Source organism: Cygnus olor, chromosome 16 (assembly GCF_009769625.2).
Source record: "Cygnus olor isolate bCygOlo1 chromosome 16, bCygOlo1.pri.v2, whole genome shotgun sequence".
NCBI lineage: Eukaryota > Metazoa > Chordata > Aves > Anseriformes > Anatidae > Cygnus > Cygnus olor.
The window spans coordinates 333,554-577,346 of record NC_049184.1 but is presented as its reverse complement, the minus strand read 5'-3'; the positions used below and the strand labels follow the sequence as shown (position 1 = coordinate 577,346).

The 243,793-nt window shown below is 52.8% G+C and overlaps 4 protein-coding genes and 1 long non-coding RNA gene across 16 annotated transcripts; 2 read left to right on the top strand and 3 right to left on the bottom strand.

Moving 5' to 3' along the window:
- Positions 1–708: 708 nt before the first annotated feature.
- MYL9 (myosin light chain 9) lies at positions 709–10,055 on the top strand. 2 transcript variants are annotated; one of them, XM_040575732.1, is made up of 5 exons: positions 709–801; positions 1,783–1,856; positions 7,127–7,330; positions 8,994–9,155; positions 9,347–10,055. In XM_040575732.1, the coding sequence occupies exons 3-5, from the start codon at positions 7,147–7,149 to the stop codon at positions 9,517–9,519; spliced, it is 519 nt and encodes a 172-aa protein (XP_040431666.1). In that variant the 5' UTR covers positions 709–801; positions 1,783–1,856; positions 7,127–7,146; the 3' UTR covers positions 9,520–10,055. The 2 variants fall into 2 exon arrangements, with proteins under 2 accessions (XP_040431666.1, XP_040431667.1); XM_040575733.1 differs by having other exon boundaries at positions 718–801; positions 1,800–1,856.
- A 6,249-nt stretch (positions 10,056–16,304) lies between these two features.
- TGIF2 (TGFB induced factor homeobox 2) lies at positions 16,305–22,995 on the top strand. The gene is given in 4 exon segments (XM_040575731.1): positions 16,305–16,341; positions 17,419–17,520; positions 17,523–17,656; positions 20,279–22,995. Coding segments are annotated over 4 exon segments (858 nt in total). The 3' UTR covers positions 20,864–22,995.
- LOC121078976 lies at positions 21,865–24,679 on the bottom strand. The gene is made up of 3 exons (XR_005824814.1): positions 24,518–24,679; positions 23,191–23,326; positions 21,865–22,209 (listed from the first exon to the last, which is right to left on the bottom strand). It is a non-coding gene; the product is annotated as an uncharacterized LOC121078976 (long non-coding RNA).
- A 588-nt stretch (positions 24,680–25,267) lies between these two features.
- On the bottom strand, positions 25,268–180,784 carry DLGAP4 (DLG associated protein 4). Of its 10 annotated transcripts, none has more exons than XM_040575450.1 (14): positions 180,648–180,782; positions 107,454–107,547; positions 96,410–97,451; positions 94,893–95,063; positions 89,412–89,629; positions 86,162–86,276; positions 83,126–83,176; positions 81,832–82,075; positions 33,734–34,095; positions 32,281–32,372; positions 31,422–31,831; positions 29,668–29,759; positions 27,949–28,101; positions 25,268–27,097 (listed from the first exon to the last, which is right to left on the bottom strand). In XM_040575450.1, exons 3-14 carry the CDS (start codon positions 97,358–97,360, stop codon positions 26,882–26,884), a joined length of 3,075 nt encoding a protein of 1,024 aa, XP_040431384.1. In that variant the 5' UTR covers positions 97,361–97,451; positions 107,454–107,547; positions 180,648–180,782; the 3' UTR covers positions 25,268–26,881. The 10 variants fall into 10 exon arrangements, with proteins under 10 accessions (XP_040431384.1, XP_040431386.1, XP_040431385.1 ...); XM_040575452.1 differs by lacking the exon at positions 94,893–95,063 and adding an exon at positions 95,734–95,787 and having other exon boundaries at positions 180,648–180,781; XM_040575454.1 differs by having other exon boundaries at positions 26,974–27,108; positions 180,648–180,784.
- A 9,734-nt stretch (positions 180,785–190,518) lies between these two features.
- Positions 190,519–199,888, bottom strand: LOC121078870. 2 transcript variants are annotated; one of them, XM_040575461.1, is made up of 2 exons: positions 197,906–199,888; positions 190,519–197,708 (listed from the first exon to the last, which is right to left on the bottom strand). In XM_040575461.1, exons 1-2 carry the CDS (start codon positions 198,890–198,892, stop codon positions 197,526–197,528), a joined length of 1,170 nt encoding a protein of 389 aa, XP_040431395.1. In that variant the 5' UTR covers positions 198,893–199,888; the 3' UTR covers positions 190,519–197,525. The 2 variants fall into 2 exon arrangements, with proteins under 2 accessions (XP_040431395.1, XP_040431396.1); XM_040575462.1 differs by having other exon boundaries at positions 197,437–197,796; positions 197,906–199,353.
- Positions 199,889–243,793: the final 43,905 nt, after the last annotated feature.

The following is a 243,793-nucleotide window of genomic DNA, read 5'->3' as shown; positions in this document are numbered from 1 at the left end:
CTTCCCTTTCACTTCCCTTCCTTTAAAAGGCAAACTTCGTGGGAAAGCCCCAGATGGAGCTCAGGCTCAGCAAAGACTCCACGCAGCCCCGCACCCTGCTGGGCTCCCTGCTCCCTGCAGATGGGTGCCCCACAGGAGGGTTCATTGTTAAACCACGGCTCGTGTCAGCTCTTCCCGCGCGTTGCCCCACGCCGGCCCCTGCCCGGCTCCGCCACGCTGGGAAGCGCCCGAGGTGCGCGGTGGGGCACGGACCCCCCCCTGCGGGCGGTGTCGGGGCAAACCCGCTCCGGGCCGGGCGAGTCCCTCTCGGAAACGCTCCCCGATTCCCCCTCTGCCCCCGCTCCCCCGCGGGCACAGTTCTGCCTCCCTCCCCGGACACGCTGTCGGGGAACCCGCGACACCGGCGGCCGCTGCGTGACCGCGGAGCTGAGCAGGAGCGGGGCGCTGGGAGGGGACCGAGACCTGCGGCCCCCGCGGCCCCCGGGCGGGCGATGCCCCGGCCCCGGCAGCACGGCACCGCGCGGATCCGGGCACCCACGGCCTCCTGCTCCCACGGCCTCCTGCTCCCCCCCCCCCCGGAGCCCCCCGCGGCCAGCGGCACGCGTGGGCCTCCCGCCCGTCCGTCCAAGGCCGCCCCGGCCCCGCCGCATTCTTCTGCCTTGTATGGGCCGAGCCGGGCCGCCCGGGGCGGGACGAGGGGCCGGCACCGCCCCCGCCGCCCGCCCGCGCCTAGGGCCCCGCCGCCGGCCGGCCCCGGCAGAGCAGCGCCGCCGGCCCCGCAGCTGCCCCGCTCCGGCCCAGGTGAGGCGCGGCCTCCGCCCGTCGGGGGAGGCCGTCGGGGGGCGGGGGGGGGGGGGGTCGGGGCAGCGCCCCCCTTCCCCCGGCTCCGAGCTCCGGAGAGCGGCGGCGGCGGCCCCTGGAGAGCCGCGGGCAGCCCCGACGGGGCGGGCGGGTCCGGGCGGGAGGGAGCCGGGGGTGACCTCGATGGGGCAGCCCCGACGGGGCCGGAGGCGGCTCGGGAGGGACGCGGAGGGCCGGGGAGGGGGCAGCCGGGGCCCCGCCGCGGGGGAGGGGGGCGAGGCAGCGGCAGGAGAAGCCCCGGTGCGCCCCTGCGGGCCGGCAGGCGGGGAGCGCCTCGCCCCCGGGGCCCCTGCCCGGGATGTCCCAGCCGGGGAAGGCGAGGGACGGTCCTGAGCAAAGCTCCTGGTAACTGCAGTGACCTGGAGCTGGGACCCCCCCCACCACACACACACCCCGGGATGGCAGAGCTGCAAGAGCTGACCCGTGCTGCCTGACCGTGGCTCCCCCCGCCTCCGTTAAGTGAGAGCTGTTCCCGGGCGGATCAGCTGCTTGCCCCTCCGCAAGCCTTTACCGATGGCCAGAGCCAGAATCCAGATGCATGCATGACACTCCAGAGCTGTCCCAAGTGACCTGTGAGCAACTTGAGGCAATAAACTGTTGGAAGGCAGAAAAGCTTTATTTAGCTCTTTTCCCTCAGATGCAGAGGAACTTTGTGTCTTATGTAGTTTTGCCCGTGAAAACTTGAGGTCCTTTTGGCTTCTTCCACTCAGCTGCTTCCCTCCGTGCATGCCTTTTTGGTACAAAGTGTTATGAATGTGATAAAAGCTAGGGAGGTTCTTAAGCATCGACATGTAAGAGAAAGCAGTGGCTGGAGCAGCATTCTTTGGAACGGAACATCCCGAAGTGTCAACAACCACCGCTGCTTACCAAAGATGGTTGGTTTCTTCAGTCACTTGAATTTTTTCCTCTCGTCACTGGCAGGCTCTGTGTTGCTGTAGGAGGAGTTTGCGGTCGCCTCCCCCTCTGACGTCCTGAGGCCAAATTCTCCCACCAAGGTGAGCCCCTTAATTCTCCTGGGAAAATGTCAAAGCCAGCCCAGGGCATGTTCTGGTGGCCAAAGGCCACAAAGGCTTCCTGCCCCACGCTCCCGAGATGCCCTCTGCTTCCCAGCCCCTGTGAGCATCAGGAGGGTGATGGGTGGTGGGGCTTTCATGTGCTGTCAGCGTCCCTGCATGGTCTTCTCCCAGTGGCCACAGCAGGTGTGCTTCGGAAGGGCTTGTCTGTGCCACACAGGCATGGTGATGCCCTTGTCCCCTAAATGTGGTGGGAAGGAGCTGGCCCAGAAACCGTGCTATTCTCTCTTACCCCAAAATCGTCAGAGCTACAGAAGCCTCCAGCCCTTCATGCTCTGCCAGAGGAGCCGAGCTGTGCCTGGCGCTGCCAGGCTGGGGGAGAGGGACAGGGGTGGGACCTGTGTGCTGCAGGGCTCTTCCCCTGCTGCTGCCCAGCCCTGGGGCCTCTGTGTCGTGTTGGGTCACTGTGAGGACCTTGTCCCTGTGCACTTGGCTCTGTCTCTTCAACACTGCCCTGCTCCATCCGCACTTAAATCCTGCTCACTGGCATTAGTGCTGGTGGCTGCAATTGGTCTGGGGGACACAGCCTGGGGCTGAGGTTCTGCTTTCCCCATGCTCCAAGCTCCCTTTTCCCCACCCATCTGTGTTACGGTCTCCCCTATTGCTATCTACAACTACCAGAAGGGAAGGTGTGGGGAGCTGGGGGTCGGCCTCTTCTCGCAGGTAACTAGCGGTAGGACTAGAGGGAACGGCCTCAAGTTGTGCCGGGGGAGGTTTAGGTTGGAAATGAGGAGACATTTCTGCTCAGAAAGAGCAGTCAGGCGTTGGGACGGGTTGCCCAGGGAAGTGGTGGCGTCACCGTCCCTGGGGGTGTTCAAGGAAAGGTTGGACCTGGTGCTGAGGGACATGGTTTAGGGGGTGACATTGGTGGTAGGGGGGTGGTTGGACCAGATGATCTTGGAGGGCTTTTCCAACCTTAATGATTCGATGATTCTAAGGTCATAAAGGAGAAGAGCCCGTCTCTGTTCCAGCCATGCCAAGCGGTGCAGGAGGATCCTGCTGCAGCTCCTGGGCTCACCCTGGCACTGCCCCGCCCCGGCAGCTCTGCAGTGAGGACAGAGCTGAGCAATGCTAAATCCCAGGGCTAGCAGGAGAAAAAGGCTGTTCTAACAGCAGGGAAGATGAGCTGCTCGCTGCTCATTCCCCCAGCATACTTACCTCTTGGTAAATGCAGCTGTGTTCTGGCTTGCTGCTACTTGCAACTAACCTTGGGAAGAGTCTTGGGGCAGAGATTTAACCACAGTCTTTCAAAGGGGCCATCATTTATCCCCACAGGGATCTCCTGTGGAACAGTTCAGGCTGTTTGAATTGCCCTTCCCCCTATCCTATGAAGCCTGACCAAAAGCATCCAGCAGATGTACATTGTGCATCTGGGTGCCAGGATGTCATGGAGATGATGTCCTTCCCTCTCTAGCTATGCTGGAGATCTTGCAGCAGCCCCGTGCAGAGCTGAAGCCTTGTCAGCACTTCCAGACAGAGCTCCTGCAGTTGCCTGGCAAGCCTTGGAGGAGCCACCCTTGGGAAACGTGGCACCCAGCACACAAGTAGACAACATCGTGTTTGTACCACATGGCCTCAAGGCATCACAAGCAGCTGGGCTGTGCTGCAGCTGCAAGGTGGAGGTCCCTCCTGGCAGCACTGAAATGTGCCTTTGGCTTGTCGTGCCCTCCCCAGCGTGGTCAGGAAACGGCATCAGGGTGAAGTTGCTTGCTTTTACCCAGAGAGGAAACATATGGTGGCTTGTTTTACCGACAATAGCGAGTTGTGGCGCTTTCTCTTTAAAACTGCAACTATTTAATAACTTTCCAAGGCAGCCCTGTGGCTGCACGGGGCTGACTCTCAAGGCCCAAGCCCAGCAGCGCAGGAGACAGGGGCAGCGCTTGGCTGCAGAGGGGGCAGAAGGACAAGGGGGCGAGGGCAGCCGGTGGCAGGGTGAACGTGGTGGGTGTGTGGCTTCCACGGCAGGCGAGCTGCAGTCCCACCCCAGCGCTGACCTCCCTGCCTCCGCTGCCAGCAGCGAGCAGGGCCTGGGCTCGAGCAGCCGCCGGGGTGGACCTTTCACCGGGGCTGGAGGAGCAGGACCCATCGTGTGTTTTTTCTCCTTGCCGACGAAAAGCTGGGTGCTCAGACTTGCTCAGCCTGCCTGAGGCCACCGAGGCATGCAGAGCATTGTGGCCAGGCCACAAAACAGTCTGGCCATTGGGTTTTTTGGCCAGCCAGAGCCCTGCAGCCGGGCCCTGGAGCTGTGTGGGTGTGCGGAGCAGGGCAGCGGAGCCATCGAGCCTCCGGCAGGGCATGGGTTGCCCGCGGCACATCAGGCCTGGCTGCAAATCACTTCTGCCTCCTGGCACGGGCACTTTTCCCTGCACCCAGCCAAAAAAGGTCCTTTCCAAGTCACAGCTGGCGCCTAGGAGTTTTGCTAAAAACAGAAATAAAATGATTAGGAGCTGAGCTTGTCCTTGGGACTGAGCATCTTTCCAGGGAATATTTTGGATAAAACAGCAGAATCAAACAGCAAAACCATGTGCTGCCCAAATCGTGCTTAATCCCCCTAATGAGAACCATCTCTCAGGGGAGTGTGCCAAGCTGTGCTCACGCTCACTGGTCACAGCTGGGGCAGGGTAAATATCTTGATAATACTAATTCCTGCGGTGAGAGCAAAGCTCCTGTTTATTTCTCTAGTCTTCTGCTAATAATTCTGCTAATAACTCCCTGTGTTTTGGAAGCTCAGTGCTGGCTGAGCTGCAGCGTGGTGCCGTGGACTGGCACCAGAGCTTTTATTGCTGGCCCTGACTGGTGCAGCAGATTAAGGTGAATCACGCTGCTCAGCTGAACTTCCCTGCACAGGCTGATGCCCACGCTGCTGTCCAGGTGACTGTTGGGGGCAGGCAGCACATGCTGCTGTTTGGCAGGGTACACAGGCAAGGGCTGTGCCACTGCAAAGAGCTTTGCGGTGCAGCGGGGTGGGGGAAGCAGCGGGCAGAAGGGCTATGGGGCTGTCATCTGCCCACACAGCTGTGGGCATGCCCTGGCTCTTTGGTGATGCTGCTTTCCTCAGCAGGCTGGTGGCAAATGTCTGGGAAAGGATCGAATGTTTTGGGGCAATCTGAAGTGATTTCATGAGTGGCGTTAGGTGCTGGGTGCCGGCCAGGGCAGGCAAAGGTGGTGGAGGGGAGGGAGATGAGAGCAGTGGCGTTTCCATCCCAGTGCCTGCAGCCACTGGGGCTCCTTCCCACGCAGCCCAGCCAGGGGAACCTGGGGACTGCAGCTGGGGGGGGCGTGCTCCAACCCCCACCTCCGCAGCCTCAAAGGAGGGGTAGCAGGGAGGGTAGTGAAGAGATGACACAGTGAGGCAGAGAAACGGCTGGAAGACAGGTACAGCCTGGGAAGGGCTGGCAGGAGCTGTGCAGCTGCGAGAAAAGGCTGCTCGCTCTGGTCCCGCTGGGCGGGATGCTCCCTGCAACTTCTGAGGTATCAGCATTAAGAACCCAGTTAGAAAGCAGAGCCCACAGCAGCGTTCCTGGGGTGGCCAGCGCATCTGTGCAGGGCTTCTGGCAGAGGCACGCTGGTGTTGTTGCTTTGTGCTGCTTAATGCAACATGACGTGGTCCTCAACTGCTTCGTGTCCCCTGCCAGAGAAGGCAGGAGCCCAGAGGCACTGTTTCCCACAAAGGCGTGGGGTGCACAACAGTTACAAAAATACTCTGCTCTTTGCCTGAGGAGCTTCATTCATAGCCTGTTAACTCTGATTCCCCACCCTGCAGCAGGCATGGACTCCCTGCCCCAGATGGGGAAACTGAGGCATGGGTCTTTCTGTGAGTTAGAATTGACCACGATAGAAATTTGAGAATCTGAGCAGCATCTCTGTTGTGGCCACGATCTCTGTTGTCACCCCAGGCTTTCTCCCAGGGCCATGCTGAGCTGGCAGCTAACGCTGGAAGTGTCCTTGTGCCAGGCTTGTCCCTGACAGCTGCTTGCTGCGTTTCACTTAACGGGATTTGGCTGGGAGGGGTCTGAGCATCCTCGTCCTGGGTAACACCAGAGGTAGCCAGAGCTGCAGAGCAACCTGTAGGAATCAGGGTTGGGCCCCCAGCACTGTGATGCAAGGTCTTAAATACTGAGCCTGGCAGCATGGACGGTGACACCAAACCACCGCTCAGGGGCTCAGGTACTGTCTCTGATCATTCTCGCTGCTGGGAAATGGCTCTTTGCTTCACCCCGTCACTATTCCTGCTGGGAAGGTGGCGGCTGTCCCCTTTGCCATCCCCTCTGGGCCACGTATTTCCCTGTCTGAGTTCCCCCCAGGTCTGTCTATTCGTACTGGGGATCCAGCTGCCAGAGGGTGATCCAGCTGATCGTCCTGTCGATCCAGCTGCTCACTGCTGTTCCCTTCCTGCCCCCCCAGCCTGTTCCCTTCTCGTGCTGCTCATTGCCTGTAACAACCGCACCGGTCCTCTGACCCCACCTGCCCTCAGCTGCTTCCTTGTGCCCCCCCGGGCATTCCCCTCCCTGCATTTCGGGGTTCCTCCTGGGGTGCTGGGCAGAGCAAGGGTGGGGGGGCTGCGCAGGGGGGCTGGAGCTGGGGCGGGGGGAGGCAGGGAAGTGGCAGCACGCGAGGAATGCGCCTGCAGCCGATAACCCCAGGCTCTGGCTTAGCCCCCAGCCCTGCAAGGCACAGGCTGCTCTGGCACGGGGCGAGGGCAGCTGTGCCTGCTCACCCCAGGGCGGCCTCCAGGAGGGGGGGGCCCTGCCCCAAAACCCAAGGCAGCACCTAGAAAGCACCCTTGGGTGCCCTCACAGACCGAACCCAATGCGGCGTTGGGTTCACCATCTTTCCCTGCAACCAGGATGAAGGGGACAGGCAGCATGTGGGTGTGGGGGCTGAGGGCGTGGGCAGGGAGCTCTGCCCACAGCCCATGGGGACAGCCCTGGGACACGCCGGGAAGGGGGACAGCGAGAGCTGCCTGCTCTTGGGACTTCCCAGGGGACTAAGCAGAGCCTGAGTCTCATCTGTCCCTGTGCCCCACTCTGCAACTATGTTATCTCACTATAGATAGCCAAACTTTGTTACAGCCAGGAAAACTGAGGCACGGACCTGGTGAGCAGCTATTTGCACAGCCAGAAGGGGAAGCTGTGTCCATACCCTGGGCTCTGCTTCCCCACAGACCCCTGATGCCCCTGTCCTGCCTGCAGGTACCACCCCAGCCGTCAAGATGTCCAGCAAACGTGCCAAAGCCAAGACCACCAAGAAGCGCCCGCAGCGCGCCACCTCCAATGTCTTTGCCATGTTTGATCAGTCGCAGATCCAGGAGTTCAAGGAAGCCTTCAACATGATCGACCAGAATCGCGACGGGTTCATTGACAAGGAGGATCTGCACGACATGCTGGCTTCCATGGGTGAGGAGACCCTTCCCTGGTCCCCTGCGTATCCCTCAGCCCCTTTGCTCTTAACGGCCAGCAGGGACTGCTGCTGGGGGTACACGGTGCCTTGCAAGGAGTCCTGGTCACTGCCTGCATTGAGGAGCCACTGTTGGGGTGGTGTTGGGGCACAGCTCTCCTGCTTTGGGTCAGTTTGATGCCGTAAAAATGGGGAACTTCCTCTGCTGGCGCTAGTTGACCTTAGAAAGTGCATTTGTGGAAGCATCTAAGGACAGCAGCCTAGGCTGTTGCTCTTAGAGCCACGTTCACTGGTCAGGAAAAGGTCCCTGCCTCCCTTGGGGATGGAGAAGCTCTACATGAGGAACAGCCACCAGCCACAGCCAGGGGCTGGAATTTGAGTAGCGTCACCCCAAAATGTCACCTGGGGTTTTCCGCTGCAGAACAAAGCCCTTTTGTTGCTCACAGCCCGGGTGACAGGACAGGCCGCTCCCTGTGCTGGCCCGCCTGGGTGGGTTGGTGCAGTGGGGGGCAGTCTGCGCAGGGGAGGGGGCTCCCAGCCTGTCACCCTATGGGTCCCTCTGTGGGTGATGGGGTCCCACGCAGGAGATGGCCATGCCCCAGGTCACTGGCTGCAGCCGGCTGAGGTCTGTGTCTGCGCTGGCAGGCACGTCCCGGTGGCTCTGGGGCAGGCAGAGCCCGCGGACCAAGCTGGCAGCTTTGGGAAGATGCACGCTTCCCAGCAGCACTGCCCGCTCTGGCTTGGCGGCCACCGGGCACGGGGGCTCTCGGGGATGGTGCCAAGCCCAGAGCTGCGGCTGGTCGAGGCTTGCAGGCCTGGCCACGCTGCCCACCCAGAGCCCGTCCCCTCTTGCCGTCCCACTCCTGGCCCTGTGCTGCCTCAGCACCACACTGCGAGGTCTGTCGCTCGTTGGCGTGGTGGCCAGACCCCTTCTGAAGGTACTGCCTGGGAGAGAAAGATCCCAGAGCAGAGGGGCCGTGCACTGAGGGGCATGTGGGCGTTAAGGCTGCACTCAGCAGAGACCAAACCGTGCCTGGGACATCCCAGTACTGCCTCTGGCACAGAGTCATGCAGAGAGGGGCCAGGGACGGCATGGGGAGAGGTGCTGAGACAGCAGTAGCGGGTGCTGCAGAAACCACGCTCGTGGCGTGGGTGAATGGGCCCCACCAAACTCATCTTTGATGGCTGCTGGCAGGCAGCTCTCCCCACTCCCACCCAGCAGAGGACAGGGGCACTAAGAACTGAGGAGGACTGGGGGGTTGTCACGCCTCGGAGTGATGCCCCTGCCCCTTGGCCCCATTGCTCTCCTGAGAAAGGGAAGCTGCTGCCGTGAGTGGTGTTGAAAAGGTGTTTGGGGGAGGGGGGGATCTGCAGCCCCTCTTCCAGCCCAAGTGGGTGGGTTAGCAGCAGGGGTTGCCAGGCTCATCTCAAGGGCACCTTGAGGTGGATGTGGTCAGTTCAGGCAGGTTATGCCTGTAGAAGGAAAAGTTCTCACTGGTCTCCCACAGCTGAATTTCTCAGTGGCAGCACAGGCGCGGGGCAGACCACTGCACTGGTGGGCTGACCTTGGGATGGGATGGGATGGGATGGGATGGGATGGGATGGGATGGGTGCTGCAGGGAGGGTGGGCCCCACACCCACACCACCACCTGTGCCCGGCAGGAAAGAACCCCACCGACGAGTACCTGGAGGGCATGATGAGCGAGGCACCAGGGCCCATCAACTTCACCATGTTCCTCACCATGTTTGGGGAGAAGCTGAACGGCACCGACCCAGAGGATGTCATCCGCAATGCCTTCGCCTGCTTCGACGAGGAGGCATCAGGTACAGGCCAAATCTTTGGGGACAGCCCACAGGCAGCTCTGGAGCAGCGTGGGCCATGGGCTCTGCTACTCCTGTCTCAGGTGCAGGGCTGGGAGTGGGACAGCAGGGAGCCTCCAGGGGAGGCAGTGAAGGTCCCTGGCCACCCCTCTGCCCTCCTGTGTTGATGCAGTCCCCGCCATCCATCCCCGCAGGGTTCATTCATGAGGACCATCTGCGTGAGCTGCTGACCACCATGGGGGACAGGTTCACCGATGAGGAGGTGGATGAGATGTACCGGGAGGCGCCCATCGACAAGAAGGGCAACTTCAACTACGTGGAGTTCACCCGCATTCTGAAGCACGGGGCCAAGGACAAAGATGATTAGTGCCAAGAGCTGCTCCCTGCCTTCTGTGCACGCTGCCTGCGCCCCTGTCCCCTTGCTGCCCAGCCCCACAGCAGGCTTCCCCCCGGCCAGGACGTCACCCTGCTCCATGTCGTGCCGATGTGGCACGTGGCACTGCACCCTTGCTGGAGGAAGCGCTCCCCTCACCGTGCCGTTGCGTGCACATCCGTCCTCTCCCATCGCCTCTCCCGCCTGCAGGCTCAGCCCCCAGGACCCAGCCAGGCTCTATCCCCACCAAGCAGCTGCTCTCCCCGTGGAGCAGAGGGGGTCCTAGGGCAGGGGCGAGCAGCCCAGGTGAGCACTGGCCGGTGGGGATTTTGGCTGGCTCAGACCAGTGCAGTCCAGGGGACCTGATGCAGAAAGAAGCTCTCCCCTTACCTCCCACACTCCCTTCCTTTAGGAAAGAAAAAAAAAAAGAACACTTTGTTTCCTCTTCTATGGCTGTTTTATGGCTTTAGAGCCCATGATTTGAGGGATTCAGAAAGCTGAAGCAGCCTATAAAGTCTGATGGTGTAACACAACAGTGTGCTGCGTGGCTCCCTCCCTGACCAGCGCAGCCCTGGTGCCGTGCCGCTCAGATGTGGGGTTGAGTGCCACTCGTGCCTCCGGCTCCCACACCACATCCCCCTGCCTCTGCCCTTGCCCACTGGGGTCTCCTCCTGATGACACCCTGTTTTAAAGCCAAATCATTCCCGACCCGTCTGTGCAAAATTGGCTTAAGCATCATTTTCTGCCTTTGCTGATAGGAGGAAGGGAGTTGTGCTTTGGGACAGGCAGAGGAAAGGGACTGAGATACAAGGGAGGAATCCTCTCCTCTCTGCCCCGCTCCTCTCCTCCCCTCTCCTCAAGCACCCAGCATCATCGCGTGCCCACTGCCAACACCCCTGTTTAAGTCAGGACTGCTGAGGCAGCACGATCCCTGCGCTGCCAGCCCTTCCTCAGCAGTCAGCTTTGTTGTGCTGTTTGTCCCATTGGTTTGATTAACTAACGCCAGCCTGACATAGTGGGAAGGGATAAGGGGGTTCCCACATTGCAAATCTACTGTGCTGCTGGAGGTCACTCCATCTCCATCCCTTCAAACGATGAGGAGGGAAATGTGATGACAAACCCTGGCGAGGTGGTGCCCAGGGCACAGCTGCCAGAAGAGCTCGGATGGGGCTGGCGGCGCCCCAGGAGCACATGGGACTGGGGTTGGCGGCCACCCCCCCCCCAGACCTGCCAGGCCTGGGGCCGTGTCCTCACCTGGGACATGGCCCATAGTTTGAGAGCTTGTCCTCGGTTCCTGGTGCTTCTGCTTTCCAGGCACTGCCAATGCAAGGAAGCACAAGCCGTATTATCGAGGCACAGAGAGGGGAGAGGGGAGGCCAAGCTCTCCCAGGGGGGCTTGTGCTCTGCAGCAGCAGCCAGGCACAAGTCTACCTCCAGGCTCACAAAGCAAAGCCGGGCACTATTTATTCCTTAATGCTTTGCATACTGGGGAAAAACATGCAGTCCTTCCACTTCCAAAGCGAAGTCCCAGGCCTGAAGGCTGCTGAAGGGCAGGATGCTTTCTAAAAAGCTTCTTCACAGAGCTGTATGTCAAAGCAAACATCCCACAGACGTCACGGGGCCAATGGCTCCGTCCACTCACAGGTCTGATCTCAGAGCTGATTCTCAGACGATATCGCTCAACCCTGCTGCCGGCAGAGTAGAGAAACCTTGTTAGTGGACACAGGGGTGTGTATGGGAAGAATAAATCTGTGCTTTGCAAGGGGGCATCCCGCCTCCCCCGCCTGCTGGAGCTCCTTGCAGGTGGAGCACACAGTGATGGGGCTGCCGTGCAGGACTGCGGAGGGCCTTATGAGACTGCACGGAGGCACCAAAAGGCAGGTGCTGTTGGGGGTGGATTGATGTAAAGTGAAGCACGTAGGGAAGATCAGCCCCAGCTTCACAGCTGGAATGCCCCAGCTCCAGGTGTGTCACACTGAGCAGCAGGAGGTGAGGGGCAGCCCCAAGGAAAGGGAAGAGCTCAACAGCTGTTGAGGAAAAAAACAAAACAAAACAAAACAAAAAAACAATCACATACTAGGAATTACTAGGAGAAGAAGGGCTTCCAAGAGGGAGTGCTGTTTGGCCATTGTCTCAGTCCCTGTGTTCCCCACACCTCGAGTATAAAAAAGATCCAGCCAAGCTGGGAGCACTCAGAGGAGAGCACCAGGGAGGTTTGACATCAAGGAACTTGATTTACTAAAGCAGATTGATTTAAACTAGGTGAAAAAGGAACTAAGGGCACACATGTAATGGGGCTGTGCTGGTTACACAGAGCGGTGCAGAAGTAGCTTCTGGGTACTGGATCCTTCAACCCTTTCCCCTTTGACTGCATCTCCTGTGCTGCCTCCTGAGCTTGTGGATGGGTTTCTATCAGCAATGCTCGGAGTCCTTTCTGTGCTTTGTCACCAACACAAGCAGCTGGGGCTGTTCGCCTTCTGTGCTGTCAGCTGTGCATGCCCCAAATGTTTTTCATCCACTTTGGTCAAAGCCACTTCATCCACAGGGGGAGAACAAAACATCAGCAAACCTCCAAACTATTTTCTTGTGAAAGGTTCCCAGGCTTCACTGCTAGGGGATGTTCTCTTTAAAAGTAAAAATAAAAAAATAAAAACATTTTTTTCAAACGTATTAAACATCCCCAAAAACAAAACTAGACATTTAATTTCAGAAGTGTTTGCTTGGGGCAGGGACACTTAAGAATACATTTCTGGGGGTCAACCTGTAGCAGCTTCTTTCCCCTCTCCTTGCTGGGTTACCCAGTCTCCTGCCTCCTCCCTTAACACTGAAGGACTTCGATCATTTTCCGAGGTGCACAGTCATCATGTCCACTGATTCCTGATGCCAGCAGCTTTACCTGGATTTTGGCTCATGAGGCTCACCAGCGGCTGCAGCCTGTTTCTGCTTAGCGGAGTTGATTCTCTGCCTACACCCAGAGCAATCTGGTAGCTCCCCCCCGACACCTGTTTGCTGCCTTTCCTGCATTCGGAGCTCCAAGAAGCTTCAAGTCAGCACAGCACCCTGAAATACTTCCTTTCCTGGCTTCTCCTCAGTGGCCAGTGCACGCTGCCACCAAGCCACCCTCTTAATCACAGAATCACAGGATGGTTGTGGTGAGAAGAGTCCTCTGGGGTTCATCTGGTCCAAACCCCTGCTCAAGCAGGGCCACCTAGAGCAGGTAGCTCCATGTCTCTTGCACCAGCCCAGAACTGGACCCAGCACTCTACACGTGGCCTCACCAGTGCTGCGCAGAGGGACAAGAGCACCTTGACCTGCTGGCTATTCCTGGCCTAATGCAGCCCAGGACACTGTTGACCTTCTTTGCAGCAAGGGCACACTGCTGGCTCCTGCTTAGCTCAGATCACAGAGTCACAGAATGGTTTGGGTTGGAAGGGACCTTAAAGCCCACCCAGTTCCAACCCCCTGCCATGGGCAGGGACACCTCCACCAGACCGGGTTGTTCAAAGCCAGGTCTTTTTCTGCCTTGCTTCTTTCCAGCTTTGTGCCCCCAGCACGTGCTGGTGCCTGGGGTCATTCTTCCTCATTGAGCTTCACAAGGTTCTTGTCAGCCTGTTTCTCCAGCCTCGGCTGCAGGCCCAGCAGCACTGCTGGGTGCTCTGGGTGGCAGCTCTGCTCTCCCAGCTGTCCCCATGGGAATTATTCCCACTTCTAGCCTGAATGAGAGCTCCTGGTGCAGCCCCAGGGAGGCTTCTTCCAGACCCTGAGCTGACTGTTGTTCCCCAGCACTGAGCTCTGTCCTGACACCTCCAGAGCACCCCAGCCCAGCGCTGCCACTGGCCCTACACCAGCGTCTGTCCACCCTCAGCTTCTCCGGTGGGGGCACGGCTCCACCAAGGGCATGCCTGGAGCCCATCAGCCGCAGCCCCGGTGTGCAGTGGCAGCAGAGAGCCATGCCATGGGCCAGAAATTGCAAAAAAAAAATAAAAATAAAAATAAAAAGCTGTGGGGAAGCCCAGCTCAGGGTTATTTGAGAGTGGGCAGAATGAGGGGAGGTGGGAGACCAAAGGAGGCCAGAGCAGGGCACCTGAAGGTGGGAGGCCAGGGTGTTGGGCTGGGTACTGCTCTCACAGCGCTGGTCCCCAGGCATTTACACGAGCCCTGAGGCAGCCACCAGTCTCTGCTCCACGTAGGCACTGAATATTTTAAAATTTACCCTTAAAGCTCTGCTGGAGCCAGGCGAAAGGAGCACACCAGCCCTTGAGCAGGGAAGTGATGAAGCCAGCCAGGCCAGCCCTGGGAACACTTTCATTTCCCTCCTAATTAATACTAGCATGACCCCGGCAGCCTTGGCAAGTGCCTGTGCAGAGAAGGCAGGCTGCTAACAGCAAAACGCCAGCACATGAGATGTCCCAGTGGGGCAAACCCAGCCAGTGGCCCCCTGAACGTGGGACAACTGGCACCCCAGCAGAACCCCACAGCTGGAATGGAAGCCCTTTCCTAGCAAAAATAAATAAATAAATAAATAAATACAGATCAAACAGCAGAGGGTGGGCAAAGGAGTTCTGCTTGGGCAGAGCTTGCAGCCTTGCAGCCCTGTCGAAGGCTGCCCGAGGTTTCCAGCAGCCCCCTTCAGGCCTTGGCTGCCTGACTGTTTTCCGAACCGCGGAAGTTTAACAGCATTATCATGTCAATGGCGCTGGCCGGGCTTTCTGCGGAAGGTGTCCCAGCTGGGCCAGGAAACTCAGTCCGGAGCAGCCCTCAGCCGGGGGCTGCTGCCACCTTCCCTGGCCCCTGCAGCCCGCTGGGCCTTCCTGCGGCCCGGGGAGCACGGGGGGCTCGGGGGGCTCGGGGCCCAGCTGGGCAGGAGCCGGGGCAGGGCCAGGGGCTCGCTGGGGCCACACCGGCGGCTGCGGGGTGCTGCGGGCAGGGGCAGCAGGGCGGCTCTGCACCCAGCACAGGCTCCGTGCCTCACCTTTGGTTCACCGTCCCACACGGCGCTTCCGTTAGTTGAGCAATAGCAGTTCAGGGTACGGTTTCACTCGGGACGTTGCAGATTTAGCTGTAACTAAACAAAGGCTTTAAGCAGTTCTCCTTTGTTGTTATTTAATCCTCTCCTGCGGCATGAAACCCGCTCTGTGCAGATCTGCAGCTTTGCTGCCAGCAGCCACCACATGGAAACGCAGCCGCTCGGGCCCATCTCTCGTTGCAAACCAGAGCGATGCAGGTGCTGCCCGTGACAAACAGCCTCTGTATATGGCAGCTCTCTCCAGCTCCTTTCCCTGTCAGACTCAAGCCTCTCTCCCACGCCCAGGCCCCCTAATCACCATAATCAGCTCAGTTCACACATTTGGGATGGACAATTCAGGGCTAAGAGCCTGGCTCCTGCTCCTATTGAAAGCCAAGTGAAGGGGTTTGAATCAGGGCTGCCTGAAAATGCCGGCAAATGCGCCGCTCCTCCAAAGCAGACCTGTCCCCTCCTGGGCACGGGGCTGGGGAAGGAGAGGTCTCCAGCCTGGCCTCCTGGGCTCTCACGGTGCTGCCAAGCTGAACTTTTTCTCCTGCTTCAGTCTTGTATCAGTATTAAAAAAAGCCTATTGTGACAGAAGTTTATTGGCAGCCCTTCTCAATACCCATCAGTGCCTGACACACAGGATGTGGCACTGCTGCTCGGAGCGGCTCTCCCTGTAGTTCCCTCCCGTGGCTCACCCTGACAAAACGTGCCACCACGACGGGCACGTCCCCTGCCGGGCTTGGCGCTGCTCGCGTGCGTGACCTGGCCAGCTGTGGTGTGGGCTCTGGCCAGCCGAGAGCGAGGAGTGACCTTTGTGCACGGCAGAAGGGCACAGAGCACGCAACGGGGACATCCTATGGGAAGCCTCATCCAGGACTGGCAGCGTGCCTGAGGGTAAGCACAGCAACTTGGTCTCCAAAACTCCAAAGGCTGTGCCGGGTCACTGTGGTTGCAGGGAGAGTGGTGGCAGCACGGTAGGGCCTCCAAAGACCTCGCCGCGTTGGCTGGCCCCACTCCCACGGGTGATGCTGCCCCGCAGCTATGGGTGATGCCATCACACCGGTGCTGGTACAGGGACGGGGCCTGTGGCAGCGGGCAGGTCAGGGAAGGAGAAGGTGTGCCGTCCTCTGAGCAAACGTCCCCAGGTGCTTTCCCAATCGCCACCCTTGCTTTGAAACGGTTTCCACTAGCACGGGAGCAGTGATTTGCCGAGTTTCTGATTTCCCCTGCCGTAAGTTAAAAAGCCCCCAAACGCAGCCCAGGCGGTGCCCCGGGGTGGCCGGGGTCCCTGGGGCTGCCACGCTCGGCAGCCCCCGTCCCCGGGCACGCGTCCGGCCGGGCCCTGCAGCCCGTGCCCGCCGTGCCCCTTCCCCGCCCGCGGCCGCCCCGTGCTCGGCGTGCCCCAGCCGGCAGCGGGGGCCCGGGGGGGGGTCCCGGGGCGCCGCCAGGCACCGGCCGCACAAAGGCGCGGCCGCCGCGGGCCGGGGCCCGGCGCGGCGGGGGCGGGGGCCCGGCGGCTGCCCCGTGGGCCGCGGCGGTGACAGCCGGGGGCGGGCGGGCGGGCCGGGGGCGGGGGGCCCGGCCCAAGTTCCTGCCTCCTTGGGAACAAAGGGAACTCTGTCTCGGCATCTGTCACCGCCGCGGCCCGCAAACTTTTCGGTGCGCCTCGGCCGCTCGCCGCCGGCCCCGCCGCTGCGGGAGGGCCCCGCCCGCACCCCGGCCCCGGCGCGGCGGCGGCGGCGGCGGCGGCGCGACCCCGGCGCGGCCCATGCAAGGCCCCAGGCGGCGGCGGCGGCGGCCCGGGGGTAAGAGCGCAGCCGGAGCGGGCGCACAACATGGAGTCCCGGCGGGCTGCCGGCGCGGCGGCTCGGGCCGGGCCGGGTCGGGCCGGGCCGGGCCGGGTCGGGCCGGGCCGCCGGGGTGCGGCGGAGGGCGGCGGGGCTCGGCCGCCCGGCGCGGTGCGGCCCCCGCTGTCTTTGTGCGGCCGGGCCGGGAGCCGCCCCCCCCGAGGCGGCGTGAAAAGTTTTTGCAAGTCCCGGGTCGGTGTGCTTGGGTGGGTTTTGTTCGCGCTGGGCGCCGTTTTCCCCTTTGTTGTCGCTGGGCGCTTAGTTTGGGAGAGTTGCTTCGGGGCCGGGGGCGGTTTTTGTTGCTTTTTGATCGCTTCGCGGGCGGGGGGCAGCGTTTGCTTCCCGGCCTCTTTTCGCTCTCGCCGCGGTTTCGGGTTTCTTTCCCTTTTCCCGAACTCCCCGGTGCGGGGCGGGCTCCCGCTGCCCGGCCGCTGGCTTTGTGTGCGCGGCGGGGCCGAGCGCCCCGCTACCTGTTGCGGCGGGGGGCGGCGGGGGGTGCCCCGGGGCTGCCCGGCCCCTCCCGGCGCGGCCCCTCCCGGCGCGGCCCCGCGGCTGACAGCGGCCGCCCGGAGCCGCCCCGCGCCCCGCCGCCGTCCCCGCGCAGGGCAGCGGGCGCCCGCCCCGCGGAACAATGAGCGGAGCGCGGCCGGCGGCGCCCCCCCCGCCTCTGCCCCCTCCCGCCCGGCTCCCGAGCGCTCGCCCCTCCGCCTGCCGCGGGGGCGGCTCCTGCGGGACCCTTCTCGCGCCCCCTGCGCTCACGCCTGTGAAGTCCCCGCAGACCTCCGGGGGCTCTGTGCGGGAAGGCTGAGGTGCCGTGGGGCGGGCTGTTGTCTCTGCCGGTGCCTGTAGCTTCCCCCCCGCCCCCCCCCCCCCCCGGGGGGCCTCACGCGCCCGGATTATTCCTCTCGCCGCCGGGCTAGGAGGGGGCGAGGTGCCCCCAGGCTCGGGCGGCGAGGGGGCTGCGTGCCCCCGTCGTCCCTGCGCCCCTGGCTGGGACGCCACGTGATGTGTGCTGTTTGGTTTCCACCTTGCCAGGCTTTAACCAGGAGAGATCTGCAGGCAGCTCCACCATGTCAGATAGCGACCCCGGGGAGGACGACGGTACCACATCTCTGGAACCATCTCAGTTGAACAAGAGGAAAGAAGGGGCAACCTGCCCAAGGAGTCTGTAAAGATCCTCCGGGACTGGCTGTATGAGCACCGCTTCAATGCCTACCCCTCCGAGCAGGAGAAGCTCAGCCTCTCGGGGCAGACCAGCCTCTCCGTGCTGCAGGTATGACCCGGCCCCTGTGCGCTGGGGCTGCTGCTGGGCCCTCTGCCACAGTGCTGGGGAAGGGACGGACTGGGGCAACCCCTCTGAAGACCCCAGAGGACTTGGCACGCTTGAAGCATTGGGCAGGAAGGAGGCAGAGAGGGAATGGCAGGGAGGCAGAAGTACTGCGTGTAGGCAGCCTCTAACTGGGAGAGGTCTGTGCCCCAGGGAGCAATGGAGCAGGCGTTTTTCCCTGGGCACCCCCCAGCAAAGGGGCCAGGCCACCTTCCAGGTCAGAGCTGGGCAGGGGACAAATGTCCCAGGAGAGAGTGCGCCATGCAGGGCTGGGCTCTGGCCTCAGGTGGACCACGGGTGGCACCGGGCGCTGGCTCGCCTCCTTGCCCCAGTCACAGTGGCAATGTAAAGGGGAGCCCAGCCCAGCCGAGCTCGCCTCCGTGGGGCTTCCTCTGCACCTCTGTCTCCTTGCCCTGCTCTCGGTGCAGACATGGCCAGCTGGCCCAGACACTGGTGTGTGGGCTGTGACAGTCTGTCTGGTTTCCCTCTCCCTGACTGGCACAGCAAACTTTCTTTTTAATGTTTTACTTATCTATTGAAATGCTGGCTGAGCAACAGATTTGTGTCCGGCCAGCAGCTGGGCTGCTGCTGCAGGGCAGGTTGATGGTGCTGGGGTGCTGTCAGTCGGATCGGCTGTGGAGCGGTGATGGGCCCAGGGTGGTACTGGTGGTACTGGGCCTGATGGCTGTACCCAGCCCGGGTGCTGCCCGAGCGTTGGCTCCGTGGGGGCCACAGCTGCAACCGGGGACAGTGGGGCCGGCCGGTGCCATGCAGCCACCCCCGGGATGGAGTGGGGCATCCTCATTCTGTGGTGGGGAGCTGTGAGAAGGTGCTGGCCCTTGGCAGGAGGTGTGAGTGAGGTTTCTTCTGCTGTGGGAGCTCCATACCTGGCAGAGGTGCACGCAGAAATGGTCGCCCCTTACCTGAGGGGCGGGCCCCAGCCCGGGGGTGTTGCGCAGGCCAGCTGGGGGCTGTCACTGGGATTTCTCCCTTGCTCTGAGGTGACACACGGGGCACTGCTCAGCCGTCCTCTGCCTGATGAGGACAAGCAGCCTGTCGGGGTGGTGGTGTGGGACACCCCACGGCAAGGCAAGGCCAGAGAGGCCTTGGGGGACAGCCTCAGGAGGGGTGCTTGAACCAGCAGGGCCGATCCGACTCCCCCGGGCGCCTCTTGAGCGCAGTGGCTGAGCAGGGCCCTGCGCCCTGCAGCTGTTTGTTTATGCGTGCCCCTGCCTGGCTGCCGGTGGCGAGGCAGCGGCAGTGCGGTGGCCCCAGGTCTCCAGGGCGACCGGGCAGCCTCGTGCCCCGTGCAGAAAGCTGGGGTCAGGAAGCTGTGCCGGCTCCCCGTGAGGCTCCCGGGCCAGCTCCGCGGCTACAGGCCTCCCTGCCCTCGTCCTCAGAGGGAGAGGGGCGCGCAGCGGGGCCAGGCTTTTCTTCCCCAAGAGTGCAGAGGATGCTGCTCTCATGGCAATGGTGTCTAAAAACATAAAACATTAAAAATAAGCCTACTGGCTTGGAAGGGGAACTGCCGAGGCTTGTCTAGCTCCGCCAGCAAGCGAATGCCATGCGGCAGCCTGCATCCTGGCCAGGTGGTTGAGCATGCCCGTCTGCCGCGCTCTCTGCGTGGAGCTGAACGCTGGAAGGAGCAAGAGTGTGGCTGGGGGAGCCGCTGGGATTTTGCGGGGGTTCCTCGGCACTGCAGAGCTGGTTGGGCTTTTTGTTGGTGCCAGAGTGCAGCCCTCTGGTTGGTGATTTACAGCTGCTGATGGCCGTGGGATTGCTGGAGCACGTCAAGGGCTCTTGGCAAAGGGTTGCAAGGGAGTGTGTTCGCAAGGAAAAAGGGGGTGAGTCTCACATATTTGAGGGTGTTAAATGCCAAATATTGTCTGAAAGACAAAAAAAGGACAACTGAGATCTTGCTGTGATTGAAGTTGTGGTAAGTTCTTTCTACCCAGGGGAAATATTTTACAGACACATTGATTTAGGAAAGATTTTTTTTCCTGTTTTATTCTCTTCTAGTTGTTTTCTAGGAAGAAGGCAGTTTTTTTTAACCTAGCTTTTTGTATAAAAACACTAAACAATATATGGTTGTTGCGTTTCTGAAGGGTTCCAGAGGTGTAGCTGCAGAGGTCTGCCTCTTTCACATACAGACGTTTGGAAATGCCTTTAAAGCTAGCTTTGCTAGTTAACAGGAGGCATGGAAACATGTCAGCGAATCGCCGTAATCCCTGCTGCCCGTCAGGGGATGGGGAGCTCCACAAGTGGGCAGTTCGGTATCGGAGATGTCGAGGGAGGGTGTGAGAGCTGCGCCCTGCTTTGCCTGCATGCTGCGGGGCAGCTCTGCCGTGGGCAACCGCAACGAAGGTGCTGGGAGGAAGGGGCTGCCCAGGCGGGCGGTGCCGGGCAGGAAGCAGCCGGCGCTGAGGTTTCCATGTGCAGCCCGGGCAGCCCCTGCTGGGGCAGCTCTGCCTCTCTGAGCCACGGGAGAAGGAGGTGCAAGGTGGGGGGGGAGCTGTGGGGGGCGCGGTAGCTGCTTGCTGACAGCACTGCACCCCTCTCTCCTCCCAGATCTGCAATTGGTTCATCAATGCCCGGCGGCGGCTGCTCCCCGACATGCTGCGCAAGGACGGGAAGGACCCCAACCAGTTCACCATCTCTCGCCGAGGCGGCAAGGCTGGTGACGTGGCCCTGCCGCGGGGGGCTGCTGCTGGCTCTGGGGTGCTGGTGGTTCCTCCCATGACAGCGGCGGGGGCCACCAAGGTGCTGCCAATGTCTGTGTGCCCACAGGTACTGTGCCACCCCGCCCAGGCGCTGGGCAGCAACCTGACGGTGGCGGGTGCCCGCAGCCCCGAGCGGGAGAAGCAGCCAGGCCTGCAGCAAGTGGAGCCAGACCCTCACCCCAAGGCGCCGCTGGGTGCCGCCGGCAGCACCATGGCCCTGCTGGCACGGGCTGAGGCCGCCAGCCCCACCAGCGGACTGTTCAACACGCCGCCCCCCACGCCCCCTGAGCTCTTCGGCGACGACTTCAGCAGCTTTCAGCTGCTGGTGGAGGTGGCGCTGCAGAAGGCGGCTGAGCTGGAGTCGCAGCGCCAGGGCGGGCAGCTGCCCCTCTCGCCCCAGCCTGAGCCCCCAGGGGCCTCTGTCGCCAAATAGCCCCCAGGCCAGGTCCCACGGGGTGCCCTTCCTCGGGGGTGCCCAGCCTCCAGCCTCGTGCCACCCACAGGGTCCCTTCTCTCTAGCCCGCAGGATCCCATGTCTGCCTGCGCCCCCAAACAGCTCATCTCAGAAGTGGACTCGTGCGTCCCAAGGGGCTCCGGTACCTCCGCTGGCCACGGGGGAGAGGAGAGGAAGGGCTGTCCCATCCTGTCCTGGGGAAATGCTCACCATCCTTCAGAGCCCTCGCTGTCTGCACCCCTGGTAGGGACAGGACCCTGGGCAGGCAGGAGGACGTGGCTGCCGCAGCCTGGCCAGTGCGGAAAGACCTCTGCAGCTGAGCGACCTCTCCTTGCCACGACCGGCAGTCACTGCGAGGCCACGGAGCTCCCTCGGAAAACCTGCTGACTTCTTTTTCTCTTTCCTGTAAACAAGGGTCCAGCCAACACCACTTCTTCAGGGGGAGAGAGAATTCTTTCTCTTTCCTTTTTTTTTTTTTTTTTTAAATTGTGTCTGTTTTAAGGACCACGGATGAAAAGCTTTTTCTCCCAAATCTCTCTGATTTCCTTTTTTTCTACCTTTCTCCTGTTGTTATGGAGGGCCTTTCTGGTACCTTGTGCTGGCCAGGAGCCGTGCCTTGCCTGGGGAGGCGCAAAGGACAGATGAACTGGAAACCTGAAGTCTGTGGCATTTTCTTGCACAGAAAACATGGGAGTCTCCTCTTCTGCCTTAGGGTGTTACAGATGCTGCCAGTAGAAATCTCCATGGTGCTGTTTAGCAGTTTTTTGTTGAAACATTTTCCCTCTAATTGTGATTTATTCTATGTTTTGTTTTGTTTTTTTATTTCTTCTACAAACATTTCCGCGACTTCCCTGTATTTCTCTCACGTTCCTGCTGAAGATGTGCACGTTGTCTCCTGGAACAGAGAGTGCATTGCAGAGCCTGAGAAACGCCGACCGCAGGCTGCTGCTGGGGGTGGACGCAAAGCCGAGACTGTGAAATTTTTGTATCCAACGTTTTTATTTTTAAAAAAATATTTGGAAAGCAGCATGTTGTGGGCATGGGCTGCCTGTGTGTCCCTCTGCAAGCGCAGCACCCGCAGCCTGCGGACCGCAGCCCCGGGAATGCGGAGTTGTCTCATCAGCCACCCGCGATGAGCCGCATGGAAGCCCGGGGGGGGTAGGGGGGGGGTGGAGTCCCGTTGCTCCCTGCTCCCCGCTCCCCTCCCTTGTGCTCGGGAGAGCGTGGTGGGGCCGGTGCTGTGGTGCTGGTGACCTCTAGTGACAGCCAGCATCTGCGGGGAGCAGGAGCCTGGGCACTGCAGAGGTCCTGGGACTATTGTTTCACTGTAAATTTAAGTTAAATAGTGATACGTACACACATATGTAATCTATCCTGAGAAACACTAATCCTAGGTTATTAGCCTGATTGTTAAGTTGCATGAATAGAGATAATAACGTCCACAGGATCTGGTGCTCTGCAGCAGCTGGAGCCAGCAGTGCCAGAAGAAGGCAGTGATTTTGGGGTCTGTTTTTTCCCCTTTTCTTGTTCAGAGGAGAGGAGGGGGTGTTAGCAAGTGCTCCAGGGGCTGGGGAAGGTTTACCAGTGGTGCCTCACTTTGCCGAGTGCTCCCGTGCAGCGCAGGGATGGCTCCAATGCTGGTGGTTCCCAGCTGGGCAGGGGCACCAGCACAGTGCTGCTGGAGCTGATGCTCACCGTGCGGTTACGAGCATTGCCTTTCTCAGCTCCCCCTGCTCCAATTTATGTCCAGCCTTTGCCCTCTGCCTCCTTTCTGGAGAACGTCCTTTATTTTAGGACTGCCTCCCTTATTTCTAGGTAGCCCTTCCCTACAGTGCCCTCTCCCTCGCAGGGGAGGGAGAGGCTTTTCATTCACCTCCCCTTATTTTTGCCTCAGTCAAACCAAAGCGGGGATGGGTAGTGCTGCTGCACTGGGGGCAGGAGCACTACCGCTATCCCCGTGGGATGAATTGGTGTCGCTGCCCTGGGGATGGACTGGGGGGTGATTTTTTGAATGAAACTTTGGAGCAAAAAACTACTGTAAATATATTTTTCTTTGTTCTTCTGTTGTCAAATAAAAGGTTTTTTGGTTTTGTTCTTTTTTTAAAATACGAGATCTGAGCCAGGCTGGATTATGTCATTCTTGAGTGGCTCACTTGCTCTTCCCTCACCTCATTACCCAACACGCTGACGTGCTGCAGGGCCAGCCCCCAGCTCCTGACACTCAGCCAAAGCAGCTTAAGAGGTCTAAAGAGCATTGCTGGGCTAGGAAAAAAAGGGGCCAGTGCCTGGCACTGGCCTGCACCTACCCCGCTGTCGTTGGGTCTGGCAGCCACTGCATGCTTGGTCCCACAGCACTTGATCCTGATGCACGGGAGAAGGGAAGCACCCTCCGCGTCCTTGCCAGCATTGGAAAAGTGAGACAGCATTGCTGTTAACTATTCACTGAAGGGGAAAAAAACAAAACCAAAACCAAACAAAAACCACTGAACAGTGTGTCTTGACTACGCATGAAGTTTTGAAGCCCCCATGGGCGGCTGGGCATGGCCCCTCTGGTACCCCCCCGCACAGGCACCATGGCAGGACACCGCAGTAGGGCTGGGGCTGGGCTCTGAGCTACTGCGCCTGCTCCTGCGCTGCCCCAGGGGCTCGGACAGCTTGGGGCAGACACGGGGAGCATGCACACTGATGCTTCATTTGCTGGTGCCTTCTAACGTGCACCCCCTGCACCGTGGTCCTGGTGGTTCCTGCTGCCTTACCTCATGCCCCCAGGCCCTGGGCAGGGGCTGTGGAAGGATGGAGACACCTGGCCCCCAGCTTAGCCTCACTCCTGCAGCTCCAGGGAAGCCCCCGGGCTACTCTGGGGAAGAGAACAGCAACAAAGGGCCCCTGTACCTGTGCTGGCTGCTCCCGAGTTCTGCTTTTGGTGATGGCCGCAGGCCGGGATGCAGCCAGAGCTGCGAGCCCAACCTGGGGCAGACCGCGCAGCAACGAGGATCCAGGCTGATTAAACCAGATGGTGCTCTCCCCGCCTGGCTTTGCCTGTCCCTCCTGCGTCCCCAGCGAGCACCCCCGGCACCCTGAGCCCGATGCTGGGCCGCGGGCATCCCCCCGCAGCTCAGCCTGGCTCTGGCCAGAGCCCTGGGGACCCGCTCTTGCCCCTGCAGGGACGGAGCTGCCGTTTCCCCGCAGGGTTTGGGCTCCCGCCACCTTTCCCGTGAAGGGGTGACGGGCAGGCGCGAGGAGCGGGCAGGGGGCGCAGACATCGCTGCCCCCCACCCCCCCGAGCTGGGCAGCACAGCCCCGACCCCCCCCGAGCGCGGCCCGGCCGCGGGGGCGCAGCCCCGCCCCACCGCTGCCTCCCCCCGCGGCCCGCTCCCGGCCGAGCGGTCACCGCAGCGCCCCCCTGCCTCCCCCGGCACCGGCGCCGCTCGGACCCGACGGGGGCGGTGGGGCGGCGCGGGCGAGGCGGCCAGGGGGGCGCGGCCCCACCAGCGAAGGGCACCGCGCGGGGCCCTCCGGACGCTGGGCAGCCACGGGCCGAAACGGGCCGCGGGGGTCCCGTGGGCGCCGCGAGCGGCCGGCGCCTTGCCCTGCCCTGCCCTGCCCTGCCCTGCCCTGCCGCGCCCCCCTTACCTCCCGGCCAGGAGCGACGCCGGGACCTGCCCCCGCGCCGCCCTCCGCTGCTCGCGCTGGGGGGAAGCAGCGCCGGCCCGGCACGGGCCCGGCGCCGGGGGGCTGCGGCTGTCCCGGGCGGGCCGGCGGGGGGCGGGGGGCGGCTGCCGCTCAGCGCGGGGCCACAGCGCCCGCCCCGCCCCCCGCCCAGGGGCGGAGCGCCACGTGCCCCTCCCCCTCCAGAAGCACCGCCCCCTCCAGAAACCCCGCCCGCGGCACAAGCCCCGCCCTTCCCTCTCTGGCTCTTTGCTCCGGAAGTCCCTCCCCCACCTCAGGACACGCTCCGTAGCGATTGGCTAGCCGGACGGGCGCGCCCCGCCCCCTCCGCTTTCCCCAGAAGTACCCCGGACCCGTAGGGCCCGGCCCCGCCGCGCACTGGGGGCAGCCATTTTGTTTTGGCCGCCATTTTATGGCGGGAGCGGCCATTTTGTTGGACGTCACGGGGCTCCGGGCCGGGGGCCGGCTCCTCAGAGCCCCGCAGCCACCCGCGGAGGAAGGGCCGCGGGCACGGGCCCGTTTCACGCACGCGCACCCCTCGACCCGTGCCGCCCCCCCCCCAAAAAACCCACACCCAGTCAGTGCGACCATCCCCAGAGCCCAACGTTAAACGTGGGTTGCGTCGCGGCCTGGGTGCGGTGGGATCCCACTCGATGCCTGATGGCAGCGGGAGCACCGCACAGGACAGCACAACAGACCACGTTCACTCGGGCGTCGTTCAAGATTTCACTTTTATTTATTTTTTGCCTTCTGGATCACCAACACCCTTGCTGAAACTTCTTTGGGATTCCACCCCCACCCCCGTGAAAGTAGCACGCTATCTCCCAACTCATCCCAACGAGTGAACAACAACAACAAAAAATCCCCAGCAAGATCGCTCAGGATGGGACCAGATGCTTATTTTGAGGGGGTGGCAAAGAACTGGGTGGTGGCAGTCCTGGCTTCAAGAAGTCAGACTGAAAAGGAGGCCTACAAAGGGGAAAAATGGGCTAAAAAATATTTAGCAACCCTTCTCTACCCAAAGAGCAGGAAGATAAGGAAAAAATAGTCATCTGATTACACACAGGGTATATATTTTTACACACACTTTTACACACATCTAGATATAGTACATGTAAAAATATATGCTATACATATGCCCATTCTCACCAAGGTGCTTTTACTACACCGTCTGCACTGTGTGTGTGGGCATGTATACGTGTGTATGAATTAAATGTACAGGTACTACTAACTGTATATGTGCATATGTACACATACGTACAGGCAGGCAGCCTACTCTCAGCTACCCCTGCCTTCCTCTTTGTACAAAACCCAGTCCTCCCACCCTGAAATACCAGCACACTCAACCCAGCCCTCCCCTGCCCCAGCCACTTTGAAACAGGTCCCATAGTGTAGCAGCTTCTTTCTCAACAAGCAATTCAGGGAAAATAATTTTGTGAAGGGCAGGGAAGAGGAAAAAAAAAATATCAAAGTGAAGCATGTGGGGATCATGTCCGTAGTTGCTCTGTGGTCCTTCCGTTCCCCTCCTGCGCCTGGGGTAGGGTACTGCTCTCGGGATCAGCCAGCCAACCACCATCCCTGCCCCTCTTTGCCAGCTTATTGCACATTTGCTTCTGTACTGCATTTCAGCAACTCTGCATTACATTCCACAGGTCCTGTCATCCTCTCACTTCATTAAAACAGGAATACAAACCCATGGCCCTGTCCCTTCCCACCCCTTCTCCCCCCACCCCAATATCCCCATCAAAAGGAAAACAAAACCCAAGAAAGGCTGCTTGCTAGCAGAGTGCAACAGTAGTACACACTGAATAGGTGTTCTCTTCAGGAGCTCTGTGGAAGAGAGGTTATTTCTAACACAGTAAACAAAGCCATGCAGAGGGTAGGAGAAAGGGAGCAGAAGGGGGAAAAATAAAGGATGAAAGAACAGAACTAAGGAGGAGGAAGAACATAGCATGGCAAGTGCTCAAGGCTTCATGTTTTTTGTTGTCCTCTTCTTGTAAACAAGCTAATAATTCTCATTAGATAGAACAAGTAAAATATTGAAGTTCCAAGTTGAGGGGCTGGAATTTCCAGGAGTCTGTTCAGTCCGTTCAGCAACACCACAGCCAGTGAGAAAACGAGGGGTATGTTTCTTTTTTTTTTCCTTTTTTTCTTTTTTTAAAATCTTCATTACTTAAAGCTGAGAGAAAAAAGCCAACTCAGGAGCCCTTTTCAAGGATGGCTCATTGTCTCTAGACTGAATAAATCACACTAGTTTAGAGAGAACCTTTTTTTTTTCCTTTTTAATGACTTATAAAAACCACGCGGTTCCTTCCTCTGCCCCTTTGCTCAAAGGCGGGTCTGTGCCTCAGGGACGTAGATCTCGATGCTGTCTGCGCTCTCCGTGGCCGAGTTCTGCCGGACAGAGGCAGCCCGCTTGGCTGCCATGAGACGCTTGCGAGCTTCCTGGCGCTGCTTGTCTGAATCAGAGGCTCTGTCCCGGTTCAGTTGGGATTTGGACTTGGCTGGCTTCTTTGGCACTGGAGGGGGTGGTTTCTTCTCTTCCTTTAGGGAGACAGTAAGGAAAAACCCAAACATAAAATAAAAATGCACATACAGAAGCTTGCTCTCTGCTATGGTGGGGACTCATGTCCTGAGGGACCAAGTAATGAGATTGTGGAGTGTCAGGTGAAAGAAGCAGGAGCACTTCCCAAGCAAGACACTCATCATAAATTCAGCTTTCCCAACTTCTAGAACTGGAACATTTTGTACTTCATAGTACAGAGGGGTGTTCTGTGGCCCAGACTGGAGTTTTCTGGCTATGTCTGTAGCCCAGCTGTGGGTCAGGGTACAGCAGACAACATGAAGACTGAACTTCACCTGGAACTGCAAAATTTTAACACACTGTCCTGCTTGCAGCCATAGCACTCTTTCCTCCCCTCATATCTGGTAAAGCAGCCTGGCCCTGGGACACAGCCCATCCTGAATTTTCAAAAGGCTCCAGTAGATGCTTTTTATACCACCCAAATACCAGGAATAGTTGCAACCTACTTATGCAGTGCTTTTAACACTAGAGGCCTCCTCTGCATCACTGCTTTAAAAGCACCACTTCTCTCCCCCCATCGTAATATTCTTCCTCTTGTACAAAATTGTTTCCACTATTACTCAAGAGGAATGTTCTCAATGCATTACAAGGCTGTGACTGCATGCGCGGGGAAGATGGCTGATAGATGCAATCTTATAGTACAAGTGCTAAAAGCATTATCAGAGGCAGCTCTATTTTATGGAGAGATTACACTGCATAACTAGAAGGTGGTAAAGGTCCTACAGATTTTCTGATTACAGACAGGAGTTGATGTCAGGTACCTAAACTGTCTGCAAGGTGCTCTGGCCACTCCAAACTGCCCCACACTCACCTTTCTCTCCGGTGTCTCTGCCAATTGCCAGCTATTAGCTTTCAGGTGGTAGAGCTCATCAAATTTCATGCTGATGTCTTCAATGGACAACTGCAGGAGATCCCAAAACCCAGCTAGGTCCTGGGCTGTGGGTCTGGGATTGGCATTAGGATTCTACCAGGGAAAGCATAAAAGCATGTTAGAATACACCTTCTTGACACGTACAGCAGTCTGCACAGGGTACATATATACCCCTTTTAAACCTTACAGCTGCCCAATGACTGAAACTTCAGGAACACACAGGAAACACCAGCCCAAAGTGGGTAGAGGCATATGACCATCATTTACAGTCAAAAATATTTCTGTAGCAAACAGGAAGCAGAAATCCTGATGACATTTCTCCTATAGGAGCCTGAAATGTAATCCTGAAAAGGCACTGTAGTGAAAAGCAATAGGACTCTTCTCCCCAGAGCATCCGTCGTTAGTCTAGCCCCACAGCAGTAACATCCAGCTGAAGCTCCCCAGCATATGATTGAGCTAGAACACAGTTTTGTACTCAGATCATAACTTCAAGGGGCGTAACAATGGAAATTGATACAGCACAATGCAAAACACAGCTCTGACACCTGGAGAAATTGCATGCTGGTCTTCTCACAAGCAAAATTCAAAATTGTTTCAGATCACTTTGCTACATGCCCCTGAGACAGTACCAGTATTTCTCAGGCTAGGTTGAAAAACTAAGTAGCTAAAGTAAGTTTTTCCCCATTATAAACAGAATTTCCCCAATTCTCAGGCATATGAACTGCCATCATAAGCCTGCATTGTCTCAGGGAAGCACAGGATCAAATCTGAGCAACACAGCACAAAGTGTTAAAGAAAAGCTTCAGCACAGAACATTGCTGAAAGCCTGGCTGCTGGTGGTGTTGCTGCTAATCTCTCAGCCATGTTCAGCCAGAGATTAGCAAAGAGATGCCCAGCGCTTCATCCCCCCTCCTTCTCAAATAAGGGAGAATGGACCTCAAGAATTTTGCAAAATCTATGCCATGATAAAGCTTGAGGGGGGGAAAAAAAGAGAAAAACAAAAACCCAAAACCCAGATTCTCACTCATCCCTAAGTTATCTCCATTGAGATCTCAGCAAGGGCAAGCCTTTGCATTACATTCAAAGAGATCCAATTCAAACAGTGCTTTGTGACCAACCAGGGACAATCATATTGGGACAGTAACCATCCACATAAACTACATGCAAAGCAAGCATATTTGGAGAGGAACAGTGGCCTTTTCAAACACTGCCCCCATTTGGCAAAATCTGTGGTTCACCTCAAAAAGTCCTTTGGAAGTAACAAAGGAGAGTTGGTTTCCAGGACACGCAGCAGAATGGCTAGCTGACATACCAGAGCTACAGAGAGACTCAATGCATTTGGTGTACCCTGATGACAGCTCAAGAAAATTCCTGTGATAGCATGAGCACCAAAAGGAAACTGCAAACACTCATCCCTGAACAGAACACAGCCTAAGAACTGCCCAATCAGCCTCCCACTGCTCATCTGCTATTTAAAAACAGCTTTCATCCATTGTGGCATGGTGGTCAGGTTGTAGGCTATACAGCTGCTTTGGCCTTGCCCTGCAACCCTGTTCCACTGACAGCAGCCTGTTAATTAATACCTGATAGCGTTCCTGTTGTGCTGTTGAAACAGATGCATCACCCTCCCAAACAAACAGGAAAAAGAACCAGACTCACCAAGTTTTGTTCACAGAGGCCGTGGAATTGCTGGAACTTCTGTGACATTAGTAGCTGTGCACTGCCCACTGCACTCAGGACTTTTCCTAAGACTGCAGTAGTGGGGGGAAAAAAAGGACCTCAATTGAACAGACCATCAAACAGAGCAACAAATTCAAGTGTTTCTGGAGCAAGAAACACTCTTGAGTCATTAGGAGTTTCAGAGATCCCCAAGGAACTAACTGTTCTCAGATACAGAAGCTGCACTGAAACTGCAGTCTGTTATTGGCTTTGCAATCTATTATTGCTCCTTCTAGAGCAGGCCAAAAGCAGGCCAACAGACCGAGATCGTTGCATCAGAGCTTGCGGGAAGTTCCTTAAGCAGGCTTCAGCCCATCAAACAAGCCACAAGCACCACCTCAGTGAGTAGATCTGCCGGCACCTGCTTCACAAATCATTACCTGCTCTTCTGGTCGCGTACAAAGCAAAGATGGCAAGGGGCAGGAAAACTGTCTCTGATCTCCATTTACCAGAAGGAATTCAAATACTGACTGGCAAGGGTTTTTAATATCCAGGACTTTATGCTGCTCTTAGCGAGTCTCCAAGAAACCTTTGAGAATAGCAACATTCTTCTGCTCTGTAATGGAAGAACACTGAATACGGGCTTTTCCATTCCAAAGGCAGGGTTGAGAGGCCCACAGCGTGTGCAAATACATCATGAAAAGGGATGAAATGTTTTTTCTCCTCCCTGGCCTGCTGCAGCATCTACTGAATTGGTTCTGAATGTTTATAGATCTGTGCTTGGCCAGACAGCCGTAAGCTGGGCTTTCTTTATATACACTACGCTCTCTGTTACAGAATCTGCTAGGAGATTGCTCTTAAGGTCAGTCTCCCTGTCTTTTCTTGACAGGGCGACCTGATACACCCCACCCCCTTGAGGCAACCAGAACCCTGGCACTGCCTGTCCAGCTTGGCAGCCAGTGCAGCATCGCTGCACAATAGGATTAGAGATTAGTTGCCCCCCCCCCACCCCCGAGCAGTGACAGCGAGCTATAACCAAATCTCATGATCGTTTCAACTTTCTCAGATATTTACAGGCCCCAAAGATCATGCCCCCTGTAGCCTAGTTACCCGCTTTTGTCACTCTGTATGCATCTAGGCATGATTTTAATTGTAAACAGTACAATTTTTGCCAACTCATTTTAAAATAATGAAACAAGCCCAACTGGGCTGAACCCAACAAAGTCAAGTGGCCTTATGTTTCCTGTACATGTACTTTTGGTGTATTTAGTGTGAACTCATTAAAGTGTTCCTGTATGAAGAAACCTCCTCTTTGCTGTTAAGACAAGCCCAATGAGGCAGGCTCAGCAGTCACAGTTCCTTCTGCCCCACCACCAAGTAAACTTTCACCTGTCCACTCAACTACAACGGGTTAGGCAGGGACAAAGATCTCACAGCCTCCCTAAAAGCAATTTAGTCAAGCTTTCAGCTGTTTTGACTTGTCAGTGGATGATGACAGCTTCTGAAGTCTTCTCTGCTGCATCTTAGTATTATTTCTCACCCGATCTGCTAGAGAAAGTTGCCTTATCCTTTCCTATCCTTTTCAAGGACAGACTGCTTCTTGTCCCACCCTCACCTCCAGGTTTCGCCATTACCCTGTGGGTAATCAGTCATCTAACCACAGAAAGCTAAACCAATACTTGGCTTTAATTCTTTCTCAAAGGAAGAGCTGCTAGGCTGCTCCAGTTTAGCATCCAGAGGCTGGCAGCACCTACCTTCTTCAGAGAGATTGTTCTCTTTGGTCTCCTGGTCCATCTGGCGGCACCAGCCTTCTAAACGTTCTGTTTCTGCCTGAAGCAGCTTCAGAAACCAGTACCCATCCCGCCGGCAGGCTCCTGGCTGTATGGGTTCTGATGGCGAGGTGGAGGATGTCTCAAGCCAAGGGTCAGGAGGAGGGAGAGAGGAAGGTTCCAGGGCTGGGTCACTGTTATCTCCATAGGAGAGGTTTCTCTTCATCTGTGAGGGCTTGGCTGGTTGCCTGGTACTGGTATCAACACTAACAGAGTTGTTGTGTTGGGGGCACTCAGCAACACCTCTCTCAGATGATTTACAGCTAGAGTTATTAGGTTCCTGCGTGTCAGAGTCTGTGTCCTGTTTGGAGGACATACTGCGAGAGTGGCTGTTTCTAGAGAGATCAGAACCAAACGCATTAAATAGCAGAACACAACTGGGCTGGCTGCACACACCAACAATGAAATGCATTTGCTTATTAAGGCTGCAGCTGAGCTTTCCCCCGCCCCTCCTCACACACAAACACACACCACACATTCAGACAGACAGAATTATAAGGTTGCCTGCTTACTGCAATAGGCCATTCAGATGAGAGGACTGATGCACATCTATAATTACATCTTGGACTTTTTATTTCAAACTCCCATTGATTTGGCTGTTTACAGAACAAGTGCTGTTTTCAGCGGTGTGTGCTGCAGAGGAAGAGCTCTCCATGGGCCCCCATTCTACCCCACTCACATTAGAACAAAGAACGGGAGAAGGAGGAGGTCTAAGCAAAACTAGAGGGAAGCGCAATTTAAAAGAAAAGAGTAAGAATTGCAAAAGCCTGCGTCTTTCACTTACCGCCACTCGTCCTCTACCTGTACCCCGATGGACTGGAATTTGGTGGCTGGTGGAGGAGGCTCCTCTTTTGCCACTGGCTGAAGGCAGTCAACCTTATTGAACAAAAAAATACAGACAAAAACAGACACAAGAACTTGCTGCTGGAATTCACGTCAGTAGACCAGGAGGGCTGCTGCACGCACACACACACAGCTTGCAGACCGCACGTCAACTGGAGGGCTGTGCTAGGAGAGGCGCAAGGCTGCTGCTCATGTTTGCCTCCACTCGAGCACCAGGGCTGTACCAGCACCAGGGCTGCTGCGAGGCGTCTGCTCTGCGGGCACCTGGCTCTAACACCTGCTGCTGTTTGCACAGCAGTGGCTGGGGAAGGGCTGCGTGTGCCCAAGGGAGCATCTGCATGTGGCAGGTGAGAGACTGGCCAAAACCAGGGAGCTTCCTGAGAGGGCACCGATCTGATTAAGGCTGACAGCAAAACCCAGCTTCCTCTCTCCCAGGGACTGACACCTTCCATAGCCCTGGATAAGAGGCTTAGAAGGTTTTAGAAAGGAAATCCAGCTGCAGGGCAGGTGGCCTAGGAACCATCTCAGAAAACAAAGAGAAATCAGCATCTCCAATGCAACTTCTCTTGCTTACTGCTCTTTAACACATCTTGCCCTGCTAGCCACACAAAGAAGCCTCGCCCAGCTCCCACATTCGGACTTGCCCGAGTGCCCAAGTTCCCACCTGCAGGTTATAACCTGCAGCACGGAGCCAGCACTTTGGGACAGAACCACTGCTTGCAGGGACCAGCCATCTGTACCTGGGAAATCTGTTCTCAAGAAAAGGTTGGCAGTTGCAGATGATAACCTTTGCTGAATAAAAGCATGGATTTATGCTACTCAATGGGATCTCATTTGACTGTATAACCTACAGCTCATTACCATCAATTTCCACAGAGTTAAATGCTTCCAGCAGGAGCAGTAGCAACCCACTGGCACAGCCAGCCACCAAGGAAGTGCTCCCGGCCTGCCTACAGCCCTGGGACCAACTCACACTGCAGCAGCCCACACCACACAGACAGCAAGTAGAAGAGCCCACCACTCAGAAGAAAGTTGTCCCAAGAACCATGAGGGACAAGGAGCAGACTGACGCTATGTAATACAAGTACAGAGCACAGGATCAGTGCAGGTGTACCAGCAGCGAAAGGCCTCTTTAGAGAGAGACTGGGTTAACAGGGTCCCACTGCTTTATGAAATGTTTTAATTTTGTACTAAAATAATTTATTCCTTTCTGGTCTGCTTTGAACACCTTCTACTGTATTTCACCCCGGGAGCATGGGAAGTTAGTCTGACAAGCTATTCTCTTGCTATTCTAAGTGAGTTCAGATGCACACCTGGTCACACAAAATGCACATGCTAAATGGATGGACTAAGTACGTTCCTTAGGACACAAAGGAAAACAAACTATTCCGTACTTGTATTCCTATAGACGACAGCTTTCTCTTGGGGACGTTTTCCACTTTAGGCTCTTCGCTAGTCAGAGTCCCTTTGTCACTTTTCAAGGTTGCATTTTTCTGTGGTAATTCTGGAGCGTCTCTTGCTGGAGTCACGACACTGCCCCGTGTCACGCTGGGTGTCCTGGTGCTGTCCAAGCTGTCTGAAGAATTGCTCAGCCCTGACTGGCTGGTCACCTCGCTCTTGTGGTCCTGGCTGTCCAGGTAGGTGTCCTGCGCCGATTCAGTGCTGCTCTGCACAGTGACAGAGATGAACGGCTTTGATGTGGTCCGAGGTGGGACAGGAGGTGGAGTCTTTTTATATGCCACTAGGCATGATGAACCTGCAGGGACGGAGGTGGGAAGAACGGAGAATGCAAGAGACAGATTGGAGAGAGAGAGAGAGAGAGAGAGAGGGAGAAACACAGTAAAAGAGAAAGAAAAAGCAGGTCAGTCACGACATCCAAGAAGAGCCTCCAACTAGAAGCTGGAGGCAGAAATGCAGAAACAGCCTACAGCCAGCAACTCACACTGGGTAACCCAAACCAAAGCATACTGGGAAGCAAAAGGCAGAGCCAGAGCTAGCTTGCAAAAGAAGTCAAAAGAAATTCCATGATGGGTGAAAGGCTAGAAGCAGAGAAGAGGTACAGAGAAGCCTCCCAAGGATGCTACAAGGTTTAGCAAGTACAAGCCTCCACGGTGGGGGAATTCTGTTCGGCTAAGCCCTATGTTTTAGTGTCCTAGTACAGCCAAGTGTCTCAGCTCTTTGTCCCATCAGTTGACAAATTTCAGAGTCTGGATCAGGGTGGTGGTTTTTCCTATAAAAATGGAAAGAAGCCATAAAGTTTATTAGATGTTGATGGTAGGAATGAACGTTTGTGAAGTACCTTAAAAACTTATCTGCTATGCATTTACAGCAAAATACATCGTGCTGGATCTAACAGCCTGAGACAGGCCAGACAGTGCTGCTCCACATTCCCAGGTCCAACCAGCAATGAGGCTGAAGATGTGTTCCCAGGAGGAACACACACAGAAAACACATCGACTGCATATGTATATATACACATACATGGCCAGCCACACATCAGACGAGAGCAACTAAACAAACAAGTGACAGCAGCAATGGCTTCATCAAGGTGGCCCCTCCAGCAGCTGGGCTCACTTCATCTGCCCACTAGCTGGCCTCTGGATCCCAGTCCCCGATGTCCGGACATGAGCCTGAGGCTGAAGTAACAGCCCAGCCGCGGTACAGGCCATCACACGTACACAGGACCGGGTGCTCTCGCCCCAGGGCCGCCTCACCCCCTTGTTCCCAGGCTTCGTCACCTACTCCCTGGCTCACCTGGCTTGGCCTTTCCCAGCAAGCACACACACCTGCACTGCTCTGGTCACTGCCCTGGGGACACGAGGACCCTGTGAGCAGCACCCCCGCAGCCCCAGCTGCTGCAAGCACAGAGCAGGGCCCTCATCCGGGGCAGGGTAGGAAAGACTTTGATATGGAGACAGCACGGGTTGTGCTGGCCAGGGCAAGGCATAGCCAGGCAAGCACACTGAGCAGATGACTAGACACGTGCAGCTGCCCTCTTTTATCCCTTTACCCCTCTATTTCCCCACTCTTGATCAGATCTCCTAAATCCCTGCCCTTATCCCACCTTTGGTCTAGCAAGTCCTATGTCATTCCAAACCGCTTTTCCTCTGTGCCCCCAGAACGTGTCGCACCCTGTGGCAGCGATTCCCTTAGCCCACGAGACCCAGAGAGCTCATGGTGACGGGTGCCGTGCCTGGCCACCAGGCTGGTGGCTCTTCTGGGACAGCCCTGGGAGAGCTCCGTCCCCAGGAGTCCTTGCTTTGGGTTCCCTCCCGCTGTTGTGTGCCCCTACACTCGAGCTCACACGGATGGAGCTGTGATGGGCTGGTGGCCCCTGGCGTGAGCCTGGCAGTAGCCCAGCAGGGTCTTATGTGGGCTCCCCCTCCTGCCATTGCCTCCGAGCCCCTTCGTGGGCTGAGCAGCTTGTCAAATAAGCTAACAATCTTCCTCTTAATAATGACAAAGGCCCACACCATCCTTTCTCCTTGCACGGCAATCCCAGCCATCAATTCACCCCCCAGGAGCCCTCTAAGGGGCTGCTAGGTCTGTGTGGCTGTGGTGTGCCGAGTCCATGGAGGGAACAGCAGGACCAGAGCTGCTTAGGTCGCAGGGTAACCCCGCCACAGGGGCCCTGCCCTTCAAACTGACCTCCCATGCCTCCCACCACTCCACGCACCTCCCTCCTAGCCCTTGACCAACAGGAACCAGCACCGGTCCATACGTCCCGCAGCAATACAGATGGGCTGTACAAACCCCAATCCAATTACTACATGTTCTCCTGGTACGGACCTGAGGACTGCAGGAGCTATCATTTCTCTTGGGTTCCTTGCACCAATCCATATCAGTTAAGCTTTACACCCCAAATTAGAAGCCCCAGCATACATACATAACATACGTAACCTCCCCATAACCCTTAACCCTAAATCTGCTGATATAGTGAGGGATGCACAGATAGAGATACCTCACAGATCGCTGTCATTATACAATACTGACGACAATTTCATCATTTCTACCCTCAAAGTAGCCACTGGCACATTAATAAATCAAGTACCGGATCAGAAGCAGGTCAGGAGTCCTCCATCCACCTGGGGTCTGTGAGGGCAGGTCCTGCTGCTTCCCAACGTCACCTTCCAACAAACTGCACTGCCTGCATGCCCCAGGGAGCTCACAATAGCACATTTGACAGATATTTTTTAGGGCAATTGGACACAGCCATGAACAATTCTGGCTCAGCCCACCACAGGGTGCTCTCTGCTTCTTGAGTAGTTTCAGCACTAATAAATGAGAAGCAACGAATGACCCTGATTAGAATTGCATACAGGTGCGGGAAGTGATGTTTCAGGTGACCTGAGCCTCCCGACTCCTCCTTTTTCTCCCCAGAAAGGTCCCTGTGTAGTCAACTTCTGCTGTAAGCACTTGCAGGGTGTCCCAGGGCCTGCCTCAGTCTCTGATGGGGTCAGAGCCAGTCCCAAGCACCCCCAGTAGCACAGCCATATCCTCTGCAGGGAGACTGCACAGCTACACATTGTGCATTGCTGACTTGTTGCATATCCCCATACCTACCACATTAATAGCTACATGTTCCATTCCAAAGGGAGCTAAAAGGAAGGGGTTACAGAGAAGGAGGAGATGATTTATGTTTCCAGAAGTATTTATGTGCCTGAAGATGCTGAGAAGCCCTGTAATGGTCCTGCTGCTACAGGAGAACTACGGAGCCTGTGAGGCTGCCAAGCAGGCTGCCTTTCAGCGTGAATCCAAACAGGAACTCAGAAAGACAAAGCTAATACCTGTTCCCTCCTGCCCGTAATACACAGAAGTCCAGAACAAATTGAGCAGTGTCCTGATGGCCACAAGAGCAGAACCTCTCCTAACTGCTCATCCCAGCCCCTACACCACCTTCTGACACGAGTCCCTCTTGCAGCCTTGTGGGCCATGCAATAGGGAGCCATGCAGCTGAAATATAACCAGGACAATTCAGCTTGACCTCTTCCTGGTACTATTCCTTGTGTTGGCACAAGCCATATAAACTGCTCAGGGCAGCCTGAGCCCACAGCTGCTGTGCGTCCAGCCAGGACAGGAAGTTCTTATGCACTTTGAAAACCACCCACAGTCATTTCCTAGAAGGTCAGATACAAATGCTGCAACTTGTTAAATTTACGTGCCAAAACACAGCTACATGCATCTTCCAGCCAATCGTTCAGTCATGTAAACAGTGTGCCCCTGCACTGCACGGTCACCGCTAACTGATGACTACAGCGGTACCCACATTCCCTTCCCACTCACCAGTCCCACGCCACCCCCTTCCTCAGCAGGGTGCAAACTCATACATTAGGGCAGCAGCGGGACTTGCTGCAGATGCTCAAGCAACACTAGGTCAGAACTGTTCAGTATCTCCAAGCCAATCGGTCTCACCACTGGGACGCTCAGTTCAGCAGAAACCCTAGATCAGATGGCACCACTTGTACAGGCTGAACCGCAGCACAGAGCTGACCTCTGCCCACAGCACTGCTTTTCTGCATCTCGTTTGTCGTCCGTATGAATCGCCAGCTCAGCAAGAGGCAGGGAGACGCTAGAGCACCAACTACTGCATGCCTGCCCCCTCTTCCCCATGATCCCTGCTGGACATCCCAACACCTCCTTCAGATGCTGTAGATCTGGTCAAGTTAAAACTTGACTGTTACAGATGCTTGCCTGCTCTACCCTTTCAGGACAAGTCTTGGCTACACCTATGTAGCCACCAGGCTAGACTGGTGAAGCACTCATGTCAGCATGGCCAGGAGAGCATTCCTCCCCAGCTGTACACCTGAATGGCCTCTTGGGTGCGTGGTGAAATAGCTCATCTGCACATACACCTGCTCACGTGGGATGACTCTCTGATGACTGCTCTGGCAAGTGGAGGAAGAAAGTTCAACTCCAGACATGCGCTAGGGAGTGCGAGAGCAGCCTGTGCATGCATCTGCTCAGGCGCTGAGCTCACGGCTGGCTGCTGGAGCACAGCAATGATGGTGGCTGCTGCTGGAGTGGAGTCAGGTAGGTGGAGCCCGGCCAGCTCTCCAGAGCACAGAAACAGAAGCCATCAAGCATCCCATGGGTAAAGAGCACCCACACCATCACTTTGCCAGGGCTAGCCGCCAGAAGAGCACCGTCTTGAATAGTTAGATCAATTTCTGGGCCAGTCTCATGTCCAATCTGTACATCTCATCCCAGCAATACAGGATCAGCCAGAACAACGCAACAGGAAAAGCCCCTTTTTAAAGCAGGCTACTCCTCCCTGCAGAGAGGGATTTGGGGGTTCTGGCAGATGAGAAGCTTGACATGAGCCAGCAGTGTGTGCCTGCAGCCCAGAAGGCCAACTGCATCCTGGGCTGCATCACCAGAGGGGTGGTGACAGGGGAGGGAGGTGATTGTGCCCCTCTGCTCTGCCCTGGTGAGGCCCCACCTGGAGCCCTGCGTCCAGGTCTGAGGCCCCCAGCACAAGAAGGTCGTGGGGCTATTAGAGCCGGTCCAGAGGCGGGCCACTAAGATGATCATAGGGCTGGAGCACCTCTCCTACAGAGAAAGGCTGTGAGAGCTGGGGCTGTTCAGCCTGGAGAAGAAAAGGCTCCAGGGTGACCTCATTGTGACCTTTCAGTACTTAAAGGGTTCTTATAAAAAGGATGGAGCAGGACTCTACTCGTGTAGATAATGACAGGACAAGAGGGAATGGTTTTAAACTGAAAGAGGGGAGATTTAGATTGGATGTTAGGAAGAAGTTCTTCACTCAGAGGGTGGTGAGGCACTGTAACAGGCTGCCCAGAGAGGTTGTGGATGCCCCATCCCTGGAGGTGTTCAAGACCAGGCTGGATGAGGCCCTGAGCAACCTGATCTAGTGGGTGGCATCCCTATGGCAGTGGGGTTGGTACTGGATAGTCTTTGAGGTCATTTCCAACCCAAACCATTCTGTGACTCTATGCCACCAAAACGCAGGAAGCTCATGCTGCCACATGCGACTGTACCAGGAGGCTGTAGCAGCTACTATCTAAGACAAGCAAAAACCACCCCAAGGGGAAGAGGAGAAAGCCTGCCTGCATGACCCTCCAATTAAAAATACCCACCTGATGTGGCCTCGCCGTTCTGAACATGGCAGTCGGCCCCAGCGCGCCCCGTGTCACCCAACAGCGAGCCTCTGTGACACCATCAGGCCTGGGGCAGAACCCATGGGAGTGGTGTGGTGGTTTGCTGCCATGCTTACAAAGTAGCACAGCTTGAGTTTCCCAGCTGCTGTTTATGCCCACAGGACTGTATGTAACTGTAACAATTAGGAAAGTCAATCAATTATCTGGTATTGAATACTGCAGCTAGGAAAAACAAGGGGAGGGTAGCACATCAGACAGAAGGCAGCAGTAGAGTTTCCTGAGGAAGATTGGTGGTGTTCAGGGTCAGTAATATAAATTCAGCCTTCCATCTACCTACAGGCAGTAAGAACGCTTTGTGGTGCTACATATGTGGAGCAAAGAAGCTACTTCTTTTGTTCCAGGGGATGGTTTCACACTGTCCTGGCCAGCTGAAGGGCACAGATTTTGTTAGAAGGGAATCCCATCATACCAGCAAAATGCCCATTAATGTAAGCATAGTTGGAATTGATTATGTGACCTACAGGAGTTTATGGCTCTTAAGAGCTCATGCAAATAAAAGGAACACAGTTCTTCAAGTCTCCTGATCTTCCTAAGAATGCCTTGATGAGCACAGTTGGAAATAAATCCCACTGAAGCCCTCTGCAACCCTAAAGCACAGACTTTTGATTGCAAACCCAGAAACTACACCTTAGCTAAAATGGGTTTCAAAAGCCAAAGTTGGGTAAACATCTAAAACAGCTCCCTTCTCCTTCAATGCAACCCTGAACCACGTTTCAACATTTCTTCAATCCATGTGAAGAGGAGAGAAGCCAAAAGGATGCTGTGAGGAAACCAAGTGCAACCTGCTGTTTCTGTAAGGGAGATACTACTGCACCAAGAGCAGGCAGCATGCCCTCACGGACTACTAGAGGTCAATCCCACCAGCTATCAGTTCTTGAGCTGCTGGAAGTCATAACCCACGGTATTTAAAAACCCACCAGAGATTTGTTTGTGATGTAATGTGGAGCTGCAATCCACACAGGCAGTTGGTCAGGTATACATCTTACTCTGCTGTTTGCCCATTGCGTACAGCACCATCAACTAAATTTGCTTGTGAACATTAGCCCACACCGCAAAAAGGCACAGAAGAACAAGAAATGTTGAAGTTTTGCTTAAGCTTCCAGTTAAATATCCTGCCCATAGGATCTCCTAAGGCTTAAGTTGTTTGAATTCACAGCTGATGTGGATGATTGATCTGTTGGGGGAGCACTGTCTTTTCATAGTCTTCCTTGTGTAGTTATTTTTAGAAAGCATCATGTCTGAAAGTTAGCATTTTCCCCACAACATTACCTGCTGCTCTTGGGGGCTTGGGCAATACCCACTGACTTTGCCTCAGGCAGAAGAGATGCACTTTCAGAGCCTGGACGAGCATTCCTGACCCTCAAAAACAGTTGAGCATGCCATGATCCTCTCCTTCTCCTGCAGAATCAGGAAACTGCATCTTGAAAGACTAAGGCACAGGAGTCATAAAAGAATATTAAATCCAGCACTGCTTTAAGAGGCCCCTGTTTAAATACCACAAGGCAGTGCTTACCTGCTTAGTACCTGCAGCACTGCCAAGGTATTTGGTTTTAGATTTAAACATTGAAATTGCTGTCAAGTGTGTGTCTGGCATGAAGTGCAGTTCTTTTGTTGCTATTGCTGATTCAATACAACCAGGTGGTATTTCTAATTGTTTCCATGGCTTTGAAGACCCATTCAAGCCATCCTCATTTTTATTAAATCATCTCAAAAGCTGCAAGCCACAATCAGTTGTGAGGACAAGTTAGATCTACCTCAATTGTAGTAGCAGGGCTCAGATTGCTATCACTTTCCTGCCCTATGCATCATCCCCTTTCTCCATGGGAAGATCTGAAGAAATGACCTCATTTCCCCATGCCTGAAGCAGTGTGTTCCCAAATAATCTCTCCCACTACAAGTTCATTTACCTTTTAAATGAAACATCTTAATAATACTACAGCAAACAAGAAGCCTCAGTTGCATTAAGCCCATAGGTTTTAGTCACATGTCTCTGGACTTCTCTAAGGAGTACATACATTTAGAGGCAGTTTTCAATAGCAAATTGGACCAGAACGGTCACATTCCAAACAGTCTGACCTCTACTTTCATGAACTTGCACAATACTTCAAAGCTAAAACTATAATGAACTGCAGGATGTTTTATTTGTAGAAAGTCCAAGTAAAAATGATTCCCACTAACAATTGCTACTTAACACAATACAGATTTTTATTGATTTTATGGTTCACAGCAATCTCTTCAGACCTTATTCTTGTGCTTAAGCAAAGTCTTTCTAGCCCTTGAGACAGTGGCCACAGCACACAGGCCTACCTGAAACTGTATTTGGACTATAGAAGCTGACCAGAAGCTGGTCTGTTTCAGAACAGCTCATGTGGAAGGGGCCTTCAAAGATCATCTAGTCCACCTCTCTGACTTCTTCAGGGCTACCCAAAAGTTAAAGCACAGTAACAACTGCATTGCCCAAATGCCTCTTGAACACTGACAGGCATGGGGCATCAACCACCTTGCTAGAAAGCCTCTTCCAACCTTTGGCCACCCTCACAGTCCAGAATATTTTCCCGATGCCCGGTCTGACCCTCCCCTGGCACAGCTTTGTGCCCTTCCCGCACATCCTGCCATCAGTCCTCAGGGGGCAGAGACCGGCACCTCCTCGGGAAGCCGCAGAGAGCAGCGAGGTCGCCTCTTGGCCTCCTTTCCTCCACACTGGACCACCCAGGTGCCCTCAGCCTCTCCTCACAGGACAGGCCTTCCAGCCCCTTTTCCAGCTTTGTTGCCCTCCTCTTTCAAGGACCTTAACATCTTTTTCATACTGTGGGGCCCAGAGCTGCACGCAGTATTCCAGGCGAGGCCCCACCAGCAGAAAACAGAGGGACAATCGCCTCATTTGACCGGCTGGCTGGGCTGTGTTTAATGCACCCCAAAATGTGTTTTTTTTCTCCCCCTTGGCTGCCAGGGCTTGCTGCTGAGCTGCTGTCCCCAGCACCCCCAGGCCCCATCCAGCTGAGCTGCTCTCCAGCCACGCGTCTCCCAGGCTGTGCCCGTGTCCGGCACTGCTCCGTCCCAGGGGCAGCACCCGGCCTTTCCCTTTGTTGACTGCCCAATGCTCCCATCTCTCCAGATCCCCCTGCGAGGCCTCTGCAGGGAGTCAGCAGCACCTCCCAGTTCAGTGCCATCGGCAGACTTGCTGAGGACCGTCCCACTCCTGCCGGCAGATCGCTGATAAAGATGTTGAACAGGCCTGGCCCTAGAAATGAGCCCCGGGGAACGCCGCTGGTGATCGGCCACCAGCCAGATGCAGCCCCATTCACTAGGGCCCTGTGAGCTCTACCATCAAGACAGTTCATCACCCAGCGCAGTGTCACAGCTGGACAGAAGGATGCTGTGACACTATCAAAGGCCTTACTAAAATCCAGAAAAACCACATCCACCACCTTCCCTTCATCCACCAAGCAGGTGACCTTATCATAGGAGACCAAATTACTAAGACAGGACTTTCCTTTGATGACCCCCTCTTGACCATGCCTGATAACAGCTTTGTTCTTTAAGTGCTTTTCAATATCCCCCAGGACAATCTTCTCCACAACTTTCCCAGGGACTCCGGTTAGACTGAGGTCTGTTGCTTCCTGGGTCTTCCCTCCTGCCCTTCTTGTCACTGGGTATAACGTCAGCCACCTGCCAGTCAGCAGGGATGCCCCCAGACTCCCACGACCTTTGGTAAATTGTTGAAAGGCTCTAACATCTGCTAACTCCCTCAGTACTCTGGGGAGAATCCCATAGACTTATGAATGTTGATCTGATACAACTGTTCCCTTACACATTCTGTGACCATAGATGGAAAGTCACTGCTCCCCCAGTCACGGTCCTCCAGCTTTGGAGACCAGGCACCCTGGGATCTGTCACTAATATTAATATTAAAAACTGAGGAAAAAAGGCATTAAATGCCTCCCTTTCCTCATCCCTACTTGTTGGGTGACCATCTTCATCAAGTATCAGTCCAAGGTTTCCCCTAAGCCTCCTCTTGCTGTTGACATTCTTGAAAGAGCCCTTTTTTTAAAATTCTGACACCACAGTGGCCAGATTTAATTCAAGATGAGCTTTGTTTTTCTCTTGTTTTGTCCCAGCAGAAGCAAACTGCAGCTCCGTGCTCTCCCTGTGAAGCCAGACCTTCCTTCCAGAGGTCAGGTTTTCCTTTTCTGCTCAAGTTCCTGGAGCTGCCTGTTCAGCCAGGCAAGTCTTCTGCCCTGCTTGCTTGACTTGTGACACAGGGGGATTGCCTGCTCCTGGGCTTTTAGAAGGTGGCTCTTGAAAATTGACCAGTGACCAATGGACCCCAAACCCCCTAGAGCTGATTCTCAGGGGACACAGAACTAGCGCTCCGAGTAGCTCGAAGTTTGCTCTCTTAAAAATCCAGGGTGGCAACTCCACTGACCTTTCTCATTATACCAAGAATTTTGAATTCAAGTATTTCATGAACACTCTGGGCAAGACAGCCACCTACTGTCACATTCCCACAAGCCCTTCTCTATTCTCAAACAGGCCCAGGAGGACTCCTTTCCTACTTGCAGCAGGAAGTTTTCTTCAGCATGCTTTAGGAACATGCCAGGCTTGCTGGTCACAGCAATATTATATTCCCAGTTTGTCTAGGAAGATGAAATTTCCTATAAGGACAAGGGCAACTGATCTGGAGATTTCCTACAGAATAGCTCATCCATGTCGCTGCCCTGGGTGGGTGGTCAGTAGTAGACACCCACATCTGCTGTGCTATCTCTCCCCTTTACTCCCCACCCAGAGGGTCTCTACTGCATCATCCCTAACAGCAAGTGCTGTGTAGTCTCATCTCTCCCTTACACACAGCCCAACACCACCCTGCCTGCCCTGCCTGTCCCTCCTGAACAGCCAGCAGCACTCCAGCCACGGGGCTCACCCCATCAAGTCCCACTAATACCAGTGATATCATAACTCTGGGAGAGGACCAGAACTTCCAGTTCATCACATCTGTTCTCATACTGCGGGCATCGATACACAAGCATTTCAGATGTGCTCCCGAACCCTCACCACTCCCCAGAGCAACACAGATGCTCCATTAGCCTTCCTACCTCAGATGGTGCCACCCAATCCCTTGGCCTAACACCTCAGTGTTCCTAATGGTATACCCCTCCTCCCTCAATCCTAGGTTAAAGCCCTCTCCATCCACCCCACCAGGTTATGGGCCACAAAACATTTCCCCCATTGAGACAGGTGGGTTATACTCATTGATGGTGAAGATTTGCCAATTGACGAAGATACTTAGATTGGTTAAGGCATGAAGAGAAATCTAGGTACCTTTATTAGTCAACAGGAAAATATCTCCATCTAGACAGGATGGGCATCTTCACATGACGATTCCCATTTCCTGCAATGAACAAGTGACCATCTTCACAGAAGGCTTACACTGGTTAAACAAAGCCACACTCCTGGAAAGCAAACTTAAGTGACTATATTTGTTTAAATACATTGTTTGTGGAAAGGCTGTAAATACGTACTCCTTCAGTGTTTCCCATTTGCCCATTTTAGCAGTAGCAATCTTTGAAAAAAGAAAATCTTATCTCCACACTACATAGAATAAAATAAGGAAACAAGCAGCTGACAGTGACCAAGCCAGAGGAGTGGTGTGGGAAGCAGAGCTCTTGCTCAGGCTCCCCACCAGCCACTACATCCACAGCTGTGCTGCCAGAGCATTACCTGCCCATGCTACATCCCAAGGTGTGCGCTGCTTCCACAGAAGCCGAATGTGCCCACCAGGACCCGCAGCGTGACCAGCCCGGGTCCTTCGGAAGCTCTCAGATCACCAGGAGCAACTCCTTCAGCACCCAACCAGCTCCCCCCAGCTCTTCTTGATGTAGCTGCTGTCACTGTGTAATCATGCAGATAACAACCCTGGCTGTGGTCTCAAGTCAGATGACAGCATGTGCACCAGGTGGTGCTCAGTGACCATCAGGAGCTGTATGCAGACATTTGGGAGGACACACCACCAGGCACACGTTATAGCCCCTGCTTAAGTCCATGCACACAACAGCCCAACTCCTGCTGCACATACCCAGAATGCTGCAAGTACTTCTGGAGGAGGTTAGAGAAACCCAAGCTCACATTCCTCCCCCCCGTCACCTCCCTCATCCTCAGGCCTTGGCCATGACACAGCTCTGCAGATAGAGCACCAAACCCCACAGAGTGCTTGCATGCATCTGAACTGCAGCCAGGGCAAGGTGGCCACCACCACACCACTGCCTGCATACCATTGCTTCTTCCACCACCACGTACACCACCACACTTACTTCCAGGACAGATGCAGTGAGGTCTGGGGCTGGTGTGCACTGCCCCATCTCTTCCCAGGCAGTGGGCACCCCCTCAAGCCAGCCCCAGAACAGAGCACCAGCACTGCTGGGACACCCAGCCAGATGCAACATTACTGCAACATCAGGGAACACAACCGAAGAGGCCACAGCAAGGGAAGCTGGATCTGCAGCTGAGATCAAAGAGAGGTGAAGGGAAGCAGGCTCATCTCTCACACCTCATCCTGAGGAGCAATCAGCTTGAGGTCACACCCCAGCTCCCTGCTCCATCACACAGCAGCTGTTACCAGCAGCAGCTCTGGAAGACAACCAGACCTCAGTTCAGTTTGTGCCCAAGTCGCTTTTCCTGACCCAAATAGCTACAGAAACTGGCTATTTCCACTTACACACGCCTTACCTCACTGGTGAGATGAACATGCATCAGATGGATGTGCCCTAACAGGGCCGTTCTTCCCACACAGAGTGCTTTCCTCCAGCAGCACTCACCATCATACCATGGACACACCTCATGCATATCCCAGCTCACTGCTGCCAGGGGCCTGTAACAGGCTTCTAGACTAAATTTCTGCTACCTGGCTTTTTTTGCAGAAAGAAAAACAACTTTTTAGCTTTAAGGCATGAGAAATACCTACTTCCTTAGAACCCAACCACAGGTCAGCCAAAGAAGCTAACACAGTTGTCTCCTCACCACTAAGCAGCAAACACTGCCACATTTGCTAGAGCTACAGTATTAAAGTCAGACCCACACAAATAGGTCTCTGCTTCCTAGCTGGGACAACACTTGCTGGCCAAGCAAGCACAGACATTGCAGAGACTTGGCACCTGTTGCTCTGGTTCAGTACCCACCTTGGTCACAGCATTCTTGCAAATCTCTAGCACTAAGCTGACTGGATAGCATTTCTGACAGGTATTTGTTTGCTGCCTGTTAAGATAAAAGGGACTGCCTTGCATTTGTTTGTCCATTGCTAATAACATTCAGTTCCTGCATATTGCAGAAGCAAAAGAACGGGACATGTCTGCAGGAAGACGACCCTGAACTCAAGGGAGCATCTTTCAAGTGTTACAGTCATAGTAAGAGTGCCCCCTGCAACAAGTACACAACCAAAGGACTCTCCTTGAGTATCAGCCACCTATTTCTGGACTAATGGTACCGCTTCTATCCAGAAACACACCACAGAATGCTCTGTACAACCATTTGTGTTCTCTGCCCAGCCATGACAGAGATGCCTCCAGGGTGAAGAGGGGCATTAGTTAACAGCAAGGAGCAGCTGTGCTGGCACACCAGGCACAGCGTGAGGCAACTAAAGGAGGGCAGGCAAGATGGCACGAGTCACCACTCAGGACTGCAATAAATTTTCAACAGACTTCTGGTTAGGTGACTAGTCCCTGGTATTTTGCAGGGGAAGCAGAAATGTTTAGTCAGTGAAGGGAACACTAAGAGGGCTGTGATCTCTGCCTTAGGGGCTTTGGATTTTTCAGTGTACCAGAGGTCTGAGCACCTTGGAGATGCTCTTATTAGGAACTGACATCAATACTGAAGCAGGGAAGTTACAATAAGTACTCATACACCAAGAACTGCCACACTGGGAAGGCACAGTTTTTTTTTCCTTCCCTTTCAAAAAAAAGGGCAGCCACTTATAGAAGGTCACAAATTTAAGAAGAGGTATGAAGCATCAGATGACACCACCCAGGAACACCGGGGGTTTAAAAATACCCGATCTTGCACAGTTGGACTTCTGACTGATTTTGGCCACTGACTGCTACAGCAGTTTACACTACTGTCAGGACAACACATGCTGCAGAGAACGCCAGCCACGGACACTCCCAAACCCATCTGCAGTAACTATTACTGGGGCTTCTATTTGTGTTAGAAGTGTCATTGTAATTTCTCCCCACCCTCCCCAGAGTAATTTTCAGGACAGGTTTCTGAAGCAAGTAAGAGCAGCAATACACAACTCCACCCTGCTCTACAGATGCACATCCAGAAAGCTCTCTATCTGGACTGTGGAGTCAGGCAGTCTCCAATCCAACTAGCACAGGGCAGCATTGTAAGGGAGCATTTTTTTTTTTTTACTCCCCCCAAGCTGTTAATTCATTAATAAGCACAAAGAATCTGGAAAAAAACCACTGCCCTGCCTTGAGATATCAGTAGGAAGTAAAATGCCACAAGCATGGTGCCAGCAAAGGCAGAACTCCAGCTCAGGCAGGACCAGAAGCCCAGTCCCCACGTCCCCATTGCTTCTCCTGGGCTCTGCTCACCCATCATATTCCCACAAACTCTACCAAGAATCCTATCCTCTCGGGCCAGGGTCCTGCTGTGCTGGCTGAATTTGTGGAGAAGTCACCAGAGCCTCAGCAGGCTCCCAGGCAGCAGCAAAGGGGTGGACCAAGCATCTGTCCTGCATAGGTTGGGCAGCAATGGAGACACCAGCCGATTCCTTCCACTGCCTGTCTTGCCTGGACCCCACAAACCTACAAAGGCAAGCCTGCAGGCTTGCAAAGAGCTGCCTTCCCCCACAACCACAGCACAACCACTTCCCAACCAAGTCCCCAGCTGTGCAGGACCTGTGCAGCACAGCTCAACAAGCAGAGCAGACAGCAGCAGCTAGGGAGGTGCCAGCACAATCCTAACCCCACAGCAGGTTTTTTTTTTTTTTTTACAAGCATTGGAAGCTTGCAGCAACAGAAGCTCAGCTTGGCTTTGAATGTGTCACCCCCACCCCCCCAGCCCCTCACCACCTCTCATATACACATGAACAGGATCCTTCCCCTTGCAGCAGCAACACAGTGGCTCTGCCCCAGGTGAGAGCCACGGTGGGCAGAGGGAAGAAAGCAAGTCCTCCGCTGCTGCCAGACAGGACCCAGGGAGCAGGGTGGCCAGGAGGGCCCCAATATATGTCTGCACAGGGCAACATCCATGGGAATTCATGGTGCTGCTTTCCCTGCCCCTGGAGAAGGCAGCAGGCCCCACTGATGCCTCAGCCACACTGCAGCAAGTCCTCTCCCAAAAGTCCTCAGGAAAGGGCTTAGCTCTGAGCCGTTCATGCTGCAGAGGATTCCCAGAGGGCAGACATGCCCATCAGGCAGCTGCCGTCAGGACAGACTATCCACAGCCTATGCCAGATCTCACATCTGATGTAGGTGAAAGTCAGTGACAGACGGGGACACGCCACCTCGCAGAGCCCATGGAGGGCACTGCCAGCTGCAGGTCAGTTTCTCCCTCCAGCACCACCAGGGTGGCAGAGCTGGCCTGCAGCTCAGCACCCCACCACTCGCAGGGCTCCAGGAGGTGCTGGGATCACTTCAGTAGCCTGCAGACCACAGCTCAGTGACCACTTACCAGCCAAAAGCTCTTCAGATAAGTGAAATATGCTACCCTAAGATATGCTGACACAACAGGAGAGCAGTCCTTTATGCTAACACTGATGCACTGAAGCACTGCCCACTTCCTTCTCCTGCTCCATGCAGCTGTGCCCACAGCAGACTGTCACACAGATGGGTGACAAAGCTCACTTTGCATTCCCAGCATGAAGGATTGTTACCTGCTCCAAAGCAGAACCTGCACCTTGACCACGCAGTGGTCAGCGCAGAAGCACAGACACGCAGAACTCAGCGTAGTGCTCCCACCACCAGCAGAGAGACTGGAGAGACTAGACTGATCTGCTAAGCAGGAGACAGAAAGTGTTTTAAGATGCATGTGGAGTCTTGCTTTCCATAAATAATATTTTCAGGAACAGCACTTATTGCAGACCCCATTCCTCCTTCCTTTTAAAGGCTTACTGCGGTGATTAGAAATAATGACTCCTTCGCTGAGGGGCCGGAGGAGTCTGTTACAGCAGACCGCACACTGAAGCTTGTATCTGGGCCAGTTTTGGCTCAACAGCCACGGATGTATTAGAAAGGCCTCATGAAGAGCAAGAACTGTGCAGGACACCCAAGACCACAGCCAACATATGCAGAGAGGCACTGAAGGGAGCACTTGCCCAAGCTGGCAGCTGCAGCATTGCTGTCACACAGACCATTGACCCGTCTTTGCACCTCTCCCTGTTCCAACACCACTCGGCTGGCAGCTTTTGTTCAGAAGGACAAAGGCAGCATACAGGTGAATGTAGTGCATACATGAACCAGCCAGTGCCACTGTGTTGCAGGCTGCTTCCCTTCTCCACTGGGGACATTACTCCATTGCTGTCAGAAGCAACTGATGCCACATGAAGTAGCAAGCTGCACCAACCAGGGTTAGGCATTTAGAGGAGACACTACTTTAACAAGTGACTGAGAATCCTCTGTTCATACACTACTACAGCCACTCCTAAGTGCACTGAGAGTATTAGCATTAAGGTATTTAGGAAAACTAGTATAATTAAGCAGCTCTTATTAGTTTTTCTCTGAGCTAGTAGTTTCTAGAATATCCTGCAGAGGTAGGTTCCACATGCTAATTATGCATCACATGAAATACTCCTTCCTGCTTGCCATCACTTCACTTTATGCAATGCCACACTACTCTCGTTCAGAGGATGGCATTGCAGATGCTTTTAACTTGTTTGTGTCACTGTAGAAATCCAGGGAATCTTAACACTTCCTCAAAGTCACACCCAGTCAAAAGAACACATGGCTAGAAACTCATGCAGGACTGCTTGATAACCCAAGTCTGTTCTTGTCCATGTCAAAGAACAACAGCCCAGACTTATTTTAGCATTTGCTGACCTCTAAAGCACAAAGTCATTCTCAAGCACTTGTTCACATGAAAGGAGACACATTGTACTCAAATGCAGCTTATTGCCTGCACTTCGAAAGCCTGCAGACAGAGTGCAACAACCTAACTTCTTGCCTTCTAAGAAAGGATTTGTCCACTCACCACATTACCAATAGTGCAGTTATTCTGCAGTACTTCCCCAGGTATGTCCCTTTCAGCTCAGTGACCATCCTCCAATCCCACCAGTAATCAATCTCACTTTTGGTCCAGGTTTTGGGCAGCTGCGGGAACATGCACTGCAGTATGGTGGAACTGCACCAAGGCCAGCCTGGCCAGGGAGCTGGAGGTCCTGCAGGAAGTTCCTGCTTCTACAGATGTGCAGTTTTTGCAATACCGGCTTGGTCCCACCAACAGACAGTCTTGGAAGCATCGTGGATGGGTTGCCATTATTTTAAGTGTGCCTTTTAAAAACAGTTCATAGAAGAGCTGGCCAAGAGGGTGCTGAAAGTGCTGATGGCAGTCAGCAGCTTGTCAGATACTGTGATAACAGCAACAGGGCTGCACTAGTGTCAGCAACAACCAAGCTCTTGTTAGCACTCCCCTGGTATAAACAGGGCTCCTAGAAGATTGCTTCACTCCCAAGAACAGAAGGAGCAGCAATTCTCCAACCTACCTCAGACAGAATATCTTGAAGTTGCCACCATTGCTGCAAAAAAGCCTCAAGGCAAGAGAAGAATTAAATCCCCCATTACTTTATTCAGTCTCAAGGTTTTCACCACAGTATGTACTTACCATGTTCCAGTTTTTACCCAAACAGGGAATTGCTGGCATCTGCTCTCACAGGATGAGATTCCAGCTGTTTTAGGCTGCAGCAAATATTCAGTGAAGCAAATACTCAGTGATGCCACCAAGAGCAGCAGAGGTGGTTTTGCCAGAACATTATGAAAAACGCTCCCCACACCCAGATGACTAGAAATTCTTTGTAAGCTAAAAACAAACCACACCCTGTACCCACAGGGCCAGGGAAAGCACATGTGTCAGCAGACAACAAGACAACAATAGAACAGTCTCTGTGCGATGGAGATGGGGAAAGGCATCAGGCTTAGATATACTTCTCCCTGCACTTACCCACCCTATGAAAAAATCTAAATGTTAATCAGGATGGTCTTTTTCCACTTGGACATTTGTTTTCAGGCAGCAAGTACCCAAGACTTACATCTTCAAAGCTGCAATCATCAACGGGTTTTAATATTTAGATTCAATTGAAGCTATTTCCTCCCTTAAGTATGTACAAACCAAGATGTGGCAACATTATGCTAATACTGGAGAATCAAAGTCAAAGTTGCTGGGAAACTTCTGTTTGCTGACAGTATGAGCTTTCCAAGTTACAGGAAACTATTCCACATTCTAATTCCTAATCTAATATGGCATTAGTTATAAGATTAAAAACATGGATGCAAAAGGCTGTAGTAGGTTCCTATCATCGGGTTGCTCCCTCTCTTCTTTGTTAGCATTAAATTTGGCAGCGGTTAGCTGCTGCACCAATCAGAGCAGGCAATGGTGCAAACCTCTCGTCTGATCTAAAGAAAGAAAAGCAGTGCTTGAGAGTCAGGGCATGCAATTAAGCAAATATACCAGCTTTCTAATCCTTTTGGATGAGGTATTAGAAAGCTTTTGAAAGTATAGCTGTTATCATTGCTTGGGGTTTCTGCATATATGAACTAACCCACATTACAACAAAGCTGAGCTGACTTTGTAATACCCCTTCTTCCACACTGCTATGCACACAGGGGGTACACTGGGACCACAGGGTATGTCCGCAGTTACTTAGCCTACACTGCTCACCCAGAGGCCTCAACTTTGATTTCCTAGGAATTTTAAAGACCACAAACACTTCCCTAACAATGGTCCCTTCTCCCAGCCTTTCAAGTGAGGGGGGTTCCTAGAGTAATTCCAGAAAGTGCTGGATTATTCTATTTGAGGAATCAAGGAGACATGGATTCATGTGTGCAGGACCTGCTCACCCACAACCATGTTGACCTGGTCCTCTAACCTGCCATAAGGGTTCTTTGAAGATTTAAGACTATTATCTAGAAAAGGAACACAAGGAGAGGCGAAGACTCCTACTGCATCAATTTCACAGATTCAGTCACTAGGCAACAAGACTGGAAGACACTGTCTTAGCTGTGCTGCTTCTCTTGCCATTTTGCCTGCCATGGTAGACTCAGGACCTACTCCTTTGTCTTCAGCTGTCTTGAGTTCGGTATTGTACATGGAAGACTCCCTGACCTTCCAGGGAGGGTTACCATTAAACTCCACTCTCAAGGAAAAGCATTGTATGTCACTAGAGCATAGCCTGCTGCTGTCAGGAACCTGCTCAGCCATAACAGCTTATTTTCCTGCCTTGAAAGTTATGTGCTGTAAGACTTCTGGGCTTCACCTCCCCTGTTGGTTATTCCAGCCTGAGCTCTGTTTTCCACATGGGATTTATTGCTATTGACAGATCACTAATTTCCCTGCACAGCTTTCAGCTTTCTACTTGCATAACCTCATCAGTAACAAACATCATCTAGCTCAGACTCCCAGGAGTCTTTGGGTTGTTCTGTAGGATATTCCAAAACACTTGCTCCCAGGACTCCACTTGTAAAAGCTAAATACCAACAAGCAGATCAAGCAGAGCTTCCAGCATTGGCACTTCTGCTTTTCCTAATGTGTTCCACCACACAAGGCGGAAAAGGTTAGTCTGACCAGGTTGGAAGAAGGTAGCAAACTAATTTAGAGTGGCTTGAGGAAAGTGATGAGAATGACCATGAGCCAGCCTGTTTTAAAGTTATTCCAGTAGAAAACAGTTTACCAGGGATGTTTTTTGGAAGAAGCTCAACCTCGCTCAACCACAGCTGTCTAACCCTGAAGAACAGCATTCACTTGATTGCCCAAAGCTGGACCCAAAGCTGGAGGAGCCTCCAGGGAAGCCTGCTGAAAGACACTACTCTGGCTTTCTGTAGTCAAAGAGATGTAAACAGATGTCACGAGCAAGCTTTCCATGGTAGTTTTTTCAGAAGCACAGAACAGCCTCAGAAGCCTAAAATGTTGCTTTCTCCTATTCATTTTCAGCTTTCCATTTAGCACATACAACAGCTTCATAAGGCTGTGTCAGACATCTGCACCTGTACCAGGCAGCACAAACACCACGAGGTGTTTTCTTCAGCTGCAAATCCCTCACTCCAGACATACACAAGCCTTTTCTCCAGTATAGAGAAACCTCAACAGTAAGAAGTGGTACCACAGCAAAAATGCAGGATCTGTTGTACTGTTGGTACAACACAGTATGCAAGTCAAACACTGCAACTGACATAGCAGCTACAGGAGGAACAGCCCAGCTTCTCATATCAGGGACTTACCCTGCCTGAAGTTCTGGAAAGGAAGTTCAGAGTCTTCTTGCAAGGGTCTTTGGAGTCACAATCCTACCAAGCAGCTGTGCTACCAACCCTTCTGGAGAACATGATCAGAGATTTCAGCAAGCAGGTGCCAGACAGTTGTTAACCACAACCCTATCTCTCCCCAATTTCCCCTTGCCCAAAATCCGAGCATTCAGACAGCTGTTACAGCATGAAGATAGAGACTAAAAAGTCCACATGCCAAGAAGACTCCTCCTGCAAGGGTGGAATGGAATGAACAAACTAAAACTGCTCCTTGTGGAGACTTCCTCACTCCAACAAGGATGAAAAAGGTTTTGAAGAAAAAATGAATTTGGATTTTCCAGGACAAGGAGCCAAAGCATTGAGCATTGGCCTGACCTTGCTCCCACACCAAGGGGAACACACTTACCAGCTTAGTGAAAAAACCCCTCTGTATTTCTCTGAAAAGCCCAACTAACCCAGACACTCTAAAGACTGCCCGAGGCTGGAGTTATTTCTCCACTTGGCCATTTCCCCACACTTGGACCGGGAACAATTACTGAACTGGAATGAATCACTGCATTCAAGCATCCACCCTTCTTCATGCCAATTATCAAACACCAAGACTGGCTGTAGGACAAAATTCACAGTAAGAGCAGCTGACTCTTCCGAACAAAATGCCCATCTTCTGATGAAGTGCTTTCCACCAGCTCAGCCTTTGCCTTTCGCTGAGAGTGACCACTGAGCACCCTGATACATGAGTAGCTACTACAAGGTAAGCCCCAGTATAGACTCATACCATGTCAGCCACTCTGGGGTCAGCAAGTGCTTTCACTTCGTGTCCTTGCAAGCAGGAACTACCATGACCACAAAGGCAGAGGGAGCTGCTCTGCCTCACCACTTCAGGCAGAGCCAGGACTAAGCCCAAGCACATACACTGCAGTCGGTCTGTCCCCAGTAAGGGGACAATGCACTTGAGTGCCTCAGAGTCAGTCCTGATGCCTGCAGTATTGGACTGGGAAGCAAACTAATCAATGCTTCCTACATTTTCCTGCGAAGTACCTTCAAGAAAACATTCAGCTTTACATACTAAAGCCATACTTTCAGAGGGAGAGAGATCAGTCAGGTTTCTTGGATCTAGGCCCTGCCAGAAGAGTTGAGACAGTTACTACATGCTGACTAAAGATGCTTAGTAAGCAACTAAACACCAGATCTCCATCCCTTACAAGACAACTACTCTGAGTCTCAGCCAGGGTTTAGCTAAAGCTTGGTAAGAATGGAATAACACTACCAGAACCTCCTCTGCATGGCTCCTGCCAGGCAGCAGATGCAGTGTGAACATGCCATCAACATGAGAATGACACGGGGAGAGAGAAGTGCTGTCAAGTAGCTAAAAAACTGGAATGCTGAAGCTGTTCCCATTACAACCTAAGTTGAAAACCTAGAGTGCATGCTGCAGAAATTTTTTTCCGCCCCTGTATAAAGAAGCCACTATTCCTGTCAGCTCCAGCACTATACTGCAGTGAGAGAAAAGTTCCTTAATAGTCTTTCAAAGGCCAAAACAACCAAGTGCTTTAGAAATTAATAGTCCTGTGGCAAGCAAAGAGGTGGGGAAACACCAAATAAGTGCCTTTAGTTTTCAAGTGTCTGGTTTCCATTGTCTTCCACTCACACAAACCTGGCAAAGCACTGGATGCTCTCCCACTCACTCCAGCTGTGGCCACGGACCCACAGGGGGCTGGGATGTTCGTAGAAACAGGGCACAGCAGCAGCCCCATGTGCGGTGGGAGCAGAACGCAGGTCCCAGGGCAGCCCCTCATGTGGGTGGCCACCCACAGGGCTGCTGCTCTGCCTGCTCCAAGGGGCTCTGAGCACCCAGCTGCAGAAGAGTCGTCCTCACCGATTTACAGGGGTGCAATGAGCAGCCAGGAGAGCCCTTCCTGCACAAGTGACCATTCCCTACTTGCTAGGGCTGGTGTCTTCGACAGTCATACCAAGAGTGAATCCAAGCTTCAGGCAGCAATGTAAAACTTTATATTACTGGCCCAGGCTTCCAGAAGACAAGACACCTAGGAGATGATAGCAGACAAGCTACATACCAACAAGGCTGAATTCTGAGACTGAAAACAACAACAATGCATTGAAGCATTGATGGGAAAAAAGTCCAACCTCCCTTTCAGCAATAGACATTTAGTTCTTCTATTTCTCTATCTGTAACCAGCACACACTGTACAGCTGAGGAAACAATAGTAACAAGTTATTTTGGATACTGTTTTGTAAATAGATGCATGGCCAGTTATCTAATCATGGGAACATTAATACAAGGAGGCTCTGACAGAACAGCAGAGCACTTATAGCGCTATTTAACAGCAAGCTTTCAGCAGCTTGCATCACCTTCATCAGTAAATTCCCATGAATCTGCAACATCAGCAGCCTACGCTGCAAGACACCTGGAACAGTTTGTGAAGCGCTGTCTCCCTTGGTACTACAGGGCTACCCCCTCCTACTCCAACCACTACTGTAAACAACCACAAGGACAGTTAAAGGAGGCACCTCTACAGCAAACTTAACTGACATTTAATTGACAGGACACCTGACAGCACTGCTACCAAGCCCAGTGCAACCTAGGCCAGCACCCTCTGCTATCCCCCCCCAGCATGGATGCCTTATCCCTGGGGAAAGGGTGTAACAACCCAAGTGAGTCACACTGGGCACACAGGAGGCCACCATGGTGTGAGGATTTACACAAGGATACAGCCTGATTTCAACTTGATTTGTGTACCTCATCAGGCCTCACACCAGGAAGTCATTACTGAGTGCTTAAAAAAGATGCAAACAGCTCAGACACCAAGAAAGCAAGGCATGAAAACAAGGTATTTGTGTGAAAGACTACCCTTAATGTTGCTCAAGCTCACATTAGTATGTATGAGATCATGAGCAGACCACGATCTACACCTGAGAGGCCAGAAGGAGCCCCTTGTACAGAAGCACTGCATTAGATGGGCAGCACAGAGCTCAGCCAAGCCATGCACCTCGCGCTCTGCACCACACCAGGAGCATTACGGCTGCAGACCTAGGGGCAGCCAGAGCTTGAGGCCAGGCGAAAAAGCAGGGCTATGAAAGCAACCCAGGGAGTCAAAGCCCCTTTCTTTCTCCTTGCAGCTGTTACCTGTCCCCCACCACACCCACCACAGCCCCGGTTACCACTTGGCATGGACCAGACCTTGTGTGGCCACACAGCACATGAGGGAGGCAGCCAGGGAGATGAAGGCTGCAAGGCTCATCAGCATCCCGCTGACCACATAGAGAACAGAGGATCCATATGATTTGTGGTTTCTCTAGGCCAGGAAACCAAGCATATGGCAATCTGCAGTACAATTAACATTAACATTATTAACAGTATTCTGTTAAATTAAGTACCGCATTGCTCAGAGCCAGGGTCATATCTAATTGAAATAGGACACAGCCTCCCAAACTCCTGTCCTACTGGACACATGCCTCTGGGACAGCTCAGCCTCTACCCCAGGACTATTCTGCCAGTGACAGTTTTAGAAGCACTCCCTGTTTGAAATTAAAGGACAGTTCACACTCTACAGCAATGCAGAAGGAAATATCTAGGTTCAGCTCTGTCATGCATTTTGAATGAGCAGGGAAGTTTTGCACAAAACCACTGCACCTAAGTTCTGCAGATATTTAGCTATCTGGGCACATACACAATTTCAGGACAACATTTAGTCAAATTCACTGGAATGTCCAGTACCACCATCCAGCAAGCTAAAAAAAACCTTTAATAAATTCAAGACTAAGGACTCTGACCTGTTCTTCCTCTTGGCTTGCTTCAGCAGTGATCTTGAAGCAAGAGCATGATTTAAGGCAAATTTTAACACAGTATGAGTCTGCAGTCACTGAATGCCTGGCTTTACTAGACTGCTTTTTTCATTAGGAAGTTACATTCCAGGATGTTCTGCCCTTTGCCTGCCCACCCAGATTCCAGGAGAAGCCACCTCCTCTGCTACATGCAGCACTCCAAGCAGAGGAAAAACACGGAAGATGGCAACACTTAGAGCTAGAAGTGGGTTCAAGTAGGCAAATTATATTGCTGTTCTCAAATCCAGGATGTTATTAGAAAAAACTCTCAGGAGCCTGACTAACTAGAAAACTGCTTTGTGGTTTAATTCAACAGTCCCTGCCAGAAGGAACAAGTTTGCCTTGGGCTTTGGCTCCTGCACCTGAGATGCAAGAAGCTTCAAAACATTAAGGCTTAAGTTATCAAACACTTCCTTTAGATTTAGATTTTTAGATACACAGAATATATATTTGGCACCTTACTAGCAGAACATTCATTAGTTTCTATTAGACATGTATATGAGCAATACAGTGCAATAACATGGAATAATTGTTTCTGAAATTTTAAAGCTAGCTTGCAATCTGACTTACCACCTAGGACAACCAAACTACCCTGTGATGTCCCGCTCATTTTGAGCATTCAGCCCCTCAGTAAAAACAGAAGTTAATCTGTCGGCTCTGAAGGTGCCAAGGAGAAAGGTGACAAACTGAACCCAAGAGCAAAATAAAGCACAGCACGGAACTCTGGAGGGAGACTGCACTTCAAAAAACCACAAGCACAAAACCTAGTTTCCCCTACATGGTTGAGGCCCCCGCTGACCCCCTTCCCATCCCCGCTCCACTTACAGCTGGAAAATTCTGCAGGCAACTTTGTACAGCACAACAGAGTGAGCAACAAGTGCTTGCTGTCCCTCAAGGCAAGAAGTTATGTCCACTGTACAGGAATGTGAGCAGCTGAGCTACCGCACTCTGAGGAGCATGAGCACAGCTGGAATCACAGCATTTGAAACAGCCGGTTACTTTGAGAACAGTGCCCCAGGTTTTCACACCTTGGTGCCAGACACACTATGAAGTACCACTCCGGTGTGGTAATGAGCATTCTGCTTTCTGGAAGTAGTTAATACCAGAAAAAAGTAGACCTATTCAGACTCCTTGCTGCGGAAACTCACTCCTTTCTTCTGTCAAAGAGATTTTACCATAAAGCCAGCTAAGAAAGTTATTCATAAATCTCATCCACAAAAAGAAAAAGGAACTTTATCTTTAGTTTTTAATTAGATATTGGAACACATACAAACTGCAGGGACAAAAGCTCACATACACATAAGCTCCACTGCTGAATATGCAAAGTTCCCCCTTTTGTAGATACTGCTAGACTACCTCCTTCCTACATTCATGATCATAGCTGTGTAGAAGCCTTAGCTCCGACCTTCACCACTTCGCAGTACAGGATAACAGTAACCAGAGGACCAGCCCACGGAGCCGAGAACTGCAATCAGCGCTCCTGCAAGGGACACCGGTGGCAGCCTACTGCCCCTGCTTGCCGGACTGCTGTGCATTACACAGGGCAAACTCTGCGCCAATGCAGCCGTGAGCTGTCACAGTCAATCACAAGCAGTGCTGAGCATGGCATGAATCAGATACAGTACAGATGGACAGGCCTGGAGAACCTCAGAACAGGAGGCCAGCTGAACAGCATCCGCTCCCCCTTCAAATAAGACGTACTGCTAATAATTCAAAGCCAACCATATGCAGTGGGCAGACGAAACAGGTCTACAGCTCTGTCAGTGTCACAGCAGAGCGTGCACAGGTATCTCCCAAACCAGCTTCCTCCTACATACATTTGCTACATGAAAACCTCAAAGGATTTTGAAAGCCTGCAGTTTCTGGGGAAATGCACTGCAGGAGGAGGTTATGCTGCCTCTGAGGCCAGGCCTTCAAATCCTGCAAACAGGCTTCAGCACCAGACAACCTGAGCACCAGAGGTAAACCAGCAGCTCCACCTTCAGCTGCGAGGAGTTTGGATCAAGCAGCACAGCAGAGCATTATCCACCTATGTTTCCACTCTATCCTTACTCAGTGTTGCCCAAACCACAGTGCACTAAGTCTGGCTGAAAAAAGCAAGTACCACTGACACAGAACTGATTCACATCCTGGAAGCATGTCACTATTAGCTAGGGCAGGAGAGCTTGAATACAGAAACAGTGAAGTGCTACTGTTGTCTTCTTTATGCTTGCCCCATACCTGACACCATATTAGTAAGCAGTGCTCAACATGACTGGAAAGAGCCCAGACAAGCGCAGAATTTGGCTCAGTATGTTATCTTCCTTCTGGTGAGGGACTGGAAAGGAATGTACAAGACAAAGAACAACTGCATTTTTCTTTAAAGAGAGAAGGGTTCCATTATCTCTTGCCACTCCCTGATCAAAAGTTATCAAGTGGTAGAGAGACTTAAAATACAGAGTCCTCCTCTATCACTCTGAAGCACAGTAGCTTAGCTAGATGGGAGCCCAAGGCTTCCAGATACGCTTAAGTGACTTCATTTTTAGTCATCTTAAGAGCACCTAACAGCTTTACATCACCTACTTTTCTCTGCAACAGTTTGCTTTGAGCACAAATCTATATCTTGGATGATTTCTGCATGATGTTTGCGGGAGCTGTTTACCTTTGAACAAGTATACATGGCCACTGCTGCTACAGGATCAGGCAGCTCTAGTTTCCAAGTCTTTATCAGAGATCACACAAGACAACTTGATTTTTGTCTCCAGGTCCTGGCTTGCAGCACGCAATCTGATGACTTGCAATCTGAACAAGCACTTGGTGTCACAACCCTTAGCTAACTGGTGCTGAAAGAATGTCTCCAACTTCAGTGCTGGAAAGATGCCCAGACAAACTTGTAGTGATTTTCACTACCTTATCTTTCAGACAGGAATGCTATTTCCCTTAACCCAAATACATTTCAGAGGGCTATTCGGAAAAAAAAAAGATGTTAGTAGCCCACTCTTCCCTTTTAAACTTGGAAACTGCTTTTTATCCTGTAGGTGACCATCTACAGCCAAATCTTTAAGCTTGTTTAAGAGATAGATACATGCCCTTCTGTCTACATTTCAGAGAACACAGTGAAATACACTGATTTGCAGTATATTGATTTGGTTCTGCTCAAATCCTCCTCAAGTGCTCAATCTACTTTGGCTGGTCTCTTTTTCCTTCTGCAGTGCAACCATTGTCATAAATGCCAGCCAAGTCAGTCTGAGGGATTGCATTAACTCAAGAAATCTGCAAGTAGGAAAAGGGTTTAGCATGGGGGAAAGGATATCATACAATGCAAACACAAGTTAAAGCATCTACACTAAAGCGCAAGGTGGTCAGTATAGACCTGCTGCTGGAAGCAGTTAAGAGACTGCAGATGACAAACAAGGAAGCCTGGAACACTGGCATCCACATAGCTGCAGCAGAAGAGGTCTCCATCTCTATTGCCAACCTCTTGCTCCCCAAAGCAGCACAATGCTGACCTAGTTTTCCTTTATCTAATGGCAACCATGGAAGAACCTATCAAAAAGGCCAGAGATCTATCACTTGTGAGAGCCACTCCTGTTCTGCCCATTCTAGAGCTGGATGAGCCCATTTCTCACTGACAGAGGTTACCTGCTGAAACCATGGAGAAAGGAGAAGAGCTTCCAAGCTGCCCCATGAATTCACTCAGGTACTTTATATTTTTTGAAAGACAGGAATCCAGAGACAACCTACATAGCATCTTCCATCGAACTCATGACATATAATGTATTATTCAGAACTCGGTAGTAGAAATTATCTGGTCATCAGATTATCTGATGTATAGCTGGTATTCAAGTGTGCCAAAAGCCATCACTGGCATAAGAACAAAGCAACTGAGAATATTAGATCACAGACTCATCCACAGAATTACCCCCAGTTAACTCCCTAGAGGGCATAAGTTTGAGGGATAAGGAACTCCATGCAGTCTCATTCTGAAAGAATAAGCCATTTCACAGCCACTCGTTCCTGTAATAAGGAAATCTGTTGGGGATAGCTGGTTAGACAAGCCCATGTGTAATGAAGGGACTAGATTTCTTCTAGTAAGCAATGTATTCCTAGCCTTTAATGGAAATCTCCAAATACTTTGGAATTGGCTGTTTTGCTGTATATAAGGGAAACATTGTCTTATCCTTCCCAGAGATGAGGTAGTTTTCTATACATACTGAGAACTCAAAGCATGCTAAATACATATAAACTTACAAACCATGTACAATTATAGATGGGCTATTAACTTTTTTCCTGAATTACATCTGTCTGTAAACTATAGTCTTAAGCAATTTTAGTCAGACTTTTTAGCATCCCTTTTCTTCTCTTAAAGAACTATTACATTAGGAATCTGAAGAGTCAAGTAGCCTCAGTACAGGCAGCTCCACATCCCTTGTAGCAGTCAGGACAGATGTGACCTATGTCAGGTGAAAACTACACATTTTCTACACCCTTCAGTTTTTAACCAAGCTGGCCAAACAGCTAGCTATATTAAGATCAACACCGCTACCAATTAACATGGATTCAAATGCAATTGGCCTCGGTCACGTTTTTCCTTCCACAGGACACTTAAACAGTTCCAAATGACATGAGCGCTGCTGTCTTCATGCTATGAGCTGCTCTAGCCTTTCAGCTTGAAAACCCAGCAATTCACAAAGTAAATTAGAAAAAGAAGAGGCGTCTGTCAGCAGAACTGTTGGAAAACAGTTTTGATCCCTTCAGGAATACAGCCAGAAATTTCTTGCTAAAAAGAGAACTTGTTTCAGCTTCCATCTTACATGATATTTTATCCCTTTTGTCTGAACACAAGGCTGCTTAAAACAAGCACCAGTCTAGATGGATCACAGCCCAGAACAGCCCAAGCCAACCGATGCAAGTGCCGTGCAGAGGGTTCTTGCTGAACAGTGGGGCCAGCAGACAGAGCACCCCAGCCTCATCCCACAGCTCCAGCTACCCCCATGTGCAGGGGAAATCTACATTCCCCCTCCCTAATATCAGAACAATGCAAACAGAAGAGTTACAGTCAACATGCTTCTGTGATAGCCATGACAAAGCCCCTTTTCAAAAAGAAATAACTGAAAAACTTCAGCTACGTGTTTGCCAGGCGGAGCACTGAAGACCAGAGTCCTGCTTTGCACTGACCAAGAGGAGACTGCATTGGAGAGGTTGTTACAGCTCGCAGCATGCTGTGCCATGCACTCAGCCAGACACCTTACAAAAAATGGACAAAGCTGAGGATAAATGCATGGAAGAGACTGTACACACCCGAACACATTCTCACACATTGTCTTAGCAATGGTGAGTCATGGCATTCCAGGAAATAAGACAAGTTCCCAGCACTTTGGCACAGAACAGAATCAAGCCATGAAAGAAGCCCAGTTCTCTGCTCCATTCCCATCTTCACTGAGCTCACACATGAGGGGATACAAGTCAAATCCTGTTGGCCTTCATGATCTCATTGCACAGCTCTCAACAGCCTTGCTACTCCCGTATGTGGTTAAGTGTTCCCACAATGGAAACAACTGTTTCACAAGTTCGAGAGGTAGCAATAGGCCCCCAGAGTTCACTCAAATGGCCACAAAGGTGATGTACCAGCTTTTTAGGCTGGTACCAGAGCTGCTGCGAAAAGCTCAGTGTACCCAGGATCCAGCCACAAAAAGCACCCAGCCCACTACAAGGCAACTGGAATGCAGCCGAGTAGGTACTTGGGTTTTTGGCATCAGACATTTGTTAACAGGGCTCAAGTGAAGCAGCCCTGTGATAGCTGGAGATTTTGGGCTTCCTGCCATGTTTTTTTTTTTTTAAAGTGAGCTCAACACAGACACAGCAATGAACAGTTTCAAGAAAGTGGTTGTATTACACCTCTCCCACCATATTCAGCCTCAGTTAAGAGCTCTGCATCATCCCAGACATCTATTGAGCTGTTCTGTCTTCTCCTACCAGGTACTGACTACTGGGGTGGATGGAGTGCAGGGGAATATTTGCAACTGCCTCCCAGCTACTTCCAAGTGAGGCCACAGCATGTGACATCATGACTGCCTCCATGGGGACAGAGCAACACAACTACATCAGAACAGGCCAGTTAGAACATGAAAGCTCTTTTGTGGTTTGAACCATAGCAAATGTGAGAAATAAGAAGCTGTTAGAGAAAGTACATCATTCCAACAACAAAAATCTTGCTTTGAGTTTGCCAGGTGAACCTAAAGCCCCTGAACCATGGCTATGCATAAAAAGCACTTCTACACTGGAATATTCGTCATATCATTAGCCTCTTTCCTAGCTCCGAGAACACAGAGCACAGCTTGGATCAAAGATACCATTTTTCTTCTCTCATATCAAGTTTTCCCTTCCACTGTAGCCTGCCCACATGCTTCAGAGGCTTCTCAGCCCATCGCTCTTAAGCAAATCTTCCCAAGTGCCTTTCAACATGCTACAATTAGCGCACACATACGAGTGAACACAAAAGAAACCAACCCAAGGCTGCCAATCCACACAATGAATCATGCCAGCTAAAACTACCTTCAAAGATAGAACAAACTTGGGATTTGAAATGGATTACATGAACATGATCTACACATTCTAGGTATCTACACCATGTTGTTTTCAACACCCAAAGCAGTAAGAAAGAACCAGTCTATGCTACGGGAAGTTAACTTGCCCCTAATACCCAAACGATTTAAGCCAAATTCAATTCCCTGACTGCTCCCCACATTCCATCCTACTGCACATGTTAACCAGGAAAAACTTGCTCTGGTCCCAGAGATGAGGTAACTGCTAGCTGCACTGCTGCAGAGTGGCCTGGAGCAGCACAAAGCTACTAGGAAGTCCCTGGGGCAGATCAGCTGCTTGGAGCATACCACAGTCAGGCTTTAAGCCTCAGACATTTGTCTATTGACTCAGCCAGACAGCTACATTCAGGAATACATTTTTACAGCATTACTCTCAGGTAGCCTAAACACAACAGCAGGATATGAATATACTTGGGGTTACTTTCTGAGAAAGCAAATGTGAAGGTGTAAGCCACAGGATGAAGTCAGGCTAGCTGGAGTGAGAACAGCTGCACCCAGCAGAGCAGCTTAAGCACAGCAATACTGATCATGCTCATGAGCTGTGGCATTAAGCCTTCAAGGGTAACACTGCTTACCAGACCTGCAATGAGCAGACCTATTTTGTGCTTCTCATACAATTCGATGGGAAGAAGAGGCCTGTCACTCTTGGCAGGGGAAACGGAGCACAGGTCCTAGCCCTGGCTGCCTTGTGTCATGCAGAGGCCAGGTAGTCATCAGGAAAGAAGCTGTTTTATGGTAGGAGGCACAGCTGGCAAGAACTGTAATTGAGTCACTTAAAAAGTGATGCTGGAAATCATCACACCATAAGAATTAGCATAAAACACATTTAACAGGCACCCTTAACAACTACAGCAGAAGCAGTTCTCAGCCATAAATCCATCCAAGTGAGAGTCACTGTACACAATACTTCTACCACCTCTTACCTCAGTTTTATGAAGTTATTTCACACATAACAGCAAGACTTGATTTAAAACATTAACAGCAACTAGAGTTACTGCTGGGATTCATCCAGCCATTAAAAACACACCATCCTATGGCACTTCTGAGAAATGGCATAACAGGTCTTCCTGCAGCCTCCCCACCTGTGAACACCACCAATTAAAGCTGCAGAAGAACACACCTGCATGCTTCCATCTGCAGTACAGTACCTGAGGGGCACCGTGTTTCAAAAACTGTTTTACCCAATAGTTAATTCATTCTTCAGTGTTTCTGGCACGCAACCTAGTTCACCCAGAACTGCAATCACATCCACCAGCTATCTGAACACATACCATCACCCATACCCAAAGCATGTTTGTTAACATAGCAAGAACTAGAAGAAAGCAGAACACATGATTAAGCATGAACCAGACCTTGAAGCAGAGGGAAAAAAACATTATCAACAGAAGGGAAAGAAAACAAACAAAAACAACAACTTTGGAAGCAACCAGCCTCTAAAGTTATTTTTAGAGCTACCTCTCCCAGCACCCTGGATACTCAGACACTTTAAAAAAATCAGAAGAAAATCAAAGGTAAACACACAAATAGCATGCCAGAAGAAAGCAGACAGTGCTTCAAAGTCTACTGCTGTTGCAACACCAGCAGCCTAAATGGCTGGCCCAATTCTGTCCTTTGATTCAAGGAGGCCTCATTAGCCCAAGTCCTGCTTTGCTCTGTGGAGCAAGCACACAGCAACTCCACCAACTCTGCTGGAGAGCTGCCACATGTGTGCTGGGGTAGCTGGTGAGAGCTGCAGCAGGCCTGGAGACCGCAGCAGAATGTCAGTCTGACAGGACAAAGCACAGCACTTCAAAGAGGCAAGATGACAGACACTTTCATCTTTACTCTTTAAAGCTCTCTATTTAACACCCAAGATGACAGGTGAGGAAGTTTGCTCTGCATGTTCAACAGCCCTCCCTCTCTGGGTGAGCCACCTCCCCAGGACAGGCCCCAACAGGAGAGGAGGGGTACATACCGCACCCACACTTGGTGTCAGTAGCTCGCTGGTGAGCATTTGTTCCTCCAGCCCTGAACAGCATTGGAGCCACCACTTCGGGGCTGGAAGACAAGGCAAGGCTCATGCCTGCTGGGAGCCTTCCCTGTGCCCTGCACAGCTCTACAGAGGTTCACAGCAACACGTAGAATCATTGAAACACAAGGTTGGAAAGGACCAACAAGATCATCTAGTCCAACCGTCCTCCTATCACCAATACTACCCACTAAGCTACTAAATCATATCTCATAGCACCTTGTCCAGGCACTTCTTGAACACTGCGAGGGACAGTGACTCCACCACCTCCCTGGGCAGGCCGTTCCAGTGCCTGACCACTCTTCGAGAGAAAAATTTTCGTGGTATCTAGTCTAAATCTCCCCAGACAACTTGTGGCCATTTCCTCAAGTCCTATCATTCATTACCTGGGAGAAGAGGCCGACCTCCTCCTCAACACAACCTCCCTTCAGGTATTTGCAGAGAGCAATGAGGTCTCTCCTGAGCCTCCTCTTCTCCAGACCAAACACCCCCAGTTCCCTCAGCTGCTCCTCACAGGACTTGTGTTCCAGGCCCTTCACCAGCTTCGTAGCCCTTCTCTGGACACGTTCCAGGGCCTCGATGTCCTTCTTGTAGTGAGGGGCCCAAAACTGAACACAGTACTCGAGGTGCGGCCTCACCAGAGCAGAGCACAGGGGGACGATCACCTCCCTGGCCCTGCTGGCTGCATTATTCCTGATACAAGCCAGGATGCCGTTGGCCTTCTTGGCCACCTGGGCACACTGCTGGCTCATGTTCAGCAGAGCATCCATCAACACCCCCAGGTCCCTTTCCTCTTCAGTCTTCTAGCCACTCTGCCCAAAGCCTACAGCACTGCATGGGGTTATTGTGGCCAAAGTGTAGGACCCAGCACTTGGCAACACAGAGACCTAATGCTCCTCTCAAACAACTGGACAGCAGCAGGGGTCAGGGGCCAGTGTGCATGGATCCTGCCAGGTGTGGGCCTCCCAGGGAGGACAGCAGCACCAGGCCCAACCACTCACCTCACCCTACAGCAAAGAACAGCAGCCAGAACCGCAGAGCCTCACCATGCCCCAATGCAGCCCCAACTGCCCAGGGGAGCTGGGCCCTGGCCCAGCAGGGAGCAGGCAGAGGGCAGTGCGGCCAGGGCCAGCAGCAGCACCACACATCAGCCCAGCAGCTGGCGCAGACAGCCAAGGCAGCAAGAGCCTGCATCCCCGTGGTGATGTGACCACTGTGCAGCCCTTCATGCAAGGGCCACAGCCCCCGCTTCAGCTTGGGCCTGAGCAGCTCCTCTGCACCCAGCTGCCATCCTTCCTGCCCCTCACATCTCCTGCTTCTGAGCAGGCCAGATGTTCACAGCTAAAATGGCCTGACTCCTATTTACATTATTTCTAAAGTTTATGTATTTCTTCAGATCTGATGGCTCTTTGACATCAACTCCCTGAAGCACTCTGAAAAGGAATTAAAGCATTACAAAGACGAAGAGCCAAGAGAGCCAATGTACTGAAACTACAGAAACCAGTCCGCAGCCACACAGCAACCAAGCAGGTCAGTTTAAACACTGGCCTCTTCTTGAGGGACAAAGATGTCCACTGAAAGCACACACAAGGCATGCACAATTTGTACAGCAGACAGGGACAGCATTTGCTCAGGACTGAGGACAGATCCACACAGGCTTTTTGTTTCCCTTCCCCAAAGGCCTATGGTTCCTGCCAGTCATTTGGCTTGAGAAGCACGAGCAGCTTCCACAATAGCAGAAATATCAGAGCATGCGTTGGCAGCCTCCCCTCAGCAACCCAGAGCATTTTGCAGCACTCATCTCTAGTAAGCAAGTTAACAGAGCAGTGATAAAAGCTAATGTGTGGCATAATATAACTATTAGCAGCAGCAGCCTCCAGAACACCCTAGAAGATTGCAGGGTGACAATGAGATGCAGACACTGGAGACAGGTGCCAAGTGCAAAGCCAAGCCCAAGCAGCAGCAGCATGGTGGCCAAGGCAATAGGCTGGAGGTTACAGATCTCCATTTCCTGGTACCCAGGATTTCCCTGCTCAAGGCCTTGTTCTTGGCACACTGCAACCTGAAGGGTCACAGAATCCAGCGCTTCTGAATCCAAGTAGCTGCTTTGTCCAGCACCAGAGCTCAAGGTTGTGCAAGCACTGTCCAACGTCTTTCTCCTTCCAATGGGTCAGAATAAGCAGCTGCTCAGGCACTTGGGGGTGGAAGTTCTCCATCGCTGTTCCACTAGTGCCAACTTCCCAAACCCATCTTCTCCCCAGGGGAGTCCCCCTGCACACCATAGCCAGCTGAGCATTCCACCAGCTCCACACTGCCAAGGAGCTTGCTTTGCTCAGAGTAGCAGCGCTAAGAGGCCAAAATCCTCAGCCCAGGATTGCTACTCAACTGGCAGGTCAGACAAGAAAACACTGGTAGCCTTTCAATAGAGAGCATGAAAACCTGGAACAGTTCCTGGACAGAAGTGTTGTGACTCAGGACCTCATGTTTGGGCCACGCTGAGAGACTGGGAAAAGCCTCAGGGTTCAAAGAAGGAAGAGAAGGCTTCTTAACAAAACAGTTACTGAAGTGACCTTACAAGAGGCAAGGGGAGACCGGCTGTACAATAGCATGCTGGCACTCAAGCTGTTCTGACGCACGCTGCTCTCTGTAAGAGCAACACTAACCAGTCTGGCAGCCAAACAGGCAGTGCAGCAGCTCCTAACCAGCACCTTTAGAGGAAGGTTCAAGAATCCTCATGGGGACATTTCCACTGTGACCTGGGACACTTTCTAGCATCAGACATCCATAGTTGCCTTGTACGTAAGGCCCAAGAGACATGGGTTAACTTCCCAGTTTTGAGTTTCAGTTTAATGCAACTGTGGGCATCCCCACCCCGGCTATGAAGTTTGAGATCCCTCTTGAGCACAGCAAATGCCCTGCAGGGACTACGTTCAGTTTGAACATTCCCCAGATATAAAAAAACAATGCAAATAATTCTCTTAGAAGTTTGACTAATCTTATGACAAGAACTTCCATTAAAAATTCCCTTTTATCAACTCTTAAATACCTTTCAGCTTTCATCAAATGTTACCTTGCACTATGACAACATCAGTAGAAAGTCACATTCGGCTTCTAATCTTTGCTTTAATTTTACACTCTGACAGCTCACACTACACATAAGGATTTACTTTTTAGACATCACGTAAGAATTACTTCAGACATTCACTACTTGAGTTTTTCCATCAGTTTCAAACTGGAGAGACAACACAGTAGCTTGAGCTTTGATCTTAGAATTAGGCTTAAAAGAAGAGATCACTGCAGTCAAACCTGGACTTCTTAACAAAGAGTACTAAATAGGATGTACAAAACTGAGAGTCAACATGTCCTTAATGTAAATACTAGTGGTAAGTTAAATTTATGCATCCTTGTACTGCTTCTCTTATGAGTGCTGCCATACAATGCAGCAAGGTGCAGCCTGTTTCTGGCAAGTCCACTGTAAAGAGACTTTTTGTTCTCCCAGTGTTGCAAGAAGAGATGACAAGCTTAACCCCCAGACATCCCATATGGCAGTAAGGATAATCAAGTTCCTGCACATGCTGTCTGCTACGAGGGAGCAGCAGCAGGGTGTAGTACTTCAACTCACATAGGTATCAGACATCCTTCTTGCATCGCAGTACATGTACGTGCCCCTCTGCTCCTTCAGCAGTAATTTCACAAGACCAAGCCACCAGCCCTGGCAAGGTAAGAGAATCACAACTCTGCTGCTGTCTTCTCCAGAGCATTTAAATGCTGCACACAAAAATTCAGGAACAATTCCTCCAGGGGAATTCCAGTTTCCTCTCCTTGAGGGAGAAAGGCAGGCTCTGAAGCCCCTAATCAAGTGCACCTTCTCCTCACAGCCCTGTTCAACAAATCACTTGCTCAGGTTTCAGACCTTCAGCAAACCCCAGCATCTCAGCAACAAGTGCTGCCTTTGGGCCTCCTAATTCTTTCCTATATAACCATACTGTTACACACTGCCAGGTGAATCTATATGTTTACCTGCTTACAGTTTTCAGGTCACTATAGCAGCATGCCCCAAGAGACTTCCCTACAACCTTCCTGCTTCATTATCACCTGCAGGCGAGGACTGTCACTTCCCCGGACAGCTGACTGCCCATACTGCAGTACGTAACTGCTATTACTGCCCTACCTCACATTGTCTGTTATGCTCAGACTCCATGAAAACTAAAAAATGGATTCACACATTTATGTATTTGAACACTTAACTATCTTCAGCAGAAATTCCAAATACTTCTGAAACAGCACATTTCAGGCTTAGAGGCCATATCCTGGCAGGGCAGAAAAGTGAAGCAGAGGGCTAAGTTGAGGCCAAGACTTCAGTCATGGGGTAGTTACAGTAGTTACTTCCCTTGCCTACTGCTTCTGCAGAGGACAGAAGGCTCACAGTGCACTCATCTGCACCAAGTGGCCAATAATTCATTAATGCCACAAGAGGAACTGAAGCAGACAGAATTCCTGCTCTCCTCATTAACTAGCACACCTGTGAATAGTTTACCTTTCACTTGTTTAAGGACAGTTTACTTCAAACCCCCAGTATCATTCTGTCCCCCCACTTCTCCCTCTGTCCAGGTGGTAGGCTAGCAAGAGGTCACAGGCTGCAGACCAGGAGAGAAGGGAGGGATAAACACATTCTTTGTGAGCTCTCCCAGGGGGACCTAGTTCAGCATTCTCATCCCTCAAGCCTCAAATACAGCCTGCACAGAACTTGATCCAATAGCCTGAACTCTAATCTCCTTTCCAAGCAAACTGCAATTATACTTAGTATTTCTCCCCTCCCTTTTTAAATCTGCTCTGACAGGAAACACACTGACAACTTTTCACTGAAGAAATTACAGTAGATTTTTCTTGAACAAGGCCACCCGCCTGCACAGCCTTAATCCTTGCAGCTCAAATATGTTACTGTAACTTGCACTGCACTGAATCCAATTATGCCTCCTCAATCCATTAAAAAAATATTTGAGGCTGTCACACAGGTTGCACAGAGCAGAAGTATCAGCTGAGGAGACAAAAACAGGCCCTGCTGCAGCATGGCTTTGCAACCTTATTTCTGCAGAGACATCTACAGCATTATTAAGAGAATTAGCAGCAGAGACTTTTACAGGTTCCACTGAATAGTTCACTCCAAACTACTGGAGGCTGGACTCAGCTCTACAGAGGAGACCAGAACTGACATACAGTTATTTGTAAGTGCTTGGCAGTTACTAGTTATCCATTAAAAGCTTTTAAAATTACATTGCTGTGGCAGCATGCACAGCTCAGAGTGAGCTCACAGAGCAGCAGGCCTCCCATGCATTACACATTATGTTAGAACAGCAGACGGATAACCTTGAGCTAAGTAGCCAGAAGCATCCACAAATCTCAACTGCACATGCAGATTAGGTATCCAACTACTGACTCACCCACAGCTGCAAAGCGAAATGCAAGCTCTCCCCAGCAGCTGACAACATTTGCCCCTTCAGCCAGAGGAACAGAGCACAAGCTACAGCTGATCAAGTTCCACAAAGGTACCTGTTGGCCTCAGAGGTGCTGAGCACTGCATGATTTACCAACTCACACCATATTTTCAATCTTCTCCATACAGCCAACCCACAAATAAAGAAAATTAAGTTCTGCCATTATTGCCCTTGCTGACGAGGATCTGGTGGGGGTTGCACAGGGCCTTCTTGTCCTTTCAGAACTGCCATGCCACAAAGTGGCTGTTCCCCAGCACTTAAAGGCCACATTAGAGATCCAGGAGCCTCCTTACACCTATTTCAGCCACAGAGAAAAGTCTTGTACAGACACTACAGAAGTAACAAGCTACAGATGCAAAATTCTTTACAGCCATTTAGCACCTGCATCTTAATAAAGAAGGACAAGCTTCTAGATTTTCCTTAACTACAACATGTCTGCCACAAGTAACCTTTTCCTGAAGCCCATGTACTGCTGCAGAGTAAGCACACACGATATTTATCTGAAAGACAAGCGGGCTAGATCTGATCACTAGTTATGTGTGCTTCTCCCCACAAACACATTCAAAGCACTAACTTCACAGCAGCAAATTTCTCCTGGAAGAACAAGCACCAGCTAAGCAATTTGGACCCTTCAGAGTCAAGTCTGCCAACTTACACGAGTTGGCAATCTGGCTTGTTATCATCCCACATGATTGGAATTTATTTTTAGGATCCAATGCCACATGCTGTGTTTTTTTGCCCTCCCCCAACTCACAAGTTAAAGCCCAGGAGCCAGAGATCCCGGTTCCGTTCCCATCTCAAATACACATTTCCGGTATGCCCTGAGGTCAAGGTCCATACTTTCACGGAATAAGTAATATTACTCCTACCAACATCATCCTCGAAATAATCCTTCCCTTTAAACCTCTTAATAAAGACTCCAGTAGAAATTAAGAGTTTACAGTTACTCAGTGCTCAAAGCAACTGTAAGACACCCTTCCCTCTGACACCTCACACTACTACCAGAACTGTCCCTGCTATTAAATTCAGAGGCACTCAGCCTAAACCACAAGCCCCTCGAAGAGGGCAGGGCAGCTCACCGTTGGCACGTAACACCATGTAGCCTCAGCTAGGACCTGATCTCGTCCCAGGCCAGAGAGACTGGAGCACCGCGACCAGCCCACAGAGCGCAGGGTGCTGCTGAGCATCTGCCCGTAACAGCAACGGGCGCTGGAAACCTCGGCATCCGTTCAGCATCCAGACATCCTTCCTTGAGGGGAGGAAGAATCCTAACAGCACCCTGAAAAGGGGTCGGTGTCGCTTCAGGAAGCGTGCAATCTAGCGAAGCACTATTTCATTTTCTACAGCACCCAGGGACTCCTTCAAGGCCTTAAGCACCGGCCCGGGGCACCCGGGCACCGACCTGCCGTGACCCCGGTTCGCTCAGCGGAGGCTGGGGAGAGCAGCGGGGCGCCGGCCGGCAACAGAGCTCTCCTCCTCTCCTTCCATCCCGCTCCCGTCTCCCTCGCTGAGGCACGGAAGCGGGCGAGGGCCCGGTGCCGCCGGCCGCCTGCTCGCGGGAGGCGGGCACCCTCCCGGGGCCCTCCCGCCCCTCGGCGCGGCGCTGGCCGGCGGCAGCCGTCCCCGGCCGGGCGGAGCGAAGCGCGGGGCCCCGACCCCGCGGCGGCAGCCACGGCAAGCAGGGGAGGAAGCGGGGCCCGCCCGCCCGGCCCGGGGCGCGGGGAGCGGCAAGCGGCGCGGAGCGGAGCAGGCAGGCGGGGCGCGGCGCCCCCGCCGCGGAGCCATGCAGGGCCCGGCCCGGCCCCCCGCCCGCCGCGCCCCGGGCACGCACTCACATTGCTTGAGGAGCTCCAGACACAAAGCCATGGGAGACACAAAGGAGGGGCGGAGGGGACCGGAGACACGGGGAGGCGCGGCGCGGGGGCGCTCGGCCTCGCCCCGCCGAGGGGGGCTGCGGGCCGCTCGGCCGCGGCGGGGAGGTCGGGCCCGGCGGCGGAACGGAAGGGCGGACGCCGGGCTCGGGCCGCGCTCGGTGCTCCTGCGGCCGCGGCCGGCGAGAGAAGGGAGGAGACGCGCACAGCCCCCGCACTCACCGCGCCCGCCCGCCGCTCCGGCTGCGCGCTGCGGGCGGGGCCGCGCCTTTAAAGCCGCCGGCACGCCCCGCGCGTCACCGCCCGCGCCCCGCGCAGGCGCGGCGGGACGGGCCCCGCCCCGCCCCGCCCCGCCCCGCCCGCTGCCGGGCCCCCGCGGGGGGGGGGCTGGGGGGGGGGGGCGACGGAGCGGGGCCGCCCCGGCGGGAGGCGGGCGCGAGGCCGGCGGGGCTGCCCCGCACCGCGAGTCCTGCTCGGCCCCGGCGCGGCCACGCTGGCGGAGGCGGCCCCGAGGTCGGCGCGGGGGGGACGGAGGGGGAGTCCCGCACGGGGCGGGTCCGGCTTCCCTCTGGCGGCGCGGGGCGCCGGCCGCGGCGTTGTCCCGGGGTGAGAGCAGGGCCGGCGGGGAGGGACGTCTCCTTCCAGCCGGGGGCACAGATAAACGGGCCGGGAAGCAGCGGGGCTGCGGGGGTTTCCCGGTGCGGGGGTTTCCCGAAGTGGCCGGCCGGGCTCCGCTGTGGCAGGGACGGGGAGAGCACAGCCTCCCTTAGCCGGACGTGCTCCGTGCTCCAGGGCTGTGCTCCGGGCCCGGGCAACCCCCGGGCTGCAGCCTGAGGCGGGCTGCGGGGGGCAGAGGGGAGCAGCGAGCCCGGCACCCGCAGCCCGGCACCCGCAGCCCTGCGGACGGACGTGCTGCCTGCCGCGTCGCTGCTCCTCTGCTTGGGCAGCCCTGAGCTGGGCGTCCGGACTGCCACATCTGCACCGCGGTGTGGCACAAGGCAGTGTCCGTGAGCCGGGCGGGGCGCGGACGCTGCCCAGCAGTGTTCTCTGCAGGGGGCTCGTTCTCGGGCGCAGCGCGGGGCTCCGTGGGCGGCGGTGCTGCCGCAGGGCTCAGGCAGGCAGCGGGTGCGCCGCCTGAACTCGAGGTACGGTCGGTCCTCAGATGCTCTGGTCCATTTCTGACTCCGTGCGTTCCCTGCGCTCAGCGCAGAAGGGCCGGTGTGGCTTCTGCAGCAAGGAAGCAGGGGAAGTGCCTGGGCGAAGTGGCGTGCCCAGCTCAGCGCTGCTAGGCGAGGGTAGGTAGGGCTGAGGCACCGCCAGCCTTGGCTTTCAGTGATGGAGTCCCTGTGGCTGTTCTGCTGCAGCTCACTAACACAGAGCCCAAGCGGGGCTAAAGCCGTAGCGGTGAGAGACCCATGGCTTGGGGCCTCTCCCCTCTGCCGCCTACCAAGACAAGCAAGAAAGCTTTCAGCCTGGAAAACAAGGACAGGCCGGGGAGTGGGGATCAGCAGTGGACTGAGAGCCCCTTGTCACGCAGGTGGTCAACGACTCTGCAAAGTTCCGAGCTGATCTCTTCCTGAGAAGACCACACAGTGGCTCAGTAGATGGAAGAAGTGATGGAAAAGCATGAAGGGGGAAGAGGAAAAGCAATCCAGAATGAGAGAAACACGCAGAAAGAAATCCTCATCTGACTGCACGGCCTGGAATCCTGCAAATGCTCAGATCTGAGTGCATCTCCTTACTGCATGTCACCTGGTCCCTGGTCCATTGTAAGGCCATCATCGGCCACCGCGGGGTTGCTCCAGGGATGGCATGGCCCTGGCAGGCTGGTCCCAGAAGGAGGTGCAGAGGGGAGGGACACAAAGGGACATCTGTGGTGGCCTGGCTTGAAGGCAGTTCTGCTCACCTAGTTTGCATGGGTGGTGGAAGTGCCAGTGTGCTGATCGATACTGGGTCCCTTGGCCTAAGGAGAACTACGCCTGCTGTGCAGAGCACCGCACCGACACGAGGGCTCTCTGCTGTTGCTCTCTGGTGGCTTTGAGCAAGCTGGGGCACCCCTGGGTGCTCTGGTTTTTCCTTTGTTCACACTACTGGCTCTTTGCAGCCAGCACAGCTGATAAAAGCAAGCAACAAGAAAGACTTGGCTTTCTGACTGTGTTAACAAAGGAAAATGCTGGCAGGTGTCTTTTGAACAAGCAGTTCAAACAATGTCCCCCACTGGGAGGAGGCAGATGTGGTCAGGTCCTTGGGGCCACGCTCACTTCCCAGTATTAAGGCAAAGGTGTTCTGCCTCCCCCGTGTCTGCTCATGTGGGTGCAGCATTACGCGTGGGCTGCAGCTCCCCCCTTCCTGAGCATCTGGGCCAGTGGCATTGCTGCGAGGCCCAAACTGGTGGCAGCCCAGCTCCTGTGGTGCCACAAAGGATGCAAGCAACTAAAGGAAAGGTTGCTGCACTGGGTGCTGCCTGGAGTAGGGCTGAAACGTGACAGCAGAGAGCACCAAGTGCAGCCTCGCTGCTGCAGGACAGAGGTATTTTTTGGTGATGGAGTTTAATGGCAGGGTTACAGCCATGGAGCAGCATTAGGGAGTTCCTGGGGAAAAGGGAACAGACTGGGGCTCAGGGTTTGGTAGTGGAGTTTCCGTAATAACAAGGAAAAGATTAGAGATGAAAAATGAGCAGATAAGTATAGAGAGAAACAGATGTCATAAATTTCTTTGTGTCCTGCAGAACAGATCATGGAACATACATATCCACCCTTTTCCCTTACAAGTGTTCAAGGAGCACACACCATAAATCTCTCTCTGGTGTGCACACACACAGACAACTCTCTCTCTCTTATCACTTTCCTGCTGGTATGTCAGAGAAAGCTATTTCTGGAACGTGAAATCTAGGTCAAAAAGAAGGAGAAAATCTGAAGGAAACTATAACAGTCTCTCTCTTCAAAGGCCATATGGGGTCAGCCCTGGTTGATACGATTAGCAAGGGGCCACTCCGGTACCTTACTGCTCAGCTGCAGCCCCTCACACCCTAGCTGAGCAATGTGTTCTGGCCTGTGCCGTGCTTTCCTCTGCATTCAAACCGCTGGCTTTTCCCCACCAAGAGAACGCTCCGCTCCGGCTCCAGGTGTGCCCGTGGCCTCTGTGGCTGGCCAGCTGAGGGAGGAGAAGAGCACGGTTTGTCTACCTGTTTGTGACCTGCAGAGGAGGAGGAAGGGAGTCTTCCCTCAAAAGCCGTTGCTACATCACTGTTCTGGAAGCCATGGAAACTCGTTCCACAGCGAAGCAGCCTTTGGGGGTTTGGTCAGCTGCACAATGCTGCTGTCCCGTGACACAGCGTGGAGGTGTGCAGGCGCTTTGTCTCGCCATGCCCCTTCCTGCAAGAGCCCTGCGTGGGGCTGTCAGTGCCAGGGCTGGGATCTGCCTTCTCCCAGGGCAGGGCAGGGCAGGGCAGGGCAGCGTTCCTGGCACAGCACTGGTCCTGGGAACCATCTCACTAGCTCAGTTGTGGAAAAAAAAAGCAATGCAAAGGAGACACAAAACTGGTTGGAGGCAGAAGAGGAGCTATTCTGTCATGCCTTTGAGGAGTATGTATCTCAGGTAGAGAGCCCTCATACCCGTTTGGGCTTGGCAAAGCCATGGCCTGTGGATGGGCACAAGGTGTGTGCAACCCTGGCTGCTGCAGGCACAGGCCTCGTGCCTGCTTCTGGTTGGAGCGGAGGACTGGACTTTTTTGGGCTCCTTCTGCACCAGGTTCTGTGATTCCCTTGCCAGGCTGGGCTCAGGGTCTGCAGCCTCTGCTCCACCGGTGCTGCTGTCATGGGGCCAGCAGAGAGGGAGAACTGGAGGGTAGCTGCCTTCTGGAGCTCACGCTCTCAGGGATGTCTTTTGTCTCAGCGACCAGTAGCAAAAACAGGTCAACAGAGCCCAGGCCTTGAAGGAGGAGGCAGAGCTGGATCTCCTGGCCTCCCTGGAAGAGATCTGGGCACAGAGTAAGGAGACGGGCACCTGGGCTTCTGGGAACAGGCTGCTGAATCCCAGGGCAGGGTGCTGCCATGAGCAAGGCTGACATTACCAAAAAGCATCAGGAGAAGAGCTCCAGCAGGGACTGGTTTGGTGTAAGCTTTCCCGGCTGTCACTGGGGCATAGGTTGGAGGCTGGGCTGGGGTCTCACCTTATTTTTCTGTGCTTTGCTCACCTCTCTGCTTTCCGTCTTACCCTGGACATCAAATATTCAGGGCCCTTTGAGTGCAGCTCTGTATCCTCACGCAGTCTATTAAGCAAGCAATTCCCAGTGATGCCTCTAATAAGAAGGAACTGGGGCTGGGGAGCCCTTTGTAATACACAGGAGTCTCTGTGGCTGTCGGCAGAACGCCTGGCAATTAGATGAATAGGTTTCACTGGGGCTTTTCAGTCTCCCGCTTTGCAAAGCACAAAGCTTTGTTTAAGGCTGATCAAGGGCAGCTCATCATCTGTCTAGCTGGCTGTCAAATGGGAGTTAATTGCCCCGTAATATGCTAGCGACACGGGAGTTTGTCTGCGCACACCGCAGACCCCGAGGCTTGCAGTCCTCCATGAAATACAGCCTGCTGCATCTCCTCTTCTCCTCAGCTGGGGGCTGAACCCCCACAATACTGCTTAGCTTTACGATCGGCCCTTCGAAGACCAAGAAACCTGCGTGAGGCACAGCATTACTGCTGCTGGTACCTCTGTAGGATGTGTCTGTACAGACAAGAAACCCAGTCCTCCCCTCGGTGACCGGGAACACGATGGGCGCAGTTCCCCTGGGCCAGCGCATGGATGGTGAGGAGGAGGGTGCCCACAGGAGGGGAACGGGGTGAGGACTCTCGGTTGTTTCTTCCCAGAGTCCAGCGTGGAGCAGAGGCCGCGAACAATTAGGCCTGCGAGCGGTTGGGCGCCCACTTCTCTCCATTGCTCTAGCTTGATGCCATCAGGCTGCAAGGTACCGCTGTGCTGCTCAGGCTGTGCAGTACCGCACCCAGCAGTTACAGCCTCAGGGATGAACACGTGCATTTGCAGGAGGAACTGAGACCGTGTCGCTGATTAAAGGTGTGACTGCTGTCCAGATACGCCTCCTGCCTTCCCCATTGTGCACACACACAAACACAGATGCTCTTCTCTGCTCCTTCCTCCTCCCTCCCCCCCCATCAAATCTGTTTCCCTTCCGAAGCCCCTACAGCAAAAGTGAAGGGATGGAAGGTGTTCTGAAAATCAGCAAATCTCTGCTGGGTCATGTCACAGAGAGGTGACGCTTGAAAGGTGGCAACGAGTCGTTTTGAAAGCCCCTTCCTGTGCTGCACTTGCTGTTGTTTCCCAGCACTGGTGGGGGCTTGCAGCAGTGCTGAGCTCAGCATCATCTGTGCTGTCAGGAGGAGCAGGGTGGGAGTGGGCTGTGTTTGTGGGTTGCCTGTGCTCCCCTTCCTGCTCTCCCTGCCTACTGCTGGCACAGGGCGCCAACCCAGAGCTAGGTCGCATGCTCTCCAGTGCCTTCATGCCAGAATCACCCTGCCCGGCTGGATCTGTCTGGGTGTCCCTGTGGGTGACAGGGCTTGCTGCTTGCCCTGCGTCTCCAGCAGCGTGGTACAGCCCTGATGAGATGCTGTCTCTCACTCCTCCTGCCTGCTCTGCGGTCTGCCTGGTATTGCCATATCCAGAGCATCACCTTTTCATCTGTGTTCCTAAAAGCATTCCTGAGAGTTACACAGCCTGCTTTCAGCTCATCACAGGGCTGAAGCAGCAAGTTGGATCTGTGGACTGAAACCATGTGCTCTGTGCAGCCTGGCTGAGGACAGAGTGCTGCCGCTGCTGTCCCAGACCCACGGTGACACCGCTGACAGGATGCAGTGGGTGTGCTGGACAGGCAGGATGGGAGACGTCAGCTCCTCTGTGTTACAGGTGAGTGTCATCTGGGGCACCGGCACCTGGCGACACAGTGCACCAGCTCTGCCCTCTGAGGCTTCCCTGATGCCAGGTCCACAGGGTCTGAGCTGCCCTCACTGTACCTTGCTGTTTTGGGCTGGTGGCCCCAGCACCCTGGCAAAGTGATTCACCCCAGCAGCGGTGCTCGGTGGGGCTCCATGTGTGGCAGAGCTGGCTCCTGCAACCATTCTGCAAAATTACCGGCTCTGCTGCAGTGCTGGGAGAGACAGCCCAAGGGTCAGGAACATCTGAACAGCGCTGCCTCCAGCCTCTGCCCTGCCCAAGGGGAAGGAGTTGCCCTGGAGTCACCTCTGAGGAAGAGGCCGGGCTCTTGTCCAATACGGTAATTACTAATCAAAAGAGAAGGGCCTGCCCAGAATGAGTACTGCCAGAAGAGGCATCTAGAGGTGGGCATACTGTGTTAACCACTCAGGGACAAGAACACAGGCTACAGGCGCTGGGCACTGGAGCTCAGAAAGGCTCCTTAATGCCTTGAAATTCAGAGCAAGACCTGTTTGTACCTCACACCAGAGATGTCAGATGGGGATCTCTAGGTTAGTACACTTGAAGGGCATACACGACTAGGTGCCTTAGACATCTGTGTGGCTGCCGCCACCCAGCATGTCTCCAGGAAAGAAAGCAATTGGAGCCAGTCCAGCCAAAGGATAAACTCCCAGCACCTCCTTGTCAGAAGGTTTTGGAAGACTCTCCTCCAGGCTATAATGCCAGCAGCAGCCTGTGGGCTGGGTGTGGCCAGGTGACACTGTCTCTGTCGCCTCTTCTGCCCTGGTTGCTGCACGGAACTGGGCCAATGCTTGGGCTGCATAGGAGCACCTCTGGCTGTGCACGCTCCTCTCCTAGCTGGGCAGGGTCTGACCTGCCCGCGACTGCTGGGCAAAATCACAAAACCTGAGGGTCCAGAGGGGGCAAACTTACACCGTTCACCTTTTTGCCCAGACTTGGCACCCCAGACCTGTTTTTGGAGTCTTGCCCTGTATGGGAGTCTGCAAAGAACCAAGACTTACCAGGAGCAGCTGAAGAAACTGGGGTTGTTCAGTCTGCAGAAAAGGTACCTCGTCACTCCCTACAACTACCTGAAAGGAGGCTGCAGTGAGGAGGGTGTCAGCCTGTTTTCTCAGGTGACAAGTGATAGGACACAAGGAAATGGCCTCAAGTTGTGCCAGGGAAGATTTAGATTGGACGTCAGGAAGAATTTATTCACAGAAAGTGGTTAGGCATTGGAAGAGGCTGCCCAAGGAAGACATAGAGACACCATCCCTGGAGGTATTTAAGGAACGTGTGGTCATGGCAGTGAGGGACATGGTTTAGTGGTGGACTTGGTACCATTAGGTGATGGTTGAACTTGATGATCTTATGGGTCTTTTCCTAAATGATTCCATGATTCTATTGTAAAAGACTTTGGGTGAACCCCAAAGCCTTGTCACTTCTCTGCCACTGAGGGATGGAGGCAGATGTCTTCTGCCCTCCCTCCTTCTGTCAGCCCCAATTTCTACCTCTGGCAGAAGGGGCTGAAGAGATCAGGATTCACTCAGACTTGGGGGAAATGAACGCTGAGTCCCTGACGTGAATTTTTGCTCCCAAGAATTTCAGGGAGAGGTCAAAGCTGCCAAGCGCAGCCCAGACTGGAGGAATTATGGTCAGATGCATAACTGAGAGGAGGAGGAGGAGGAGGGAAGCTATCAGCAGTGCGGGGCAGCAGGACTGCACCCACAGCCCCATGGGACTTGGGGTAAGGAGGGCAGCCAGTGCTCCCAACACGCAGCAGGGCGAGGTGGGCATCCCACGGGGTGCTCCCAGCCGCAGTGCTCCCAGCCGGGTTTGCCTTCACTGAGCGAAGACACTGAGCCCGACCTCTGCAGCCTGCAACAACCGTGCAACCAGAGCCCGTCTGCCGTTTTGGCACCCACATCCAGGGACTTCGACACGGCCATCCTGGCAGCATCCCTGCCCTGCCCTGCCAGCACAGAGCAAACTCAGAGACGCAGGCCCCATGGAAATCTTGGACAACCGAGGCTGGAGACACCCTGCAAGGTGTCTGAGGGCAGCGCCCTGCACCCCCAGCACCTTGGGCACTCACACCCCATCCCCACGACTGCCGTGGCCTCGCTGGCACTCACTGTTGGTGGGCAGGGTCCTGCTGCTGCTGAGGCTGCCCGCTGGCGGGGGGGAGATGGAGCGGATGGAGCCGGTGTCCTCGTCCTGGGAGCAGCCCGCTTGGATGGCTCGGAGGTAGCTGTGGCTCCGGGAGCGGAAGTAGCTGGGCAGAGGCAAGTCCAGCACCTCGGCGGCAGCCGACTCGGCCTCGCTGTAGGTAGAGTCACAGACCGCCTCGTACTGCTCCCCCAGCTCCGGCTCTCTCGCCTGCACAGGAAAAGGGGCAGAGCAGTCACCCCCTGCCCAGGGCCGGGCCCCTTCCCTTCCCTCCTGCAGCCTTCTCCGCTCCCCTCTGTGCGGTGGCTCCCAAGCGGTCTCAGCCAGACACAGGCAGAGCGGGAGGAGCAGTGCTGGCCGGCATGGGGCTCCTGGCCAGGGGAGAGGGGCCCCTCCTTCCAGGCCAGAGGATCCCTGCGGGAGCAGGAGGCACTTACCACCACGGTGCCAGTAAAGCACTCCCCAGTCTCTGCTGGAAAGGCTGAGTACGGGAGGCCGAAATCCCTGCCCGGCCTCCAGCAGCTCCCTTGCTCTGCTGGCATGGCTGGGGGACCCCAAGCTCAGCTGCGAGACCCCATTGTGGCGGGCTCACGGTGAGTGAGGTAGGCTCGGGGGGCGTCTCTGTGCCCTGGGCCAGGCCACCTGGACCCGTGCTGGAGGCACAGTGGGGAAGTCATCCCAGCCCTGCCTGAGATGGGGAGCAGGAGAGAGCTCGGTGCAGGCTGAGGCACGACATGGCCTGAGCAGGGAAGCTCCATTCCCTGCTCCCCTGCTTCCTCCACCTCCCCTGGCCCGGTCCTGTCCTTGAGGGGCAGTAGCTGATCCAACTTCAGCTCGGGAGACTCACCCAGATCAAACCAGAGCCAGCCTGAAACAGTTAAGTGTTTTGAAATACCGATGATGAGAGATGCCGAGGTTTGCCCTGTCAGCCACTTCCACCTCTCCTGGCCCTTTCTTTGGCTTCAAGGACAGTATTTATGACCAGTGCTGGCATCTGTAGCCTTTCCCCGAGCTCCACAGGGTTTGGCTGAAAAAACTCATCACTATCCCCAAAAACACTCTTGAACCCTCCGCTGAGGCTGGGGGAACTAAACTGTCCAGTCGCCCTGCAGTGCCCTGGGCTGGGGAGTGCATCCTTCTCCTCCTCCTGTGGCCCTGGGCAAGGGTGCCCCGCAGCTGCCTCGCACCCTGCGGCGGGGGTCCAGGGAGACCTAAGAAAGCTCCATGAGGAAGGAAGAGGGAATGGCAGCGGGACGGTACCTGCTCTCCATGGGTAAATATCTGAGGGATAAGTGAGGGGGGTCCAAAGATCTGGAAGAAAGAGTTGGAGAAGGTTAAAGGCCAGGAAAGGGGCAGCCCTCACACAGACAGCCATTGCACAGGGACCAAGGACGAGGGGAGCACACAGCCCTTTCCTTTGGGCCACCACTGCTGACACTTCAGTACAAACTTCAGAGCCCATAAGATGCCAAGCAAAATGCCTCACAGGCCCCACAAACAAGGCACAGCAAAGCTCCACGGGACACCTCTGAGATGGAGAGAAGCTGCTGATGCATTCAGCCTGTTGTATGCACCATGTATTAATATATACGCACACAGGGCATACTGGCACTCTGACAGCAGAAACACAATGCCCTGACTGGGGCACCCCTGGGCACACACAGGGTGCCTGTGGCTGTGGGATGAGGTTAACATGGCTCCTGGTTAGCACCCTGCAAAGCCCCAGCACTGGCCAGCGCTCGTGGCATGGCCAGGAGCAGCGATGGCCCTGCAGCTGCAGAGCTGGGTGCACGGGCAGGCTGAGCACTGCGCATCAGGGAAACCATCCTTTGCCCTGTTCGGGCTTGGGCTGGCCACCTTGCTGCTATCTCCTCTGCCCCTGCACCAGGAAGAAGCCCCATGGAAGCAATGCTCACTTCTCTCCATAGCAAAGCCATGGCACACACTTGGCATATGGACAGATGCCTGACCGACACTGCACTGCCTGCAGGGAGGAATCCCTTCTCCCCATCTCCTGGCTGTTCCCTCCATCCCTGGTCTGCAGAGCACAACCACCCCAGGAGCTCTTCCCTTCACGAGCTGCTCAAGATGACCCATCTTGGGAAGAAGCCAGGTTCAAAATGTACCTCAGGGAAGAGGCTTGGCTCTGGGGGCCGGGTCTGGCCATCCAATGTAAGGCACAGCTCAAATTGTGTCTCAGCAGTGTTGGGGGTCAGCAGCTGGCTCTGTCTGGCAACAGGTCCCTTCCTGTGAGAGGTGGATGCTGACACACATCAGATGAACCCCAGACTTCCAGAGGTTTGCAAGGTGGAGTTCAGCTTGCACAAAGCCAGGCAGAGTGGGCTTGTCTTTGAGAGACAGATATGTTTCTGTATGGGAGGATGCTAAGCCTTGCTGGACAAACAAAGAAGATGTTGGGGGTCATCCAAAAGGGAGGGCAGGGGAGGAGCTGCCTGCGGCACTTATGAAAAGGCAGGTCGGACCTGGCAGAGGATCAGGCCAGCACACGCGAGGTGGCTGTACTAGCTCCACCCTGAATCAAGAGTTAGGCAGTTTGTGAGAGGCCTCTAAATCCCAATTCAGCTGCAACTAGACTGTCTTTGATTTGGAGGAAGGCAGGCAAAGCACAAATGATGACACCAGCCCCATGCCTGAGCTGGTGCCATGGCAGTCAGCGTGACAGGGCTGCAGGTCTGGGTCTGGAAAGGAGCATGTGCTGGGCGCTTCCTGGCACAGTGCAGACTGCTCAGCCCCTCAAGACACTTCTGATGCCTTCGTGAGGATGCTGCACTTGGCTGCTAAATAGCAAACGCGGGGTAGGGGAGAGCACGGACTCAGCCTGCCCGTGGTTTCCCCTTCCCTGCAAAGGCCTGGCTTTAGACACAGGTTTACATGCAAAGGACAGGAATGCAATGGGCCTGACCTCTCTCTCTGTGCGACAAAACATCCAGCACATTTTTATCAATATACAAGGAACGAGACTGACCACAAGGAACATGTACGCCCACAAGCAATGCTCTGTGCCTTTCCCCAGAGCTCTCCACAAATGGCTCCAGCTGCAGGTAGCAGCAGGAGGAGCCAGCAGTGTGGCTGGAGCAGCCGGGTGGGGATGTATGTGGGTTCAGAGCCCTGTGCACCTGGAGGGGAGTGCCAGCACACACCTCCTGCCCTCCTCCATGCTGTGCTTCCTGGTGTCCAGCCCACTTGTTAACCTCGTGCTGCCTCCCTTGATCAGGGAGCACTGGCAGCGTGTGGGGAGACAGACTGGAGCAGCATCGAAGGGGGGCATGTGTGCACGTGTTCCCACGCAGGCACACAGGGACAGAGAAGGGACGTAACAGAGGCCCAGGGTGACAGAGACACAGCTGGGCAAAGCTCGTGGAGTCACTGCTGCCCCAGACACCTCCTCCGAAAGGAGGGGTCCCCGTCCTGGGGTGGAGATGAGCACATGGGAACCGTGCAACGGCCTTATGCCAGCATGGGTTATTTCCTGGCTGCTGGCAGCTGGCTTACAGCCACTCAGGTCCTGAGCCACACCAGTTTCATACCAAGGGGAGGATGGGACATAGCATGGGACCGGGAGTTAAACCCAGAGGCCATGGTCAGGGTTTGCTACCCACCATTAGCACCTCCACTGGCACCCTTGGCTTTGTCCGGACTTCCCTGTGACATGAGAACCAGGAATACACAAGAGACACCGCCAGTTAGCTGGCAGGACAGTCTCCTGAATTACAGGCACCTTGTGCCTAGGTCCAACCGGCTTCCTGAGGACGGGGCCCTCAGAGCAGAGCAGGATTTCTGTCCCCTGTGAACCTCTGCAGGCTCCCTGGCAGCTGGCCTCAGGCTGCACGCTGCCTTCTGCACCAGCGAGGCTAGCCCAGGCTCTGTGCCCACTCCGTGAGCGAACGGAGCTTGCAGCAGGAGTGGGTGGCCTTGCAGGCAGCTGCTAGGTGGTGCAGAGTGTGAGCCTGCACATGGAGCAGCTCTGAGCTTTGCCTCTTGCTGTGAAGCATGGGAGGGGCTCTGGGCTGCTATACCCATGGCCACGGCTGCAGTGACTGCAGCTGCACCAGCAGTGCTGAGAGGAGGCAAAAGCTAGAGCAAGAGAGGTCTAATGTGAATTAAGGAGCTGTCCCTGAGAGTTTAATAACACTACCAGAGAACAGCACACCTGTTACTGGAGTGCAACTGGTGCCTTATTTTTAAGGGGCAAAAGGATATTCCTCTTCCCATCAGCCAGCCTCCATTCTCTTTCGGGCTGGGTGTGCAGTGGGGTTTGCCTTCCTGGCATCTCACCTGGTTGATGCAACTGGACTCATTGACGCTGTCGGAGATCTGGTTGTATTCTTCCTCCCAGGTTGGGAACTTTGGAGGTAGGAGGATCTCGACAGAGTCCAGGCGGTCCAGGCTCCTGCAGCAGAGAGAGAGGGTGTGAGGGGCATCCCCACGGACCGGGCAGAGCTGGGGCTGTGCTGGAGCTGCTGGGGCAGCTAGACCACACTGCCCTGGCACCCTCTGCCAGGCACGGGTACGGACGGCAGCACTGAGCTGATGCTGTACACCAGGTCCACAGCTCGGCCCTTGCTGCAGCTGCTGGAGAAGATGGAAGCACTTTCTCACCTTGCTGGCCACTGGCTTAAGCTGGTACATGGGTGAAGGTTTTGTGGGGTGCAGAAGAAGGAGAGGGGACAAAACCTTGTGCCCCCCAGCCCCCAGGAATGCAATGCAGATGCCAGGTTTGTCCAACCCAAGCCCAGGGAACACATGGTATCTGTGCCAGCCCCCAGAGTCACAGACTTGGCTACAGACCTGCTCCTGCACATGCTGATGCTGGGGGAAGCCTGCTCTTCCCTGCCTGGACTGGTGGGCAGGGGGTGGGAAGTGATAGGGGGAATGATTTTTCAATGATATTGTTGTTGACTTCACAATTAGAAACATCTTCAAAACTTTTTATTGGCTTTTGAGGGAGACCTCATCAATGTGTATGAATATCTGAGGGGAGGGTGTCGAGACAATGGAGCCGGTCTCTTTTCAGTTGTGCCCAGCGACAGGACGAGAGGCAACGGGCACAAACTGAAGCACAGGAGGTTCCGGCTCAATATGAGGGGGCACTTCTTTACTGGGAGGGTGACAGAGCACTGGGACAGGTTGCCCAGAGAGGTTGTGGAGTCTCCTTCTCTGGAGATATTCAGACACTGCCTGGATGCCATCCTGTGCAATGTGCTCTAGGTGATCCTGCCTGGCAGCAGGGTTGGACCAGATGATCTTCAGAGGTCCCTTCCAACCTCTGCCATTCTGTGATTCTGAGATTCTGTCTGTACAGAGGAACCCCAGAGTTTATCTGGAAGAAGCTCAAGGGGAGCCAAGCCTGGATAGCACTGCTTCAGGAGCAGAGGGCTTTGTTTTCTCCAGAGCAGCTTTTGCAGCAGGCTCTGAGGGAAGCACTCTGTCCCGTACTCGGGGCTCAGCAGGAGCCTATGCAGCAGCAGTAGAAGAGCAGGGCTGTCAGTGAGCCTGACACAGCCAAAACCAAAGCAACTGTCCCTGCTGAGAGCTGGGTGCGCAGCGGCCAGGAGGCAGGCGGGAGGATGGGAGGGATGTGGAGGAAGAGGAGAGGTCCTTGTCAGACCAGGCGGGTGTGTGACAGCCCTGCACATTAGCTCAGTGCCATCTTTTATGCACGTACTTCTCTGGTGTGGTCTCTGTGCGGACTGCTGGGGCTCTGGGCATGTAGCAGGGGACAGACAGGCATGGTGAGGGGTGAGCTGCAGAGGATCTGCCTCTTAAACCACCTGTGGGCCCTGCAGAGCAGCATGGGGGTGAAGCTCTTGCCTCACCTGGAGGGGCTGTGGTGTGCAGGAGGTCAGTCTGTCTGTACCCCAGCAGGACGGAGTGCAGGGAGTGTCCTGGCCAGGCAGACCTCCAGGAAGGATGGTGGCACCTCCTGAGTCTCCATTCCGGAGCTGATGAGCGTGGAGAGGGGCCTCTTCTTCCAGGGGTGATGGAGCCCCCAGAGCACCCAGCCCCCAGAGGGCTCACTACGGAGCTTGGCCACCCACCAATGGTCCCTTGGCACACTAAGCCCTGGGCTATCTGTTCAGCTTGTTGTTCCCCTCAGCATGACAGGGTTTTGTCCATGACCCCCTCGCCAGGAGGGGGCCCAGCAGCCCTGGCTGAGGAGACTGAGGCCTGCGATGCGGGTGGGTGTGCAGCCATGCCAGGGCATGGGGCCACGGCTCTGCTCTAGCTGCTGTCCCACCGGCGTGCCAGGCTGGTGGGGGAAGCGGCCAGACCCTGCAAAAACCAGAATGGCCACAGCTCCAGAAGGCTCTCTGGTGGGAGCAGAGCTGAGGGGGTGGTCAGCAGATGGCAGCCGTGCCCATGCTCCAGGCCTGCCTGGTGCTGGGCCCCAGCAGCCCAGATGAAGTTTCACACCCTGATGGATGTGACCTGAGTGGTTAATTAGCCCAAGACAGGAAGAACCCCAGTGTCTTAATTGGGTATTTTACACCAGAGACCCCTGGACCCAGCTCTGCTTCCCCTGAAGTATGTGTGAGGCCATGGAGCAGGGATGGATTTGGGGAGGTATTCAGAGCAGGCATTTCCAGGGCTCCCTGCAGTTAGCTTTGTCACCATCTCCCACCAGAAAACAGCATCTGCTCCACAGTCTGATGCCACCATGAGGGGTCTCCACACTGCCTGCTGCTTCCTCACTTCTCCGGCTCTATCTGCTGAACTGTGAGCAGTTCATCTGCAGCTGCTCCTGCCTCCTCCTGCCCCTGTGCCACTCATGTCTGGTGCTGACTACAGCATCTGAACTGCCCACAGCCTGTCACAGCCCCTGGGTGCTTTGTCCTGGGAAGCATAACCTCTGTTCAGGTGGTTCACACAGACCCCATCCTGGGAGGGCTAGCCCCTTGCCCAGAACGTTTGCTGTGTTCCCCTTGCTCTGCTGGCTGGCTGGCTCAAGACTCTGTGAGTCTTCCTCCCTCCACACCGGGTCCCAGGCCTCTTAGTTCATCTGTCTTCAGGGGACCACCCAGCCTAGTGTGTAAAAGGGGCACTCTCTGGCTGGTCCCAGACACCTTGGGACACCTGTGGAGCAAAGCAGATGGCACAGTTGCAGTAGCCTGTGGCCCGTGTGCCACATGTTCCCAGCCAAACTGGCTGAGCATCTAAATAGCATCACTGGGTTGGGTTCTCCACAGTCTCTTAGAGGAGCAGATCCTTAGCCAGAGAAAATCCGCACAGCTCCACCAAAGGATTCCCCCATCACCGAGAGGACAGGGACCTGGGGCAGACTCCTAGCACCAGGGCTATTTGGAGTCACCAAGGTCTCTTCAGTCCCCTGCCACATCTTCTCCTGTCATGCTCGTCTCCTCATCAGCCTGTTCCATGGCCAGTTTAGCTGGTGTGTGGGAGCTCTGCTGGGCTCTGGTCCCCATGTAGGGTTTCCGTGTGGGCATTGATGACCAAACCCCAAGGACTGCTTCTGGGGTGGTCCCTGGGGACCTGTACAGAGCTCCCAGGGGAGCCCCAGAGTTACCTTTGGGTAGTGCTCTGCTCACTCAGGGACTGTTGGGTGGCCTTGAGGTAACTCTGCCTCCGAGCTGCAGTTTTCGGGGATGGTTTGGGGCTGGTTTCTGAGTCTTCACTGTCATCATCCCCCATGGCTTTGATGTAACTCCCGCTTCGCATGCGCCGGCACGGGATCTCACTGTCTTTGTCCCGAGACAGCGTGTTGTTCCACTCCCCCTGAGGCACCTGCAAGAGTAAGGGGAGCATGAGCATTTGTGAGAGAGCATCTCTGGGACCAAGGGGACCACGGGGATTTGGGAATTGGCGGCAAGGCCAACTTTTGGACCCTCAGATGGATCACAGGGGAAATGGGAAATGCAATTCCTTTCCAGCCCTCCCTTGACAGCTTGAGCCAGGCAGCGTTGCATTTGATTGCCTCCATTTCAGCACATCTACCCACATGCATTCACCCAATGACCACTGCAGACCAACTTCACGCTGGACCATGCTTACACAGTTGATATAAGCTGCACAACATCAGACATAATGAGGAGGGAAGAGCCTCACCAGATTTGCACTGCACATTGGGACAGGAGCGGCACACATTCATTTAACACAAATCCCATGCTTATTAAAGTAATTGCACACGTTGTTCAGGCCAAAGCCTGTAAGAACTGTCATAGACAGGACCTATGGATCAGAACCCAGCCCTCCTTCTAAGATTTCTGAGTTGAATGGGACTCTTAGTGTCTGAAATTCATTTCAGAAGCCAAGCCAGGCCCTCACAAATCCTAAAGCAGCTTGGTTACATAGACTTTGTGGTGGTGTCTGTGCAGAGGTGAGTAACTTGTGCAAAAAAAGCATTTCTATCTTCACTAGTGTGACAACTCTGCCATTAATTTAAGGCCATCTCTCATTCCCTCAGTAGAGACGGGTAAGCTAATGCTTTCCATGAGGCCTGAAGTGGTGAGAATCTCAAGAAACTAACACCATTGCCTGTCTGCCCTGCGAAGGGTTTACGTAGGTGACCGGAGGCATGGCCAAGGCACTGGGCCGGCAGCAGAGTCAGATGTCAGCCTAGGACTGATCAAGACAGGAGCCACATGTGGTGTGGGACAGTCCAGAAGAAAGACTGTGCAACCTGAGTTGCCAGGAGCAAGGAAGTGCCACAGCCAGTCCTTGGAACAAGGAAGCATGGTCAAGAAGTGAGGGTTGAGGTGAGGACTGAAGCAATTTGCTGCAATGGTTCCCAAAGGATTTCATCTTCAGCAGTCTGTCCTGCTGTGTTTGCATATCCAAAGTGTGCAACAGTGCGGGAAGGCAGGCGAGCCTGGGGACAGCAAGGGTATTCCCCGAGACAGGGTCTGCTGTGGCTGGTTGGTACGTCCAGCACCCTGCTGCACTGACTGCAGCTACAGCAGTACCAAATAGAGGTGATGGTGAGGGAAAGCCGCAGAAAGTGGGCTCTGGAGGAGATCTCCTCTTACAAACACACACAGACCAGGACAGCCCAAGGCTGCCCAGTCTGCTGTGGGAAGCAGGCTGGCTGGAGAGCACCATGGGGAGCAACAAAGGGCCATGTGCTGCATCAGCTCATGCTGTTGAGAGCATCCATATTTACTGTGCTGATGGAGCTGTTGGATTTACTCATCTCCCTGGGGGGCTGTGGGACTAATCAGCCAGTGTTTATATAGTGCTTTGGGAATGCAGAGAGCTGAGTTGCAGCTAACTGTGATGAGCCAGAGCTGCTAAGCACCACTTGGTTCTTGTTCCCCACCTTGTTCACAGCTGCCCCAGCCAGCCACCTGTATGGAGTGGCCCTGAGGCCAGCCAGGAGGGATCCTGCTGGCTCCAGCTGAGCCCCTGCTGCAGGAGAGCTCTCCACACCCCTGGGTCACAGGGTAGCTGGCTCTGACCTTTCCTCAAGGAGGCAGGAGCCCTGGGAAGCACTGTTACACCTATTGTATGGGCCCTGGTGTCAGGTCTGGCTTGAGGCTGGATTTTGCTGCCTGCCTTCTCCTGAGGATGAACTGCAGCCTCCTACCCACACAGCTCCTGGGCCAGCAAGCAGCTGGGGTGGGGAGTGGGGGGGTCGGAGAGGGTTGGAGTCTGCAGCCCTGGCTAAGAGTGGCATTTCCTCAGCAGCCAGGCATGCCAAGCAGGGGCCAGAGGACCACACAACCATCCGCTATATAGAGACAGATGCTGTATTTTGTGGGAGAGTTAGCTGCTGAGCCCTCTTATCCCAGCACCTCCCACTGCCCCAGCAGGACAGAGGGCATTAAGACCCCTGGCCCTCGTGGACACCGATTCTGCTGCTTGAGACCTGGCTCTGAGGGTCACTCAGCTCATGCTGCATAGCCTCGGATTGTATTTCTGCCTCCTGGACTTGGCACTCAGCTCTAGGCAAAGCAACAAAAAGATGGTGGTTTCAGTATGTCTCTGCTGGTGCAGCTTGTCTGTGGCAGCATAAGCCATGCATCCCACAGTACTGCCTACCCTGTACAGACCCAAGACATAGCCCTCTCCTCAGGACAGCCCGCAGCAGCTTCCCTGTCGCATTGCAACAGTTGTCTGGTCCTAACTAAGCTGTCTGGTTTCTCCTTTCCCTCATCTCTCCTTCTCCTCTACTTTGCACCTTGGCAGGGCAGCATACCTGGTGCCAGAAACAAAGCTGCTCTCAGTGTGCTCCACATTTCAGTTCAGCAGCAAGGGTAAGGATGATGCTTGCCAGGATACCCTTTGAATCCAGCGACCCAGTTTGGAGTGTGTCCCATGTACAGCATGCAAAGTCTACAGGGATTCCCACAGCTTTTGCTGCCCATGGACCAGAGTGCAGGACGAGTGTTTCATGTAGGTGCCCCCAGGGAACTTGTAAAGCAGTGCAGGTATTCGAGGTGCTGTTCAGGATCCTGCTGGCTGCTTCTCTGCATCTTCAGGTACCCAAGGACCAGAAAAGCCTGTCCAACAGACTCTGAAGCTCTGAAATAGGGGATGAAGAGCCCAGAGCAACTCCTATTATCAAGGGACAGACCTTGATAGTGACTGATGTAGCACCTCCCTGGTAGAATCTCTCGTGGAAGCTGGAACCCTGAGATCTGCACACTGCCCATGTTTTAAAACAAGGACAAAACCAAAATGAGAGCTGCCATGTGTTACTTGTAGGCCTGGCACAGGGAAGATCAGGAGGTTCCCATAGGCTGTGGGGAGTCCTTGTGCACTTAGTTTTTCAGATGTAGGCTTGGTCTCACCCATGGTGGTTTTTTTGGTGTGAAAGGAGTGGGAGCAAGAGGACGCCGCCGTCCACTACCCTTGCAGATGGCCAGTGGCCACAGCAAGCTCAGGATCCACCCTGCCCAGGTGGCTGCACTGGGAAGTAGACAGTGGAGGATCTGCCAGGGCTTGGGATGCAGATCCCTCTCTGCCTGGTCTTGGTGCTGCATGGTGCCCCTTGGCACAGGCACTTGACTGTCCCTTGGAGCTGGGCTCCACTTGCACCATTCTGTGCAGTACTGCTCTTCTGACCCTGTTATCATGAGCTAAGCATAAAGGGGACAGGAAAGAAGGGGCCACATGGGGGTTTCTTCCCTCCTTAAGTATGGAGCATTCCCCAGTCACTGAACCAAACGGAGCATTACCAGAAGTGAGGGAGCAGTGAAAGGGAAAATTCACCTCCTGGGCACTGGCAGGGACAGAAGAGCTCCGCTGTTCACATCACTGCTGAGGGCACGGGGCAGAGAGACTTGCAGAGCAAGCAGGGTTCCAGTTTGCATGTGTGACAGCTCCAACATGCAGCCCAGCCCGGCACATGCGGACATGCAGCACACATGAGCGTACCCGCTGAGGCACCCATGGAGCTGGACTCAGCACGCAGGGATGCCTGTGCCATGCAGCCAGGCTGCAATGTAAGAACGAGCTTGATGAGGGCACACTGCCGCTCCCTCCAGAGCCTATCCCTTGTGGTGTCCTGAGGGCTCCTTGTGGTCTCAGGTGTGTCCCCAAGAAAGAAAGCTGGAGCCCAGGCTGCCTATGTGCCTGACCTGACCTTTTGGCAGGGGGACTCTGGGAAGGACCTGGGCAGGGTTTCCTGCCCCATGGGAGCAATCAGCAGCATGTCTGACACTCAATAGGCTGCTTGCCCTGGCTTATGAATTCATGTTTGGTGCTACTGGGGGGGGGTGAGGAAGCTTTGGTGGGGCTCAGGGAGGCTAACCTGGATGAAGCTCCGAGCTAATGGACAGTGGTGTGACCTTGTACCCCAGGAGCACCGGGGAGGCAGGGGGCTGTGTCACTGGAGCTGGGGGCCTTCATCCCCCTCCCCACAGCCCAGAACAGCCACAACCCCAACTGTCTCACTGCATATTCTGGGAGATGGTTATGAGAGAGAAATACCCAGGGCATGAGCAAGGCTGAACCACAGTGTCCCCCGAAAATTCTGAGGGATGCCGTGGTGCCTGGGCAGCATGGAGTTGTCCCTCCCTTGCACACAGTGTGTGCAAATAGGGTGGGCTGCCCAGAACGGACAGCACTGCCCAGATGGGGGCCTGAGTGCCTGTGGGGCAGAGGCTGCTTGGCCCTGTCTGCTCCTGCTCTCTCCTGGCCCAGGGCATCTCTTGCTCCAGCAAGCCCCTTGGGCACAGACTGCCTGGCTGCTGGCCATGCGTGGGGCCCACCAGGAGGGGAGGACATGGGGATGGGGAGCTCAGCCTCCATCCCTCGGGAGCTGTGCTCCAGACTTTCTTCCAGGCCATTGCCTTGAGGGCTGCTCCAGAGAAAGCCCTGGGCTGAGGGACAGGGCTGCACCTGAGCGGAGCTGGGTGATCAGCTGCTCTCAGCTCCAATGACTGACTGGTTCTGGGAATGGGCCTGGAGATATGATGAGAGCCCCAATAGTCCCTGATGAGTCTGAAGCCTTCCCAGGGCTTGCAAATGGAGCAGGGGAGGTGAAAAGCTTTAGGGGTCTTACCCCAGCCTGGAGACTGAGGGACCTGTCCCCATTTTGCTTCTCCTGCCCTCCCTTGGGTCAAAAGGGCATTTCTGCACCTCGGAGCCCCCAGGCGTTTCCCCCTTGGAGCAGCCCCAGCAGCAGCAGGGCTGGGTGCCCTGCGACCCCCACACACCGGGCTCTGCAAGAAGGCAGAGGCACTCAGCTCCTCGCTGCTGCAGGAGTGGGTGCTGGCAGGGGGTCTGTCCTACTCCAGAGGGACATTTCCCACACACTGTCCACCAGATATTGGAGGTGACTTCTCCACCTCTGGCTTAGGTCCCTTCTTAAGCTAAGGGCTGGATGCAGTCCGGCCTAGGCTGGCCATGAGCACCCATGGTCTATTGGCTTTTGGGGGCAGGGGTACATTATGTGCATCATGTCTCCTGGACTCAGTGCCCACAGTGCTGGCTCTGTGCCCTACCCAGAGTCGTGGCGGGGGCTGCCGGCCCCATCCGATGGTCCCAGGAGGGTCAGGGAGGGGAGGGAGCTGGGCAAATCTTCCCCTCAAAACAAGATCCCTACCTGGCCGCTGCCTGCGTCGGTTGGCCCAGGGCTGAGGGGCTGGTCCCACCTCCGCAGGGGCTCGCTCGGTGGCAGCGGGGCAGCACCCGTGTCCTCCCAGCCGAGCGGTGGGGCTGCCCAGCTGCTGGCTGGGCTCACGCCACCCAGCTGTGCCCACAGCCCTCCGTCAGGCTGTCAAGAAACGGAGGCTCATTACATGGGTGGGGAACAAACCATCAGGGTGGTCTCATACCCGGGCCTGGCCAGAGCCCGGGGAGTGAGTGAGCACTGGGCAGAGGCTGTGGGGTCTTGGCACCCGGGGCCACCTGTGCTGGGCTCATGCAGAAGGGGTCTGCGGCTTTTTAAACTTCTAAGTGAAAGGAGGGAGCAAAGAAAAAGAAACCAGGCCGAGGACATGTCTCTGACAACATACCCGATGCAATAACTCCCACCACAATTTGATTTGCAGCAGTGGCCAGCAAGATATCAGAAGCAGTGTGTGCTTCAATAATTCATGGCTCTTTAAAGCCCCTAAGCCTGCTGGCCACAGCCGGGGAGCTGATGACACCTTTGCATTAGAAAAGTATGCTGGAGGTTTACATTAGGTAGCCCATTCAATCATCCTGTCCCCTGCCTTCCCCCATCCAGGCCTGACTTATTTATCTTCATTCCTATCTCCCAGGCCTGGGTTCTTCAGGTACAGCTTTTTGGACCACCCAGTGACCATGGGGCTCTTGCGGCCCTCAGCGTTAGCCATGCAGGCCCTGCCATGCAAGCCGGGCGGCTGGCGCTGCCCTCTTCACCCCACAGCCCTGGGGTAAGCAGCAAAGGGAGCTGAGCCCTGCTGCGCTGCAGGTCCTACCAGCACTCCAGGGAAACTCTGTGGAGCGGGACTGATGGGGCATGCTGGCACATCCTTGCGACGCATGGATATAAGGGGTTAACATCAGTTATTACTGGCATCCTTCATGGGATGGTGGCAATGCTTGGCTGGAGGCCGTGCAGTGCAGCGGCCCCTTGGTGTGCCTGGCTGCCTGGGCACCCCACAGAAGCAGCTGCCTGAGCACTGGGTTTGCCCCGGCCACGATGGCTGCAGGGTCTGAGCGGGCAGCAGGGCACGCTCGGTGCGTGGGTGCCTCCCGGCAAACTGGGGTCACAGCAGAGGGCACTGAGGCTGCAGCGGGGTGGGGAGCAGGGGGCTGGCAGGTCACCCTTGTTGTGGGCTCTGCGTCTCCTGACCACACTGCTGTGGCCCAGCACAGGGGCTGGTGGAATCCTGGAGCAGCCCGACACTGACAGTGCCGTGTCCCCATGGAAGATGCGGTGGTCTGTCCCTGGGCATAGCTGGGGCCTGGGTGACTTTACCCTTGCCATGTCCCCCTAGCCCTCTCCTGGCAATGCGACTTGAGGTGGCCGCTGAACCATCTGGAGTTGTTTGATAAGTTCTGCCAGGCAATTGGGTGCCCACTGTGAGGGTGTCCCCTGCTCTCCTGCACTGTCCCCTCATGGAGCATGCCATAACCCCCCGCTGCACCCACCTGCAGGTAGTGGTAGGCCAAGTCTTGATGGCAGGACTTGGATTTCAGCAAGGCTTTGTCAATCGTGGCTGAGGCCTTCTGGCACACTTCCCGGGCATGGCTGAGTGTCAGCGTGGACCAGGAGCCCCTCTTAATGTAGTTGGAGTCGTTGTTGATGGGGATATTGGTGCAAGGGGTGACCTTGAGGTCATTATTGCTCTTGGAGGATTTCAGCATGTGCTCGCTGATGGTGTTGTAAGCATGCATGAAGTACTTCGGCTGGCTGTGGTCCGGCTGCCGGCCCAGTGTCATGAGGCCCATGGGGTTGCGATAACTGCAGGTGTCACTGTCTAAGTTGTCATCTGAGCTCCACCAGCCTGATATGTTGGATCTGGTCCTGCGCTTGGGCTCAGATGTCTTCGCTCGGTCTTTGCTCTTGCTCCTCCGGTTTTGCTTGGGGTCATCAGCCCCTTTCTTGCCATTCACATTGCCTTTGGTGGGACCCTCCAGAGACTGGGACTTGGCAAACAGTTTCTGGACAGAGTGGACAAGGTGCCGGATCCGCCCAGGGCTTTCACTCCGGTGTTTTGCATCACTCCTCTGAAACTGGAGGGTGCTGAAGCCATCTCTGTGGATGGGCAACTGCTTCTCAAACTGGTCGAGGAGGTTTGCAGGCAGGCGGTTGATCTTAGTGGCTTGGGCATGGCTTGGAAAAGGGTTCTCATCTGGGACCTCAAAGTGGGAGTTGTAATGGATGCGGGGGAAAGTGCTGCTGTTGGAGATCTGGTTGTTGAGTGGAAGGAGACAGTCTCCATGGAGGGTATTCTGGGCTGGGAACCGGGGGTCCATGGTGAAGGAGTCAGTGGGGCTGAGGAGATAAGGGTTCCTGTCCTGGGGGGCATAAAGAGAGTCTTGAGGGGAGTCCAGGTTATCAGAGAGGTGGCGGCTTCTGTTATCTCCTAAGCCCTTCATGATCCCAGTGTTTTCTAGAGCATTGCTCAGGGATGGTGCAGCAGAGCCCTTGCACAAGTGCTGACCCTGCTCCCCGCAGAATCCTCTGCACCTGGAGAAAGAAGAGAGATGCTCAGAGGGTGCTGAGAAGCTCTGCAGCCCACTGCTCACCAGGGCAACCTTACCAGGGCTGTAGCAGCTCTAAAAGCAAATGCCTCAAGGTTAAGGGATGAAGGAGAGAAGCAGGATAGGAGAGAGATCACACAGCAGGAGGGAAGGAGAAGGGGCATGAGAACCAGGGACTGGAGAGAACAGGGTACAGAAGTGGAGCACAGGAAGGATTATTTCTTTTTAGTTGCATTTTAAGTGCTTGTCCCAGGGCTCATCCACAAGCTGCTTAAATAATGCTGCTGCTATTTTTCTGGTCTCTGCACATGTTTATTTAATAAAGTCCCTTCCCCGGCCAGCATAACTAAAGATAGCAGGGCTACTGCCAGCAAATCACTGCTCCTGTCCCATTGGTTCACAGGGGCTGGAGGAAATTCTGCTGTCAAACACTGCACATAGGCCTTGCCTGAGCCAAGGGAAGCTAGGAGCTGAGCATCCGGTCTGCTGCATTATGTTTTGTGTTTCGGTGGTTACTGGATCTCTGAAGGGAGCTGGCAGTCCTGCTCTGTGCTGCTTGCAGCTGCACTAATGTGATATGATGTCAAACCTCTCCTCTCCAACAAGCACTGGTGTTTATGGCATGTTTTACCCCAGAGGAAAATGTTTCAGTAGCTATGATGAGAGCAGAGGTGTTTTTGAACACTCCGAGCCTGACCTGAGAAGCTGTTTGCTGCTCAGTTGATCTTTTCTGCCCTGCTGCGTTGCTCCTGGGGGAGCTGTGCCACTCTTGCTCTGCCACAGCAAGGGGCTGAGGCTGGTTCTCCATGGTCCATGCAGCAGGTACAGGCATCCCTGCAGCGTGGTGAAGGGGACAGACTAATTTTTTTGGGGAGGGGAGCACCGAGGTGCACTGACTGTCCTGGTTGACTCAGAGGAATCCCCATCTATGCTGGTTTATACAGGGAGAAAAGACAAACTTTTAAACTTTCAGTTTAAAGAGAGTCAATGAACATATGGATAAGCCAAGCTGATCAATCAATTAGTTGATTTTCTGTATTTAAAACCGCTTTGAAATCATGTAGTGTATAAGCTAATTCTTATTCCCTTAGACATTTTAGTTTAGTTTCTTGTTTTCGACTGAATGCAGTTTGAAGATGACTAGCAAACACTGAAGCATATTGTGGGTGTAAAAATTCTGAGAAATGGGATCCTAGCTCACTTTTGCAAAATCCAGGGTGCCAAAACATCTAAATGTAGCTGAATGGCTCTTCCTTGGTGAGATGAAGTGGCTGCCCTGGGAGCTGGGATGATGGGGGTCTGTGCAGATGAGCCATTTGCCAACCTTATGTTGAGCCAATGTTCCTCAACATGCACCTGGAAAGGGAAATCATGCTTGGACCCTCAGAACCCCCAGGGAGCTTGTGGGAGAAAAAAAGCATTATTTGCTTATTCCTCAAGAAGCCAGTCAGATAATGGCGTGTCCCTGTGAGAAGCAGAACTGTTAGAGGGGAAGGCTGGTAGTCTGCTCTGGTGGCTTCTCCCTCTTCAGCTGCAAACTGTGCTCGAGTCTCCTGGAGGAACCTGGCCTCCCAGCTAGGACTGAGATGGTGTGGGGAACAGTCAGCAAACACTGACGGATCATAGGAATTGACAGTCTTGTTTTCCTTCCTCACACAGAAAAATGCATTAATGATGAAAAGCAGATGGGGCTTTAAAAAATTATTTGGGGAAAAAAAAAGTCAGAAGTGTCACGTATTCTATAGCTTGCTGGGTTTGAAAATGTGATTGAAAAGTCTCTGCCCAACTCTATCACTCCCATCGGGCTGGCAAGGGCTGCGTCTTTTTAAAGCAGTGGTTTGTGGACAGCAGTCTGGGCTCTGCTCTGATGTGGAGACCACCATCCCTTGTCCCACAAATGCTGCTCCCTGGGGTCCTTCCAGCCCCTCACCGGAATTTCAGCAGCGTCCACTTCTAGGCAATGCAGCGTTGGTCCATGTGAACTTGTGGCCTGCACTACTTGTGTCCCCAAGGGATCTGGTGGCACTGCCCAAGGCTCAGTCTGTCCTGCCCTACCTCTCCTGAAGGCCACATGGAGAAGTTGCCCCATGGGGTGGGTCCTCATGAACTGCTGCTGACCTGGGATTGAGTTTTCCCCCTGCACCTCCCTCGCAGCCCTGTGCCCTGCTGTGTGGCCTGGACTTTGGGTGGTGGGGGCAGGATGGTCTGACCCTCAGGCCTCCACCACATGGAAGGTGCCCATGTGTCTTGGGTTTGAGGACATGGCTGTTATCCTAGGCTGACCTAGGGAAACTTTCACACCAAACCCACCCCTCTCACCAAAACACACCATGAAACATTAGCTTCAGTTGGTGTCCTGCTGCTCATGGGCCATCTGTGGGTACCGTCCTCTTTCTTCCCTGTTGTGCTCCTCGGCAGCTGTGTGCAGCAGCCTCTCTGGAGTCCCTCGCCCATGGGACAACACAGTGAGCCAGTGGAGCAGCAGAGGGGCTGGCTGGAGGAGTGCCCTAGAAGAGACACTCACGCATGTGCCAGGCAGCCCTGCTCCCACTTTGTGCAAGCTGGCATCAGTGCAGTGACAAACAGGATGTGACAAAGCCATGGGAGATGTTCCCAGAGGAAACACTCACTGTTTCTGAGAAGCCACGCATTTGATCTCTGGACAGAAGAGAAGGACAAGGTATAGCTGGCTCTAGCCAAAGCCAGCTGCCAGGTCTTCTAAATTTCAGTTGGCCGTGAACGGACAGACTCAACACTGCCTGAACTGGAGGGGAAGCCCTGCAGGCAGCAGGGAGCCCAAATCCTCCTGGAATGCCAGCAAGACCTGCACGAGCTTAGTTCTGCCCACCATGGCCTCTTTCTCTTCTTTTTCCCTTCCTTCTGTTCTCCAGGTCCAGACTCCTGGCAAGGTCTTTCACTCTGGCACAGCCACACGTGGACATCCCAGCTCTGGTGGCCACCGTGCCACATTACTCTGTGGGAGTCAGACACTCCCTCAGGAGACAACACAGCTGCTGATTTGATTATAATGGGATTTCCCTGGATATTGATAATAAATATGTATTTTCCTACAAAGGGCAGTCAATATTTGAAGCAGAAATCTCCCAGGCAGTCCTGAGAAAGACTTCAGCCCAGTGCCTGCTTCAACATAAAGCACATCAGCATCACTGCTTTAGTATTCCCTGGGCACTGGGCTCCAAAATAAAGTAAAAATGCCCCTAGGATTAAAAATAAATAGGGAAATGAAATGAAATAAATTACATGAAAATAAATGAAAAATGAAAGCCTGACTTATAAGGGAAAAAAAGTGGGGCCAGGGGCCGGCCTGGCTTGGGGAAGGCTCAAGAAGCAGAGGGGCGGGGAGGTAAGACTGAGGGGCTATGGGGACAAGTGGGCAGGGAGGAAAAGTGAAGTTTGTGCAGGGGGCTGGGAGGATGGAAGCAGAAGGGATAGGGGGAAAGGAGGTGGGTGGGCATGGAGCAGGGGAGGACAGGGAGCGCCCTTTCTCCCAGGCTGCTGTGCTCTTGCCAAGGGTGGACACTTGCTTCTGTATGGCAGAGAGTTTATAATCCCCTTTTCCTCCTTTGGCCTCCTGCAAGGATGCCAACCAGTCCTGATCCTGTCCTGCTTGTTGTGGGCACCCCCTCACTTGATTGCCAGCAGCTGTGTGGGATGCAGCCTCAATGCTGGGCATATGTGGGTCAAGGCAGGTGGGGCTGGTGGGGTGGTCATGGCTTTCCAGCTGCTGGCACCCACCTCATGGTGGCTGTTGCATCCTCTGTGAGCTGGTTTCTCTTTACGATGAATTAAACTCTTTTCATTACAGTTTCCCTCTGCATCCCTTGGCAGTTCCTCAAGAGATGGTGTTGGGGAAGGTACAAAACCAAGCCTCTTCCACACTTTTTTTTTTTTTTTTTTAGTTTGGAGAGATGAAAAATCTTGACATTTTGAAATTAAATCTCCCAAATCCATGACTCTGAAGCTCACAAACTGAGCAAGAGGAAGGAATATAAGGACACTATCAGAGTATGCAGGGATGTGACAAGGAAGGCCAAGGCCCATTTAGAATTAGATCTGGCAAGAGTGGTGTCCCCTGTCAGCTGTCCGGTGCCCTGCCATTTCACCCCCACACCAGGCCACAGTCTAGCAGGGGAAGGCCCTGCTTAGGAGATGCTCATAGCAGGGGTTTGCCAGAGCATGGAGTGGATGCATCCCTGAGCCCAGGGGAGGGGGCTGCTTTTGCTGTGTGGCCCCTTTACCTTCCTTCCCCTCAGCCTGTGTTCTCATAGAATCGCAGAATATCCTGAGTTGGAAAGGACCCACAAGGATCATTGAGTCCAGCTCCTGGCTCCACACAGGTCTACCCAAAAATTCAGACCATATGACCAAGAGCATAGTCCAAATGCTTCTTGAACTCTGTCAGGGTTGGTGCTGTGACTACATCCCTGGGTAGCCTGTCCCAGTGCGCAACCACCCTCGTGGTGAAGAACCTTTTCCTGATATCCAGCCTGAACCTCCCCTGTCGCAGCTTGACTCCATTCTCTGGGTCCCTCTTCCCGCCAGCTCTGCTGATGCTTGGAGGTCCCTGAGGTGCAGCAGATGACCTGAGCTGATTTATGGCAGTTTTATATGCCCCAAGCCACTCCAAACCTCAACTGGAGTCACCCACCTCTTGGGCACAATTTACGACAGCAGCACTGGGGCTGCTGCTTGCAGGCTCAGGCTGCACTGAATCACCTACAGCAGCATATCCTGCAAAATACAGCAGCATATCCTGCAGCTCCGAAGACTGAATAGCATATGAGATCTCAAACAAGGCAGATGATAGCCTTGCCTGAAGAAGCTTCCTGCTTAGCAGGGAGTTCTCTCCTCCCCTGGCAGGGAGCTGCCAACCTCTCCCTCCTGTAGGGCCCACAGCTGCTGCATGCTGTGTGGGAGACGGGGCTGGTCCAGGGTCTGCTGAAGCTGTTGGGAGATGGTTCACTCCACTCCAGGAAGACTGAATCACGTCTTCATTGTGAGCTGAAAATCTTCCATTGTTGTAAGAGATACTTCACTGACTGCAAATATTTGCTTTTCAGTCTCTTTTTAAAAGCAAAGAGATTAGGCTGGCCTGAACTCTGGACAGAGCAGGAGATCTAGAAGGAACTGGATGGAGAAGAGGAGCCAGCTGCAATGAAGTGCATATACTAGTAAAGCACAGTTTTCCCAGCTGTCTATCTTGTCCTCACTCTCACATGCCTGCCCAGCTTCTGGCTGTCCATCCACCCAGTCACCCAGCCCAGCAGCCAGGCAGCGTTTGGTGAATTACTCTGACGTAAGTCCTTGCAATTATGGTTTGTAACTCCTGGCAGAAAGTGTGAGAGAGATCTGTCAAAACGTCACCCAGGACAGAAGTCCAATGAACTGTTCTCAAGATGTCTGTCTCTCCGTGCAATCCTGTAAACCCTCTGAAGTTACTTCTGTCCAGCCAGGATCTCTCTAGTGGCAGCTCCAGCTGTGATGTCTTGTCCTGTCCCTTCTCCACATGGAGAACAGATCTCTTTTCTCCCTCCCATCCTTGGAGACAAACTGCATGTCCTTTGGGAGGTGCCCCCACCAGACTGTGCACTATGTCCTCAAGAGGGCGGCTGCCCAGGAGATGCTGGCCAGTTTCATTTCCATCTCCCCATAGAAATTCCTCCGGCATTGCCCTAACATGGTGAGGGCAGCAGAAGGTGCTTGTCCTGCCAGAGGACCACTGGAGGCTCCATGGAGGCTGCTACTTGCCCATTCTGAACAGGCTTGAACCCCAAGACGTGGAGCAACAAAGTCTGGGAGGCCCCTCTGCTCTCTGACCTGCTTCTGTGCTGGGACTCTGCACTGTGAGGGGCTTGGGCAGACCAGCTGTCACTTCCCACCATGCCTGCATTGTAACTTCTGGGGGGAAGCCAGGAAAAACTACCATTTTTCTCATGTCTCTGGATTCCTGCTGGCTAAATTCCCAACTTGAATTCTACAAACTCACCTTAAGAGTGGACAGTGAATACTGCAGTGTGCCCCCAGCAGTAGAGCAGGGTTGTTGAGATATGTATGTATTTAAAAACGAAACAGGGTGTGTGTTACCTGGGCTGTTTCGAGCATAACACTTTGTAATGCCTGTTTGGAGGCACTGCATGAGCTAGTTACAGACTTCTGCTGCTTCTGCATGCATGTTGGGAGTGGACCATGAGGACAAACACATCTGTGGGGCTGCGGATTGTGTGTGTGTGTGCTGTGGCCAGTGGTGTGTCTGGTGGAGAGCCACATGCAGGGCTCGGGCTTGCCCTGCCGGGCACTAGAGGTAGCCTAGAAGGAGGCCAGCTGTACCTCTGCAGCTTCTACAGCATGAGGGACTGCAATCTGCATGTGGGTGCTTCTGCTCCTGTAGAAGCTGTAAGGCTTCAGGGATGGACGTGTTTCACCTCCTGCCTGCCAGCAGTAGGTGCAGGCTCTGTGCTGCCTCCCTCCCTTTTACCATGCCCTTGGCACACATCCTCCATGCAAGAAGTTAATGTCCTCTCCCTGGCCACCCTCATCTGCAAACACAGCCGTGGCTGCCCGGCCTGAGAGGTGCCTTGAAGAGGCACGTGAAGAGCTACATAATCACAACTGAAAGCATAATTCCTCTCCTCCCTCGCTTCCCTCTCTTTTCTGCCTCCCCCTCACAGCTTAGCCATGCTTTTCCTGCAGTTCCCATCTCTCTTCCAGGTCAGCTCACAATCATGGTGAATTATAGCAGCAGAGCTTTCCAACAGCTTCTAAGTTTGCTCCCTGTGGAAACACCAAAGCTGTGCCTCCACCCCACATGCCAGCCCAGGGGCCTTTGTCCTTGCTAAGCAGAAGGAGGAATCTACTATGGTGGATATCTTGTAGGACAGCTCAGCTCTCTCATCCTAACCTCTGACATATCCCATATTAAAACATAACGTACCACAAAATCAATGCACCAGACACCAGACTTTGGCCCAATTGGTGCCAGTGAGAAGCCAGAGAGCCTCTTGCTAGACTTCTTGGCTGGCATAAAGATAAAAATCACAGGCTCATCTGTAGAAGAGACCTCTTGAGATCATAACCTTTGAAGAAGGGTTTGCCTGAGCAGGAGTGGTTGGGGAGGGACATGTCCTGAGGCAGGGCTGTCCATGAAGCGCCAGGAGGCCATTCAGGTGCTGGTCGGAAGAGGCAGCCCGTAACATGAGGCTGCTCAGGACATAAGTCCTCCACAGGGACCAGCCCCAACCCTGATGGGGCTGCAGACGCCCTTGGGAGTTGACTAGTTGTGCCCTCTGCTGATCAGCTCTGCCAGGGCTCCGTGTACCATCACCGCCCACGTAAACCTCGGCCCAGCCATCCAAGCTGGCTGCAAACACATGGGTGGCTTTTATATATAGCAACCTAGCAGCATGCTAATAACTAGCTAGATAAGGAATAAATGATTTGCAACCTGCACAAGAAAAATGACTCCCCGCACCCTACCTCAAGAAGCTTAAAATTGTATACTGTGGTGTGGGTGACGTTGGTCTGCCTACACGCATGATTTCAAATGTTCCCTGAATTAGCAGGAACACTTCATGTGGCATTCAGCGAGGGGGGCCGCCAGCTTCCAGGGCGTTGCATTAATGATGATTCAAAGAGTTCAGAATCTAATTGCAGGGGATAAAAATAACCAATTTCTACTTAGAGCTATTCATTATACATCAGACCTTCCTCCAGGCTCCTTCTACCTCTTGTTCCTCCCGTGGCAGTTTCCCAGTGCTGCCAGGGAGCTTCCTTCCAGTGGACTGAGGTCCAAGCAGTGCTGCCTGCTGTGGACCACTACCGAGAGCTTAAGCCAGGGTCTCCCAGGGAGCCCCCCCAGGGCTAATGTCACACTGAGATGTGTGACAGCATTGCCAGGAGCTGAGGCTCACCCACCCTTCCCCCTCACTCTGTACAGCAAGGGAGCAGGACAGGGGGTTCCTGCAAGTGATTTAGCCCATCTGCCTGAGATGCCTCCTTAGAAGGTGGGTGACCTGCTTTAGGAGGGCCAGTCTGTCCCACTGCTTGAAGGTGTCCCACTGGGCTTGCCCAGCCCATCTAAACATCCACCTTCCAGGCAGCTACAGATAGATGAAGCAAATCCCAGCATGGCTATGCTGGTGTTCGAGACCAAAAAAGCATGCAGCACTGACCTCTCAAAACTACTGAGTCCTGTATCACCACCGGAGGGACCTACTCACATCCTGCTTCACGACGGAATGAGTGTTTTGTGTCCATGTAAAGAATAATCTGCATACAGCTCCCAGGGTCTCGTGGTAGATAAACAGTGTGCTCCAGCAGCCCTGGGAGCTGCCATCTCCTTCTTGTTCTCTGGGGAAAGGGAAGTGTCTTCTGGGACTGACTGATGCCCACTGTGGTGATGGGGAGGGACAGGATGTGGCTGGAGACATCCCAAAACAGACAGTACATAACTGTTTTCCTTGTATGCTAGACACATTTTTTTTTTTTTGTATCAGCACAACCAATTTCGGTGAAAATCAGTAACTGCAATATGACAAAGATTTTTGACTTCAGATGTTGACTAATCTGGAGGAGCAGATGAGCCCTAGAGAGAGAGAACTTATTTTCATGCAAATGTCACTGGTAATATAATCAACTCTCAAGGGAACAAAAACCCAGAAACTTTACAACCTATTTGATTGTCCCTAAATAGAAGTTTCTCAAAATTCTCCAGGAGATGGGATCTGCTCTGAAGAAAGAGATGCAAAACATTAAGTAGGGTGAATAATTCAAAAAAAGGAAAGATAAGAAAGGGAGAGTTTTTAGGAAGAAGGCAGGAGAGCTGATGAGATGGAGCAGAAGGACCAGGGAAGTCAGCGAGGGTCATTGTGGTTTGAAACCTAGCTGCAGGCCTGTGCTCTCTTACAAGGCACCCTGGGCACATGGTGGTGCATGCTGTGGCTTGTCTGGAAGAGCAGTTAATAAGACTGCTTGGGAAAAAAATGATTTTTTCTGTTCAGTGCTGTTCAAGAGGCCTGGAGGTGTGTGTGTGTGTTTGCAAAGCCCTCCATGGAGCAGGGAGAGGATGAAGAGCAGTTTACACGTCTGCCTTTGACCTTACAGAGTATGCTGCTGCTCCTGGGGATGGAGGTTTTCTATGCTTGCAGTGAAAATTTGTGACACAGTAGAAGGAGGCCACTCTGCATGGCTGGTTGTGCCACCACCTTGCTGTGGACTTCCAGCCAGATCCTCCTGTCTCACTGTGCTGCCAAAGTGAGCAGCAGCCCAAGCCTAGCATATTGAGGACTACGTAGACGATGAGGAGGTGGGGGTAGCTGGGAGGACAGGGCCAGGCTTTTTACCCTATGTTATTTGTGGCACAGCAGTAACAGGGTGCTCTGAATGGTGTTGGCTGTTGCTGTGTTGCTGCTGCACCTCTGCAGCTTGCAAGGATGTTGCTTGGTTCCAGGGCAGACGTTCCTGTTACCTGAATGCCTGGATGAAGCTAGGTGGGTCCTAATGCCTGCATGAGGGAGGCAGGATGGAGATGCTCTCTGGCACTGGATTTGCTCTGTGCCCAAGACAAAGCAGCTCATGGTGCCTGAGGGTCCTGGGGCAAGGGGAAGCAGGTGGAAAACTCAGCAGCTCCCTCTGCCATTCTTCCCAGAGAACACACTGAAACTCATCTGCAGCATCATGTATGCTCAAAGCTGCGGGAGTACTTCCTTTGTCTCAAACTAGGTCAGTGTGGAGGCGTGATGTTACTATAGCAATCAGTATTAGATTTCATAACTTTCATAACTAGCGATGGGTGTGTTGCAGGATTCACTACGAGATGGAGGGAAGGTTGTTACTGAAACGCCCTCTTCAGCTTCCCTTCCCCAGCCTCCTTCTCCCTCCCCACCACCGCCTCTTGAACCACATGCACAGAGCTGCCCTCCCACCAGCTATTTCTGAAGAGCCCCACAGCCAGCCCTGGGCCATGCCGTACCTCTCACAGCTTGCTGGGTTTCAGGACTAGGCCAGATTCAGCATCCTGTGCACCGTGTTCCTCTCTGGGCTCCAGAGTTGTCCCTCATGAAGACCTGCCAGGCAAAGAGAAAAGGGAAAATGTCCTCAGGTCACAGAGCACAACAGTACTTCCCTGCCAAATGTCCCAGATGTAAAATTGCTGCAACTCTGATTGACACACAGGTTGTCTTCATTAAGTTTCAGCAAAGGCACAAGGGAAATGCTATAAAGCATCCTACATAGAGAGGCAAAGGTGATGCCTGTGGTGGGAAGATATGGAAGTGAGTCCCATGTCCCTCTGCATCACACATGGAGTGAAAGGATGGACTGGAAATCAGCCGGGTGGGGAGGAGACTGTGCAGGCCTGGGGGCACAGGGCTGGGGTGAGCCCCTTTGTGGGAAGGTGCTCTTTGACTTTTCTTCCCTTGTTCCTCTGTCTTGAAATAATCCCTCAAGGACTCCCCTTGCTGCCCATGGCTCTGTCTTTGTTTCTTAGCCATGCCAGGATCTTACCGTCCTGAGCAGGGACGGTTCTGCAGCTCCCTGTGCCTCATCCTTTGGGCTCCTCACTTTGCTCTGAGTCCTCAGAGAACACAGTCTGGAACAGAATGAAGTCTGGTCCTGCGGGTAAACACCTTCCCCGTAGTGGCCAGCCACCTTTGGTGTGTTTAGCTATACCCCTGCCAAAATCTGCATCTTACTTTCATTTATCAATACTCATTAAACTTCTGCTTGAGCAGACCACATTGTAAATCTCTCCCATCTGGTCACTAGGTGCTACTGTATTTCAGCTAAAATGTTGTGGTTCTTCCCTTATTGTCATTCACCATCAGCTACACTGCAATCAACTGAAAAAAATACTCCCTGTAAGGAAAGCAGATAAAAGAAAAAATAAATACAGGGAAAAAATAACAATGTTTCCTAGCGTTCTCTAAAACCTATGCATCACAACATAGAGCACAGCTTGCATTATTTTATTAGTGAGATTACATATTATTTGGGTTTTATGTCAATTAATTTCCAAGGTGTGTGTGTGTGTGTGTTTTCTGCTAGGATAATCTGGGGCGTTCAGCCTTTCACTGCTGAGAAGCAAGGGACGGGAACAGCGCAGTAACTCAGCCTGAGGAGTCAGCCTTCCTCTGCTGGTAGTTCTCTTCATTGGACCAAAGAGCCCTTTGGGTCTTGAAAGGCTAGATAAGATTGACAGCACAGGTAGACACAGCACAGGTAGAAGTATTTGGTGTTCAAGAGGTGTTCAGAGACTCTCAATGGGTATCCCAACAGAAGAATGGAAAGCCTAGAAAGATCAGAAGACTGCCCTCTTAAGTCTGGTACAAGCCCTCTTCCACTTCCCACCAGTTCTGTACCACTTGAACTCCAATGCTGCTGAGGAAGTGGCTAAAGGAAAACCACATGCCCTAGGAGAGCCAAGCAAGAGACAGCTGTTGTTTAGACATGGCAGTTGTGTCCTTCCCCAGAGTGCTGCTGGTGAGTAAGTACTCAGCTGTGAAATCTAGAGACAGAAACTCTATCCAGCAGCCTCAGAAAACGTGCTTCCCCCTAACCAAGGAGGCCTTTATTGTGGAGGCATCAGCTGTTGAAGACAAGGGACAATTCTACATTGCAAGCTCAGACATTCCTGAGCTCAGAGATGTGAATGAGGCTGCAAGTTGCTGCTCACAGGCCACTGCTCCCAGCACTAAATATAGAGCTCTGTGCATGTGATAAGACTAGGTATGACAGGTCTGGTTGCTGCAGATGGCCATGCAGCAGTAATTGCATTGACACCATCTAGCACTTTCACAGCTCTCCCCACATGACAAGTTGGGTTACCTTTGAGCCAGTAACCCAGACATGCAGGGACTGCAGCAGCCATTAGCACAGACGATATATGTGCCTAGTGTTACCTGCAGCCACCCACAGCACCAGCATCTTGCCCTCCTGCTCTAATGCCACCAGTGCTGTTACAAAGGGTAACACTATATGTCACCATAGCCACCAACGTCCATCATGAAAGTCACCAGTGTCTGCTAGCAATGCTCTCAGCATCCCTCCAGCGTGCCCAGGTATTCACCCCTACTGCCCAGCATCCTGTATCACCACCAGTAGCTCCTTGTGCTGCAAGTATCTGCTCCCAGTAGCACCATAACACCATCACCCATCACCTCTGTGTCTGCCACCAGCACTGTCAGCGTGTCCCGGGGTACTTCTGGAGACGGTGATGATCCTGCAGCCCCTTGCCACAGAGTGGCTGTGATGGGTGGGAAGAGCAGCGCCTGAGCTCCAGGCCTCCACTCACCTTGCAGGTTTCTCAAAACAAAAGGTGAAACTCTGGAGGAAGTAGTCTTTTTTTTTTCTTTTTTCTCTTTTTTTTTTCTTTTTTTTTTTTTTCCTGTAATACTGCTTTTGTCTTTGTATGTTACTGTTGCACTGAGCAAGCAGTGCTATAATTACCTTTAATTAATATCAACATCAACGCCCCAAGGAAATGCAAATGAACCACTGTGCCACCAGCACAATTACATTATGTTAACCACCAGACACCCATGTCCATCATCCCCATCTTTCTCCTATTCTCAGGAGCAGCTTGATCACCACCTCATGGCTGCTGCATGGAGGGGGTGAGATTGGAGACGTGTGTGGAAGGACACCTATGAGAGGTGGTGTGACCTCAGGCAAGTGGTTTGCAGGGTGAGGGAAAAGGTGTGGAGCTGGGGGCATGTTGGGGCCCTTGAGCTTCCAGGCACTGAAGGCACAGGAGGCTGCCGACATGGTCTGTATGCTCCCACATTGTTTTCTCAGAGCTGCCCTGTTGACAGACTGATCTTTCTCTCCCACGTGGTTTGAGACACTTTCGGTGACCTCGGGCCTCAGATGTTCTGCAGCCAAACCTCATTGGCGAAACCTGGTCACCTCCTGGGCTTTGCTGGACTCCAGTCCTCCTGCCAGCCCCCTTCCAGGGCTGCCCTAACTTCATCCCATCCAGCGTCACCCTCACAGCAGTGCCTGCACCAAGACAAAGCAAATAAGCCTGGTGTTGCTGTCTAGAGCCATAAGTGTCTCCTCGGTGCAGGTATAGTCCTTCTGAGTATGTATGTGTGGTTTCAGGATGCCAAATTGCCCTGAACCTGGTTCCTCCAAGACTGGAGGAACTGATCTGCTCATATTTCAGGTTGCATGTCACCTGCAGCATGATGTTTGAGACCATTTCTCTTTCAAGACCTGTTGCTGAGGCTCCGTCCTCTAAGGCTGTCAGGACTGACCACTGCAGCCTGCTTCCTCTTGTCCCTCTGCAGCCTGAGGCTGACATGTGCCCAGAGCCAAGGCAGCCTTTCCTTTGCCTGGTACTGCAAATCACCTGTGTTAGCACTGGGAAGTTTTCCTATTCACCAAAGGAAGAAGGTGTGGGAGAGCAGCACCCTTCCCAGAGGGGTCTCCTCATCATTTCAGTTGCTGCGAGTAACCAGCATATGGAATGACCTTAGTACTAAGGCCTTAAAAGGGACGTAAATAAAATCAGGTCATGATTTTTGTTTCTCTGAGCATTGGTCTAGGAGAGGTGGGCCACAGCCTGCTGATCTGTACCCACATGGTCCTGTTGGCTTTAAAATGTGGTTGGGGAAGACCTTGAGGAGACACTGATCTGGCATTTGTAATCCCCGGTGTTTCCACTTCAGAGACAACCACAGCTAGGTGACAGAAAGAAGCAATCCTGTTTGACTAAAGGATCCAATTGCTTGCTGGGGACTCTGGACAAAGTTGTGAGGGTTTCAGTCATGATGGGGAGGTGGAAAGCACAGCCTTCACACAAGGTAGCACAATGCAAAGGGCAGGATGGGCTTTCCTTTTCAGCAGCCACTCCTGGGTCCACACTGTTGTAGTCACAACCTCAGCACAGCAAGACAAGCAGGGCACTGACTGCAGGCTGTCCTGGGAAGGTGCAGGAGGTGCTAGGATGCAATTTTAGTGCAAATATCCTGAAGTGTTAAAGCTCTAAAACAACTCTTCAGGCTGGGTCTGTGTGAGAAAGGGAGGTCCCTCACCTCCTGCTGTGGGGGGGACTTTCTACTTCTCTTCTGAACTTGAGTCAGCCAACTGCCCCCGTCTGCTTCTTGTTAAACCTGAGACAAAATCAAGTCCTCCTGCCAGGGAACCAGCAAAGTGACCCGCCTGTGCATCTCTGTGCCCCAGCTGGACCTGTGTTGGATCTGGTAGGTTAGAAAAGCTGTGAGCCTGAGAGAAGATGCTGGGAGCAGAATGCCCACGTGGCACCACAGGGACAAGGGGACTAGCAGCTCCAACACAGGGGCAATAAGAAATGGGTGAAGAGCACAGTGAGGCATGCCAGCTGCCAGCAATGGCAGGGACTGCTGAAAATGCAATGTTCCCCTCTTCCTGCTATCATCCATAACTCAAGTTCCCCCTAATACCTAGATTTACAGGCTGCAAGTTCGGGTATAGTCATTACAGACGTCTGGTCTGCTCTCCTTTATATAATAGACCATAACATCTCTCTGTGCAATACCAGGAACAGAAATAATGAAAATAAATATATTTGTGTTCTTGTACCTTTAATCCTATAATCATTTATCTGGTTAAAACAAATAGATTGAGCTCCTTTGTGTCTCCTAGAAAGAACTAAATTTCATATGAAGGATGCTCGTGGCCTGATTTGAGAGCTATCACTGCCTCACATTCAAGAAAGAAAAAAAATGATGCTGTGTATGGAGTGGAGAGCACAGATGAGATATGTCTGTTCATAAACAAAGAGATCTGTAGTCAGTGTTGAGATTGGTTTGAAGGAGGTATGAATGCAAAAACCTGTGTATGAAAGCACCAGAGGAAACGATTAAGCAAGGGTGGGAAGAGTGTCAAAGTCCTGCTAAACCGTGTTCCTTGCTCTGGGCCCATAAGGGCTGTGCTGTGTGAAGGTCCCTGTGCAGATGATTTGTCAGCAGAAGAGTTGTGTTTGGGTCACGGGAGGAGGAAAATGAGGTTATAGCACACTGCATATGCTGTTTCTTTTCCTGCTTTCCTGACAGGAAGATACGGTGAACAAGGACACAAAGACAATACGCACTATTCTTGCACAAGATTTATGGAAATTGAAGTAAGCAAGATGTTGTGGCAAAAAATCCACCCATAGTGACCATTAACTCTTAAAGGGTGACCCAAAATCCACATCACTGTTAATCAAGAGGAACCAAGAGATGTAGTGGGGACTCGACAGCAGCATTCTTTTTCTTTCTTCTTGTTTACAGATGATACTAGCAAGACCACCAGGAAACAAATCTTGTAGCTTGTGAGATCATGACTGAGAAAGACTTAGGAGAGAATGAGTCTGAGTGACTGAAATCTGTTTCATTTGAAAGAAATACCATCTTCCCTTCCAGTAATGTTCTCTTTCAAATTTTCTTTCATTAATTTACTAAATTAGCAGTGAGACAATTGGGTTCTGCTCTGCCTGACTAGAGAGAGGCCAGCAGCACTGGAGAGAAGAGCAGAGGACACGATTCCCTGTGAGTGGAGGTTCACCAGTTCTCAGCGTGCAAATAGCAGAAACCAGCTCTGAGGTTCCTGGCGGAGGAACAGGAGATGGAACAAGACTGGATCCTGTCCAGTCCATGCAGTAGGATAATCATGACACCCAGCAGGGAAGAGGGATACTCCTACTGAGGTGTCCCCAGACAGGTGGCACATTCCCTCCCCAGGGCCCGGATACTCAAGGCTGGGCAGCCTTTACTTGGTGAGGAGGGTTTCATTAATCTGCACTAATGTCGCTTCTCACAGGCAACAGCTGCCCTGGGGAGCCTTTATGTCTCTGCATGATAAAGGTTCCTGTGGCAGTGCCCCGCAGGCAGCCTGAGGGAGTGAGGTGGGTCTGGTATGGCAGCAGACCAGGAGATGCTGCTCATGATGGTAGACCTTCCTCCGAGGGGATGGGGAGCAAGAAGGGCACAGGGCATCCAGTACCCAACAGGATATGAAACAATGAAGGAGAAGGGCAAGTAGGAAGGACCTGATTTAGTCTGACATCATGGTATTGAGAATAAAGCCATTCCAGACTTTAAGAGAAGAAAGAACTTGAAGAGTTCTTGAAGAGGACTTGAAGAGAAGAAATTCTTTAATTGCCTTCACACTGAGGAGAAGGAGCCTGGATAATAAACTCTGCTCACATACGAGCATGAATCCAGCTAGGAGAGAAATATAATTGGAATGTTAAAATCAACAAATGTTAAAATCAACACCTTTAGGGAGGAATGAGGGTCCAAAGAGGGACATTGAATGTCATGGTGCTGGTAAGGGGCAAGGTCAGCTTTTTGAGTCAAACCTACCTGTAAAGCACATGATTATGAATGGTCACAGTTCTGTTTCCTATCAGAGAAAGCAGAAGATGTATAGAACCTTTCACAACCCACCAGCTTAGAATGGCTTGGGTTGGAAGGGACTCAAAGATCATCTAGTTCCAACCCCCCGAGCTTGTCTAGGTGAGCCTAGCAGCCTGCTTTGTAGGCATCTTTGTGATGTTGTAGTGGGTTTACGTGGCAAGGTTTTGGTAGCAGAGGGCCATAGGGCTGGCTTCTGTGAGAAGAATCCAGAAGCTGCCCATGTTAGATAAGGGCCCCGCTGCTGACCAGAGACGAGCCAATAAGCGATGTTGTTTGTGCCTCTGTGAGAGAATATTGCAAGGGAAAAAAGCTGCTGGGGAACAGCAGCTGGGAGAGAGAGAGAGGAGTGAGAAACAGCCTTGCAGATTCCAAGGTCAGTGCAGAAGTGGGGCAGGAGGTGCTCCAGGCACACAGCAGCAGTTCCCCTGCGGCCTGTGGAGAGGCCCCTGGTGGAGCAGGTTGTCCCCCTGCAGCCCATGGGTCCCACACGGAGCAGATCTCCACGCTGCAGCCCGTGGAGGAGCCCCCGGTGGAGCCAGTGGATGTGGCCTGGAGGAGGCTGCGGCCCATGGAGAGCCCCCGCAGGAGCAGGCCCCGGGCCGGAGCTGCAGCCCGTGGAGAGAAGCCCCCACAGGAGCAGGAGGTCTGGGGGGAGCTGCCGCCTGTGGGGGACCCAGGTTGGAGCAGTTTGCTCCTGGGGGATGGACCCGTGGTACGAGGCCATGTGGGAGCAGTTCTTAAAGAGCTGCTGCCTGTGGTCAGCCCCCGCAGGCTCAGTTCGGGAAGGACGGCATCCCGTGGGAGGGACCCCACATGGGAGCAGGGTGCAGCGAGTGACCGAGAAGGAGCAGTGGACATGAAGCGCTACGGACTGCCCGCAGCCCCCATTCCCCCATTCCTCTGCACCGCTCGGGGGGAGGAGGTGGAAGAGGGTGGATGGGGGGAAGGCGTTTTTGGTTTGTTTTCTTTGTCTCTCACTTCTCTAGCTTGTTACTAATAGGTAATTTTTTTTTTTTATCTCCCTATGCTGAGTCTGTTTTGCCTGTGATGCTGCCCACCTGAGTAAAATCATCACAGATATGCATGGAAAACAGGTTGCCTTGGTATAAGGAACTTAACTGGAGTGACCTGTGCTGAGAACTGTATCCTAGTATGACCCTCCAAGATGGACTTGAGGGCCGTGGTGACTCAGCAGCTGGACTCAAGACATCTGTACAAAATGATCATTAAAATGCACTCTGCCTTGATGCGTGAAGGACACCGTAGTAGCAGGACCTGTGTGTGGCACAGATGGTATCTTACTTGAAAAGAGGGTCCTTTTATAGCAGGTTGGTATCTGGAAGGTTGTTGATAAATTAGAGAGAGTTTAGAGAAGAGCCACAGGGAGTGAGTGCATGATGTGGCTCACACAGGGAGATACCAGGAACAGAAGTGCCTTAACTGCAGAACACAAGTCCATAAAATCTTGACAACAGAGGCTCCAGAACCCCAACAACATCCAGGGACAGGCAGTACGAAGCGTACGCCAGTCCAGACCACAGGAAAGGTAAGGTACTATTTTTTAAAAAGAACAATCAGCCATTAAAAGGATTACTCTCCACTGAGTGCAGCAGTGCATTCTCCATCCTGGGCAAAAGTTCAAGTTACCTGGAAGGTTTTTCCCAAGATGTTTAGTTCAAACACAGTTCAGAGATCTGAAGGATTGATGATTTCAGCTATTTCTTCTGCAGTTGCTCTTACCTTTCCAAAAGTGGCTGTACTTCTGGGTTAGGGCACTGTGATAAATGGGACAGTCACACAAGTTCAGGACCTCTGATTTCATGTTTACGTCTTCCAGGAGACAGACCAGACTTAAGGCATTTTTTTTTCTTAAAATAACACTGGGAGTACCACAGTTGCAGAACAGAATCAAATGTACATATCATCCTAGTACTGTTTAGTCACATGGATGGGTTGGCCCAAATGCCAGACCCTCTATTGGGCCAGGAAAAGCAGTGGTGAACTTCCCTGCTCCAGTGAGGTGTTACGGAGAGGTTTGGGATCTCCTGGTCATTGGTCCCAGTCTCTCCCAGTCTGCAGGAACACTCATTTCTGGAGTCGGTGGGGGGGGGACAAAGCCATATGGGAGTACAATGTTTTGGGAGTGTCAGGCCTCCCAGGTGCTGCAAGAGTTGAGCCTGGGACACAAACCCATGGCCAGCAGTGGCCTCCCTGCTTGGAGGTGCAGCCAGCAGCATGGGAGAAAGCCCACAAAAGTCTGGGAAATGCAAGGATGCGGTACAGCTCAGCTCAGAGAGCATGAGGAGAAACACCAGGCTGCACTTGCTCAGCCTGTAGGCTCTCTTCTAGAAACCTGGCACTGATCACAGACAGGCCACTACCCCAGGCGGCCACCTATAAACAGCACCTCAATGCCAGTGGGATGCTCACAGCCTTTCTCATGTGGTGAATGCTTTCCCATGGTATTTTCTACTCTTTCAGCAGTTTTTTCTCTCCCCTAATTCCTGAGCTGAAGCCAAGGGGAGAGTGTCTGGACCTATGAGAGAACATTACTGTTACTGCTCTGGCACTTGGACATCACATCTTCCAAGAAACTTAATGTTTCTTCCCAGCTTTCTTTGACTGAAATCAAAGGAAGATGTGAACACTGCTTGAAGTAACACCAGGCACACAGGGAATGCAAACAACTGCCTGCTGCCTCATGCTGACGAACCAGGCTGGGACAGAGCTCTGCACTACCTGCTGGCCAGTGCAGGCTGAGCTGAGGCCCCCTGAGGGCTGCAGGGCTGCCCTATGGCACCACAGGCTGGTTGGCTACAGCCCAAGGCTGGGCAAGACATGGGCTGCAATGGTGGCTGTGCACCTTGAAGAGGTTTTCTGGGAAGGCTATGCATGACTACAGAAAAGAAAGGAGGCACAGGGACAGCAATTCAGCAACATTGACCAAAAGCCAAAGAAGAACAGATTCCTGTGTGCCTGCAGCTGCACTCACATCCAGCCGTGGACTGGCACATGCTTACTCCTGCACAGTCTCTGCTGGCTCTTATTTTAACCTTCAGCAGATCAGGTAAAGCATGAAGAAACACCATTTGATTGCACAGGTGGGATAACCAGCCAGGGCTGAAATGTGGCTACAAGAAGCTGTGTGCTGCCCAGGCTGCTCCTGGCCTGCAACTCGGCGGTGTCCTCGCTGCTCTCCTCACCCAGGGAACCCAGGAGCCTGTCCTCAGCTGGGGTCTGAAGGGGTTTCCTGCTGCAGGGTGCCCATGACCTGACCATGCCCACTGAGCCCCGTGGGACGAAGACGTACTGTCCTGTTACAGAGAACACCTGAGTGATCTGTCCTTGCCAGCACTCCTTGTTCTCTCTCCCTGTCCCTACTTGTCTGCTCAGGGTAATGAGAGAAAGAATCACAGAATCACAGAATCATCTGCGTTGGAAGAGACCTCCAAGACCACCTAGTCCAACCTCTGCCCTAACACTAACAAGTCCTCCACTAAACTATATCACTAAGCTCTAAATCTAAATGTCTTTTAAAGACCCACAGGGATGGTGACTCAACCACTTCCCTGGGAAGCCCATTCCAATGCCTAACAACCCTTTCAGTAAAGAAGTTTTTCCTAATATCCAACCTAAACCTCCCGTGGTGCAACTTTAGCCCATTCCCCCTCATCCTGTCACCAGGCACGTGGGAGAACAGACCAACCCCCACCTCGCTACAGCCTCCTTTAAGGTACCTATAGAGAGCAATAAGGTTGCCCCTGAGCCTCCTCTTCTCCAGGCTGAACAATCCCAGCTCCCTCAGCCGCTCCTCATCAGATTTGTTCTCCAGACCCCTCACCAGCTTTGTTGCCCTCCTCTGGACTCGCTCGAGCACCTCAGTGTCCCTCTTGTAGTGAGGGACCCAAAACTGAACACAGTACTCGAGGTGCGGCCTCACCAGAGCCGAGTACAGGGTGATAATCACTTCCCTAGTCCTGCTGGCCACACTGCTTCTTATACAAGCCAGGATGCTGTTGGCCTTCTTGGCCACCTGAGCACACTGCTGGCTCATACTCAGCTGACTCTCAACCAATACTCCCAGGTCCTTCTCTGCCAGGCAGCTTTCCAACCACTCATCTCCCAGCCTGTAGCGCTGCTTGGGGTTGTTGTGCCCCAGGTGCAGGACCCGGCACTTGGCCTTGTTGAACTTCACACAGTTGGCCTCAGCCCATCGGTCCAGCCTATCCAGATCCTCCTGCGGAGCCTTCCTACCCTCGAGCAGATCGACACACGCACCTAACTTGGTGTTGTCTGCAAACTTACTGAGGGTGCACTCGATCCCCTCATCCAGATCATCGATAAAGCTATTAAAGAGGACTGGCCCCAGTACTGAGCCCTGGGGGACTCCACTAGTGACCGGCCTCCAACTGGATTTGACTCCATTCACCATGACTCTTTGGGCCCGGCTATCCAGCCAGTTTCTAACCCAACGAAGCGTACGCCAGTCCAAGCCACGAGCAGCCAGTTTCTTGAGGAGAATGCTGTGGGAAACGGTGTCAAAAGCCTTACTGAAGTCAAGGTAGACCACATCCACAGCCTTTCCCTCATCCACTAAGCACGTCACTTTGTCATAGAAGGAGATTAGGTTCGTCAAGCAGGACCTGCCTCTCATAAACCCATGCTGACTGGGCCTGATCGCCTGGTTGCCCTGTAAGTGCCGCGTGATGACACCCAAGATAATCTGCTCCATGAGCTTCCCTGGCACTGAGGTCAAACTAACAGGCCTGTAGTTCCCCAGGTCTACCCTCTGGCCCTTCTTGTAGATGGGCGTCATGTTTGCTAGCCGCCAGTCGGCTGGGACCTTCCCCGATAGCCAGGACTGCTGATAAATGATGGAAAGCAGCTTGGCCAGTTCTTCCCCCCAGTTCTCTCAGTACCCTCGGGTGGATCCCATCCGGCCCCATTGACTTGCATACATCTAACTGCTGTAGCAGGTCACCAACCATTTCCTCATGGATTGTGAGGGCCACAATCTGCTCCCCATCCCCCTGCACCAGCTCACGGTACTGGGTATCTAGAGAACAACTGGTCTTGCCGCTAAAGACTGAGGCAAAGAAGGCATTAAGCACCTCAGCCTTTTCCTCATCTCTTGTCACTAAGTTTCCCCCCGCATCCAGTAAAGGATGGGGATTCTCCTTAGTCCTTCTTTTCGTGTTAATGTATTTATATAAACATTTTCTGTTATCTTTAACAGCAGTAGCCAGATTGAGCTCCAGATGAGCTTTGGCCTTTCTAATTTTGTCCCTACACATCCTTACAACATCCTTATAATCCTGAGTGGCCTGCCCTCTTTTCCAAAGATCATAAACCCTCTTTTTTTTTCCTAAGCTCTAGCCACAACTCTCTGTTCAGCCAGGCCGGTCTTCTTCCACGCCAGCTCGTCTTTGGGCACGTGGGGACAGACCGCTTCTGAGCCATTAAGATTTCCTTCTTGAGGAGTGCCCAGCCTTCCTGGACTCCTCTGCCCTTCAGAACTGCCTCCCAAGGGACTCTGCCAACCAGTGTCCTGAACATCTCAAAGTCTGCCCTCTGGAAGTCTAAGACAGCAGTTTTACTGACCCCCCTCCTGACTCCACCAAGAATAGAGAACTCTAACATTTTGTGGTCACTCTGCCCAAGACAGCTCCCGACCACCACATCTGCCACCAGTCCTCTGTTTGTGAACAGAAGGTCTAGCGGGGCACCTCCCCTGGTAGGCTCACTAACCAGCTGCATCAAGAAACTCTTCCACGCTCTCCAGAAACCTCCTAGACTGCTTCCTCTGAGCTATATTGCATTTCCAGGATATGCCTGGGAAGTTGAAGTCCCCTACGAGAACAAGAGCTGACGATTTCGCAGCTTTTGCCAGCTGCCTGTAGAATTCCTCACCCGTCTCCTCATTCTGGTTTGGCAGTCTGTAACAGACCCCCACCAGGATGCTTGCCTTGTTGGCTTTCCCACCGATCCTAACCCATAGGGACTCAACCTTATCATTCCCAGATTCAGTCTCGAGTTCCACAATATCAAAACACTCTCTAATATAGAGCCACATCACCACCTCTTCTGTGCTGCCTGTCCCTTCTGAAGAGCCTATAGCCAGTCATTGCAGCACTCCAGTCATGGAGTTTCAGTGATGGCAACCAAGTCATAGCTAACCTGCATCACTTCTCTCTCTGGGTCTAGACACAGTCTTCTGTGACCACTCAAAATCCCAGATCAGCTCTCAGCAACCCCCCCGAACCAGGTCTGCCACACAGCCACTTACGTCAGAAAACCCTGCTCTATTAGCTGCCAGCAGCCGTTTCCACTGAGAAGCCCTTAGCCTTCTCCCTTTGCTGTCTCTGGTGACCCACTGTGCTATGGAGCGCGCCAGCAAAGCTCCTGGCATGACATCTGGGATAACCTGTATCACCTAAGAGAGTGCCAGTGATGCAGAAAACCTTGGGCTGCCTGGGACAGGTCTCTGCTCTGTGCTTCTTGCCCAAATCCTGCTCTGACATGGCAAACCAGCTGCACCTTTGCAAGGGATGGAAGAGACAAAGCACATGGAGAAGCTGTATGTGGAAAAGCAAAGTAAGGGCAGACCAGGCTGGTGCTAGAAGAGAACAGCCTACCCAGAAGAGGGAGCATGCATGCATGCGTGCTCCCCTCTGTGTGTGGCTCTGCTTTTGTTGTGTGTCTGGGTGTGAATTGCACTGTTTGGGCAGCCTGGCCTATCACACTCACTGTTTTGTGCTGTCATCCTGATGGCCACGGGTGGCACTGCCTTGTGGTGGATCAATTTGTGGGGCTTTGGAATGCACTGGGCTGGTGGCTGTGCATTTGTGCTGAATGAGAGGATGTGCTGTGCTGCTGAGCAGCAGTGTCCTCTCAGTGGTGTGGAGGATGCTGTTGTTCTGATAGCAAGAACTCTGCAGGTGCCTGTCTATAACAAGATGAGTAATTCCCTTTCAGTTCTTTAATCAGTCACTTCTAATTAATGTGCCAATTGTTTTTCCTTAGTGAACGGTTCTTTCAAGATGGGTTTGTACTGCATCTGCTGGTTTGGGTAAAGTCTGTTCCCAGAATTGGCTGTGTTTTTCAGCAGGAGGCTCTTGCCGAGGAGGCTGCAGGACAGGGCTTGTGTGCAGAGCCAGGCACGGGTCCTGCCAGCCCATGGCTCACACCAGGGATGAGTACCCAGCAGAGGAGCCACTTGCTGCTGTCTGACTTTTGGGGTGGTTGTAAAATAAAAGGTCACCTCAACAAGGGATGACTTCCCTGACTGCAGTAGTGTTTAACTGTGACAGGCTGTTGCCTTGATGAAGGACTGCATCCCCTTGCATCCAGACATTGGAGGTCTGCCCTGCATTGGTGGCTCCTGGCTGGCTTTGTGGTGTGTCAGAGGCAGCTCAGCTCACAGGCTGCCTGAGGTGCACAGAGAGACTTTCACACCACCCGAGCTGCACACAGAGCCCCACAGGCCCGAGGAGGGATCATGTGCATGCTTCCAGGATGGGGGCAGTCCTGGAGGTGACCTGTGCAGGTAGTAGTGCCCTGGCATTTTTCAGGGGGTCCAATGAGTGTCTTTCCCTCATGCAGGCAGAGACATTCTCCTTATTCACCTCAGCCTGCGCTTCCTCTGGGTGGGCTTTGCCCTCTAAACTCCCCTAACCCTAACACCAACTCCAACCCTAACCCCATCCCCTTCTGAGCGGTGCCCCAGCCGCTTCCCTTTTCCTGGGGAGTGTGGGTGGGTGGGAGATGGCCAGGCTGTCCTGCCTTCCTGTGAGTCACCAGCTTCATTCTGCAGGTCCCTGGAACCAGAACCCTAATTACAGGGCAAGACTAGCGGAAACTAGCTTATTATTTACAAGGCTAATGAAAATTAATCATGTCTCCTCCTCCCTTTCTTGTGGGAACAGTCATCTTACAGAAAGCAGATTATAAAAGCATTATGGGTGACTGCTGTGCTGTTTCTTGGTGCTAACCAGGAGATTGTGTGTGGGCTGTGGGCTTTGTTTGCATGCCACCTGAAATGCAAGGGTTAAGGGTACCCAAAAGCCTAACTACCACTTACTGTGCCCCTCCCCAGGCAGGCCTCCACTCTGCTGCTGGCTGAGGCTGCTGGCTGTGATGGGGAGCAGATGGACCCATGGCCCCCAGCGCTAAGCCAGACGTGCTGCAAAGCCCTTTGGGCCTATTCCAGGCAGCTGCTGCTTCTCCCTCTGCCTGCATCCCTTTGGCACCATCTCTCCTTTGCGGACAGAAGGAGATGAGGGGTGTGGAGCTGGCCTCACGGTAGGGACTCGCATCCCACCCAGCCCAGGAGACAGGGAGGTACCCGGGGTGGTCCAGCAGTGTCCCATTAGCTCCACGTAGACAAGAAGGTCTCAGGGCTCCAGCAGCTCCACACTCCAGACTGCTGTGCAATGCACAAGTAGAAATGTGTGCAAAGTCAGATGGAGGAAAACACGTCAAGGAGCAGATCATGTTGTGCAGGTTTGGAAAAACAGAGCATCCTATACTAACTGGAGCCACTGGCTCTGGTGTGAGTGCTGCTGACCTCTTCTTTGGCAAAAGAACGAAACCTGTGAAGCGCCAAAACCATCACCTTAAGTCAAACCATTACCATCACTCAGGGGAAACTGAGGCATGAGATAAGGAAGGTCAGTCATGAAGTCAGGGATAGTCCCTGGGTCTCCTGAGCTCTGCCCAGTGCCAGCTCCTGTGGTCCCCACTGTGAAAACAGCTGCAAGGGATGCAGCTGCGTGCCCCAGCCCCGAGGTGAGCCCAGGGCTGCCCTGTCCGCCCCCCCCCCCACAGATGACCACATCTCCCCTTTTCCAGGCTTTGAGATCTCTACACTTGTGAACAGCCTGTCTCTCCCTGGGGAGCTGGAGGAAGGCAAGGCAGGGGCACTGGGAGACCACCCCAGGCCACCCCCAGCCGTCTCCAGGGCTGATCACCTGGATCTGGGTCTGGGATGCAGGAAGATGAGGCCCAGCCTCTGGAGCCAGGCTGGGGAGATGCTTCCTGCCAGACCTTCCTGGGCGGCCCCAAGGGAACACTGTGTGGAGGAGCCTGTCCCATAGCTTCTGCAGGCTACTGCAGTAACTAACTGCTGTTTTGGAGAAGAGAGGAAATGAGCAGGAGGTCAGATTTCAATTTCCCAGCTGTGTATAGCCAGTTTCTATCAAGAAGCCTGAAAATAAATCTCCATTAGTCTAGTTACCATTTAATTAACATCACTAGCTGCAACATGTATTCCCCAGCCCAGACAAAGCCAGAACTCATCCACTATTGATGTACAACCAGACGGAGCTGGGGCCGGGGCATGGCTGTTGGGAATTCTCTACCCTGAAATTTAAGTCCTGCTGCCAACATGCTGGGCTTGTCCGGCTCAGGCAGGAAAGCTCTGCCTCAGCTTCCCCTTACTGCACCAAGACAGGAATACCTGCTGTGCCCTTCCCCAGAGCCAACTGCTTTTGGGGGTTGTTGGCATGGATGACTAGAAGAAATTTGGTGAAAAAACTGGAGTTTGTTTCCCTTTTGCATAGTTTGGAATAAACAAGAAAATGGGGTTGTGGGGGTGAAACTCACTTCTGTTTCACCACTCAGCACAATAAAATCTTGTTCTTCCCATGGTATCATGCTCAGTTTTCCACAAGAAAGTGCAGTGGGAAGTGAAGGAAGTGAAGTTCTGAACTGACCATTGCAGAATATTTTGGTAAAAATGACAATAAGCATCCTGGAACTGTCGTGGAAAATGGCCACTGTTTTTAAAAGCACAAAATTTTAATAGCCACTATATCTCAGCTACCAAAGCCCTGGTGCCCCTTTGTACTGGTTTTGACGGGAACAGAGTTAATTTTCTTCATAGAGGCTCATATGATTCTGACTTTTGATGAAAATAGTGCCAACAAACACTGATGTTTTAGTTGTTGCAGAGCAGTGCTGACACAGAGTCAAGGACTTCTCAGCTTCTTGTGCTGCCCTGCCAGTGAGGAGGCTGGAGGGCACAAGAAGCTGGGGGGGGACAACCAGCACAGATGGCCCAAATGGCCAGAGGGATGTTCTGTGCCATGGGGTGTCATGCTCAGCAATAAAAGCTGTGGTTAAGAAGGAGGAAGTGTGGGGATGTTCAGAGTGACAGCATTTGTCTTCCCAAGGAATTCTTACACATGGGGAGCCCTGCTCTCCTGGGGGTGGCTGAACACCTGCCTGCTGGTGGGAAGCAGCAAATGGATTCCTTTTTTGGTTTTGCTTTTGTGTATGGCTTCCGCTTTACCTAACAAAATGTCTTTATCTCAACCCATGAGCTCTCACACTTGTACCTCTCCAGTTCTCCCCCCCCATCCCACTGGAGGCGTGTGAGTGAGGGCTGTGCTGCTGAGCTACCTGCCAGGGTTAAATACACCACTGATGAATGTGGGCTGGCAAAGCAGGGCTGCAGCATGTGGCCCAGGCTATGACGTGGCAACCCTGCCTGGCTGGTGCTAAGACCATCAAGACAGGGCCACCTTGGTGGGACACTTACATGGGGATAAGAATGGCCTCTTCCCAGATGCGGATGACAGTGGGAGGGTCCCTGGGTATAGGTCCCTGTGGATAGGCACCAGCCTATCCACAATAAGATGTCATCCCCTTGTCTGCCCAAGAGATGTCAAATGCTTTTCTGGCCTGAGTCATCCAGGGAGGGTTCACCTTTCCTTCTGTACCCAAAGGGTAGATGTCTCCACTGAGCTGTCTGGGAACAATTTTTCCAGTAGTTAATGACCATGCTCTGTACCAGCTGGCAGTGCTGTAATCCCACTGCCAACCCAAGGCGTGGTCCCTGCCCAGTGAGCCAACACACAGGCTGCTGCCTGGACTCCACCTGGACCTGCACGCAGCTCATTGCCATGCAAGTCCACCTGGTAAGCTGGTGCAGGAAAATGGAACTGGTGGTGAGTTGTTCACACCAGTTGCCAGCCCTGAGAGCAGCATGCTCGGAGTATCGTTTCCCTGGTCTCTTCTTTGCCTGGTGTCTGGGGCTTGGACTGCTAAACAGGGTCCCATGATCTTTGCACCCTAAGCACTCATTCAATTCCTTTGTCTATTGCTCAGCTGCAGTTTTGGGCAGTGAGCACAGCAGACACGTGTGGGAGCTGAACCCTGGTGCCTTCCCAAGGTGGCCACCTCCTCTCTGCTTCTTTTATTCACTCCTATGCTGCTGATTTCTGCTCACATGTTGTCTCTTCACCCTGGTTTGCAATGCAAGATAACACTATCCCTGCCAAGTGACCTAGTGGAGAAAGAGCACGTTGGCTGTTAGCATCAGCCCAAGTGAAAAAAGGAAGGAGATAAGATGAAGAATGCATTTCTCCTCCTATCATCATCCAGCTTGGCACTTATCTTCAAAGCACTGTACAAACATTAACTAATTAATCCTCCCAACAATCCCGGGAGGAAGAGACATATTAACATGACTCTTATTTTAGACTCCTGATAAACACGAAGGATAGATGGGCCAAGAGATAGCAGACAGGCGAAACAGGCAGGTCATGCCAGTTACTCCATTCTTCCTGTTAAATACTGCAGGGTTTGTGAGTCAGTGTATGTGCCCCAGGCAATTATGCGGTGTGCTCACATGTTGGAGGGTGGCCAGAGAGTGGAGGAGCTAGAGTAGAGAGCAGAACAGGCAGTGTTGCAGAAATACGTGAGAGTAAGCCTGGAGCAGAAAGGGAGGAAGAAGAAGATGAGCCCTGTTGTCTGAGCAGACAGACAGGTTGCCACACACAGAAGCATCCTTCAGACCCTGCCTGAATCATATGGAGCAGCAAGGGCCACCTGAAGCCCCCACGTCCTCCACCACCACCCAGGCGGGTGAGACCCCTCAGGCCGGAGATGCCTAAAGGGCACAAATGGGCACCCCAAGGCATCCTGGTGGCTGCTGGTGCCGATGGAGGGCGAAGGGCCGGGTATCCCACTGCTGCCGTCAGCTGGCGGTACTTGTCAGAGCCAAGCCAAGGAGCAAGGGCTGGGTGTGCTGCTGTCAGTGCGCCACTTCCGTGTGGTGGCAAGGCCTCCTGTGGGGCTACACAGCATCATGAGAGAAAGGGCGGCAGAAAACAGGCAGGGTCTGAGGAGCCAAGCAGGGCCCTGCCTGGGCTGGCATCCAGGTGTGCCCCTGGCCGAGGCAAGGGGAGCTCATTCCTGTGCTGTGCTGCCCACTGTTGCCAGCAGGGGACCAGCAACCAGCTCTTGCCAGTGCCCCTTGGTAGAGCTGGTGAGCAAATGCTGCAGGAGCCTCTGCCTTCATCAAAGGCTGACAGACTGGCATTAGGTCTTTGGGCTTAGAAGAGATGTGGCATTGCTTCTTGAGGACAGCAATAAGAGTTGGGCAAGGGAGACAGTCCCCGACAGGTGACCTGACAGGGAAGCATGGGCTGGGCTTCTCCAATATCCGTGGCAGATTGGTGTTTGGCACAGAATCATAGAAACATTAACTCTAGTAAAGACCTCCAAAATCATCTGGTCCAACTATCCCCCTACTACCAATATTACCCCCTAAACCATGTCCCTAAGCATCAGGTCCAACCTTTCCTTAAAAACCCCCAGAGGGACGGTGACGCCACCACCTCCCTGGGCAACCTGTCCCAATGTCTGACTGCTCTTTCTGAGAAGAAATGTCTCCTCATTTCCAACCTGAACGTCCCCTGGCGCAGCTTAAGGCCATTCCTTCTTGTCCTATCGCTAGTTACCTGCGAGAAGAGGCCGACCCCCAGCTCCCCACACCTTCCTTTCTGGTACCTGCAGAGAGCAATGAGGTCTCTCCTGAGCCTCCTCTTCTCCAGACCAAACACCCCCAGTTCCCTCAGCCGCTCCTCACAGGACTTGTGCTCCAGGCCCTTCACCAGCTTTGTAGCCCTTCTCTGGGCATGCTCTAGGGCCTCGATGTCCTTCTTGTAGTGAGGGGCCCAAAACTGAACATAGCACTCGAAATCCAGCCTCACCAGAGCAGAGTACAGGGGTGTCCTGGTTTTGGCTAGGATAGAGTTAATTTTCCTCCTAGTAGCTGCTATGGTGCTGTGTTTGGGATTTGGGATGAGAATAATGTTGATATCACACTGATGTTTTAATTGTTGCAGAGCAGCGCTTACACTAAGCCAAGGACTTTCCAGCTTCTCGCTCTGCCCTGCCAGTGGGCAGGCTGGGGGTGCAGCAGGAGCTGGGAGGGGACAGACCCAGGACAGCTGACCCAAACTGGCCATAGGGGTATTCCGTACCATATGGGGTCATGTTGAACAATTAATGTGGGGGGGTGGGCCGGGGTGGGGGATGCTTGGGGGTAGGCTGGGCATTGGTCAGTGGGTGGTGAGCAATTGCATTGTGCATCACTTGTTTGTACAAACTATTATTAGTAGTACTATTACCATTATTATTATTATTTTCCTTTCTTTTCTGTCCTAACAAACTGTCTTTATCTCAACCCACAGGCTTTCATTTTTTTTCTGATTCTCTCCCCCATCCCAGAGAAGGCGGGGGGAGGGTAAGCGAATGGCTGTGTGGTGCTGGCTGCCATCCAGGTTAGACTACAACAAGGGAGACGATCACGTCCCTGGTCCTGCTGGCTACACTATTCCTGATACAAGCCAGGATGCTGCTGGCCTTCTTGGCCGCCCAGGCACACTGCTGGCTCATGTTGAGACGAGCATCAATCAGCACCCCCAGACCCTTTTCCTCTGCACAGCTTCCCAGCCACTCTACCCCAAGCCTGTAGCACTGCATGGGGTTGTTGTTCCCCAAGTGCAGGACCCGGCACTTGGCCATGTTGAACCTCATCCCATTGGCCTCTGCCCATCAACCCAACCTGTTCAGGTCCCTCTGCGGGGCCTTCCTACCCTCCAGCAGACTGATACTTCCCCCTAGCTTGGTGTCGTCTGCATACTTACTGAGGGTGCATACAATTCCTTCATCCAAGTCATCAATAAAGATATTAAAGAGGATGGGCCCCAGCACTGACCCTGGGGAACCCCACTTGTGACCGGTCGCTGGGAACCTGCCTCAAGCCCTCTCCATGTCTGGGGAATTCTGAGCAGAAACTCCTGGTCCTTCTAGTTCCTTCTGTTATGCCTGTCTTCAAAAGTGAACCCACCCATGCCATCAGCACTGCCTCGTCTGCCATTTTGTAACAAACATCCTAATTATGGCACAATAGCTTTAATTGCAATTACCTCTCCTTATTGCTGTAATTTATTACAGCTGAAGTGTGACCATCCTGGCACTCTGAATTCATGAAGCAATAACACAACATGGCCTCAATGTCCATGGGAAAATTTCACAGCTCTCTGAAGCCCCACCTGAGTGCAGTGGGGCAGCTCCTCCCATGCATGCCCTCAGGTGTGACTCACGGTGCCCAGGGCACCACGTATATCATACTTGTGTATGATATACTCATACTCGTATATCTTGTAGCCTGACCCTGTTTTTGCCAAATGGAGAAATTTCTCCCCTGAAGAGTCAGTGCTCATCTTGCATATTCAGGTCCAGAGAATTCACAGTCCTTGGAATTTATCCTAACAAATTAAGTGCAGCTGTGGCTGGCTGTTGCATACCTGTATGCTTGTCTACAGAAAATGCACAAGCATTGACCAACACAGTAATCTGTGCATTGAGCTCCACAAGTTCTCAGTCTCAGAGGGTCCAAGGATCTGTAGAGAGGCCAGAGAGGACCAGAGGGCTCACAAACATGGTCCCACGGGACCTGGGCTGGAGGGTGCCACCCATCTGCACTCGTGTTAAGCCCATAGCCTGGGCTGGGCCAGGATGTTATCTGAAGAACCCATCATAAGCATAACTATGACTGTGGCTAGTATCACTTTCTAATCCTCACCCTCTAGCAGTCCTCTGCAGTACTCCTAAGCCATGTAGACCAAGTGCCTTGCCTGTGTTTTTGGAATATGATAACACCCTTTATCCTGCCTGAACACAATAAATAGGTCAAACATCTGAATTCTTACTTTGGAAGGCAACTTCTGCCTCCAATTTCTTAATGTCCTGTCTGAAACAAGGAGCCCAGAAACAAATGCAGCCTCTCTAATAGCGATTTTGAAGAACCTGATAAAGGCAGGTATTCATCTCTCCATTCCTGTTACACCTCAGGTAGCATCCTAACACCTTAGGATGTGGAGCTGCTAGATTGGGTCCAGAGGAGGGCCACAAAGATGATCAGAGGGCTGGAGCACCTCTCCTACAGAGAAAGGCTGAGAGAGCTGGGGCTGTTCAGCCTACAGAAGAGAAGGCTCTGGGGTGACCTCATTGCAACCTTTCAGCACTTAAAGGGGACTTATAAAAAGGATGGAGGAGGATTCTCTACTCAGGTAGATAATGACAGGATGAGGGGGAATGGTTTTAAACTAAAAGAGGAGAGATTTAGACTAGAGGTTATAAGGAATTTTTTCACTCAAAGGGTGGTGAGGCCCTGGCACAGGCTGCCCAGAGAAGCTGTGGATGCCCCAACCTTGGAGGTGTTCAAGGCCAGGTTAGACAAGGCCCTGGGCAACCTGATGTAGTGGGTGGCATCCCTGCCTATGGCAGGGGGGTTGGTACTGGATGATTTTTGAGTTCCCTTCCAACCCAGGCCATTCTATAATTCTGTGACCTCACAGGAGAGAGATGTAAGGACCCCTGGGTATAACGACCCTGCAAGGCTGCTGCAGCACCTCCCCACAGTGCTCACTTGTGCTTTTGTATGACTTCCCAGCTTAAACATCTCCAAACATTGCACCATTTCTTGTGACCTTTAGCTGAACTCTTTCTTCTCTAGTGTTTACCCCATTATGCATCAATAGAGAGCTGCTGCATCCCCCCTTTTTTTTTTTCAACAGCCTGAACAAGCCTGTCATCCTTGGGATTTGCAGGTTGACTGTACTCGCTTAGGACTTGCCTCAGTGGGAGCTTTTATTCAATGCCTCCTCTATCTCAACCCCTAAATCCTTTTCAGTATCACTGCGTGCTAGTATACCACTCCCTGTCCTGTAAGGTGTGACCTGCATTCAGCCTCCTTGCAGCCAGCTGTTAGGAAGGATTTTGGATACAAACCCCCTTACCAGGTGATGCATGTCCATCTGTGAGACTGTGCTGTGCTTGCCACTGAGGCTGGCAGGGGGCAGGGGTCCATGCTGACAGCTGGTGCTGTTCCCTCTCTTTGTGTCTCACCTCCTGGACTCCTCCAAGCTTACAATTTCAGGGAATCCCCAGGGATCTGGGAAACCCAAAGTCAAGCTGAGGTCCTGCTGATTTCATGGAGGTTGAGCTCAATTGGACCAGTCCAATTGCATCACAGAGAGACTTGCCTGCTGTGCCCGAAATTATACCTGATAATTTTTTAAACACAGCAGCATACAAAGGCCAAAAACAGAGATCAGAGGCTCTTCTCACTCGTCTGCCCACAGGTCTGGAAAGACACAGTCCATTTGCATAAGATCTTACAGTCCTTTCACAGAATTTTTCTGGAGATGGCTATGTCTAGTTCTGGGAGCTTCACTTGGATAAGGCTGGAGAAAACCTGCTACAGAACAGGCTGTGCTTTTGAAGTAGACCTTGACCCATCTCATACAGATGCATGCACTTGGTAGAAGACTGTGTTTTTTCTGGCCCTTCTGCATACAGGGATGGATTCCAGTACATTTAGTTCCTGTTCCTCTAAGGGGCCCTGCACCAATCACACACTAATTTGAGGTGTCAGGTCAGCTGGTGCTAGCCCAGAGATACCTTGCTATTTCCTCTGCTGTATTTCCTACAACAGCTCTTCTCATGGGATGGATCCCAGCTCTTAATGCATCCAGCCCTGCCTTTTGAGCTGTGCCCCAGTAGACTGTGCAAACACTCAGCAATGGAGAGGAGACCTATGGGCATGGGACCTTATTGCCCTGTCTTGCCTTCACCTCTGCTGAGACAGAGATTAGCTCTTTGTCACTCAGACTCGGAGAGTCAGCGGATGAGAAAAGGAGGGAAGTCACCCCAAATGGATGGGGTGACTTCCAAGCTGAGGTGACTGCTCTTCTTGCTCCAGGCAGAGCTGACCCAAACTTCAAAGACCAAAGTGATGGGTCACAAGGATTCTGTTCACCTGGGATGGGCAGGGAGCTTGAAGAAATCTGAGGGGTCCTGGAAGTCATGTTTGGGGTTTGAAATCTCCAGATGGGGATCTCCAGGTTGGAGAGTATGACCAAACATGTCATTCGGGGATGACAGCAGAACTGATAAGAAACTCCCCATTGCCAGAGTACCTGGACTTAGATTTTGGGTCTCTCGTTTCTTGCTCTGGCTGATGAATGTCCCACACATGAGCAGGAATCTGCAGGGCCCAGGGAAAGGTGAGGCTTATTGTGCCTAAGCAATGGTACAAAGCATCAAGAGTCAGTGCAGGAGTCCTCTGGGTAGAGATGCTGGCCAGCTATGCAATGGGCCTAGAGCAACACTGAGGGACTGCTAGACATCACTTTCTGCTTCTTTGCACTGGCTGCCCTTCATCACTTGATCAATCTACCTTTGCTCTATGGGGCTTTTCATGTAATCAGGGGTGGGAGAGCAGGGGGTGAGCAGACAGCCCTGCTCTCCCACCAGAGCTCAGCCCAGCGCTGCCTGGTGCTTGCAGGAGCCTGCTGCATCTGAATGCCTCCCCCCTGCCTGCCCTCCTGCAGGTGGATCGCCCCCAGCTATGCTTTCTCCCCATGTCCTGCACCTGCACTCTCTGGCTCTGATACTCCAAGTGCTTGATTTGCACACTGCACTTATATGAATACCGTTTTTTGTTAAAGAAATAAAGCAGTATTTCTGGCCATGATGACTACTGCAGGGGCCTGCGTGCTATCTGCCTCGGAGGCATACCAGGTGCCTGTGTCAGTGCAAGCTGCAGCTGTCCTTCTTGCTTGCAGTCCACATTCAGCTGGCTGCGGCTTGAGATGGGGCAGCAGCTGCCTGAGCCTGCAGCCCAATGGGGAACACTCCTGTGCCCGCAGGCACAGCAATGCGGCCAGGGTTTGAGAAAGTAGGGTGGCAGTGGCAGAAATGGTGGGAAGCACACACCAAATGAAGAGGTACCTTCTACAGCAAACCTTTGGGGTGATGCTACAGGACGATGTTATGCCCTAGTGCAAGCAGCCGCAGGGCTCTCTATCCTGTGTGTGAGCCCTGTGCTCTGCAGAGGGGCACAAAATTCCCCCCAACAGCACAGCGGGGTTTGTCTGGCTATGCACAAGGCTTACCACTTCCCCATCCCCCCCATGCTACAACCCAGCACTTGAGCTTTAGTCAGATGTTGGTGCCCAGCCCCCGCTCCCGGTGAGCAGAATGGCCTCAGCTCAAAAAAGGCCCCAACTATGGGCATGGTGTGGATAGGATGTGCACAGGGAGGGTTCTGGAGAGACCAGGGGAACATCAAAAGGCTGAGCTTAAACTACTGTTCTGGAGTGCACTGGTCTGCATTCAACAGGTTCAGCCACTGCTAAGACAAAGGTGAGGTAATGAAGAGTGCAAAGCAAAGCACATTAAAATAGGTCAGCAGTAAAAAAAAAAAAAAAAAGAATAACAAGGGCAGAGACAAGTCACAGAGACATTCTTTCTGTGACTCACAGTCAACCAGAGAAACAAAATAGGCCAAGGGCTGAGGAGGACCCACCCTGAAGGAATAAGCCTTAGCAAGAGGCAGATGGGGAGTGCACAGTGCTCCTGCACTAGGCAACAGGGCTCAGGCTTGGCTGGCTGCCTGGGGGCTGTCTGTGGGCACCTAGGGCAGCTGGGGAAGGGAAGGGAAGGGAAGGGAAGGGAAGGGAAGGGAAGGGAAGGGAAGGGAAGGGAAGGGAAGGGAAGGGAAGGGAAGGGAAGGGAAGGGAAGGGAAGGGAAGGGAAGGGAAGGGAAGGGAAGGGAAGGGAAGGGAAGGGAAGGGAAAGACTGTTGCCAGGAGGTGCGGTGCTGGAGATGGGCAGGCAGGGAGCCCCAGGAGTGGGAGGGTGGACAGGCCCTGCTGCCCCCAGCCCCAGGTCAATGTGGCCCCGGTACCTGGAGGCCAGAGGCACCCACCTGCAGGCATCAGGCAAGGATGGCAGCCCTGGCCCTTCTGCCAGGAGCTGCTATCAGTGGGAGCCTCCTGTGAGGAGCGCACACTGCAGTGTCTGGCAGGGGACAAGGACGGTGACAGGGCGAGCCCTGTGCTGTGTAGGTATGAAGCCAAGCACCCTGCTCTGCCATCCCTCCTCACTGTGGTCCCTCGACTGTCAGGAAAAATGCTCAGGCCAGCTCAGCAACAGCCGTTGTGTGGCACTTCCCTTGCCAAAATTGGACCAGGTCTCACAGTTGCCTTGCGAGGCTGTTTTGCGAAGACAGGTTTCTACTGGCCCACCAAAACTCGTCTTAATTCAGTGATGCTGAAGCTGCCAAGAAGCCCCTCTTCATGCAAGCACTTTCCTTGCTCTGACAAGCTGTCGCTCCTGAGTCACACTGTTATGAAGATGTGGCTTTCCTGCTGTTTTGTCCCTGTTAGAAGGCCCTAACAACCCATTTTCCCTTTGGGAAACAACCCATAACAAGTAACAGGAGGAGCCCAAGAAGAGAGAAGAAAAACTCTGCAGGCTGTTTGTCTCCGTGTGGCTGTGCTGCCTTCATGGACCTGCCTTCATGGCTGGCAAATGTGGCAGAGAAAAAGCCCTTTGGGAGAAATCCTGGAGTGGCAGGACAGGGGCAGGATGAGGGACGTCAGCGTAGCTGAGCCAGGCTGCTGCTGCTCCTGCGCCGGCACCCACTGCAGCCCTGGGTAGCAGAAAGTGCCGTGTTTTATCCGTGAGTTAGACCTTAACTCTCTGGTCTGCTGCAGTGCAGGACTGCCCTAGGTGGGCAGCCAACAGCGGCCAGTTGCCAGGTAAAAACCACTGCACCCTAAATTTCTGACAGGCAAAGAGGTTTCTTGCTGAAGCAGCATGAAGAAAACTGAAATCTTTACTGTTCCTAAAGAAAAACCCAAGCAGAAAGGAGATCTGACACCAACTGCTACTAAACAGACTCCAGCCATCTGATGCCTTTTTGTGGACTTGCTTTCTCTTTAACATTTCACTTTTTAGCAGCTTGATCCCATTCTTACTATTTATTCATGTGAAGCACACACACCTCCATCAGTGAGTGGGGCGCACTGCAACCATAGGGCCCTGGGTGGCTGAAGTCATCGTTTAACCATCTCTGCCCAGCACCCCGCTCCGGGCGCCTGCTGGCAGCAGTGCCGCATGCACGCAGCTCAGAGCAGCCACCCCCTGTCACAAAGGAGGAGACTGAGGCCTAGCAGGACACCCAGATGTGCTTTGCAGGCTGCAGCCAGGTGTCCAGCTTCCCAGGTCTCTCAGCACTGCTGTTTGGTTGAGGAGTTCAATTGTCTCCCAAGGAGGCCAGAAAACTTTGCTTCACTCTTTTTTTGTAAGGCAAGAAACAGGCAAAACCAGGTCTGCCAGAATGCTAACTCTAACATGCAGTTGTAGGGTCCACCAAAACTAGGTCCGCAAGCTTTCTTGTCGGCTCCTGGCAGTCCCTGGAGAGCTGTGTGTATCTGCAGATCATGGTGGGCCAGAGCTGTGAGCAAATTTGGGAGACTGAGGAAAGCCCTACTGGGTTTTGGGACAGAAAAGAATTTGAGCACTGCCTTCACCAGGACACAGCATGCTGCTTGGGGCTGGGGCCGTGGGGCCCCGTGCTGGCTGGGGGCAGCACAGCTGCGGTGGGGAGGCTGAGCACAGCCTTCCCTGCAGGCATGGCAGGGGCCGTGCCTGCGGGAAAGCTGTCCCTTTGGGCTGCAGATGTTCTGAATGCCTCGAAAAGGACAGGGCCACATCTGACACAGTCGCCCTTCAGCTTTAAAAATCTCATTCTTGGTCATTTATTTCCTTGTTTCTGAGACACAAAACGAGACAGGACAGGACAGGACAGACAGCTCTGCTGGGCCTGTGTGCCCCGCAGACGCCCGTGAGCAGGGCCAGCGCAGTTACCACTAGCTGACTCCCCCCAGGAGCATCACATCTTCCCATAGCAGCTCCCCAGGGGTAACAGCCCTGACAAGCCCTTGGGAACTGCAGCCTGCTGGGAGCCAAGGGCAGGCTGCGGTGGCCGGCTTTCCTTCACAAGGACTTTCCCTCACCGCTGGGTGAAGGGGAACTGTCTGAACCAAAGCCTGGAGAATGCAGGAGCGGAAGGCAGGAGGGAAGCCCTCTTTTGGGTGCCCGGGAACAGTTGCAGCAGTGCGGTTGTTGTGAGTGCCAGGCTGCCGCTCGGGTTCACCCTCACGCCTGGCCAGGCGCCCTGGCCGTGCCGCACGCAGAGCTTTGCTCATCCAGCTCGGAGCATTCTGCACCCATCCCTAGCTACCAGGGCACCAACGCCTCATGGCAGGGCCTCATGGCAGGGCCGTCTCCTCTCCTCAGGCAGATCTGCCCCTGGTGGCTGGGGGCTCTTACTTACCCCAGTGCAGAGCACTTCTGACTTCCCATTCCTTGGACACAGGACATCTGCTCCTGAGCACGATGCTAGCTTAAGCCACATGCCTGCAAACATGATAATGATCCCTCTGGGCCAGGAGATCAGCCAGATATTAAGTGAGACCCTCAGGTAAGCATAGAATAGCTTCAGAATAATTTAATATTTAATATTTATGGAAAGCCACAATGACAAACACTCAGTCCTAAAGAAACACAGGAATCAAACATGACAGAAAGGGATTATCAGAAGCAGTTCTGGGTTCCCTGCAAACAGGGAAGGGGCAACGCATGCTCTGAAACAGGAACTCCTCACCAGGTAAAGAGGTTAAAAACCACCAAGGTCCTTTTGCCCAAACTTTGTAGCAGCTGTGTTGCAAATCCCTGCCCCCCCCAATCACTGCCAGCAGCATGGCGTTCACACCTAAAATTACACTGCCACACACCTGCCCTCTTAAGCAATTCCTCAAGTCCTGTGCCATCTCAGCACCTTCATCCACCACTGTTCCTAAAGCACTTTACATCTTAAGGCAAGGCGAGGCAGGGCAAGACAAGGCAAGGGAAAAAGAACAGCAGCAAATGACTTTTTTTTTTTTTTCCTCTCAAAAGTACTGGTTTGCAAAGTAAAGCCTGCTGCTGTGGCTTGGGGTGATTGGGTAACCTGCAGGGCTGCACGGTGCTGTCAGCACGCAGGGGCCATGCGCCCGCTGCAGCCTGGCCAAGCTCCCAGCCCACCTGCTGAGGGTGTAAAGCAGCGTGGGGCAGTTTGGCTGCACAGCAACTCACACCTGAGCCTGCAGGAGCCCCTCTGAGACACGTCCCTCCCTGGCTGAAGCCAGGAGCCTCCGGGCCAAGGCTGCAAATGCTGCAGTGCCTTTCTGTCACTTTGCACTTCTGCGGGAAATTTCCAAAGCTCTTCCCCCCTGCTCAGAGTCCATCAGCCGATTTATTCATTCACAAACACACGCAGCCCCTGGCTGACTCGTGTGAACTTCTCAGCTCACAGTATTTGGTGTGGTCTTCAAGCGGTGCTGCTCCTGGAGTTGCGGGATTATGCCAAATCTGAGCTCGATTTTCTGTATTTTAAGTAACAAAGCTATGGTCTTCTGATTGCAGTCATATGACAGCATGGCAAATAGCTGGTAAAATCAGGAAGAAGCAAAAAAGTCTCAGCATATAGCATTTTCAAAATCTTCAATCTCTGACTGTCTAGAAAGCCAAATGTGACATCCCAGCATCCAACTTTGATTACCCTGATCTCCCGTGTATGGAAACCTGAGTTGTTTCTAAGAACACCTTAATATTTCTGCAGGCCTCCTCCTGAAGTCTTACAAAGCACAGGAAAGCTTTGTCACCCCGTGCTGACCAAACCTGTCTGTGTTGGAGAGAAAGGAGAAAGCCAGGACTGACTCTGTACTCCCACCTCAGGTGTCTGGGTAACCAATCTCTGGGGAACCCCAGCCCCCAAGGGGGCTTACACATATCCTCCCTCCCTCCCAACACTTTCCAGATTCCTATCAGTACTGAAGACGGAGGGAGCCACAGGCCTTGAGGCCTCGTGCGCAGTAAGTGAGTCAGCCTTGACCTGAATGTCCTCAGGGACTGATCCTGCTCACTGCATACAGCCCCCCCCCCCAGGAGCACTGCATTCCAGCTCTCACCACGGCCTCTTCCAAGACCCAGTCACTCTTAATAGCAGCACTAGCAAGATACCAAGCTAGATTATCTATACTGTGGGGTTCTCCCTTCCCTTTCAAGCATGTATGTACATTCACACATGCGTGTACAGACACACGCGCTGATGCACACACATACGCATGAGCAGGGACAAGGTAGGTGCTGACACAATTCCCCAGGCAACAGCAAAACACACTAGAGACACCGCAAGGACCCAAGAGAAGGAGAAGCAAAGCAGTAGGAGACAAATCAGTTGAGAAAACCCTAGGAGTGTCTAGGTGACAGCAGCTAGCAGGGGAGAAACTGAGTTGCACAGCCTCGGCAGGACCTGGAGGGCTCCCTGGGACCTGCAAGCAAGCTCCCACCCAGCCCCAGAGCTCTCGTCACATGTGCTGGTGTGCACTGGAGGCTTCCAGCAATATGGGCTGCTTTGATGAACCTCATTCACGTTCTTAGATTAGCTGCTTTTCTAAACATGGCATCAGTTCTGTGCAAGCATCATCCGTGTCCTGTGTGCTGCTCCGTGTGCCCTCTGTGCACGCTGCCCGGAGGAGGGGGCAGCCCCTGCCCACAGGATTGGAACAGGAAAGGGCACAGCTTTCTTCCAGGGCTGCCTCCATCCTGCCAGCCTCTTGCAGTGAGGAGGAGCTGTCTGGCAGCACTCCCATAGGTGCTGGCACCTCCTTTTTTGTGCCAGCCAGTATTTTGGATGAGGTGGACGCTGAGTGGTCAAGACTTCTTCAAGGGAAGCTTCAGTACTTGGGCTGCAGTAAGCCTCCTTTCCAAAGCCCAGTTAAATCATTTCAACCTTTTGGTACCTCAATTTCCCATCTGGAAAGCAAGATTTATTATATTTCATCTGTCTGTCTTACCAGGAAAACTCATAAGCCATTTGGGACTGAATATGAATTTGTGTCTGACTTGCACACTGGGGCCTTGGGCTCTCTAGGGGCTAATGTGATCATTTGTGCTGCATCTAGTGAGGAGAAATACAATGCTGTGGGTACTTATTCCTGCACTCAGAGACAGGAATTTAGCAAATTGCACTTCCATGTAACGAGTATGGTGGTCTCAGCTTCAGCATTCACAAACACTGGTTTATCTTGTGCTTTTTTTTTTTTTTTTTTTTTTTAACTACGGACTTTGATAAGGGCTCACAAATACTCTTCAAAGACAGGGCTGCTATGGTGCTTGTGTGTTCACACATATTTACATGATACAGAAGCGCAACACCTTAAATGAGAGTTATGCTCACCTAGAGCTGTGATAAACATCCTTCTTTCACACTTCCCCTGCTGCTTCCCAGTGCTTTTCCTTCAAGGATGGCTGTAGAAGGATGATTCAGGTAGAGAGTGACCAGTGGGAATAAGGCAGTGCTGACCTCAGCTAACCTGGCCTCTCTGCACAGGTACCCCTAAACCATCACGGAGGTGAAGTCACATCTTTGCTGCTGTGGCAGACCTTCCACAGGGATGTAGCAGAAGAAACCCTCTGGAAAGCTGTGCAAGCTAAAGTGCCCAGGAGCCTCCTGTGGGACATGTGGGGGAAGTTTGGGGACTGGACATGATAATTTGGGCATTGCACGGCTTGTTATGGGATGGTTTAAGGGAAGGCTTCCTGTTGGAAGAAGGGAGGGATCCAGGTGATCAGGGAGGAACAAGCATGCAGTCTGTCCTCATTTCTGATTTTCCTGTTGTGCATCCTCACATGTGTGTGGATCATCCTTTTGTGATCCAGACCCAGCAGTGAATTTGAGACAGACTAGCCAGTGAGTGCAAGAGGCAGTGCTGGAGTCAGATCCTGGAGAGATGGAGGGCCTAGGAGCTGTGTACCGAGGATGCTCATGAAAGGGTTTTTTCACTGAGCCTCACAAGGAGGATGGGGTTGTTCATGTAGCCTGTATCCCCATGGGTAGCCACACTGTGCTGCCCTCATGCCTGAGCACCTGTCCCTCTGTGCTCCGCAGTCCTGCAGGCTGTGTGGGCATCTGGCTTGGCCCTGCTGCTGGCTGGACCTACCAACAGTGGCAGGAAGCGGCTCCTCATCTCGACCAGCCCCAGACGGGAGGAATCCCTGGGACCTTCAGTCCATGGTATTGAAATACCGTGAGCAGTCCTGGCCAAAGACATGCTCAGAAATAACATCTGGGCCAGGCCAGGCTGAGAATCCTATTAATTGCTTGGTTGCTCTGTGGTTTGTTTGCCTGCTGCACCTGAATAAGTACAGCTCAAGGCTGTCATTGTCAAAGTTGCAGCTGGGATACAGGTCTGGCATAATGGCCCTGAAAGCATGCCAGGAAAGCTGCTTTTTTTGGCACCTGAAGCTCTGTGTTAATAGTAAGATAATATATTGGGCCCTACCTAGTCCTGTCTTTGAAACTATTTATTATCAGGGCATCTTGTGCTGCTGCCTGGTAAGTGTGACGTACTGCCAGGCAGGATGAGCTGATTTATCATCAGAAGCACCTCAAGAGACAACACCACATCAGGATGCTATGGAGCATCCTCCACTACCCGGGAGGGCAAATACATGCCCTTATGCCCAAGCCCATCCTTTCATCAGCCTGTGGGGCAGCCCTGTTCCAGGGACAGTGTCCCCCAGAGGCCAGCATAGCCTGCTTAGGCCGGTGGTGTCTGGGGAGGCCAAGAGGGTGGAAACTGGCAGCACATCTCAGCGCTGGTCTGCATGCTCCAGCACTTCCATAGGGTCCTGGTCTGCCTGTGTGTGCCAGCTTGCATTTGCCAGCTGCTCAGAGAGTGGGATTTAAAGCCATCCTCCCAACAGCTGTTTGTGCATATGGCACGAGAAGCCAAAGCGCTTGTGAACCCTCAGCGCTTCTGAGTGTCGCTGCCGAGGAGGCTGCCTGGGTCTGGGCTGGCACAATAGCCAGCAGTCATGCTCAAAGGGCCAGGAGAGGAGATTCTGCCTAAATGTGAAGCAAGAGAATGAAGGGGAATAGACTGCACATTACAGGTGTGGCTTCAGTCCTCACCTGCTCTGCAGCAGCAGACTGGACCAGCCCATCTACACAAGCCTTTCTGACCCACAGATCCCAAAGGTGCTTCTGAGCCCTCCCAAATGGACACTGGGACAGGATGCTTCAGTCTCTTTTGGCCTCCTCTAGCCTGGACTCCTGATGGAAATTCTCAGGCTGCACTTAGAGGACTGGGGCTGATGGGACATGCAGGCAAAGGCAGTTATTTTGGCTGTCAACCCACTGGAAGGCATGTTTGGAAGCACATTTTTTGCCACCAAGAGGACAAAATCCTCTTTTAGGGAAGGGAACAACTGAAATCCTCACCTGGCTCCTGGCACTGGGGCTTTCAGAGAAATCTGCTGTGCAGGGAGGCCACATGCTCATCAGAGCTGCCTGGTGACACCCCCTAGTCTCCTCCACTCCAGAGGAACCAAGAGCAGAATCAGACAGGGGAAGGAAAAGAGACTGGATGTTTGTTCTGTCAGCTGCCTTGGCTTCCCGTACATCTGTGATTATCTAAGAACAGCTGCTAATGTCATGCATGGTCAAAAAAGTGAGTCGGAAGCACAAGGAGTGTGGAAGAGGGAAAGGGAAAAGGATGTGCTGTCACTCACTGCCTGGGGTAGTGGCAGCTCAGCAACTCAAGTCCCAGCATGTCCCTCCCAGCTTTAAGGACCTCCGCTGGAGGCTGCCAAGCTCTTTTTTTTTATGGACACTGGTGCTGGAAGTGGCGACAGTGAAGTGACAGGGCCAAGGAGCCCAAGCCCAGCGGAAATCCATAAGCATCTTTTCTAGACAGGGATCACTGCATCCCTCTGTGATCCCAGTTCTGCATGGTCCTGGGTAGGGCTCAGCACTGGCTGGGTGCTGAAGATCTTCTCAGGCTCATCCCTGCTCCAGGGTGACACTGGCACCAGCTTTAACTTGGTGAACTGGAACCCAGGAGAACTTTGCGCCCAGGAAGCTACTGCATCCCAGTTTAGTACATTCAACCTTCCTTTGCTCTGAGGTCTTTCTTCAGGGCACAGGAGTGAGGTAGCAGACCAGTCACTTTCTGCGTAAGCAACTGGACTCAGAGCTGTGGTGCGTACAAAGCATCTGCCTTCATGGGGTGCTGAAAATGCTCAGCATCCCTCAGGACATATCCTGAATTCTCTCCCACAGTCGACAATTGCCCAGACTGGGAGCAGAGTTTGAAACAGCACATCTGGCACTTTACTGATAGGGGTCTGACTGTCCTAGTGGTGTCATCTGTCCCTGCAGGACAGGGCATCAGGGGTGAGGCTGCCTCTTGTGCCTGTGCAGCATCAGAAGAGGCAGCAGGCTGAATGCTCCAGGGCAGGAGAAACTTGGGGACCTGGTCCATGACAGCGAAGATCCCCACAAATAACAGAAAAGCTCTGACCCCCAGGAGCCTGGATGATCTTCCACCTGTGGAAAATAACCCCTGAGGAAAGCCAGCATCCAGCCTAAACAGGGCTTCATTTGTTGTTGACAATCCAGATGGTAATTATATTACCAGCTACCTGACTTTTCATTAAGGCCCAGTGTAGATGTTGCTTTCTGGGACTGACATAAATGTGTTCATTTATCTTCCACAAAGAAACACACGCTCCCTGTCGCTTCCCCAGTGACCGGCACAGCACCGGTGCTGTGTCCCTTTGCAAAGCCACGCTTGGTGGCACTCACAGGGTCCCACGTTCCCTCACAAGGATGCAGCTCTCTGTGGCCACTGCTGAACCCACAGCCCTGCCACCAGCCTCGTTCTTGCCTTTAACCCTGGTCCCTCCACCAGCCCTGGTCGCTGTGCTGCCGGCCTCTCCAGCATGGGCAGAGCGGGCCAGGCAGGGTATTTCACTTCCCTGCAGACAAAGTCTGGCACCTCCAGGCCAGTTTTGTGGGCGAGCCAGGGAGCTTGGCTGCCCTGCTCTGCCCCAGTGACAGCCCTTGTCCTGGCACAGCCCCGCCAGCCTCATGCTGACTGACCTTCCCCTTCCCCCCACGGGGCTGGGTCTGGGTGTCTCTGGTGCCCACTCACTGTGGGCTGGTGGAGCCCAACCTGAGCGGAGCCGCTGGCAGCAGCCGTGTGGAGAAAGGCCAGGACTCGGTCTGCTCCTGGGGTCCCATCACAGCCACGGCGCAGTGCCCGCCTGCCAGCAGCAGCAGGGGCTGAGGGCCTGGCCAGGCCGGCCAGCTGGTCGGTTAGCGATGCAGGTGATTCCATGGCCTCATTAGAGGGACGTGTCCCAGAGCATACAGGCAGCACAAGGGGATGGCAACAGAGTCTGCTTCTGCCTTTACAGCACGGATCCCTCGGTCTGTCTGGGGGAGCGGGCTGGCTGGTGTGGCGAGGCTGGGGAGATGTGAGGGCACGGCCTGGGCACATGCAGCCTCCTTGTGCTGTCCATGCTGCTTCTGCCCTGGGGTGGAGGGAAAGGACGTTTGTACAGGATATAAACAGTATCCATGACCAGCTTGTGACATTGCCAGGGACAAATAACTCCCCACCTAATTTGCTTTTCTAAGCCTCTTCCTGCAGAAAATATTATTCTGGCAGCAAATGTCACTGGATCCCTTTTAGAGCCCAGCTGGCGGAACAGAGCAATGTGGACAGGAGCCTGGTACCCAGACTGAGCTAATGCGGCCAGTGGAAAGCCCCCAGCAGCTCCAGACCAGGGCTCTCAGCTTGCAGGTCAGAACAGGCAGGCCCCAGATGACAGCTCTCTGGCTGAGTTGAGTTGCCAGGAGGAAGTGGCATTTCCTTCCTCTGCCATCATTTACGCTGCAGCTTAGGGTGGAGGGTGCAGGGCACGAGGGATTCAGTGGCTCAGAGACTTGCGGTGTGTTGTGGCACAGTGTGTCTCCTGTCTGCTTGGCAGTGGAAACAAGAGGTGCAGAGCACCACAGCCCATGCAGCCTTCATTCAGTCCCTCTCAGCCATCATTCACGAACATGCAGATGCGATGTGCAGCATGTTGGCATCCAGCTCTGTTTCAGCCTCGTGGCCGTGGAGCGCCAGTCTCTCCACTCACTCCATCCCACCAGGGCTGGATCCCCTGTCCCATTGCTGCCAACCCCCTCTCTGGGCTTGTCGGGACCCACCACTGAGATAGTGCCTTGGGGGCAGGGGGAGGCCATCCCTAGTGCTCACAGTATCACCGGAGCATTGCACTGATCCTGGTGTCTGCTGTACCTTTGCTAGCTCCATGCTCCTGCTCTCCCCTGGAACAGCACTCAGCCTGGTCCATCATGTGAGGATTGTCAGCAGGAGGCTGCACCATCAGCTTAGCATTAATGTTAGTGTCATGAACACCACTACTGCTGATGCACCACCACATGGATCCTAAGGTGGCTCAGATGGACGAAACAAATGGGAAAAGCTCCTCCAGCCACCTCAGATCCAACACCCTGCTGAGGCTGCAGGGGGTTTGGCCACCGTCACAATTTTTCCCCGAGATGATGATTTTTTTTAAAGTCCCAGTCAACAAGTCCTGAGACCACCCTCTCCTCATAATCTCTGGTTTGCTTCGTCACTGGGCAACACTGCTTCAAATCAATGGTGCTGAGCTCCATGTGGGGTTCTGTTGGGCCTGTTTTTTGTGTACCAGAGACAAGGAATTATCTCATGATGTTTAAAAACAGTTCTCATCACCTTCATCACATTTTCTCCTGACTATTCCTGGTCATCTTTGCCTACTTTCTCATGATGTCTCCAAGGTCCTGCAAGCTGGTGCTGTTCTTTGACCTTCTGCCTTAGAAAAATCAAGCTGTCAGGCTCACAGAGATGCATGGTTTTTCTAGAGGTCTTCTCCTTGGGCTCTAGGTTGGGACATGTAAGACTAAATAAGTAAATAACGGCGGGAGCAAACAAGAAGATCCTCCAGATGCCAAGACAGATGGCCTTCAGGACAGAGACTCCCTGATGCAATTGGGTCAGCCAAGGTGGAGGTGAAGTGCTAAGCCTGTTCCTTACTCGGAGCCCTGCTTTTGAAGAGGCAAATTTGCTGCATCACCTCCTCCTCCTACCTCATGTGTCCTCTTTCCTGTGACAGAACTGCTCCTTTGCCTGCTGGAGCACAAGGCTGGCTGTGGCACAGGGTGACCTGCAGCCATGCTCTGTGAGCACCACTGCTCCCACCAGCCACCTCCTTTTCCCCTTTCCAACTCAGAAGTGTTGTGCTTGCCTGTGCACCCAGAGACTTCTACCTTGGATTTGGCAGAAGTTGTCCCAGAAGTCTCGGACAAGTCTCCTGGGATCAGAGTGGGCCTTCAGTGTAATAGCACAGTGAAGTGGAGACTTCGGCAACCTGGGGGAATGGTCTGTAGACCTGAAGACAGCACACATGACACACTCTGAACCTAAGCTACCGTGTGAGTCACATCATACCTTGCATGGAGTTTCTTCTGGGACAGTGACACAGTGCAGGCTGCATGGTGCTAAGCTGCCACCAGGTTAAAGCACAACAACATGCCTGCCCTAGGTTCTGGCGAGGCTGAGGTGGCAGGAGAGACAGCACAGCACACACTGGATGGAGCGTGACAGCGATCAGCCAGCTTGAGCTTCTGGCCTCCAGTCCAGGGCACCCTCCAGGAATGGTTGTGCCAACAGGCACAGGGACTATGGGGAGGAAAAGAAAAGCACATGTGTGGAGCCTCCCAAAGATGGATATGGTCTGGAGTCTTGCACTGCTGTTGGTTCCACAAGAGCCAGTAACCTCAAGGTTACAAGGCACAGCATCACTGCCATACACAGCTGGCTGTGTATGGGCCATACTGGGATCACACCCAAAAGGGTGTGTGTGCTACCTGCAGACTATGGCTACAGGTTATACATACATCTGATGAATGCAAGGGACCCCTGAAGGACTTTCTCAGCATACAAGACATTGGCACGTCACCGTGACCCTCCAGGCTCAGCTCCCTGTTGGGGCTCCAGCCAGGGAACTGCAGGTAGGAGTTAGTTACTGTTATGTGAATACCAACCTGTTACTAACAGCTTGATTCTATTAATAATAACAGCTTCATTAATAAAAGGTGTTCCAATAAGTATTGGTTGGTATCTGTATCTTCTCCACTCAATCCCCTGACTGGGAAAAGGAAATCAACACCAACCTGTGTGGTGCCAGGAGCTGGATTCGATGATCCTTCTGGGTCCCTTCCAACTCAGGATATTCTATGATTCTATGAACACCACTGGCAGGACAGGGCAGGGCCAGCTTCCAGATGACACAGCTACCTGCTGGAAGGCTTTGCACCATGCCTACAGAGACTTCTGCCTTTGGTCTCCAGAGTTCTCCGACTGTTTTGGTTTTTTACTCCTTAAGTTTCAGCACTCAGGGCAAAGCCAGCTCTCCTGGGACAGAGTGTAGCATGTCACATCCCATGTAGCAGCCAGAAGGGAGGCCAAGACACTGCTAATGAATCATTCCCACAGCATGAGAAAGCTGCTCTGGGAGTTTCCTGAAGCCACAGGAATGATGACAGCTCCCCTGGATAGCTGAGGGACTCCTTCACCAGAGCTCCCTGGCCCCTGCAGGCAGCTGTCAGCTTCAGCTCACTGCTTGGCTGCCTTTGGGACTGTATCCAACTCGAGGGTCCAGCCTGCTTAGCTACCCCAGGGTGCCACATTGTTCCTGCCAGCCTCACATGCCTGGTCAAGGCATGTTCAGAGTCACCTTCTTGAGATGTGCTTGGTCCAGGCTGAGCTAAGAAGGTGTGCACTCTGCAATTCTAGGGTTGAGAGCTGCCAAAGGCCTCTGATCCTGTACCAGGAGTAGCTCCAGGGACATCTGTCGACTTCCAGCAGGGCTCAGATGCATGAGGTCTAAGTGTGCACAGAGATTTGCACAGTTTGCAGCAGGGCACTCAGAGACTACCGTTTGTTTTTGCAAATGGGAAGAAAAAAAGCTGGTTTAGCCGTAGTCTTTCCACATTCACACCGGTGGCCAGATAAACACATTTTTCTCCCTGGCTGCGAAGATGCCTTTTTTCCGCTGACCTACCTGGCTGGTCCAACACGCACCCCTGACTGTCCCATTAAGAGTCAGTCTCCCTGCCTGTTTCGATGTGAAGAGACGTGAGCGTGGCAGTGGGTGTCAGCTGTGTGGCACGATGCAGGTGTTAGCAAGCAGGCAGTAGCTCAGAGGTGCTGGGGTCACTGGCTAAGCCCTCTGCCCCCTTTGGCAGATCTTCATCCTGACAGACAGGAGGGTGCTGCCTTGGGTAGTGGTGCAGCACAGGGGTGCTATGGTTGCAGCTCTACAGAACTAAACATAACTCCTGCTCCTGTCCACAGCACACACCACAACACCTTTTCCTAGCGCCAGACCTGCTAATTGCTTGCACAATCAAAGCACTGTGAAGAGGAGACAGCAAACAGGTGTAAACACCCGGTAATGAAGATTAAGCTGTGGAGCCTCAAGGCCCTCGCAGAGTCCCCATGTTGCCGTTTGTGAAGAGATGCCACAGAGCTGTCTGTACAAAGCTCAAGCTCCAGCAAGTTCTTTTTCAGGCTTTAGCAGTGCTCAGTCCAGCAGCCAGCAAGACTGCAGGGTATTCCCACACCACCCTGTGAATGCCCTTAGCCTCCCCCCTTCAGCCAGGGCCCTCCTTCCAGCACAGCACCAGGGCTAACTGCAGCTGGATCTTTGCTCTGTCTATCGCTTGATCTTTCTTTTAAGAGCCCCAGAAAGCAGCACTTGCTCTTGGGCTCTTTGTAACCTCCCACCCCTCCGACCTCTTTTTCACTTCCTTGTCTTCTGGTAGAGGCAGGGGTCAGCTGTCCCCAGGGGCTGCTTATTCCCCAGACCCAGCTCCCAGACATGGTTGGTCCCCAGCCTCCTGGGTGGCTGAAGACCAGGCACAGAGATGAGTCTGCTGTGACAGCGCAGCAGGCGCTGCCGTCTGCCTGCTCTGTGAAGGTGGTGAAGACGATGTGCGGTGTGCTGTATTTATCGTTTGTGCCATTGGGACAATACTTAGCTGAGTTAGAATAAATGGAGTGTGCTATTGTTGTAGATTACCAAATAGCATTATATTGCACAGCTGATCAACTCCTGTTTCAACAACCCAGAAAACACACTAGTTTTGTCTTGCTGTCTACGGGTAAGGATTTCACTCGAGGTGATTTCTCTGAGTGACTTTGCCTCCTCAGCACTACAACACAACCCTGCCCTCCCTCCCCCCACTCATGTCAGCAGGACCCAGAGAGCCTCCTGGCCATAGATCCTCCTGCAAAGGGACCACAAAACCTTTGCCCTGGGCTGTGTATACATCAGCTGCAGCAAGGGAGACAATTATTAAGGAGGGAAGAGCCACTGTGGATTGTGCTTTCTTACAGTGTTTCTCTCCAAAACAGGATGAAGGACAAGAGCATTGTGTGGAAGCTCTTGAGGAGACACAACTTGTAAATAGTAAAGGAAGCCATCACCTATGACCTTCACAAGATCTCCTTCCAGTTTCTTGATGGGCTTGAGCTCATTCTCCCTTTCTGTGCACTGTAAAACATAAGTACTAACTGAGAAGTGAGAGGAAGGGACCTGCCAACATGGGCAAATTATTGTTCTCCAACAAACACATCCAACTGGTTCATCTAAGCGCTCTGAGAATTGCCTGGCCATAGTCTGTGAGTAACTGAGCTCGGCCACTTCACTGACTTGCCCTTGAATGGGAGCGAAGTGGCCTCCAGCCCCTCACTGGGTACTCTGGAGGCGCCAGCACCCTGGGGCTGCCCACATGCTGCCCTCAGCTTGCTGGGTGGCTCCGAGCCCTGGGGCTGCCATGGCTGGCACTCCACGAAGAGTGAAAACAACACTCTTAATGGCAAGAAACATTCTGTCGATAACCTCTGGCAAGCCTTTGCATCTGTTGGCAAAGTGACACAGGGAGGGATGTGGAAAGGCACTGACTGCTCGTGTCTCACAAAGATCCCTGCATGACCTGTGGGGTGTTGGAGCATTTGGGCCCATTAGAGCAGTCAGATGTGGACTGAAATTTGGCAGGCAAATGCACAACATCTCAAGCTTGGGTTTAAAGCTCCCCTCTCCTCTGACTGATGGCAGAATTTGGTTTATTTGGTGCTGCCAAATTTCCAGTTCGCAATTTTTGTAATTGGCTTTGCTTCTGCATACAACATGAATCTCTAAAACGTGCCTCCCATGATGTGTTTGTGTATCCTAATCACTGGAAATTTAAATTCAGCCACCTGCAGACATCTCCTCCTTAAGAGGTCCTACTTCTCTGTGTGTTTACAGAAGAGCACAGACTGGTGCGTCTTCTTTCCGTCTGCTTCCTTTAGCATCTCTGCAATTTGTTTCTGAAACAATACAGCCAGCCCTGGGTTTGCAAGACCATTTGGACTTCTAAGCCACTGGAACAGGAGGAATATCAACTTGTGGGCCTACAGTAACAGTTGCTACAACCTTTGCTGTTTGCCAAAAATTCTGTAACATAGAGGGCCAAAGGAGAGATGCAAGAGGGACATGGTCCTTGTGTGAGCCCCTTGCAAGATTGAATTTGCCTCTACAGAGAAAAGATGGAGGGAATAGACACTTGGTTATTTCAGAAATGTCATTTCCTATATCTGCAGCTTAAAATGAATATGGTGCTTTACAATGAAAGGCAACAGGATATTCTTCAATGCCTTGCACAGAATAGGCACACAGGGGCTTTTTCAGGCTGCTGTTTGATTTACACAGTGAGAGGCTGGATCCTGGTTGTTGCTGAGTTCCCAAACTCCCTGTGATCTGCTAGGTCAGCAGTGTCTCAGTACTGGTGAGCATCTGGCACAGAGGGAGCTCTTAAAATTAGCTAGTGGTCAGACACACTTTTTACTGTCCTCCTGTGGATTATTAAGCTGATGCTCTCCCAGAGCACTGTCATGACTCATAATGCTATATATATTTATATATATAAATTTGGAATCAAAGACCCATCAAGCCATTCAAACTCTGCTTTTCCTGCATGACCCTGAGTTTGTGAGTGCTCCTGCTGTTCTCATATGCAGCGCAGAGCAGAAGCATTCCCCCAGCCCTGCTTTGCCAACACTGAAGGAGGAAGATGGTGATTTCCAAAAAGAATGATAAATTCTTGAAAATCTCTGATAACCTGGCGACAGCGCAGTACCCAGGGCGCTTCCAAGGGATGGCTACTGCAGGTGACTTGGATGAGATGAAAGGAGGCTACAGAGACCCCCACCCAAATGCAGGTTCTGTGCCTTCCTCCCCACTGCTGTGCCCTCTGCAACCTCTGGCCCCAAGAGAGAAGGTGGCATCTCCCCCCTCCCAGGACACAGCCTTGGTGATCAGCCTCAGAGTGAGGTGCCCATCCGTATCCTCACCTCCCTGACCTGGCTTCCCATTTCCAGTCGTGGGGAGTTCACTGTGATACTTGAAAATGATTTTTGTATCCAGGATGTAAGTGCTCTGAGAGATGCTCTTCCTGACTCTTTGCTCTGAATTGTATCTAGGAGATAGTCACATCCCGTCTGCGGTGCAAGTGAATGAATGTGTTCCAGAGCAGCTGCTTTATCTGAAGGTTTCATAGACCAGCAAACTTCTAAGGCCTTGAGAGCAGCCTGCTGGATCCCAGCACTGTCTCCTTAGGTCAGACTGGGCTTTTCTGAACCTTTATTCTGATCTCGTCATTACTCAAGCTGCTAAATGCACCCCAGGAGGTCCTGAGTCGTTCTCCCCCATTCATGGAGCACAGCAATCCAGGGCCTTGCAGGATCAGCCTTGCCGAAGTGAGTTTTCACTCCTGTGCCTGAGACAAATTAACTAGAAAAAAAAAACAACTTCCCCCCCTGCTATTTAGGTATCTCATTAGAGCACTAGAAATTGCAGGGTTTTTTGTTTGTTTGTTTGTTTGTTTGTTTGTTTTTTGGTTCCATAAGATCCTACAGGGCCCCTTTAAGGAGAGGAATAGATGTTAGCTAAAATGAACTCAGTACCTTTGCTTCAGTAGCCAAGCCTGGTGGGCCCTAATAAAATTCCTCCCGACAGCAAAGCATCACACTTCTGAGCATTTGTTTACCTTTTCCTTGTGCTAATAACCCAAGGATATCATCTGTACCCACGGAAAAACCCAATTCAATTTTATCACCCTACTTTCAAGTTGATACACCTCAGCCAAGTTTCTCCCATTTTGATCTTTAATTATGCTCGTTTTCATAGACCCTTGGCTAAATTTGCAGTGAACAGCTCTGCATGCTCTCAGGTCATCTTTGGGGGAAATGAGGTTTTCTGAACTGATAAACAATGGAGGAAAAGAAATAAAAAGAAGGAAAAAGAATCTATCAATGATAGGAAGCCTGTGTTCAAGTTATACATAATGTACTATTCTGCCACATGCAATTTATCTTCTGACAGATGCCACTGTAGCATATGGCATATGTATAAAAGAAGGAAATGCAGAATTAGGAAAAGGCTGAGTTACCACTTCTGACGTGGCTGTTATTATTTCATTACTGTATCTACTGCAGTCCCACCTACAGTATGACTTTGAAAGGACTCTCTTCTTCGCCGCATCATGAAAACATGGTCTGGAGCCATTCCTGCTCCAACTGGTTCTTGACTGGGATACAGCAGTCCAGGACACACACCCCTGCTTGTGTGACAGTCCCTTTCATGGCCAGCACACAAAACACTAAGCACATATCTAACTTTAAGTAGGGGCTCAATTCGTTTTGGAGCTTAAGAATATACTTAAAGCTATGCACTTGTTTACAAGCTTTGCTGAAGATGACCTGCAGAAAGAAGGGACTAAATGCGAAACAGTGGGTAGAGGAGGCACAGGAGAGGTGAGTGGTTGTACTGGGATTGCGTGTAAGTGAAAGGGCTGCTAACAGTCTACCTAAACAGAAATCCCAACTAAAGGAGCAAAAGTCAATAACCCAGCTCTTATCACTCTTTGATGCCATTGCCAAGTAAACTGATTCTTCTAATTTGTGACACTCGTGCTTGGCAAACTATGTCCACACAACTCCAATAGACGAATGAGGGCTTAGTCTCTCTGGGATGGCACTGTATAAACACCCTCAACTACCCACACTGCTCTCCCTAGGCAAAACAACTTACATCATCACTGTTGTTGTTTCATGCATTTTGCTTTCTTTCAATCATTTTACAGAGGCCGTCTTAGCAAGCCTTCTGTTTTACAATTGCACGTGGTCTTTGATGAGATGGTCACGGAGGGACTCCAGCACTTCTCAAGGAAGCTGTTACACAAGGATGTCGGGAGCAATGTTCTCACCACCATGCTCCTCAGATTCACGGCTCAGTTCCTGATGCTGCTGGGGATTGGCATCATGAGGCTTGTTTGTTTCTCAGCATGTTATTCACTGACTTTATTTTCCAGCCAAGAGAGCTTTGCAAATAATAAGAAAGGATGAATGGGATGGTATGGGGTGATTAACCAGGATTTCAAAGATGGGCCAGCAATCAGGATAGCCAAGCACCACTGCATGGAGAGTGAGACAGTCCTGCAGACATTTGCCCTTAAGTACATCAGTCAACAATGACTACCTATACCTATATATATCACACAGCACAACGAAGCTGTGTTTTCACAGTCTCTCCTTTTTTGTTGTTGTCAAGTTTTTGATCTCCTTACAGTAGAAGCTCCTTCTAAAGTAGAAGATTTATTCCTGCTCTCTGAATGCATTGCCACAACAGTTGGGTTTTGATGCTGTTATAATCTTTCTGGACTATAAAAAACAAGTCATGTCTTTCCATAGCATATGGTTCTCCCCTTACAACAACAGACACCAGAACTTTCAATTAAGTTTCTGGATGCAGTGCTGAAATACGCATGACTCATTTCAAAAGTGCACTAACAAGTGAAATGATCCCGTTTTTTGCCAGATCTCTGCTCATCAGGAAACAAACAGTATCTGATGTCTTTCTTTCTTTATACGTTGATGAAAACAACACCCTTCTCTGTCGACTCTGAGCTTGAGTAGAAATCGTCCAGCCAAATATTATAATATTTGATAATAGTCCTGCCAGCATGGAGCTGACTCATTTAATGTAATGTGCTGCTCCCTGAAGATTGCTTTTCAGCACAGCAAACAATTAGCTAGTTCATTCATCTCAGCTTGAGAATGGTAGATACAGGACCACGGGTACTTTCCTAACAGGAGCTGATTTATCAACAATTGTAGTTGTTCCTCCTGTAATTAATCTTATGCTATTTCCACGCACACATACCCCTCCACCGACACTCAGCGCCTGGTTCCTAACTGTTTTTTATGCTCAGAAAGGCATGGAAATCGTTCTGATTTCCGGTCACTGACACGGAAATGATCAGGCAAGATCAAGCTGTGATTCACGGGCTCTGCTCTCCAAGCCCTCAAACATCCCCTCTTGCTTGGGTGGAGCAGAGCCAGGTGCCACGTGCCACAGGTGACAGCACCCAGCAGGCACCAGCACATGCAGCCTCGCACCAGCACCGCCAGCACGAGGCCTTGCACTGCTGTCACACCCACACCCAGGGCCACATGCAACCCCTTGCACACATGTCCACGCGCAGACAGGAGGGACATGAGGGACAACCACCTCTCACTCCCTCCCTCCTTTTGGGGATCGCTCTGGCTGATGTTTAAGTGGGGCTGTCTCCCCCCCACAAGCCTCATTCCTCCAACCTCCTCCTGCCCTGCTGGCTGGGGACACCCTTGTGCATTCCAGCCTCGATTTATTCCTTGCTGCTTGCCCGTGTGACAACAGTCTGTTAGCTTAACAGCTCCCCACCCTCCCAGGGACTTATCCTGACAGATTTGTGGCCAGTACTCAGCCCACAGGCTGCCTGGGCTCCTCTCCTCCAGCCCTGCACACTGTGGTCCTGCCACCGGCTCGGTCTTTATCTGGGAACTGCCCAGACACATTGCCCGGCCTGCAGTGCAGCACAGCTGCCATGTCGCAGCGGCCTGCCCTGCCTCAGCGCACCCCTGGGCAGGCCCCTGCTGGCCTGCCCTGCTTGGTCCTGTTGAGGATCAAAAATGAAGGAGCCCACCCTTGTCCCTCATTACAGTGGGCAAGCAGGTGTCAAGGAAAGATTATCTGTGGGACTCTGTGAGCGCTGGAACTCCTAGCAAGAGGCTTTGGTTGCTGGAGGCAGACAGTAAGGGCCAATGCCCCTGGTGTCCCCACTCTGTGCCGCTCTCACTCCCCTGGGCTTTCACTTTTTGGACTCAGACATCCATCAGCCCCACTGCTGGGAAGGCTCGGCACCCTCTGCTGGGATATGCTGCCCAGCCCATGATGGTGATATGAACACCTGACTTGTTCATGCTCTGCCATACCATTCCGTTCAGATGCTGTGCAGGAGCGCGTTAATGTGTTTGTGTTCTCCAGATCACAGGGAGAAAATGGCAGATCCCTGTTAGTGAGCATTCCTTTATCTCACATCCTTGCAAGAGAAACAGCTCCCGAGATTTTTTTTCTTTAGACTTGGGCTTCGACTGGAGATTTATTTTATTGTGTTTTATAGCTATAATTATTGTTAGTGTGAAGACAGTGACCTCAGCACCCAGACAATGAATATAGCAGTGAGTTCATCTGCAGCATCCTTATAATTACTGCCCAAATATGTGTCATGGAAAACAACAGAAGGGGGGAGACCCAGGTACGAGGGGGAGGGACCAGGGAGAAGACAAGCATGTCCACACTGTTGCTGTTACTGCTTTTGGGACTGGAAAGGGAAAGGAAGAGCCCAACACAAGTGCTGCACTCCCTTGCTCCCACCAATGTGCTGTGTGAGGGACAGAGTAGGGACACCTCAGTGCCACATCCCTGTGGCCACCACGAGGCTGGCAGCACCGAGACACAAAACAGATATCCATCTTTATAGCCAGGGGCTGTGAGAGATGCCTTGGGGAGACAGCTGGAGCCTTGCCCAGAACGCGAGAGGTCTGCCTTGGCTCTAAGTCACTTTGTAGATGGCTCTGGCTCACTGCCTGTTCATGTTCTGCTTTCTCTGCAGCAGGTCCATGAGCCCCTCTTTGCAAGGGCAGATGCCTGCAGTTTGCCATGGCCAGCTTGCGCTGGCCCCAGCAGCCTCCAGGAGCAGTTGTGTGGCCCAACTGTCCCAGTTTCCAGCACAGGCAACCTACTGGGGTTTTTGGCATGTCCCAGTGCTGACTGATCCCATTTAACAACACCAGTGACCTTCACGGAACAAGGGCTGGAGAGATACCGACTAGTTGTGCTTCTGCATTGCCTGCTGCATCACTGCCCTTGGGGCCAGGACTGAGAGTGCCGTGGCCTCAGAGCCCGTGGCTATCAGTCTTGTGTTCTAGACAGGTACGGACATGGGGCAGGAGTCACCTCACCTTGGGATTTCTGGGCAGTTTTCCAGTTGTTGCTGCCACCCTGGCCTGTACCAGCGACTCACTCCTGGCAGCTGAGTCAGGACTCCTGACATGCTTTGTTAGTTCTTTGTAAAAAATGGGGAGGTTTCTCTGTAAGAGATACCCACTGGGGCCAGGAGAGTCCCCAGTGTTTCTCAGCCCCTCAATATTTCTGCAAGTGTCTCCAGGAAGGTGCCACCAATGTGGTCAATACAAGGCGGCATCTTTCTACAGTGTGCCCTGACCGAGGGAAACCATCTGGTGCTGAAACTAAATCTAGACTAAATCTAGTTGCTTCAATTAAATACTGGGTGAAGAGCTTTGGCCAAAAATGAGGGTGGAACTGTCAATTTGAAAGGCATTTTGAAGAGTCTTTTATTGTTTGTAAGGGGTAACTTCAGTGGCAGGTGTGCGAAAACAGCTACTTTATTCTATTCAACATTATACATGCCAGTTTGAAACTGTGAGGGTTTTTTTAGCTTAAACATCAAAACCTCAGAAATTAACAGAGAAAGAGCAAAAGCACGAGGATCAGATAGTCCCAGAGATTAGAAAGTCCCATGGGGCATGAGAGTCTTCAGTTTCCACTAGATTAAACACTTCAAGTTGTTTCAGAGTAGCATTTATGATTTTTGCTTGGTTGAGAAGTGTCACTGTTTTCTGGTTTGGTACAAACCAAACCAATTCCCTTGCAGACTTTCAGAACTGCCCCAAGAAGCCCTGCACTCACCTCAACTTTCTGGTGGCAACATCTGCCATCAACAGATCGTTCACTCAAACTCTGATGCAACAGGATCCTTCAGAATGTGCTTAATTTAAGCACTTGGACCAATTCAGAATGACTGTTGAATCTCTTCACGAGCACGTATTTCTGGATTCACCCTCTGAAGCACTCCATCTCCAGCCAGGAAAACCCTACAGAACACGTATCGTTTGCTGGAAGGTTAGCACTTTCCTGGATGTTAACTGCTCGTGTACTTCGGCTAAGGCAGCTCTGCTGGGCCAGGCGGAGCCCCTGGCAGGGTCCGAGGCTCAGAGCCTGGCCAGCGTGAATCCCCAGCCTGGGGCAGGACCCCCAGCCAGCTGCTTGTGCCCACACAAAGGCTGACTGCTGAGTGTGCCAGCAAAACCCTGCTCACCCAATCCTGCACATTAGAAATATTGACCATTAGCACTGGATAAATGGGAGGGAATTGATACCAGCTCGGAGGCAATCCCCAGACCAGAAGAAAGACAGAATTAACCAGCTTATTATTATTATTTAATGCTTATATTGTGAGAACAGATGAATAATTTGTTTGCTAGGCTCTTCATGGGAAGCTGTTATGAAGCTTAATTCATTAGCGCTTGTAAAGTGACTTGAACTCGTGAGATGAAAGGTGTCCTCAGAGTGCCACGAACTATTATGGCTCTAGCAGTGCAGATCTTTAATAAGGATATTGAACGACTCCTTTGAGCCAGCACATTGCTTTTACCTTCTTTATGTCTGTTTTTACAAGCACTATCTCAGAGAGCCAAAAAAATAAAGAATTACAGGAAAAAACTGCCACAACAGTGCACATGCTGTAACATGCCTGCTCATTCCTTGCCCAGAGGGGAGAAAGGCTGCAGCTGATGGGCCAGTGTAACACCTCTGTCAGCCAAGCCTTGCCACCCACCCTGCTTGCCACTTGCCAGTGGATGGATTTACTTACAAAACTTTGCTTTGGACTGGCTTGAGGTGGTGGGAGAAGGTCTGCCCATGAATGGGGCTCATCGGTCTGCCACCAGCATTACCATAGACTGAGAACTGCGCCAGCTTGGGGTGGACCACAAGACTGAGGGAGAGGGAGCAAGCTGGCTTCATGAGGAGAAGAACAAGTGGTAGGACTCAAGGAAATAGTCTCAAGTTAGAGCAGGGGAGGTTTAGATTGGACATCAGGAAGAATTTCTTCAGGGACAGCGTGATTAAGCATTGGAATGGGCTGTCCAGGGAAGTGGTGGAGTCCCCATCCCTGGAGGTATTTAAGAGACGTGTGGATGTGGCAGTGAGGGACATGGTTTAGTGATGAGACTTGGTAGGTCAGTTTGAAGGTTGTACTTGATCTTGAGTGACTTTTCCAACATAGATGGTTCTATGATTCTAAGAAGTGTTCCCGTGGGAGCTGGGGGCTGCTGGTGGGATGTCTGGTTTGCATGCAGGCTCCTGCCTAGGCTGACCAAGCTGCCGTGCTTCCCTCCGTGCTGCTGAGTTTGTCCAATACATGGGGTGATGGCAGTGGGGGGAACATCTCCTGAGGTCTCTCCCCATCATCTACCCATCTGTGGCAGCCTACTCTTGCCTCCTCTGACAAGCTGACAATGGGGTGAGTGGAAGATGCTCAATTTTCCTCTGATATGTTGGGTGGGCAAGCAGAATGTCACCTGCCACGCCAGGAGCCATGTCCCACCACCTCTACGTCCCAGATCGGCTGTGGCTGACCCCCTGGAGGCCCATCGAGGGCCACAGTGGAGATAGTTTTCAACACAGAGTGGGTGATGGTGATGGCTTTTATAAGGCTCCCAGGGAACAGACTTCAGGCTTCAAAAACACAGGTCAGATGAATATTTCACAGCAGGAAAAACTAACAACAGCCCAGTTTGTTTCCTCCAGACCCCTCCTGGCTTGCTTTCTGCCAATGCAGAAAGAACAGTCCTCCTGCTCTCGCTGGTGAGCAGATTTATCCTAGCTGACAGGCTTTCCTTGTGTGTGCACTGAATGGACTTTCATGGACTCCTTCTGTTGAGATTTTGTGACAATATAATTTCTCTGCTCTGTGCAGCCACTTGCTCCATGACAAAGCCATTATAACTCGGCCAAGCTCCACCAATCCCACGTTACCATGGAGCTGCACTCACCCTCCCTTGAAAGTTTGCTTCCTTCACATTCATCTTCCTGCAGCTACTGTTGCTCATTCATCAGGTAAGAAGCCATGGCCATGAATCCACAGAGAACTCTTCCCTGCCTTAGCAAGTTGAGAAGATCTTTCCCTGCCAAAAATCTCATCTATTGCTGCTACATTTGGAGTCTAATTACTGCTGCATTTCCCATAACCTGCAATGGGTTTTGAAAAAAATGCTTTTTAAAACTCCCCTGCTCTGAGGAGAGCAGAGAGTGTTGATGAAGTGTGCCAACACAGCATGCCATCGTACTATAAGCACAATTTCCAAATGACCAGGAAAACAGCAACTTCTTTCATTGAGGGAAAAATGAACCCTCCAAAGAGAAAGCAGTGACCTTCTCATCTGCCTTTCTTTCTTCCTTCTTCAAATGTTGCTGCAGCCAGCAAAACTCTCTCATTATCTACAGAGGCAGTTTTTACAAATTGCTCAATGAGGCACACAGTGCAAAAAGCATCTGACTGGCCCCTGCTTGCTGACTGCGTGGCCTGGCATGCCAGGCAGCGTGGGGCAGGTGGTAGCATTGCCTGAAAACAGGATCCTGCTTTGATTGGGCCAAAGTGGGGTAAAGGACTCATAATGGAGGAAAATAAAATATTTATCAGAGACTCATGGCTTTGGCAAAGGAGATTAAACTTAGATTAAATTTTTAAAGGCCCGTAAAATTTAATTGGCATTAGTGTAGGATAGTTTATGTCTCTGGAAACTAAAAAGGCTTTTCTGTCCAGTGTTAGCCTGAGCTTTGTAGAGCTGTCCCTTTCTGGTGTTCTCAGTGCTCCCCAGGGACCAACCTGGGCTGGTGCCTCTGTGCCACCAGGCTCCCATTCCAGTCTGCCTGCATCAACCACCTTAGGCCGAGCAATGCTGCAGGCAGAGACACAGCCCTTTTATCATGTCCTAGAAGAACTTGGCATCTGTGATACAGGTGGGCACCGGAGGGAGGAGACGATGGAGCGTGGGAGAAGATGGAATGGTGGGCAGTGATGCGTAATGCTTGGGTCAGGTGCCTGTCTTCAGCAGGTCTGGGATTCAGGCCCAGCTGCAAAGTCCATCTGTAGCTCTGCTTCTGTCATCTGATGGATATGGCAGCTCCTCACAGCTGCTCAATACATGCCTTTGAAGGAGCCTTATCTTGGCAGATGTCTCTAACTTCCCTGAGTTTCTGCACGGACACAGGATAGGAGGGCTTGCCCTGTACATTCAGCCAAGTGTTTTTAGCAAGATCCAGCCAAAATGCAGTTCAGACTTTGCCCTGACATTTGGCTGGCTTCAGTACATTTCCAGTAGTAGGAGGTCTCCTCTACAGCTGCCCTATAATCAACAGCACTTGTCAAAACCCACCTGCTCTGGTGCCAGCAGTGTTCTTCACCTTGGGCTGCTCTCTCCCTCCACTGTGCCCACCCAGCTGTATTTAGGGAGTCACCATCTTCCTTTGCAGCCCTCATTTTGTGATGAACAGGGAAATGTTCACTTCTAGTCCCCATTATCATCTTAGATCCATGTTTTCCTCAGGTCTGGCACTTGCTTAGCCCCTGCCTTGGCAGTGTCCTTCCTGAACAAAGTGCCCGGGACTGTCTACACCTAGGGTGGATGAGCTTCATTCATGTAACCCCTCCCTATAATGTTTCCAAGGTCATTCTACCACATCTCTCCTGCTGCCCAGTGTCATGAGGTGAGCTGAAAGGAGACATTGAGAACCAGAGGAGATGCTCAGAGCAGGCTGTAGGCACTGTGTACTATGCTGGGGATAGGAAAAACAGCTCTGCAGAAGGACTACAGACTCTTGGTGCTCTGTAGTGACTCTGACATACAGAGGACTCACCATACTATGGTACGAGCCTTTCTACCCACCCTTCAGGTTATCCTCCAGACAGCTAGGAAACAAAGCACATCAGGACGTTGTGCATGCCTGCATGGTGAGGAGACAAGCAAGACACACCCACAGCAACTGTACACACCAGGGGAGAAGCTGGGGGGGGGGGGGGGGGGGCACATATCAGATTATAATGGCTAAACTTCTAATTATGCTTTGCCAGTCTTGCAGAAAATCTGTTCTTACTCTCTCATGCATGCGCAGCAAGATGAGCTCTCACTCGCTTTTTAAAGTGATGCTTTATGTCAGAATAAAACCCAGGGATGGTCAAATCGTGTTATTCAAAGGGATGGAGACCAATTGTCCTGCTCAGGGATTTTTTCCTTCAGGCAGCAGTTTTATCAGTGTTGTATTTGTCTAGCTGCACTCTGAGTCCATGTTCTGGGCTCAGTTTGCCCTGCTTGTACAGTTTAGTCCTCAGCACAGGCAGGAGCTACCCAGGCTTCTGCTCCTGGACAGGCAGGAACCATCCAAGATCACAGGCAGGAGCTATACAGGCTATGCTGTACTTTTTCTGCTGATGCTGACAGCTTTGCAAGAGCTCGGAAAACAAGATTTCATTTTGCTCTTATTTCTTGAGCAGAAAGTCAGAAGCAGTAGGGGGAGAAAAAAATCTAGACAGGTCTGGCATGGCAGGAACAACCCAGCAGCCTTACTTCCAAGAAAAATGCTTGTCGCTGAGATCAGAATCCATCCAATGAGTTTTAAAACATATCATATCTCCTCTTGCTGTCCTCTGCTCCTCTGCCAGCTCTTATGTTTCCAAATCTACACATGCTACCCTAATTCTTTGTCTTCCCCAGAGTGTCTGCTTTTCCAGTAATTTAATGGTTTCCTTTTTCAGCCACCCTTGTCAATGCAAAGAGCAGGTTTTTCATTGCAGGATTAATTTCCCCAGCTCCACTCTTCCCAAAGGCTTACACAGGCATTAAAGAGGTAACTCTTTGTTTTCCAGCAGGCAAAAAGCCTCTCCAGTGCCACCTGACTGAATTAAACAGGATATCAAAAGGACCTGTCAAATTTGATGTGACCAGACAGTGAGGGGAAGTCAGAGCAGTACCGATGCAGAGCAAAGACTTGGGATGCTGTTACGGCAGATTTAAAAAAGGACAAATCCTGTGGAGATTTTCCCCTTTAAGGGAAAAGAGGATGAAAGCAGAAGGTTTCAAGCGATCCCGAACGTGCAGGCTGCCACAGTGCAAGAGTGAGGCAGGGCTGTGTGGCTGACAGCCCCCCAGCAAGGCACTCACTGCTCGAATCCAGACTGCTGGATAAACGTCTATAAGTTGTTCAAGACGGTCTATATGTTGTCTCTCACATGCCCCCACCTGTCTAGGCAGTTCACTCCAGCTTAAAGGGAAGCTGCAAAGTAAAATATGTTATTAACTTTACCTTTGTAATCCTCTCCTGAGATGCTGTTTTCTGTTGCTGGGGCCTTACCTAGAATACTGTGTGCAGCTCTGGGCCCCACAGTATGAAAAAGATGTTAAGGTCCTTGAAAGAGGAGGGCAACAAAGCTGGAAAAGGGGCTGGAAGGCCTGTCCTGTGAGGAGAGGCTGAGGGCACCTGGGTGGTCCAGTGTGGAGGAAAGGAGGCCAAGAGGCGACCTCGCTGCTCTCTGCGGCTTCCCGAGGAGGTGCCGGTCTCTGCCCCCTGGGGACCGATGGCAGGATGTGCGGGAAGGGCACAAAGCTGTGCCAGGGGAGGGTCAGACCGGGCATCGGGAAAATATTCTGGACTGTGAGGGTGGCCAAAGGTTGGAAGAGGCTTTCTAGCAAGGTGATTAATGAAGTGTTCGACCCTGTCAGTGTTCAAGAGGCATTTGGGCAATGCCCTCGTTACCAGGCCTTAACTTTTGGGTAGCCCTGAAGAGGTCAGGCAGTTGAACTAGATGATCTTTGAAGGTCCCTTCCACATGAGCTGTTCTGTGCTTTTCTTTTCTGTTCTGTTTCTATTCTATTCTATTCTATTCTATTCTATTCTATTCTATTCTATTCTATCCTATCCTATCCTATCCTATCCTATCCTATCCTATCCTATCCTATCCTATCCTATTCTATTCATTTGTTATGCAGATCTCTGATCGTACCACCCCAGATGACATCCCAAGTGCAACAAGAGAAAAACCTAACCTGGCATGTGGAAGTCGGAGACTGTCCAAGCCTGCTGCCATCCCTCTGCTTCTCAGTCCTTCAGCTGTATTTTGCTCAGTGCTGCAGCAGTTTGGGGAAGGGCAGCATCTGGGCTGTGTTTGCACATCTTGGAGAGAAAGGGGAGCCAGCCCAGGAGGCAAACAGCTTGGCAAAGTCAAGTCTGGCAGTAGCCCACCTCCAAGAGGTCCCAGGATAAGAACAAAATCCTTTAGGGGTGCAAGCCCCTGCTCAGTGGGCTGGTGGTTGCAAACCCACCAGACACAGGCATGCCTTGGTTTATCCTCCTTCTCTCTGCAGTGGTGTGCTGAGCATTGAGGCAGCTCTCTGCACCTCAGCACACTCGGGACCCCTGCTGGCAGAGTCCAGGAGAAAAACTATCACAAGCACGCATGTATCAGGGTGTGTATGCCATGTAGGCCTGCTGGCCGCATGCTGTTGGTCAGGTGTGGGCACCCTGTGTCCCTGGTACTGACGTGCACAGGCCAAGCACTGTTCATAGAATCAGAGAATCATAAAATCATTAAGGTTGGAAAAGACCTCCAATATCGTCTGGTCCAACCATCCCCCTACCACCAATGTCACCCTCTAAACCATGTCCCTAAGCACCAGGTCCAACCTTTCCTTAAACACCCCCAGGGACGGTGACGCCACCACCTCCCTGGGCAACCTGTTCCAGTGCCTGACTGCTCTTTCTGAGAAGAAATGTCTCCTCATTTCCAACCTGAACGTCCCCTGGCGCAGCTTAAGGCCATTCCCTCTTGTCCTATCGCTAGCTACCTGTGAGAAGAGGCCGACCCCCAGCTCCCCACACCTTCCTTTCTGGTACCTGTAGAGAGCAAGGAGGTCTGCCCTGAGCCTCCTCTTCTCCAGACCAAACACCCCCAGTTCCCTCAGCTGCTCCTCACAGGACTTGTGCTCCAGGCCCTTCACCAGCTTCGTAGCCCTTCTCTGGACACATTCCAGGGCCTCGATGTCCTTCTTGTAGTGAAGGGCCCAAGGCTGAACACAGTACTCGAGGTGCAGCCTCACCGGAGCAGAGTACAGGGGGACAATCACCTCCCTGGCCCTGCTGGCTACACTATTCCTGATACAAGCCAGGATGCCGTTGGCCTTCTTGGCCACCTGGGCACACTGCTGGCTCATGTTGAGGTAAGCATCAATCAGCACCCCCAGATCTTTTTCCTCTGCACAGCTTTCAAGCCACTCTGCCCCAAGCCCGTAGCATCGCACGGGGTTGTTGTGGCCAAAGTGCAGGACCCAGCACTTGGCCATGTTGAACCTCAACCCCTTGGCCTCTGCCCATCATGTTGCTTTCCTCCGTCCTCTGCAGGTGTTCCCTTGTGACTGAGTATCGGTGAACATGCACACACATATATTTTGTGCCAAAAATAGTTCTGGTTGAATATAGAGCCTGACAAAATATAAGAACAAATCCCAAATGTGGTGGCAGGAATTACAGAAAGCATTTTGGTTGATGGGAACTCCCAAATTTACAAAGTTTTCCCTCAGGAAGCCTCCCTGCGACTGCATATGCTCACTGCAGCAGAGTTGGAAAGGCAGTGAGAGCCAGGCTGTCTGCTAGGCAGGCATGAAAACCCTGCCAGCATTGTTCTGGGGCACCCCATTAACACACATCATTCTGTTAACTTTATACTGAATGTAAAAAAGAAGCAACAGCTGGAGATGAAATCTAATTTTCTGGGGGAAAATATGAGTAAAATAGAATGTAGCTGCTGTGTGAATGAGTTTATTCTCTGTTAAGCACTTGTTACTGCACTGGCATGGCCTCTGTCGCACTGTGAGGGTAAGCGATGTTAACGTTTTCTTCCCTGTCCGTTCTGCCACAGCCATGGCTGCAGCACAAAATGTCACCAAGTTCTACCACCACAGCTGCAGGCTTGCAGGTTTCTGAGTTGGAGAGCGCAAGTATTTAATTGCAGTCAGTTCTGGTAACTGACTCATTTACGGGCTAAGGACAAACCAATGCTCCATTGGCATCTGATGTTCGTGTCTCTGGGACCTCCTGCAAGCTGCCTTTCCCACATGCTTGCAAGCAAACTGCTTCTCACTTCCATACTCAAAACACAAGCTGCCCTGACCATAACATAAAGATCCTTTATGCCACCCTCTCCAGTGGGACTTCCACATCCTTCCAGGGACCAGCCAGATGTGCTCCCCACGCAGCAAGGAGCTGGGACCATGCCACCTTCCCCCGCACTTCCCAAACTGCCCCCTTGGTCACTGAGCCAGTTGTGTCCAGCAGAATGGTGAGGCTTCCCCTTTGCTCTTCATGGGATGTCACAGGGCACTGGGCACCGCCAAGCTGCTGGCAGTGGGGGCAGCAGGCATGCAAGCAGGTCAAGTGCTTCGATGAGGGGCTACCACAAACCAGGGGGCATCCAGGGAGATGCAGGCAAAATTTTCCCATGGGTTCACACCAAGAATGACACTGAGGGTTCACACTGAGACCCTCTGGGCTGGGAAGGAGGACAGGCTGGGCAGGAGCTGCTGGTGAGGAAAAAGCAGGCACACAGTCAGCTACAGAGCAACCACAGACCAGAGATTTGGAAGCGCTCGGGTAGGGATGCAGCACAGAGCCTGATGAAAGGCAGTGCATGTTTGCAGTTCTGAGCCCTGATGGATCTTTCACTGGACAAAACAGGTCCTAATCCTATTTTTAACACTGTGGTAGTAAATGTGCCCTACAATACCCAGTGTGGCTTTCACAGGGAGAGAGACATCACATAGAGAAAGAGTAAAAAGCCACTCTGAAAACAGCAGCCAAACTGATACAAGAACTGGTGAGGATGACTTATGGGCAGAGACTAAGGGAATTTAATTTGTATAGCCTAGAAAGATGATGCCTGAGGGGGAACACGATAACACTATATAAATATCTAAAGGGCAGTTGTATGAAGAAGGGGAAAAAAAGTGACGCATGCACCAGCCGTGGGAGGAATGTGATGGACTGAAGAAGGGTACAGTTTCCCAAGGGAGCACGGCGGGCTGTTACAGCCTGGTGGGCAGAGAGCAGCACAGCGTGCCTGGAGCCTGCACGTGGTTCCCAGCAGTGGCCACGGTCAGAGCAAGGAGGATTGGGAAGGAGCAGCTTGGCACAAGCAGCAAGGGAGGTGCCCATGAGCAGTCAAGGCTGCCCCGCATGGGGGTAGCAGGGTGGCACCTTCCCCTGCAGACACCAGCAGGTGACTGCACACCAGAGCTGCATTAGCACTGGTGCTTCTCCTGTGGGCTTAGGACCACTCCCTTGACAGCATCCTCCTCCTGCTCCCTTTGCTATCTCAGCTTTCTGAAGGGTCCTCCAGGACCAAGGCATCCAGACCCCTAATGCATTCTAGCACTGCATGGCAGAGCCTGCCTGCAAATTTCAGCATCAGGCTGAGCTCCTTCTGCCTTGGCCGTTTGGAAACGTACACAGGCAGCTTCAGGTTGGGGTCTCTTTCTGGAGAGCTGATGCAGATGACACCCTGTGCCTGGCTGTCTGAGAAGAGCACAATAACTGCACTGGTCCCAAAATGGAGAAAGGAGTGAAGTACACTGATGCCTGTGTTCCTGTCCCTTTCCCCTCTCTTCCTTGCAAATGCAATCACATTTGCTTCTTCAAAACACAGAAGAAAGAAAAAAGATTTTCTCTCTGTCGTTGCCATGTGAAAAACCCACACAAACAACAGGAAAAACTGGCTACCTCTACGCAGAACCCAGCACAGCGACTGCAGAGCGACTGTCACACAGGCAGCAGCCTAAAAAAAAACAGAGAGAAAAATAGATTTTTCCCTTCAGCCCTTTCAGACACATGACTTGGGACTTATTATAGTAATAACAAGCAAAAGATTTTTCAGAGGAGAGGACCAGTCTCCATTTGTTTCTTCTTTACATTGATGAAGTCCCTTCACCAATTTAAATGGGGCAGGTTCTGCTTTCAGCAGTCCTCCTTAGAACAGAACAGCAACTCAGTAACAAACTTCTCCAGCATCAAGAATCCCTCAGATTTGGGTCCTTACAGCAAGGGAAGCCCAGGCCATGGGGCAGAGCTTTTGTGAGATGGTGTTCAGTTAAACCTGCCATTAACTGCTCTCTAGCTATTACAGCTAATTTGCATGGCTCAGAGCCCAGAGGATTCTTTGCAAACCACCAGTTTACCAAACAACCCGATGCGAAACACAAAAGTCGTGTGTGCTGGCACCAGTGTCTGTCCTCCTCCAGCAAGCTGCTGGAGAACAGGCGAGGCTTCGCCATTCATATTGCCATCCTGAGCGCAGGGGAAGCGGCTGTGGAGGCAAACCGCAGGGAGGCAGGAGCTCGAGCAGTAGATAAGCCTTTTGGATGACTGTCCTTGGATTTGCTTATCTCCAAAGGGCTTAAAATGAGAACATGTTTGGATCTGCACATTTTCAAGTGCCTCTGTAATTATCCAAGTTACAAGCAGTAGATGAATCTGAGACGCTGGCACTCCATTGAAGCACGGCGCCCTTTAATGCCTGCCCAGCCAGCTGTGGGTTGTCATGGAGACTGCATCTGTCACCCATTTGTTTACAGGCCTTTTGAATAACCCACGCGAGCCAGACCTTTCCTGTTTTGGGGGGTGCCCATCTGAGATTTTGCTGAGGTTATCCTGATTCATACCAACAGATGTATTTTCATCCATAAAATCAGGAACAGACTCATGCCAAGCACTGCTACCACTGATGCCAAAGATGTTTCAGGCTAGACTAATCCCTTCTGCAACCGATACTTTATGTGATGGTCTCTGTATAGGTTGCCCCTAGGCTCAATAAATACAAACTACAAGCTCCTTCTCTGCTGTGCTTCATCTGTGGTGCAAACAACTGGTAGGGCTCAGTGAGACGAGGGGTGGCTGAAGAATGAAGCAGGAAGGATGGGCAGAGCTCAGAAGGAATGCTCAGCTTGGGACACCCCGCGAGTCAGAAACTCTGTTTGTTGTTGTGCACCTGTCTTGCAGGATTCAGCCTCCTTGTTTTCTGGCACAGTTAGAAGACTTGCACAGGCTCTTGGCTATCCTGGACTTGTTATTTAGACAGGAGTCAGGGTTAGACAGCACCGGTGGGCATTGGGCTTCCCTGGCTCACAGAGCACTCCTTTGCCTGGGGCGCAAGTGGGGTCATCACAGTCCCACAGACAGCAGGTCTGGGAGGCTGGGAGTGGGCAGTGTTGTCCACATGCATGCACCTCTCACAGGGAGGTGCTGGGGACAGCAGAGGTTGCATTTGTGGAGTCTCTTGAGAGCAGCAGCCCCACATTGCAGAGGACACCTGTTGTCCCACAGCCAGGGCTGGCAGAGAGGACAGTGGCCCTTCCCTGGCCACTGACCTGCTGCACGAACCTAAGTCAGCCTCAGCTCTCTGCACTTCTTGCAGCATGTCTCGGCTCCCCTTTGGCTTGCAGGAGGACTGCCAAGCTCACGTTGCTCACAGCCTCTGAAGCCCCGGTGAAGGAGGGGCTGCGAGATAGTACACACTGTGTACAGCTGAACTGCAGCCTTAGGCTGGCTCTATTTCCAGCATTCAGGGAAGGGGGAGAGCATTTGAATGCCTGGTCAAGGCAGAGAATTTATAGCCTCATACTAAAAAGAACAACAGTGACAACAGAGAGACACAAGGGCAAGTTTCACTCTTCATTTAATCCTAAAGGATCTATTGTAGCAAAGCAGCAGCTAGAGCAGGCTGTGAACACGTGTACATTTCCCCCGGCCATCCTCAGACATCTTTGGTTTTATTGTTCAGAACTCCAGAGAACCACAGACTGGTTTAGGATGGAAGGCACCTCTGGAGGCCCTCTGGTCTGACCCCGTTTGAGCAGGGCCACCCAGAGCAGGATGCCCAGGACTGGGCACTGGCTACCCTTACTGCTCAGTCTGAGCTCTGGGGAAGAGCTACTGCCGTGCTTCCGCAAGGCCTGCCCTCTCCCTGTCCTGAAGGTGAGAGCCACAGAGTCATAGAGTCATAGAAAGGACCTGAAAGATCATCTAATTCCACCTCCCGCCACCATGGGCAGGGACAGATCCCACCAGACCAGGCTGCCCAAAGCCCCATCCGGCCTGGCCTAGAACACTTCCAGGGATGGGGCATCCACAGCTTCTCTGGGCAATCTGTTTCAGTACCTCACCACCCTCGGCATAAAGAATTTCTTCCTAATGTCTAATCTAAACCTACCTTCTTTTAGTTTAAAGCCATTACCCTTGTCCTATCTCTACAACCCCTGACAAAGAGTCTCTCACCAGCTTTCCTGCGGCCCCCCCTTTGATCCTGGAAGGCCATTATTAGGTCTCCCCAGAGCCTTCTCTTCTGCAGGCTGAACAACCCCAGCTCTCTCAGCCTGTCTTCATAGGAGAGGTGCTCCAGCTCTCTGGGCACCCTTACCCTTGTGGCCCTCCTCTGGACTTGCTACAACAGCTCCATGTGCTCCTGATGTGGGGGCCTCAGAGCTGAACACAGCACTCCAGGTGGGGTCTCACAAGAGTGCAGCAGAGGGGGAGAATTATCTCCCTTGCCCGGCTGGCCGTGCTTCTTCTGATGCAGCCCAGCATACAGGTGGCTTTCTGGGCTGCAAGCCCATGTTGCTGGCTCATGTTGAGCTTCCCATCAACCAACACCCACAGGTCCCTCTCCTCAGAGCTGCTCTCAATCCATTCTCTGCCCAGCCTGTATTGGTGCTTGGGATTGCTCCCGCCCAGGTGCATGACCTTACACTTGGCCTTGTTGAACATCATGAGGTTCGCACAGGCCCACCTCTCAGGCCTGTCCAGCTCCCTCTGGGTGGCATCCGTTCCCTCCAGCACGTCGACCTCACCACACAGCTTGGTGTCATTCACAAACTTGCTGAGGGTGCACTCTATGCCACTGTCTATGTCACCAACGAAAGTGTTAAACAGCGCCAGTCCCACCACACTGCTTGGTGAAAGTCCCCCCTCCCACCAGGCACCTCAGCACCCATGGGGGGACAGGGAGCCACGGGCAGAAGCAGAGCTGGCGCTGCAGCATGCATGAACTTACACCCCACTGCTACACTGAAACTGGACTCACTCAGCACATTTCTTTGAGGACTATTTAAGGGCTCACGTACTTGACCAAATGAGTGGAGTCTTTTCAAAGGTTTTTCAGGAGGGTCCAAGCTGAGACAGCTCCCTGCTGGCATGGCAGTTTGAGGGTACCATTCAATTTGGAGCCTAAATGACACATGAGGACCAGCAGTGGCTGAACCAAGAGCTGGACCAACGCCTTTTTTCTTGGTAGCCCATGACAACTTCACTTCATTATCCATAGTTGCATTGCTTTCCTTTATCATGTTTCCCCTACTTTGATTTTAGCTTTTTCAGTTAAATTGACAAAAGAGAGGAGAGGTGTTGGCTACAGGTGACTGCAAACCCTCCTGCTGTCTGGCAGGGCCAGAGGGGCTGCGGGTGTCGCTGGGCTGCAGGAGCGTGTTGTCCCCTGGGCAGGCCCTGGGAGGCCGGGGCTGTGTGCGGGGTGAAGAGGACAGGGAAGAGTGAGCTGGGCTGCACTGATGGTGATGAAGTAGATTTATACAACAGCTGGATGTTTGGAGGTGTTTCACCTTTCCTACAGCAGAGGCGGAAATGCATCATCTTTGGCTGCAGAAGAGAGGTCTTAGAACCGAGGAAGGGCCAAGGCAGCCAGAGGAGCCTTTCCAGGGGGACAAAGGTGCAGACAATGTCTCTTCTCCAGGGCGGTCTGTCCAGGCTTCCCCAGCAGGTATCAGCCTGGAGGAACAGGACAGGGGTCTGCCCAGGTACTTTCCAGTCAATAAAGTTTAAACCTGATCTCAGGCCCTCAAGCCTGTCATGAGGCACAGCTCAGGCAGGAGCCCAGCGTGGTGCTCACCTGGCTGAAATAGCCAGGGAAACCCAGAGCTGGCCAAGATCAGAAACCTCCCCATTCCAGTACACCTTGGCCTTGGCTCACTGGCACTGGTTACATGCTGCAGCCCCAGCCTTTCAGCCCTTCTCCTGGAGTCCTCGGGGCTGAGCATGCCAAAGGATATGGCAAGGGCATGCTGGCAACTGGTGCCCTCTCCAGCAGCACAGGCTGCTCCCCTGCCCCCAGGGCCATGGGGTTTTGGCTGCTGCCGGTGTCACTTCATATCACTGCAGAGCAAACAGGGTCAAGGAGAGAGACAGGAAAAAACAGTATGTATGTCTGTCTCAACACAGTCCTGCACAGTGGGGAACAGGGGTGCGCCTCGCACCCAGGCACGTCCCTGCAGTCTTGCATTACTCAGCCTGGGCAGTGGGAGACATCAAGTCCTGCTTCCTACCTGATGCCAGATGGGATCTGTTCATTTCCTACCTTTATTTCCTTCCTTTCACTCCCTCCATGGCTCCAGGAACCCTCTGCCATCTGGGCACTAATCACAACATATCCTGCCCCTTTCTGTCCCCTGGCCTAGCCCAGACCGTGCAGTTTACAGACACTGAGCAAAGTTGAGCACAGAGAAGAGAATAGTAAGTGCAGGCAGGCATTTGCATAGCTGTGGCCAGGAGGCTGTATTTGAACATCTAATTAGATTACAGCAAACTTCCCGAATGGCGAAGCTACAGCCCTGTCACCCCCTCGAGACAACAGACCATGCCAGGATTGCTGTCTGATTCTGATCTACATAATTTGCCATAATCCTTAAAACTGACTCAAGCAATGAGGTTCGTTGCACAGCTCACTGGATTTAATCCACCACTCCAGTGGTGCTAACGAAGCTAATGGTATAGTCAGAGAAGGAACACATGTATAGCTAGGAGGCAGAGATAAAGCATTAATCCGGCCATATGCTTTCAACCTGCTTTACTCTTCCACCCCCACCCCAATGTTTTTTGAAGCACTGAGGGAGAACAAACCTGTCAGGAAGAAAGAGCAAAGGAGAAAGAGTGTCCCTTGAAGGGGTGGACATGTGCACTCACATCTCTGTACACTACCAGCCTGCAGCAGCTTGTGTCAGAGACCAGAATGAGCAGAGGTTTGGTAGGACCAGGGAGACAAAGTGGGTAAGGGGGTGGAGATTTTGGGTGAGGAGGGTGAACTGCTCCCGGTCAGAGATGTAGCACCTGCTCTCATTTCTAGATAGAGTTCATCAATCCTAATCTAACCAGGTGATGTGCCTTGTGTGCAGTGTTCCCAGGAGCACCCATGTGGCATTGTGTCTTATTGTCGCTGTCCATGAGTTGTGCATCCCAGCCCCAGAGCCACAGGTTTACTTGGGAGCACCGGCTGGGCTCTACCTCACCCGCAGCCTATGAGCCCAGGGAGCAAAGGGTTGGCTGCAGGCAGAGGGCAAAGACCAGGACGTAAAGAGAGAAGTTCACTTCACCTGAGGAGAGTAGAGCCACATCTGCAGGAAGGGGACAGGCCCACCAACCTGCTCAGGTATCCAACACATATACCCAAAGAGGGACTCGCCTTCCAGTTTTCAGCTACAGACAGCTGGAGACAGGCTCTTTTCTGTGCTGTCCAGTGCCAGGGCAAGAGGCACAAACTGGAACACAGGACATCTGGAAGCTCTCTGGACATCTGGAAGCACTCATTTACTGGGTAGGTGACTGACCACCTGTGCAGGCTGCCCAGAACAGCACAGCCTGCTGCACAGGTTGTGGAGTCTCCGTTCTTGGAGATAGTCAAAAGGCATCTGGACATGGTCAGTCCTGGGCAACCTGCTGGGTGGCCCTGCTTGAGCAGGGGTTTGGACCAGATGTTCTCCAAAGGTGCCTCCAACTTCAGCCAGTCTGGGATTCTGGGATTCTGTTAGCGAGCAAGGGGAAGGAGGCCACCCTGTCTGTGCTGGGAGGCTGGCAGGATAAGCCTCTGTGTCCACAGCTCCTCCTGCCTCCATGCTGGGCTGTGAATGGCTCAGCAAAGCCAGGCATGCAGCTCCCGCTCAGCTGGGAATGGCCTCCTCAGCTTTAGTGGTTGTTGAAAAGGATCTTGAGCCACCTGCAGTAACCAAATCACTTGGGAAGTCAATGGAAACTTCACTGGAAACAGGATGTATACTGCCAAAAGTCACCTGAGGCTCTAAATCCACCTGAGGCTGAGCAAACAGCTTCAGGCTGGGGTTTGCTCTGCACACAGCCAGAAGAACCCTGTGGTAGAGACGCTGATTCTGGAGTTTGTAGATACTGTGCCTTCTCGTGAACCAGGACTGTGCTGCCAATGCTGCCCTCTTTCCTGGAGAGAGATGTCGTCCCATTTGCCCCTGAAGCGTGGCCAGTGCCTGCCCCATCCTGGTGGCAGGAAGCAACCCCTGCCACTGCTGTCTTTAGGATCTGTCAGCAGGGAAAGGTGCTCTGCAGTGGCAAAGGCATTCAAAGCCCAAATTAGCTGCACTGGGCTCAATCTGAGATTTTGACAGCGGATGCCAAATTTATTTTCAAACGCACTCTGGAAATGTCACCGTGCTGGTCGGAAGGAATTGGGTACATGCTCCCTTTTAAATAGAACCAAGCATATGGGAGGAGGATGATTAGATTGCTTCCAAGCTGCCAAATTTCTTTGCTGCAGCAAAAAATCTTCCCCAAAGTGTCCCAGCCCACAGTGTTTCTGAGCACTGAAGTCTGTGCTGAGACTTTTCCATTGACAGTTGTGCTCCAAGCAAGAAAACACATCCTTCCAATGAGGTCCCAGGTGATCCTAGCCCAAGAGGCTCGGGGTCTTTTGCCTCCCCTTGCAAGCCAGAGCAACCGTAACCTGGGAGGGGGACAGAGTTTGCTTCTCTCTCTTGCGCCAGTGAAAAGCAGCACTGAACTCAGACTCCTCTCCTCTCACAGCACCTGCCTGTCTGTGGTGGAGTCTCTCAGGGAAGAACCATGTCCCTGCCAGTCTGTGCAGCATCCCTCAAATTGCGCCCATTGCACCCCTCTGTGCTGAGCCACCACATCCCTGCAGATCTACGCAGAGGTTATCAGCTGCCCTCTTTCCAGCTCCCCAGAAATCCCCCCAGTGTAGTGAGGAAAGGCAACCTACCACCTGCTGGCAAACCAAGAGGGGAGTAGTGGAAGCTAAGCTTCTTTAACTCCTGGAAGATAAACCCCAGGCTTTCATATTACAGCTTCAGAGGCTTCAGCAGCTGGGCCTCCAGTGCTCCTAGCCACTGTCAACAGGTGCTTGGGCCACAAGGGACCCATGGCCACACTACGACTCTTCAAGGAGCCAGAGCAGCATGACAGCCTGGGGAAGTGCTCCCTCTCTGTTCCAACTGCCCAGAGCTAACATTCAGACCCCACACTCAGCCATGTAAGATGAAAATAAGGGTGGGAAGAGAGATGGGACTCCATGCTTGAGCTCATTAGCCAGTGCTGGAGAAGCGATGCCTGTCCTACCTGGGCTCAGGGGCTCCCTTGAACCAGGCAACTACAGCATATTACCTACAGTTGATCGCCAGGTTCCCCTCAGTTTGGGGTGGAGCAATGTAAGATACCATGACCAATTTTTTCAGGCTGGAAGCAGGGTGAGCAGCCCAAAGTGCAAAGCATCATCACTGTGCTGTCCCTCATCACAGCCCCAACGAGGGGATGACCTTGGGATCACCCAAACCTTTCCTGCCTCACTGAGACTGGGAAGTGCACAAATAGCTTTCCTGTGACCAGCAGGGAGCTTCCTTCTCTCTGTAGGTAACACTGAAGCTTCCCCAGGGAACAGAGCATGGTGGTCCTCCCAGGAGAGGACATATGGTCAGCACTGAATTTCCAAGTCTGGGGTTGGGGCCCTATCCCACCTGGCCTGCTTGAAATTCTGCTGGCCCAGCGTGGCGGGGGGCAGCCAAGACGAAGCATACACTAACCCTTCAAAACCACCCTCCATCACTCATCCTCATTTTCCCAGCAAGAAAACAAAGTATGCTCAGACCTGAGAGGACCTTGAGTATCAAGGGTCCTTCCTTCTGGTGCAGGATTAACCTGCAGTCCCTATAGGCCCTCCTGGCCCTCTCCCTGGGGCCCCAAAGCACCCACCGACTTCCTCTGTGAACACAGTAATCTGCTGGATCACAGACATAAAAATCTTGCTGTCTTCTTTCTGCTTCTATTCCCTCTATAGCATTTTTCATGCCTAGGAAGGCACAGAGTGAAGCCAGCTGTACTGTCCCAGCTTCAGAGTGAAGCCAGCTGTACTGTCCCTGCTCAGCAGATCAGGAAAATAAGGAATGTTGCAAGGAAGCAGTAAGCCCTAAACCAGCTGAGAAGCAGCACCTCTATGGTCCTTGGGCAGCACTCCACGATCCAGGGCACTACCTGAGAGGCCCCAGGAGGACTGCCGAAAGCCCACCTGGCAGGTACCAGAGCCATAGGCTGACCCAGAACTTGCTGTAAAGTGGCAGAGGCTGGAGGGTACGGGCAGGAGGACTGTTGAGCCTGAGCAGTTAAAGCAAAGTGGCGCAGCTGCTCCTAGCTCTGCTCTCAGCCCACACGCTGCTGAGTGGCGGGTGGGAGGTTTTTCTCTGCATTGCAAATCCCTTCTTATTTGAGTGCTGCAGTGCTGCTTAGAAGGAAAACAACCACTTTGGAGAGAAAAGGGGTCCGGAATAGCACTGGCATCTTCTGCCCAAAGCAAGTCCTGGGACTGACCCCAGGAGAGCCTAGCTCTATAGATAAAGCTAAAGCTTCCCTAGCAGAGAGCCTGGCTGGGAGCAAGAACCATCCGTTCCCTTTTTCCTGTGTTTGTCCCTGGCACTGATAGCCCTGGCTAGGCTCTTTCTTCAAACTTAGGAAGCAGGAGGAGAGGAGGAAAAGGCAGAGGGAAGAAGGCTTCCAGGTCTGCAGAGGCTGGCTGGCAGCAGAACAAGAGCTGTGAGAAATGGTGGGAGCTACACGGCCAAGGGCTCATGGCGCAGGGCTGCGGCCCCTTAGCAGTGTGGCCCAGATAGCTCCTGGGAAGCGTAATGCCATACAGATGCACAGGTAGCTTGCTGGTGCACAAGTTCCTCCATTGCCAAGTTTTTGGGAGCTAGCTTACTCAACGCTTGCAAAGGAGAGGTTGGTTTTGTGCTCCCTAACACAGGTGCTGAGGGACTGCGAGTCTGGAAGTCCAGGGAAAGTGTCCGCAGACTTTTTGCAGGTGACAAGCCTTTGGGGGGGCTCAGCAGCACTATGGAACTGAGGTTCAGTAGATGTGCAGGTGGCTTTCTACAGAGAGCCCCATTTGGACCAGGGACCCTTTCATGAGAAGGACGAGGTCCTGGATTTTGTGCACCAAGACTTTTGATAAGAAGCACCATCAGGATGTGCAGGTTCAGGAGGCTGCCCAATCCGTCTGCCCTTGTTCAAGCTAGCCTGCAGATCTGCCTGTCCAGTCCCATCCTCCCCACTACAGCCATAGGCTTTCTTCGCCACAGAATTTATTCAGCTCATCTTTTTGGAACAAACTATTCATCCATCCATCCATCTGCACTACTGTCCATCTGTCTTTTTGCAGTTTTCTTTTATCGACACACATCCCAAATCCATTGGCTGTCTGGGTTGCTGTTTGTCAAGCAAGGTAGCCAGGCAACTATTAAGATCTCCATTTATTAGTTCCAATATGCGTCTGTGTGTTTCTCTACACAGAAGAAAGTGTGCTCTACTTCTGGGCCAGCCAGAAGATGCAGAGGTCTAGGCTCTTGGTGACTTTAAGTCACCAAGCCTTAAAGTCTTTTCTTTGCTTTTATTCAGTCTCTAAGCAAGCAAGCTCCCAGAATGAGCACAGTTGTCTCCACCAGTGGCCTTCAGAGTGTGAAAAACAAACCAATCTCACAAACTCTCAATGTATAAATGTGAAAGTTGACTTTCCAGACATCACAGACCTCTTCTCTCTGAAAGAAGGACCCACTGCAAGTTTGAGCCTGCAAGTCAGGTGCTAGGTTTCATGGCTCCATTTTTTTCACCTTCTCCTACACCAGCATTTCTCCAGGCTGAACATCAGCTCAGAGCACCCCTCCCAGCAAACCCTCACCACTAAGGAAACACCACTGCACCGGGCTGTGCCAGACCCTTTGGGAACAGACGGGTCCTCAGCCACGTGCAGTTACAGATGTGCTCAGGGAATACATTCCTCTCTCAAGAGGAAACCCAGTGAGTATGGGCCAGGTGTTCAGTTCAACAGTGCCACCATGCCATCCTCTTCCACCCACCTCCTACTGTATTTGAGGAAGCAAGAATCTGTATGGGAGCAGGCCCCTAACCACCTCCTTCCCAGACAGGTTGGGCTCTGGCTTTGAACCTAGGGCAATCCTGCACTCATTTATGGGCTCTGTCCTGTGCATGTGTCAATAAGCAATTGACTGGAGAGAAGACTGGAGAAGCTGGAGAGAGATTAAACTTCTCTTGAAGATACTAAAGAAGGCAACAAGGATTGAGAAGTCCTCAGCTGCCTGTTCCCAGCACTCTGGGATCTTTAATCGGTCTCACTTCTTAGTTTTTAATTTCAGATTCTCCCTCTGATGCACAAGGGCTCTGCTGTCCCTGCAGGCCAGCAGCTCCTTCCAGCCTCATGTGTGAATTTTGCAGCTGCACAGCAAACGTCAGCTCGCCCACCTCACTCAGCCCATGTGCATTTGCACCTCCAGACCCGAAGGGAGAGCATGGGGTGATGCATGCAATTATCCAGAGCTGACAGCAACTGTCCCAGAGACCTCTGTGCACAAACACAAGGATGGGGGTTTCTAGTGCAGTTCTTCTCTCTCCTTTCAAATAATGTGAGTCATTGGTTTCTCACAATCAATAGGCAGCAGGATGGTCACCGCAATGCAGCCACTGCCATGTCTCTCATGCAGGGGTTGTTTTGGTTCAAAATTCCCTGGGCAGAAACTCAACTGTACAGTGAGACAGAAGTCCTAATGAGATCTATGGCAAGAGAAAGGCCTTCACAACTGCATTTTCAGGTACTGTCTGGGAGGGCTGTAAAAGCAGAAGTCCTGACTAATCATAAGGATCCCAGCGCCCCTTCCAATGACATGGCACATGAGCAGCCTGAGCAAAACTGGCAGGAAGGTCCTTGCTTGAGACAGACATGAGCAAAGTCTCATGAGTGCTGACCTCTAGGGACGCATGCATTTATCAGAGCAAAACCAACCTGGGCTCGCCCGGCAGCTTTGGTGATTAGATAACCTCTGGAGCCCCCAGTACAAGAAGGATGTTGGTCTGTTAGAGCAGGCGGCCACAAAGCTGATCAGAGGGCTGGAGCACCTCTCCTACGGAGAAAGGCTGAGAGAGCTGGGGCTGTTCAGCCTACAGAAGAGAAGGCTCTGGGGTGACCTCATTGCAACCTTTCAGTACCTGAAGGGGACTTACAAAAAAGACGGGGAGCGACTCTTTGCTCAATCAGATAATAACAGGATGAGAGGGAATGGTTTTAAACTAAAAGAGGGGAGATTTAGACTAGAGGTTAGAAGGAAATTCTTCACTCAGAGGGTGGTGAGGCACTGTAAGAGGTTGCCCAGAGAAGCTGTGGATGCCCCATCCCTGGAGGTGTTCAAGACCAGGCTGGATGAGGCCCTGGGCAACCTGATCTAGTGGGTGGCATCCCTATGGCAGGGGGTTGGTACTGGATGGTCTTTGAGGTCCCTTCCAACCCAGGCCATTCTGTGATTCTATGAAAGTCCTGCAGAAGGACCCAGCTGCTCCCAGACCAGTGCCACAAGAGGTTTGGCCTCCTTGGCTGAGTGAGCAGAGGAGAGCAGATCCAGGTCTTGCTCTACAGCTCCATCCCCGTCTGTGGGCAGGCAAGGGGTTGCCCACAGGGAGCTGGGCTGGCAGCGGGCACACACCAGGGCTGGCCCACGCACAAGTGTGGGAAACAACCCACTGCAAACCCAGCCAGGGCTCCCAGCCTGGCCTGGTGATGGAGGCACTTTTGTGTCTGCAGTGCCCTGCACACACCACTGCCTGTCCTATGGAGCCAGGGAGAAGAGGTGTGCATGGCTGCACGACAGAGGTGGGGAACAGCCCTGGGCCATCCAGCACTGCCTTGCAACCTTGCTGAATGAGCAAGCACAGGAGGTGCAAAGCATTCGTGTAGGCTCTTGGTAAGGGAAGGTGCCAGGGGCTGACGAGCAGGAGGACAGGCTGCTCACTGAGCAGGACGGTGTTGATGAGGCAGAGCTGCTGACACCAAACCCAGAGCAGGAGTGCTGCTTTGCAGGCAGGGAGACAGGCACACTCCCCTCTAGCCCTAGGCAAATTCTGCAGCCTGACAGAGGTCTGGAGTGGGGACAGACCATGGAGCAGCACCAGGAGGTGCTCTGCCACCCACCTCTTGGTACGTCACCTGCTGCATCTGCTGCCACACTGGCACCACCACCTGCGGCCCAACATGTGCAGCCGCAGCATGCGCAGATGCCACTACGGAGTCCACCACCATGCCAGTGCAGTGAGCATCTTCCAGACACACAGACGACAGGGCAGGAGCACGTCCTGAGAGCGCATCCTTGTCCCTGACACTTTAGTATCACAGGATGATAAGCAAAGACACCTCCAGGACTTTCTTCCTCTCTCACGCCCAGGTCAGAGAGTAAGAGCCGGGTCTGTCTCTGCCCCATTACGCTGTATCCCCAGCCTGCCAGACAGGGGCTGTGGGCACCAGGCAGGATCTGGTGGCCTGGGCACAGGGGTCCCAGCCAACAGCACCCCCATGAGCACTGCCCTGTGCTGCAGTGCCTGGCACCTGGCCCTCACCTACCAGCAACTCCCAGCAGTGTGGCAGCTGAACCTGCCACTGGCACCACCAGTAACCTCCCAGTTCCCAAGGAGCCATGTGAGCCAGCAGCCTGCTGGGGAGGACTGCTCCTCCCCACTGCTGCTCCTCTGCTCTGAAGCCATAGGAGGAGCTGGGGCCAGGAGATGGGCTGGGCATGCTGGAGTATGCAGGGATTTTTATCCCTTTCATTACAAAATAGAGAAGGAGCAAAAAGAAAGGAAAAAAAAAAAAAAAAAACAACAGCAAAAAAAAAGCAAACCTGACAACTCCAATTTCTATCCTAGTGAATAAATGAAACACAGCCCAAGAGGTAGTTAAGTGCTTGGAACAAAACATGTGTCTCCTACATTAAAAAAAAAAAAAAAAAAAGAGAGAGAGAACCCAGAGAGAGATCAAGTAACTGCAATTAGAAGAAAGAGGCGGATGGGTGATTACCAGGGAGTGGGGAAGTGGGGAAGTCCCTGCTGCCATTGCTCAGTGCTCCTCCGGCCAGGGACCAAGGCCAGTGTTGCCATATGGGTCCTGTGGGAGAGGGGCAGTCCCACCCGTGTGCCCAGTGAGGAGGCCTCCCAGTGACCAGGGGTGACCCCAGAGGTTTCTCCTACCCTGAGGACATCATTCTCCCCGCAGGTACCCATCCACCTTTGTGCCCCATAGGAACTGTGACCATTTGCTCTCAGGTCTCTACTGGGGACTGACTTGCCTTTTTTACTTCCTTGGTGTTTCCCCGGTATTTAAAGTCAGAAAAGACAGAAGAGGCACATGTTCCTCCCAGAGGTGTGGAACACAGCAGAGCACCACCCAGTGCAGACCGGGGAAGCCTCCAGTATGCAGGCACAAGAGTCATGTTAGTGCACATGCGGGTTTGCCAGTTCCCTTCCCAAATTAGACAGCAGACTCCATCTCACCCATTCTTTCGGATGTAACATCCAAGAAGAACCCAAGGCCATCAGATTTCAGTTCCTTCTGGCCTTTCCTTGTCCATGGCACTACAGCGTGCAGGAGCTACCTAGAACTTTGCTGAGTCTCAGTCATCACCAAACCACATGCTCAATTTGCTGGATGGGTTGTGTTTGCACACGTGTTATTCAGTAGGAAGGTTTGAGGAGGTCTTTCCTGAAGTACAGAAGGGGATAGAGTTGTGTGTGACTCAACCACAACCCAACACAGCAGCCGTGCCAGGTGCACGACTCCTTCCTCAATGCACGCATGCCCAGCCTCTACCCCATCCTCAGATCTCCTTGAAGTCTGCACCACCAGCCAAAGACTTAATTTCAAAGAGAAATCTCCGTATATGTCAGCTCCGGGCTTGCAGAAAATCACATGCCTCTTCCTTCTGAATGACCCCAGAAGGTTACAAAGATGCTCTTTTATTGACCTAGATGGTGGGGAAAAAGATCAACTTGGTTTAAAAAGTGCGATGGATTTTTTTTCTGCAACAACAGCTCAGAGAAGGACTTTAGGAGCTGCTGTAACTGCTGAGAAAGCCACGTCCTGTGAGGGTCAGGAGCTCCCTCATAGTATGTGATCTTTGGAGAAACAGCTATTTGCTTCCAAACAGTGTCAGGGCCAGGACAGAGCACCCACACCAGCCTCTGCACTGTCTTCCATTCCACCACCCCTTGGCATCCCTTAGTTGCTCTGCTGACCGAGGCTGCAGGGCTGTGAAGGAAGATCGAACCAGACTCCTAATATATTCATGGTGATTATTGGATTTTATGACCATCTCCCTTTGGGAGGCCAAATTAAGACCTTTTGAAAACTTGGGCTTGTCTGAGCTGCTGGTGTCACATCCCAGAACACGGCAAGACATTGCTCCTGATGCAGGAGAGGCATGTGATTAATTCCTCCATAGGTTTACCCTGCCTATTTACCACCTCTCAAGTGTCTGCTGCTTCCAGAACAAGTTCCTTCCCAATGGACCCCAGCAGCTGTGACAACACTCCTTGAATCCAGAGCCTGTCCTTGGCACAAGTTCATCTCTCTCCATGGGGGAGAAATACAGGCTTTCCACGTGTTTGAGAGGGCTGCAGAATTGGACAATCTTTCTCAGAAAATATGCAGTGGTACCTGGCTTTGCATCCATGCACAGACGTACAGAGCTTGTTCCACATGGCAAAGCAGCGGCTTGAAGGCAATCTCAGCCTTTCCTTGCAACAACCTCCTGCTCTGGCTTGCTGGAGAGGATCAAACCCCCACTGCACCTGCATATGGGGGACACAGAGGCCTCCTGGGTCTCCTTGCCCCTTGGCCCATGCCTTGCCTCACCCCCATGGGCTCTGGCCCTCTCTCTGGAAGCTCCCATACTCTGGCATTGCTCCAGCCGTGCTCCAGCCTCCCAGGCATCACCCAGAGCAGACTCCCGTCACAGCTCTTCCTGCTCCCCCACCCCATCGGTAACAGAGTCCTTGAGCCACCCTGTGCCCAAGTTATCTGCTCACCCCAGGCTACTGAGGCCATGCCCACACCTCACATCAGCTCAGCTCTGCATGCTGGACCGTCCCCATGAGAAAGGAGAACCCCACAGCTTCCCCAGACCCACAGGCTCCTCTTGCCTTTCACCCCAAGGACACTCCATGCAGGAGCAGGATCATGACCCCAGGGGTCCTGCACTGCCCATGGTGCCCAGAGCACTCACAGTCTAAACGTTGCTCTCTGAGGTGCCTCTTCTGCCAGGACACTGCTGTCATGCATGAGCTGGAGGATGTTGCTGGTCCATGCGTTGGCTGCGGAGCAGGCAGAGCCGGGTGGCGGCTGTTTGACAATGCTCCTTGGGCTGAGGAGGGCAAAGACAGCTATAAGTTCAGGAAGGCATGGATTAACTCCAGTCCCTTCCCCACTGCAAGAGAACCATCTTCCCGAGCCTTCCCACACCCCCTGTCCCTTGAGGCCCACACAGGGACAGAGGCGTCCAGCAGAAACACTCCTGCTGCACAGCAATCAGACCGAAGAAGTATCATTGCCCATCAGGTTCAGAGCACACCCATACCCAGAGACTCCTCTCCATCACCCTCCCTGGCTCCCTATGGGCCCCTGCCTTTCATGGGAACACACTGAGCAGAGACGACCCATGGGACACTCATCGCATGGGCTGTGAGAAGCCTCGCAGGGAATCAGCCGGGCAGAGAAGCAATCTCAGCTCCTGGCCCTTCAGCAGAGCAAGAGGCAGAGGCAAGGAAAGAACTTGGCAGGGATGAGAGTCTTCTGCTTCTCCAGCCCTGCTCCACGTATGGCCATGGACTCACGAGATCACTGAGAAAAAATAGCCCACCATGGCTAGGTGACAGTCACACAGCTAAGGCCATGTCCTCAGATACCACCTAAACACCTGCTGAGGTTTCCACCCTTGGGTTCCCACTGAAATGGCCAGCACCATTCCCCTGATTATAGGACCTCCATGGCTGTCTGAGACCAAAATTGGGATTTAGCTTTATGAAGGTGTCCAGGAAGGTCAACAAACTCGTCTGTTGAACAACTCATCCTGCTCCCAAGCGAACCTTTAGCCTTTATGACTGCTGGTGTACTTGGGCATTACACAGCTGCTCCCAGAGGCCTGGAGGAGAAATGGGTTCAAGCTGTGAAAACAGTCACATGTGCCACCAAGCTGAAGCACAGGGCACCTTCCCTCTGCCCTCAGTCAGCCTAGTTCACCATACCAGTGACATGTACATCTGTCTTCCCCGTGCACTTTGAAAAGAGCAGCTTATGCTCTCATCGGCTTAAAGGAAGAAAACTTCATTGCAAAAAATCTAGGGAGGGGACTGACTGCCTGGGCTCTAATCTGAGCAGAGCCTTCAAGATAAGAGCATTAAGAAGTGGGGATAAAGCAGCCTTGGTGCAGGAATGGCCTGAACTGGTCCCCTGTCTGGGAAGTTGCACATCAGAGCTGGCTAGAAAGACAAGACCTGTGTTTTCATGCCTGTAGCCACCTCAGTGCAGGAGGTAGAGGAGTTCTAAGGACGGTGAGGCAAAGGAGTCAGGATTGCTCATAAAGCTCATATTTCATACCAGCATCCTGAAATCCCAAGTGGGAACAAGGATGGCACAGTCCCCATCATCCCTCCCCATCTTGGAGTTGGGAGGGATCTCTCCCCATAGTCCCTCCTTTCTGTAAGGGCATCTGGCACCTCCCAGCACTGACTGCAGTTCAGCTCCAAGCTGCGACTGGATTCCCTCCTCTGGGAAGTCCTTCTTCTGCCTGCTCCTCCTTTATTGGTATTCACCCATAGCCACCATCACCCGGGTGACTTCTAACCCCAACATGTGCCCCGTGGGCCATACAGGAGCTCAACAGCTGCTGCAGCAGAACAGACATAAGCCGCTTGCTCCTCTGAAAAAGCCAGGCACCTTTTCTTCCTTTTGCCTTGAGACATAACCCTGCATCTGCACTTCTTGGGAGGGAGGGAATAATGATGAAGCCTCTGATGAAGGCAGAGGTGGGCAATCTGCTCCCACACTAGGCTTGTGCCTGCAGGACAGCAAAGCATCATCGTGCTCCAGAGACGAACCGAAACAGCCCTGCAGCTTGGTATAAGTAATTGAGGAAAGAACATTTGTAAGGCAAGAGACAGCTGGATTAGAAAGGTGAAGCCCAAAAAGCAAATGAAAAGAGAATCATCAATGATGGATGGAAAAGCAGTCCAACATTTTCCTGGATGTATTCTTGAACAGCAGCAAGACAGGGAGAGCTGAGATCAAACCACTGAAAGCGCCTGGGGCACCACAGGTGCCTGCAGGACCTATGCAGCTCAGGAGGCACAGTCCCTGATGAGTTCTACATTTCCCAGTCTTGGTGAGAGACCCTGCAGCCAGTGCTGGTCCTGCATCCTCCAGCTGACGTTAGGATGCCTGCAGATGCTACGCTTATGGAGGCCTGCCCCAGGCACAGTTCAGCAGCGTGAGGCCAAGGGAGACCAGTGACCAGGACTGCCTGCCCAGCACAGCCCCTCCTGCACACCTCCCTCTGCGCATGGTCACGTCCTGGCCCTGCCTTTGCACAACAGAAATTCCCAAACTTCTGGCATCTTCTTCTTGAGGGCATTCAGCGAGGCCACACAGAACACACTATAAAAGTCATCACTGCAGTTTGCTTTGTTAATTGTTGCTGATCAGACAGCTTTCTTGGCAAGGGGAGAGAAAGACATTTGTATATAAAAATACAAATTGAGTTAACAAGACAGAAGAGAGTTCAAAACTCCCCTCTTTGCTCCAGGATACAGCAGACAGAGGCCACCCCTGCAAAGAGGAGCTGTGGCCAGCAGTCAGACTGCTCAGCAGCCTGGAGATAAGTCCCATCCATGGGGCAGGGGGTGTTGAGTGGTCCAGGTGAGTGGTGCCAACAACTGATGCATAAGCAGACTGACAAGTGATCAGACTTGCTAACAACAGAGCACTGGGGTTCTGCCTGTGGTGGTATGGGCAGACAGGGGAGGTCACAGCTCCCTCTCCCCCAGCATTGTGACTTTCCACCTCCTACCTTCAACACTGCAGTTATTTGCCCCTAGGCCCATTAGAAAATGCAAACTGCTGTTCCAGCCTCCCTGCCTAGCACCTGGCCACCTCCACAGCACCTCCACACCCTCCTGGCACAGCCCAGGGATGAGTCTCCCCATGCTTCACCTCCATTTTTGTCAGGATCCAGGCAACCTCCTAGAGCTTTCAATTCTTGTTCCCTCAGTACCAAGCAATAATCAGAGTCCTCTTGTCCAGCTGTCTCCCAAGTAATTTCATTCTCTATCGACTCTATAACCCAGCTGAAACTGCAAGCAGATGTGATTGCCTGATCCCAAGCAGGCCACCTGCTACAATGCAAAGTATAGTTCTGCCCTGCAGTCTTGCTTTTCTTTAAAAAACAGTTTGCTTCAATGTCCTGGATAACCCCAAGTATTTGCAGACCCACGAGGGGGTCTCAAACCCAGAAGTATTTGCCAATAGGGAGGAGGTTTCCCAGAGAAGCTCAAGGAGAGGTATTCATCCCAGCCCCATCATTTCCCAGTAGGTTGGAGCCAATGGCATTAGGCTGGCCCAGGTTGTCCCACCACTCTGCAGAGACGGGTTGTATTGCTTCTGCTGTAAATGCTCCACCATGCTACAGCTCCCACCACTGCACAACACCTTCCCCAGTATGTCTCATGACCCTTACAACTGTCTTGCAATTAGGTATCACGAGGCACAGAGGAGTAATGACTTGCCCAGGAGATATAAGGGAGCAAACAGAAGACCCAGGAATAGAGTTTGCATCTCCCAGCTCCCACACTTTCAGCCTCATTATCCAGCACACAAGCTGGCTGTGACCCAGAGCAGCCCCAAGAGCATCCATGTCAGAGGGATGGGAGATCTGGATAAGAAGGTACGTGGTCTGTGCAGAGCCATTCCCCAAAAACCACTCTGCTTCATCAGCAGCACACTCTGGGCAGCAAGATGCACTCAACAGAGAACTACCAGATCATGATCCAGCCACTGAGTAGAGCTGCTGGGATCACTGCTGCCAGGAGCTCTCTCTTAAATGCAGCTCAAATCCACCAAAAAGGATGTAAAATCCATACTGTAGTATCAGTTTTGGAGCCTGGTCCTCTAGCATGCAAATAGAGCAGGACCTACTTTCTAGGACAGTCACGCTGGAGCAGCCAGTGTCTCCACCCTGGGCAGATCTCCACTGTGCACACTGAGGAGATACACTTATCACCCCCCGGCACAAGGCAGTGGGAGCTCCCCCATTCGGGCAAAACCTATCAGGGGTTTAACTAAGGAGAAGGTCCAGGCACAAGCAGCCCTCACTGGGCTGGGGGAGGAGGGAGGTGACTGGGGGTCAGGCGACTCCAAACTTAAGGGGCAAAATATATGGGAATATCCCAGCTGAGACAGATCAGAGATGTCTCCAGCAGAAGCAGTTTCCCTTCTGCTGGCTGAGCCCTTGGTTGCGTAGTCACCCCCTCAGTGCTGGGGAGTTCATGGGAATGCAGGGCAGGACACTCCCAGGAGGGCTCTTAGTGCCACCAGCCTGGAGGTGAGATCTAGGAAAGGACGAGGGCAGGGCTTGAGGGCAAGACTCCCCCTGACTTCTCTGCCCTGCTGGAGGGGGCTTTCTCTGCTAAGACAGCATGCATCAGGTCCCTAGAGGAGAGGCATTGCTGCTCCTTTTGTGGGCCTGGCTGGATATGGGTGTTAATGAGCTGGAACGTACAGAGGAGATGTATTTCAGCAGTGCTTGAACTCCAGAGGTACTTCAGCATCGCACAGCAAAGTAAACACCCCATAAAATGTTCATCTGGCAGCTGTACTATAGCACATAGGTTCATTCATCTCTGTTCCCAGCACAGTCCTTTGAGATCAAGAATAATTGTTTGCACTGCTGCAGTTTACGATGGAAGCACACAGCAAATCTGTGCCCCTGGTAAATGCTTGTGGGAGTGGCGGGTGTCCTGGGATCCCCAGTCCAGGCTACCTGGGGGCAGCAGCAGCAGTGTCCTGGGCTCATGCATGGCCAAGGGGGCTCAGGAGAAGCAAAGCGGTGGGACAGCAAAACAGGGAAAAGAAAGGTGTGAGTCAGAACCCCTCCACAGCATGCAGCTGCGAGTGCTGGAGGAAAAACCTCATGCCTGCACTGGGCCCAGACATCCCCCGGCACATGCCCCATCACCCACAGCCCCCTTCTGAGGCCACAGCTGGGATCTCGCTGGGCCAGAACTGTGCACACCAGTGTGGGGAAGATGTGTCTGAGGGGGCTGCTGCGACGCAGCTGCTGTGTTTGCTGCGGGGCACTGCCATGGCTCGCCCGACTTGCCAGACTGTTCCTTCCATCTGCTGAACCCAGCACGTTTATTTTTGTGTTTCCAAGTTTGATCAGATCGACTCTTCCACTTTAATCTAATGAGCGCGCTGAGCTGAAACAAACACAATCTGTCCATGGAGGACCGGGGAGGGATGTCTGGGGGCACCGCAGAGGCCCCATGGGGAGACCATGCTACCCTGGTGCAGGACCAAGATGCTGTTTGGGCAGCTCAGACAGCCCAAGTCCTCATCCCGCATAGTCCTCCCATACCTCCAGGGTCTGAAAACCTGACTGTGAAGGCCCCTCATGAAGAGAAGACCTTCCTCCTCTGCCCCTGTGTGGGCATTGCCCTGTGGTCTTCCCTCTTTCCTTGCCCATTGCCCATGTTGCTTGACCATCTTTCCAGCTAATTGCTGTGCGGTGCTGTGGGCATGAGCCACGGGACATCTGGCATCTGCTCTGGCTCCCAGGAATGACCTTGGCTACTCCAAGGACAGCGGGAGCCTTTTTGCCTTCCAGATTCCCCTAGAGGCAGACGAGAAGCTCCAGCAGGAGGGACAACGTGCACACCCTGCCCGCCTGCTTTGCTGCTCTCCATTTGCCAGCACCTCCACAGAAATGCTGCAAGCTGGCCGTGCTGCTTGCTGGGTGGGACACAGCTGCTCCCGCAGAAACTCCAAGCGGGGGCTTACCCTTGGCCTCAGGCTTGCAAGTTTTCTTCCTGACTGTATTTCATACCCAGATTCCTTGCAGCCCTGGGTTTGTTTGCATTCCCAGCAGGTGCACAGAGAAGAGGGGCACTCAGCCACACTGCTTTGATGTGGAGACCAGCAGGGGAGAGCAAGGGCTGAATGTGGGGTCCCTTAGGAAACAACCCAGCTGGGCAGCAGCAGCTACGGTCCTGCGTTTCTTCCTGGCTACCCAGACCACAGCCTTGGGGCAGATGGAGCAGAAAGATGGTGGCTCTGCAGCTCTCCGCATCAGGAGTGATTGCTCTGTCAAGTACCCAGCACTGCTGGAGCAGCACAGAGCCCCGTGGCCAGTAGACTCCTACGGGGCAGGGGCCAGCTGCCACCCAACAAGCTGTGGGGGCTGCATGGGCAGCAGCTGAGGGGCTGGAGGCGGGTGGCTCCCCCTGGCACCCAGCTGCCTGTCAGCGGCTCAGCTGGCCTGGAGAGGATGTCTCCAGCATGGAGAGGGCTCAGCGAGTGCAGGGCGTGCAGGTGAGGAGCCAGGCATCAGCTGTGACAGGAGGAGAGGGCTGGGGCTGACAGGGCAGCTTTGGGAACTTTGGGAATTGCCCCTTGTGCCTTGAGAGCGCTTTGCTCCTGCCAGCTGCACTGCTTTGGCAGCGCGCAGCACAGGTGGGCTGGGGAAACATCCGCTGGGGCAAGGCACATTTCTTGCACCAAGCATACAGCTGCCCATGCATGCACTGTTTGTGCTCAAATGGGTTTTTCTGCATCCCCCACTGTAGCTGGGTGTGTGTCTGCCATTAACCCCTTGTCCTCATGCACTGGCTCACCAGCCCTGGGGGAGCTGGGCCCAGACCTGCCTCTTTGCCACAAGTCTGGTTTGATGCAGGCCTCGTGGAAGTTGAAAACATTCATGTCAAAGTTGTATGAAAGAAGGAAAAGGATTTAAGCAATTCTTCTGCTCTCTTGTTTGAAAGCAGATGGGCACTCAAGCACTGGGTTCCTGGACTGCCCAGCCCAGCTGCCTGACACGCAGCCCTACAAGGGGCAACACACGCCGACACCACAGTCACCCTGGGACCAGCTGGCCTCTGGGACCTGCCCAAAGCCTGCTGGCAGGGCAGGATCAGTGTCCTGCCCAGGATGAGGGCCTCGCACCATCTCTGTGGCTGGGGCCCAGTGACACAACTGTCACCAGCATGAGGTGCGCAGCGTCCCCCTGGCTGGGCCTGCTGCGTGACATGGCTGCGTTGGCCTAACCTCGCACCTCACTGTAGTCATGCCTTGCGTGCAGACAGGTTTCCTTTGGTCTCCTCCTCAAACAGAATCCCCCAACTCTCTGCTGTTACCACATTTGCAGCTTCCTTTTCTTTAAAATAATAACTCAGTGAGCGCCTTGAGAGACTCTCTGTCACCCTGCTTTAATAGAGAGGGAAGATGAAAAGGCCAGGAGAAAATTTACTTTTGCAGCTCCTGGCTGTCGTTCCCAGTTCTATGCTCTCCTTCCTTATTTCTCATTCTCCTTTCCAGGAGCTGTCTTTTAACTCTTTGTTAATAACTGCTTCTCTCCCAAAAGCAGGCAGTGTCCTTCCTTGCTTGCACAGCCAGAAAAATGTCACACTTTCCCTTTGATGTCAAGATAACGTATAGATGTAACATCGTGTTTTTTTACCATCAGATTTGGTAATTTTGGGAGAAAAAGGAAAAGCAAGGAAAAAAAATCTTGAAATGAATTCTTTAATCCATTTATCTCTTCTATAAATATTTATGTTTCTCCTCTTCCTGGTGCAAAGGTTTGAGACAATCTCCCCATCCTTCACACACATGCAGAGCTGTGGCTGATGGCTCAGGTGGGCTCCGTGACCCGGCGCTGGGGGCTGGGGGCGGATGGGACAGCCTGCTGTCCCCAGGGGACCCAGGCGCCCCGGGGATGTACAGGGCAGGTCCCAGCACATGGAAGAGATGACACCTCGCAGCCCAGAGAGGCTGCAGGGCAGCCACAAAGGACCCCGTTACAGCAGAATAAGCAGCCCAGAGCATGCGGTTTTGTCAAAAGCAGTTTGGAAACAGTTTGGATCTGCAGGAATGCAGCCCTGCACCCCATGTCCCCATCAGGCAGAGTCCTAAGCGTGAGCTGTGCTCGGCCCGAAGCAGTGGCTCCTGAGGAGCTGCTCCCTGGGGCAGGTGTCTGAAAAGGCCCCCTGAGCCCCCACACTGTTCCTTCTTCTTCAGTCCTCTGGCCAAGGAAGGGTTTCCTTGGTCCATACGAACTGGCACATGCCTGGTTAGGATACAGTGTGAGCCCTCTCCAGCCCCGTGGCCAGCTGCCAGCCTCCAGGAAACCTCCCCAGCCCCAGGGTCCCATCCACTCCTCAGCACAGTCCTTGGCTGGGTTCAGGGCACAGTTTGGGGCTGTCATAGGCAGGAACCACCCCAGGAGGAGGTCTGGATGGGAACAAAGTTTATTCGCAGACACTGGACCCTTTCCTTGGCTCTTGGTCTCAGTGCAGAGCTCACCCTCACCATCTCCTTTCCCAGGGGTCCCCTCCCCATCCCAGGCACTTGAGCATCAGTCTTATTTTCATCTTCACATCCTGGCTTCACAACAGGCCAGGCGAGTGTGTGGCAGGGAAGAGCAGCACTTGCATCCATCTAAGCCCTGTCCCCCACGAACTGGATCTGTGTGTGCTGCAGGCACACAAGGGGAAAGAGTTTTGACTGCACCATTCCTGTGGTTTATCTCATCAGTGCCACTGCTGATGTCAGTGCTGCCACTTCATGCAGAGTGGCTTTATTCCGAGCTGCACCAAGAGGAGAGGACCCGGGGAGGGTTTGACTCTGGTGTGCCTGGGGCCACCAGACCTGAAGAGCATGACAAGCATGGCAGGTTGGAGGGCAAAGCCCACGACAGTGATGACAGGTTTGCGATTACCTGCAAGCACTTGCTCACCCTGGCTTCATGATTCACTGCTTTGGTAGCGCAGTGTGGCAGGCCGGGGGCGAGAGCCCAGCAGCAGGAGGTGGGTGCAGGAGCAGCCAGCAGTCATGGCACAAGGAAGGTCACTGGCACCGTGCTGGCTGGCATGCAGTGGACAGGCTCCCTGTGGTACCCCCGGTGCCAGAGGAACAGGCTGGGTTCCTGCAGTCAGCACACACTGAATGGCACCAGCAGTTCCCTGGGGCAGCAACATGTCCCAAGGAGCTTGGACATCTCTGCAGGGCACATTCCCTCCCAGAAAGCCAGAGCCTGTCCCTCTCTGGAGCCAGGCTATGCTGGTGCACAGGGATCTTGTGTTGCACGGTGGCCCTGTGCCCCTGCTTTGCTCCTTTCCATACCACTTGTAGCCAGGCTGGCTTGACGTTTGTCTTCTGGGAACATCTTGTTCACCCCCAAAGCTGACTGTCCCCCATAGACTTATTGCTTGACCTAAGACCAGAGACCACAGTGAGCACAGGCTGCTCCTGAGGCTCCCCAGATCCAGCCACAGTGCTCGCTCCTTCCCACAGACATCTTCTCTGGCTCCTCTGGGAATCAGGTGTCTGTGCCAAAGTTTCTGTGCTCTTTTCCAAAGGGAGTAGGGAGGAAACTGTGCAGGGCCAGTGCCCCAGCCAAGACGGAGGGACTGGGGATGGGGTGGCTCTCACCACCCTCTCCACAAATGTGGGCAGCTGCCTCTGGGTGGAGATGCATGGAGGATGGCTGGGGAGGTGAATAAAACCTATTTGCAAGGATGAACACCAAAACCAGAACGTGTGACTTCTGAAGTCTCTACATACGAGACTGCCTGGCCTTCCTGCCAAATCACTTTCTTTTCCTTTTGCCTCTAGCTCTGATGCAGACCCTCAACATCACAGGAGCGGGGGTGCTGACACTGGAGTAAGAAGATGCTCTCCTTTTCTGTGTGCTTATCTCCTGCCCTCTCTGAATGCCCAAGACCACTCTCACATACTATTGGAAATCTGAAAGAAGGATTGAGTTTATTTAAGCCAAAATCACTAAGAGCACTGGAACTCTGCTCAGTCATTAACTGGTGAGTAAAGAGCGCTCAGTGAGTCACTGATGCTATTATAAACACTTTCTTCTAAAGGCTGTAGAAATGCAGTAGGGAAGCGGTGTTCCTTGAAGTCACTGGTAGTAGCTGTTTTCGTCTAGCAAGATCTCTGCTCCATGACCTGGGACGGCTCTGTTCCCCCTTCTCCCTCCCCCGTCTGCCCCCCAGGCACCTGCCCCCTCAAGGCTGTGGCCCCTGGGGCCAGGATCTTCATGCCACTGGGGCCCAAGGTGACAACTCAAATGCATCTGCACCACCCCCATGACCCTTCCCCTTCTTTGTGGTTGTACCTTACATTAAGTCATTTATAAAGGTTAATGCATTCAGGACAGATAAGCTTTTACCAGATTAATTGATGCTAAAGACACCAGCCAACAGCAAGGAGTTGCTCAGTGCCACCCATAATGTGGTCAGCGCTGCATGCAGCACAGCAAGACTACTCCTTGGCCCCCTCAGCCTACACAAAGCCCCACTCCTGCCTACCACCGCTGTCACCCAGAGCTTCCCGTGAGCTCTACACCAGCTGTCACCCCATGCCTGCAGACGTCCCTGGCCCAGCCCCACTTCCAGCACAACCGCCCTCCCCTCCGCTGCTCTAGCACATGCACAGAAACTGCTGCACTCCCGTTGTGAGCCTCCATTGCCATCCCAACCTCTTCTGACCCCCTGGAGCATGAGTAAGGCCACACAGAGCTGTTAACACTTGGGACTGGCTGTGGCCATCACACCAAGCCTCTTCTTCATTTGCTGCACTTTGCTGCCAGTCCAACCCGTCTCCATGCTGGCCCGGAGCCATCACCTGCTGCCCATCTATGACAGATCCACACACTGCCCTCATACCTTCTCCCAAGCCCCTGTGAGCTCAGACTCTTTGCATCTTATTTTTCAGCTTGTTGGCTGCTGCTTCTTCTTCTCCCAGGTGCCATCTTATCCTCACCCTTGAAAATGCAAAATGCAAACCAGCACAAGAAAGGCCAGACCTGCTCCCAGCCCCACAGGAGCAGGTTTGCACTGGGGGGCCTTCCTTGTCCTGGCACGGCTGTGACCAGCTGCCTGGCCATGGGTGCGGGGCTCCAGCTCCTGACAGGTGCACTTCCCTGCAGCCCCACCAGCCTCGATGGGGAGCAGGAACTGAGTGGTGAGCCCGCCAGGGCTGCCATGCTGATTACTTCACACAGAGAAAAATGAAAATGCCAAAACTCTGGAGAGGAGAGAAGGAAGAGGAAGGTGCATTGGACCACAGAAGCAGGAGGCAGTGATACTTGTGCACACCAAGGGGGCTGAAGAAAGCCCTTCTGCTTTCCACTCCTCTCAGCCCTGCCTGCTGGATCAACCTCTGCTCTGTTCTGTTCTGCCCTCCCCCATGTCATTCCCAGGCTCCAGTGCTAGATGCTAAGATAGTCCCATTCAAAAGGATTACAAATTACTGTCTGATCCACTAATTAGGAGTGGAAGATGAGCATGCTTCTGACAGTGATGCTTAGCAGCCATATAGAAATTGCTCTGAAGGCAGGGAGGTGCTGCAAGCACACAGCAGCATGGAGCTGCATCTGCTCCATGCCAGCAAACCCAGGCCCGCCCCACTAGTCCCGCTCCCTCCCTCCCTGGGAGGCTCTGCTGGATGCCCAGCTCCTGCAGGGAGCCCTGCCTTGCTGCAGATCTCATCTGGCTCTCCAGGATGTCTCCAGGCCATTTGGCTCCTATCCCCACTGCCATTACTTTATATTTATTTAACAAAATTAAAACCTGCTTAGTGGGGCCAATGTAAGGCAGGGGAGACAAATTGAATCTTCACACTGCTCCGAGAGAAGGGCAGCCTGGTGCCAGGCTGGAGCCACCTGTGCTGTCCCTAGGAGGACACAGACCCTCCTGCCCTCCTGCTGCCAAGTCCCGCAGGGGCACAGCAAGCGCTGCAGGCTGTTTCCGCCTTCCCTGGAGCTCCCCCCTTGTCTCCTTCTCCACGTGGCTGCACGTTGCAGGGCGGTAGCAGCTCTGACTGGGGAAGGACTGCAAGAGGAAAGCCCAGCCTGGCCCCTCTGCACTTTGCTGGGATGCCCTGAGGGCTGTGGAGCAACACAGTCCTTGTGTGTGCAGCCAGGCCTGACTGCACCCCAGAGAGGACAACTCCAGCCCCGAGGCCAAAGTCAGGGCTTGAAGCCGCACTCATGCACGTGTCTTGGGTGATACCCATCATGTGTGTGGAAGTCTTCTCCGAAGACTTCCTCTAGACAGTGTCTGGAGTCCAGACACAGCTCTTAGACAAAGAGGTACAGTGGAGATGGTCTTGCCCCAACAGGAGCCCTTGCTGTCCCTAGTCAGGGTCTTAAGAGTCCTGTGTAGACTCTATGTAGACTCAGGGTCTTGTAGTCCTATGTAGATCCTTTCCTATGTAGATCCTTATGGGACTTGCCTCCTTTCTCCTGGGCTGCTTGCTCCAGGGCAAATAGTACATCAGGTGAGTCCAGGACCATCTCAAGAGCTGCTCTACAGCTTTTGCCTTCCCAAAAGCCATCCAAAGGATGGTGTGCCCAACAGTGCTGACTCACACTCCCCAGCATCACACCCCTTCTAAAACCCAAACCACTGATGAGTACATAACCACCACCTCAACTACCTCCAGAAGGGCTCCAAGCTGCATGCAAAGACTTGCCATAGGAGAGATACAGACCTCAAAAGCATTACCCACACGCTCAAGGCACAAAGGCAGATGTACTCCTCCCCTCCACCCCAGTATGACCCTGATGGGACTCGATCCAAGGCCCAGCCTGGTGGTGACCCAGGAAGGTCTCCTACCCTGCACGGCCTGTCCCCTTCTCTTGCTGATGGGAGACCATCTCGCTTCTGAGCGTGCAGCATCTGGGTGAGAGCCCCAACACCTAGAGAGGCAGCTTCTCTGCAGAGATGAAGCTGGACAGTTTAAGGTATTACTAGACTGAGTAACAGTGGTATTCGGCTCTTCCAGCTCTCTGCCATGCTCCCTTGCAAGTGATGTCTTTGCCGGTCCTCATCCTGCCATGTGGAAGCCTGGGGAAGAGCATGCCTCACCCCTGCTCTGCTCAGCAGTCTTTGGGTCTTATCCTTCTCATTGAAATCCAATAATCTCAGTCAGATTTTTTTCAGGGAAGGATGCACCTCTCCATCAGACCATCTGGGCTCCATCCACCAGGAGGACCTTGTCTTCTTCGCCAGCAGAGGTTCTTTTCTATGATTCTTCCAGTTACTGATGGAGCAGGGTCTGGGTGGCCTGGGTTAGACTTACTGACTCCTTCCCAGGCTTGGTCTTTCCCATCACTAAGGGGAACAGGAGAGTCACAGCCTGCTTCAGATACAGGATAACACTCCTGAAACCTACAGGTTTGGGCTTTTTCCTCCCTCCTTATTCTAACTCCTGTGAATTCCCCTGTATCTGCTGCTGAAGTGAAGGTGCCAGAAGACAGCGGGGTGCCTGGGGCCAGCCTGCCTTGCCTGGAGGAAAGGACAGAGCCACTCTACACAAACACATGAAGCTGACCAAAAAGCCATCCTCTCACATCTGCGGGAAGAGGGAAGACCAGGAATGGCATTGGCAATGAAAATGACATTCTTTTTCACACAGGTGATGCATGCTGGGTCTCTGCAGGTTTTGTGCTGGGCCAGTGACTGCACTGAGCATCAGGGAGGGATGGGGCCAGGGGCCCTCCTTAGCGGGCCTGCACACACCCACTGCCTGCATGTTGTGGAGCACTGGGACCCTCTTGACAGGTTTCCCAGGCTGGGTCTCTGACCAGTTTGGCTCTCCAATCAAATATGCCTTTTCCCTCCAGCCCTGTCCATCCTGAGGAAGTACATGGCCAGACCACGCACCATGGAAGCCACCAGCAGCATCCAGCCCCACTCCCACCTCTGCTTTGCTCAGCTTGGTGGGGCAGGGGAAATTCTGGTGTTTCCTATTGTCCCTTCTGCTCTGGGGCCCCATCGAGGGTTGCTACAAGCCATGCTCAGACATGTCCCTGTGCCAGCATCGAGGCAGGAAGGCCCTGCCTGCACCTGGCTCACCCAAGGCACTCTGCCAGCACCGCACCTCCCAGGGCCAGAGGTGAGTGAGGGCCCCTCCTTGCACCAGCCTGAGGTTCCCTGAAGGCCACAATGTGCTGTGACTTCTTCTCATGGAAAAAAGTCCCATTATTCCCCTCATGGGGTCATTTCCTTGCCTGGGGGGAAACATCAAAACAACTGCCCTTCTCACTCCTCTTTTCTCCCACTGGTTATGTCCTCCCAGGCTTGGTGGTGACATGCACAGCAGCTGTGGTTGTGGCCCACATTGTCTGCTAGAGCTGTTGGCAGTGGGACTGCTTCTCTCCCACCAGGCCTGAGCCCAGACATCAAATTGAGGCAAATGTTCTCTGGTGGGAAGGGGACAAAGCCCTGCTCAGGACAGTCAGTCACTGTTGTATGTAGCATGTCTGGAGAGAGAGAGAGAGACTGCTGTGATCCTCCCCAGTGCAGCTGAAACATCTCCATGGAGAGGCTGCAGAAGTTTGCAGGGATGAGCAGAGTCGGCCCCTGTCTGCTCCTGACCCTTCAGCCAGAGTCCTGTCAGTCTCCATCCCAGCTCTGGATCTGCCCACAGCTCTGCGCCTGCACTCCAGAGGGGGTGGGATGGGATGGGATGGGATGGGCAGCACTGCGGCAGTTGGTGCACAGCTTGTCTTCTGTGCACGGGGTCACACAGCTGTCCCCCCAGAGTGACCCAGGAGCCATGGCTGACCTGCTAGAGAAGCAGGCAGTGATGCTGTGTGGAGACTGCTTCTGAGTGAGCGAGTTAATAAATCTGTCCTCAGACAGGAGACTGGGCCTGACTCCTGGGGAGAGCAGCCTGAAAAGCTGAGCACCTCATCTGACGTATGTAAACGTCAGATTTACACCTTTGCACCCCTCTAAGACAGGGAGGTTAAAGCAGCTTTACTTCTCCAGTGTCAACCAGTAGACCAGGATAAACATGTACTTGTGGAAACAGGATTCAAAACCCTTTTCTCTGTCTGAAATTTGCCTGCGTTTGTAGAGACTTCGGCTGTTTCTGAGGCAGACTGTGGCAGAGGTAACACAAGGGATGCTCCTAGACCAAGCTCCATGGGGAGCACTCACAGATCCCAATCAGACTCGGACAGGAGCACATGCTACCAGGAGTCTGCACTTCTGGAGCTACCCCAGAATGGCTGCATGCATATTTTCAGGGACATGGAACTCCAGGGGCAAGGCAGATGTTGTTTGGGATGTGAAATAATGACATACAGAACCCTTCCTCGTTCACCCACAGGGGTTTGGATCAGCCTGTGTAGAGCCTCAGGTGCTGATCTGTGCTCAGCTCCAGCCAGCATCACCTCATCAGCCTCTCTCGTAAGTCAGCAGAGTCTACCAAAGACACCAAGCCCCAAAGCAAAGGAGAGAGGACATGGTTGCCTAGACCCGCAACTTCTTGGAGTAGCACAGGGAGCAAACTGGCTGGAACTCGTTGCCTGGAAATGGCTCACCTTCAATGGGACAAGCAGGCACCGAAGTAGAGCTGCCTGGCTCCCCTGGGCCGTGGTGGCACAAAGACCTCCTCAGCGTGCTGCGCAGAACAGGGTGTATCGGCTAATTTTATCAGCTCTGTCCCACAAAGAGGATCTGGGAGACAGGGTGCCCTATTTACATGGCCTCTGGCAGCTGCAATGCTGGTGCCAGCCTGTCCCTAACCCAGGTGCCATGGTGGCCCCGCATCCTTCGGGCCTATCATCTGGAGGAGGGGAGTAACTGCTCCCCATCACTCACATCTCCACGTCCAGGAGGCAGTGAGGCACAACCCAATCCCCAGTCTGGACATTTGCTGGCTGTTTTGGAGGGAGGAAGACGGACTAGGTCAGCATCTCATCAAGCAGCCTTGCCCCATCCCACCCTCCAGCCCAGGACTGGGAGCAATCTCACATTGACACAGAGGTCCAAGCATCAGGTACTCAGGGAAAGAGTCCTGGGCAGTCCTGCAGTGTGAACGCACAAGGAAGATGGTGCTCATAGCCTGAGCGGATGCGTCCTCACCTTGCACGTGGTGCCAGTAGCCACATGTCCGTGTCCACCTCTGAGCCTCACCAGGTCAGGCTGTGGCAGCCCTCTCCCTGCCCAGCACTTGTCATCCCTCTCAGCTCAGAATCTGCTCCATGAGATCTTGCCACCTGCAGCCCCAGCTTGGGCCAGGATGGGTTGTAGTGAATGGCTCATGCCAAAAGCCTGGCTGGAGCCATCAGGAGGTACCTGACATCTCAGAACAGGGGTGACAGCATCAGGTCTATGCCATGAGCATGGGCAGGGGAGGCAAATACCTCCCTGTCCTTAACAGAAGAAGCTGAAGGAACACACTGGCTCCTGGGGTTATTCTCATCCTTTGAAGGAGCCAGGCAAGAGGACCTGGCAGGAGCCAAAGGTGCTCAGGGTTGACGCTGGAGCAGTGCATGCAGACAAGGGGGTCCTGACAAGTTCGTGGATCCCAGCCATCACCAGCCACCCTCTTCTCATAAGGGACCTCTGGATGCTCCAGATAGCCAGAAACCTGCTGAAATAGTGCTGGAGGTTTGGCCACTCTGTGGATGCTGGCAGGATGTTCAGCCTTCCCAGGAGCTGGCCTTGCGGGCTCCCCTCACGGCCCTGTGCACCCCACTCCAGCCATGGCTTTGGGAGCCCCTTCTGTTGGGCTGCCAGTTGCATGTGCGTTGCATGGCAGAGCCCTGCACTGCACTGTGGTGGGGCACACAGGAGAGGGCTCCCTGCCAGCCCCAGCCCAGGGCTGCCCGAGGACTGGGGAGCGGCTGGAGGTTGCCTGGCCCCTGCCACCAGGCTGATGGAGGGACTATGGGCTGAGAGCGGCTGGGGTAGCGCTCCTCACCTGACGTTATTTTGGTTGCTAGGTGATTAAATCATCCATCTGCTTATGACAGCACAGGAGAGCAGTGAGTCAGTCCCCTTCGTACAAGACAACAAAGGGTTTTTCAACTCCAGCCCACCTCCAGCCCGTCTCCGGGCCCTGTCCCTTCCTGCAGGACCCTTGCATGAAGCCCACACTTGGGCATGTGCAAGGGGAGCAGGCTCGTGCACAGCACCCTGGGGCAGGGCAGCTGCCAAGGAAGGCCAGCTGTGGACAGGGCTGTGGACGTCTTCAAAAGTGCTTCTGGTGAGCAGGACCTCCTTGGCATCCTGAAGAGCATGGCTGGATGGTGGAAGGAGCGTTTTCCTTAATCGTGTCTAGAGTAACTTAAAAGGTATCAGATCAGCCCCAGCAGAAGCAAAGGGAGGTGTGCTGCTAGCTCACCGGGCGGCCTGGCCCCTGGCAGCCCAGCACGGCCACCCCAGAACCTTCCCCTTCCACAGGCTCAGCACTGTCACCACAGGGATGTCGCTGACATTGCACTTGTGGGACGGCTGCGACTGCCCGCGCTGGGAGCGGAGCCCAGGGAAAGCCAGCAGGCTGCTTGGTGAGAACGCAGCAGAAAGGCAACAGTTTGGGGAGAAAATAACATTTCCATAAAGTGTTCGAAGTCTTTTGGAGGAGGAAAGTGGGATGGGAGAGAAAGAAGAACCACTGTGTGTGTGTGTGTGCATATGAAAGAGAGTGACAACAAGAGCCTCCCTCCCCACCGAGAAGAAACCATCTCTGTTTCTCAGGTTTTGGAGAGTGTTGAGACATGGTGAAGTTAAGGTTTTGCCCACGAAATGTGCGTTGAAACTCATTTTCATTAAGAAAGCTCTGAACCACATACAGCTGCTGCACAGACCCCTCTGCTGCCAACAAGCACATACTAGGCTGCAGCACCAGCTGCTGGGTGAGGGTCTGGAGGCTGCTGCGCGCCCCAATGGAGCCCACTGGATCCAAAGCCCACCAAGGTCGGTGGAAAGACCCCCATGAGATGCAGGGGCCTTTGCAGGGGCTTCCGTGGCCACACAGAGCTTTGCAGTGGGGATGGAGCTGGGAGGGCATCCCAGGGGCTGCACACCCCCTGCCCAGGACAACCCTGATGGAGAAGCCCTGAAGCAGTGTGGGGAGCTCTGCGCTCCACAGGGACGGTGCAAAACCACAGCGGAGCAGCTGGGAGCTGCCCATCACTGACTCATTTACCTCCTGCAACTGCAGGTGAGAAGCACAAAGCACTCCCTGCCTGCCACCTCCCTCCAGCCCTGCACAGCCAGTGCCAGGTTCAGCCAGCACTGGGCAACCACAGCGGCACCCCAAGCCAGCACCTAGCACCGCAAAGCCTAGATCCAGATGGGAGCTGGGTTGGTGGCTGCCCCACTGCTGTCCCCAGTGCAGCCTGTCCTCCCAGGTCCCCCAGCAGCTACTTCTTAGTGCAAAGAGACTCATTAACGAAGTGGAGAAGGAGGAGGAGCAAGCTGAATGGGTCTGTCCTAGGGGACAACACAGCGAGGAGGAGGAGGAGAGCACTCAGCGCTTGATCTCAGGATATACAGCCACTGGAAGAAGAGGAACAACCATCCAGAAAATAACTGGGGAGGAAAGGATGAGGGGCCCAGCTGGCCCACTAGCAAATGTGCAAGCAAAGGTGGAGGCAAAAGATGGGTGGGCAGGAGGAAGGCAGCGAAGGGAGGCAGCCTCCGGAGCCACACAGCCACCTCCAGTGCCCCATCCACAGCGACCTCCACCGAAAGGCAGTTTGCTGAGCCAGGAGGCAGAGGGAGGCCTGCAGAGCCCCAGGTGCTTCTTCCAGGAGGTGCCTGCTGCATCACAGGAGCAGCCTTCTCGAGGCTGCCTGCTCCATCTGTGCTCCCTGCCCTTGCCCTTGGCTCTCTCCTTCTCATAGGCACCAGCGCTTTGCCGGGTCCCCAGTGCCCTGGCTTGGCACGGCTGCAGCTCACCAGCAGCATTGCTGGGGGAGGGAGGAGGACAGGCTGGGCTGTGTGGGAAGGACATTTTTCTTCAGCGCATTGGTTCTCAGTTTCCAATCTGTCTCTGCAAGGGCCTGTCCACTTTGCTGTCAGCGGCGCTGCGGGGTGGCCATGGCCAGTGGGCCCAGTGCTTGGCAGCTGCCGGCCACCAGCCCCAGACCCCCAGGAGAGGTGGCTGTGTGTGTCACACGTGGGCAGCGCCAGAGGCCACCAGGGACCGGGAGCAATGGGTTAGGGAGGTTTCTGTCCCCAGCTTATAGCTCGAGAGATCAGGATCTCAAGAACAAGGGTTTCATGGCCACCAGCTACACGACAGCTGCTCCTCCCAGTGTCCCAAGCAGCAACCATTTCCAAGCCCCAGGGAGCCCCAGTGTCCAAAAGCCTTCCATTCCCACATCATGCAGCTCCCCATGGCTCAGAGCCCACAACCTCAGGGCAGCCACGGCCACCTCTGCTCCTGTGCTGGATGACCCTGCCATGTCTGAGGGGGATGAGAAATGGAGAGGAAGAGGGTGGGACAGGGTCCAGCACATCATGTGCTGGGCTGCTGTCTCCTCAGCATGCCGCCTTCAGGGCTCAAACCCCACAGACAGACCTCTGTGACCCTCTGGACCAGGACAACCAAGTAAAGATGCCAATGCCTGGCCAGACCCAGGGAATGGCTGAAGAGCTCAGGTGCCCTATTCCTGCCCAGCCCTCCCTTGGTGGGGAATATGTGCCTGGGCTGCCTGTCTCAGGGAATTCATGAAGGCCAGTGTGGTAAACAAGGTGCCGAACACCCCCCAAGGCATGGGACTAGCCATCCCCTCATAGCTGTTCCGTGTCAAAAGGATTAATCAGACGAAGGAAATGGTGAGGGAGCGTCAACTTCATTCCTGCAGTGAAGAAACTGTGCCATTAAAATCCTCTCTCCTATGACACACACTGAGCCTATTTCAGTAATAGTTTGGCAGGGGAATAACATTATGGAGCCTATAAATACCTCGTGGGGTGCTGCTCTGCTGATGGAGCAGCAGGACATGGCCCTTGCCCACCACGGTGCCAGTCCCAGCAGCCTCACGGGGAAGGCCCAGCCATCAGCAGAGCTGGCAGCTGCCTGGCCCTTCCTCGAGGGTAGGGGACCCAGGACACAAGGACAGAAGGATGCCTTATGGCCGGGCTGTCCTGGGGCAGCTGGAACATCCCACTGGCTGGGCGATAGCCGTGGCTGGCAGGGATGTGACATGGGCTGTACAAGCCCTGGAGATGCTGGAGGGGATGAGGGTAAGAAGATGGTGGAAAGCATTAGCACCCAAAGGATGTTTCCAAAGCAAACAGTGAGGCTCCCTGTCTCTGCAGCTGAGGACTTCAGACTGACTTAGACCAGCTTGATACACACAGCCACACTCCCCAGGAGCAGAGGGGCTTCTCACACAAGAGCAGCTGAGGTTCCTCAGGCACAAGCAGGTCCCCTGAAATATCCCAGTGACATTTATTACAAGTTTTTTGCAGCGCACACGGCACAGAGGGAAGCTGCTCCCTGCAAAGCCCTGGGCATCATCTGGGCCATCCTGGGCACCAAACGTGACAATTCAATAACCCACCTCCAGGGTCTACTCCTCTACCAAGGCCCTGAGATAATGTGGATGAAGAAAATACCCTGCCATGTCTGAGGGGGATGACAAATGGAGAGGAAGAGGGTGGGACAGGGTCCAGGCACCCCGGACATGCCAGCCAGCCATAGTGCTGTGCAGTGAGGGGAATAGCTGGACTGCTGCTCTGTCACGCATTTGTCATCTTGCAAGGAAAATTATGTGGGTAGCCCCTGTTCTGCCAGGGCACATTGCGACAAATGGCTGAGGGATTTGAATATTATGCATCATATATAATATTATGAATATATATATATATATATATATATATATATATATATATCATATAATATTATGAATATATATGTCATATAATATTATGAATATTATGTAAAGGAACTTTCATGACATTTGTCACTGGTCTCATACTGCTCCCTCTTCAATGCAGGCTTAAGCCAGTGCTGAGTAGTTTTAATACATCTGCCTTGTACATATTTTATGCACACACAGGCTGCTAGCTACCTTCCTTGCCCACAGGGTAGATCTCTGCCCACCTGCAAGTGTCAACACCATTCTTCAAAGCTCCTGGGTCCCTCCCAGCAGAGCTCTCCAGCTACTCAGCGACTTATCTATAGGCAGCACTGGAGAAGAAAGGGGGTACCAAACCCAAATACAGTTGATGGGGACCTGAGGGAGCAGGGTCCCTCCATGTGAGAGTTGCCCAAGGGATATGCAGAAGGGTCCATGCCATGCCAGGGAATGCAGGAACCAGACCCAGGGGACATGCCTAAATGATCCTGCAGCCATCAGAGTGTAGGTTTGTGGCTGCTTGTCACACATCCCCTCTGTCCTTAGAGGACATAAAGTTTCAGGAACCACGGAGATTGCCATAGCAGCTCTGGAAGTTGAAATGTACTTCCTTCAAGCTGCTGGAAAGAGCTGCAGTGAGCCAGGCCTCATTCAGAGAAAGCTCTCAAGAAAGGTAATTTTCCTGACAGCCCGTGATCTAAGCCCAACAGACAGCCACTAGACCCAGGAAAGGATGACATCCATGAGAGCCTGAGCAAAAGCAGAGCAGGTGTGTTAGAGTCCAGCCTTGTGGGAACTTTCCCTGCATAATGCCTTTGCAAGCAAGAGATGCCCTTTTTCTTGAGCACACAAAACCATAATGCAAATTCACACAAGGAGTCCACTGACAACTGCTAGCAGTTGCAAGGTTCTTGTCAGAGACGGTATCCACAGAGGAACCTAGCTAAGCTCCCGAACAAGACATGGAAAGCAGTTATGAAATGTGAAATGTGGATACATTCTACAAAGCATCACCATATTTATGCCACAGACAGTGGAACACGCCATCAAGTAGAAGCTGAGATTGGTAAAAATCTCAGGGAGTGTGGTTTCAGCAAAGCTTCACTGTCACGTAACCAAATCCCAGCAGCACAATGCACCTTGAACGGCTGCTTGTGCTGAGGACCTCCCTCACACCCCCAGCCCAGCCCTAAGCAGAAGAGCTGAATCTTCACGTTCATCTATTCTGCACAAACCTAAAATACCCTCCAAAATTAAGAATAATCAAGCTGACTCCCTGATCAAAATAACTCCTTATGATCCTCCCAGCTTCCTCCGGCTATGGCCCATGGTCTGCCTGCAGCCCCTTTGCTTTCGGTAGAGATGGCTGAGAGTCACCTCCTCCAAGCCAGCCTCCCGTGGGCAGGGCGGGTGACTGCTTGGCCTGGCCCAGTCTGACTCAGCACTCCTTACCCACATCCAGGGGGCCAAAAAGGCTGCCCAGGGTGGCAGAGCCTGAGCCAGGGGCTGGCGGAGCTGGCCGGCAGGGGCACACCTGTCAGCTGCAGCTTCAGCCCCTGGCGGGACAGACACAGGCTGGAAGGCGGTGAGAAAAGCAACCACGCCGAGCTCAGAACTCAGAATCAGCACCTTGAATCGTGGCCAAAAGCAAATCGGAAGTCAGCACAGCTTCTGGAAACAGGTGCTGCCTCGCCTGTGGCTTATGCCGCTAAGCACAAGCTGACGACTTTGGCCCGAGACATGGCCAGCAAAACCAGGGACGAGGGCATCTACAGGCACCGTGGTCCTCCCAGGAACACTGCCTCGCATGCTGCTCCCCTCCTCTGCGGATGGCAAAGGGATGTTGCAGGCACCAAGGAAAGCAGGCTGCCATCTGGGTACAGGACTATTCATCTCTGATGACTGCAGCATCAGCTCAGTGCTTGGGTGAAGGCTGATTGTGGACAGATTAGAGGGGAAACAGCATGTTCATTTCTGTCCATGCTGCGCTGCTATTACCCAGTCTGAAAATAAAGCCTCATTTTTCATGCAAAGATGCACAATGGTTAACATGAGAAAAGCTTGCCTGGGAGGCATGCAGGTATCAAATCAATTTCAAAACAGGTCTCCAATTACTACCGATGTTTATTTGATTTACATTTTTTCTGTCTTGCCAGATGTTTACGCTCCAAGGGTGAAATTCAGCCCAGTGCCATTTGATTGGCATGAGGGTGTAAGAAGGCACGAAGGTCTCCTGCTGCATAGTGGCACGTTTCCCTTGAACTGCTCTATTCCTTCACCACTTAAACTGTACTGGTACGTCATGTACACAAAGAGAAGTGAGGGAGCTGAGCTTCTGCGGAGATCAGACCTGGGTTTGCACACACCAGCTGCCGAGCCCCAGGTTGTTAAAGCCCCGTATTCCGGCTGGTGCGAGAAGCAGCCCCAGGTCTCAGGAGCGGGAGTGGCGGCTCAGACCAGGCATTAGCTTCCTGCAGGAAGCCTCTGGGCTAGCTCTGCCTTGTGCTTCACTGGAGGAGCAGCAGTCGGAGGTGGATTTGCAAGCCTTTGAGAGTCCATTTTGCAGGAGGAGCTGCAAGATGCCCAGGTCCTGTGGGCTGCCAGTCCCCAGCCACATCTGTGCACAGGATGGCCAGCACCAGTCCGATGCCATGATGGTGGCATGGTGGTGGGAAGATCACCAAGGTGCAGCTTCTCAAAGGCATTTCAGTGCCAAACTCTGATCAAAATGATGGCAACAAGGCTCTAAACACTGCTTCTGCCTGGGCCTCATCCTGGACTGGTGTTTCCTAACTGCGTCATGGCAAAGGCCCACAAGGGAGCTTGTTCTCTCTCCTGGAGGGGCACGAGCACGTGGTGGGACCCTGGTCTGCCCCCCAAAAGCACAATGCAAATGTAACAACCCTGCCACTGCTGCAGGGCTTATCCGTGCCATTGCTACTGTTAGAGATGCACAGAGGGGGCCTGCTTGCAGCTGCATCCATGTGGGAACAGAGAGCACGGCCCTGCCCAGCCCCACTGCTTGCTGCCAGCAGGTTTCATTTCCCTGCAGCCCCGCCAGTTTTGTCCAGCACACAGCAGGAGTGCCTTTACCAGTGCAGGCAAAACCTAGTGGGCAGCAGAGGGTGAGGTGCAGGCTGGCCGCCCTGCCTGCCCACACGCTGGGAAAAGGAGGGGGGGCCACCAGGGGAAGGAGGGCTGAGCTCCGACTTCCCTCTGCTGGGGCACCTGCAGCCCGTGCCAGCAGCCCCCCGGGGAGGTGGCAGCTGGTTGGAGGAGCCCCCAGCCCCTCTCACTCAGAGGAGCCCAGAGACAGCCTGGGGCTAGGGGCTCCTCTCAGACGCCATCCCCAGCCCACAGGGGAAGTGGACAGCCCTGCACATGGGTACTCGCAGACTACGCTCACCCCCCTGCCTTCCCCACATGTGCCTGCTCTCTCCATCACGCTTGTGTGCTGCCCAGCACCCACCCACAGCCCCCGACACACACACACACCAACGCGCACATACACCCTGCAGCACACACACACACCAACACGCACATCACTACCAGCACACACGCATGCACACACTGCACACCAGGGGAGCAGTGCACAAGCATGCACTAGCACGCGCACACATGCACATACATGCTCAGGCTGGGGCTGCTCCCACACACGGGCTCAGTGCGGTTTGCATGCATGCAGGAACAAGGACATGCTCAGCTCTGCATCTCACACACAGGCTTGTTGTGGAGCTCACACCCCGGCACAAACGCGCACACCGGCTCCGCAGTGGCTCACACACGCATGCACACAGACACAAACACAGCCTGGGGTTCTCATACACGCAAGTGCGGTGTGGCTCCCAGGGACACGGCGACAGGGCCACGCTTCGCTGTGGCTCTCGCACACCCCTGTGCAGCCATGGAGCCCTGACACGCTGCACCCAGCACCTGCATGCCTCGGCCTCCCCACTGCCCGGTGCTCACCCTGCGCACCAACACCCTGGGGTGGGAAGGACCACGCCCCCCGGGGGGAGCGGGATCACACGTACACAGAGACCGGCTGCTCTGCACACACTTAACTCCTTGTTTGCCTGGCCCTGCACCATCCTGCCCTGCTCAGCACCCTCCAGCCTGGCCCCAGCACCCTCCAGCCTTGCCCCAGTACCATCCAGTCCGGCTCCAGCACCACTCAGCCATGTCCTAGCATCATCCAGCCCGGCCGCAGCACCATCCAACCCGGTCCCAGCACCATCCAGCCTAGCCCCTGCATCATCCAGCCCTGTGCCCGCACCGTCCAGCCCCGGTCCCGGCATCACCCAGCCCCGTGCCCGTCCCGTCCAGCCCCGTGCCCGCATCGTCCAGCCTGGCCCCAGCACCATCCAGTCCGGCCCCAGCGCCGTCCAGCCCCGTGCCCGCCCCGTCTAGCCCTCCTGGGGCCCGGCTTCACCCCGCACCCTAGGGCTCCGCACCCCGCCCCGTCGGGCCGGCCCCAGCCCCCGACCGGCCGCCAGGCTCCCGGCCGCGCCGGCCCCAGCCCGCACCCGCACCCGCAGCCGCAGCCGCACCCGCCCCGTCGGGCGGCCCCGCCACAGCCCCGCCGCCCGCTCACCTCGATCCGCAGCGCCGGGACGCGGCGCCCGTGCCGGAGCGGTCCCGCGGCGGGGCAGCGTCCGCTCCTCGCAGCGCCCCGGCAGCGGCGGGCCAGGCGGGGGGCCCGGCTCGGCTCGGCCCGGCCCGGCCCGGCCCCGGCCCCGGCCCCGGCCCCGGCCGCTGGCCGGCCGCCGCTGCCCCCCTGCCCGCGGCGCGGTCCGGCCGCCTCGCCCCTATGCGGAGGCTCCAGCAGCACCGAGGCGATGCCCATTCATTCAGCTTGTCCCCCGCAGCCCTCCCCTTCCGCCCCGCGCTCCCAGCCTCCTGGATGGAGGTGGCTGGTGATGCTGCAGCGGTACCCGGAGCCCCCGGAGAGCACAGTGCGGAGAGGAGGGAGGGAGAGGAGGAGGAAGGAGAGCAGAAGGAGGGAAGAGGAAAGAGAGAGAGAGGGAGCGGGAGAGAGAGCGGGCGATGGCTGCCCCCAAAACCAGAGCTGGATCTGGAGAAGACTCCGGGATTTCCACAAGGAAATTAGGACAGGGAGCAGAGCTGGGCCAGCACAAGCCCCTCCAGCGGGCCGAGCACTGCGCCCGGGGATGCTGTGGCGGTGGCAAGGGAAGGTGGGCAGTGGCCAGGGCCGCGTAAGGGCAGGCTGGCGTCAGGGCCCCCCAAGAAACAGGACCCTGTCCCCCCAGGACAGGGCTGGCACCAGTCAGGGCACAGCCTCCCCAGCCAGGAGCCTGGCTTCTAACGTGCGTGAAGTGCAGGGGCACCCTTCCCGCGTAGCTGGTCCCGTGTGCTGACTGCCAGGGAGCCTGCATGCCGGGCCGGCCCCTGCCCCGGCCCCTGCCCGGCCCGCCCGGCCCCTGCCCCGGCCCCTGCCCCGGCCCCTGCTTTGCATCCCGCAGCCAAGGCTCCACCCCCCCACCCCCATGTGCACCTGGGAGCCCCTCAGAAAGCACTGACCTCTGTGGGTCTTGAACCCCAGCACGACGTCCTGCACCCCACATCAAAGTTGCTCAGATTTTCCTGATCTGAGGCCACCCCACATCAAAGTTGCTCAGATTTTCCTAATCTGAGGCCTTCTTAACCCTCTGGAAATTAGTCCACTGACCATCTGCCGCAGCGATTTTCATTTACAACCTTGCACAAATTAAGATCAACTGTTCACTTGTCTCTCCTCTTTCGCCCATGGCTCTGGTCATTCTGTTGCCTGGTGTCTTCCCAGGCACCAGCTTGCCGTGGGCTGGGGGTGACCTTGCCCGGCCTGGCAGCCGGCGGTGGGCTGCGGCAGGAGCCCCGCTCCTCAAGCTTCCTTTGGTCATCCCTGCCAGCGCCCTTTGTCCGCAGCCAGGTGGGAGGAATTCCCCCTGCCCAGCCTGCCTGCCCCTGCGCAGCCCCCTCCTAGGGACAGCTGAGGATCCTGTTTGGGGAGCAGCACTGGCATCTAGGCGGTCCCTCTGTCCAGATGCCCTTTTGGTGTGTGCTGGACAAGCCAGGAGCTCCTAAGTACCAGTGGGCCCAAGGCAGAAGGGGGCAGCTCGAGGCAGAAGGGGGCAGCTCTGCTTGTGCTCAGGGGCAGGACTTTGGCTCTTGGGCTACTTCCCCTGCTATGGATTCACAGCCTGGCTGTGGGCAGTTCAGTTAGCTGTGGTTTTGGAGGTGGCTGCTAACTCAGGAGTTTGGGAGGCCTGACCAGGGATGCCCTGTATGAGAGTGAGGCGTTTGGGGATCCAAGCCATGGTCATCTCTGGGGACTAACCCTGCAGCTGCTGTGCAGCTCAGAGGCTTTGGAGTCAGGCCTGAGGGATAACAGGGGTACAAGATGCACAGATATTTTCTCATCACTTCACCCTAGTGCTTTTGCAAACAGAGAGCTTGGCTTTCTGGGGAAAAAGCTTCATTCTCTAAGGAAAATGGAAATATGCAGATTTTTTTTTCCTTCCTGCAGCAGATTCAGCAAAAGTGCAGCTGCTTTCACAGCCCTGAATACAGAATTGACCATTCAGTTCATCCCCAAGGGGAAACAACCAAGTAGAGAGGAACAACAAGCCCCACAGTGCTCTCTGCACCCTCTAAAGGCTTTCTTAACCCAGGCAATCTCCTCTCCCAAGTTCCAGGGGTGCCTGGCTCCTTTTGCAGAGCAATGAAGGCTACCTGTATGCTTTCAACATGTAGAGGAGGGAGATGGTGGGATAAGGAAGAATGTTGGGAATGCAAGGCAGCTGGGGAGAGAGTGCAAAGAGGTTTATCTGGAAAACAGCCCCAAATCTCACTTCTCAGGTGTACAGGAATCAAGAAGGGACATGGACACTAATAGGAAAGCTGCAGCTGGCTCTAGAGGCCTTTCCATGTGAAGACATATGGATCACATTCCTGGTGGTAAAGGGAAGTATCAAGGGAGCATAGGAAGATACGTTACAGAGTCAAGGCAAAGGTGAAAAGATCTTTACAGGAACCAGTGTAGTTCATTAAAAAGGCTGCTGTTGTCAGGCCAGAGAAAAGAGTTTGGTGGTAATCAAACTGCAATGTGCTCAAGCCCAGACAAGAATTCTAGCAGGAGAAATTAATATGAAAGGCTTTATCTGGAAGCACTGTATGGAGAGAACCTGTGGGACTCGCGCATAGCTGGGGCGGCAGGTGCACGAGGGAGCAAAGCTCAAGGTGGTGCGGAGCAGGGCAACACCAAGGTCTTGTCTGCTCAGCAGAGACAGGTGAAGGCTTCCGTGAGGGATGGTGAACTTTGCTTTCACTGTGCTGAATTGGGCTGATGGGCTAAACCTCCACGAGGAAACGTCAGCCAGGCTGGCTGATTTTTTTTTTTTGGAAAGAAAGAGACAAGTCTGGCACAGCACGGTAGATCTGAGAGTCACCATAGAGATAGCGGTTGGAGTTGGTGGGTGGTGGAGATTACCCAGAGATAATGTGTGAAAGGAGAACAGAAAGGGCTGAAGGACAGGATGCTGTGGGCATCCAGCAGAAGAGGCGGGCGTAAGGAAGAGGCAGAGAAGTGGAGACGAGAAAGGCAGGCAGAAAACCAGGGAAGGACATCAGAGGACCCCAGAAGGATCAGACTTCTAAGCAGCATGGCTGAATGTGCAGAGGCCAGGAGAAAGATCAAAGATGAAGAATGAGCATAGCTCTGAAACCATCACGAGAAACCTGGACTCTGTGCTGAGCAAATGGGACAGAACAGAGACGGTGTGGCTATAGAGGTGAGGAGGAGAAGGCCTGAGGGAGAAGAACAACAGCCTGAGGGGATTTCTCAAGGCACAGAAATGTTTGCACTGTAAGCATAAGGGCTTGTAGCACAGCAGGAGTTTAGGGAGCGAGCAGAACAGAGGAGAGGAAGGGTGTGAGGGGGCTGTCCCCGTGGGACGGAGGGGACAGGGTGGCCAGAAGAAGCAGGGGGGGTCTATAAGAATCCCACTGAGTTGTCAGGGGGGATTTGTTCCACAGAGGAGCAGAAGAGGACAGCAGTGGCCAAGTCAGAATCTCTTACATCCCTTACGAAGGTAGTGGCAGGAGGCTGTGTGGGAGGTCAATTTGATGAGAGAAACAGAGTCATTTAGGGAGGAACCAAAGCCAATGAAAACTGATTTAGTTCTCACTGAGAACTCGATGAGACTTGCACTACAGCACTGTATGAGGCAGTGTAGAGTCATAGACATAGTGGTGAGCATGCACAAAGCAATGCTGGAGCAGTTGAGTCTATAGGACCCTGAGAATAACAACTGTAACTGCTGCGGAGCTGGAGTGGGCAAGGGAGAGGCACATAGTGAGTCCGAACAGGGGAACTGCAGTTCACGCTCAGGCCCAGGTGCCCATGCTCTCAGACACGGGAGGACAGAAAAGAGGAGATGCACTGAACATGAGACAAGTTGGCATTTCCTATGAAGAGTGTTGTGGCTCTTCCTCTGAGAACCTACAGCCCCCTGCACATTCAGAATGTTGCAGACACCTCAGGAGACTCCTGAGGGGTGAAAGGACAGAAAAGCAGCACCGGGTTGTAATTGTTCAGAGCCATGTGCACAGCTCGGAAAGGCTCAGTGCAGGCCTCCTGAGCCTCCCAGCTCGGCAGAGCACAGGCCTGGTTTGCTTTGATTCCTCTAAATGAATCATTTAGAAATAAACTGTTCTTTCTTATCCTTGCTGAAAGCAAACACTGTTGAATAACAGCCTGGCCACAATACGCCTAAAAGAAAGTAAAATATCCCTAAAGGTGAAAGCCAGAATCAGCCCAGATGTCACAAAAACTAGCACTGACCCATAAGGGTCCCCCTTACTGCTCAGCTTCAGTGCAGTCTGACTATAAGGAGTCTCCAGGCAAAACCAAAGGCTTGTCTTTTAGGAGACAGAAAACAAAACGCAGAATGTGAAACTAGTGCCTACCAGTGCTGCCTGCCGGATGAGGGAGAGTCCAACATGGCTGCACTTTTGGCTTAACCACCAAGAAATCAAGACAACACTATTCAGAGCATGCACACATGCCCAAACCTTGGTCCCAGACTCCCTGTGCTCTCTGCGTCCTTCTCACAGAAAATAAATCCCTGTCCCCCTGCACTCGCTTTTGGTGGCAGCTGTTATCAAAGTCTGTTCCCTCCAAAGAGGAATGGTCCATCACACCAGCCTCTTCTACCCCTTGTCATAAAATTCCTCCTAACCAGGTAGGTAATGTCTCATTCCTCCAGACAGTGTGGCTTCACTGGAGGCTTGAAGCTCACCTTCTTTCTGAGGAAGGATGGGGCAGTTATCCCTCAGGCAACTAAAACCAGATTATGGATCTCTTACTCTACCTGAATGAGACAGACCACTGGCACACCTGAGGAGAAGCAGGTTCCACACAAACTACAATCATCACCTGTAGCTGATGGTAAATAGCACTACCTCAGAGTGTGCAGGAGAGAGCACACCAAGAACTGAAGACTTGGGAAGATGAAATAACTAACTGGGCAAAACTCAGCCACACTCTAGTATTTGTAAAGCACCAAAGTCAATTCAGTACATAAGATGAGCAACGAGTGCGGGAGAGCTAAGAGTGTAAGGCCATATCTTGTTACGTGAAGGGATGTCTGGAAGGAAGGCTGAGGAGTAATGGGATAAAACTGAAGGAAAGAGCTCAGGCACTTCAGAAAAAAGCTTAGGTACTTAGAGAGAAGAGGAGCATCTGCAGCCACACTAGGCCAGATAGGGACGTGAATGAGGGACAGCTGACCTCCTGCTACAGAACAGAAGCTGCCGGCAAGCTGGATCAGGGGAATCTCCCCAACAAGAGGGACTGCAGAGTTAAGCACATTATCCACACTTCATGACTTCCTTGGGAGCATTTGCCACGAGCCACTGTTGGACATAAAATGCCACACCAGACAGGTCTGCTCCAGTGTGACTGCACATTCTAGTGCAAGAAATCATGACCTGGGCACTAGGAAACAGTTCACAATACTGCCCAGCTCTTCCTTGAGAGATACTTAATCCCTGCAAAGCTCTGGGTAATAGTCTGTGAGAGAAGAGCCTGTACCAAGAAAGGAAGAGGGAAATGAATAAAGCAGTTCTGGCCTGTCTTCCATTAGCTCAGGAGCCCATCTTGCTGGCATGTGCTGACTGCAGCCAGCAGGCAGGCCTGCATCTGCTGGAAAGGGGAGCAGCTTCGCTCCACGGCCACCTGGCAGCCACCAGCACGGGCAGGGACAGCTGTCGGGGCCAGGGCCATGCGGGGCAGCACACTGCACTCACCCGCACCTCCGTACCAGCCAGCAGGTGCCCAGGTGCCAGCGTCTGCACTTTGCTTTGCAGCGCTTGGCACCTGGAGGCTGTCCCTTGCCGCTCTCCTCTGCTGCCAGCCCAGCTGCAGAGCTCCAGGGGAGGTGCTGTGATCCAGAGAGGACAAAACAATTTGCGAAGAGTGCAGTGAGTCAGTCAGCTAATTCGAGGCAAGAATCCCTTCCAGAAAGGAAGGAAGGATGAGGAAGAAGCTGCTTGTTCTGTAGGGATGAGGCCGGGGAGGCTAGATGGCAGTGCCAGCACTGCTGTGCAAGTGTCTCTCTGTGCTCCCTGCCTCCTGCTCCATTTTGTCCGTATGAGCTCTGGGCTGCGGCTGCACGCTCATGTTCACCCTCCAAATACAGGGCCGAGTTCCCAGGCTGTTATGTGGAAAGCCCTGGGCTTGACCCACAGAGAGCAGCCAGGGCCCGTTCAGCCAGGGCTTAGACTCCATGTTTAGAGCATCCTGCTGCCTCTGGTACCAAATTTCATTCCCACTTCATTTCACATTCGTGCTCTGCTACTCCAGCAGTGCTGGGGGGGGTGACGGCATCCCAGGTCAGCCACTCTGCTGTGGTTCTTTTCCAGTTTAATTGCCAACAACCACTGACGAATGCCTGTGCAATGAATGGTGAGGTGGCCCTCTCTGAGGCTTTAAATGCAGCAATGAATACTGGATGGACTCTGGGTACCTACATGTCATAACTGAGATAATTTTCTAGATGCTTGTTGCTTGGCAGCCAAAGGCTTAGAAATGTCAATTTCTAATAAAAACCATGCACCCAAAATCTACACACCCTCCCCAAAACTCAGTATTTTTGTATCTCTCAGCTGCAGTGGGCACAGTAATAGCTCTCAGCATGCAAACGACCAGGAGCAAGCCATGTTTCTGCCAGGGAGGATGCAGGTGAGATATGTGCACCAGCTCAGCAGAAGCACAGACACAGACACAGACACAGATTTCTAGGTTGGAAGAGACCTCAAGATCATCGAGTCCAACCTCCGACCTAACACTAAGCACTCCACTAAACCATATCGCTAAGCTCTACATCTAAACGTCTTTTAAAGACCTCAAGGGATGGTGACTCCACCACCTCCCTGGGCAGCCCGTTCCAATGCTTAATAACCCTTTCGGTAAAGAAGTACTTCCTAACATCCAACCTAAAACTCCCCTGTTGCAACTTTCGCCCATTCCCCCTCGTCCTGTCACCAGGCACGTGGGAGAACAGACCAATCCCCACCTCACTACAGCCTCCTTTAAGGTAACTGTAGAGAGCGATAAGGTCGCCCCTGAGCCTCCTCTTCTCCAGGCTGAACAAGCCCAGCTCCCTCAGCCGCTCCTCGTAAGACTTGTTCTCCAGACCCCTCACCAGCTTGGTCGCCCTTCTCTGGACTCGCTCGAGCACGTCCATGTCCTTCCTGTAGCGAGGGGCCCAAAACTGAACACAGTACTCGAGGTGCGGCCTCACCAGAGCCGAGTACAGGGGGACAATCACTTCCCTAGACCTGCTGGTCACACTGCTTCTTATACAGGCTAAGATGCTGTTGGCCTTCTTGGCCACCTGAGCACACTGCTGGCTCATATTCAGCCGACTATCAACCAATACTCCCAGGTCCTTCTCAGCCAGGCAGCTTTCCAACCACTCATCTCCCAGCCTGTAACTCTGCTTGGGGTTGTTGTGCCCCAGGTGCAGGATCCGGCACTTGGCCTTGTTGAACTTCATACAGTTGGCCTCAGCCCATCGCTCCAGCCTATCCAGATCCTCCTGCAGAGCCTTCCTGCCCTCGAGCAGATCGACACACGCACATTCAATAGGAAAGAAAAAAAAAAAAAAGGGCAACCTGGTAAGAAGGGAGATTTAGGATGTGACCCAGAAATAAAAAGGAGGAAGGCTTCACTGGAGCACACAACAGGAGCAGAAAAGCCAGTGTTCTAACCATAAAAAGATGGCAGTGTAATGTCACTTTGCCACGTGAGATGTCCATGACAGGGGCTGGACCTGGGAACAGGCTGCACAGAGGAGCTGACAGCCTGGTTTTACCAGTGCAGCATCCCTCTGGGTACCCATGTCTTCCCCTGACACCAGGATCCTACACTGGCAACTGGTCAGTGATCAATGAGAATTGGGTTTCTTATAGAAACTGCTGTGTGCAATGCCAGGAAGCTGAGTCTAAAGGCAAGCCACAATACTGAAGGCAGCCCAGCTTTCACCCAGCCCAGTTCCTGGTTTCGCTCAGTCAGCAGACACAATAAACCCAGGCTGCTGTGACACCAGTTCTCTGGTAGGAGCAAGGGGTAACTCCATGGTGAAGTCCAAGCATGAAAAAATCAGCCTCACTGAAAGTACAGTAGGATAAATTGCTGTTTCTTAAATCCCTGTGATTGGATTACGGATTTGGAGAGGTTAAAAATAATAATTTTTGGCAGTTGTATTTGCTTTCTGGTATATAAACCTTCACACTTTGTACTTTTGCAATTTCTCTACATGAGCATGCCCCCAGCATGGAGAGGAGCTGGGACACCCGCCTGCATGTGAGCCAGTACTGTTGCAGGTTGCACCTACAGTGAAGTTCCTGGTGAAACCTGGAGCTGCTGGGTGTGCTCACCCCGCTCTCAGAGGTGTATGATGGTGGGTACAGTGATGCTGGAAAGATCCCAGAGCAGATGCACCAGACCAGACTCTTCTGGGGGCAGCTGGGCTGAGGGAGCATGGGAGCTAGAGGAGCACTTTGCCTTGGTAGAAAATTTTATTTTTGGACAAAAGTTTGAAGAACCTCTTTTTAGCATTTTTCTCACAGAATAATTCTGGGTTTCTGCTTCTAAATGACATTCGATTTCAACATCTGAGCTAGTGATAAAATGAATATTTTTACAACCTAACTGAATTCAAACCAAAACGCTTAGAAATGATGAAACTGTCATCTACAGAGCAAAGCAGAGGTGGGCAGACATCCACCACCACGTTGATGGCTGCAGGATTGTACTTGCTTGGCTCAGGCTGGGGAAACCTTTCCAAATCAGTCCGTTTGCCAGTACCTCTGACCCAAACCACACTGGGGTTTGCCCAGGGAGGACTTGGTTTGGAAACCAGGTATGCACACACCTGCTGGGCAGTAGCTCTTGCTATTTTGGGGATGTTTTACCATGATGAATAGGCCTCAGTACCAGACTAATCTTTTTCATCATCTTCCCTGCCTTTCTTCATGCTATATTCAGCTGATCTCATAAGACATTTGATTGGCAGGTCATACCTAACACATTTTCTTTTAGCTTTTCCAGTTACCTTGTAAAAGGCTTTCTCAAAAGGACTTTGATACCTTACTTTATTTGCTTCGGATGGAGTAAGCAATTCTGAAATTGGGCCCAGTGTGAGATATTTCTTCTCATAGATATGTCTCAAATAACACTTCTGTTTTCCTGAGGGGGCTAAGGATCTGACATCATGTATGCCATAAAATCATCCTTTCTAGCTAGTGAGGCAAAAATGTGCAATGGTGAACAGAGGGACTCTTTTTTTTTTTCTCTCATGCTTAATGATCAAGCCCATCAAGTTACCACAGAAGGAATAAAATCCCCTTTTCTTGGTTCAAATCCACTACTGCTTTATAAAAAATGCAGCAGTTGCATATCAGCAAAAATCTCCTTCACTTGCTCCATCTCGTTAGCAAGTGGTGGCCCCAGAGGTGAGGATATGGCAGGTGGTGGTGACCAGGAGCTTCCATCTCCAGGTACCATCTCCAAATACCATTCCTGGCCAAAGCGAAAACCCAACAGTCAGGTGTCACTTCCCATTTTGCAGGGTGCTTCTTTAGAAAAACTCAGCTGGGGAAAGGACCAGCTTTTACTTGGAGACAAGAGAAATGCAGCTTACAGATAATGATCAGGTCTGAGTTCCCTCAGAAAAAGCAGGATTTCCAGGGGCTGAGGATCGGCAAACTCAACGAGCGGCATCACTGAGCTATCACAGAGCGATTAGCTTAACACCTGCATGGAGGAAAGTCAAGAAACACAAGGAGGTATTTTGTTCAATGGATTGAGAGGCATCCACAGACTAGGGGTTCTTGGTGCAGGGTGGCAGAGTATGGCTGGTTTGAAGGTGCAGCTTCAGCATCCCATAGGATAGGGCCAACAGTTAATTATCTAAAAAAGCCAACTATAAGCTTCATGAAAGTCTATAAAAGCTTTACAAAAGCCTAATAGAAATAGAAATAGCTGTGCTTTGTTTTTAAAATCACTTACAACACAGATCATTATTAGTCTTAATTACCTCCCTGCAGTGTGGAGATACCACATTCTTTTTTTTTTCTTTTTTCTATTTTTCAGACACAGAAAGCATGCAAGGCACATTTTAGAGATGAAATAAAAAGGCCATTGTAAAGTGTAGGGAATGCTGTGATGCCTCAGAAGCAGAAGGGCTCCCTGCTCCTTCAGAGGACGTATGGCCTGGGCACGTGGGGCAGGGGGGCTGCATGGGACCCCAGGAGCTGCCCAGCACCATGATGCTGTCTGGTCCTGCAGTGGTCAGGCTGAGAAGGAAGGAGATGGCAGAGCCACCAGGCAAGCTGAAAACCATGATTTTGCCCCCTCCTGAACACCAGCTGCGGTTCTGCTCCCCCGAGCACACAAAGAAATTAGAACTAGAGAAAGTTCACAGCATATTACTTCATCAGTTTCATTAAACTGATGGCAGCAAGGTTTGGGCCAAATGGGAGTGTTGGGATGCAGCAGGGGCAGGCCTGTGGTACTCCTTGCCACAGGATGTTGCAGGAGCCAAGAGCGTATGGGAATAGAAGGAGACCAGATAACTGCTTGAAAGAGAAATGCATGAGGGTTCACCTATAACAAGCATGAAAATAAATTAATAAATGGAAATAAGTGAAATCCTCAGGGAGGTTATTAAATATCCACAAACCAGATCTGGCTTGTGTAGTCCCTGAGCTGAAAATATTGGGTAATACTAGGAGAAAAGATGATGTGAACTTGTCCTATTCTTCTTCCTCCTTCCTTGACATCTGCTCCTGCTGGCATGGGTGGAGCCCAGAGCCAGGGCCAGCTGGACCCACAGCTGGGCATACATTAATTATCGTCACTGGGCTTTGAGAATTTTTTTTTCTTTTTTTTTTTTTTTTCCTGGACCACCACAGCAGTGATTCTAGTCTGAGAGGGCAGCTAGACCCCTAATGGGGAGGACAGATTAATTTGGGAAGAATTTTAATAGTCCTTGTGAGCAGATCAGAAGCATAGACCTCCTTGAGGTCTATTTTTAATGGACATCTCTGAAACCCATGAACAGCCTTGACAATATTGTCAGTAGAGGAAGGGTCCTTTGGTGAGAGCAAGCAGAGCTGCAGGAGAAGGCTAGGGCTGAACTCAACACACCCAGCCAAGCAGTGCACACTTGCTTTCCACTCAGGTCACACTTAAGGAGAGGGAGCAGATGCAGCCTTAGAGGCCTTCATGAAGGCACCTCCTCCAACAGCTTGTCAACCTGGTCATCTTTGTATGGGTAAGATGTGCACTGGGTCTCCCAGGCTTTGGGCAGCAGAAGGCATGGTGAGGACCACCAAAAGCCAGGCAGAGCAGGGGAGCAGCTATTTCCAGGTTGCGTGGATTTGTGCCAGGCAGGAAGGAAAGCCTTGGCTGTGAGAAGGGCTCTCCAGGGCTACACAGAGCCTGTCCCTCGGTTTGGGAGATGAGGAGATCCTCCTGCCTTTCACGAAGGAGGATCTGATCACATCTGTGCTGGGGATGGAGGTTCACCGCGGGCCTTGACTCAGATGGCTGACTCCCTGGACCAGTTTTGGAAGGAAAAGTTAGCGAGTCCCCATCATGTCTGTCCCCAAGACAGGTGGGAGCCCACCTCGTCAGCAGCAAGCACCTGCACGAGAGCAGCTCCCAGCTGTGCCTGGGCCACAGCCAGGGTGGTCCGGGCACATCACCTGCTTGGAAATGCAGAGGAAGAACCCTGCCTGTGGCCAGGGACATCTGGGACAGACCCACAGCACGGACAGACCACACCAGGCATACACCATAAGAGCAGTGCTCCCCTTTATACCAAATCCATCACTTTGAATCATTGAAACACACAGAAGCCCTTAAATCCACATTTGTTCAAGGTATTGACACCACTGAGAGGCTGAAGCTGAGGGAAGAAAAGCAGATTTTTCTGAATTATCCTGTCATTCTTAGTGACATACATATATATATTTTTTTTCACTGACATCCATTTTTTTCTCCTTTACTGACAATCTGTACATTTCCCGATGGCTGCTACTACCTGTGTGGGACTGGGGCATTAAAAGTAGCAGCTCTGGCACAGCCCAGCGTCCCAGCTCCTCTCCGGAGCCTCTCATGGAGCAGCAGCACCTGGTCCAAGGCCACGCAAATTTGCAGAGATGCCACTGGGGCATGGGGTCTGGGGGGGGCGGGAGCTGATGAGCCCTGGGCACGTGCGCTCGGCTTGCTTTGGCTTGTGCTTTGTGTCCTCAGGCCACGTCCCAGGGCCAGGCTTGGCACTTTACACAGGGGCGCCTCGGCCAGCTCTGCCCTTAGGTGAAGCACCCATCCAGGTGCTTCATGTGCAGTCTCCTCAGTCCTCCAGGGGCACCAAGGTGACCTTCACTGGAGCCGAGGCCACCCAGCCAGGATGCAGCCACTTTACTGCGTGGTTTTGCTGGAGCTCGCCTGCTTCAGCCCTTCTGCGTTGCTGCAGATGGAATCAGAAATGATCCTGCTGGCATTGTTTCGGGGGCACAGGAACTGATGCTGCCCTTCATGGGGACAGATGTCTGCGTATGGTGGCAGCAGATCTTGCAGAAACTCTCACCAGGGTGAAAACCTCGTTATTTTACCATTGGGTCAGATGTGGCAGTTGGAGGTGGCTGCGAGGAGCCTCTCTGCTCCACCTCATCCCTCCAGGCCCCAGGGTGCCCGGTGCCGTGGCAGCCCCAGGAGCTCCCAGTGCACGGCGGTGGGCAGCAGAGGCCGGGTTCTCCGGTCAGATGCCTCCACAGGGTGGTCTTCTGGGTGCCTGCGGGGTCTGCATGAGGGACAGTTGTTGTCCATCTGTTTGTCTGCCCCGCTGAGGCTGTGAGAGGTGAACGGGACTGGCTGTGCACGTGCCTGAGAGCTGCCCTTCCTGTGTGCCTAAGCAAGGAATTTGGGCAGTGCCCCTGACAGATTCGTAGCATCTTGGCACTTCCCCAGCTGCTGGTCCTGCCAGGGAGTTTTGGCACTACCCTGCAAAGCATGAGGAAGAAATGTATGGATCTCAAGCCAAGGTAAGATGAATGGGTTATGTCTTCCAGCCAGGATTACCTGCTTAGCATATATATGAAACACCCAGCTGAAGAGAAGATGTGAGGCTTGCCGCCTGACCAGGGAGGCTGGGCAATGGGAAGTCCTGGCTGCCACGTGCAGCTCTTGGGGCAGGCTGGCATGCGCGCTGTGGAAATTTGAATGGGGGCCAGAGAATTGCTCGGAGCAGGAAGAGAAACAGGGTCATGGCTTGGGGACAGGAGGAAAATGCTGCATGGTGCTGCGGGGACACTGCCGTGTGGCTCCCTGGACCTGCTCGAGCCACCAGAAAACCAGGAGTGGGTGAACAACATGCAGCTCACCCCAGGCTGCCCCCTCACAGTACATGGGATGGGGAACAGGTCCTCTGTCCGACACAGTGACAGTGTTAGCAGTGACAGACCACACAGGTCGGATATGCTCCCGGGAAGCTCAGGATGTACTCAGAGTGACACCATAGCCCCACGAGGGAGCCGGGCCTCACCTGTGCAAACGAGGAACAGAATTAGAGCCCAGAGGGAAATCCAGAGGCTGACAGTGACTCCCTTAGATGCTGTCTTCTCCAACGATGCTGTAGGTCCATGGAGGATCCCAGCGCTCCCAGCAGAGTAGTTGTCCCGCAGCGCTGCCCTGCTCTGTGCTGGTGGGAGCCTGGCAAGGAACCAGCAGTGTCGGCTCCATCCCTGTGTGCCTGTAACCTTTGCGAAGAGTGTCAGTGTCACGCGAGAGTAGGGAGACCCACTTCTGGCCCCACTGCAGCAGTCTGGGCCATGGTCATTGCAGTCACCAGGTTCCGTGACTGCAGCACGGCCGCTGCAGCCCGCAGGGAGCCTGGCACTCGCTGCCACTCGGCGCAGGCAGGCGGTGCTCAGCCTGCACCATCCGTGGGCAGGCAAGGGGCATCCAAACGAGGGGCAATGAGCTGCTGTTACCACTCACCAAAACCCGGAAACTGCATTTAATATGAAATTGGCACATTTGAGGACCTGCTTTAATTTCATCTCAGGAGAAAACTGTCCTATAAAATAAGCAATTCTGGAGCAAATATAGTTTGGAAGACAAAAGAACAAATTGTGTTTCAAAATAAAATGTTCATTTCGTACTATTTTATTTTATTTTATTTATTTATTTTTTCTTTCCCTCATGGACACAAATTGCAGTTCTTTACATTTCTGTCATTCAAGATGTGTCAACTGCAGTACTGTGTAACATGCATCAGACTCACACTGGGGCAGAGGATTCTGGCTCTTCCATTATTTTACTCAAATTACTGTATTTGTTTTATATCATTCTGAATGACTTATACTTAGCATAGACTGAAACATCTTATTTTATAGATCAAAGTGTTTCTTTGTGTTTTAATGAAATACTTTGACACAATAGCTCTGTGTTAGTTTAAAATCATTATTTAATATATTGAAAACTTCTGGTCCTCTAATTAGTATGCAGTGTGCTTGTCTTCCTACCTTGTGTGAATTGTCAAAACATTTCACTACAAAACAATTGTATTAGGATACATCAGCAACAATTGTGCACGCCGTAATGTGTCTTTTGATGAGGTGATATGTACACTGGACCACTATACAAAAATAAGAAGTGATGCAAAAGAGAGGACTAGAATAATGATCTTGAAAACAAAATTAGTTTTGCAAGTAAATATTGTTTCCAGAGTGAAATTTGGAAAAATTTTAAAAATGTCAGGACTTGACAGGATTTGAAGGTGGGTGGATCTGAAAGCTATCTGTCTCCTGTCCACCTCTACACTTAGATGAAGAGCTGTCTAGGTGAAATGTTTGCACAGCTGCAGTGCCCTGGGACAGGGGGCTGAGCTCTCCTGGTGCTCTGCAGCCCCCTGCAGACAAATGACCTGGTGCTTGTGAGGCTTTTACACGCAGTCCTGCAAAGTATCCAGCCCGGTAGACCAGGGCTGGCGTTTCAGCACTGGGTCAGCTGCTGCTGCGTTCGGTGATATTCGTTGAGCACAATCTGCTGGATGAGCACTATGGCCAGCTCTGCTGGGCAGCTGATTCCCTGTGCAGGGCAGAAGGTTCTCCTCACTCTCTATGGAGTAACTCCTGCAATATGCAGTCTGTTTCTTCTCATAGAGGCATCCTAGGCAGAGGCAGCCAGACACCGCAGGTGGCAGTGACCTGTCCCAGAAAGGACAGGATGCAGCCCTCAGGTGCAAGGCACCTGTTCAGTGCATAGGAATGCCTCCTGTGCTTACTTTCCCATTCCCACTTGTATTCTTTCATTCAGGTTTACTATCTATTTACCTACATGTTGCCCAAATTCCATCCTATTCCTCCCATTTTCTGTCCCTCATCTGTCCATACACAAAATGCTCTTTTCCTACGGATTTCCTTCTCTTATTGTCTGTGCATCTGTATATCTCTCTTTTTTTTTCCACTCATCAAGTGATTAATACATGTAATGAAATAGGGAAATGCTCTCTGCCAGTCTCCTCATTCTTCATTACAAATGCAAGTCATCCTCTTTTCACAACAGATTTCAAAAATATTGCAATTTTTTACATTAAAATGACCTATTCTGTATTTACTCAGTAAAGTAAAAATAAATAGATAAATAAATAAATAAACAAGTGTGATTTGGGTTGTTCTCAGCATGGAAATATCCATTTTGTGAATTTCAGGGAAAAGGCTCATTTTTTAAGAAAGAAAATCTCAGAAGTTGAAAACCTGTGTAACAGAAACCTAAATTTTTTTCTCTGCAGAGCTGAGATCTTCCTTTCTTTTGCACATCAGATCACAGTTCAGTATGACCAGACTTGGAAGATTAGGAGCCAGAAGTCATTGGCTTTATTAACCAGGGACCACATCTGCCCTCAGTGTAGACCATGCCAAATGTACATCACTCATGCTCCTGCAGGCTGCAGAGAGATGTGCTGTCTGTTCTAGATGAGTCTTATTTACTGCACTGTAGATGAACCATGAAAACATCTTTAATGCTTTTCCACCTACTGATCAGCTACTGTACCTATTCCCTTCTCTGTTTACCTAGGTTTGTGCTCACCTGGCAGTTGTCTGCTTGAATCTGTCTAGATAGTGATTCACCTTCTTGTCAACATACCCAGAGATCTGGTAGCATTGCAGCCTCTTACCTATTAAGTAACTTGAGATTGCTGTACTGTGTATGTGAGCATGTGCCCGAAAGACACAGTTAATGTATAAAACCACTGATTTTTATTATTTGTCATTGTTTTGGCTACTGTTATATTCCTGGACAAGAAGACTGCAGCAGGAAGACATCTGTAAATGGCTCTGACAATCTAGAAATTAACTGCAGGGGAGGGACAGAGCCATTTCATGCCCAGTCCAGGCTCCTCGTCTCACATACAGCTTGCTTAATTTCTGCCAATTCGCATGGGTTTTGTCTAGCCAGCTGCTGTACAATCCAGGGCTGGACTTCCTGGAGCTGAAGCAGGATCAGATCAGAAGAGAAGCAGTTGGCTGGCATGGGCAGGTGGGCAGGGAAACGCAGGTTGCCTCCTGTTGTTGGCTCTGCCAAGGCCCCAGGGACCCAGGCAGAAAAAGCCATGGAAAGCCAGCTTGCTGCTTGCCTGTTGTGAGCATTAGCCAGACTATAAACTTGTCCTGCACCTTGTTTCAGAGTTTCAGGAAGACAAAAGTCTTTGTTCTGAGAAAAATAAATAAATAAACAAACAAATAAATAAAAATGAAGGGAAGCATCCCATCAGAAATGTCAAACATTGCCCAGTGGCTGGGTACCGCTCCTGCAGGGTCTGCGGGATATAGGTGGTGAGACAAGGAGGACGGGAACACAAGTCAGAGAGAGTTATTCACTCTTTCTCACTATGCAGGAGCTGAGCCAGCAAGGAAGCTGTTAGGTTTAAAACTTGGAAAAGGAAGGGTCTGTCCATACAAATGTATGAGGAAATTGTGGACCTCCACAGGGCATCAGATTGGCAAAGAGAATAAAGGGACTCAAGATGGAATAGGTCTAAAACAATGATCTGAGATGATGATCTGCACAGAACCTCAGAAGCCTCTGAACACCATGACACCACTATGAGATGGCCAGGGAGGGCAGCTGGGGCTTGTTCTGCTTCTTAAGCTTCTCCTCACAAACATCCTCTACTGGCCACAGCCTGTTCTGGCAGCAGAGCTTCGAGCTTTGAGCTCCTTTCCTCAAAACCCGAGTTGAGGGAAGGATGTTTACTCCCCTCCTCTGCATGGTAACTGCTCTTTTCATGTGCAAATGTACAGCAAGTGTACAGCTTCTTGTGCTTAGCCTGTGGTCTGGGAAGGTGCTGGGTATTGGGCAGCGCAGGCAATGTGTCCTCCTGGTCCCTGATCCTTGATGATGCGCTGCAAGAGACAGTACGCCGCCCTCTGTGGCTCCCCTGGCTGCAGGAAACATCCAGAAGCACTGCAGGAATTCCTAGCCAGATGCATAAACCATGTTTATTCACATGGCATATTATGTAAAGCAAGATTTCGGCTCGTTGTGTATTCCTTTACCACAGGTTAAAGGAAACTAATCCTTTCAGCCTTGCGCTGTAGGTGTGGTGGCAGTAACGGGGGCTGGACACAGGCAGCAACCACCCAGCAAGGCCGGAGCGGGGCTGCAGGCCGGGGCTGATGCCGCCAAGTTGGCCCATGGGCTCATCAGAACCAGGGCCCAGCTGGGTGCAGGCTGGGCTGTGGCAGGGGCTGGCCATCACGGAGCCTCCTGGAGCTACCCTTGGCTGTGCTGTGCCTGGCCTGAAGCCCTGCCGGCCTTGTCCTTGTGGGCAGATGCACCCAGGAGCTATGCAGCGTCCCACCGGTGCAGATGCTGGGTTGGCAAAATGTGGCTCGCAAGCCTAGCAGAGAAGGTGACAATGGCATTTTCAGATGCTTCTGGGTGTGACAGGCACCCAGAAAGCAATGTCACTTTGTGTAGGATGCAGACAACTGCTGTTGGCAGGCTTGGTGTGGTGGGGCGAAGCTGTCCACCCCCACGTGCCAGCACATGTACACAAGTCAAGAAATACTCCTCCAAGGAGCCAGCTGTCCTTGTGTGAGAGACCAAGAAACATCACGCTGGTCAGCGTGACAGCGTTGCACAGGCAATCCCCAGCAGCTGACGTGTAACAAACATCTGGCGGGGAACCAGCTGAAGGCAGGGGGAAATCCCCCTTTCTCACTCCATCTGCCAGTCCAAGACTCTTCTGGACTCTCATATGGCAGAGATAGGACCCTGCAGCCCACCCAGGCTTAGCAGCCAGCAGCAGCCTAAGGATAAGACCACACAGGTTTGTTTAACTCCTACAGAAGATAAATATTGCCCAGTAGCCTACAAAAGAGAAGGCTCTGAGAAGACCTTATAGCAGCCTTCCAATACTTAAAGTCCTACAAGAAAGATAGAGAGGAACTCTTTACCGGGTTGTGTAGGGATAGGACAAGGGGTAATGGTTTTAAGCTGAAAGAGGGGAGATTTAGATTTGATGTAAGGAAGAAATTCGTTACTGTGAGAGTGGTGAGGCACCGGAACAGGCTGCCCAGAGAAGCTGTGGATGCCCTAACCCTGGAAGTGTTTAAGGCCAGGTTGGATGGTGCCTTGAGCAGCCTGCTCTGGTGGGAGTTGTCCCTGCCCATGGCAGGGGTGGTAGAACTGGGTAGTCTTTGGGGTCCCTTCCAACCCAGGAGAGGTGCTCCAGCCCCTTGATCCTTCTCAAGGCCCTCCTCTGGACTCATTCTAACACTTCCATGTCCTTCTTGTGCTGGAGGTCCCAGAGCTGAATGCAGGACTCCAGGTGGGGTCTCACGAGAGCAGAGTAGAGAGGGAGAATCACCTCCCTCGACCTGCTGGCCACGCTTCTTTTGATGCAGCCCAGGATACGGTTGACTTTCTGGGCTGCAAGCGCACATTGCCTGCTCATGTTGAGCTTCTTGTCCACCAACACCACCAGGTCCTTCTCATCAGAGCTGCTCTCAATCCATTCATTCTGCACCCAGCCTGTACTTGTGCTTAGGATTGCCCTGACCTAGGTGCACAACCTTGCACTTGGCCTTGTTGAACGTCATGAGGTTCGCACAGGCCCACTTCTCAGGCCTTCCCAGGTCCCTGTGGATGGCATCCCTTCCCTCCAGCGTGTTGACCGCACCACACAGCTTGGTGTCACTCACAAACTTGCTGAGGGTGCACTCCATGCCACTGTCCACGTCACCAACGGAAGTGTTAAACAGCACCAGTCCCAATACTGACCCCTGAGGAACACCACTTGTTACTGATCTCTACCTGGACATTGAGCCATTGACCATAACTTTTTGAGTGTGACCATCCAGACAATTCCTCACCCACTGAGATGTCCATCCATCAAATCCATCTCTCTCCAATTTAGAGACAAGGATATTGTATGGGACAGTATCAAGTGCTTTGCACAAGTCCACGTAATAATGTCGGTTTCTCTTCCCCTATCCTCCAATGCTTTAACCCCACTGTAGAAGGCCACCAGATTTGACTGGCAACATCTGCCCTTAGTGATGCCATGCTGGTTGTCACCACATCTCGTTATTTTCCATGTGCCTTTGCATAGTTTCCAGGAGGATCTGCTCCATGATCTTGCCAGGCACAGGGGTGAGACTGACTGGCCTGTAGTGTCCCTGGTCTTCCTTTCTTCCCTTTTTAAAAATGGGGGTTATGTCTCCCTTCTTCCAGTCAGTGGGAACTTCACCAGACTGCCACAACTTCTCAAATATGATAGACAGTGGCTTTGCAACTTTATCCACCAGTTCCCTCAGGACCTGGGGATGCATCTCCTCAGGCCCCATGGACTTGTGCACCTTCAGGTTCCTTATTGGTCTTGAACCTGATCTTCCCCTACAGTGAGCAGTTCATCAACTTCCATTCCTGTCTTTGCCTTCTGGGGCCCAGGCCATGTGTCTGGAGCTCTTGTCAGTGAAGACTGAGGCAAAAAAGTCATTGAGTACCTCAGCCTTCTCCATATCCCAGGTAAACAGGTCTCCTGTTTCCTTCTGGAGAGGGCCCACAATTTCCCCAGTCTTCCCTTCTTCACTGATGTACCTATAGAAGCCTTTCTTGTTGCCCTTTAAGTTCCTGGCCAAATTTAATCCTAAAAGGGCTTTGGCTTTTCCAGCCTGATCCCCGGCTGCTCATACAATGTCTCTGTGTCCCTTCCAGGCTATCTGTCCTTGCTTCCACCCTCTGTAGGCCTCCTTTTTCTGTCTGAATTTAGCCAGAAGCTCCTTGTTTGTCCACGCAGGCCTCCTGGTATTTTTACCTGCCTTCATCTTTGTGGGGATGCATTGCTCCTTAGCTTGGAGAAGGTGATCCTTGAATATGAACCAGCTTTCTTGGGCCCTTCTTCCCTTCAGGGTTTTGTCCCATAGTACTCTACTGAGCAGATCCCTGAAGAGGCCAAAGTCTGCTCCCCTGAAGTCCAGGGTAGCGAGCTTGCTGTGCATCCTCCTTGCTGCCCTCTGAATCCAGAACTAAACCATTTCATGGTCACTGCAGCCAAGCTTGCCACTGAGTTTCACATTCCCCACCAGTCCCTCCTGATTGGTGAGAATGAGGTCCAGCATAGCACCTCGCTGGCTCCTTCATCACTTGGAGAAGGAATTTGTCATCAGTACATTGCAGGAACCTCCTGGATTGCCTATGCCCTGCTGTGCTGTCCCTCCAACAGATATTGGGGTGGTCCCCCATAAGGACCAGGCCTTGTGAGCATGAGGCTGCTTCTGTTTGTCCATAGAGGGCCTCATCTGCTTGATCTGTCCCCTGTCCCTGCCCTCCCTGTCATCCTGACCCATCAGCTCCTCACCCATCCCTGGGCAGAGCTCCAGACACTCCAGCTGCTCATTGACATAAAGGGCAATGCCCCCTTTGTGCCTCCCCTGCCTGTCCTTCCCAAAGAGCCTGTGTCCTTCCAGGTCTCTCGGGGTAAGGTACCTTGCTCATATTACCCCCCACCCTCCATGGCACTGATCCTCACACTCCTGTGTTACAAGCACACCATGCACGAGTCTGAGGACTCTCTGACTCTTTCAGGAGGGGACCTGGTCTTCCTCAGAATATAACAAGAAGCAAAACTGGTGTCTGTCTTCCTCAGGAGTTTTCAGGAAAATTAATGTCAAGCTGTGCTGGTAACATTTGTGTCCCTGAGAGACCAAAGTTTGGATATAAAGGACTGAGAGTCCCAAATAAAATGAACTGGTGATCAGAAACCTCACCTGAGACATCTGAGGATGCCAGCACTGAAATGGTGGAGAAGGAGCACACAAAGGGCAGCAGGATCTGGCACAAGGGAGCAATGGCCAGGCCAGGCCTGCACTGGGCAGGGGGGAGGAGGCTGGAGGATGCTGCCAGTGCAGAGGAAGCAGTAGGGATGGGCGCTCCTCAGCATTAAAGCCCGGCAACAGCCATGCAGATGGGGGAGATGGGCACTGCAAAGATCCTTCATCCTCCAGTTGAGCTACCAAAATGTGTTGCTGCCTGTGTAACCCCCAGCCTCACCATTCCCCCTCTCTTGCCCAGTGTGTTTCTGATGTTGTTACATTTCCCATTCTCCCCTTTCTGATAACAGCAGCTTCTGGCACAGCACACCGTCACCCTGTTGCCAGACAGCCTTGGAAGCTGAGAGGTCCTTCATGTGAAGCTGTCTCAGCAAACTGACAGCCCTTTGTAACCACAGGGACTAATCCTGTATTGGGACGTGAAAATCCCCACATGGGTGTTTGTAAGAAACCTCGTGGCACAGACTAGCACCTCAGGCAATGGATGTCACATGCGGACAATGTCCACATCCAAGGGTCAGTGGCCTCAGCTCCTTCACGGCCTCTCTGAGTCCTGCCTTCAGTGACAGCAGCAGAGAGCACAGCCACTGCTGCTCAGTAAGACTTGGGGATCCTGGGTGTCTGGATGATATTAGGCAACTTCCCACAGCTGCTAATTGGGCCAGATGTCCCTCCTGCTGCTATAATTGGCATTTTCCAGTGATCTCCCAGAGCCAAGTCTGGCACCTCGTGTTGTTCATCACTGTCCCAGACTTGTTATTTACTGAGGATATCCTTTTCATTAATTTAGTTCATTAGTCCTGACTCTTCACAAAACTTCTCACAGGTCTGGTCATGTTCTTTGATCGTTTCTCTTAGATCAAAAAAACATCAGTGGCAAACCCGGGCCTGCCATACTTTCCAAAATGGACCGTTTTCTGGGAAGTACTTAAATGCTGAAGACAATGGACAAAGATGAAAACACCTCTTGTTGTAGATGCTGAATCCTCAAAAACATGGGCTCGCTTTCTCTAAGGGCATCTCCCAGACACTGCGGATTCACCTGGGGCAGGAATTAATTTGTGGGGGGAGCTGATTGAGACAGCAGAACATGCTTACTTGCATAGAGATGCATTGTATTCCTTCAGCTCTCCTTCTACTCATCAAGGACCAGGGAAGGGATATGGGCTTTTTCTCATCCCTCTGTTTGCACCATGCTGCACAGGGCACTGAACCAAAAATGGTTCTCATGTTTCCCTGCTGGTACATGCTGTGTATCATCCCTCCAGAGCACCCCTCCAGCATGAATGCTGAACCAGCTGCTTCTTTCCCCATCCTGGGCAACTCCTTGCAGAGGGAGGTCGGCTGTCCCCCTTCACCACTGTTTCCCACGGATCACTTAACTCAAGTGCCCGCGGACTTGTGTGCTGCAGCTTGTAAACTCTGAGCCAGGGTGTTCCCTCTGCAATGACCTCTAACAGGTCAACAGCAACAGGACAACTCGTGCTCCAGGAGCCAGCTTGGATATCTTCCTTTGGTGAGCAAATCCTACTTGGTTTGAGGTTAATTCTGTGTCTTTCTGTTGAATTTCTGAGCTTTTTCCCCCTATATTGGAATTGCTAAGAGATCTTATCTCTTATCAGGGATCCAGTAGCCCTGGTGATTTTGCCTTTTTAAATTTATAAGAGCCACAAACTCTTCTGTGCTCTGTGTTGATTTCTGCACTTTATTCAAAGCCACCTCTCAGCTGCTCAGGTTTTGTGCAGAGTGCGGAACTCCACAATTTTCTGTAATACCCTGTGATAGTTAGCTTCCTCTGCCTGCCTTAATTGAAAGTATTAAAAACGTCACGTGCTTCAGAGCAGGTGATGAGCAGGTGTAAGAAATGAAGCTGTCTTCTGATAGTCTTCCTTCTCCAGCTCATCCGCTGCTTGAGGAGAAACGAGAAAGCACCATTTAAATTTTCCCTCCCACCCTGCCACCTTTGCAAGAAGTCACGCCTTGTGCAGGGCTTTTAGTAGGTCTGTGCTTGCCCCTGGGGTGCTGATCACCTTGCTCTTGTGGTTGATGAAGTCTGTCCTAAAGCCATCACAGCCTGCACCAGCCCAGGGCTAGGAGACTCAGAGAGGCCAGTTATGCGTCTGGAGGAGATGATTTGAGACCTCCTCTGAAAAGATGGATGGCCATCTTACATCCTTACATGGTGCTCTGGTGAGAGGAGCCAAAGTGGGCTGACGCCAGGGTGGGCAGGGCCCACAGCAGTGGTTGTGCTCAGACAACAATCGTAGACTGGTGAAGAAACATTTAGAGTCACCATCACTGGAACCATTATGGATCTACAGCCTTTCCTGGCACTGGCTTTCCCAGTCCTGCCTGCAGCAAGGACAACACAGCATGAGAGCTGACACCAGCTCCAAACCACCATGGGTGAGGCTGAACATGGCAAACCTCCTCTGCCCTTGGTTTGCTCACAGAGGGATTAAACCTTCCCAGTTTGTAGCAAGAGGCATCTGCTGCCTGTTGCTCATACAAAGTCATAATGGCTGGCATCAGGGCTCTATCCCAAGAGTCACGAGAAGTGGTGAATTGAGATTGGTTGTCCCATGACGTATCGGATGCTCAGGTGTCACTGCCAACATACCACAAGCTCCTCTCCACTCCTCTTTGCTCCCAGGGACAAAACACAACCAGGAGCATTTGTCTGCTTTGTTTTCCTCATCTTCCTGTCAGTACTGCTGAGGGAGGAAGGTGAGGTCTTGCCAAGGCACAGCACTTACCTCGTTCTGCCATCAAAAATCAAGTCAGCCCAGTGACTAGCTGTTATTAGCGCTGAATGCTGGCACGCTGGGACATTGCGAAAGAGAAAAACTTACTGCACAGGGCACTGCATGTGCATCCACACAAAGGAAGTAAGACATGAGGGAAAGCACAGCAACCTGGAAGAGGTATAAAGGTCCCAGGTGGCCTGGGGTTTTGGAGGTGTGTGTCTTTTCCCTACCTTGTTTGCTATATAAGAGAATTGTGGTTTCCAGTTCTGTCAGCCTCATTTTCAGGCTTCACTGGAGAGAGATGGGAGCACCATAAGTAGAAGGATCACTGCCATTGCTCAGGCAGAGTAAAGGGGAGTGGTGGTCTCAGAGGGGCAGCGGGTCTAGACCTGAATGGCCTTCTCAAAGCATAAAACCTCACACCAGCCTCTCTCTCAATGTGTTTTAGTGTCATAAAGCTAATCTAATGTTCATCTCTGCTGCATCCCTGTTTGCAAATGATGCTGAGTAGCAGCTGAGCATAAGGTGCTACACTTGCAGCTGGGACTGGATGGGAGCTGTGTCAGGTGTACATCTGGGAGGAGAAGAGCTCTCTGGACATGTCCAGAAATGATTCCCTTTCTGTCCTTTACCTTCACAGTATGAATAAGCTGAACTTGATCTAAATTGGAGCCTTGAGGAGTTGAGTGACCTTTAACCTGTCTCTGAAAGCTTTGGTGGTTATCTTTTTCTTTAAAGAAAAAAAAAAAAAAAACAGAAACAAACAAACAAAGAAACCCAAGACAATGGCTATCCTGGCAGAACACATATCCAATCTCGATTGATTCCAACTGGCAGTTTGCTCTTGCCTAGCATGCAGCTTGGAAAATTAAAAAGCCAGCACCAGCCTCAAACAAGAAATGATAGCAACAAGCCCAGTAATCAGAAAGGCCAGGGAGCCGTAAAGATGGTTGCAAAAGGCCAAGCATGTCTCTGGTGTAATGTGGCTCCAGCAGGAACTGCACATCTTGCAGTGCTGTTGGTTGGAGACAGCCTGTCCTTGGCAAGCAGCAGGGAGAAAATTAAGTCTGCTTATTTCTGCTAAGGCCACCTCTTGCTCCCTGACGAAAGGATGATGGGTTAAGGTGGGACTTCAGGGGCTAAAATGCCTTTCATCCCCATTTTTCTTGGGGAGCAGAATGCTTTGGGTTGTACTTTTTTTTTTCTTTCTTTTTTTCTTTCTTTTTTTTTTTATCTTTTTTCTTCCTATAAGTAGGGGCTTTTAGTCCAGGATATTTTGTCTCAGTCTTGGCTTTGGGACAGTACTGCTCCTGCCCTGTGCCTGGAGTTGTGGTGGCAGGGATGCTCTGTGGTCACAGGGCCCTGCAGATGTGACCTGATGGCTTGGGAAACATCACACCACCCTGTGCTTAGCTGATGCCCCTGGAGGGCATCAAATGGATGCCCAAATGGAGCCCTCGAACACCTGCTCTTCACCTCAGCTTTCTTGACCTGGGAGAAGAAGGCAAGCAATGCTATGTCCTGGCAGGGCTGTATGATTTTGCTCCAGGGCTGGAAGGTGTTGTCTCCAGTGCAAGCAGGCAGAGAATTGCACATAGGCTGTGAGCATTAGCTGTGCTACATCGCTGGCCCAGTGGCCTGAAGGATTCAAGAGGCAGGAGCAGTCCTGTCGAAGTCAAAGGAAGGACAGGAACTTCCAACAGCCTTGACCCCGCTTATCCCTTCATCTTCCCCTGTCCCCCCCACTGTGCCAGAGCCTTTGCCAGCACAGTAATAAACAGGAAAGCTGCTCCAGCAGGACTCCCAGCTCCTGCCTTCAAAGTCTTTTCAGTGTGGACAGGGCTGCTGACAAGGGAATGAATGAATCGGCGCAGGGATGGAACCTGCTGCTCCCCTTGCTGCAACAGCCAAAGGGAGATGGGAGGTGACCTGGGTCTGCACAGGACACAGAGCAGATAGGGTAGGGGGCATTTACTGTGCCCAACAGCCCAGGGGTTGGCACAGCTGTGGTTGGCATTAGGCAGCTGGAGCCTGCCAGCTCCGGGACTACGCTGAGCCACCAAGGCAGCCTGACAGTACAAATTTCCTGAATGATTCAGGGATAGACTTGTACACCATGCAAAAAACCAGACAGATCTAATTCACAGATTGGGTTAGTGGAGAAGAGATAAGAATCAATCCACTTAGTGTTTTTGTTGAGCTGTATTTAGCTAAACCAGATTAGGGGCAGATGCTCAGCTAGTGTAAGGTGGCACAGTGCTTTGGGAGCCCATAACAAAGCACCAGTGTGCTTCCTTCTCAGTAATCTCTAGTCTCTAGGGGCAGCGCAACACTAGTGCAAGAGCTGTAAAGTGACATTAATACCGAGAGATGGATTAAATGGGAGACTTGGAGGCAGCAATATGCATGGATTTCTGAATTCACTGGGCATCTCATGCTAGCCCTTCTGCAGAGAAAGATGATGCACAAATGGCTCAATCCCTTTTACAAATGTTGCCTCTGGCTTTGCTAACTCCCTTTGGTCATGGTGTTTGCCTGGGGCTGTTCAGATCCCCAAAACCCACACCTTTATGCAGTGCTGCAGGTGTGTGGGGTTCTTGCTCTGCACACCAAAGGGAGAAGGGGAAAGGGTGGAACCCTGATATTTGGTAGATTCCTGAGACCTTACAAACATATATATCCTCTCTCTCCTTCTCTACACCTTCCCCAAGTCTTTACAGCAAATTCAGCCCTTTTTTTTTCCTTTTTTTTTTTTTTCCCCAACACTGAAAAGCAAGCTTAACCACTATGTTTGTCACCCAGCTGGCTCCTCAGTCATGGGACTCCCACAGCTTCCAATCCGAAGCACTTTGCAAACCCATTTAGTTATGAATTAATTAATTTCATTTCTCCCAGGAGGAGAACAGGACATAGCAAGCATTGTACTGACTGACTGAAGGCACTGAGCACTGCCATGGAGAAGCCCACCATCCAGTTCTCAGACTGGTCCCTGACATATGAAGACCTCATGGGCACCTCGGGTACCCCTATTTTCCAGCAAAATTTACCAAGAGGATCAGTTTTATCCATTACCCAGATCTTACTGGACTTTGCCTCTTAGGGATGAAGAGACCGAGGCTGAAAGCATAATTTATCCAGGACATGCCATGGTTTGGTGGAATAGCATCATATAACAGCCATGAGATCCTGAATCTAATATCGCTTTGCTGCATGGCTGTGGGTGCATCACATGCATGTTCAGCTGCAAACCAGCAATAGGGCCATTCTGCTTGGGACAAGGCAGTGCCCCCTTGGTGTGGCTGCGGGAATGCGTCTCTCTAAGGTGCAGGCAGTCCTGCCTTGCTTCCTTCCTTCAGCCCCTGGGGTCTCAGAGGATGAGGTGCGGGGACAGGGGTGAGGCACTTAGATGTCAGAACAATCCACTTCTGAGATTTTCTTTTGATTTTTTTTCATGAATATTTAGTGAACAGAACTGTTTCATCCCAGTTTTCAAACAGGCTTTTTCACCTTAAGATACTGCTGATTCATAGAGACAAAGGTAAAGCAGGGAATGGGGCAATCCTGTATCTTCTCAATTCAATCTATACCAAAGCTCCTTCTAAAACTTCAGTATCAGTGCCAGAGTCATTGTCTTTCCACTTTGTCACATGTTGCTTGTAGCATGAAGATAAAGGTGGAAACAAAATCCTTCCCAATAAACATCACCTTGGATAACGGTGACTAGGGCTGCCTGCCCTCCCTCCTTCACAGCCACACAGCGAGCAGTCCAGCTCCCCGAGCTGCAAAGAGGGGCTGGCTTCCTGGTGCTGCCTCCTGCAGTGCAGGACTTGCCCAAACAGGTGCAGTGTCCCCACAGAAAGAACAAGTCCACCTTCACTACTGCTAATACAATTTCTTCCTTACATCAAATCTAAACCCACCCACTTTTAGTTTAAAACCATTACCCTTGTCCTATCACTACATACCCTTGCACAGAGTTTCTCCCCAGCTTTCCCGTAGCCCCCTTTAGGTCCTGGAAGGCTGCTGTAAGGACTCTCTGGAGCCTTCTCTTCTCTAGTCTGAACATCCTCAACTCCATCAACGTATTTTTATAGGAAAGGTACTCCAGTCTCCTCATCATCCTTGTGGCCCTCCCACATGGACTCCCTCCAACAGGTCCATGTCCTTCTTATGTTGGGGGCCGCAGATCTGGATGCAGCACTGCAGGTGGGGTCTCGTGAGAGTGGAGCAGAGGGGAAGAATCACCTCCCTGTGCATTCACTCACTCCCAAGAGGATAAAACCCTCTGGATAAACAAGGGGCCAACTGGATCATGAGGAGGGGCTTGGGAGATCCTGTCTGTGCACAAATCCCAAACAGGCATGGAGGGAAGTGGAGTTGTCCTCAACCACCTCCAAGCCCTACTGGTGGCCCTGGCAAAGACATACACCCCATCCACCTCTTAATCTCCTGTGATTCCCCCTCTGGGCAGGGCAGCTTCCTTTCCCCTTGCTTCAGACAGGTCTAAAATCAATGGTACTAGCAGCCCTGTGACCATGGCCCTGCACCACGCCGTGCTGCACTGCAGCATGCCGCCAAGAAGCCCGTGCCGGGACCGGCTGTTCCCGGTGAGTCAGCCAGCGTGGTGCAAGGCTCCTGGTGTGCCAACACTGCCAGCCAGTGAGCACACAGCTCGCCTTCGCACTAGCACCAGTGGCAGGCTGCAGGGGACGTGTCTGCAGCAGATAATGGGAAGAGGAAAGGCAGCGCCCTGAGCAAATGTCCTGCTTGCCAGCATACCACGGAGGCTGCTGCGGACACAGCCGCCTGCTTTGAGCAGGGTTTGCTTCAGTGAATGAATGAGGCATCTGATGAATATTCAAAATTGGCAAAGCAGATCACTTTCAGCTAAATTTGATCACAATATGGGATAAATTAAGCCACTGGATGAATGCATTTGAAATGAAGTTTAAAAGAACACACTGTACAAAGTCAGGAAAGTAGGTTTAGCCAAAATCTGACAATGTACACAAACAGACGAAAATAAAGTTCCTTTCACCGAGCAAATAATGAGGTCGGGATATCAGCCTCTCACCAAGTTCCTATGGAAACATTTTTTTTCTTTTTAATTTAAAAATAAAGGAGGGTGGGGGAGGGGGGAAGGGAATAGTGGCTGGGAAACGAAAGATGCTCAAAAGGTCCAGAGGGAGGTGTTCAACATGGGCATTATCTGGTGAGAAAAACAGCCTTATGTCCAGTGAGGCCCAAGGAGAAAAGGCAGGCTTGTTGGGAAAGGCACCACTATGGAGCAGGAGCAGGGCCCCACAATGTGGCTAAGGGTGGGGGGTGGGGGTGGGGAGTCACCCACTGATCCCCTGCCCACCCAGGACCCACAGAAATGCAACAGCAGCAGTAAAGGATGGAGGTGGGGTGGGATGGAAGCAGTCACTGCCTCCCTACCCAATTAACAGCCAAGTGGGAGGACAGCTCACAGTGCTCGTCAGCTAACAAAGACCAACAGGCATGTGTGGGGCTGCAGGATGGGACAGTTCTACACAGAGGGCAGGAGCAGGGGGTGCTGGCACCCAGCACATTTCCAGCTCATTGCAGGACCTGGGTCAGGACACTGGTCTCTTTCAGCAGCTGGGAGAGGGGAGTGGGGAGCATTTGGGCTCGATGCAGGGCAGTGGGCAGCACAGACCCCTGCAAGGATGGGAGAACTTGCAGGAGACACAGAGGTGACAAATGGAGGTTCATGCTCACCCTTCTGAAAGAAATAGATTAGTGAGGGCCCCTAAAGCAAAGTGAGGGACAGTATGAGAACTGCCTTGGCTTGAGGATCTGTGGAACTGAAAGCAGAGGGAGCAGTGCAAGCAGGCAGGCAGAGAGCTTGCTTCTCCCGGGCGAGCAGCATCTACCTGGGGATGGTTTCGGACCTTCTGGCAGGCTTGGGGACAGGAGCAGGAAAGGTCCTGCGGGTAGCAGTGTGCAGGAGAGCTGAAGGACCTTACCGAGGTCTGTGCCTGGTCCTCCCTGCCTGTGCCAAGGCACTGTTCTGCTGTCAGGTGGCCCCAGCTGGCCAGGCCTAAGGCCCTGTGCCAGCCCCGGGTGTGTGCAGCCCAGGCCCCGCTCCTGCAGGGATTGGCACCGAGCGGTGTGGCAGTGGCTGAGGGCCAGTCAACATGGGCCATGTCCCACCTTGCCCTGCTGCAGACCCAGAAGACTGTGAGAGAGACTGCAAACACACCAAACGTTGGTGAAGACCAGCATCCTGCCATCCCCAGCTACACACTAGGAACAAACGGGGCATGACAGCATGGAGCAAGGGCCTTGTCCCAAACCAGATGTCAGCTCCCACCTTCCAGGGACCCAAGTGGTTGGGAAACCTGCTGGCCTATGAGGCCTCTTATGGCAGATGGCCTCCTTCTCCTGGAGCCACACAGTTTGCAGGAGGAGAAAATTAAAGGGCTGTCTATCACACTGACATGAACAAGTCTATTAGCAGCCCCTGGCAGGTGAGAGGAAAGCATTAGCATATGGAAAACGGGGGAGGAAAGGCAGCGTGTCTGGGACTGTTACGACTGAGCAGACAGGTGAAACCAGAGAGGTTATAAATAAATCCCCTGCACACACCCCCAGACGTTCTTGTGTGAAGACTCTGACGGGCTCAGAGGTGCGGGGCTGGGCCCAGTGCAGGCAGGGCTGGCTGGCAGGCTGTGCACTGCGCACAAGGAGCTGCTGGCACCGGCCGCATAGCAGCAGCAGAGCAGGCAGCAGCTCCAGCTGAGAAGGGGAGCGGGAGCCCAGGCTGTCGGGGTTGGGCTCGGACTGAGACCAGCCATGGCAGAAAGATGTGGGGGAATGGCTTTCCTCAGCCATTCTTTCTGTCCCAGGAGCTTGATGACTGGGTCAATGTAATGCCCTCTCTGTCATGCACCCAGGAGGGTGTTTATTGCAACATCGCTGCCCTGGATAAGTGCTCTCAGTGAATGAGAGGAGAAAGCCAACAGCATTGGAGCTGGCAGAAGCCACATTGGGAGTGACCCCTGGCCAGCTCTTAAGAGTAGGGCAGAGACAGGTGGAGGCAAAGGCCCATACCTTCAGGCTGTGATTTTGAGAAAATGACATACAAAAGGAGATGGACACTTGCATGCCAAGGAGTGTACAGGCTCTGCAGCACAGCCCCTCAGGAAGGCAGTTAGATGCCCCTCTAGCAGTGGCAGAAGAGGCTTCTCAGGTTTTCCTGTAAACCTGACCCTGCAGCAAGGGGTGGTATGGCAGAGCAGTGGGGTCTGTGCAGCCCCCTCACCCCTCTTCGAGGTCTCAGTTAGGCAAATGGCAGTTTATAGCAATGTCTAGTTTTAGACCTTGAAGAAACAGCGATCTGAAGCCTGGGACTGCAGCCAGCTCAGGCAAGTAAACCTGCCCTAGGAGTCTGGGTTCAGTCCCTGAGCGCAAGACACAGCGGCAGGGTCTGGTAGGTGTGCAGAGCTGTGGCACACTTGCTGCACTATCATCCCCATGCAAACAACTGCAGCAACTATGGGTTAGTTTTATACAAAATAATAGCCAAGGTCACCAACAAATACAAGCCCTGTTCCCGTCCCCAGCTACAAGAGAGCTGACCAGCTTTCCAATGCACAGGGATGCACAGCTCTGCACACATAAATTGCTGATGCCTTTAAGCATGCCTGGGTTTGCATGCATCGTTTGGGTGGCAAGGCTGGCAGCCTGGGCTGGTTAGAAGTGAAACCTGCACACAGACATCCTTAGAAGGCTCCAGGATGGCTTCTTGCCCTCCACACATCCCCATCCCACCCCATGGCAAGTCCTAGAGAGTCATGTTGCTGCCTTTGCTGAAAAACACTGCTGTACTAGGGATGTTAATTTTTTATTTATGGCTCAGGTTTGGAAAACAAAATCCTGGTGAATATGCCTTTTTGGGAGCTTCCTATAAGCAAGAAGAGAGACGGAGGTCAGAGACAATGAAGGGAAGAACCAGCTGCAGGAAACCCTCCTGCCCACCCCGTGACCCAGGCTCTTCCCTCTTTTTCCAACTTCAAGGCTCCTATCTCAGGTCCTGGTGATCATACTGTGCTCAGCAGGTCTCACCCCCTTGCTTCATATACCCTTAAGGAGAACTTGTCTTTACACTTAAAGTGCTGAATATCTGTCAGAGGCAGGCATCCCATAAGAGTGCATTTGTTTCACAGCCCAGGATCTCAGCCCAGTGTTCTGAGCAGGAGAGCAGCTCAGTGTGGTGGGAGACTTAAAATAGTGTCAGGGCCAGCGACAGGCTATGGGTAAGGGACTGTGTAAGTTCATAGGGTCCAGAGGTCAGCTTTTAGAGATTGCCACCAGGCTGTCTTCCACAAGCGAAGCCAGCCTACAGCATGGAAGTACCTTCCTGTGGCATCCCAAGAGCTGGATCAGAGAGAAGCCAGGTCATGCCAAGTGCTGCTGTCCTTCTATTGCAATGGGGGGTGTGACCTGTAGGAGAGATCCTTTGTATAACCCCTGGCTGTTACAGGGGAACATGACCTGCTGTCTCCTTGGGAGCAGGGGTGGAAGACAGGTGTCCTGCTCCCTCTCCTCACCCCTCGAAATGAGGAGGATCTGGAAATGATCTGGAAATTATCATCTGCAAAGCTGCAGTGACATGCATGTGCTGAGTTGTCTGCTGTTGCAATTAATGGCAGCCATTATAATAAGTGCTACAGTAATTATTTCTGTGTTGCAGCTCAACTTCCATGTCTGTAACTTGGCTAATCTCAGACTTCAGCTGAGTCCCACTTCTGGGAACTTCCCAAAGCCCTCGCGTTCAGCTCGGAACATGCTGGCAGCAAGGACACCGACCCCTGCGTGGGGTACGGCCACAGGAGTGCAAAGCAGTCGCTGGAGGAGAACCAAAAGCAAACCCCTGGCCTGGGGTGATGTCTGCTGCCACTTGGGTCATTTACCACTGCCAACTGCACACCCAGACAGCTTCTCTTCTCCAGGTGCTTCTGTCCTGCCCCATCTATAACACCCAAGTTCTGACGAGTTCTGAAACACAGCCCAGCACATCACAGCTCTGATAGGAAACAAGGCCAAAAAGTACAAAAGGGAGTGGGCTAACCCCACAGATATCCCACGGGGCTCAGGACCAGCATTACCATAGCAAACACCAACACAGCACACTGCAGTGATCTGGGAGGCCTTAGAGGCAGGAGGTGCTGGTGAGATGGTGGCAGGAGTGCGTCTCCTTTAAACTCTTGCGATTCATTCCCCACCCTCACAGGTAGAGGAATAAAAGGGTCAGAGTTTCTAAAATCTTCTGCAACAAGCAATTACTTCCCAAATCCCTGCCCCCAAATCACATAGATGCTTAAAAGCAAAACAAACAAACAAAATAATAATAATAATAAAAAACAAAACAAAAAAAAAAAACACATTGTTTTGGTAGAGTAATTGGATATCCCCCACAGGTCACCACCGGCCTGAAATCATTCTGGTCTAGTTTCAATGTACTTCTTGACTGCCTGGCCTGGCCCAGATTTCTTCCTTCATCCTTTTCAAGATCTAGATTTTTTACATGCTTTGCCTGGCATTACTAAATACAATAAGCCACATGAAATTTTCATGTTGCCAGTCTGTTAGGACAAGTATAATGATGTTTAATGGTGCCTGAACTTCACAGCAGAGTTCTTTTGCAGAGTCCCTGGTGGAGGCAGTGTGGAATAGCTCATCCCTTCTGTGTCTACTTGACTTGACTTCTCAGCACCAAGAAGAAGCTCTGGTGAGCCATGTGGCATTTATGTTTATGAGAGAGCAGAGTAAACATCACACAGTTGTGAATGTTTTGTGTAAATGAGTCAGCATGGTCAAAATACACTTCCTAGGTACTAAACCTACATGGGCTGCCCAGGGAAGTGGTTGAGTCACCATCCCTGGAGGTCTTTAAAAGATGTTTAGATGTAGAGCTTAGTGATATGGTTTAGTGGTTGACTTGTTAGTGTTAGGTCAGAGGTTGGACTCGGTGATCTTGGAAGTCTCTTCCAACCTAAATGATTCTGTGATTCTGTAACCCTGAATACTATTGGGTTTTATTTGAACAAAGATAGGGTTAGAGACTTCAGCCAGTGAAATGCTATTGTGATCACTCAAAGAAGACATCTGGAATTCACTCAGCCAAAGAGATGTAGGTAAGGACAGTGTAACTGGACAGGACACACACTCAGTGCGATCTGAGCCTCTGTGAGTGCACGCCTGAAAGACCAAACAATTGCACCTCCGTTATGGATTTGATCAGCACCCTTGGGACTTGCATGAGTAGAGCTTCCAGCACAGTGAAGGCAGGACCCCAGTCTGAATCTTGCATATTCTTTTCTGCTGTAGCTCAGCCTGAAGCCAAAGTTATCGACAAGTTGCTTAAGTCTTTGAGAAGTGCTTAAGCCTTCAGGAGAGCCAGTTTACATCATCGCCATGTCAAGTACTAGATGCTCCACAGGTAGTGCTCCATAAAAACCCAAAGGCTGTTCCTAACATACCTATAATGTTTTTGGAGATTACCCCCAAAATACTAATATGAAGGGCTAGACTGCTCTTTTGACTAACCCGTGGATGGCTCCCAGTTTGGTAGGATCTGAGGAGACAAGTCTTTCTGGGTACCACCAGTTTGAGATCTGATAGATATCAGTCAGAGATCTGTGCCAAATGGGATCTCAGAACTTGCATGCTCAGGAGCTTGAAAGCACTTTGTCATTGACTTTGAAGATGTAAACACCCCAGTCTGGCATTACATGAATTGGCTGGCAACCAGTCCAGTGAGCACAGTGTGGATGAGAGACGTTTTTGTATAGCTCTACCCCACGCAAAAGATCAGCGTGTTCACTTTGAAAGCACTAGGGTTTCAAAGAGGCATCTTCCAAGCCTCTTCTGTTCTTTGCAATTGCCAAGACTAAGAGGTGTCAAAGACACACCTAGCACAAGCAGGCAAAAGAAGATGTGTCCTTCCCTCTCCACTGCGACAACAAATACCATCCAAGGCTCTGGTATGACACCAAACTTGTTATCTTAGAATCATAGAATATCCCAAGTTGGAACGGACACAAAAGGATCATCAAGTCCAACCCCATTATTTTCCAAGTCAGATTGATCAAGAGATAACAAGAGGGTGGGGAAGGGTCAAGCTAATAATTTCCTTTCCACAGCTAGATTCACAGCCCAAGCTGTCAGACAACCCCAGGACCACTGGCTCAGGTGGTCAATACCCATCATGGTGCACACTAACAGAAGACAGCTTTATGCACTGTCAAGGGAGCTAATAAACTAGCAGTTTATTAGCACACTTTCAAGTAGGCTTATGTCCTTAGTGAAAAGGTAGAGGGACACTTATAACACCTCAGTATAATTCAGTAAGTGAATAAACAAAATACACTAATGGAGTTATAAATCTTGAATCCAGAATTCTCCTGTTTAAAAGATATAAATGGTGAGTGCCTTTGGGCCACAGGACCAAGAGGCATTGTTGAGAAATGCACAAAGCAAAGAACCTGTTAGACAGCCCTTTGTCAACGCCAGTTATCCCTAGGACTTTTCCATGAGCTCCCAGACAGGCTCTGCTCAAAGGGCCTTTCTCCGAGTCTCAGCCAGAGACAGGCACAGGAGGTTCCTGCTGAAGAAAGACCAACCCTTTGGATGCTTCACCTGGTACCACTCAGAGGGCTAGGTCCATGAATGGGACGGTCACACTGGATGTGCAGAGCCAGTATTTTTGTTACAGCAAATCTGATTTGCATGTGCAGGAAGGAACCTGACTGCACAAGAGACGGGTGCTGTCATCAGCATGCACAACCTCCAGCACCAGAAGAGCTAGACCCCCACCTCCCCCTTTGCCCTGAGCTCTGGGATGTGCAGACATGGCACCAGGGTCTGCTGCACTAGCAACTCCATCCCTCAGGAATCAGGCTGGGAACAATATTAGCCCCTGACAACAAAACCATAGTCTGTCATGCTACTGTGACAAGAAGAGCTTTTTGAGCTTGGCCAGAAGGCCAAGTACACCCCTGTAGCAGCTCTATCCTGCCTCCAGCACTGCACCCATGAGGTGACTGTGGATCTGCTCGGCTCTTGTGGTGCTTTGGACCCACCGAGCCAGTCCTGCCCTGGGTGAGGAGCTGGCATAAAATGTCTGAGCCTTGCAGTAACAGTCAGAGAGTCGAAAGGAGGCCTTCAGACACAACTCAATTCAAGAACACTGGGAGATACAGGTCCACCTTGTCCTCCATTCAGAGGCACAACACCATCTGGTTATTTTGGGTTGACAACCTGCCACCTCTCTCCAGCAATAGCATCTCTTTGCCAAGAGATTGCTATGGAAGGTCTGCAGGTAGAAGGCACCCAGCCAACAGCTCAGTGTAAAAGTGTGCACACAGCACCCAGGGCAGTGCTGCCCTTGGCCTTCCGTTCCTCCCCCTCGGGATCACTCCCCCCTGGGCCCTGCAGCACCCTGGGGAACAGGAGGGTCCCAGGCCCAGGATAGCAGCTTGCCTTCTTCTGAGGGCCTCAGGCACTCCAGTCAGTGAGCTAGATCCTGGCAGAATGCAGCAGCACAAGGAAACAGAACAGCCATCAGTAGCTTGCACAGCCCTGGGCACTGCACAGACACAGTGCTGGCCAGGACATTGGGTTTATCATTCTCCATTAATTAAAAGCACTATGGGAGTACTGGCATCCACCTGGAAAGTCATCAAGGACAGACATGAGGAAACTTCACATCAAGAAAGGCTGCTACTGCTCGGCATTTGCTTCTGGGAGTCCTTGACTTAGAGTCCTGTTTCCCCTTGAGATAACAAGCCTCTTTATATTCAACCTCTTTATGCTTGGAGGGAGGGCAAATGACTTCCAGGCTTGGACTGCTCCCAAGGAAGTTCATTTGCACACTTCAGCTTGGGTCAAGCAGGCTGGAGTACTGACTGTCCAGACCACAGAGGGCTTAGGGACTCAGAGGACAACGTCTAGTAGCAATGAGCAGAAAAGTGCAATAAAGTGGGCTCAGGACAGCCGGACACTGATGAGCCCTCCCAGACAGCACCTGTGGGTCCCATTCTGACACTGTTCACGGATGTTCACAACATGCCCACCTGACTCTGGTAACATCTCTGTGTCTGCAAGGCATCAGCTCTGCAAACACCTGTTGGACTGCTGGCATGCTGTTTCCTCCACCAAGATGCACCATGAACAAATAGAGCTGTCAGTAGCACTGGCAGTGCCAGGAGGAGCAAGCAAGCAACATTTCCTGCTCATAAGGCAACAAACTTCCACCTGCAGTAGCTCACACCGGCCCAGGAGCAACCACGAACCCATCCCACAATCCCATTGCTGTGCAGACACCCAGGCAGGACTGGGCATCTTCACTGCAGGGTGGGCAGCAGGGCTTTAGCATGGCATGAAGCTGATGGTACGTGCTGAAGCACGGCTGGTGGTGGGGGTGTAGGGGACGTGCAATGCAAAGAAGCCTGCTCTGAAACAGAGGTGGCATGGCTGGATGCCAGCCCCAGCCCTCTGGCCAGCAGCACAATGCTGCCCTGGATGGGCACAGTGGTGGGACGGGGGCAGGGCACCCCAGCAGCACTGGCTCTTGCCCTTGCTGATGGCTGCGTGTCACCGCTGGCTCTGCGTCCCCACAGGCACTTGGCACCTGCAGGCAGTGCCTCTGCAAAGTTGCTGTTACTGAGCACCACAGCACAGCTGCACAGAACTGCTATTGCTGTGTGAGAAAGGAAGGGTGACCTTGTCCTATATTTTAAAGGCCGCTTTTCATCTACAAAAAGCAGCCAAATGATGGCAGCAGCAGGG

What these genes read in the sequence shown, in the direction of transcription:
- MYL9 (XM_040575732.1), top strand. Translation starts at nt 7,147, where the DNA reads ATGTCCAGCAAACGTGCCAAAGCCAAGACCACCAAGAAGCGCCCGCAG. An exon ending in CGACATGCTGGCTTCCATGG is followed by an intron (nt 7,331 to 8,993) that starts GTGAGGAGACCC and finishes TGTGCCCGGCAG; the next exon opens with GAAAGAACCCCACCGACGAG. An exon ending in CTTCGACGAGGAGGCATCAG is followed by an intron (nt 9,156 to 9,346) that starts GTACAGGCCAAA and finishes CCATCCCCGCAG; the next exon opens with GGTTCATTCATGAGGACCAT.
- DLGAP4 (XM_040575450.1), bottom strand. Translation starts at nt 97,360, where the DNA reads ATGAAGGGCTTAGGAGATAACAGAAGCCGCCACCTCTCTGATAACCTG. An exon ending in GAGCAGAGCACTACCCAAAG is followed by an intron (nt 86,277 to 89,411) that starts GTAACTCTGGGG and finishes TCTCTGCTGCAG; the next exon opens with GAGCCTGGACCGCCTGGACT. An exon ending in CAGGTAGAGGACGAGTGGCG is followed by an intron (nt 31,832 to 32,280) that starts GTAAGTGAAAGA and finishes TGATCTCTCTAG; the next exon opens with AAACAGCCACTCTCGCAGTA.
- LOC121078870 (XM_040575461.1), bottom strand. Translation starts at nt 198,892, where the DNA reads ATGAGTCTCTTTGCACTAAGAAGTAGCTGCTGGGGGACCTGGGAGGAC. An exon ending in CCTGTGGTGACAGTGCTGAG is followed by an intron (nt 197,709 to 197,905) that starts CCTGTGGAAGGG and finishes AGGTCCTGCTCA; the next exon opens with CCAGAAGCACTTTTGAAGAC.